Source organism: Sarcophilus harrisii, chromosome 4 (genome assembly GCF_902635505.1).
Source record: "Sarcophilus harrisii chromosome 4, mSarHar1.11, whole genome shotgun sequence".
Classification (NCBI taxonomy): domain Eukaryota; kingdom Metazoa; phylum Chordata; class Mammalia; order Dasyuromorphia; family Dasyuridae; genus Sarcophilus; species Sarcophilus harrisii.
This window is the reverse complement of record NC_045429.1, coordinates 240094266-240382623: the sequence shown is the minus strand read 5'-3', so window position 1 is coordinate 240382623 and position 288358 is coordinate 240094266. Positions and strand designations below refer to the sequence as shown.

Sequence of the window (288358 nt, the reverse complement as noted above, 5' to 3'; positions counted from 1 at the left end):
ACTAAGCAGGAAATTTAATCTACAGACATAGGACTCAAGAGACCCATAGAAAGATAAGCAGAGAGGAAATATATATTTAAAGGTTAAACTGTTTACATCTCTAGATGGGAAAACAATTATCTGTAACTCTTAAGAAGTGTATCTGTCATTGGGGCAGACAGAGAGGGGCATCAGATGGACTGAAAGTGTGGTTGTGAATGGACTCTGATGTGATGACATCAGTGAAAAAGCCATTAAGGAGTGGGAAAGGTCTGTACTGGAAAAAGGAAAGGAAAAGCATAATGGGACAATTAGTTCACACCAAGAGGCTTAAAAATCCTATTACAATCAAGAGGGAAAAGGGAGGGGGGCGTGAGCATTGTTTAAAACCTGAACTCATCCGTTTTGGCTTTAAGAGGGAATAACAAGCTTTTAGTTGGGTATAGAAATTTATTTCATCCTATAAAGAAGTAGAAGAAGAAAGAGGAACAAAAAGGGAGGAACAGGATAGAAGGGCAGAAACACAAGGGGAAAAAGATAAGAGAAGGGGGGAAGGATTGAAAGAAGATAAAGTAGTGGGAGGGGTGGGTAAAAATGACACATAACTAAGGACAGGGTAGAAAGAGGGAACAAAAGAATATATAGGGGAGAAAATAGAATGGAGGGAAATACAGAGCTAGTAATCATAACTGTTAATGGAAATGGAATGAGCTATCCCATAAAACAAAAGCAAATAGCAGAGTAGATTGAAAAATCGAATCCTACAGTATGTTGTTTACAAGAAACACATTTGACACAACAAGCCACATACAGAGTAAAGGTAAAATAACTGGAACAGAATTTATTATGTTTTAGCTGAAGTAAAAAAAATCAGGAATAGCAATTCTGATCTCAGATAAAACAAAAGTAAAAATAGATCTTATTAAAAGGAATAAATAAGGAGGGAAAGTACATTTTGATTTAATACTAAATGTGTATGCACCAAATGGTAGAGTAGGCAAATTCTTAGAGATTTTAAGCCAGTTATGAGAAGAAATAGACAGTAAAACTATTCTAGTGGGATGCCTTAACCTTCCCCTCAGAATCAGATGAATCTAAGCACAAAATAAATAAGAAAGAAATAGGATCCTAGAAAACCTAGATATGATAGACCTCTGGAGAAAGTTGAATAGGGACAGAAAGGAATACACGTTTTCTTGGAAGTACATGGCATCTACACAAAGATTGACCATATATTATGGCATAAAAACCTCACAATCAAATGCAAAAAGGCAAAAAATGTAGATGATTCCTTTTCAGACCATAATGAAAATTATATTCAAGAAAGATAGACTAAAAACCAATTGGAAACTAAAGAATGTAATTCTAAAGAATGAGTGGGTCAAACAACAAATTATAAAAACAATTCATAATTTCAACCAAGTAAATGACAATAACCAGACTACATACCAAAACTTATGAGTACAGCCAAAGAATTCTTAGGGGAAATTTTATATCTCCAAATAGCTACATAAATAAAATAGAGAAGGAGGAGATCGATGAATTAGGCATGAAACTAAAAAAATCTAGAAAAAGAACAAATTAAAAAAAAATTAAATACCAAATTAGAAATTTTGAATCTCAAAGAAGAGAGAAATAAAATAGGAACTAAGAAAACTATTGAACTAATAAAAAAAAATTAAGAGTTGGTTTTATGAAAAAACCTAACAAAATAGATAAACCTTTGATTAATTTGATCAAGAAAAGGAAAGGAAAAAAAAAAGCAAATTACCAGCATCAAAAATGAAAGAGTAGACTTTCCACCAATGAAAAGGAAATTTAAAAAATAATTAGGATCTATTTTGCCCAACTGTATGGCAGCAAATCTGACACTCTAACTGAAATGGATGAATATTTACAAAAATATAAATTCCCCAGGTTAACAGGTTAAGAGTCCATTTTAGAAAAAAAAAAAAATGAACAAGTTATTAATGAACTCCCTAAGAAAAATTCTCCAGGGCCAGATGGGTTGACAAGTGAATTCTACCAAACATTTTAAAAACAAATAATTCCAATACTATATAAACTATTTGCAAAAATAGTGAAATAAGGAGTACTGTCAAATTCCTTCTATGGCACAAATATGTCACTGAGACCTGAACTAGGAAGGGCCAAAACAGAGAAAGAAAGCTATAAACCAGTTTTACTAATGAATATTGATGCAAAAATTTTAAATAAAATATTAGCAAAGAGATTACAGCAACTTATTAGCAGGATAATACATTATGATCAAGTAAAATTTATACCAGGAATACAGGGCTGGTTCAATATCAGGAAAACTAGTATCATAATCAACACAGACAACAGAAATAATATGATAATCTCAATATATGCAGAAAAAGCTTTTGACAAAATACAGCATGCATTCCTATTAAAAAACACTAGAGAGCATAAGAATAAAGGGAGCTTTCCTTAAAATAACAAGCAGTATCTATTTACAACCTACACTAAGCATTATTTGTAATAGAAAGAAGCTTATTCTCAATAAAATTAGAGGTGAAGAAAAGATACTCATTATCACCACTATTATTCAACATTATAATAGAAATGTTGGCTTTAGCAATAAGAAAAAGAAATTAAAGGAATTTGAATAGGCAATGAGGAAATAAAACTATCACTCTGTAGATGATATGATGACCTACTTAGAGAATCCTAGAAAATCATCCAAAAAGCTACTGGAAACAATTTGCGCTTTATCAAAGTTTCAGGATATAAAATAAACCCACACAAATCATCAGAATTTTTATATATTACTGACAAAGCCCATCAGCAAGAGATAGAAAGAGTAATTTCATTTAAAATTACTGTAGATAAAATAAAATACCTTGGAGAGGAGGGTCTACCTGCCAAGACAAACAAACTATATGAACACAATTACAAAATACTTCTCACATAAATAAAATCGGATCTGAACAATTGGAAAAATAAATTGCTCATGGGTAGGATGAGCTAATATAATTACAAGTCTGCCTAAATTGGTCCACTTGTTTAGTGCCATACCAAGCAAACTGTCAAAACATTATTTTATAGAACTAAAAAAAACAATAACAAAATTTATCTGGAAGAACAAAAGATCAAGAATATCAAGGAAATTAATGAAAAAATACAAAGTATGATGGCTTAGCTGTACAAAACCTAAAATTATATCATAAAGCAGCAGTAATCAAAACCATTTGGTACTGGCTAAGAAATAGAGTGATAGGTCAGTGGTATAAATTAGATACACATAACACAATAATTAAGGCCCCTAATAATCTAGTATTTGAGAAATCTCCAAACTCCTCTTTCTGGAATGAGCTCATTATTGACAAAAATTGCTGGGAAAACTGGAAAATAATGTGTCATAAAATCAGCATAGAACTATATTTCACACACCAAAATAAGGTCAAAATGGATGCATGATTTGAGCATAAAGGAAGGTAGCATAAACAAATTAGGAGAACAAGATATAATTTATCTATCAGATCTTTGAAGAAGGGAGGCATTTATGACCAAAGAAGAACTAGAAAACATACTAAAAGATAAAATGGACAACTTTGATTACATTAAATTTAAAACTTTTTGTACAGAGTCAATAGAACAAGATTAAAAGAGAAGTAAAAAGTTGGGAAAAATCTTTATAGCCACTATTTCTGATAAAAGTCTCATTTCTAAAATATATAAAGAACTGTGTCAAAGTAATAAGAATACAGGTCATTCCCCAGTTGATAAATGGTCAGAGATATAAACAGACAATTTTCAGATGACAAAATTAAAGCCATTTATAGTTTAAAATGCTCTAAATTTCTATTGATTATAAAAACACAACTTAAAACAACTCTGAGGCATCACCTCATACCTCTCAGATTGGCTAAAATGACAGGAAAATATGATGATTAACGTTGAAGAGAATGTGTGAAAACTGTTACACTAATATTAGTGTTGGTGGAGTAGTGAAATGGTCCAACCATTCTGGAGAGCAATTTGGAACTATGCCCAAAAGGCTATAAAACTGTATGTACCCTTTGACCCAGCAGTGCCATTACTGGGTCTATATTCCAAGGAAATCAAAAAGGAAGGAAAAGGACCCATATGTGCAAAAATGTTTGTAATTGCTCTTTTTGTGGTAGCAAAGAATTGGAAAAGGAGTGGATGCCCATCAATTGGGGAATGGCTGAACAAGTTGTGGTGCATGGAGGTAATGTAACATTATTGTTTCATAAAAAATGATAAACATGTTCATTATAGGACAGCCTGGAAAGACTTACATGAACTGATGGTGAGTGAATCAAGCAACCCCCAACAAACTTTGTTTTTTGTTTTGTTTTGTTTTTTTTTTTTTTTAATTTAATAGCCTTTTATTTACAGGATATATGCATGGGTAACTTTACAGCATTAACAATTGCCAAACCTCTTGTTCCATTTTTACCTCTTACCCCCCACCCTCCCTAGATGGCAGGATGACCAGTAGATGTTAAATATATTAAAATATAACTTAGATACACAATAAGTATACATGACCAAAACATTATTTTGCTGTCAAAAGAATCAGGCTCTGAATTATTGTACAATTAGCTTGTGAAGGAATCAAAATGCATGTTTGCATAAATATAGGGATTGGAATTTAATGTAATGGTTTTAGTCATCTCCCAGGTTATTTTCTGGGCATGCTAGTTCAGTTCATTACTACTCCATTAGAAAGATTTGGTTGATCTGTTGCTGAGGATGGCCTGATCCATCAGAACTGGTCATCATCTAGTATTTTTTAGATATAATGATCTCCTGGTCTGCTCATTTCACTCGGCATCGGTTCCTGTAAGTTCTCAGGCCTTTCAAAATCATCCTGTTGGTCATTTCTTACAGAACAGTAATATTCCATAATTTTCATATACCACAATTTATTCAGCCATTCTCCAACGATGGACATCCATTCAGTTTCCAGTTTCTAGCCACTACAAAAGGGCTGCCACAAACATTCGTGCACACTGGTCCCTTTCCCTTCTTTATAATCTCTTTGGGATATAATCCCAGTAGTAACACTGCTGGATCAAAGGGGTATGCACGGTTTGATAACTTTTTGAGCATAGTTCAAACTACTCTCCAAAATGGTTAGATTCGTTCCAACTCCACCAACAATGCATCAATGTCCCAGTTTTCCCGCATCCCCTCCAACAATCATCATTATTTTTTCCTGTCATCTTAGAATCTGACCAGGTGTGTAGTGGTATCTTAGAGTTGTCTTAATTTGCATTTCTCTGATTAATAATGACTTGGAGCATCTTTTCATATGACTAGAAATAGTTTCAATTTCTTCATCTGAGAATTGTCCTGTTCATATCCGACCATTTTCAATTGGAGAATGGCGATTTTTATAAATTAGAGTTAATTCTCTATATATTTTTTGGAAATGAGGGCCTTTATCAGAACCTTTGACTGTAAAATATTTTTCCCAGTTTATTGCTTCCCTTCTAATCTTGTCTGCATTGTTTGTTTGTACAAAAACTTTTCAGTTTGGTATAATCTAAATTTTCTATTTTGTGATCAGTAATGATCTCTAGTTCTCTTTGGTCATAAAGACCTTCCCCTTCCACAAGGTCTGAGGAGGTAAACTATCCTATGTTCCTCTAATTTATTAATAATTTCATTCTTTATGCCTAGGTCATGAACCCATTTTGACCTTATCTTGGTGTATGGCGTTAAGTATGGATCAATACCTAGTTTCTGCCATATTAGTTTTCATTTTCCTACAATTTTTATCAAACAGTAAGTTCTTATCCAAAAGCTGGGAACTTTGGGTTTCTCAAAGACTAGGTTGCTATATTTGACTGTTTGTCCCATGAACCTAATCATTCCACTGATCAACTAATCTATTCTTTAGCCAATACCAAATAGTTTTGGTAAGTACTGCTCTATAATATAATTTTAGATCTGGTACAGCTAAGCCACCATCATTTGATTTTTTTTTCATTAATTCCCTTGAAATTCTTGACCTTTTGTTTTCCATATGAACTTTGTTGTTATTTTTCTAGGTCATTAAAATAGTTTTTGGGATCTGATTGGTTAGGCTAAATAAATAGATTAGTTTAGGTAATATTGTCATCTTTATTATATTTGCTCGCCCTATCCAAAGGCATTTAATATTTTTCAATTGGTTAGATCAGACTTAATTTGTGTGAAAAGTGGTCTGTAATTTTGCTCATAAAGTTTCTGATTTTCCCTTGGCAGATGATTCCTAAATATTTTATATTATCAGTAGTTACTTTAAATGGAATTTCTCTTTGTAACTCTGACTGTTGGATTTGTTAGTGATATATAAGAATGCTGATGACTTATGTGGGTTTTATTTTGTAACCAACACTTTCAAAGTTGTGGATTATTTCTAATAACTTTTTAGCAAAATCTCTGGGGTTCTCTAAGTATACCATCATGTCATCGACAAAGAGTGATAATTGGCTTCCTCATTGCCCTATTCTTATTCCTTTAATCTTTTTCTCAGCTCTTATTGCTATAGCTAGTGTTTCCAATACAATATTAAATAAACGGTGATATGAGGCAACCTTGTTTCCTCAGATCTTATTGAATGGTTGCAGTTTGTCTCCATCATATGATGCTTACTGATGGTTTTAAATAGATGCTGCTGATTATTTTAAGGAAAAGTCCATTTTATTCCTATACTCTTAAGTGTTTTTAATAGGAATGGATGTTGGATTTTATCAAATCTTTTTCTGCATCTATTGGATGATCATATGGTTTTGTTAATTTGGTTATTAACATGGCCAATTATATTGATAGTTTTCCTAATATTGAACCAACCCTGCATTCCTGGTATAAATCCTACTTGATCATAGTGTATTATCTTGGAGATGATTTTTCTTAGTCTTTTCCTAATATCTTATTTAAGATTTGCTAATATTCATTAGGGAGATTGGTCTATAATTTTTCTTTCTCTGTTTTCACCTACCTGGTTTTAGGTATCAGTACCATGTCTGTTCATAGAAGATTTGGTAGGACTCCTTCATTCCCTATTTTATCAAATAATTTATATAAGCATTAGGCCAATTGTTCTTTAAATGTTTGGTAAAATTCACATGTAAATCCATCTGGTCCTGGGGATTTTTCTTAGGGAGTTGTTTAATTGCCTGTTCTTTTCTTTTCTGAAATGGGACTATTCAACAATTTATTTCCTCCTCTGTTAGTCTGGAGTCTATATTTTTGGAGGTAGTCATCCATTTCACTTAGGTTATCAAATTTATTGGCATAAAGTTGAGCAAAATAACTCTTATATTTCTCAATTTCCTCTTCATTGGTGGAAAGTTCTCCCTTTTCATTTTAAGACTACTAATTTCATTTTCCTCCCTCCTTTTTCTAATCAGATTTACCAAAGGCTTATCTATTTTATTGGCTTTCATAGAACCAACTCTTAGTTTTATTAATTAGTTCAATAGTTTTTTCTTCAATATTTTAATTTCTCCTTTTAATTTTAAATTTCCAATTTAGTATTTGATTGGGGTTTTAATTTGGTCTTTTTAGTTTTTTAGTTGCAAGCCCAATTCATTAATCTTTTCTTTCTCTGTTTTATTCAAGTAAGCCTCCTAAGGATATAAAATTCCCTCTTATTACCGCTTTGGTGCATCCCACAAATTTTGGTATGATGTCTCATTTGTCATTATCTTAGTGAAATTATTAATTGTATCTATAATTTGCTGCTTAAATCATTCTTTAAGATGAGTTGTTTAGTTTCCAATTACTTTTTGGTCCTTTTCCCCTAATTTTTTTGTTGATAGTTTTATTGCATCATGATCTGAAAAGAAAGCATTTACTATTTCTGCTTCTTGCGTTTAATTTTAAGGTCTTTATGTCCTAATATTGGTCAATTTTTGAATAGGTTCATTAACTGCTGAGAAGAAAGTATATTCCTTCTATCTCCATTCAATTTTCTCAAAGATCCAACTCTAATTTTTCTAATATTCTATTTGCTTCTTTAATTTCTTTCTTATTGTTTGTGGTTTGATTTGTCTAATTCTGAGTGCGGTTGAGATCTCTACTTTACCATTTTGTTGTCTATTTCTTCTTGCAACTCTCTTAATTCTTTGGAAGCTGAGTGCCATACCACTTGGTGCATATATGTTTAATATTGATATTGCTTCGTTGTTTATGCTCCCATTAGCAGGATTAGTTTCCTTCCTTATCTCTTTTAATTAGATCAATTTTTACTTTTGCTTGATCGAATAGGTATTCCCCCTACTTTTGACTTCACCAACATAATAATTTGCTCCACCCTTTACCTTTCTATTGCATCCCCCTCTTTAAATGTGTTTCTTGTAAACAACTTTGTAGGTTCTGACTTTTGATCCAGTCTGCTATCTTTCCTCCTAAATAAGGGTTTCATCCCATTCCATTACGGTTGAATTCTAAATCTGTATTTCCTGCCATCCCTAATAACCCCAGATTTTTTTACTTATTCTTGCTCCCCAACCCTCTTTTCCCCCTTTAAACTTTGTACCCCTCTTGTATCCACAATCTTACCCTCTTTATAATCCCTCCCTCCCCCGTTTGAGTCTTTCCCCTTCCTTCCCTTATTACTCTTTTTCTTTTCCTTTTCCTCTCCCGTTTTTAATGAGGGAGAGAATTTTCTCTAAAACAAATGTCAATTATTTTCTTTGAGAACTCTGATGAGGTAAGATTCACACAATGTTCCTCCCCTCTCTAAATTCCCTCCAGATTGATAGTTTCCTTGGCCTTTTGTGGGATGTGGTTTCCCTCTTTTTATCCCTCCTTCCCACCTTATTCTGCCATCATCCCTTTTCCATTACTTCCCTTTTTATGTTATTCAGTACAATCAAATTTTCATTTTCTTTTGTATACCACAACGAATCAATTCTCAAGAGTTATTTTTCTTTTCTGCATCTCTTGAGTTCTATTCTTGAGATCAAATTTTTGTTTAATTCTGGTTTTCTTCAGAAACAAATGAATTCATTTGTTTCATTAAATGTCCATCTTCTTCCCTGGAAGAAAATGCTCCCTACCTGGGTAGTTTATTCTTGGCTGCATCCAAGTTCTTTGCCTTTCGAATATCATATTCCAGGCCTTCTTTCCTTTTAATGTAGGCAGCCAGATCTTGGGTGATCCTTATTGTGGCAACCTCGTATTTAAATGGTTTTTGGCTGCTTGTAAAATTTTTTCCTTAATCTGATGTTCTGAAATTTTCCACAATATTCCTTGGGTTTTATTTTGGGTTCTTGGAAGGTGTTCTAATTCTTTCAATGCCTATTTTCCTTCCGATTCCTATTAATCTGGAGTTTCTTTGATGATTTCTTGAAAATGTATCTAGGCTCTTTTTTCATCATAGTTTTGGAAGAGTCCAATAATCCTCAAGTTATCTCTCCTAGATCTATTTTCAAGTCTGTGTTTCAAGTAGATAATTCATGGTTTTCCAGTTTGTCATTTTTTTTTTTTGATGATTCTTGCTGTCTATGGAATCTTAGTTTCAATTTTCAGTTCTAATTTTTAAAAATTATTTTCTTCATTAGCTTTTTTACTTCTTTCTGTTATGTCCAATTGGTTTTGAAGTATTGTTTTGGTCGTGGAATTTTCATTTCACTAATTTTTTTTAGTGAATTATTTTCTTTTCATTCACAGATCCTACTTTCTTCGTGTTCTTTGTCTTTTCCAATTCTAAATCTACTTCTAGTGTTCTTTATTTTTCAATTAATATTTCAGGAATTGTTTCTTGTAATGCTTCTCTTTCCTTTCCCATTTATCTTCTAACTCTCTTTTTGGAGACTTTTAATGGTCTCTTCTATGAACATTATGAAAGGAGGACAGTCATGCATTTTGCTGTTTGAGGTCTCTTCAGGTTTGTGACCTGCTCTTTTCTGCATAGAAGGTGATCTTCTTTCATCTTTTATTCATGTTTTAAGCCTTTAGGGTGGATTCCTAGGCAAGGGGTTCAGCTCCTCTTAAGGCAGGAAGATTTAAACCGTTTTCCGCTCCAAGGTAAGGAGTGCTCTGGTGGAGTTTCCCTTCCCCAAGGAAGTGGATTCAGCATCCGAGCCATCAAACTTTTGAGGCTGGTGGATTACGATTGCCCTCGGCTGAGAACTAAGGGGTGAAGTGTCACTGCCCCAGGCGACCTCTTGTGGGACTGTGGTATTAGCAGCTGACCAGACCGCCCCAAACTCTGCTCAGTGTCTGCCTATGCAAATCGGCCTGGAAAGCTTTTAACCCCAGGGGCTCCCACTGCAGATTTGGGATACCCGGCTCGTCCTCCTGCTGTGCAGGATCAACACCCCAAGGGAAAAGCCCACTGCGGGTTGGGCCTCTTCAATGCTGAGATCTATGCCTTCACCCTGGGTTTGAGACTCTCTGGAACCTAATTTCTCTCCCGTCTGGATCTCCCCTGCCCGGCAACCTTTTGGAGAGACTGCAGATTTTCTTCCAGGTGAGTTGTTCTACTTCTTACTCAATTGGTTAGAGTCAAGACTATTTGAGGCTCGATATAATATTGATAAAAGGGTAAGAAAGAGCTTAGAAGTCAATCTGTCTTCTCCCATCTTAGCTCCGCCCCAACAAACTTTGAATAAAAAAAATGCCACCTGCATCCAGAAAAATCTTGGGACGAATGAAATCAAGACATCATTTCTTTTTGGGTTTTTTTAATTCTCTTCTATGGTTTTTCCTTTTTGCTCTGATTTTTCTCTCCCAACAGTATTCATAAAGCAATGTGCATTAAAAATAAATAAACTTACTATAATAAAAAAAGAAAGGAAAAAATAATCCTTCAGGCTATGCACTCATAAGCAAAGGGAAGACTGAAGAAACAACTATTCTTGACTCTTAAAGTCATAAGGTTTCCTCTCTCTTTTGTTGTTCAGTGACAGCAGATTCTTCATTACCTTATTTGGGGTTTTCTTAGCAAAGATATTGGAATGGTGTGCCTTTTCTTTCTCCAGCTCATTTTGCAGTTGAAGAACTGAGGCAAACAGGGTTAAGTAACCAACATTACAAAGGAGCAAATGTCAGAGGCCAGATCTGAACTCAGGAAGATGAGTCTTTCTGCCTTCAAGCTCAGCACTTTATCCACTGTGTCACCTAGCTGCCTTGTCTTCTCTACAAAAAATGAAAACAGGTGTTCATGGATATCTCTGCTCTTGAGTCTCTGCAGTACCGGCAAAATTTTGGCAAAAGGGCTTCTGAGTCATTTGGATTTGATTAGGTCCAATTATAAACTTCTAGACTAAGTGTGTCAGGTTTCACCTACTATGAAGCCCTTATTTTTAGTTTTTTTTGTTTTGTTTTGTTTTTAATCCTGGGTAAACAATTTAGAACTGTTTTAAAATCTGAGAGATTTGTCAGTCTTAAGCAGTTATTCAATGAATTTGATCAATGCAATCAGATGGATAAGTAGGGCCAAAACATCCTCTTTTAAAATTCATATTAAATTTTATTGACTTGCCTATCCAGAACATTAATATCAACATTCCATTTTGTCTATCTGATTATAAATGAGTAGAGAAAATGGTTTTTTAACTTTATGGTGGTGATGATGATGAAAAAGATGATAATACTGATGCTAAGATTTTTTTAATGGATCTTGCACAATACTTTTTGTTTCTCTTGTCAGATGATCTGAAGTACATATGACTTAGCCTCTACCATTCTATTACTACAAATTTCACTGCAAAAGTATATCGTTATGGGAGGGTAAGGCTGGCCAGTGAGGAATTTACATACAATCCTTATCACATGAGCTATATGCTCTGTTTACTACTATCTCATGGGAAGTTTGATAGGATTATTTCCAAATGTGAATATTGGAAGATTCCTATCCCTAATTCAGAGCACATATACATATTTAATGACAGTTTCCCATGGCTTTTTTATGGTAATAAATGGTCTTTTAATTAGCTGATGAGCTGAAACTGTGTGTGTATAAAAAATTTGAGGAGTCAAATTCCAGCTCTCCTCCTTGGGGCCTTCTTTTAAAAAAATTTTATTTAAAATTTTGAGTTCCAAAATCTATTCCTCCTTCCCTTTCTTTCTCCTACCTCAGACATTAAACAATCAGATATGTTATACATATGCAATTATGTAAAACATTTTCATATTAGTCATTTTGTCTAAGAAGACCCAATAGTCTGTATTCATTCAATATCAATTCTTTATCTGGAAGAAAATAGTAGTATACTTCATTGTTGTGTGCTTTCTAGAGCCCCACATTGAGCGCCAAATGTTGTGTGCATTCTAGAGCCCCAAGTTGGGGTGCCAAAATGTACTATGCTTTCTAGAGCTTCCACACTGGGGTGCCAACATATACCATCTGGACTAGTTGTCTGAAGGACCTTGGTACCAGCCTGAGTCCTAGGTCTTAGTGGAGAAGTGATGAGGCAAGACTAATATGAATGGTCAAAACATGGAGTCTATTTATTCCAAATTCTCTTAGCCTTATATACCCTAATATCCTTATATAACCAAAGCAACACTGCACATGTGCTAACTATGTACTGTGCCTGTAGGACCATATAAACAACTTGCTATTGTATGTAAATGTCTCTTTGCCACTTGGTAACACTCTGCTTTAATTACAACACAGGTTGTCACAGACCCCTGACTTCTCAGGAAGACTAAGAGCCCTTAGGGAAGACAGGGAGCCAAACCAGACATTGTCAGCAGTTTCCCTCTGGGCTGAAGGGTTTTATACCTCATCCAGAGTTTCCCCACTATCTGTGGCACTCCACACTTCATCATTAGTCTTTTGGGATTATCTTGGGTGATCATATCGCTGAGAATAGCTATGTCATTCACAGTTCTTCATCAAACAATATTACTGTTACAATGTATAATGTTCGTGTGTTTGTTTTAACTTCACTGTGCATCAGTTTACATGTCTTTCCTCATTTTTGTCATATCTTATAGCACAATAATATTCTAATGTAATCATATTTTATCCATTCCCCAATTGATGAGTATCCCTTTGATTTCCAATTTTTAGCCATCACAGAAAGAGGTGCTATAAATATTTTTTGCTTATTTATACAATAAATCCTTTTTTGGATGTCTCTGGAATATAGACCTAGCAGTGTTATTGCTGGATCAAAGTATATGGACAATTTTATAGTTTACACATAGTTCCAAATTATTCTCCAAAGCAGTTGGATCAATTCACAACTCTGCCTTGGTTCTTTCAAGGCAGTATTTAGACATATTGTGAGCTGCTTGTTGAGGAAACCTTGAAGGGAGGATTTTTTGTCTCTACTGTATTTATTTTTTTCTGATTTTAGGTGAATGGGAAGAAATGAAACTTTGGAACTTCCAAAGTTCAGAAGAATGATGAGAAGCTTGGCAATTGTAGTCTGTAGCAAAGTCAGATGGTAGTTACAGCAGCTGTGCCTGGGAAGAGCCAATCCTAAGAAATGACTCATTTGACCTAACCAGAAATGAATAGGATCAGCAGCTGTGACACTGTGTGTCCTGCTGTGTCACACCCAGAAGAGAACTTGGTAATAATCATCATTTAGAGTCTATTCTCATCAAGAACCAAGGTGGTAGATGAAAATGGGCTCCCTCCAGTGGTATCATAGTAAATGAGTAACAATTAGCTCATGCAAATGATATACTTTTGAATTTAATCTGCATTATTAATATTTTCTCCATTCCATTATTAAGCTTAGAGCCTCTAGACAATCAACAAAATAATAAATCAAGTCCTGCTTTTTGGTGTTTTCTAATTTTCAAGGTATAAAATGCTCACATGGAAAATTTACTTCACTATCATAGGCAGCAAAGTGGCACAGTGGATAAAGTGCAGGTCCTGAAGTCAAGAAGTATCATCTTCCTGAATTCAAATCCAGCCTCAGACACTTACTAGTTGTGTCACTCTGGGCAAGTAATTTATCCCTGTTTGCCTCCATTTCTTATCTGTAAAATGAACTGGAGAAGGAAATGGCAAAAAGCCTTCCAATATTTTTTCTAAGAAAACCCCAAATGGGGTCACGAAGAGTTGGACACGATGTAACAACATCCCTCTACCATTTGGCCCCAGCATACCTCTGGCTCTATCCCATCCCCATCCCCAGTTTCAAAGATTTTTCTAAGGACTGAGCCCTCATTGGCTGGTTCCTCTATTACATAAGAAACATTTATTGCTAATATTTCAAATAGGCCTCATTCTAAGATACTTTATTACCCTCACAGATCTTGTCTTTTAAATACTTTGGTAAAATATGAAAGAAAGGCAAAAGGGGAAAATAGACTTGGAATTCTCAGACCTACTAAAAGTATAAATCATGAGTAGATTTTTTTCTAATCCCAGCTAGTGATCAGTGTATATACTAAAAGATGAGGATTTATAGCCCTTGTAATTTTATCTTAGTGTAGTATACCTTAGTGTAACTGCAGTTTCTATTCTTAGCTATATAAATGCTTTATCATTTTTTCACTATTACCAGATCATTTGCCACAGGATCCCTGAGCACAGTAAATTCCACTGGAGCCTGAGGGTTAAAAGTAATAAGGACAAAAAGTATTTTGTTGTTGATATTATAGTTGAAAGACTTATTAGTTTTGTTGTATGATCATTTAAAATGTCTTTTTATTATATTTTAAAAGGAGATCTGTGACTTCACTGGCATAAGGAATTTCTGGTGACAAAACTCCCTTTACCAATAGAAATCATCAAATATTCTGCTATTTTAAGTTTAGAAATGTGCCCAGGGGGTACTGAGGGATTAAGAGACTTGTTCAGAATCACACAGTTAGTGTGTGTTAGAAATGGGACTAGGTTCCAGTTTTTCCTGAATCCTAACTATCTACTGAAGGACACAACTACTCTCTCTTTTTAAAATGTGGGTTTAAAATTTTCTTCTTAGTTTATTACAATCTCCCTATTGATCATACATTCAGAACTGAAAAAGAAACCTAGAGGCCATTTAATCCCCCCCTCATTTTATAGAGGAGAAAAATAGTCCCAGAAAAGTTAAATGATACATCCACAATGACAATAAGTGAGAAGAATAGAATTAAAACTCAGATCCTTTGACTCCAGATCCAGACTTCTGTTTATTATGTCTTCTTAGTTTATCCCAATCTCCCTATTGATCATACATTCAGAACTGAAAAAGAACCCTAGAGGCCATTTAATCCTCCCCCTCATTTTATAGATGAGAAAAACAGTCCCAGAAAAGTTAAATGATACATCCACAATGACAATAAGTGAGAAGAATAGGATTAAAACTCAGATCCTTTGACTCTAGATCCAGACTTTTGTTTATTATATGATATAGTAAGAAACTTTGATTTGTTCAAATCAGTAGGCCTAAGCAAAACATTATCATGTACTGAAAGGAAAAAAGAAAACAAGTATTTATTAAATGCTATATGCCAGATATTGTTCAGAGCTCTATAAAAATACTTCATTTAATCCTCATAACAACTCTGAGAGGAAGGTGTTATTGAGGAAACTGAGGAGGCTAAATAACTTGCCCAAGATCATAGAGCTTTTAATTATGTGGACCAAGATTTAAACTCAAGTCTTCCTGAATACAGGCCCAGTGCTCTATCCATTCCATATCTACTTGTCTATTGAAAAACTTGGCAGTTATGATTTTTGAGCAATTATTGGCGATATCACTGTAATTGAAGTTACCAGAGAATTTTTAAGGGTAAATTAATACAGATGTTGACATTCAAATAAGTGGTCTTGAGTTCTCCCAAGTAGCAAACTATTATCTCAAGGTATATGCCATGATATTGGATAAATATATAATATATTCTTAAGGGAAGGTATTACAACTGATCTACCTCCATTAGTAGGGTGTGTATTTGACTTTTTATTCCAGTAGTGGTAATGAATTTGTCCTGAATCATCTACATTTTGTATTTAGTCTTTTTTGTTACCAATGGCATAAATATTTGGATGGAATTAGTGTACTGCCTGTGGTCTGTTAAAAGAACAAATTCCACTGTGCCACAAAGGGAACAAACCCAAGGTTATAGCCTGTTTTTAACTAGTTGAGCTCAACAGATACAATAATGTAAATTAAATTAATCTATTCTCTTCCTCCTTACTTCTACTTTTTATATTTCCTAGTTCTTTAAATCTTAGTTCTTTCCTAATCTTCCTAATTTCTAATTTCTCATCCTTCCCACTCTTCCCTCCAACCTCCCTCCTTGCCAATTGTATATATTTTGTGTATATTCTTATATGGAGATGTAGGGTAGGAGGGCAGCTAGATGACCCAGTGGATCGAATGTCAGAACTGGAATAAGGAAGATTCATCTTCTTGAGTTCAGATGTGGCCTCAGAAATTTATTAGCTGTATGATCTTGGGCAAGTAAATTAACCCTGTTTGCTTCAATTTACTCATCTCTAAATGGAGCTGGAGAAGGAAATAGCAAATCAGTCCAGTATACATACCAAGAAACATATACAAAAAATGATTGAATAATGTGTGTGTGTGTGTGTGTGTGTGTGTGTGTGTGTGCGTGTGTGTGTTGATGGAGAAAAGTGATCAGGAAGATCTTGGTAAATTGAATCTCTTAATCCATTTGATGAAGTTACAGTTGATCAAGACTTTGGGTGACCCATTTGCATATAAAATGTCCTGAAAGCTCAGCTCAGAAAAAAATAGTAAACTTGCTCTTAGATACAGATTGCCTCCTGACTTTTTTCTGCCCACTCATTTATAAAGGCAAATGAGAAAGACCAACAGTGTATAAAGTATGGAAACAGACTTCCTAGAATAAGTGAGTTCTTAGAAATACTTCTAGTTCAAAGAGATGACACACTGTAGGACTCTAGTTACTCAAAGTTCACCCCCAAATCAAAAAGCAGATTACTCAGGCATGGCTACCTTCATTGGAGATCAAGGTACACATTCTGGAAATCTCTAAATCTATAGCTCACAAGACTCAACATGTCAGCCAGACACAAACTTAACTCAAACCAAAGGCATTTACTAGAATAACATAGTTAGATTTACTATGAAACATTACACTTATAAACTTAGGTTGCACTTTCCCACAAATATACACACCATCAATGAGAAAAATGAGAAAGCTTTAAGTTCATTTGGCCCATTTTCTTCAAGAAAAACTGTTTTATCATCAACATTCTTAGTTGTTACTTCCTTACATTTCACTTGTAATTTGACTTTTTACCATATTGGCTAACTGTAATTTCTAAGGTTATTGATGTTCTCTTCATTTCTAAATTTAAGGGCATTTTTCAGATGTTTTTTGACCTCTCTTCAGTGTTTGACATTACATTGTTAATCATTCCTCCTTCACAACTTTTCCCAAGAAAACTTTCTCGTAGTTTTCCTATTTATTTCACCATCTTTCTGGATTATCACCTATAGTCTAAAGGTAAATGTATCTTAAGGTGCTGTCATGGGCCCTCTTCTCTACTAAATGCATTCTCTTTTCTTGGTGTTTCTCTATACAGATGACTTTCAAATCTATATATACATGCAGACCTCATCACCTGAGCTCTAGCGCAACTCTGTTAAGTGTTTCCAACTCTCTCCTCATAGATAATTCAAACACAACATATCCAAAACAGCATTTCTCATCAGAGAAAACAAAAGCTCCCATTCTCAATAACATATCCTTCAGATTACAAAAATTATACCCTTTGCTTTGTAACTCTTCAATTCAATAAGTTGCAGTGATTCTCTTGGCTCTAGGATAAAATATAAATTTCAAAATGAAGCAACACCACGACTTACTTTTTAAGAATAGGAAGAAAGACAGACTTCACGAACACCTAAATTCTTGGTTATTTGACTAACATGGGACATTTTTGATGCAGAATAATCAAGATAAAAGAAAATCAGAATAGGGAAATGCTTATTTAAGAATTTTATTTGTGCTTTTTTGAATTACTATTAAAGTTGCATATGCCTTTCTAGGTATTGTTTAGTTGTTAATTTATGTCCAACTTTTTGTGGACCATATCATAGACCATAGCATGCCAACCCTTTCTATCCTCTATTATTTTCTAAAGTCTGTCCAAGCTCATGCTTGTTGCTTCCATGGCAGTATTTATCTATCTCATTCTCTGCTGTACCCTTCAATCTTTCTTAACTTCAGAGTCTTTTCTAATGTCACTTTTTTCATTTTGTGGCCAAAGTATTTAAGTTGGAACTTCCAATAAATTAATTTCTTCAAGTATTATTTGTAGATATAGAGATATACATATATTATTTTTTAATTGTTTGAAATTTCATATTGTTGTGTATTCCCAGAACAGAGATATGCTCATCTGCATCTCAACACTGATGCTCAATACCTAAGTAACATTAATCAAATCAGTTAACTTCCCTGAGTCTTATCACTGAAGGATATGACCTCTGAGGTCCCTTCCACCTCTCAGTCTGTGTCTTATTGTTTGAGAGATTCATGATCTCAAGAGAAAAAAGTAAGCCACACTCTTTTCTATTTTGGGGATTAATAGTATACAAGTGACTTCTAGAAGATTCAATACAAAAAGATATGTCATGTGCTTTCACATTATTACTTCTTGGTTCCCATTCCTGTGGTGTTTCAATGTGAAATTGAATATTTAATGATAAACCTGCCCAGAACTGTAGGCTGATTTTGAGTTTCCCAATACTTTCAGTGGCCCATCATAGTTTTATCTCAAGAGGACAAAAATATCTTGAGCCATTCACAAATTCTCCAGTCAAGAGTAATTACATCAGTGGTAGGTTGCTCACACTAGCTAGCTAGGGATCATTACCTTTTCAGTGTGAATATTTATACCTCAGAAAGTGACGGAGAACATGTTAATAATGCAGATTAAACTTAAAATTTTGTTTTAAGTACATTCCACCACCTTCACTCCAAAAATCAGTTAAACATTTACCAGGACACTTCTGAAGCAGACTTCTCCAAAGCCCCAGCACCTTTGATTTCACCAATCATGAATAGGCAGGATAAAAATAAACTTAAGGGTTAATAGAATTCTTTTGGTATTGGGACTATGTTCATGGATTCACCAGGGATTATAATTGCTTCTGTTTATTGCATCCTCCCATTTTCCTTCTTTCCCTCCCCTTCCTCTGAGGGAAAGGTCCTCATTTAATCAGAATATATCAAGGAAAGAAATGTGAAAAATCAGTTTTACTATTTTCAAACTATCACAGAAAAATAGTTGTCCATGGGCATTCCTTAAAACTCTTTGAATATCTATAGAATATTTGAGAGTCTACCTGCCAAGGCAAAATCAGAAACTATACAAACACAAATATGAAACACTTTCTACACAAATACATTTGGTACTGACTAATAGAGTAGCCAATCAGTGGAATAGATTAGGTTCACAAGATACAATAGTCAATGATTGTAATAATATAGTGTTTGATAAACCCCAAGACCCCAGCTTCTAAGATAAGAACTCACTATTTGACAAAATTTCTGGGAAAATTAGAAATTAGTATGGTAAAAGCTAGGCATTGACCCACACCTAACACCTTATACCAAGATATGGTCAAAATGGATTCATGATTTAGACATAAAAATGCAAATTAGAAGGACAAAGGATAGTCTACCTCTCAGTTCTGTGCAGAAGGAAGGGATTTGTGGCTAAAGAAGAACTAGAATACCTTATGGAATGCAAAATGGATAATTTTGGTATTATATTAAGTTAAAAAGTTTTTTATACAAACAAAACCAATGCAGACAATATTGGAAGGGAAGCAATAACCTGGGGAAATTTTTTACATTCAAAGGTTCTGATAAAGGCCTAATTCTAAAATATATAGAAAATTGACTCAAATTTATAAGAATACAAGCCATTTTCCAATTAATAAATGGTTAAAGTATATGAACAGACAATTTTCAGATGAAATTTAAACCATTTCTAGTCATATAAAAAATTCTCTAAATTACTATTGATCAGAGAAATGCAAATTAAGACAACTCTGAGATACGACTATATATTTCTCAGATTGGCTAAGATGACAAGAAAAGATAATGACAAATGCTGGAGGAAATGTGGGAAAACCGGGACACTTGTTGGTGGAGTTGTGAACTGATTTAACTGTTCTGGAGAACAATTTGAAACTATCCTCAAAGGGTTATCAAACTCTGCATGCCCTTTGATCCAGTAGTGTCTTTATTGGGTCTGTATCTCAAAAAGATCATAAAGGAGGGAAAGGTATCCACATGTACAAAAATGTTTGTTGCAGCCTTATTTGTGGTGTCAAGAAACTGAAAATTGAATGGATGCCCATCAGGTGGAGAATGGCTAAATAAGTTATGGTATATGAATGTTATGGAATATTATTGTTCTGTAAGAAATGACCAGCAGGATGAATACAGAGAGGCATGGAGAGACTTACAGAAACTGCTGTTAAGTGAAATGAGCAGAACCAGGAGATCATGGTACACAGGCAACAGCAAGATTATATGATGATCAGTTCTGATGGATGTGGCTTTTTTCAAGAGTGACGTGATTCAGGCCAGTTTCAATGGTCTTATGATGGAGAAAGCCATCTGCACCCAGAGAGAAGATTGTGGGAACTTAGTATGGATCACAACATAGTATTTTCACTCTTTTTGTTGTTTCCTTGCATTTTGTTTTCTTTCTCAGTTTTTTTCCTTTTTGATCTGGTTTTTCTTGTGCAGCATGATAATTGTGGAAATATGTATAGAAGAATTGCACATGTTTAACATATATTGGATTACTTGCTAACTAGGAGAGGGAGGGAAAAATTTGAAATACAAGGTTTTGCAAGGATGAATACTGAAAATTATCTATGCATATGTTTTGAAAATAAAAAGCTTTAATAAAAAAAACTCTCTGAATATCCCTTGGTCATATTTTTCATGATTTCACATGTGTTAGTCAGGAAGCTCTTCCAAATGTGAAACCTAAATTTCCTCTGCTACCATTTAAGCTAATTCATTCCTTTCCCATTAGATAGATTTTTGAAGGGTTAGCAGCTGTGCACCAAGGTGAAGAGGGCTCACAGCTGCCCAAGTGGTGAATTCTATCCCCTTACACTCTCCTCCCCCTTCTTCTACCCATTAAATGTGCTTATGTAATAGAGTAGGTGTGGATAGAAACCAATCCCTGGATGATGGGGATCAATCCTAGGACAGATTTTTGGTGTGTAGGCATTAGAATTAAATCTTTAGTTTGTGTGACTCTGTTGAAATAGAATAATTAAATCAATAATTTGAAAGAGGAGAAATGTTAATTATTGTAAATAGTGTGTATTGTAAATAGACTTTTCAGGGTCTAAGGATAGATATGGAGAAAGTATATGTTGGTGCTCTGTAGAAGCTGACCATGGTTTTTTGCACTTTGAGGCTATATGTGTGTTTTGTGCTAGTGCTACTTGGAGAGGAAGGAAATAAGCCTAAAAAATGTATAATGTATAATGTATTATTGATAATATATTATTTACAAGGCACTATGCTAGGTACTTTACAAACATTTCATTTGACCTTCACTAAGGTGCCATTATTATGCCAATTTTGTAATTGAGGAAACTGAGGCAAGCAGGTTAAGTGACTTGCTCAGGATCACATAGCTAATAAGTATCTGAAGCTGGATTTGAACTCATTCTCTCCACTAATGACTTGCTTCCCCTAATGCTTCCAGGAGATATTGATGATAGCATTTGCAAGTAGAATTGGTGATAGGGGAAACTGATGAAAGTCCTAACAGAAATAACTACCTTTATTGATGCAGTTCTTGATCTCCAATGTTTTATGCTCTGGAGGACAAAGAGTCCAAAATGAGGTCAGGGTCAACTCAGAACCTAAACAAAAGTTTTAAAAAATGGACTATATATGACATCTAGAATCCAATGGGTACAGAAAGAAGCTGCTGCAATTAACTTAGAGCAATGGGACCCTTTTAAGTAGGGCATTTGAATCCAATGTAGAGTCCAATAGATTAATAATATATCATTTTAAAGGACAACTAGGTAGTAATAGGTAGAATGCAAAGGCTTGGACTCAAAAAGACTCCTTTTCCTGAATTCAAATCTAGCCTCAGACACTTAGCTGTGTGATCCTGGGCAAGTCACTTAACACTTTTTGCCTCAGTTTTTTCATCTGTAAAATGAGTTAAAATAGAAAATGGCAAACCACTGTGGTATCTTTGCCAAGAAAACCCCAAATAGAGTCATGAAAAGTTGAATATAATTGAGCAATAACAAAACTATCATCTTAACTATTCTGCCCCAAGATAAACCTACTTTTTTTTTAAGGAAATGTGTCTCATGTAATAATTTAAATTAAAATTTGTATAATACACAATATCTTTGTCTTTTCAAAATGCTTTTTATTTCTTTTCTTAATTTATCTTCAAGACAAATCTGTGAGAGTTCATAGGATAAATCCCTATCTGTTAGTTGAGTAAACTGAGACATAGAGAAGTGATTTACCTAAGAAAATGAACCTCTTTTTTGTGACCATGCTGAGGCTAAAACTTTGGTCTACTAAACCTCTTCCCATACTTTTTCTATTAGTCCCCAAGTTTATTTAGCTCTTCCTTATAAACAATATCTTACAGAAATATTTTTACTTTATGCCTCAAAACTTTTCTTTTTTAACATTCTGTCACTGTTATTTATCATGAGCTCCCTCTTATTCCTTCACTGTTTTGTGTGTATTTTAATAATGTAAACCATCTGCCATAGGCTGTTGTAGAAACTGATATCTTCTTCCTTCCCAAAATCTTCAGAACTATTCCACCCTTTCATTGTGTCTATAATTACCCTGCCCTCGTTTATACCTGATTTTCACAAAAGCTACCTGCTCTGGGATAAATCCCTCCTCTAAAAAAAACCTCTGACCAGGGCATGTCAGTGCCCCAAGCAACTTGTTCTGATCAGTAAGGGGGGGGGGGAAGAAATGTTTCCTCACCAGGAGTTCTGTATGCCAATGAAACCACTGATCTAATCCAAAAAAAGAAAAAAAAAAAAGTCTAAATTATTCACATCCAATTTCAAAATCCTCTTTGTGCTATCCTGCCAGAAATTCCATGAGGTAACATCCCTAAAATCTGCTTTTCAGTCTTGTCTAAGCTCCAACTTCTTCCCCTTTTTCTATAGTATGTTTGCCTTATTCCAGGATCCAAACAAAAGAGAACACTAGGAAAGTGGGAAAGAATGTGTATTTTTTTAATTTACAAAAACTATCCATTAGTTACTTTAATTACTTCTCAGGAGATGAGGATGTTATTATTTATGTATGTAGAAACCTAAACACAAGCATATATGGAGATTCCTTGAGTAACCTCTGAGAAGGGATACACAGGGCATAAAGAAAATTATCTTTTGAGTTATTCACAAAGATCAGATCTAGTTCATGTAAGTTCAGAGTTTGGAGGATCATAGATCATGGGATACATTACAGATTAAATACATACAAGATAAAATGAGAAAAGAGAGAACAATAACAATCGGTAGAATCAGGGAAGGTTTTGGTTAAAAGATTACACTTTAAAGGGGTGTATGGAGTATTTTAGGAAGACTAGCATCTCTTGTGTGAGGATGTGCTGAACCCTTTTTAGATCTGCTCATCCAACTTTGGAATCCACCTTTCACCCAATTCTCACCTATGACTCCAAGAACTTGCAGTTTACACAACAGCCATAATTTAGTAAAACTTTTTTAGCAGATAGGATAAACCAGATTAAAGGTGAGAGAGTCTCAAACTTATTGGTTACTTAGGGAGTGTTCACCCCAAGCAACCCTGGCAGAATGAAGCTATTTTCAGACTTTTGTCTTGTAATTGGACTTTGTAAAGTACCACTTCAAATTTAAAGTCATTCGCATTGTCCTGATGTAAGTAGGCAGCATCATATTGTCAGTGCCAAATAAAAAGTGCCATAAAAGACATCATAAAGGTGATGTATAATTGGAAAAGGAAATGGACTAGTCATGAAACAAATGAAAGGATTAACAGATGACTGAGAGATACACTATTATCCAAGAAATACTAACTTATCCAGAGGAAAATCCTAGTACATTGGATTAATTTCCTATCAAGGAAATTTCTGGGTGAGAAGGCATTCTTGAGTTGCAACCTATACCAGCAGAGGGAGTTACCACACTGATAAGGTGTTGAAACCATTGACATATCAAAGTTTTTTTTTTTTTTTTTTTTTTTAATTCACTTCTTTTCATAGCCTGTAATTAAGGCAGATGAAAAGAAATGGGAGAAAATATTTTGGATCATAATAATCGATGCAACTGTAAATGTTTGTCTTGTCATGTGAGTACATTGTATAGATATGATTAGTTGGATATTTTTCACATTCAGTCTTTGTGGTTCCATTTTCTCTTTTCACCATTCTCTAATTTTATTTTTGAGCCTTTTTCTTTATTCCTTTCAGTCCTCCCCTCCTCTATTTTAAAATTAGTTTTGTCTTAATTTCATCACTTCTATTTCTTCCCTCTTTAGTCTCACTTGATTCCCTCACTTTTTCTCCATTTCTATCTATGAGCAGCAGATGTGTGTAGGCACAGTCATGTTACAGCAAGAATCTGGGCTCTAAAATAACTGCTCATCATGCCAGGGTGTGCTTGCTCCAGGAGAGCAGGTGAGTGACTATTTGTAAAGCTTATGATGAGTCAGCCACATTTATATGTTTAGGCCTTTTTTTTTTTGTTTGTTTAAAGATAAATTTTACTGTATGAACAGGGATTCAGCTTGCAGGGAACTTAAACAGCAGGACCAGAAAACTTTAGAAAAAATATGTGCCAAAGTTCTGACCCTTTCCCTTTTGGGGTGGACAGCATGAATCTGCATATGTTCAGATTTTTGTGATGTGGAATATTGAACATTTGTTAGAGCCTTGGAAGGAAGGTGATGAGAGCAGTGAAGGTGGTGGGGGAAGTAGATTCTTCCAAGCAGTGGAAGATGAAGGGGGTTTTAAAAATTGATGACTTGGCTGTATGTATGTATGTTTATATGTGTACCATATGAGTCATACGATTCATAAGAATAGTGGTATATGACTTTTGAACCAATAGTCATTGGTGTAGTGGAAAAAACTGCTGGCCTTGGAATTAGAGAAGATGGGTTCAAATCCCATCCTCTATTGCTTACTCTTGTGTAACTTGAAGAAGTCATTTAATCTCTCTGAACTTAATTTTCCTCATCTGTAAAAATGAAGGGGAAGGACTGGATAACTTCCAGGATTTCTTTCAGCTCTAAATCAATGATCCTATGAACATCTGATCCTGGGGGAAATGCTGGCAATAGCCTCACATAACAAAGGGAAATGAGTGATAGAAATCAACCTACATAGTATTTCTGGTATGTGTTCTCTAAGTTGGGAACTGCCCCTATATAGATTAATGATTTAGACTTGAAATGTTACAAACTCAAAAAGGTTCTTAAAAAAGAGTAATGGAAATAGAAAATTATAAAATAGATATTCTCAGGAAAGATTAAAAAAATCAGAATTATTTTATCTAGAGACAAGGTTAAGTGATGTCATTTATTAAGAGAACATTTTCTGAACACCTAAAATACAAAAGATTCTATATTAGGTAATTTGAAACTTTATTGGAGTTGTGATCTTATCTACAATGCAACCATCCACACATTATCTTGTGTACCTATGTGTTCATATCCTCCCATAAATCCTCAACAACTTCACCTAATATGATGGAGGCCTTCCTCTAAAAAAAAAAAATTCAAATCCAGTTTCAGATACTTAATAGCTTGGTCAAGTCACTTAATCTCTGTTTATCTCAATTTTGCCAACTATAAAATGGGGCTAATTACCATAACTGCTTTGCAGAATTGTGTGAAAATCAAATGAAACAATATTTGTAAAACACTTAGCACAGTGCCTGGCACATTATAAGTGCTATATAAATGCATATTCCTATGATAAAACATAAAAAGTAAAATTAAAAAAATGAGAAATATGAAATAAATTACAATATAAATATTTTTTTCCATTTTAGTCATTAATATTAGAAAACACTTTTTGGTCTCAGTAAACTATTTTAAGAATAATATTTTTAGTGAAGGCAATATGTTTGCATGTTTATTTTAAGAAATCATGTTTTAATACTCTGTGATACAATGATTTGACATTCTGCTTCTGAGTTCGGTTTATTCTGACACTTAGTTTTAATGACTGTAATAGCTGAAAAACACCCAAATAAACTATAATCTTGCTAAATTATATTAGTTTTTAAATTCCATCAATGCATTATGCATTTTTGTTGTTATTTGGCAAGTAAATTTCCATTTTCTCAATGTCAATTTTTCTTGCAAATGAATTCATAGGTGTTGCATTATTACATTTTTAATAGATAGTTTTTAAAGCCCACTGAAACTTCATCCAAAAAATTTTCTAACATGTTAGAAAATTCTACTTTAAAGTTTCTAAGCATATAGATATTTGTTATAGGTAGAACACACATTATTTATGAGAAAAAGCATAGTTTTTAAATGCCTACTAAATTTGATGACTTCAAATGATCAAATAATATCTCCAAGTATAATATATACATTAAAATGATATTCATTGCTGTTTATAGTGGATGTAAATCCAAATTTTAAATAATCTTAATAATTTTTTGCTAACCCTGTCAGACAATTAGCTCATATTTTTTTTCAGTTGGTAATATGACTAATGAAAAACTTGATTTTTTCTAGCAAGGGCCTATGAACCTTTTTTTAAAAAAATTGATCACTTTATTTCAATAACATTGGTTTCCTTTGACTTTTATGTATTTTATTTCACACCTTTAAAAACAATTCTGAGAAAGGACATCAGCTTTACCACACTGGAAAAGAATGTGGATTTATAGAAAGAATAACTTAGAAAAACTGAGTATAATGCTACAGAAGGAAAAATCAAATTTTAACAATAAATAGAGTTCATTATCATTCCTGATAAAAAGACCAGATCTGCAAAGAAATTTTGAAGTTTAAACACAGGCATTAAAACAAGCAAAAAAAATCATAATTGACTAAACATTAATAAACTCCTTACATTTTAATATAGGGAGATGAAACATATGTCCTTTCTGAATCCTATCCTCATCAGGGGGTCAATAGAAAGAATTTAGTTACACAAGGTCTAGAATTCATTCTTTTTTGTCTTAATTGTCTGAAAACAAAATGGAATGGGAGGGGAAGATGAATACATGGGCAAGAGAGGGAGATGAAGAAAAGAAAGGTTACAAAAAACTGTCTCATAACCAAGATGCACAAGTAGACATCTATACAAACAAGAAAAAAGGGTTGAGAAGAACAGTTGACATTTGAACCCTGCTTTTATTTGAACTGGGTAAAGGAAAGACATTCAGTTGGGTACAGAAATATATTTCATTCAAATAAATCAGTATTTTTTAAAAAATGAAATATATTTCATTCAACAGGGAAATAGAAAGGAAAAGGGGAATTAGAAGTAGGATAAATAATAATGGCATTAGTCGTATGCAAAACAAACTCTAAGGAAGAACAAAAATGGAAATGATAAAGATTAGAAATCAGAGAGGGTGCTCATAAATTCAGGAATGGATGAATAATTTATGGTACATCAATGTGTCAGAATACTATTGTGTTGTCAGAAATGATGAAGGAAATGGTTCTGAAGAAACCTGAGGAGACTTGCATGAACTAATGCAAAGCGAAGTGAACAGAACCAGGAGAAAATTTTATATGGTGACAGCAACGTAGGAAAGACAAACCACTTTGAAAGAATTTGGATCTGTTTCAACATAATGACCAATTTAATTCCAAAAGACTAATGATGAAGCATGCTACCAAATTCTGTATAGATAAAAGATTCATTAAAGAATGAGACAATTTTTTGGAGGGGGGCATGGCCAGTGTGGAAATTTGTATTAATTGGTGAAGTGTTTATAATAGCTTTGTTTTGCTTCGGTTTTTAAGTGTGAAGGGGTATCAGGGTAAGGATAATAAGACAAATTTTTGATGCTTGAAAAATATTTTTAAAAAGAAAGTGGATGAACAAGTGATGGTTCCACTGTTAGCACTTCTTTGTTGTAGAATTTTGAGGCAGTGTGGTATATGAGATGACATTTGACACCTGAAGTTAAGACATGCGTGTAAATCTGAATTCATACTTACAAGTTATATGAAAAGTCATTTAACTGCTTTAGGTTCCATTTCTTCATATGTAAAAGGAGAAGTTGGATTCATTGACATTTGGTCTTTTCTGTCTTGAAATCTATAAGCCCAAGAAACACACTGTCCTCAGGATATATTGATATACATGGTAGCAGACCATATAACATACTAAGTGAGAAATATCCATTGTCAATCCATATGTTAAATATTAGTAAAGTTTAATTTCTTTCTTTTAAATTAAAAGAATGTACAAATAGAAGTTTTGGTATTCAGTTCCTATATTTTAGTGGATTGTCTTATGTATCCGTAGGGTGGTAGATTTCTTGACAACAAGATGATGTGTGGATATCAATGGAGCATGCAGGCTGATCAATTGAGATAGCATATAAAAAGTGCTTTGCAAATTTTGAAGTATTATGTAAATGATGAGTATTATTATTACTACAAAATTCCCTTTCCAAACATATTTCTACTTGAATGCATTTTTTCTATTCATCTGTATAATTATTTCCTGATAACATGTCACAGTTTATTCATGCCTCTGTGATCCTCCATTGTCAGTTTACCGAATGACTTTCAGCTCAAAGTTTTTAGAAATTGTAGTGTTTCATGATTCTCAGTCATAAAGCATCACTGAACAATACTGTTTGCTAAAAAAAAATCTTTTGAAGAGGAGCTTATTCATTAAAAGGGGGGAAGGTCATTATAAACACTGCATGATTTTCCAAAGGTGCTCCAATATACTCTTTTGTTTCTTCTCAATTCTGGGCACAGGTCATTGTCCACCCACAGTGTCTAAGTAAGATTTTTATGGTGATGGACAAATCTATGGCTTGTCATCCAATTGCATATCATGGTTTAGACTAGGACTTCTTAAACTTTTTCCACTCATGACCGTTTTTCACCTGAGCAATTTTTATACAACTCCATATTTGTATATAACTCTATATATGTATATAAAATTGACATACAAATCAAACATTTAATCATAATCAGTCATAATTTCATGTCCCCCACATTTAGTTACACAACTTCATATAGAGTAATGAACCAGTATTTAAGAAGCTTTGGTCTACACAATAGTATTCTTTATTTACTTGTGTTTTTTTTTTCTATGAAATGCATACTTTTCTGAATAATTATGAATTTTATTGAGAGGTTGAGACAGCAAGATGGTGAAGTGGATAGAGCACTGGTCCTGAACCTGAATTCAAATTCAGTTTCAGATACTTCCTACTTATTAATTGTGTGACCATGGGCAAGTCATTTAACCCCAACTGCCTTGCAAAAACAAACAAAATAAAAAGAGACTTCTGCAATGTTCTACACTAGGTATTATGGAATATATAATAGTATAATGTTTAAGACTTGATATCTTACTTTAAGATATTTATAATATACTAAGTATAATTAACAGTCTTTAATCTTTAAAAAGTAATTCAGAAAATACTAATGATGACTGAACTATTTTTTTATCTCTAATGTGGGGAGTCAGGCAGGGAGAAAATAAATTCTAAGAGTTTTAGTAAATTGGACAGCAATATTTGCCTAAAGACATTTAGATACAACATGCAATAGTGAATGGAGAACTAGACTTGGAGTATGGAACACTAGACTTGGAGTATGGAAAATCTTGATCCTGCTTCACAAATAAGCTTTGTGCTCTAAGCAAATTACTTAATTTCTCTAAGCTTCATTTTCCTCCTGTGTGAAAATGAAGGATTATACGCAATGACAACACCTTTCAGCTACAAATCTATAATACTCTGACCTATTTGCTAGTAAGCTAACAAAAATAGGAAAAAGAAAATAAACTAGAGACAATTTTGCAATGTTATTTAAGATTCCCTTAGATGCCAAGAAAGATGAGAAAATGTTATTTTATGTCTCACACTAGTTCACTTGGCACCCTTTTTTCCCTTTTCTGTTACTCTGCCACTTACGGCATTATACAAGTCTGAGTACCACTTCTTATTTTTATCTATTTCATGGAGTGACATATATGGCTAAAGAATTTATCATCTAAATCAGGAGTTCTTAACAGGTATGGGAACTAGATACACACATATACATATATATGTATGTACATATATTTATATTGCATGTAAATATAGACAGATAACTGTTTCAATTTAAGTGATTTTCTTTGCAATTATATTAATTTTATTTTAAAAATACAGATCTGAGAAAGGATCCATAGGCTTCACCAGATGGCTAAAGGGATCCAAAGCACCCAAAAAGTTAAGAAATACCAACCTTAGCATTTAGCCCATCAGTAGTGAACTTCTCTGTGGTCAGTTTTGTTAAGGATCATGCTCAGGTGAAGGGGCAGGTAGTTTTTCCTAGAGCCTCCACAGTTGTGAATCATAAACATGAAGGAGTTGCAAAGCAGCCTTCACAGATGTTCCTTGTGGATTGGGAATGAAATAAATTGGAGGCAAGAGGAAAGAGGTCAGACAACACAACTGCCTTTCAGTCTCCTTGTATCATCATCATCCACTCACATGAAGAGATCCATTCTAAGTCTGAGTTAGACTTCCAGCAGCCACTGGCAGGTGGCTCCCCTATCACAACATATGGCGCCCGAACGTGGGACAAAAGAAAAATAAGAAATAAAGAAGCAGGAGTGCCCCCAGAGAAGGAAAAGAAGAAGAGATGGGGTAATTAAATGTGCCAACACATCAAAGGCCTGAGCCAGGAGACTCATGAGAAACTTATGAAAAATGCCTGTTCTGACTATAGTCCTCTTCTCCATTTGAAAGTTTGCCTCCATGACTTCTTATAAGCTTCCACACCTGCTATATTACTGTGCATTCTCTAGCATTTGGACTCAGATACCTTAGCATGTGGACTTAGATAACAGCCAATGAATAAATTTACTGATCACGCTGTGAGGGGAAAAAAATCACACTCCCATAAAAAACAAACAAACAAAAATGGGGAATTGTTCAGGACCATGCCTAGGTGAAGGGGCAGGTAATTTTTCCGAGAGCCTCCACAACTGTGAATCATAAACTTGAAGAAGTTGCAAAGGCAGTCTTATTCGTGTTAAATATGTTATAGTATATCCTAGATACAATATATGTGTGCAGAACCTAACAGTTCTCTTGTTGCTCAGGAAGAATTGGATTCAGAAGGTAAAAATAACCCGGGAAGAAAAACAAAAATGCAAACAGTTCACACTCATTTCCCAGTGTTCGTTCTCTGGGTATACCTGATTCTGTTCATCATTGATCAATTGGAATTGAATTAGATCTTCTCTTTGTCGAGGAAATTCACTTCCATCAGACTACATCCTCATACAGTATTGTTGTTAAGGTATATAATGATCTCCTGGTTCTGCTCATTTCACTTAGCATCAGTTCATGTAAGTCTTTCCAAGCCTCTCTGTATTCATCCTGCTGCTCATTTCTTACAGAACAATAATATTCCATAACATTCATATACCACAATTTACCCAACCATTCTCCAATTGATGGGCATCCATTCATTTTCCAGTTTCTAGCCACCACAAAAAGGGCTACCACAAACATTTTGGCACATACAGGTCCCTTTCCCTTCTTTAGTATCTCTTTGGGATATAAGCCCAGTAGTAGCACTGCTGGATCAAAGGGTATGCACAAATTGATAACTTTTTGGGCATAATTCCAGATTGCTCTCGAGAATGGTTGGATTTGTTCACAATTCCACCAACAATGCATCGGTCTCCCAGTTTTCCGGCAATCCCCTCCACCATTCATTATTATTTTTTCCTATCATCTTAGCCAATCTGACAGGTGTGTAGTAGTATCTCAGAGTTGTCCCAATTTGCATTTCTCTGATCAACAGTGATTTGGAACACTTTCATGTGAGTGGAAATAGTTTTAATTTCATCATCTGAAAATTGTCTGTTCATATCCTTTGACCATTTATCAATTGGAGAATGGCTTGATTTCTTATAAATTAGAGTCAATTCTCTATATATTTTGGAAATGAGGCCCTTTATCAGAACCTTTAACTGTAAAAATGTTTTCCCAATTTGTTGCTTCCCTTCTAATTTTGTTTGCATTAGTTTTGTTTGTACAAAGGCTTTTTAATTTAATATAATCAAAATTTTCTATTTTGTGATCAATAATAATCTCTAGTTTGTCTTTGGTCACAAATTCCTTCCTCCTCCACAAATCTGAGAGATAAACTATCCTATGTTCCTCTAATTTATTTATAATCTCGTTCTTTATGCCTAAATCATGGACCCATTTTTATCTTAGCTTGGTGTACAGTGTTAAGTGTGGGTCCATGCCTAATTTCTGCCATACTAATTTCCAGTTTTCCCAGCAATTTTTGTCAAATAATGAATTCTTATCCCAAAAGTTGGGATCTTTGGGTTTGTCAAAGACTAGATTGCTATAGTTATTGACTATTTTGTCCTGCAGGCTCACTTTTAAATAAAACATTGTATATATAGTATCAAACTCTTATTGATTAGTTTTGATAAACTGTCTTTTCCTCACTTTCTTCCCTTTCTCTTTTTATTGACATGAGATTGCTTGCCAGTCAGAGTGACAAATATATATTCAAATATTTAGTTGGCATAAAACCACAAAAATCAATACAAATTTTAAAATTATTATAGAATATGATTGAAAAAATACAAACAGTGTTGCCTCATAGAACAATGAAAAGGAAGAAAGAAGAAAATAAGCATGTAGAAAGGTTGGCATGTAATCCAGGTCATTCTGAGAGGATTTATAGATGAAACTGGAAGGACAACAAGAATTCTCATAAAGATATTATAGAGAAGAGAAATGGTATAGGTCAGGCAGCATTTCTATAGCAGTTTATTTTCATTTCTAGTGACAGTTGATGAAACCATTACATTTGGACTCATTCACCTCATTTCCCAATGTGTTATATGAGGAAGTAGAAATGACTCTCAAGAAAATGAGGTCAAGAAGAGTGGCTGATCATTGATCAATGATGAAAGTGCCACTTTTAAAGACATTTAGGAATTAGTTTTTTGGATATCTCAGAAGAAAGAACTGTAAACTAGAAAGATCACCAGAGAATATTGCTATAACAAAATGAAAAAAAGTTTTAGATTTGGGTTCAGTAGGACTTCTGAAAATGAAGATGAAATATTGGCTTAGTAGCTTAATTCCTTTGTGATAAGGGGAAAATCATTTAAATTATATCTGTTTCTTTATAACCCATGTATCCTAGAACCAAAGACCATAAATTGGATTTCATCATGAGGATTCCTTTCAGAAATATATCTGTGGCTCTTTTTTGCATTTCCCATAGTTTACAATGAGAATATTAGAATCTGGCTTGAGTTTAGAACTTTACCCACCTACTATAGGAACATCAACTCCTATGGTAGAGTAATTTCCAAACTTTATATATATATATATGTCCAAACTTAATATAGCCTTTTAACATTAGAGAGGTCACATTCCACCTACATTTTTGGAAAGCAATTTATGCAAAACTTTATTTGTTCATATTTTGCTCAAATAAGATCAAGAATTTATTACAATTTTATAACATTACAAAATAAATCTTGTATAACACAACACAGCAAATATAATAAATAGATATTGATGTACTGAAAAGATCCTTTACAATAACTTGTATAACAAAATAGTAAAAGTTAGCATTTATATAGAATGTTAAGATTTGCAAAACACTTTACGTGTGTTAGCTCATTTAATCCCAACAATTCTGTAAGGTAGGTACCTTATTGTGACAGCTAGGTGGTGCAATAGAATTCAAACACTTACTAACTGTATCACCCTGGGCAAGTCACTTACAGTTTGCCTCAATTTCCTCATCTATAAAATGACCTGGAAGAGGAAAAGGCAAACATTCCATTATCTTTGCCAAGAAAACCCCAAATGGGGTAATGAAGATTCAGACACTGATGAACAACAACAATAATAAGGTTCCTTATCATCCCCATTTTAAAGACAGAAAAACTGAGTCTGACAGGGTGGGTGACTTGCCCAGAGTCACACAATTAATAGTCATTGCTTTTTCCGAACTTATTAAGATCTATTAGAGATCTGATAGCCTTTTCTGTCTTCAATCTTCATAATCTCTTTGCTACATTGACTAACACTATTGACCATAATTTTCTCACTTCATCCTTCCTGGGTGTTTCTATGACTACTCCTCTCCTCCCCTGGTTCTTCTTCTATCCACTTGATCATTCTTTGTGCTCCTTGGCTGATACATGATCCATATTATGACTCCTAATTTTGTGTGTGCATGCATGTGGATGAGTGGGTAGGGTGTGTCTCTCTGTGTGTATGTGGGAAGCAGGGTGGTGCAGTGGATTTAGTACTCATTTTCCCAAGTTCAAATTTGGCTTTTATTAGCCAATTATTAGCAGTGTGACTCGCCATTTAACCCTATTGGTCTCAGTTTCTTCATCTGTATAATGAACTGGAGAAGGAAATGGCAAATCGCTCCAGTATCTTTGCCAAGGAAAACCCAAATAGACTTCTGAAGAGTTGGAAATGTTTGAAAAAACACTGAACAAACTATTTGTGTATCCTAAAACTCTGCCCTGGACCCTCTATTCTATATTCTTTTATTTGGTAACTTTATCAGCTTACAAGAGTTTAATTATTGTATGGATATAATGGGTAGAGACATCTCAAACATACTATTTCAAAAACAGAACTATACTTTCTTTCCAAATCCATTCTTCTATAGAATTTCCTTATTCCTATTGCATTTCCCCCATTTGTGAGCCTGGTGTTATCCTTGAATAGCTACTCTCCTTTATCCTAAATAATAGGCCAGTTGCCACATCTTGCCATTTCTTTCTTATTTTTAGAATAAATTTGTTTGTTTTTAACATTGATCTTTTTAAAATTTCAAGTTCTGAATTTTCTCTTCCTCTTGCCCTTACTTCACCTATTATCTTGCTATTTCTACCTTTACAATCTCACTCCCCCTCAACAATTTTTCTTTACTCCTTCAACCAGCTTTAGTTGGGCCCTTATCATCTTTCTGCTACAATGACTTCCTAATTGGCCTTGTTTTAAGTCTCCCTAAATTGGCTCAAATTTGTATTCATTTGTATATAGCTGTATTAAATAGTTATTTTACTACATTCACTGGCAGTCAGAGGATTTTACTGCTGATTCCTGCATTTGTTGACTCTCATTTGAACTTTGTTTTTAGTGAATAAAGGAGATATATTTATTTAAGAGTTTCATTGAGTCCATCTCCACACAGAGGTGTGATTTTCCTTCAGCTCAGATCAATCGATGCCAATCCCCTACTCAATAAAATTTACTGATTCCCTAGTGCTTCTAAAAAAAAGTATAAATAATTCTTTTATTTGGTATTTAAAGTTTTTCACAATCTGGTACAGACCTAGATTTCCAACCTCATTACTTGCTCCTTTCCTTCCCACACTATGAAAATCTACCCTCCTCTCTGTTCTTCATACCTAAACACTCCATCTCCCATTTCCATGCCTTTGTACTTGTTGTCCCTCATGTCTGGAGCACCCTTCTTCCTTACTCTTGTCTCATAGACTTAGGCACATTTTCAAAACATTTCAAGTATTATCTTTTATAAGAAGCTTTTGCTGACCTTCCCATATGCTAGCACTACTCTCTCTCAAACCTTCTTGTATTTCATTATTTGAATTTATTTTGTATTTACTCTATAAATCCTTACAATTCATGTTATATTTTCTGATATAATCTTTGCTCCTTTAGTGTAAGAATTATTGAATGTTTTTGTCTTTATACCATCAACAAGCATGAGACTTGGCAGTTGCTAAGTAAATATTTTTGAGTGAACAATTGATTGTTCAGATGGTATCAGACTAAATATATAATTTTATTCATCTTAAATGAGTTTTCTACATATTCATATTTATAAATATTTAAGTGTTTAAAATGAGAATTACTTCTGTAGACCAATTAAGAGGCTTCTATTTAATTTGTGGGTATAAGTTTATTTAAATGAGATAAACATATAAAATACTATTTTATAAATGTATTTATGCAGCTATTTTATCTTGCTAGATCAGAATATGAATTTTTCACAGATGTGTTAAGTTTTCAGTCTCTTAAATATACAAATGTCAGGAGAAAATCCTAGTTATGAAATTATTTTGTTTCATCTTTGTTGTTATCATTAAGAAAAATGACAATTATTTTTTAAAATTCAAATTCTCATCAAGATACAGAAAAGCCAGAATGTTTTGCACTATTGTATAGATACTCAATGCCCTATCCTCACATTGTTGCATAATTTTGCACAGATATTTCTTTTTAATGGATTTTTAAAAGAAATTTGATTATTCTTGTAACAAATGGAAAAACTGTATGTAGCTCAGCATTCATATTTCTCAATATAAGTGATTGTATGTAAAGCATAGAGTGTGCCCAAATTGAATAAGAGGCCACTAGACCTGCATTTCATCTTGGTATCAATTCAACTCTTTAACCAAAGACTCCAATACAATTTCTACATTAGATATTTTTCATTTTTAAAATCTGTCAATTATATTACAAATTCCTCATGATATGGCATTGCCAACAACAGGCTTACAAAGTAACAAATCTTCCCTTAAGTCACTTTTAACAACATATCCTACATATGTAATGATGCATTTTTATATTTAACTACATCTATTGCCTCATCTGCTTGTGCCACAAAATGGGAAATTTAGCTTTTCAATTAATTGATTACAAGGGTCTTTCTTCCTTGATGTAGGCAATATTTACTGTCATATTGTTTTCCAGTGCAACCATTTGTCTACCATTTATCAAAATTTGTTCTTAACATGTGCATAGCTTTGGGTAGCACCAATGTACCTATTATCAAATGAGGCTTTTTTTGTTACATTTAGCAGTTCTTTACTCAATCCTAGAAGAAATAAATGAAAGAAATCTTCTCATATTACTGAGTTTAAAAGCAATGTTTTTTAGTATTAAAAGCATCTAATTTTCTCTGGAAAAATCCTCATGTCTTGCTAATGTATTCTGCACATATGCTTTCAAGATATTTCTATTCACTATATTAGGTTTCACACTATATGGAGCTAAAATATCAGCACAAGGCAAACATAATGGTCTTTCCTTCACAAAATGGAACTTGTGAATCTGAATGATAAATATTATAGATCTTATTTCCTGGAATTGGGCTTTTTACTTTGTATTATTTTATTTCTACTATTTTTAGAATAGTAAAATTTCACTATCTTTTCATCACTTTGCTTTATTTGCTTTAGCTGCTTCAGGGGATTTCCTATTCCAGCCAGTTATGTGTGTGTGTGTGTGTGTGTGTGTGTGTGTGTGTGTGTATGCATATATGTATATATGAAGGGACATTATTTTCTTTAAAGATTAGAGACAATAAAAAAGTTAACATTAAACGTAAATATGATTGGCGATAAGTTTGAACCACTCAATTAAACTGTTCTTCAGTTGCTTCATTTTTTTAAAAGTTTTTTCTGTTTTTATTTGGGGGGAAGAAATATTTTATATTTATTATCCTTAACAAGATGAATTATATGGAGAAATATAGAAGATATTGTGCTATTCCATACAAAAACTGTTCAACTTCACTTTTCAATATTTTGTATTCAAATGAAGGAACTAATGCAACATCATAACTCACATTTGTCAGAAGCTTATTTTGACTGAGAATAATAATGGCAGTTCATGCCCACATGAAGATTCCACAAATACTGACTCAAATTTGTATTAAATTGCATATAGTTGTTTAAATAATTATTGTACTACATTCATTGACAATAGGAAGGAATTTACTGATGATTTCTACATTTGTTAACTCTCATTTGAACTTTGTTTTTTTGAACAAAGGGCATATATTTATTTAGGAGTTTTCCTTAAATATATGCAATAATTTTGGCCATTGCTTTGTGTCCTGAACCACTCTAAGACTCAGGAGTGGGGTTGTTTTTGCTCTACAATTTGTTAAACTCTGGGTAGATAGATGATAAATTAATGGAAATATAAATTAGCTTAAGGGATAGAGACATAAATAATCGATAAAAAGATAAGTCAACCATTTAATAAATACTTGCTATTTTTCAGGCATTGAGTTAAGTATTTAGAATACAAAATACAAGTGAAAAAAAAAAGACATTTCCTACCCTCAAGAAGTTTACAACTTAGTAAAGGAAAACAACACATAAAAAGAAATTGATGTGGTAGGGAGAAGGTACTTACACAAGGGAAAAGATGAAGAGATGGTCTGGGGCAAGAAATGAACTTAGTACACATTCTGGAATGGGTACTTCCTCAAATGGAGCTTTGGAGAAAAACTCACTGATTAGCAACTAGCTAATAAAATCAAATATATGACATCCCCCCAAAATGCAATAATAATAGCTAAAATTTGTATAGCATTAAAAATTTGAAAAGTTTCATATATATATATATATATATATATATGTTTGTGTATGTATGTATTATATATAATAAATATGTGTGCTTTGTGATTAAAGGTATATTGATATCCTCATTCATAGATGAGGTAACTAAGACTGAGAGAAGTTAAATGACAAATGTTCCTATGTGTCTGAAGTGGGATGGGAATTAGGTGGCATAGGGGAATAGAGTGCTGGATTTGGAATTAGGAAGAGGTGAGTTTAAATCCTGTCTTAATTACCTGTCAAATCACGTCACTTCTCTTGGGAGCAATTTTTCCTTTTGTAAAATGGAGTAAGAATAGCATCTACTTCACAGGATTACTGGGATGACCACATAAAGCACTTTTCAAAATTAAAAAAAATGCCATCAAAATCTTGTTATTGTTATTAATCCTGATTCTACATCCAGCACACAACCACTGATACCTATTTGCAAAACACAATGGACTTGCATCAGAACCTATTAAGATAATTCTCTTTACTTTCCTGATATCTCCTTTCCTTCAGGAATTCATAGTACACTCACCTACTCACAATCTTTCTCTCTCTAATTTTCCCCACAAAGAGAAAAAGTAAGATCAATACTCAATCCTTTTCTTTCAAACCTGCACAATTCACCTTAAATACCAAAGAAGGGCAAGGTCCAGGTTTGACTCGCCACTTTGTTCCTTGATTCTCTTCAGCTTCAGCACCTGTTTGGTCTGGGGAACATCTGCTCTAAGAACTCCTTGATATAGGAACTCTTGCGTTGTTTGCTATTGCCGGTCCACTACTGCCCATTATGGGGTTTTTGTTTATTTGGTTTGAGTTTTTTGGCAATTGGGATTAAGTGACTTGGTTAGGGTCACACAACTAGTGAGTATCTAAGGCTATATTTGAACTTAGGCTTTCCTGACTTCAAGGCAGGTCCTCTATCTTACTGTCCGTTTTGAGATGAAGAGTCTCCCTGGCTAAATATAGTGTATATGAATAAGTCCGTGTATCTGTATATTTGCAAATTTCCTACCCCAAAGTAGTAAGTTAAAACAAGAATCCAAACTATTCTTCTTACAATATATAATGCAATATCACAGTAGTTGATCTTACTTGAACCAATTTGAGCCTTTTCACTGCTGAAAGAAATTGTGTATCTTTTTTTTAATAACTCCAATATTTAGTCCAATGCCTGGCACATAGAAGGTGCTCCATAAATGTTTATTGTCTTTGAGAGTTTGTAACAAAGTCAAGGGAGAAGATTCTGTACTTGGGACTTAATGAAACATTCACTCCTTACCTCATGATGGATTGTTGCATCCAGTTTGAACCATATACAATGCCCACCAGCAAATGTATAATCATTAAGAACTAAGCTTTTTGTCAGTGTATAAACCTGTTACAGGTAGGGTGATGGAAGCTGGAGGTGAGAAATGAGTATGGAGAATTTCTTGACTATGGGAATTTTGAGATATTAGAATAGGCTAACAAAAGAAATTTTTTCCTTCTGTTTCTTTTTCCTTTCCTGAAAATACATGATTTGCTTAGGTGCTGAAGATAATTGAAAATAATATCAAGTATCAGATGATGTAATTTCTTCTGAACAATATCATAAAAATTGTGGCAGCTTTATTTCTATTGTCACAAAAGTTTGGATTAAAAATAGACAAAGAAATTTACTTTATATCTTAAGTTTCTTACTAGTCAAAAAAATACATTTAACCAGATTTTTAAAAATTCATCTTTTGATCCTTTAAAACACCACCATTTTTGTTCCTTTTATTTTTCTGGAATTAACAAAAATAAATAATAAACCATTTCATTCCACATAAATTTGTTTTTGTTATAGCAAAAAAGAACGCTCCAAATTTGAAAGTGAAATTTTATTGAAAGAAGATAAGATGCTTATTTACAACAAGGTATCAAGTAGGAATTTATACATCATAAAAAAAACAATGTATCTGCAGAATCTAGACTTTAATCATGTGGCATGAGATACATACATGTGTTTGCACATAAATTCCTATTTTAATTATTCACTAAATGAAAAGAACTTATTATATGTCAACTGTCAGGCAAGCACTTAGAGGGACAATGGGAATAGAAAGATATAAATGAAACAGTCCTTACTCATGAATAGATTACATTCTGTGGGAGAAGGAAGGAAGACAACAAATACATATATAATTATATATAGATGTTATCTGGAGTCAACTGAGTCAATCAATTAAATCACTCCACCCTACTTGAAATTAAAAGGCAAAAAGTTGCCTTTCAGAACCCTTTCAGTTCTAAAACTATGATTCATATATGCCCAACAAATTGGGCATTCCACAATTGATAAGCAAAAGGATGATGCTTTATTTAATTCATATACTCATAGGAGACAGACTATATTTAGATACAGAATAGATCTTAGAGATCATCTTCTACAATGATCTCATTTTACCAACAAGGAAACTTGAGTCCATTTGCTCAAAGTGAGACAGATAACAGAACTAAAGCTTCAACCTCTATCTTCTTATTCCAAATCAAATTCTCTTTTCCTGTATCACTCTATCCCTTTTGTAGAATGTTTGGAAAAACCTCTGAGAGATATTTCTTTTTTTACATTTTTTTGTATATATGATCATCCACATAAACACACTGCAGCTACACACTGGTCATTTCATGTGAGTTAGCAGAATTCATGGGATCACTAGAGTGCTCTCCTTTGGTCTAGCATCCCACACTGTCATTCCATAAGCCTAGGCTTTTGTAGCTCTTGCTGATAACTATGACACTAGGATTGTAGGACTAGTAATATGTACACCAGTGGCAAAGACAGGAGAATGAAGCATCTTACATGTAATATAGTGACAGACATTTTTTCCAAACCAGCAAATGCTTATTGGTGCAGCTAGATTGGTGCAGTGGATAGAGCACTTGTCCTGGAGCCTGGAGGACCTCAGTTCAAATCTAGCCTCAGACTATTAACACTCCCTATTCGTGTGACTCTGGGCAAATCATTTAATCCCAATTACTTCACAAAAAAAAGAAAAAAAAGTAAATCCTGCCAATCATCAAATAGAAAAAAGTTATATCTTCAGAATTCCTGTTATCTTCCCACCAATCTGAACCTTCAGACAAGCATATGCTATATATAGACACACACATATTTTTATATATAATTTGATCTTTTCTATATACATCTGTCTCTGATTGCTCTTTCACTTTACTGCTATATATGCAAGGAAAGAACTGAAGTTTTCAAGGACATTTATTCAAATATCAGAGTAAAAGACCAAAAATAATCAATAAAGGCAAAGTAACTATCTGCTAAACAAATTTCACATAATTTTGACAAAAGCTAATCTATTATATTTCATATGAATTAACTTCAATGGATCATTCATTTTGTGAGCCACAACAACATCTTCTTCATAGCCTATATTTAGATTCATAAATGTGCCTTTTACAGGTCATTGTCCCTTACATGGGCTTTTTTTCCCCTATCCGTCACTTTCAGTTGTAACTAAATTTAGAAACATGCTTTATACATTATACTTATTCTAAATATTGAACAGTAATAACTGTTACATCTGTTAGTCATTTTCTTTTAATTGGCACTAGACTGGAGAAGACCATCAAACAGAAGCCAAGGTCCAGCAGGTAGAAAAAAAATGTAATATTTCTCCTTTGACCCAGAGTTAACATTGAAAATATGTCACCATATGATTTTACAATTGAGTTGTATGAGACATTAGTATTCCAAACCTTCCCAAATCTGTGTTGACAATATAAAAGAGAGATAATTTATTCTGCTTAGCCCCAAATGACAGAACTAATAGCAGTTGACGAAATGTGCAAAAATGTCAAATTTAGGATTAATTGAAGGAGAAATTTTTCAATAATGAAAGCTATTCCAAAGTAGACTAGACCAAGTCATGTTGGAAAGGATTTCCTTTCAATGAATATCTTCAAGCAGAAGCTAGATTAGTACTTGTTGGGTATGCTCAAAGAACATTCTTGTTCTGGAATGGTTTAAAATTGGCATCCTTTCCAACTCTGAGATTCTTTTAATCTGTGACATAATATAGAAAGTTGGAAGAAAATGGGATTTACACTGGGTCTCAAATGATAAATAGTATATTATCATACATTCCCCAATGCCCAGCGTCTATAATGGTGCCTCACACAAATAAACCTTTAATAAGAGTTTGTACATTAATATGATACATGGAGAGGAATGGGCAGGATAGATGGGTGGGAGATTTTTGAATGAACAAAGGCTTGAAGGTGAGAATAACTTAGGGGACAGATAATAAACACGAAAAATTAAGAGAAAAGATTTTTCACTATTTTATCTTCTCTAGGAGACCTTTGTCTCTACACCATCATCACCATGACCATTGCAAGGCACTTCCCTCTGAGCTTGATTTCCTTTACATTGTATTTATCTTGTATGCTCATAATTATTTACAAAATTATTTATAAGAATTATTACAATTAATTATATCCATCATAATATATGATATATTTATGTATAAAATCTCTATATAAGCACAGGTAAGGTTAAACAATTTTATAAATAAAATACAATATGTCATCTTGTAATGCCAGAGAAACTGAGGCAAGACAGAGATTGGTTTTTAATCTTTTAATTTGGAGAATTTTAGGCCAGCCAACCAAATGGAACTCATGTTCAAAAATCTTTTGGCCTTGAGGAACTGAAGCAGGGAACTTTTAAAGGGTTTGCAACTAGAATCCAGAAGCAAAGAAATAAAATGTCTAACATTTTATAGTCATTGTCTTTACTTCAGAGAAAGAGAGAGATGAGTTAACCTAGTATTTACAGGCTTAGATCACGGCTCAGTTCCTATCAGAGAAGGGAGTAAGATCACTCTTGGATAGAAAGGGATTTCTAACAAGACATAAGCAGGAAGCAAGCATAATTCTACCCCAGGGTAATTTTGGACCAAGATGGAGTCAGAGTGGCAGGCACTTGGATCATTGTTTTTCTTTTCTATCCTTCCTTGTGTCACAATGGTATGTAAAACTCAATTTCCAGCATTAATGGCGGGGGGGGGGGGGGGGGAAGCCCCAACAATCTTCCTCATTAGAATTTAAGCTTTTTGAGAGCAAAATCTATGTTGGCTATTTGTATCCATAACATGAATTGCATGACCTGGAACATAATGAGCACTTAATAGGGAAGGAAGCAGGTATATAACTATATATACCAGGTATTATGCCAAGGGCTTAAAAAATATTATCCCATTTGATCCTCACAGCAACCTTTGAAGGTAGTGGCTATTTCCATTTTACAGTTGAGAAAACTGAGACAAACAGATTGAGTGATTTGCTTAGGTTCACACTGCTAGTAAGTCAAGTCTTCCTGACTTCAGGCTCAGCACACTATCTACTGCATCACCTAGCTGCTACATAAATATTTGTTGACTGGTAAGATAAGAAAGGTAAATTGTAAACTGTGTGTGTGTGTGTGTGTGTGTGTGTGTGTGTGTGTGTGTGTGTGAAGGGAAGGGAGAATGTTTTGCTTATTTTGTACCACAGTAAGAAATTTAGGCTTTATCCTATGGAATCAATGCCATGATTTTATAAATATTTGTCTTTAATTCAACAAATATTGATTTAATTGATTAATTTTAATTTATCCATCCTATTTATTAATATCTATTTAATGTTATTCATTTATTAATATAAATTTAATTTATATGATTAGTTCAACAGATAGATTTTTAAAATAACTGTTTTAGGTGCTGCTGTGAGAAATAAATAATCTCCAATCTTAAGTAATTTAATATAATAGACAAGATGGTGGTAGTCATAATGAATTAGGGAAAGAAGCTTTTTTATAAAGCAACATTTCAAATCACAATGTCCTAGACTTGATGAATAATTAAATATGGAGTCTTAAAGGAAATGAAGATGTCAAATGCTACAGATTTCAAGCCTGGAATGTTATGCCTCAGTTTCTCTAAATTGTTATACCTCAGTTTGCATGAATTGTTCTGCCTCAGTTTCCCTGGTGGCAAACCACCCCCCTCCCCTTTCTTGCTCCATTGGGACTGAGAGAATAGGGGCCTCTAACCACTCTCACATTCCAAAGAGTCATAAAACTCCAGGCAGTTTATCTCAAATGCTTGGTTATCTCCTGACTCAGAGTCCTGTCTCCTGCTCGGCCATCTTCTTGACTCCCAGACTGTCAGAATTAAAAAGTTATGGTCCTTTCCTGGAATTTCCACTCGCTCAGTGCTCTCACCTTGCCTTTGTTATCCTGCTAGCTGGAGCCCTATAAAATTCTCTGGAATTACTTGCTGGTTGCTGGATGCTTTGAGACAAGAGTCCCATCCAAGCCAGCTGGCTATGGCTACCCCAAATTCTCTGCTATTAAAATATTAAAAACCTTAATCTCTGTCTTGCTTCAGTTTCTCTGGAATTACAGGAAAAAGAACAATATTATATAAAAAAATTTTTCCTTTCTAATATGTATATGGAGAATAGAGAGAGAAGTAAATTTACTTTAGCTGTGGAAAAGTGTGGTAAAATGTTACCTCCTTATTTTACCATCCATTTCTAATTTACAAGAAAATATTTGCTACAGAACTTTGTACTTGTATTGGTAGCACTCCTGAAAGAGCTATCAATGAGAAAGGAAATTTTATATAGATTAACCCCAGGGAATCACTCAAGCCCCATGCCCCCCAAACCTGTGGGTTTTGTTGTTGTTTTTTGTTTGTTTTTTTGCTGAGGCAATTGGGGTTAAGTGACTTGCCCAGGGTCACACAGCCAGGAAATGTTAAGTGACTGAGACCAGATTTGAACTCATGTCTTCCTGATTTCAGGACTGGTACTCTATTCACTACACAAATTAGCTGCCCCCCATACCAACTAGCTACCCTTAAACCTTGTGTTTTAAAAACCAGCTAGGTGACACAGTGGAAAGAACACTGAGCCTGAAAGACCTGAGTTCAAATCTTGCCACAGACATTTACAAGCTAAATGATCCTGGCAAATTACTTAATTTCTGTTTCAGTTTGCTCAAATGTTAATTAGGGTTAATAATAGTATCTATCTCATAGAGCTGTTTTGATGACTAAAGGAGATAATACATAAAAAGAAGGTAGTTAATAAATGCTTTTATCCTTCTTGCCCCTTTAAAAAGTAACAAGTGATTACTCAGAGAAGGTTAACTAAGAAAAATTACCTTCTGAAAAGTTCTTTCATCAGTTTAGTATCTACACACATCATCATTTCCAGAATTTGAATATTTCTCATGGTTTAGACAAGCCTCATTTCATTCACTTTTAATACCAATTCAATTGATATAAATGAGAAAAACAAAAGTATATTATTTAATATATTTATTTATTCGGAGTTAGAAGGGATTTTAGAGGACATCTAGTCCGACCACTTCAAGGTCACCCAAGATGGTGTTAGAGCTGGGATTGGAACCTAGGTCCTCTGACATCTAAATCCAACATTGTTTCCACAGTACCTTCTTTTTTCTCTGATCCACATCAGGCTCTTTCCACTGGATCAATTGGACTTTTGTGTGAGTGTTTTCTTCTGCTATTTCTAAAGAAAATCTGAGTCTTGATATCATTATGACTCCTTGTATACTCCTTGTATCATAGATACCTTCAAGACTTTTCAACTCTTTTAGAAAAATGGGATAGGAAGAAGGGAGGTGATCATTATACACTGAAATTATCCTGAACTGAGGATGAGAAGCAACAGTCTTAGTTAGCACTTAAGAAATTATTGTGTAAACACCTTTCTAAGTGGAACAATGCTGGCTAGGAATAGCTAGGGAGGCCAGATAAAATGATTCAAAGTGTTCTGTCTTTCTACAAACTCTCCCTTTAATAATAATAGTAATAATAATAATAATTAACATCATACAGTCCTCATAATGTGCTAGGCATTATGCTAAATGTTTGACGCTCAGTTGATGCTCACAACAATCATAGGAGGTATTTACTATCATCACCCTCATTTTACTGATGGGGAAACTGAGGCAAAGTGGGGGACAAGTGACTTGTCCAGTGTTACACAGCTAGTAAGTTTCTGAGACTAGATTTGAAGGCAAGACTTCAGGCCAAGCACTCTAATCATTGTATTATCTATTTGTCTCCAGTTCTAGGAGTACTCTTTATTTGTTTGTTCACTTCACAAAGGCCTACATTTCTAAATGAGTCTCCAAATGTTGGAGGACCAAATGTTGTAATGTTGTAAATGACCAAGGTATTATCCACAGCCAGCTGCAACATATAAATTCTCCTTTTTAATATCAAGGCAATTTGGGCATGTGTTCTCTGTGGTATTATATAGCATTTGATCTCTCCTGTTTGTGCTTTCCAAATATTTATTATGGTCCATAATCTTTCTTTATGTGGATGCTCTAAACCTAACAATGAAAATTTGTTATCTTCTGAAAAAGAGCCTAGGCATTAATTTCAAAAGTTCATTATTTTCACCCAGAAAATGGTTACCTGATAAGAAACTGAGCCTTGAAATTCCTTACTAACAGTATCTGTGAATACTAAGTTGTACATCAAAGTGCCAACATAAAACCATGAAACCATTGGCCAACAGCATCAAGGAATATAAAATTACTTTAAATAGGCAATAAACAGATGTTATAACAGGAGGTTTGATTCTCTCTGGTGCCCAAGTCACTCCCTAGTAGAAAGTAAGATGTTTATGAAGGTTACATTAACTCTTTCAAGTTACTAGGAAACTATCCAATACTGTAGAGGGCACAAAACAAAGATTTGCCATAGGGGAATGACAAGGACTGGGAAAAATTGATAATTTACAATGTAATTTATATCTCCTTTCTACCAAATTCAAAAAATGCTGATCAGTATGAAGTGAATTGCAGTGGTAGTGTTTAAAATGTGACCCTCAGGTCTGAAAATTTTGCATAATTTCCCAAAATTATATCCCCAAAGTTATTATGATTATTCGCCTAGTTCCTCCTTTGCATATTTCTTTCTGGTCACATGTTGGGAATGAAGAAAAATTCTTTCAAGTGGTTCTTTCACTCCATTTTTCCTCTCACTTCCTAATGTATGAAGTAACAATTGCTACCAACAGTAGGGGCTTTTCAGTGTGGAAAGCTCTTTGTCTTTTTTGGGACTAATAAATAAAGTCAAGTTGCAACTGGCTACTTCCTAACATTTGGGAAGGAAGAAAAGACTAGCCAACATTTGCTGTGCTAGTGGGACAGTGGCCAGCTGTCTCTCCTAACTAAAACTGGAGGCCTGTCAATACCTTTAAGGTACATTTTCTGTTCTGCAGAAGTTCATTGAGTCTATAAATTTGAGCTTTAGTTACTGCCTCTTTCTTTCCTAATTTTTTTTTCCATTGATGCTTAACTACAAAACCAAGTACTTGAAAGTTATCACTTAAGTTCACCAAACATTTATTTATTAAGTGTCTACTATGTTCAAAGCAGTGTGTTAAGCACTGGAGAACAAAAAAAAAGAAGGAAATAACTCCCTGACTTCCAGGGCCTTACTGATAAGGTGATTAAGGTAGGTGGACTATAATAATTTTGCCCTTAGGATTACATTTCTTTTCTTTTTTTGCCTTCCTACTTACACATTTGCAGGGGAAAGAAAAAAAAATTTTTGGAGTTGAGAAACTAGAAGACCCAGGATCCACAGAACTCTTGGTAGTTTGTTGGGAGGACAGCTTCTAGAACAGAGGCCGATTAGATATTGTTTTCTAATTCTAGCACAGAGTGAGGAATCCAGCAGAGAGACCCAAGTCTTGACAACCAGAAATAACTGCTGAAAATGTGGTCTTGACCCTGAGGGTACTATGTACCTAGGAGCTCTGCTGCTCAGTGTCTTGACTGACAAGACTTGGCACATGGAGCTCACAGATGAAAGACACGGAATATAATTTGAAAAACAAAATGACAAATGTTTTTTCTTAGAACTTGTCAGGAAACTAGTATGAGGGGCTGCTACTTTTTTGAAAAGAGCTATGCTTTAAAATTAAGACGAAAACAAGAACATCCTGCTCTTGAGAAAGAAGTAGTACAATAACCAAGGAATATGAGCTGATTCCACAAACTAGAAGTAGAAAGAAATTCCATATGTCTCTTGAAGTCATGTCAGTAAAGATAAATACTGGAGACAAGGGCATTGGTACACACACAAAACAGACCAGAAGAAAGTAAGCATTTCAGGAACTATGTAATGGCAACATTAGAAGATACCAATATTTCTAAAGCTTCAAAGGTATGAGTTGTACTTTGAGTCATGGACACTCACCAAGGATGTTTGGGGTATTAGTTGTCTGAAAAAAATACACAAAATACTTTTAAGTCTAATCTATTTTATTAATATTTTCCATTACTTTCTTATTTCTAGAAAATTAACAAAACAATTTAAGCCTTGATTTATAGTGTTTCTATTTTTCAAAGTATAAATGCTAATGCTAAACATTTAACAATTGGCTTAATTAGTTTGAGCTGGCACAAACATACCCCCTGAATCTCACCATATGTGATTCCTATGTATAGGCCACATATGTTCCCTATATATGCATCTCTTCATGTGTATTCCCTAAACATGTCTACTTTTCTCACTTTTGGAATTTGTATATATGGGATAGTGTATGCCAAATTTATGGGTGAAATGTTTTATTGATACTTTTCTTATCAACTGCTTTTGCTTTCAATTAATATTCTCTGGCTGACAAATAAAAGTAAACATATCAGTGGGGGCTCTTGAATTATGGCTCTGAGAATTTGCACATTCACAGACTATCTTGAACCTAAAATAGTCTTGTCTAAGGGACCCACTCTGTAAGGAATAGGTGCTAACCACAAAGATTTAAAAAAAAAAAAAAAATATATATATATATATATATACACACACACATATATATACATATATATATATATATTTATATATACACACATATATGTATATATGCATATACATGTGCATATATGCACTATACACATATACAGTGTTCTATTGTATATACACATGTATATGCATGTGTATAAAAATGACATATAAAGTCATTTAGTGGATGTGTGGAAAACATTAACTAGGGCAATCAGCTAATCAAACAACAGTATCTATTAAGCACCAGACACTGTGTTTGATGCTGGGTAGCAGTGGTAGGAGCAGGGGAAAAAAGCAAGACAGTCCCTATCCTCAATCAGCTTATATTCTATTGGGATCTGGAAATGCCTGGTATAAAACATTTTGAAGGTAAGTTTTGAAGGGAGTTAGGGATTTCAAAATCAAAGGTAATGAGGGACAGAATTCAGACAGGCAATAGAACCTCATTCATGGATAACAAAAAAAAATTACAAAATGTGGAACATAGAGTGTATGAGTGAAATTTAGAAAGAAAAATTGGAGGCACACTGAAGGGCTTTAGGAGTTAGTATTTTGGCCTAGAGGCAAAAGAGAGCCACTGATGCTCCTAGAGCTGTCCTGTGCTTTATAAATGTCAATTTACTAGTAATGTACTGGGTGGATGGGAGATGGTAGAGATAAAGAGACTAATCAGATCATTTCAATAGTTCAAGTGAGGCGTGATAAATGTTTGAAGTATTTAACAAGATAATTTTTAACTTATTAACAAGTTAATTAATTATTAAACTTCTTATGCTAGTTATGTTATGTACATTATACTAAATACAAAAAGAGCTTTAAAAACTATCTTCCCCTTTTCATTTGATTGATTACATCCCTAAGATTGCCATAGTTTATTAAACCCCCACTGGAATAGTCAAAGATAGATATGTATATCTGTATATAATTATATATTACATTTACATTTATATCTACAATTTACACACACATATATGATTTTATTATATATAAAATTTACATAAGTATAGGTATATGTGTATGCATATTCCTCCCCATAACTGAGAAAGGAAAATGGAATAACAATGTGGCTTAGAATATAGAGGATCTCCTTAGGTAACTGAATGTCCATCCTACAAGATACCTGCTATTGGATAGATTGGTTGAATAATGGAGAGATATACAGAAAGTTATATTATGTTCTAGGCTTCCAGATATGCCCTGTGTTAACAGGACAGCTCATCCAATTGCCACATTTTTGATAAAACAAAAAAATATCTCATCACAATCTCAGCTATAAGTAGAAGACAACCGCTAGCTAATAACTGCTGTTACTGCTACTAATGCTAGCTCACATTCATAAGGATTTTCAAGGTTTCCAAAGTTCTTTGTATTTATTATCTTGGATGCTTAGAACTATACTGGGAAGTATGTCTATTATTATATGCCTTTTACCAACAGGGAAACTGAGATATAGAAAAGTTAAGTGATGTGCTCCAAGTCACATAACTAGTATGTGACTGGGTAGAATTTAGACCTGTCTCCCTTTTTCCAAGTCCAGTTTTCTATGTATGTTAAACATAATCTTAATACACAAACCATGCAGGGGAATGGGAAACAGTTCTACACACAGCCCCCTTGCTGTCTTTCCATGAGTCAGCATAGCTAAAGAGACACACAGAGATGCCCACAACTGAGAAAGCTCCCAATGACTGCAAATAATGCAGCCATAGCCTTTCTCAAGCCTCAGAGGCTTATTTGGTCTCTCTCTCTCTCTCCAGGAACCTAATCTGTCACAAAGCTCCCTGGTAGCTACCAGTCTATCAGAATCTCTGGTCTGCTATTCATCCTGCCTAAGACTCCCTAGTATATGGTGTCCATATGTGTATATAATGATTCAATGTAGCTCAGGTTTGAATGTCTTGACACTCTGTCTACAATACTACTACCCCAATTCACTGCTCTCAGCTCTCATGATGTTAACAGATAAAAATAATTACTGATAAAAATTGTCTCATTTAGTTGGTAGGTATGTCTCTAAGTGCAGATGGGCTGACTTAGCTCTGTCAGGTGTAATCAAACAAAAAATTCCTTTAATTCCATTTGCAAAGGAAATAAAGTGGAACTACATGGCCTGAATATAGAATCTGGGAATAACTTCTTACATGACCTTTGGTTCTAAGCGTATCATTGAATGGGATAAACTGAGTGAAGACCTCTCATGGGAATGGGGACTTGAACTATGCCTTAATTGTGACTTGAGACTTTGTAATAACAAGTTGAGATATAGCTATAAAGCTGCAGGTGTTCTATTATTTTAAATGAACATTTCCCCTCATGTTCCCCACACATACCTCTTAATTAGCATTTAAGTACTTCTTTTAAAGGCGAAAATGGCTTTGGGAATTCAGGTAACAGAATTATCTCATCCAAGCATATCTGCTTGTATAGCAGTTCTCTAGGGAAATTTAAATTAAGAGTGCTATTTGGTAGTATTCTTTTATTTCTGGGATATAATTCTGTATTTAGAATGTAAACCTGGACTTCTTCAGACAATGGGAGAAAAGGTGGGGGTGGGGGCTTCTGCTTTTACGACCTATTTAATCTTGTGTTTCAGTTTGTGTTTTGCACTTCCCTACTGACACCTTGTCTGTTGGGAGTTGCCCTTTATGGTAATATTTTTTTTTGTTTGTTTTTTGCCTTGAGGGTCTTTGATTTTAATTTGGTTAAGAGTCACTGTCCCACACATCATTTACACACAAAGTGCTATTTTACTAAAAAGACTGTTGAGTTATATATGATGAAGAGATATAGGATTATGTTATATTCAATGCTCTCAAATATACTTTATGGTTAAGGTCAGAGTTGTTGACTCTCAAAATAGATATTTTTTTTTATCATTTATGAGACCTTTTCCAGAAACTCTCTCAAAGTTCTTTTTGTCAACATATAGAAAGGTAAATGATGATTTAACATGTAGTTTTTACCTTTGGGTTGGTTTTTGTTCTGATAAATGTACATTAAAAATAACAGAGTAGGGGCAGCTAGATGATGCAGTGGATAGAGATCCAGCCCTGAAATCAGGAGGACCTGAGTTCAAATCTAGCTTTAGACATTTAACAGCTGTGTAACCCTGGGCAAGGCACTTAACCCCAATTGCCTCAGGGAAAAAAAAAACAGAGCAAAAGATTATAAAAAGGAAATGTTCCTATTTCATAATGTCAGCCATCAAGATTACATTGAATTTTTTTGAGATGCAGGTGACACTGTATGTGCTTCCTCTGGCAAGGATGGCTATACAAACTTTGAATGCAGGTTGTACACAATTTGTATGTATTTGTTACTCAAGAACCAAGCTAGGCAAGTCCAGTGAGAATCATCTCATCCTTGAAAAATTTGTCATCAAGAAATCTTTTTGGGGGGTTGAGAGTAGAAATTCCATCTCCACCCAGGATAGGATGGGAATTTGTGAGAGTCTGTAATCTGCAGCATTGGGGTGAGGTGGTAATCCTTGCCAATGAATAGAAGGTGTGTGGTATGGAAGAAAGAATAGTGTCTCTGGAACTGGATAATCTAGACTTAAAATCTTGGCTTTGCTCTTTAATTATCTGTCTGACAATAGGCAAGTCACTGGAGTTCCCTGGCCTCAGTTATAAAATAAGCAAGTTAAATTAGAATACCTCTGAACTGCTTTATAGTTTTAAATCTATGATCCTCTTCATAGTTTTCCTTTAGTTGTCTATTATCTCCATTTCTCTTTAAATTTTCTCTTGCCTCTATCTTTGCAACCTAGACCCCCTTCCTACCTTTCCACTCTTCTTACACTTTAATTCCCAACACATACTCTTTGATCCAATGACACTGGTCTCCTGTGTGTACCTTGAACAAGACATTACATCTCCTGGCTCCAAGCATTTCTCTTGCTGTGTGTGCACTATTCTCACACTCAGACTACTGACTGTCATAGTTTTTTACAAGTCCTAAACAAAATTTTGCTTTGTACAGGAATTCTTCTTTTTTAAAAAATTAATTTTATAGACATTTATTTCATTCTCCCATTACCAATTTCTATTTTATTGTTTTAGTTTTTCTGGTTTTACATGTACATTAATTTTTAATACACATTTCTTTATGAATCATGTTGGAAGAGAAAAATCAGAACAAAAAGAAAAACCACAAGAGAAAAAAAAGAAGGAAAAAAAAGTGAACATGGCATGTGTTGATTTATATTCATTCTCCATAGTTTTTTCTCTGAATGTAGATGGCATTTTCTATCCAAAATTTATTGAGATTACCTTGGATCACTGATCCTCTGAAAAGAACCAAGTCTTTCATAGTTGATCATCACACTCAATCTTGTTGTCATTGTGTTGTTTCTGTTCATGTAAATCTTTCCAGGCCTTTCTAAAACCAGCTTGTCTATAATTTTTTATAGAACAATGATATTCCATTATTTTTGTATTCTATAATTTATTGAGCCATTTCCCAGTTGATGATCTTTACTGTCACAAATATTTTTGCACATGTGGCTCCTTTTCTCTCCTTTATGATTTCCTTGGTTTACAGACCAGTAGTAACTTGTCTGGATCAAAAGGTATGCACAGTTTTGTAGCTCATCGGGCATATAGAAAGCCTTCTCTAAGCTTGCTTTAAAAAATACATGGATGGAATTTTTTTTTAATTTTCAATTAAATATTTTTTTCAAAGGCAAAAAATTAAACTATTGATGCATTAATTTCCTGTACAAATAGTAAAAGTTTATGTAAGCTGTACCATTTTTATAATAATTTTTATTTTGCTATAATCAAGTATATAGAAACATAAAATGAAAAATGTTAGAACAAAAGTTGTATGACAAGGTTTAGGGAGAATATTCAATCTTTAAAGGAAGTAAATTAGATCCTGAATGACAAAATAATTGTTTCCTCTGTTTTCTTCAATATATCCTTGTGACAGGCAACAAAGTCAGAGAAGTTAGAATAGGTGAATTTAAATGTATTAGCACAGTAGTAGTCTAAATGGATTTTCAACACAGAAAATGGATTTTAAAGGGTTTTGTATACTCCTTATCTGGATCAACTGCTGTGGTTCAAAGAAGACTGCTATGAACTACAGGTGCTGAACCACTTAGAGTTTTTCTGATCTTTTGAAGCCTCCAAAGTTTATGACCTGGGTCTAAATACAAAAGAGACTGAAAGAATGGTGCCATGTTTTCGTGGCCACATGGAAGTTAGGGTGGGGAGACAGGCTGCTAACAGAAACAGAAATAGACATTTCTATCACTTCTGTCCCTAAATTGAGGTTTATGACATTTCTTCCTCATTGCTTAAACAATACCAGGAAAGAAATTTTGTCTGTTCTTGCCTTAAGCATGCAAATTCAGGTCCAGCTAAGACCCCATTGGATAGTCAACTGTTAGATTAAAATAAAAGGAATCCAAATACTTTTCACAATTTATCAAGTGTTCCTCTTCTTTGGATCTGCTAAATTTCTTATCAGTTTATGTTGTCCTCTATGGTCATTCCCATCTTTTTGCTTTTAACTATCCTATTCTATGGAATCAGATTCTCAGAGTTAAAAGAGATCTTGGGTAGAAAATTTTCATGCTATTAAAAAGAAAAAAAGATCCCATTATACCTATACTTTGGAGTGTATTTAGCATAAAAAAATTTTAATTTGTCCAAAGGCCTTTTTCACACTGATCAATGTGATATGGGATTTATTTATTTAATATTTAATTGTTTTCTTTGTGTTGAACCATTTTTCCTAATTTTGATATAAGTTCAATTTGGTCACAATGAGTGACTGGCTGGATTGCTATGGTCTGATAGGATATTATTTAGGATTTCTGAATTGATATTTATCAATGATATTGTTATAGTTCTCTTTCTTTGATGTATCCTTTCCTGATTTAAGTATTACTTTTATATTTGTCCCTAAAAGAATTTTATAGAGTACTTTCTCAATTTCTGAGAATAAATATAATATTGATATTAATTGTTCTTCAACAGTTTGATAGAATTCTCTTGTAAATCCATTAGCATTAGGTGCTTTTTCAACTGATTTCCTCATGAACAAGAATCATGAGTTTTTCAGTCATGTTTCCATCTTGAATTTGTATTTAGATCAAATGTAATAGTTTTCATTTTCCCTCTTTAAACTTCATATTCTTATATAATATTATCATTGTGGCCTAAGTAACAATGACAAAAAGAAAGATCTACTCACTCTCATTAAATGAAGAGGGAGGAAGGGTATTATCTTCTTCATTGACCATTAAACTCTTTTCTCTTCCAAACATCTTCATTCCTCTTGTGAGCATCACTAGTGAGCCAAGTTCCCAATTTCTGAGTCATCTTCAATTTTACCCTCTACCTTACCTCTATATCCAATAAACTGACAAGTGTTGTTGATTCTGCTTTCACAATATACCTGTCATCTGTCCTTATCGGCCTCTCTTGAAATTCCTAACTTACCTTAAAACTCAGTATATGAATTACATTTTATGGAAAGCTTTCCCAATCACCCTAGTTATAGCAGTCTCTCCCTATCTCGAACAAGCATATACAATTAGTTGTGATTTACTTGAGATAAGCAGTCATTTTGATATAATTTCATTTTGTAATGGCAGTGATTATATCGTGTATGATTCTAGAATGACTCAGAAAATTGTATCTTCATAAGATGAAATCAAATAGTCAGTATTCAAACTTTAGTAAGTTCTCTGCTTGTTGAATGCTAGATTTCATGTTATCTTTATATGTTCCATTGATCTCTTTTTATGTATTTTTAATCCAGTAGCTTTTAAGAATGGATGTTATTCTAGGGAAACCTGGAAAAATTATAGCTCATAAAGAGCACACCTGCATGATTGTTAAAGACATGACAGTTGCTGCTGGTATAGGGAAATTAAGTATTTCAAGGACATTACAGACCATGAAACAAGATCAACTGCATACTAACTCAAAGGCATGAGCAGTCAAAATTGAAAAACAATACCAAGAAGTGAAAAAAGCTATTGTTGTGGAATTGCCTAATTAATTCTCAGGAAAAGAACAAAGAATTTCAGAAGAATTTGGAAGGTCCAGAAATAGTTACTGATTCTTCCCAGTGTAGCATAGATTGCCTAAAGCTGGAAGGATATTGAGATCAGTTAAAAAAACAATTTCATAACCATTGCTAAGAAGAAAAAAATACTTATTTCCATGACAATATAAAGGCTGGAGTACTAGAGATTGGGAAAAAGTATATTTCATTGATAAAACTCAGTTTTAATTCAGTCATGTAAAATCATTTTTAGATAAATTTTAAGTGAGGCTGTATGATTCGGAAATCTCCATCCATCTGTAATAGATTCCCAAATTGTTATGGGATGTTTTAACTACCAGTGGATTTGTAAGTCTTATCCTGACTACAGGAATGACAAACTCTGATAAATATATTTATGTGATGAAATACAGAATTGTTTCTGAGTTACAGAAAATCCCAAGTTGGAGATGGGATACCAAAACACATCCTTGTACCATACCACATGTCATAAAAGTTTAAGAAATTTATCCTAGATATAGAAATAAACATGCTTCAGTGACTTGAAATAAACCTGGTTTATACCATATTGAAAACCTCTAAACTATACTTAAAAAAACCAACTATTTGTCAAAGATATACTTAATATCCAGTGTGCTATGTCATATTGGTTTTTGATAATTAAATGTGTCAAAATCTTGTGCATTTAATATGATAGCACGTAAAACAAGTGAGAGCACAAAAAAGATAATATATTTCATTAAAAAAGCTTTTTTTAAGATATAAAAAGTTGTTAAACATTGACTGTAAACAGTCAATTTGCACTGTAACTATTTGTTTGTTTAACTACTGGGTCCCCTGAGTAGAAAGTCAGCTCCTTGAGGGCATGAACTGTTTTTCAGTTTGTCTGTTTTCCCAGTACCTAACACAAAGTAGGTGTTTCATAAATGTTATTTGATTAGAGGTAATTCATTTCAGAATCCTAGAAACAACATAAGCAAATTATTTTGTGAGAACAGAAAAACATAGAGTGAATGGCATTCATATGAAATAACATTGGAAAGGTATAATGAAGTCATACAATAGAGTATATTGGATACCACAGGAAACGTTATCTATTTAATACTGCAAATAATGGTATGTATCATTGAATATTTTTGGTCAGAAGGCTGACATGGGCAGACGTGCTCAAAGGAAAAAAAAAAAACATTAGCAGCAAGTGATGAGAGACATCCTGGAGAAAGGCTAGTTAGGAGGTTATTTTCATTATTATTAATATTCCAAATGAGAGATAATGAAAACCTGGTGATTCCAGGAGTAGAGAGAAAGGAAAGTATGAAACAGTGTACACAGAATAAATGAGAATTGGAAAATAATTAAATGTATAAAGAAAAGGGGGAAATTAAAAATATGTTTAAATATTCCAATTTGATTTCAAACCTAAATTTCCTCATCTATAAAATGAAAGGGTTCTTTTTATTCTTATCAATCTCTATAGTTTAATAGTTCTATATACTAGGATTTTTAACATAAGATTTTAACATATTTATATTCAGTGGCATTTTTTAAGCACCTACTTATAAAAGCACTGTTCCAAGGCATTTTGGTTACCAAGACAAAAATACAAGCAATCCCTGGTTTCATGAAGCTTATCCTCTATGAGTAAGCAGCAAGGTGGGAAAAAAACCAGATGGGTCATGAAGAATTAGATATGAATGAAAAATGATAAAAAAAAAGGTGGCTTATGGAGTCTGAAAGACTTGATTTTAAATCCAGTCAGACATTTATTTGCCCTTGGGCACGTGACTTACATCTGCCAGTCTCAGTTTCTTTAATTTTAAAATGAGGATAATACACACTTGTAAGGAACAAAAGAGTTCATATTTTTAAAGTACTTAGCATAAATACCTGACCAATAGTAGGTGCTTAGTAAATGCTTGTTATCTTCTCTCTCTTTTTACTTTCTATTGGGAAAAAAAAACATGTACCCAGAAAAACAAATACAAAAATGTATGCAAAGTTAAAAACAAAGTCATTTCAGGGAGAAGAGAGCTTTACCCAGTAGGTGATATCAGGAAAGCAGGAAAGATCATATATTGGAGGTTAAAATTAATCTGGGTGCTGGAGAGAATTGATTATTAATCAATAAACATCTGTTAAGTGTCTACTTCTGTTCTAGATACTGTGCTGGGGATGTAAATATGAAAAATGACATTTCCTACCTTCAAAGAGTTTATGTTACAGTCGATGAAGATAACAGACAAAAAAAAAAGTTGAAAAGTTTGAGGGTCAGGGAGTACCTAATATGGGAACTAGATGAAAAAGTCAATCAGATAAGTCTCAAATTAATATGGGCAGATGAAAAATGGATGTTTGAACTGAACTCTCACCTCCAATGGAGGCTTGGAGTTCATTAACTTACCAATCAGAGAAGTAGAAGTTAGTAATGAGGGAAGTACCAAGAGATAACTAGGGAGTCTAAGAAAAAGAAATCAGTATGGAGTTGATTCTGGCCATGGGAGATAGTCTCTGTAAAAGAACAGAAGCAGGAGATGAATGTATTTAATAGGAAGAGCAAATAGACCAATTTAGTAAAATAGCATTAAGCCTGTGAAATCAGCCTGGAGGTATAGGTTAGAGTCTAAATGTGAAAATAAAGAACCAAGGAATCTATGCTAAAGACAATAGTTACTAGAATTTTTTGAGCAGGAAAGTATGATGGTTATTTCTATGCTTTAGGAATATCAGTCAATATGTCACCTGTATGAAAGATGGATTAGAAAAAAGAAAGGCTAGAAAGGAAAAGACCAATTAGGAATCTACAGTACAATAATTTAGACAAAAGTCCTGAGAATCTCAAATAGGGTAATGACTATGGAAGGAAGGAAACAAGCATTTATTAAATGCCTATTATGGTTGTTTCCTTTCTTCTCTCTTCCTCTTCCATTGAGAGAAAAGACAAATATAAATATATATAAATATAAATATAAATAAATGCAAAATACATACAAAGTTAAAATAAGGTCAGGAGGAGGGAGAACACTAAACTCTAGAATCTATTTGGAAAGATCATATATTGGAGGTTACAATTAATCTGAGCCCCATGAAGAGAATCAATTTACAAATATTATTTCATTTATCTCCACAAAAACCATGACGAATAGATACCATTATTTTCGCCATTTTACAATCCAGGAAGCAGGCAGAAGTTAAATGACTTGCCTAGGGCCACAGAGCTAGAAAATGGGGTCAGAGCTGAATGGGGATCAGATCTTCCTCTTTCTAATCCTTGCACTACCCACTGCCCCACCCAGCTGCCACTAATCTTTAGGAGTGAAGGACAGTTTACTTTAATACTTAGCTGGGAGATTCTTTTTTTTTTTTTTTTTTTTAAATTTAATAGCCTTTTATTTACAGGATATATACATGGGTAACTTTACAGCATTAACAATTGCCAAACCTCTTGTTCCAATTTTTCACCTCTTACCCCCCCCACCCCCTCCCCTAGATGGCAGGATGACCAGTAGATGTTAAATATATTAACATATAACTTAGATACACAATAAGTATACATGACCAAAACGTTATTTTGCTGTACAAAAAGAATCAGACTCTGAAATATTGTACAATTAGCTTGTGAAGGAAATCAAAAATGCAGGTGTGCATAAATATAGGGATTGGGAATTCAATGTAATGGTTTTTAGTCATCTCCCAGAGTTCTTTTTCTGGGTATAGCTAGTTCAGTTCATTACTGCTCCATTAGAAATGATTTGGTTGATCTCGTTGCTGAGGATGGCCAGGTCCATCAGAACTGGTCATCATATAATTGTTGTTGAAGTATATAATGATCTCCTGGTCCTGCTCATTTCACTCAGCATCAGTTCGTGTAAGTCTCTCCAGGCCTTTCTGAAATCATCCTGTTGGTCATTTCTTACAGAACAGTAATATTCCATAATATTCATATACCACAATTTATTCAGCCATTCTCCAACTGATGGACATCCATTCAGTTTCCAGTTTTTAGCCACTACAAAAAGGGCTGCCACAAACATTCGTGCACATACAGGTCCCTTTCCCTTCTTTATAATCTCTTTGGGATATAATCCCTAGCTGGGAGATTCTTAAAGGACATAAATGAAATGTGAAATTTAAAAATGTACTTCTCAAATTTTCTTCACAAAGAATGGAATGTTAGCATTGACACCACTTCCTTATTCATACCTAACCCCAATATCTGACTTTGGTTGAGCGACACTGATTCTTTGAAGACATTCTTATAAACTGTTGAAAATTATGCCAGTGATAGCCTCCTCTCTGATTTTCAAGCCAGGTGCATTTCACAAGCTATATTATTTTTTAGGAATGGAAGAAAACAAAAATGACAAGGAGAGCTGCATATCTTCCAATGAGAATCCCTACTACAGAAGCAACAGTGGAAATAACACCTTGAGTCAAGTAAACTATTGAATATAATTGAGACTATAAATGTTGTAGGTCACTTCTTTTAACCCTTAAATTTAACAGAGTTACATTTAGTGAACATAACTAGAAGGGGATGTTGATGATGACAAGTCGGTATTCTGTAATTACAGTTAACAATAAAGTCTGTTCTATTACCATTTGATGCATTGAAGTAATTTGCTGGGTTTTGTGTAGAAGTCATGTGTTCCAGTGCCCTGAAATTTCACTGAAGAATGAATACCCTTATGTTTTGGTAACTGAGAAGTTAGCTTGGGGCACTGCTGAATTTCTTTCTCCTTGGCAAATGGAAACTATGGAATAATAATAATAAAAAAAAAAGAAAGTAAAAAGAAAATACAAAAGGATCTGATAAATTCAATATTAAAAAATTAGAAAATGAAGAAGCATAACAAAAAGGATTAGAAAAGAATGAGGCTCCTTAAGGGGGAAAAACTCCCAAACATACAAACCTATTGTTAATGTACTGAATAATGTTCATTTTAAATGGGTTATACTGTACATCTGGTGTATTCAAAGAATAGAACCAACTTTGAAAAAAACATCAAATATAGTTCACTCCTCTGGTGGCACAAAAACAGTTAACCTTGTCCTACACAGAACATAAATGTTGAAAGGTTTTCATTTCTAAAATAGCTTTTTTAGTACAGAAGGGATTCCCACATGCACACAGCTAAACTGGGCATTAGAAAGGCAGCAAGCTGTTTGCCAAGATTCAGAGTTCTGTCAGAAGCCCCTATTATTTTCAGATGTTAGGTCAGGGACTGTAGTTTCAGGGGACAGTTAAAGGAAAGACTGATCCTTTTAAATTTTACTTAGGATACATAAAGTGCTGCTGGTTAGGAAGAAGAGACTTTCTATTTTAGGTCACTTTCAAATTCAATGAGAAGAATTTTTGAAAAGACCAAAACTTGGCAGAGAGAGAGAGAGAGAGAGAGAGAGAGAGAGAGAGAGAGAGAGAGAGAGAGAGAGAGAGAGAGAGAGAGAGAGAGAAAGAAAGAGAGAGAGAGAGTATGTGGGTGTGTGTCTGTCTGTGTCTGTGTATATGGAAAAGCTTGATCAGGCATCATTTTGAAACAAGCATTATTAAGAAACTGAATCAAATGGGAATACTTTCTTAATAAAAAATGGAAACTACATCATGTAATTGAGGTTTAGGGAAGATGCCAGATAAGGGATAGTAGAATTTTGAAAGCAAAGAATATAGTTCTCCATTTTGATTGTGGATTGAAAGGAATATTTTAAATTGGTAAAATTATTAATATAAACATGCTTGGATGTTTCAAGTGACTGTTAAAATACTTTGGAAAATGTGAAGTTTTAAAAATGTTTATTTTTATGAAAACAAATTAGAAGTAAAAGTTTAATTTCTTGAGTTTTTTTCATTTTATTTTTAAGTGATACCAATTAAATATGTATCCATTGTAGGAAGCTTTAAAGAAATTACAGCCAGAATGCCCACTTCAAAATAATAGTTTTTGGTGAATATAGAAATACAACTTAACAGGAAACAAATGCTAAAATACGGATTCTAAAGTAGGTTTTTTGTTGGTGTTATTGTTGTCAATGTAATAAACACCAAAGTCAATGAATTTATGAATCACATCTTTCAAAATGGTCATTTGAGCAGGGTGACTCACTTGGTACTGTGGTTGGTTGAATCTTCTTTGCGGCAATCAAAAATTAATGGTAAAAATCATGTAAGAAGAGAATATTTTATGAGATATAAAAGCATGGTATATAAGGAGATTTGTATCACTGTAGATAAGAATCTAGATAATAAATGAATCTGAAATTATTTTTAATACTTATATGAACCTGAAAGGCATATTAAAAAAAATCTATCAGTCCATTCTTTTACCAGCACTTCTAATATTTATTACTTTTATCAGTGAATGGCATGTCAAGAGACATCAAATATCTGTGCTGCCAAGTTATAGTTTAAATTTTTTGATAAAAATATCTTACTTTGGCTACACATTTCATTTAGACCCAGTCCATGATAATAGAAATAGCTTATTTTTTTCGTTCTTGGTTACAATTTTGATCTTCTAAGACTTTTGATTATTATAATCAATAAGTGAGATTTCTAATTTGTATAAAATCACATTTCTAATCAATGACAACTATGACAAAAAAAATTAAACAAGATATTCATTCTCCAATGTCCAGATTGCCTTTCTATCTCCTACAAACTTTTCTTTCTCTAGTGTTTTTGTTTAAATACAAAGAGATCTGGAGAAACTGAACATATTTAGATGTTGAGTAGCTCCAAAGTTCAAAACTAAGAATAAGTGGCAACATGAACACCTGGGTAAAAGTATTTCACTTTAAAAATAGTTCATGTGGCCTTGAAATAGTGAACTTTACCCAATATACTCTATACATTAGCATTATTTTTAAAGCATTACTTAAGCTCCCCCCCCCCTTTTTCAAATATAAAAGAAAACCAGAAATGTGGGGATGATGTTCTTATTGATCATTTGTAAAGAGCCCATGCTCCACCTGTGGGTTCTTGCTAAATACAATACTTTCTATTTACTGATTCAAAACCAAAATTCTGATACTTTTTCAAACCTGAAAAATCAAATTGTCCAATTTATAATCCATGAAACAGCTTTGCAAAACATGCCACATCACATCCTTTTTCTGGAATAAATTTTCAGACCTAGAAGATCTTATTGTGATTAGAAAAGACCTGTCCAAATCTTGTTGGTGTCCCCTCTTGCAGTGTTTTCAGTTCTTGCTGAGTGGGAGGGTCACACTGTGTTAGACTAATAAGGACAGAGATGCATCCCCTTTCCCACTCATAGGGAGACTCACTCAACTCTTCAGCAGTTACAGCAGCCTTGTACGGACCTCTACTGTGCTTCTGAGGGACTTAAACAAAAACTGAAGGTAAGCTGTTCAAATTTGTAACTGGTTCTGCTTTCCCTGGCACACACACATACATTCTGTGCATGTAATCTGTCCATGTCAATGGTCATTCATGTTTATCTGTTTCTCAGTGTTTTAACTGTGCTCAGTAAGTCACTGACATACTACATCATGGACAAGTATATAGAACATACTCAAATGAGACTACATAGACACAGATATGCCTTTCATATAGATTCCACACAAATTTAAGCATACAACACTGCCATGTCTGTTTGGTGTGCTACATATGGGGCAGTATATCTGTAATGCAGGTTTGTCCATTTTACAGCTTGGCTATAGGTGTGTCTGAATATAGGCATGTATGCAGTTAAGTATGTGCTGCTGTATATAGGTACTAATAATGCATTAAATCTCATAAAGAATCTCCTAGTGATTCCTATGCGTAGTGACAATGTCCTTGCCAGAAGAGTATAAATCCAGAATAGGTAATGCTGTTAGATTGAATTGTAGTTATTCTGGTGGCCTAGTTCCGGTAATTTAATTTAAGATGTGTTAATATGTTAGAAATTGAGAAAATAGGTATAAATTGATGAAATGGAAGGTTCCTGGTCTTCAGTTCCTGCTTAGGTTGGCACTACCTACCGGGACATTCTGGGATCTGCTCCTATGTCATGGCCTAGGTGACACTACGGGAAGTAGGAGAGAGGAGGAGGGGAGCAGATCTAGCTGCAGCGGCCCGGGCACTGGTTCTTTCTGCAGGAGTGCCCTCGATCCCCCGCTTCTTAATTACCATGCAGCACGCTGCTGCTACTCTCCAGGCTAGCGGCTGTCTCCCGAATCCTCCAGTAGCATCCGTGGCTGCCGCTCCAAAGTCCAGGTCACCAGCTCTAGAACGTTGCTGGCCGCAGTCGCCGCTGCACTAAAGCCTTCCACGGTCTCAGTCTGGGCCGGCGCTGCTGCACAAACACCCGCCGCTGTTCGTGTGGTCTCAGGAGCCGCGGGAGGCTTGTCGCCGCCCTCTGCGCGCAGTCTCCAGGCTCGGGCGCAGCCCAGCTAGGGCGCTGCAGGGTCCCACAGAAGTTTCTTGGCCTGGAGCCAAGCGCACTAGCCCCAAGTGGGGCGGCGAGGAAGCCGGTTAGCAGCCAGGAGAGCGCGCCAGCGCCTGAACCAGAGACCTAGCGAGACCCGGGAGGGCGGAAGCAGGGGAGGAGGTGCATAGTGAGGAGCTGGGAATAAGCCAGGTTAGGTCCGAAAAGAAGAAACAGATGATGATAAAAACGAGTAACTAGTGTGAGCGGGAAGCATGTAGCTAGCTAACACTGCCCAGTGAAGCTGGAACTAGTTTAGGAAACAAACTGGGGGAGAGAGGAAGTGGGCGGAATAGGATACCAGAAACCTGTATACTGTGGGCGCCTAATACATGTTAGTCATATTGAATAGTATTGGAGAGACTGAGTGGGACTCGGTATCAGATTGTGAAACAACAATTTGAAAGTAAACTCCAGAAATATCAGAAAGTAAGAGTTTGAGGTTTGGGGTTGGGCAAACAACTGAAATTGTTCCCATCCCTTTCTTTCCCAACTCTCACCATACCTCTTTGCCCATAATAATGCTGACATTACCTACCTCATAGAGTTACTGTGGGGAAAAGTGCTTTGAAAATCTGAAAGCCCTGTGTAAATATGAATAATAATTTATTATCCTCAGCTTAGGAAGGGGAAGAGGAATTGGGAAGGAAAAGGAGATGAAAATAAGAAGGGTTCCCAGAAGCATTATGCACCAGCCCAGAAGTGGTGGTATGGGTAAGAGGCGCTCGGTTAATGTCACAAAAAGAAACAGGGAGCTAGAGCTGTGTGGAAATTTAGAGAGGCCGTGAGTTCAAATGCTAGCAACTCAGAATTTTTGGGCTTCAGTTTCCCATTTTGTAACATGAGAGGACTGGACTAAATGACCTCTGACATCATTCTGCGTTCTAAATCTGTGATTTTATGACTGACTACTGCTGTAATTTTTAATTAAAATAAGATTTGTTCTCTTTCTTGGTGAGTTCAGTTCAAGTGCCAGCTTCTAAAGTTAGGATTTTTAACTTGGTGTCCCTGGAAACTTGGCAGGGAAGGAGGGGGAGTCTATGAATTTGGATGGGGAAAATTACATTTTTATTTCAATACAACTGATTTCCTTTGTAATCCTATGTTTTATGCATTTAAACATATTATCATCAGAGAAGTTTCATAGATTTAACCAGATTGTCAAATGGGTCAATGACATTAAAAAAAAAACCAAAATTTTAAGAACTCAATACCCAATGGAAACCTATATTGATCTCTCCCCACCTCAACTTTTTAGTAATCTTTCCAGCCCATTTCACTTTATTTAATTTTATGTAAGCATATTGTCTCCCCCAGTGAAATGGAAGCTCCTTGAGAGCAGTGGCTATTTAGTTTAGTTTTTTTTTTTTCTTATTCTTATTATTTGTATCATCACTACCATAGTTCTTGATACATAGTAGCCACTTAATAAGTGTTTATTGGACTGAAGTGAATTGTTGGTTCTTTACACAATAGCATTTTGTTAAATGGAGCCTGTGGAGGCAAGGCAATTATTGTAATAAGAGTAAATAGTACATGTCAAATTTGACTGTACTATTGTAATCTTGGGAAAGACATAATTCCTTGAGTCTCAATTTCTCATCAGTAAAAATACAACAACAATAAAATGTCAAACTAGATGGATTCTGGGGTTACCTTCTTGTTCTGGGGCAATGGTCCTATGTGTTTAGGGGTCCACTTTTAGAGTAGTTTATCTAGAGATAGGATTTTCTCAGTTTGTAGACTATAGGGAATTTACCTGTGAAGATATTTCTATTAGGACTGTAAATATGATATGAATGTGGTCCTTAAAAGTATCTCAATAAAAACATCTCTGACAAGGGGAAAGTTTGTTAATGTAAATAGCCTTCCAAGTAGGAGAAGAGAAAGGTGATCTGGAAGTAGGAAATTAATTCCCTAGGAGAGAAGGAAGATGAACACTAAAGTGGAGATTTCCCTACACAAAGTAGGTCTAGTACTACTGCTAAAAGCTTTGAGGAATTTAAATATGTGATTTCGACTCCTCCTCCCCCACCAAGAGGCAGCGAGATCACAGAGATTAGTTAGTTCATCTTGAATCTCAACATGAAAATGCCATTCAGATAGCAAAAAGAAAGATGAGGAGAGATTAAATTTTTTTATCCTTATTGTGACTTTCTGTATCTGAATCACTGTCTCCTACAGGTATCATGATAAGTTAACCATCTAACACAAGTAGATACTTATTCTTAAAATTTCCTAGGAAGAGAATTTAACATGTACCATATTATTTTTTCTTTATTAAAGCTTTTTATTTTTCAAAACATATGCTTGAAGAATTCTTCAACATTAGCCCTTGCAAAACCTTGTGTTCCAATTCCATCCCCCTTCTCCCATCCTCTTCCCTAGATGGCAAGTAGTCCAATATATGTTAAATATGGATTACCATATTATTTCATTTTAAAATCATCTTTTTGATGATCAAACTTTTCCTCATTCATACATAAATTTCTTTTACTATGATTTTTAAAAATCACCTTCTTGCTGTTCCTTGAAGTATAGCAATCCATCTTCCATCTCTATGCCTTTTCCGTAGACACAGTTCTTTACTTTGTCTTTTTAGAATCCTCCACTTCCTTTAAGAATCAATGCACTGCCTTCTATTTAAAACCTTTCCTTATTCCTCCAATATTATTAAATAAAACAAATGATGAAAATGAATGAATGGAGTGGAAAGGCTTCAATAGGGGAAGTGACACTTGACAAAATATTACAGTCAGAGAATAGGATGGTTTGCCCAAATAGAGCAGGGAGGGCATTCCAGGCAAAGGGAATGGCATGTGTCAAGGCTTAGAGTCAGGGGTGAGCAAGTCATGTGCCTGGCTGAAACAGAAAATCCAAGTTGGAGTGTAACAGGAGATGAGAGTAGTTAGATAGTGAGATGGATGGGGGAGGGGAGAGAGACAGAGGAAGAGACAAAGGTAGAGAATCTTCAAACAAAATCAATTTGGATAATATGGGAAGTATAACTGTAGATTTTGGAGCAGAGTAATAGGGTTATAGGATTCTTCTTGCTATTCATATGATGGATTGGAGTGATAGACAAATAAGTGGTAAACATTGTTTAAGTTATTAAAGCACAGATGGGACAAGGTATTGGTACTTATGAAGTAAGGTCTGAAAAACAGTAATGAGGTGTGTTTCTATGAACTAGAGGCCTTGAATCTTCACTATAAAACACATGCTTTTATTTATTACAAAGTTATATTTGTGTAGGACTTTACAAAGTGCTGTTATTATTAACTCATTGAAATAAAATAAAAGCACAAATCTATTTCCAGAAAGCTTTTAAAGAATTAAGTTAATGATGGAAATTTTAGTCACTTGCAGTAGTGTCAGAGGTAGGGAATGGTTCATAAAATCATAGATCCTGAACTGGAAAAGACCTTAGCGATCATGGAGTCCAAGCCCCACGTTTAAGAAGGAAGAAAAAAGGAGGGCCTTAGAGGTAAAGTGACTTGCTTAGTCACACAATAAGTAAGATGATAACAATGATGATAATATGAAGAATTTATATTGTATCTATGCTAAGTAAGCCCTCTAGAATTATTATCTCATTTGATCTTCAGACAACAACTTTGGGAGTAGGTAGGTGCTGCTATTAATCCCATTTTACAGTTGAGAAAACTGAGGCAAACAATGAAGTGACTTGACTTAGCCAAGATCACATAACTTAGAAGTATAATAGGATGGAAAGAATGTTAGTCTTGACACTAACTTTTGTCAAATGACAAAAGTTCAAATTCTGCTGAATAGGCAAATGCCTGGGGCTCTGATCTGTCATCTGCAAAATGAAGGAGTTAAACCAGATGATCTTTAAGTCTTTGATTCTGCTTCAAAATTTCCCAGGATGTGCTAGTCAATGTAGTTTTTTGAAATGCCACTATATAAAAAGAAAACATCATGTGTCTGACTCTTGTTTGAGAAAGCATGGTGTAATGGATAGAGACCTAGACCTGGAAATAGGAAGACTATTTGAATCCTGTCTCCTGTATTTCCTAGCCATGTGATCATGAGCAAGTTACTTAATTTCTTTTTAGTTGCTGTATCTGTAAAATGAAAGAGTTGGTTTTGCTCTCTTGGGGCTCTTTTAGTATGAAATCTATGATCTTATGAGTCAGATTTAAACTCAGGTTTTCCTACTGTCCAGTTAAGTGCTCTATTCATTATATCATACTGACGGTCAAAAATGATAAAGCTGATTGGTCAGTCAAGCCTTCTGGTAACTGTTTTTTTTCATGGAGTGAATCATTTCATTCATATTCCCTAAAATTAAATTACAGAATTCATGCAGTGTCTTGAAGTAGAAAAATGAATACACAAAGTTATAATTATTGGGGATTTTTCTTTTCTTTCATTTTGATTATTTTAGGAAAGAAAAAGCTTACTTTATTTGTTAATTCTTTCTACAATCCTTCTCAATTTATTCCCATCTCACCCCTATATCAAATCACAAAATTCCTAGAGAACTCATTCCCTTAATTTAAAGCACTGTAGGTACCATTTTACATATAGCCTGATTTTACTTATGAGGAAGATGCACCTTTGAAAGTTTAAGTAACTTGATAAAGATAATATTGCTGGGTAAGTGGTATACCTCTAGAATGAATTTAAGACCAGTGATCTTTTTTTTTCCATACTGTATATATTAGTGAGCTAACTCATTTAAAGGGATTATTTTATGTGCCCAACTCTTTACCATATTTTCTGATCTAACAGTAAACAGGGTCCTAAAGAAATGAAAACCCAAAGAGAGACTTGTTGATGGAAGGAATAAGTGGTAAAAGATTGACACCTTGCAGATGTCTTCTTTTGTCTTTGAATTATTCCTGTATTTCTAATTGCTAGAAAGTCGGCATTTTGTCTTATAGCCCTGAGCCCCCAAATAGGAAGAAAAGAGAAATCAAATAGAGAGGTATAGGTGTTGCCATTTTCACAGTTCTGTCAAAGACTGCTCTAGTAGTTGATAAAAGAGGGGAAAAAAAGGTAACTATACTTCTACAAAAGTTGTTGATTATATCAGTGTTTGGATACTAAAGGAAATGGTAACTGGTGGTTTTTTCTAATGATTTTTTAAAGCCTCCAGTTCTTCCATAATACTCTTCTTTTATATTTGGCAATTGAGACTTTTCCTCTAGTTTTCTCAATTCAATTTAATTGTCTAATTCAGGCATTGGCAATCTGCCCTCAGGCCTGCCACCTGTCTGTTTTTGTACAGCTCTAGACCTAAGATTTTTTTTTTTACATTTGTAAATAAAGTTTTATTGTATTTTAAAATGTAAAAACCATTTTTTACTCATTGACCATGCCAAAAAAAAAAAAAAAAAAACAGATGGTAGATGTTATTCACCTGCCCCTGGTCAAAGTTACTCTGCAATTCAGAATCTCAGAGAATTGACTACACCTTTAAGGTAGTGCTCAAGGTCATGACTAATTCAAGGTCATCCAACCAGTTAGAGTGAGAAGCTGCCTTGGGACCAAAGAATTCCTAGTTCTGAGACTGTTCTCTAATACCTTGAGTCTCATTGTTCATATATCTGATACTAATCTGTAAACTTTCTCAGAATGTTTAATGTATACTAAAACACAGTATTAAAAAAGATACACATTTTTTTCTTTTTTATTGTAGTTTTTTTGTGAAGAGAGAAATACAGGGAGTTTGGTAAAAATAGCATTAATCTGAAAACTTTCTCTTTTGCAGGTTTGTGGCTATTCGTTCACCTGAAGTCCAGGGAGCATGAAGGACATGAGCTGTTGGATACCTGGGCTTTGGATGGCTCTGCTTCTACTTCCTACCACCACTCCCATGACAGTCACTGCTAAGTCAGGTAGTCAGGCAACTTTTTTTTTTTTTTTGGCAAGTAACCAAAATTGGTCATATCCTTGTTCTGTGAATCGCTCAGTCACAAAAAATAGATATGATAAAGGTTGAAGAGTACATCCTGCCCAATCACCTCCAGAGGTGGAATTGCAAATAGTATATTTAGTAATTTCTTTGCCCTGCTAACCTTTAACATCATGTATCTTTGAAGGATTTGGGGAGGTTTTCCATATTAGGTGGAATTTAATTTTCATTTAATTTAATTTTCATTCTGTTGTTCTTATATTATGTAGTTAACAGGATAAAATAATCTTCCCTTTTTTTAGAGAGATTTTTGAAGTTTTTAAAATATAAGTGAGTTTTTGCATAATTTTTTTACTCCATAAAAATTTTAACTCAGTAAAATTAAAGAAACACTTATTAAGTATATATGAGAGGTGCCACAGTAAATAATGAACTGGCCTTTGAAGATCTGAGTTCTTATCTTGCTTTTGACACAATTTAGCTTTGTAGAAAAGGTGTTGATTTGGGCAGAAATCACAGGTTCACTCAGTCAACAAACATTTGTTAAGGGCCAGGAATTGAACTGGGCATGGATATTCCCATTCAAATGGCAATCTACATATAAAATATTTTCTAGGGAAATTGGAGGTAATCTCAGAATTAAGGTATTAACATTGAGGGGGACTTGGAAAGACCTCCCATAGAAGGTTAGAAAGGAAAGCAGTAGCATGTGCCAAGAAAAGTTCTAATTTTTAAATTTAATCTATAAATGGGGTCAACCAGACTGAACTGGTCTCTAACCTATTAATGTTTTGAATCAAATTAGAGCAGGTTAGGGACAGAGATAAAGAATAAAATGGAAGTTTAATTTTAAAGTGTGGGAAACGGCTTGTGACCAAGGAGGGGATCTAGATACATGTGTTGGGACCTCAACCCTAGTGCGGGCATCCAAGTCACTGAGGAGAGATATCAGTATTTATATCAATGTCTAAGCAGTGTGCTGTACCCCTAACTATAAGGGGCAACAGCACCATTGAGACAAGGTTTATTCATAGCAGCTCATGATCAGAACATGAGTATTTTTCTGGAGCTAGTCTGAGTTCAGAGATCACCTGGTGGTAGTCAAAGCAATACAATAATTATGTGATTTTGCCAAGGGGTGAAATCATCTAGAGAGTAAAGATTATTGTTATGTCAAACTAATGGCACAACTTGCTTACTGGGTCTTGGTTGTGGAAAACAGGATATCTCCTAATAGCTTGACATTTCCCACTTTGGCCTCTCCCAAAGAGAGGGAGTCTGAAAGAACAGCTCCTTTATGTCCAATAAAGGAAAGGCAGGTATAAGCCAAGGTGTCACAGGAGGTCAGTTGGGCCAGAATGAGATCTTGCTGAGGGGGTTAGTTCTTTGAGGGGATCTCTCAGGGAAATAGTTATAGATAATGGTACTATACATTGTTTGCTTGCAAGCAGAAAAGAGAGGGGAGCAAAGATACAGGGGAAGAAAATGCCAACATTCATTTGAATAAGGGCATTGATTGTTGGGCACATAACAAAAGTGAAGAGGGGAAAAAAACTATTAGGACAGTATGCCCAGCCTTTGTCCAGAATTTTGGAACAATTGTCTTATTTATATCTCAGTTACTTCTGGTAGATACTAGTATCTAGATACTACTAGTAAAGTAGATACTAGATCTACTTTAAGATTCCTGGAGGGTTCTGCCATCCATTCAAGATAAAGAGCTTTTTTCTGATGATCCAAGAATCCACATTCGTGAATTTGGCAATTGTGGGAATAACTGTGAGAGCTGGTGGAGATGCTTAGAGAACTCCTTGCATCAATCTTTGAATGTGAGTTTCTGGTCAACATAACATAGGTTCTTAGATGAGAGTCTCAGAACATTATAGAGTTGATCCAGTTTCCTAGTCATAGAGGGATAGTTTCAAACAATGCAATAAAGTTTTTTTTTTCAAAATTTTCATAATTGTATACTTACATTAAGACAGGTATAAATTAAACTACTTAGAGTTCTCACAATGGAGTAGTTCTGGGAAGGGAAATTTACATGTCACCAAGATAATCAAGAAAAAATGAAGTTAATTAAAATAAAGTCTCCTTGTATTCTATTAAACCATTCTCAATTTCCATTTAACCAACATATTTTGAGTCCCAGATATTTTGTGTAGCATATAGTCCCTAAATATCTTTCCTTGGACAATATGCTTATTTTCAGGACACTCTGGTTCCAAATTAAGAAGTTCTTAGATAATTCTGCTCATAATATCATCTAAATTTGGTTCACCGATTTTGAAACTTTAGAGATTTTCAGGTCATATATTTGCTATTTTATCTTTACCTAAATTCTGTCTATGATATAAGATGCTTTAACAAAATTTCTGAGGGTCCAATTGCAAAACAAACTCTTTACCTTTTAAAATTATCAGACAGATAATAAGGGGAAATTTCACTTTATCATTATCCATACAATTTATGTGTAAAATCCAGTGCTCAAAACTATTATCAAAACATGTTCAAACCCTGAATTTCCACAATAGATAAATTTCAGAAACCAAATATATACATCTGTATATAGTTCATAGAGAAAACAGTCTAATCCTATTGTTTTTATCAAAATTTACTATTGCATTTAATTAGAAAATTTCATGTTACATTTTTATATTATTATTTAATCATTTTCCATTTAGAAGAAAATTGTCCCTATACTATAATTTTATCACAATTATAGATCAAAATTGCATCCTATTACGATAACAGAGATGTTCTAGTATCAATCTATTATTTATAGATTTAGTATAGTACTTATAAAACTTCTTGATTACAGAAATTTAATATAAAAGGTAAAAGAGGGATATAATTATAACAATGTTATCTATGATAGCAGAGGGAAAAATCTTTCTTAAGCTTTGTTTGATTCCAGGCATCTCTCATATCTGACAATCATGTTGTTACAGGGTGGAAGCTCAGAATTAACCAGGTGGAAATTTTCCTTTTTGAGAAAGAGAATAATACAATGGGGAGATGAAATCAGGAAGATCCTATCTAGGTCATTCCAAGGACATCCCCAACACTTTTCCCAGGCACAGACATCTAGTTACTAAAGTGTAGCACATGACATTTTCCATTACTGGCTTCATAATAATTCAGACAACTATCTCTGTAATCAAAGCTCAGATAATAGTAAACTACAGTTCTAGGAAATGTTATCTTAAATAGTAAAATTTCACTAACCACAACTTAGGGCTTGATTATTTTTCCTGATGTTTCTCTAACAGTTAACATGTCATTTATCCTTTACTTATAAATTAAAACTACCCATATTTATATTTATAGCAAATCCCTGATAGTTAGCACATCATTGATATATTGAAGCTACTTTCATAATACTCAAAAATTTTCAAATGAAAATTTGCTATTATAGTGAACATTATATGCTTTATAACAAAATATACCTCATTAAATAACATTTTTCTAATATTTATTTTTCTAATATCCTTTTAAAAGTCTAATTAAAAAGTCGTTTTGTCTAACAGTATTTCTGTTATAATGGTGACTCAAATGTCACCATATAAGAGAATTTAGAAATTCAAAAATAACACAAACAATATCACATATTTAAAATATGAAGCAAACTTTCAGGTGACATCAACCGTATTCCAAATTATCCCACATAAAAGTCATTGATCTTATTACCTTTGGCATTTTAAGCCCAATTTAGAGTTATCAGGCATGGAACAATTACATTCAACTAAAGAAATAATAATATAATAGATTGCTCATATGCTCATATACTATGCCAGTCCCTGTTGTAAGCACTTTAAAATCGTTACATTAGTTTTATCTTTATAACAACCTTGAAGGGGGTACCATTATTTTTTTCTCTATGCAGGTCAAGAAACTGAGGACAAAGAGAGATAAGAAAACTTGCCTAGGATTACACAGATAATAAATTTCTGCAACTGGGATATAATTCAGATTTCCCTACATTTTTTCAGCATTCTCTTTTCAATATCTATATTTGGGAATCTGCTCTGGGATGAAAGGAGTTAACATCAAGAGGATTTCTGACCTGAAGTAGTAATAGGGTTCTCTTTGGTTTAAACAATTTTCTCTTTTAATAATCAGAAATGTCAAGGAAGAGTTAACAAGAGGTTGTTTTAAGTTTAAGAAATAGTTTACCTATTTTTTCCCTTCACACTTGGATTACTTTCAAACTAGCTACCTTCTTTCATTGTCCTGGAACATGAAGCTATTAACCTGGTTATTTACTTTAAAAACTTTTATTAAATTTAATCCTTATTTTTCCTTAAAGCAAATTCTACAGAGTGGTAGTCCAAAACTTCTTAAGATATTTCAGAAGGGAGCAAGTTCTTAGCATTACCATAAGTAATTCTATTCTGTAGGAGTTCTATTCTGCAATCATAAAATGAGTCTTCAAATTCCTTAATCTTTCAAGATGTTTCTAGTAGTTCCATAAACTTTGATTATTTAACTTTATTTCTGCAATTCTAACAAATCTAAAGCCGAAATGATAGAAAAAAATGTCTTGCAATTTTTTTCTTTTTCTCTTTTCTAATAACCTAATCTCCCATGGAAAATCTAAAGTGAGAGTTAGTCCTATTTACTGAGACAATTGCTTCAACAATGAAAGTTCATTCATCTTTCCCAATATCTCAACTCTCTGGCTAAATCCCTATAAGTTTTTCTCGTTGGCTTCATTTTAAATCTTTCAAAGGAACATAATTTACAAACACACAAACATTACAGAGAAATTTTACATTTTACAAACACAGAATCACAGACAAAACATTAAGACAGATACAAACAAACAATTTAAACAAAGCGCACATTTACAATTCATATAAAGACACATGGTTACCAAGTAATGCAGTTTGAACTTTACAGTAGTTTACAATTTAAAAAGCAGAAGCACAAAGAAGAAAAAGAGACATGCAGTTAGGTGGGTAAATATTATTGAATAAGTTGCACAAGAGAAGCAGTGTGAAGGGAATGGCAGAGTAGTTAGATGCCACTAGCAGAATGGCATGAGAAAACAGAATGACTCTATAAATGTTGCTGGCAAAAAGAAGGAAACAATTGGAGGTGGTTTCATTTCTAGTACAACCTTGTCAGAAGAATTAACAGAGAATTCAGGAATTAATTATCTATCCTGGGTAAAGAGATTTGTGCAGGAGTTAATAGACTCCTATGAAGTGGGACATAAAAAAATATTAGCCAAATTTGAGGGGTTAGAAAAGGATGTGGAAACCAAATTATTAAAAAAGGAAAAATTGTGAGAAACAGATGGACATTTGGTTTTTACAGTTCTGAAAATTAAATTGGAGAAATGAAACTTAAATTAGAAAACTGAAGCCCATAAGGGCATCAAGAAATATTCAAGGATGGAGTTTATCTTCCCTTAAAAGAATGTAAGTTCCTTAAAAGCAGGAACTAGCTATGTAATGAGGAATGAAGATTCATGTCTTCTATAACATCCAATTAATGGGTTAATTGGGGAAAGGACTTATGCTTCAGCACAGAAAATTAAACGCTGTCTGGAATTTCAAAGGTGTATCTACTCACCTAGGCACCTATTCTTTCAAGAATGTAAAGAGAGACAGAAAGATGGAGAGAGAGACAGGAAGAGGGAGAGACAGATACAATTACAATTTCATAGACTTGCAATTAAAAAAAAAAAAAAAAAAAAAAACCAAGCCCGGCAGAGGAATACAGAAAGATGAATTAACAAAGATTTGTAATTTAAGAAAAGAATGATTTGAGAGGAACCAGTTTAGTGGAGGAACCTTGGAGTTTTCTTCATAAAAAATGGCAAGCTTGATCAAGGTGGCTGCTCAAAGGATTGGAACAAGGATGAGGACAGAACATTCACCAGATTGAGGGGTGATGACAGATGGGTCAGACTTTGGAGAAATAAATCTTTAGTGGTATCCAGTCCATTCCCACTGGTACCAGAGAGTAAAAAATGTTCCAATTCTGTGTCCAATCCTACTATTGACATAAATTAATATCAACTGGACTGAACTGGCCTCTAACCTGTTGATATCTGGAGCCAAACAAAGTAGGTTAGGGACAGAAAATCAAGAATAAAATGGAAGTTTAATTCTAAAGTGAGGGAAATAGTTTGCAAAGGGGAAAATCTAGACACATGTTTTGTGGCCCCATCCCTTGTAGGGAGATCTGAGGCAGTGCACTATATCCCTGACAATAAGAGATAATTGCAGCAATGAAATAAATATTCATAGCATGACTTCATGAGCAGAAAATGGATAGCTGTCTGGTGCTTGTCCGAGCTCAGAGAACACCTGGTGATTGTCAAAGCAATATAATAATTATGTGATTTTGCTAGAGAATGAAATCATCCAGAGTAAGTGCAAAGGATTGTTGTTATGTCAAGCTTAGGGCACAACTTGCTTGTTAAGCCTTAGTTCTGGAAAGCAGGGTGTCTCTTAATGTCTTGGCAGTACAATAAATCCTCAGTAATTAGGACTAATTGAGTTATTTGATCTTAATTAGTGTGAAAATAAAACTTCTTAGAATGTTTGAAAAGAAGTGCCAATTTAAATACTTTTAAGAATTTATGGTAACTCAAACTAGGCTTAGAAAGACTTAGCAGCTATCATGTTGGAGGCCCATAGATCTTGAAATACTATATTTTGAAAAGCAAAAAAGCCAGGGTTATAAATAACAGATATTTAACAAACTGAAAGACTTTCAGATATTTGTGACAAAAACAGCAAAACTTAAAAGAAATATTGACACATAATATCTAGGAGAAAATAAACACAAGGGACTCAATAAGGTCAAATAGTTTACTTATATGAGAAAATGTTATTAATTTTTATGATTATCATTTTTATTTGAGCAGTTTGAAAGAAAGTCTTGGCTGAGTATGATGGGGTGATTCTAAAAATATATACGTCAGTATAAGGAGCAATAAAAAGAAGCAATCATCTCATACAAATCAGACAAAAAAAGAAAATAGATAAAGCTAATCGAAGGGAGGACAGGTAATGCTGAAACCTTACTTTCATTGAGAATGGGTTAAAGAGGGAACAACATATACATCTAGAATGGAATAAAAGACTCATAAATTCAAAAAGAAATAAGTGGGCAATGGGACAGCTAAATGGCACAGTGGATAAAGCACTGGCGTTGAAGTCTGGTCTCAGACACTTAACACTTTTCAGCTGTGTGACTCTTGGCAAGTCACTTAACTCCAATTGCCATGCCAAAAAAGAAAGAAAGAAAGAAGGAAAAACAATAAGAGGGTAAGAGGGATTAAGAATTGGGTGAGTGGGGATAAGGGAGGAATTCTTAGAGGGGTGGATAAGTTAAGGAATAGAAGGGCAAGGAAACACAAGTAAAACAGAGGATTGAGAAGAGATAGGAATAAGGTGAGAAAGACAGACAAGAAAAATAGGAATGAGGAAAGTATACAACAAGTAATTATAACTTAGAATGGGATGAATTTAACCATAAGGTGAAAACTAATCCAACAATATGCTGCTTTCAGGAAACACTATAAAAAGAGACATATGCACAAACATAAAAAAAGATCAAAAGTAGAATTTATTATATAAAAAGCCAGAGTAGTAATCATGATTTCAGACAAAACTAATGCTAAAATAGTTTTAATCAAAACAGAAAAATATAGGGAAACTAAATTATATGTCAGCCATATTATTCAATATTGTTTTAGACCAAAGCTTCTTAAACTAGAGGGTTGTGACACTATGTGAAATCTAATAACTGAATGCGGGAGTTGAGGGAAAGTCAGCAACAGTAAAGGTAGCAAATATTCTACCAACATTTAATTCTTTATGTAAAAATAAACAAGCACATGCATCTTATTAGTATGCAAATTTGCTTTTGGCTTTAATAAATGGCAAAATTATAAGAATACCAAAGAATTGTTTTAAAATAAATTTCTTTATGATTTATAATCAGCAAATGTTTGATTTGTATATCTATTTTATATAACTATATACCTGGGGTCATGTAAAAATTTCTTAGGCAAAAAGGGGTTGTGAGTGGGAAAAAGTTTATGTAGTCCTGTTTTAGACCATGTAAAGTAATTAGTCAGTATAAAATACCTGAGAGTATACCTGCCAAAATAGACACAGGATCTTTGTGAATATAATCATAAAGCATTTTTATACAAATAAAGTTAGGTCTCAATAATTGAAGTAATATTTACTGTTCATGAATAGATAAAGTCAATATAATTATAAAAATGACAATTTTACCTATCTAATCTATTATGTAATGCCAATGCATCACATTGAATTAATTTATTGAATTAGAGAAAAATAATAACACAGTTATTTGGAAAAACAAAAGGTCAAGAATTTCAAAGAAACCGGGGGGGAAAGATATAAAGGAAACAGTTTCAGTAATATTAGACTTTAAACAATAGTATAAGGTGAGAACATTGTTGAACTGTAAAATGTGTAATTTTGATTATTTTAATTAAAATTTTCTTGTATAAATAAAACCTACGCAGCCAAGAATAGGAAAAATGCAGAGAAATGGGTGGGGATGGGAATTTTCCTGAACATTTTATCTCTCAGAATGTGATAAGATGAAATATTACTATAGTCTAGGAAATTATGAATGGGTTGGTTTAGCAAAATGTTGAAAGACTCGGACTTATGAAAGAAATTGCTATCCACTTTCAGAGAAATAGATGACAAATAGAAATAAAGCATAGTATGGTCTTACATATATGGTACTGTGTATATGTATATACATGTGTATGTTTATGGATATCAATGTATATGTATGTGTATATATGTATACGTGTGTATGTATATGTATATGTGTATGTATACATACATGTGTATATGCATGTGTGTATATGTATATACATGTGTATGTTTATGGATATCAATGTATATGTATGTGTATATATATGTATATGTGTGAAAAGGTATGTATACAAATATATATAAATATATGTATATCTATGCCTAATTGTAGCCTTCTTTGGGGGGGATGAAGGAGAGAGGAGGAAAATTAAAGTAAAAAGTGTACAACAGAGAAAAAAAGAAAATCTACAGGGAAGCAAAGAAAAGCTAGGCAGCTTTGAAAACAATATATAGTATTTATCAGATAGGTTTTCTTGAATTTTATATTGAATCTGCCTCATATCGAATCCTCTCATCTTCTGGTATCTATGTGGTATTTTTTCTTTTCTTATTTTGTACTTAAGTTTAAAATAAATTTAAAACAATACAATGCATTGGATTGTATATACTGTTAGATTAAATGTTCTATTAGATTTTGTTGATGTTTTACTAAATTGTTTCTAATCCTTCTCCCTCCAAATCCTGTTATTTTATTTTATTTTATTTTTTGCTACAAAGGATAGTTTATTGAGGGGAGAGGGGTATATTAAAAAATGAAGTTAATATTTTAAAAAAGATACCTATATCTATCAAAATAGATGTAGATACATATGTCTATATAGATATAGGAATATTAATGAAGGATCTGCACTAGATGACTTGTAAAGTTTCTTTCAGCTCTATAACCCTTAAAACACTTTACTGCTCTTTCTTGAAAAGGCTTTTTTTTCTCAGTGGAAAAAATTCAAGCCTGAATTTCAAAGAGAAACATTTATATTGTGTGATACAATAAGGAGAATTAATAAAAGAAGTATAAGGGAAATTGCTTTTATAGTTGATTATAATTATGGAGTGAGAGAAGAGGCACTTGGAAAGGTTCATATCCTGAACATGCCTAGGAAATAATTCAAGTACAGTTCACTTTGCGTTAATTGGCAAAATGTCAGCATAGTGTTCCTGTTGTGATTGTCAGAGAGCCTGACAGACTGCTCAGGACCAGATTTGGACCCATTTTCTATGTGTTAATATCTTCTTAATTCACCAGGTTCTGTTTTTAGTTTTGTCTTGTGCAGACCTGGTGGTGCACTCACTAACCATTTACCGGAGGGAAGTAACTACTTCTAAAAATAAAATACAACAAATCTAAGGGATAGGATCGGGTTTCAGCTCTGGAGCTTGTGAAGTTGTCAACAGTGTTGTGTTAAACCTAAATATATGTAGGATAGGTTGTATCTTTTAATTGCTTTTCTTTATTTGCATGTTTGATTTAATGGTTTATTTTCAGATGATTTTCTTAGTATGAGGCTTCAGATTAATAGGAAGAAATTGTTTTGTCAAATTTTAAAATCTTCTGTATGTTATGAATTCTCTTCACCTAAATTTTTTGATTGTCCTAATGTTACTAATACTGAAAGAATCCATGGTGTTGCTTTGCATAGGTTAGATAAGGAATATTTGTAAATGGGAAGACCACAGATGGACTTTCATTTACTCTATGCTCCCTCAAATGAAAAGTAAAGACATATTTTCAATTTTAACTTATCTTACCAAAGGAAAATGGGGATAAAGCATTTATTAAGGAATTACTATGGATCAGGCACTGACAATCTTAAAGCATTTTGCAAATAATTTCTCATTTCATGCTCACAATGACCTGGGAGATGTGTTATTTTTTGTTGTTGTTCAGGCATTTCAGTTATGTGCAACTTTTTGTGACCTCATTTGGGGCTTTATTAACAAAGATACTGTAGTAATTTGTCATTTCCGTCTCTAACTCATTTTATAGATTAGAAAACTGAGGCAAACAGGGTTAAGTGACTTGCCCAGGATCACACAATTAGTAAGTGTTCTGAGACTAGCTTTGCAGAAAGATGTCTTCCTGACTTCAGGACTGATGCTGACACCACTTAGCTGCCCTAAGTATTATTATTATTATTCCCATTTTATAGTTGAGGAAACTGAGCCAGATAGAAGTTGCCTGGAGTTTCAAAACTAGTTTAAGTGTCTGAGGCTGAATCTGAACTCACATCTTCTTGATCTACACACAGAGTTCTTTTACTCTGCACCACTTATCTGTCAAGAGGTTAGGGGAGAGAGAACTGAATGAAAAAACTAAGTCCAGAGATAATCCCCAAATCCAATTTAGTAAGTAAATTTCCCCAAATCTCAATACCAAATGCCTTAACAAGGAGCCAGTCTGAGTTTTATTTGCTTTCCCAGATTGTCCTGAGGTAGGAATGCAAATATGTAGCAAAAAAAAAAAAAAAAAAAAAAGCCAAAAAAAGCAGAAATAATGTAAACTCAATCCCTTCCCTTTCAAATTGATCCCCTTCTCCACTGCCAAAGTGATATTCCCAAAGCACTATTTTCTTCACACATTCTCCCAAGTGAAAAAAGCTCCAGTTACTTCCTATTATCTATCAGATAAAATGGAAATGCCTTCTCATTCCAGCCTATCTTTCCAGATTTCAAATTACAAATTGATTATCTTCCTCATGTCCTTCATAATCCAGTTAAACTGGATTATCTTCTACCAATTATCCCACCTTCTAGCCGCTCCTGTCTTTGCCCATGCTATTTCTTACATGCAATACCTTCTCTCTTTATTTCCAACTCTTCAGATCCCAAGCTCTCTTCAACAAATGATACCTTCTATAAGAAGCCTTTCCTAATCCCCTAGCTTCTTCTATTTCTTCTCTCTCAAAATTACCTTGTATTTTTCTGTGTGAGTTTTCTATTTACTTGTATGTATATAAGTTATTTTATACTTAATAAGCCTCTTCTGGGCAAAGAGGGACTATTGTTTCACATTTGTCTATGTATCTTTAGTTCATAGCATAGCTCTTGACACATAACAGATATTCAAAAATATTTGTTGATTAATTGATAACTGGTTAAGCCACTATATATTTGAGATGAAGCATAAGGTAACAGAATGTTGAATTTCCAGTAAGTGGTCATTGATTCAAATTTCCACTCTACTTTTCAGTTCAGTTCAGTTGTGACTAACTCTTTGTGACTTCTTTTAGGGTCTTCTTGGCAAAGATACTGGAGTGTTAGTTGTTTCCTTCTCTAGCTCATTTTATAGATGAGAAAACTGGGGCAAACAGGGTTAGTTGACTTGCCCAAAGTCACATAATTAATAATTGTGATAAATTGAAGTCAGAAAGATGAATCTTTCTTACTCTAGATATATAGAGCTCTCCCCACTTCACCACCCAATTGCTTAGCTCCTTACCTGTGTGACTTTGGCCAACTCATTAATCCCACTGGATCTCCATTGTCCTACTTGAACTAGATGACCTTTAAAATCCTTTATAGCTTTACAACTGAGACTCTATAAATGCCACTGAGGTACCCATTTTTCTTTTGTTTAGTTTTTGTTATTCATAATTAACCTTGTCTGTGTATATTTAATTTGAACTGTTAAAAAATTTTGCAATATTATAACCCAAAAAGGAATGTACAATTTTTTTTGTTAATCTCAATGAACTTTTTGTAAATATAAATATATTTCTATTAACTTTTAAGATTAACTTTAGTGAAACATAGTTTCTATAATTTGATTTGCAATTTGAAAAATACCATTTTCACTTTCTTCTAACCCACAATCTTATATATGTATTCTTTCACATGAATAACCAATGTATCCTAAGACCTGGGGTTTTTAGCAATCATTGTAAAAACCCAGAGGCTGTTATGCCCCTCTGTTAGGAATTCTGTTTTGACGTTTTTGTTATTGTTAATATAAAATATCTGAAAGCTCTTATATCGATCCACTTATGAAAAAGAATGGGAAATAATAAGCAATAGTTGCATGCCTGAAGCAAATTGCTGTTCTTTTCTACTCTAATCTTCAGGTTAAATGTTATAGTAGTAGCACTGCTATTAAGTAAGCAGGTAGAAAATGGAAATTTACCATTAGGGCAAAGTAGAAAAGAAGTGATTGCTGCTGGAGATGTAAGTGTTATGTATCCACTTTATATATTTAAATCTATTGCCATAGTACAATTGATAAAAATAGTTAAATGCAAATAGACAGACAAAGATGTAGCTATAGTTATGTAGTGCTTGAATTGTTAAGAAGCATTGAAAAAGTTGCCTATATCTTCACCTTCCCCCAAAAAAATTTTTCTGGAAAAGTCAGAATGAGAAGAAAAGATAAAAAAACTGGGATAACCTTAATTTAATGAAATATTTTCCATTAGGATATATTCAGCCTAAATGGATTTATACTATTTATATTATATATATACAGCTTATACTTAAAGACAGTAATTGAGCACTTTAATCTATGCTCTGAAAAGATCTGAATTCAACTCAGATCTCTGACACTAGCTGTTTGATCATAAGTAAGTCACTTAACCTTTATTTATCTCTCAATTTAAGATTCAAATGAGATATTCATAAAATGTACTCAGCCAAGTACCTGTCATATAGTAATAGGCACTCTATAGCTTCTTGCTCTCTTCCTTTCCTTTTTCCTTCCTTACCTATTATTATTATTATTATTATTGGTGGAACTTTCCTTAAATGGGCCAATTGTTAGTGGACTCTGCACCTTATATTTGCTTCTCTGTGTACATGATGTCTCTCTATTATATGACATGCTAAAATGTAAATGACTTGAAGGCAGGAACTCTATTCTTTCTTTCTTGCCTTTTAATTGCCAGTGCCTGGTGCCTTGCCCAAAGTAGGAATGTTGTGAATGTTTATGAATTAATAAGATCAGAATTGTTTATGAAGAAACTTTTCCAGAAGATATGGAAATAATAAAAGTAAAAATCCTAAAATAGGACATATTGTTTTTTGGCTATTGTGAATTTTCAAAAAGTATGATTAGCCTATAAGGTTTGTAAGAATTAAAAGACTCTGAAAGTAATAAAAGAATTATTACAAGGCCATATTAGAAGAAAACCTGTTTCAATGAGAACTTCTTAGCAACATTGGAGAATATTTAAGCTTAAATGATATTAAACAATTTTTTTAAGCCATGGCTGGTGATATTTCTTTCTACTTTTGAAAAAGAAGAATCAGATAAACTTTCTTCTTTCAAGCAGAAATAATTTTATCCTGCCTTTGAAAAGTAAGAAACTCAAATTGTTTTCAGAATCATTGTGGTGTAGTGGAAAGTACCTCAGACTGAGAGCTAGATTTGCAATGTTATTATAATACTATATAATAGAATAATATATGAATTCTTCTTTACTAAATAACCTTTTTGTTAAAGAGCTCTCTGACTTGGAACCATGCCTAATCTTCTTCTGCCTCGTTTTTGTCATTTTAAAAATGAATGTCTTAGTTTAGAAAGAAGAAAACAAGTATTTATTAAGTGCCTAATAATGTGCCAGATGCTTTACAAATATTATTTCACTTGATCCTCATAACCGCTGTAGCAGGTGGAATTTATTTCCTTCCTTATTTTAGTTTATTATTATTTTAATTTATTTAGTTTATTCCCAAATGATATTTGAGGAGATTGAAGCAGATAGAGGGAAGGGAGCTGTCCAGATTCACAAAAGTTTATAAATATCGGGCTAGATTTGAATTCAGATGTTCCTTACCTGGGTCAGTTCTCTATCCACTGTGCTGTATTGCTATTAATGATTTTTAGGGTTTTTGTCACCTCTAACATCTACCAGTAAAATGAATTTTATGTAGAAATAATAAAAATATATGCATGTAATTTATGTGGCCATGAAGCTGGGTCCTAGGGAAATTAAGTGTTCTCTCTGTGATCACAAATGTAGGCAGCATCAGAAAATAGATTGAAACCCAGACCCTTTTTTTAAATTCAATTTTATTTTCATTTTCAAATAAAATATTTCCCTCTTACTTCCCCTCCTCTCCCTTGAGAAAGCAAGGGAAAAAAACCCTATTATCAATATATATAGTCAAACAAGAAAAATCTTAAGTTAACTATATCCAAAAAGAAAAAAAAAAAGAAGGAAAATGAAAATTTGTTCAATTCAAATCCATCACATCTCTACCTGGAGTTAGAGAGCATGTTTTATCATTAAATCCTTTAGAAATGTGATTGGTTCTCATGTGAATAAGAATTCCTAATTCTTTCAGAGTTGATTGTCTTACATTAATGCTATTATAGTATAAATTGTTCTCTGGTTTCTGCTTATTTCACTTTCTGGCAGTTCATAAAGTCTTCCCAGGTTTTTCTGAAAACATTCCCTCCTGTTCTGATTCCTAAAGAAACAAAGTTTTGTTTTTGTTTTGTTTTGTTTTTTTTATTTTGTTTTAACATTCTGCCTTGTATCTCTTGGATATACCAGCTTTCTCTTCTGGAATCTTTTCATCTTTTCATTATCTCCCCTCTTGAGGCTTTGGTGATATACTTAGGTCCTTTCATTCAACAGAAAAGTGAATTTGGGAAGCAATTAGTTCCCCTTTAGGAATCAGTTTATGAATATTTGCATTTTCAAAGAAATGAATAAAATAAGATTTCAAGCATAAATTGAAATTGAATTGCAAGGGAGATATTTTTGAGAATTATGGCTTTCCTGAAACTCTTTAAATCCTATCACTTAGGTGACTGCCTCTATTGCCTAAATGAGAAGCTGTGCTCTATTGACATGTTCTCACGGAAGAGCTTAAAAAACTTGGACCTCTGCCCCAGCCCCACTTCTACTCTCATGTGTTCTTTACTATGCTTTCAAAATATGTGTGTATACAAACTCATAAAATTTTTTTTATTAAAGCTTTTTTTATTTACAAAAAATATGCATGGGTAATTTTTCAACATTGACCCTTGCAAAACCTTCTGTTCCAAATTTTCCCCTCCTTCCCTCTACCTCTTCCCCTACATGACAGGTAGTCCAATACATGTTAAATATGTTACAATATCTGTTAAATCCAATATATGTACATATATTTATATAGTTATCTTACTGCACAAGAAAAATCTGATCAAGAAGGAAACTGAGAAAGAAAATAAAATACAAGCAAACAACAACAGAAAGTATGAAAATGCTATGTTGTGGTCCACAGACCTCTCTCTGGATATAGATGGCTCTCTTCATCACTGAACAATTGGAACTAGTTTGAATCATAAACATACAAAATATGAAGACATGATATATACATCAATGCATATGCACAAACACATATATACCCTTGTGTATAAACATATATGTATACATATATACAATGTTTTTTGAGGAGAGAGAGGGAGAGATGATCCAGATCCATGATTTTGTTTGTGTAGAGAACTTCCACTTTCAAAACTTCTTGCAATGCTGCCATTCATTTGTCTGCATTTTATATTCTTAGGGAGTTTACCAAGGTCTTAAAATATTAAAGTATCATGCACAATAAAATAATTATGATATGTTATTATTATCAATCAAAATAATTAGCTTTTAAATCTAAAGTATGTTTTTTTTTTTTAACCTCTGTCTTTGTATCCCTAATCCCTAAAATGCTTCTAGGCAACTAATAATATAATAGACACTCTAAAAATACTTGGTGATGATATTGTAACTGGGGTTATTGAATTTTTTTTCTGAGTGGGTAAAACTTATAAAATTTATTAAAACTGGAGTTTTCCTAGAGAGAACATTAGTTCATGGATACCACCAAATAAATACTGAACATCATTCATGTTAGAGTGACACATTTTTAGAGCTTTCAGATCATATTGTATGTACTTAACAAACTTTTCAAAGAATTTAGATAAAATATATTTGGTTTCTGGTTTGGCATTAGACCAGACCTTCTCCTTGTTACTGAAGAGTCAGAGTGGAAAGTCCCTAGTTTTGCTTCTATCTTCAAACTGATTTTGACAGGCTTGTGTAGGGACTTCCCCCACATATGCTATGAAGAATTAAAAACTGATCTAGCTAAATGCTGACAGAGTTGTTACTCTTATTGAGTAGAGCTTATTTTTTTTTAAAGATTATGGTTTATATTAATCACCATTTTCAAAAATATATAATAAATGTTAGTTACTCCAAATCTACTTACATAGGAAAAATATATTCCCTTTATGTAAAGATATATGAAAATTTCATATCTTGATGGAATGTTTTAGTTAATTTTAACATTTATTTAATGATTACTGAATTGAATAGTGTTTAATTAATTAATTAATAATTAATTAATAATATTGCTTTTAAAATCTCACTTCCATGTGTAGGGGGAAGAAACAAACATTTTAGAATTTTCTAGGTAAACTAAAATTGCTAAATATAACTTTTACTTTGGATCCTATTTAAGTTTTTATCATTTATTTCAGAATCCAATACTTCACTCTGCCCCCAACAAAACAACCCTAACCCAACCCTTTGCTTGTAAAGAATTAGTTCAATTTAAATATTTGTTAAAAACTTGCTATGTACCTAGTATGTATTGTACAGGGCTCTAAATAAAAATCTATTGGACTTCACCAGCAGCTAGGTAATGCAGTGAATAGAATACAAGATCTAGATTAAGGAAGACCTGAATTCAAATTTGGTTTTTGATATTTATTAGCTGTGTGACGTTGGGCAAGTCACTTAACCCTGTTTGTCTCAATTCCTTATCTGTAAGATGAGCTTGAGGAAGAAATGTAAATCACTCTAACATCTTTGCCAAGAAAACTCCAAATGGGATTATGAAGATTTGGAATTTCTAATATTTAGGCAATGTGACACATACTTAAACCTCTAGTGTATAAAATAATGCATGATAAGTACATAAAAGATGTGCATAGTTCTATCTGAAGTTTGAGGGGAAAGGAGGTATTCCTGGCTGAGGGGAATCCTTTAGGAAGAGTAATTGTTTCCTCAGTTGTAAATGGAAAACAATTTTGTCTTCCTGACAAGATAAAAACTTTGAAACGCCATAAAAATATGGATTGTTAATAATTCTTCTAAGGGGGTAATATGGCAAACACCCATACTCAATAAACCTTTGAGTTGCTCCTAGAAAAACTAACATAACTATGTGTATATATATATATATATATATATATATATATATAATATACATAATTTAGTATAATATAAACTATTATGATTATATATTATATCATATATACATATATATGTATATAATTTGATGATAGCAGTTGTATAGTGAAAAAAACACTATATCTGGAATTAGTATACCTGGATTCAAAGCTTTGATATGCCAGGTTGTTCCTCTCTAACCTTCAGCAAATTATTGTATCCAGGATTATATTAGTAAATGTTTAACAACCAGCTCTCTGAGGGAAAAGAAGTATGTATAACACACTTTTAAATTTAATCTGCCTTATAATTTTTTTGCAATCATTTGTTAAGTCTAGACAATTAACGAAACAAAAAAATCAAACTCTGATTTGTATCATTTGATTATTTCTGATGTGTAAAAGTTGGAATGGGCTTGAATATGCCCCTGACTATATATCTCGAGTCTCAATTTTGTCATTTGTAAGATAAGGTAACTGAACCAAATCAAAGGTTCTTAAGTTTTGGTGTCATAAAACTCTCTAGAAGTCTGATGAATCTTGCTCATATTTTGTCAGAATAATTTATTTATTTATTTTGGGGAGGCAATTGAGGTTAAGTGACTTGCCCAGGGTCACACAGCTAGGAAGTGTTAAGTATCTGAGGTCGAATTTGAACTCAGATCCTCCTAACTTCAGGGCTGGTGCTCTATCCACTGCACCATCTAGCTGCCTGCAGAACAATTTTTAAATTCATTAAATTCATAGAATACAAAGGAAACCAATTATTTTGAAATGTCAAAATTTTTAAAACAAAAGAATTCATAGTCCCTAGGAGAAGAATTCTTGGACAATAGGATCTTGATATTCCCTTCCAGTCTGATGTCCTACAAGTCTACGTTGATTGTAGCAATTACACCTTTAAATAGAATATAAACCCCATGAGATTGAAGTCTATCTACCTTATGCAACTTGAGTGTCTCAAATTTCAATACATTTTAAATGCTCCATTCATATTTGTTGGTTGATGTGTATGTGTGTGTGTGTGTGTGTGTGTGCGTGCATGTGTGCCTGCGTGCATGTGTGTGTGTGTGTGTGTGTGTGAGAGAGAGAGAGAGAGAAAGAGAGAGAGAAAGTAAGAGTTTATGTGCATATAAATGTGTATATGTTCTAAATTTACTATATAGCATTGGTGTCTTTGTATACTCTTTCAGCAAAAGGCTTTGATCTTTCGGTCTTCATTTCCTTAATTTATAGTTAATTGTTTTCTCTTTTATTCTAAAACTTAATATAATTTGGCTCTCTAATTTGTGATAGTTTGCAAGATGCTATATTTAAATTATTCTCTTTTTATATAAATAGTAAAGAGCTATCATCAAGATTATTTTTCCTAGTGAATATAAGATTAGATGCCTTATTTTGATAGCAAATTGCAAGGTACAACTTTTCTCTTTTAAAATATCATGTTAAAACAATTTGAGTAGGGAAATTTAATCAAGTTTAAAGGATATATATTTTTATTTAATTTCCTTTGGGTATAAGGGAAAGGTGACAAATAATTTATGCACACGTTTTTACTATGATTGTAGATTAAAATTAGAAAAATGACTGGAAAACTTCATTGTAAAATGATTAATTTTTTATTTGCAGTGCTATAATGAAAATCATAAGTATTCTCACTGTATTCTCTTATAGGAAATTTGTGTCCTGACCTGATAGCAAATGGAGAACCATTTACACCTGTTTCAGGTGAGCATTATAGCTCCACACAAAATCATAAAAAGAATAGAAGTTGACACATAAGTGTCTTATCCAGCTTTTTTCCTAAATACATAATGTATTAATTTAGGTGAGTTTTTGCCATTAGTCAGGTGCACTTTGGTTTCTATTCTTTGTAAACCTCTCAGTAGTTGGCAAAGTACTCTGCACAGAGTGAACATTTAGGACACATTTGTTGACTTGTATGAAATGGTATTTGCTAAGGCAGAGATATTCATGTTTAGAGCAATGATGAAAATCATTGAATTTTAAGAAAATATTTTCACTTTTATAGAAAAGAGAGAAAGAGTAAAAAAAATCTAGAAAAGGATAATAGACAAGGTTGAAACTCTGATATTCAGAAATAGTTTTTGAATGAATAAATGAAAAAAATTATTAAAATTCTGTGTTATACTACAAAGATTGCTGCCTTGGATGATAGCCTCAGTGGCTTCAAATGAATATTTTTTTATTTTTTAACTTAGAAAAAGGAAATCAGTTTTTTCATTATTTCTTTGTTACATTGTATTATTGCAACCTAATTAAACTTGTTATTAATTCTTGTTCCCTCCCTGATGTACACATCCAGTGTAACCCTGGGAAAGTCAGTTAACAATGATAATAACAATAATAGCAATATTTAACATTTATACCGTGCTTACTATAAAGCAATCATGAGGCTAAGCATTGGAGATACAAAGAAAGGCAAAAGATAGAGCCCATTCTCAAGAAGCTCACAATCTAATGGGGAGACAACATTCAATCAAGTACATATAAACAAGCTATATACAAGATAAAGTGGAAATAATCATCAGAGAAAAGGCATAAGCATTGAAAAAATTTAGAAGAGGCTTCCTATAAAAGATGGGATTTACCAGGGAATCCAGAAAGTGCATATGAAAAAAGTGAGAATTACAGACATGGGAGACAACCAGTGATATGTGGAGTATTGGGAATAAAGAGACAACCAGTTTGGTTAGCTTATAAAATGAAAAAAAAAAGACTATAAAAAATTAAAAAAAGAAAGAGAGGTTAGAGTCCAGGTTGTAAAGGACTTTAAAAGCCAAAGAGGAATTTATATTGTATTCTAGAGGGAATAAGGAACTACTGGAGTTGATTGAGTAGTGTAGGGATGTGACTGGATCTATGTTTATAGAGAATCACTTTGGCAGAATCATTTTGCAACATCATAAGAAGTAATTTCATCCTTTAGTCCTCTATACTGAGAAAATTTAATCTGGAAAATCTGCTGACCAGAATTGGTAGCATTTGAAAAATCTCATCAATCAGTCTATGGAAGAACAACAATTCTTCCAAAAGTCAATGTCTCCCCAATTTTTCTTAAGTTTAACTATTTGCTGAACTAAATCTTTATACATTTTTTTAACAGGTTTTGATTTGGGAGATAGCTTTTCTTTGAGGCAAATGTCCTGTGGAGATGAAAAAACTTGTTTTAAACTGGGAAGTGCTCTTCTTATTAAAGATACTCGGTAAGTAAAACTATCATATTTCTAATAGTTCCACATAAACTTCTTTCCCAAATGATTAAACCTAACTATTAACTTAGAAGATGAGTCCAGATATTGTACGATTTTTAAAAGTTCTTTAACTCAATACTCCATCATGATGCCTTAAAAATTTTAATGGCAAAGCATTATATCTCACAGATTTTATGAAGGTGGAAAGGTTCTGAGTATAGATGCAAAGTATAAGCTTTATGTCTGTTGTCTGAGTCCCAATCTAATACATTTCAAAGCAACTCATCTACAGAAGATTCAACTCCAGCTAGGAGGAGCGAGACAGCAAAACAGATTGATCTCCAGACCTGGAATTAGGAAGAAGCATCTTCCTGAATTCAAATCTAGTCTTAGACACTAGCTGTGTGATCAGGGCAAGTCACCTAAGTTTGCCTCAATTTTCTTATCTGCAAAATGAAACGGAGAAGGAAATGACAAACCAAGAAAACCCTAAATAGAATCATGAAAAGTTGAATGTAAACATCTGAACAGCAACAACAAAAGTAGCAACACAACGAAATTTCAATTGTCTCTGAGGTTTGGAAGTAAGAGATTGTGTGTGTTATACTGAGATGTTATAGATCAGTTAGCCTACTCTATACTTTTTGTATACAATCAGTCTTCCTTTAGAATTGAAAATACATTAATATTACACATATATTTATATATGTATAAATGTGTCTCTCTTTTTGTGTGTCTCTGTCTGTCTCTCTCTGTCTTTCCCTCTTTCTGTCTCTCCCTTTTCCTCTCTCTTCTCCACCCCCTACTCCCTGACTATACCTGGCACAAAGATTGGTTAAGTAGATCTTTATTTCAGGAACTCTATGAAATTGTCCCATTTATATGATACTTGCAGAGACACTACCATTATGTGAAAGCATAGAAGGTAGGGATTGGACTTGTCATTTTTTAAATAGAGAATAAGGAAACTTCCTGTGAAGAGAATGCATCATCTCCACAACTTTAAGGAGTATGAGACTTGCAGAATGCTGAGAAGTTTAAGCAACTTGTCCAGGATCACACTAAATCTTCCATGTACTATGCCATGATACCTTTTATATAGGAGGAATTATGAGAAAGGAAATGAAAATCAGTTTGGAAAAAATATTTCAGCTGTTTTGGTAGTGCCAGTTTTTTTTTTTTTAATTTCTGCAAGGCTGTAGTACTTTACTTTTTCCAAAGGGATTTTAAATATCTAGAAACAATGCTGTATTCAGAGTCCAAAGTTAATGTATGCTGTATTTTCATACATTTGCTATATTTGCATCATGTTATTTAAACTATCACATTGCCTCTTCCCATGGAGCCATGTATGTTCAAGGGTAAATGATTTTGCTTTCTTGTATTGGAGCAATTTCATTTATACTATTTTTCTTTTTCCATAGTTTATAAGAGTTCAGTCTTTATTCCTTTACTGATTTGAATCATAAAGAATGGAAATTATTATGCAATAAAAACTCATATTCTTAGTGTTCATGGTATATATTGAAAAGAGTAAATAAGAAAGCTCTCCTGATTGCTTCTAGTTCTCTCCCCCTTCTTGATATTTCCTCTCTTTTAATTTAAAGATACATTTTCCATAGTTTTTTTTGAGAATTTTTCAGTCTAATGGCTACAAAGGAACCTAAGAATTGAATACTTCAGGATTTTATTTCTTTTATTGTCAGTTTGTTTTGTGATTGATTTACTCTTGTTCTCACTAAAATTTTTTGCAAGAATATCTTTAATTTTTAAAATGGTGAATTGAACCTTTTTGGTAATGTTCATTGTTGTATTTTGCTAATAATCCTTCCAGTTACTCCTGCCAAAAGATTTAATGTTTGAAATATTGAAAAAAAGATAATTTACTCTACAAGATAATAATGGTTAGCCTTCAATATTTTGAAGTAGCTATGGTGTAGTAGATAGAGAGCCAGTCTTAGAGTAGGAAGGCCTAGTGACCAAGTCTTACCTTTGACACAAATTGGTTGTGTATCTGGGCAAATCAATTGATTTCTCAGGACACTAGGTCAAAGCTTCTTAAACTGTGGATTATCCCATATGAGATTGTATAACTGTATGTGGAGTTTGTGAAATTAGGATTTATTATCAATTTATGTTTGGTTTTTATAACTATTTTATAAACCTATATACTCAGGGTTATATAAAAATTTCTTGAGCAAAAAGGGGTCACAAGTGGAAAAAATTTAAGAAACCCTGCTCTGGGCAACTCTCCTAAATTGTACAGAAGGTGCTAGCCGGCATTGATGGAAGGATTCTCCTCATCTGGAAGTTATATATGGCAATGAAATCACCAGTCTAGTTCCCTGTTCCTCAAAAGAATATTAATAATAAGAGCTGGCATTTATTCAGTATCTTAATGTTTGCAAAGCACTTTAATTAATAATTAGTAATACAAGAGTGAATAGATCGTTGACATAATGCTTTACAGCTTTTAGAACTAAGAATCTGGATCTTGGCAGGTGGCATATAAACACAAAATACTATTAGTTGACAGTGGGATCACAACATAAGAGTAAAGCAGAGTAAAAATAACATTGAAGCTCTCTTTGATCTCATATAAAACAATGAGGAGTGTCTATGTGTGTTATTTCATTGTCATGCTGAGTAACCTAATATGTGAGTTTGTTGACAAGCCTGCTGAGAATTTCAACATTGGGATTTCTCAGTGTGAACAATCACTGGACTCTCCTACTCTATAAATGCTCCAGATAATCAGCATAGGAAGGTATTTAACAATTCATGTCAAAATGTGTCCTTCCCCTGCCCAGTTTCACCTATATTTTTTCCCTTGGAAGATATATCCCTCCCAACATTGCTTTTCAAATGACTGATTTAATAATATTTTAAGTGACTTTATTTTTTTTAATGAGATTGGAGTAAAAAAAATAAAATTCTCATTAAATATTAAGAAACAAATGAAGGAGAAAAGAGAAAGTCATTGTGATGTGTTTGAGGTTCAGCACCAAATGTTGAGATCGAGGAGAGCAATTGGCACTAAATGTTGGGGATTTGACATAAAATGTTGGGGTTTAGTCATGTGAAGTCATGTGAAGAATTCACAATGGTCATTCTTTTTGGCAAAAGGCTGGTTTATTTTTGAGGAAAAGTTACAGACAAAATGAAGAGACACAATAGACACCAGGAATAGTAAATATGGAGAGAATTGGAAGAGTATATAGTTAGACACTGAGGGAGAAGAGAAAGGCACCTTCAGGAAAAACATGATGGGGCTAAGCCAAAAGCAAAGATAATGTGGACTAGAGAAGATTTATAGAGGTTTAACATAACTTGGTTTTCTGATTAGGTAAAGTTACTCATGACCTCCCTAAAGGCTGGTCCTGTAAGGTTGAGCTGATCTCCATCAGTGCCCTTCCCTGCTTGCCTCAAGGAGTAATCTTTCAGGCTTTCTCTGCCAACCATACTTAGTGACCCAAGAGCTCATCAATTAGATATAAGGGATTTTCCAAACAATAGCCAGACAGGGTCAGCTGAGGCAGATGTGGCTTCAGCCAAATTTGTATTTTAGCAGAATTTTGTTTAGATGACTTCAGGGTGTGTACTTGACTGGGGAGTCTGTCAGAAGTCATAGAGAATCTACAATTAAAACACTCTCTTAGCAATTTCCCATTATCAAACTATTTTATTTGTAAACAGATTTTATTTGTAGTTTAATGGTTATTAGTACTTTAGATTATTAGCATAATCATTTATTAATAATAATGGTTATTATTAATATATTATTGGTGACAATAATATGTTATTGATAGTTTGAAGAAAGGTAGCCAATTCTCCAAGACTCTAGTTCCATGCCAAAACTGAGGTACATAACCCCAGGCCCTTCATTTTCACATCCCCATTGCATGTGGTAGATTAAAATCCTATGATGAAATGAACAGAGAAAGGATTAAAGTGGGGATCTTAAAAACATTTTTTGAATCATCATTTTTGTGGAAATATTTCATATCATTTAGTCACTGGAGAGAGAATATATCTTCATGCAGGCCCAATGACTATTTGCCCTTGAATCTCAATAAACATAACTATATGGCACAATTTTATATTTATTTTACAAGCCTTTCACTTTAAATCTCTACTTGATCCATTGGCATATGTAAATAACTTTTCTGGCTGTGAGTAGCAGAACTCTGGTACCTCTACTACAGGAAACTGGAGGGTGTCTGATTAAGCTGACTAGCAAGTGTCAAGTACTTTGGCACCTCTCCACTTACATTTCACTCCTTCAGCCAAAGTGTAGGTAATAGTAAACTGCACTGCTAGGGTACTTCTCTTGCCATTTTGATTTTTCAATGAGACCAGAGTAAAGTTACAGCTATTTATATGTTTGTAAAGAAGCTACTATGCAGAGTCAGCTTGGGAAAATGCTGGGGCTAATTTATATTGAAATGGAATTGTTTCCTGTGATTGTGCCAGATGAACGAGTGAAAAAACATTTATCAAGCAATTACTAAGTGCCAAGCTGGAATATGAATATACAAGATCCAGTCTTTACCCTCAAGGAACTTATGTTCTAATAGAGAGCCAACATACCTAGGGAAGTAGTGACTAGGGAGGAGAGGTTTTGGTTCTCTAAGTTACAGGGATGGTTGGTTGGGTGGGAGGTTGATTGAGTATTGTCCTTCATACTTGAAGAGGAACAAAATGACATTACTATAGTAGATTTAATGTATGACTTGTCCAACTGTGGCTGATCAGACCAATAAAAGCTCAGAATGCTCTGCCACAGATCGGACACAAATAGTCCCCATGAACCTTTGAGGACAGTTTCCCTAACTTTGTATATCTCATGTTTCTTCTGAATTAATCCACTTCTGATTTGCTCATAGTGCACAGTATCAGGGCATGCCATGTTGATGGTCCTGTGCCAGGGTCTCCCGTGTAATACAATCACTTCTAAAATTCTTAAGAGAGACCTAGAGAGTGTCCTTGTATCACTTTTTTTCTGACCACCTTGTGAGTGCTTTCCCTGTTTGAGTTCTCCATAAAATAATCTTTTTGGCAAGCATACATTTGGCATTTGAACAACATGGCCAGCCCAACAGAATTGTGCTCTCTGCAGAAGTCTTGGAATACTTGACAATTTAGTTTGAAAAAGGACCTCGGTGTCTGGTATCTTATCTTACCAGATGATCTTCAGAACCTTCCTAAGACAATTCAAATGGAAGCAATTCATTTCCCTGCCATGGGACTGGTATATTATCCAGATTTCACAGGCATACAACAATTAGATCAGCACAACAACTTTGTAGAAGTCACAGAGCAGTTGATTGATATGTTCATAACAGATATAATACTGGTGTTAATGTGGTTATTGTTCCTACAACAAGATGTAGAAGGCAGAGAGCATTCTACGTGGTATGGCAACAAGATAACAAGAGTGAAACATAGTTGGAGATATGGAACCTGATAGATATAATATAATAAATACATACTTGCATACTCTAAGATAAATGAATTTGCTGGTCATTGTTATGAGTTATGACTGACCTCCACTGAAGTTTCCTCCATACTATACTCTTACCTATCCATATAGGTTCAGCTTTACAACTCAAGATGAAATACATGCAAAAGGAGAATTATACTTTTATTGGATGCTTCTAAATTTGGTGAAAGGAAATTCATAATAAGGAAGTATAGAAAATAGTGTTCTGATAATTCATAGATAACTATGAATAATTAGGATAATGAAGGATTGATATTGTCTTAGCTAAAAAGATTGTGAGCTCTCTTATCAGCAAATGGTAAGATAAAGGTGGGGGGACATTTACTGAAGGATAAAAGCTTTTTTCTTTGTTAAGTTTCCTGCACTCCCTGGCTATAGCTATTTGTGATGGGAGCTGAGCCCTTTCTCATGAGAAAGAATAAAGACTTTCCGATCTCTGACTCAGACTCAGAATTTTTGATTCTGGTGTCTTTGTATCCTACATATTGTGATTAGAGAAGTCAGATATTCATCACATGCTTTTAGAACTTGTCACTAATAAAGAGAACTCAAAAGTCATTTATACAGGAAGAAGTAAACATAAAAAAGGAAAACATATTTTGGTAGAGTGGCAAGTCAGATTTAGTCAGAAGGTTTCAGGTTCAAATCCCAGCTCTGATACCTACTAGCTGTGTAACCATGCAAATGACTATTTTCTCTCTGGACATCAGCTTTCTCATCAGTAAAATAAATAGATTAGATTCTATGACGTCTTCCAACCATTCCAGTTCTTAAATTATTATCCCATGATCTAAGTGTAGGATGGATTGGGAAAAAATATATCAAGATTCTCAGAAGCCCCCAAGTTATCAACAGACAGAGAAATGAGAGAACCCTAGAAGTAGCTCAGGCCCTTGGGTTATAAGTGAGACCCAGCTGGATGACTATTCATGGGGATACATGACACTATTATCTAAGCATTACCCCAGATAACAAACATTGGGCCCAGATGCCATGTTACCCAGTTTATAAAGTTCTTGTTTTAAAGAGAAAAATCTTAGCTTGTTACTTTTGCAAATAACCTTAATTATGGAGGAAGGCAGGGATCATACCTTAATTATGTCTATGTAAGTTCTTTCTTGGTGATTATCTGGGCAAATTGGTGATGGTTGGGACAAAAATACTCATTAAAGTTTCCATCAGTGGGGGATAATCACATCATTATCCTGACTTATTTGGTAAACATGGTATTTACCAATGTTTCAGTGGTTGCATTTAATGAAAGTTGTTACAAATAAAAATCTGTTGGTAATTAGATATTTTAGAAAAGGTAAGACACTTATGATAAGTAGTTTATATACACAATTTAAATATAAATCGAGTTATAATTCTAATGGTAGAACTCATATGCCAAGACTGGTTGGTAAGCCAGTCCTAACTTTAAAAAGGAAATACTTTCCTTGTTGTCTTAAAAGTGACTTCTATGAGTTGGTGACTTTAGAAAGTGAAGCATTTTCTAAGGACCTGAGTATAACAATGAATGATGATATTGTTTGCTGATAAAATTAGATTTTCAGATGGTTCCAGCCTTGAAATTTGGGGTTCTAAGTCAATAAATTTTTTTTAATAAAAAGCCTTATTCCCTGTTTTAAAATTACAAAATAATTAACTCTCCAAAAAAGGAATCCTTTCTATAGATTTTGCCTGGAACAGGGACCACTCATATGATTTTACATCTATGAAACTGAAATAGAAAACAGTTTTTTTGTCTTTCTCTCTTCTCCTGCTTCTATGTAGTAATAATTGACATTGATATAGAACTTTAAATCTTGCAAAGTGCTGCAAAATGTTGCTTCAGATGAGCCTTACTATAAGCCTATGAAGCAAGTATTATAGGCTATTATCTTCATGCTACAGGTAAGGAAACAGGCTCAGAGATGTTAGGTGACATGCTTATGGTCACATAGCTGGTAAGTAGCAGATGGTATTTAAACCCAGGTTTTCCTGACTCTAATATCAGAAAAGTCCATCATTCTATTCATTATGTCATGATATATTCTATTTTCCCCATATCCCATTTTTTATTTTTCATGCTTTTACTATTACAATAAAATAATAGAAATAGAATTTTAAAACTAGAAGGAAATTTAGAAATCTTTTGATTTCATCCTCATGTTTCATAGAAGATAGGCTCCTATAGCTAGTTAGGGGAAGAGCTACTAGTGTAATCTATCTTGGCTTAAAATTCCATATTCTTTCTAGTCTACAATACCATCTTCCCACACTTCACATGAGCAATTAACTCTCAATAAACAAAATAACAGACCCTAAACAAATGGGTAATTGATAAAGTAAGTGTTGTGTTTAAGTACAGGATTTTAAAATACCCCTAACGGACCTTGTTAAAACACTGAATATATTTCTTGTTGAATTGAGCTCTTGGGTCCTCTTCAACGCTAAACCTGAAAGGGGCTTGCAGGATAATAGAACTGTCCATATTAAGATATAAAGAAGAGCCTATGTTTGCTTTAGGCACTTATTTATTTGTGGCTTAGGAATTGTTTTCCAACAATCAATTTTTAAAGTAAAGAACTTACAGATTTTGAATACAAACGATAGTCTGGTACAGGAGATTTTCTAGTCTATAAAATAGAGACAATAGAATTTAATTGGAAAGCCCTGGATTGGGCCAGGGACTAGAACTATTATTAATTAGCTATGTGTTTTGTGGCAATAAATGTGATTGTTCTAGATCTTAAGTTTTAAATGTCTATTGATCTCTTTATAGCCCTTTTCAGTTTTAGAATTCTATGATTCTGTAACAAAGTAGATATCATATTATAACTGATAATCTTTTGCATTTTTTGGAAGTAGTGCTCATTTAATTATCTAAGAAAGAAATTTCAAAAGAGCATGTGTTAATTGATGGCTTTTTCATGAGAATGATTGAAACAGATTAAAAAGATAGCTTGAAAATTATCAGCCACTGATTTGGAGGTTCTTATCCTTGTTTTGTTTATTGTATACACTTGCCAATGTAATGAAGTTTATGGACCCATGCTCATACATAAAATACATAAACTTTCAATAGATAAGATAAAATGCCTGAGATTTCAAAGGAAACTAATTATATTGAAATGTAGTTATCAAAATATTAACAAAAAGTACTAATATAATCATTTGACAAGGGAGAGAAAAGAAATAAATGTGTCAGAAATGTAATAGTTATTTTTTAAAATGGAGTTATGAGACTAAGTAAAAAAAATAGTTTGTACAGTTCCAAAATAAGATGTGTAACATAATCATACTAGAATCGGAGAACATTAGAACTGGAAAACCGATCTAGAGATTTTTTTATCGAATTGCCTTCTTTTGCATAACAGGAAATTCAGATTCAGAAATTTTAATTAATTTTCCTAAAGTCACCCAGCTAGTTAGTGGCAGAATAAGGACTAGGAGCCAGGCATTTTGATTTTCTTTTTAGTTCTCTTCAATACACCTATGAATTATGATTATTAAATAACAAATTTAATTTGGAGGTTATTTTGTACATTAATAAGCCTTAAAGCACTTAAGTCCCAATAAAAAATCATCATCTATCTTGTTTATAGTCTCTAGTATTTCCAAAAGAAGAGGTCAGGCCAGAAGATACTGACTTTTATTAGGTAGTCCAGTATTAGGAACTTGTCCTTAACTTTAAATCTTATTCCCTTTGATTGTTTGCTTCATTATTTTAAATGGAGAATAGCTATGGAGGTTTTTAAAACTAACAGCGACATAGGGAGGTGATAGTATCACTATACTCTGTCCTGGGAAAACTGCCTCTAAGAGTATGGTATTTCATTGGCAGCACATGTTAGAAAGAACATTGATAAACTGACGAATGTCTACAGTAGAGTGACAAGGATCGTCAGGAGTCTCCATATTATGCTATATGAGATGCAGCTGAAAAAAACTGGGAATTCTAGCCTCAAGAAGTAAAGACTTCTTTAGAGAGTATATAGTAGCTCTCAAAATATTTGAATGCCTATTTTCTGGAAGAAGATTTGGATTTGTTTTTCTTAGATCCAAAAGGTAGGAAAAGGAGGAGCAGGAAGTTACAAAGAAGTAGATTTGGACTTCATACAAGGAAAATCTTCCTACCAATGCAAACTCTTCCAGAGTACCTGGGGTTACTTGGAATGGTTATAATGTCTTCTTCATTAGAGATATCCAAGGAAATACCAAGAAAGATTCTCAATCAAGCAAGCAATAGATGGCTATTGATGTCCCTTCTAATTTTAATATTCTGTATGATTTAAGGTTAAAAAGGATATTAGAGGTTATCAAATTCTACCCTTTTATTTTCCACATGGGAAAATTGAGCCCTAGAATGACCTGCCTACAATCATTATAGGTAGAAAAAAAAAAAAAGAGTGGATATTCAAACCTGAGTTTTGTGATTCCAAATCTAGCATGTTCCTTGACATATATTTGAGTATGGAAACCTTCCTGCTACTCTTAGAAAATTTCCATGAGGCCTATTTTCTTTATTCACTTTTCATTTTTACTGCTCTCCCTTGTATTCTCTCCAAGAGCTCAAAAATCTGACATTAAAACTTAAAACATAAGAATGTACAATACTTAAGTTAGGGACTACTCATTGCTTTATAATTCCTATATGCTATGCTCTATAACTATTTATATGTCCTTTTTTTTTTCATTTTAGGTATGCTGTCATTTTGTAGAAAGGAAGTTCCCCATATATGGCCATGTGACTTAGTTAGTAAGCTCTCCAGCTGTTTCATGAAGCAGGCTGACTGTTACACATAAATCTTACTGTCATCACATTACTGTTCATAATTATTAGTTTGGCAAGGAGAGTCAGTGAAGTCTTGGATACCTTTAAGCCTTATTCTCTTTCATAAAAAAGTAAAATTTAAAGTAAAAATAAATAGATTTTTGTTAAACAATGAAATTTATAAAAAAAACTGCAGATGTAAACTTGAAATTCATTTGTAAAATTATTGGTATACAAGACGTGTGCTGCTTAGGGTGGCATTATATATAGAATACTTAGTTTCTCCTATGAAATCTCAGCTATCACAACAAATAAATAATAATCTAACAAAATATATCTTCTGAAAATATCAAGGGAACTTAATTTATAAACAAAAAAAAAAACTATTTAATGGCAATTATGCCCTAGGACAGGGCTATAAAATGAAACATCAGCTGAGGGTCATAAAATACTTTTATTGAAAAGTCTTAGTGCTGCCAATATATATGTACATATATGTATATATAACATACATATATATTATGTATGTATGCACATATATTTTATATAGAACATTCTCTCATATTAGAAAGTCAAAACAATGATGGTAACTGATTATATGTATATAGATGAAAAAACATTCCTAAAGACTTAATAAAAAAATCCCCAAAACATTTTCCCCATGAATACTTGTTCAACTAGGATGGCAACCATGGTAGCAGCCTTTTTGGTGTTTTGTTTTGTTCTTTGAACAGACAATAGAACTTTTAACATTTCATTTCCATCAGTAAATGCTGGTAGAAGAAATCTTTTGAAATGAAACTATTTTTGCATTTCTTATAAATGGAATGACTACAAACTAATCAATTTATATAAGAATCTATAGACTTTAGAACAAGAAAGAATGCTACTTTCTCTTCATACTATTACAGAGCTCATATTCTTTAAATAAAATATTGATTTACCAGAATTTTGTTCAAATAAGGTAAACAGAATGTGAGTGGTATGAATTATTCCTGAAGCCATAACTATGTACAACCAATTTTTATCATCCATCGTTAGAGGGATTTAGCAATTTAAGGGCTTTAGAAATTAAGAGGAAAAGTTGCATTGTGGTAACTAATGACCCTCTTCCTCTCTGATACTGTGTCTTCATTTCTTTTAACTTCATACTGTTAGTATAGTTTCTCATTTATTCTTTTGAACCACTAAGTATAGATAAAGAAGCAAGGAAATAAAATCATTTGTTAAGAGAATCATTTAAGATATTAAATAGGCAAAACCACATATTTGATGGAGGGTAAAATTCAACTTACTTTTTTATTTTTATTTTCACTAACAACTAGTATTCCCTTACTTTTGTGTGGAAATGTGAAACATTTCAGAATTGGGGGATGCACAGAGAACTAAGAATTATAACTGTGAAAAAGCAGGATCAATTTATGTGATAAAGTCAGATATAATCTCATAAGAAAAAAGCAGTTCTAACTCTTTGGAGATGTTTTCCCATAAATTAATCATTAGTCAGTCAGTCAGTCATCAAATTTTTAATATAGTATCTCATGAGGGTGAGGCCCTCATTAGGCATTTTAAGGATGGAGAAGATATAAAGTTATCTCAGAAATAGTCTATCATACAGGAAGCTCTAATATAGTAGGGGAGATAATATGAACAAAATTGTAGAAAATGGTATGAGATATATGTATCATATGGGTGGTGTGGTTAACATATGTTCCAAGTGTTCAGAGGAGGAAAACTTCTGACTAATAAGATCAAGAGATTCTTCATGAAGCTGATTAAAAAAAAAAAAAAAAAAAAAAAAAAAAAAAAAACTTCTTACATAAGGGTATAGTGGACAAGTCAGAGAACTCCCAAAGAGGCAAAGGACCTTGTGATAAATGAGGAAATATTCTGAGCTGAGTTCCTTCCTTATATAGAAGTTTTGGAGTCATGGCTCCAATTTCCAGAGAGACAAACCTGATGAGATCTTATGGGATGATGAGGTAATCTCAATGAGTTTGCTAGGGCATTGTGGAAAAGTCAGAAAACTTTCAAAGTAGCACAGCTATGTGAGAAATGAGGATACATATACTTATCGTTTTATATGCCATTTTATTATAATAGCTGGTATTTATACAGTATTTTAAGGTTAGCAAAATGCTTTATATATGTTACCTTATATCATGAGATTCTCTGTATCTCTGTATACATTCACACAAATACACATTTATCTATATTATAGTTTGGTTTTTTTCATCTACTTTCTTCTATCAGTGTGTAAATGAACCTTTTGTACTACTGTGAATTCCCCCAAGGCTATACTCAATTAGTAAAATGACATTGGTAAACGAGCATTTTGTTTTTATTGTTTGTCCTTGTTCTGGAAGAGGACCATGATATCAAGGAGGTGTTGCTATGATATGCAAGTGAACCGGATTTAAGTGAGGGAGGGCTAGGCAAGGTTACCTGTCTCACTTTCCCCTCCAAAGCCATCTGAGTCCAATGGCAAAATATAGATCAAGACGACTGGGGATGGCCCTCAATGAAATGAGAGACCATGGCTTCTTTAAGCTAAGATCTTCAGCAGATCTCAGTTTGAATGAGACTGCCATTCAGTGATTAAGGCTAGGTAGCAATTAAGACAAAGAATTTTCTCTTTCAACTAATCCCGCCCCCCCAAAAAAATTTTAAGCAAATAAATAAGTGAATGAATGTATCTGAGAAGTGAAGATCCTCAGGGTTTCTGGCCAATCATTCCAATATTGACAGAGAATTCTTCTATTTGAGCTTTTATTTGAAATTCTCTGTGATACAGAAAAACATTTTAGTTTAGTATAAGTGTTTTTTTATGTCTCACTTGATGTTAATATTCAATGTACCATTTAATTAAGTCATATCTGGGTTATAGTTGTGTCACAAAAATCACATTTAATTTGAACATATTGATGGAGGTATCTTGTATAAGGTTACAGATGCAGGGAAAATACCTTGTTTAAGATTGCATTTTAACCTATTGAATCAAATGCTATTTTTTAAAAAAATCAATAAACAATACCCGAGATTTTATATTCTTTACATTTCTCAGTAAGTTGTATGACTGAAGATATGGTCTGTTCTAGACAATTATCTGTGAAAGGCTATTTGTTCCTTTCTCACATTTTAACAACACAAATTAGAATTGATATTATTAATTAAAAGTCCCCTGGAACATGGAGACTATTTTTTTCACCATTACCTGTCACAGTATCTTGTGGAATAGACTCTTAATAAATGCTTGTTCAGTTGAATTAATGTGGATATAGCACCTTTTCAGAGAAATTTTTGGTCAGGTGGAATTAGGAGTAACATAATAAAAGCTTGGAAAAAAGTAGAATGCTAGATTGTGAAGGTCTTCTAATTCCAAACAAAGAAGTTTTTAATTATCCTATAACTGAAAGGGAGCAACCAAATCCTTCTGAGCAGGGAGATAACATGGTCAGGTCTGTGATTTAATATCATTTTGATAGTTTTATAAATAATGTTTTGGAGAGGAATGAATTGAGAGCCTATTGCAATAGGCTGAACTAGCCATATAAGAATAAAGATGAGAGAGATTTAGACATAGAATGGTAAGAAAGAGTGAAGAGTCAAGGATGACTTAAAGACTGTGTACCTGTGAGATAAGAAGGATGACAATGTTTTGTTTTTTTTTTTTTTTTTTTTTTACAGAAATAGGGAAGTTAGTAATAGGAGTGAAAAAGTGAAGGAAGAAGAGGCAGGAAAGAAATGCAAATTCCCTATGCAACATTGTCTCCTCCTCTCCTCTCCACCTCCATTCCCCCCTCACCAATGGTCATCCTGTCTTTGCTTAATCATCTTCAGTATTGGAGAAATTTAATTTTTGTTTCAACTTGTTTTATGACATCACTGAATACTATTTACAGTAGAGATGGTAAATGCTTGATGAATGAATAAAAATTTGATTAAGTTGAAACAATAAACAGATTATTTTTGAGAATTATTATGATTAAAAAAAGAAGAGCATTGGGGATAGTAATTTCAAGTAATATAGCATATTAGAAAGAAGGTCTGTGTGTGTGTGTATTTGTAGATTTGTAAGGATTTTTGGTATGTGTTGATTTTGGAGTGTCTCAGAATGACTTAAGACCTTCAATAAAACACATGAATTTTGATTATACTTTCCTGAAATAATCTGAATTGGTCAGAGTTATTCAAGGAGGTATTTTATGTTGTGCCTAAGCAAAAAAAAAATTAAGTCACACAGAATATTATACCAAGATTATACTAATATTGTACCAAAATATTGTAACTTATTTGGGGGAAGGGAAGACTTCATAAGAGAAGTTAGCCAAAAATGATGCCGAAAACAATTGATTTTTATTTGTGATATTTGAATTTACAAGGAAAGTTTGCTTAATTGAAATATGTATACAAAATGGGATAAAGAAGGAGGAGAGGGAATGGAAGATATTGAAATCACTATCTCTAGAGGAGGAAAGTTCCAAGATTATTGAACAGAGTAAATCAGTGACAATCAAGTCTGCATGACATGTTCTTTAGACCCATTGTACAGAAGAGGAAGAATGATAACCCAGTAAAGAGTGACCCTTAAGAACTCTCATCACTCTATTTTGTTGTGGTTATTTGTTGGTTCCATTCTACATGGAAAGGTAAGGAGGGTTGCAGAAGAGAAAAAATATTTTATAAGAAGTGGAAAGATCTTTAGCAGATGCATTTGATTGATTAATTATCTCATATGTCACAAACTGAGAACTGCCAATCAGGTAGGAAGCTGAAAGTTTCCAGTAAGGAAGATTCCAAATATGGAACATTCTAGGACTAGGTAGTAAGAACCAAAGAAGAGAAGTTGCATCCTAGAACAAAAATGTCCTCTGACCAAAAAGTTCCCTTCAAATGAGAGGATTTCAGACTACTACAAGAATTCATATAGATACTTTTAGATTGATGGACTCCATGTTACAACTATATCTTTTGGAAAGAGAAATTTATATACCTGTGAGGAAATGGTTTAGATATTAATTCTACAATATATTTTGAAGTTTATTATAATACTTTAGCTATAATTCTATGAGGAATCTATAAGGAGATTGATAGTTCTTTACTTTTAAAGAGATCCAATTGCTTCTTAAAATATAACAATCATACCTACTATAGATTTTGTGGGAAAAGCTATTGAAGCTAATGATGCTTTGGAAAAAAGTGTCCATGTGTCAACTGATAAAAATATTTCATATACCATAACTTATTCAGTCATTCCCCAATTTATGGACATATACTCAATTTCTAATTCTTTATAAAAAAGAGCTGCTGCATTTTTTACACATGTGGATCCTTTTCCTTTTTTTATGATTTCCTTGGGAAACAAATCCAGTAATGGGACTACTTGATCACATGTTATGCACAGTATGAGTAGCTTTTTAAGGAATATACTACTCCTTTCCTGGTATGAGGAAGGGACTAGAAAAAGGACCCTAAAATTGTTTGCTTACCTTGCTGTTGAAATGAAAAAAAATGTACAAAAACTTCTAAAAGGATGATTGCACTCACCCTCAGTACATAGAATGTGTGTATACTTATAGACAACGCAAAATCTGGTAGACCTGAAAGATGATCAATTCTTGTTGTGAGAGAATCAGCATGTATTGTGTCCAAATAACAGACCCAAGTGAAACAAGACTGGCAAATGAAGGTCAGGTTACTGAAGTCAGATTTGAATACACATTTTTCTGGAGTGCCTGCAGTAAAGGGAAGCATTGTCAAGATGATATAGGTTTTTCAAATCAAAACTAATCTAGTCAACAATCCTGTATGCCTACCAAAAGGAATGAATAACAGGATCAATACTATTTCTACTTGTAGGAAAATGCCATATTATCATCAGTGTCTATGCTCCCACCATGATGAACCCTGATGAAGTCAAAGAAAAATTTATAATTTTATGAAGACCTGGAGATCCTTTTCACCAATATGCCAAAAAGAGGACAAGCTTGTAATTCTAGGTGTCTTTAATACTAGAGTAGGCTTAGACTAATAGATATGGCAGAGAGTCCTTGAGAGGAATGGAGTTGGAAACAGCAATAGCAGTGGTCATTTACTACTGAAGATTTGTGCATCTCATGACTTTCTAATCATCAAAACTTTCTTCTATTTAAAAAAAACACAAAACAACTTTGTAGATGCACCTTTGCAGCAAACACTGGCAATTAATAGACTGTGATTATAAGAAGAAACAGACAGAATGTGATATTGATGAATGCAATATGTGGGACAGAATGCTGGACTGACCATATACTTATCCTCTCTCCAACTTAAATATTCACATTCAACAAAAGCAGCAGTTCCAAGGCAAAATGACTACCTATAGAATTAGAGTGCTTCTCTGAAGACGAACAGTTTGTTGGTAACTTGGAGGGAAAGTTGAGCTAACACATATTTGACAACAGTGGAGAGGAAAAGGAGTGGTTAGCGTTTAGAGATTTGGTGTATAGCACTACTTTTGCTTAGTTTTATGCTGATAATAAACTGAATTTCTTCTTCCTTCTTACTCTGCCAAGAATACTGAGCCCTTCTTAGAGATGGATGAATTGTCCTGCTGATAAACCTTGTGAAATTGTCATGTTTCATTTAGCAGCTTCTGAATTTCCCCATTATTTCATCAAACCAATTTTGACCCAGATTAGCAAATACAGGATTTCCCTCCTTTATGAAACCCTATTTTTTTGGGCCAAAGACCTATGATGTTCCTCAGCTGTTCAGTGTTGAGGAGCCACATTGAATCACAATAAGGACATGATCCTAGAGAAAGGCTGTTCCCAACAGATCATCATCAATCAATGCTAAAATCACTGACAATTTACCTCAGGTTGAAATCAGTCCCTCCCTAGCTGAAGTTCCAAAAGAAGAAGTTTTGAATGCCATTAGACTCCTTTTGTGTGGCAAAGCACCTAGTGTTCATTCTATACCAGCTGGTATTTAAAAGATACAGTTTCCATTGCTTATACAAAAGCCATCTTAAATTTTCTGGGTTACATGGCAAGAGTAGGTTATCTTCCAGAAGTTCAAGGATACCTCCATTGTCCATCTCTATAAAATTAAAGGAAATAGATTGTCCTATGACAATCCCAGGAGGTAAGATTCTTGCTGGTAAGATTCTTGCCAGTGTCCTCCTCTATAGAATGATCCTTCACTTGGAAGATGGACATCTACCTGAAAGCCAATATGACTTCAAAAAGGGCTGAAGAATAGTCAACGTGGTGTTTGCTATCTGATAACTCCAGGAGAAATAGCAGGAATAGAAAAGAGGTCTGTACACAATGTTTGTAGATCTGATCAAGACCTTTGATACTGTCAGTCATAACGGCTTATAGAAAATTATGTCAAAATTTAGTTGCCCAGAAAAGATCATCAATATTGTACATCAATTTTACAATGTCAGAACACAGGTTTTGGATAATGGATAATACTCTCATATTTTCCCCATCACAGTGAAGTGAAACAAGGTTGTGTGCTTACTCCCATGCTTTTTAGCATGATGTTTTCAGCCATGTTACCAATGAGGATGAATATGGCATTAAATTCAGCTACTGCAGTGATGGTAATTTCTTTCACTTGAAAAAACTACAAGCCAAAACTAAAGTAGAAGTAGTGTTTATGCATGGTTTTTTGTTTGCAGATGGTTGTGCAGCCTCTGAAGCTGAGAAACAACAAATTCTGCTAATGCTAATTTTGACCTAACATTTAACACCAAGAAAAGAGTAGGTTCTTTATCATCCAGCACCACACTATCTATATGCAGAGTCATTGATTATAGCAAATGAACAAGTTTTGAATACTGTGGATAAGTTCATTTACCTTGGCAGCATATCTTCCAGAGAAGTACACACTGAAAATGAGGTTGACACTTATATTGCCAAAGCTAGTTCCGTGTTTGAGAGGTTCCAAAGGAAAGCATGGAATAGGAGAGGTATTAGACTGACTGCCAAACTGAAGGTCTACAAAGCTGTTGTGCTGAACTCATTGTTGTCTGCCTGAGAAACCTGGACAGCATACCAGCACTGTGCCAGGAAACTGAATCACTTCCATTTGAATTGTTTTAGGGAGATTTCTGAAGTTCACTTGGCAGGATAAGATATGGGAGCCTGAGGTCCTTTTCTCGAAGTAAACTGCCAAGCATTCAAACTCTACTACAGAGAGCACGATGCCTTTGGACTGACCATGTTGTTCAAATGCCAAACGTATGCTTGCCAAAAAGACTATTTTATGGAGAACTCATACAGGGCAAGTGCTCACAAGGTTGGTCAGAAGTGATACAATTACTTTCTTAAGGTCTCTCTTAAGAACTTTGGAATCAATTGTAACATGAAGATACTGTCAGTGGACTACCCAGCATGGCGTGCCCTCATCAGGGAAGGTGCTGTGCTCTATGAGCAAAGCAGAATTGAAGTAACCTAATAGAAATATAGAACGTGCAAACTTAGAGAAGCCACCACAACTGTTCATTGGGATTATTTGTATCAGATCCGTGGCAGACATTCTGAGCTTCTATAGTTGTGATCAGCCACAGTTGGATACACTGTAACTTGACGATAATATAGTGATGTTTTTTGGTCTTCCTTGACAATGAATAGTAGCAATCAACAAATACTGGAGAAGTCACTGCATTCCTAAAATATTTTTTTTTTGGCTGATCTCCAGGGAAAATAAAAGAAGGCAGGAAGGAAATAATAATAATTTTAAAATTAGAACAATAGGAAGAAATAGTAAGATTTAGACGTTTTCATCACATTATTTAGAAAAACCTATTTAGCAATATGGATTGGAAATTCTGAGTACTATGGATACTGTGGATACTTCCAATCTGAAATCCCTAATTTGGAATATCTAGAAACAAGTTTTATTCTGAAGTCATCTGGAACCTTGATCTTTAGGATCTGAATAGGTACAAAAAAAATAATCAATTGTGAAGTAGAAAAGAATGAGCCAAATATCAGAAAAGTTTTAGAACTAAAATAATTCTTTATTGGTCTTTTCAACCATAAGAAAATACAGTAGTGAGATAATCTTCTTATGCTATCTTGGCCTTGCCCTTTCATATTATGATTTACTAATAAGGGGAATAATGTTAGTCTATGGACAGGATTTTGTCCAAATCTAACTTTTTTTTATTTTATTTTATTTAATAGCCTTTTATTTACAGGTTATATGTATGGGTAACTTTACAGCAATTGCCAAACCTCTTGTTCCAGTTTTTCCCCTCTTTCCCCCACTCCCTCCCCCAGATGGCAGGATGACCAGTAGATGTTAAATATATTAAAATATAAATTAGATACACAATATAACTTGGGTTTTTTAATGCCTGTTTCAAATGACTCTCAAAAGATTACAGATTTGCTACTGTATCTTTAAGAGTCAAAAGGAATGTCACAGAAAAAGGAGTTCATGCTAGCGGATTGAAGTCAATTGAAAATGTCTTCTTCAAAATACTTCTGTCAGGGAGAAAATGAGCATGTTTTGTTATCTATGAGAATTCATTATTTTCGATTGTTTGGCTCTTAAAGATACAGTACACTATCTGTAGCCTTTAAGAGAGAGTCGTTTTAAAACATGAGGCCTCATTTTAAAGTAAAAAGATTTTTATAAATACCATATGGCTATTGTTAACATGTACATGCTGAATAGTTTGTAATGGGAAGAGAGATTATTAAGGCTGGTTGTTCAAGCTTTGTTTTCCCATTAACAACCAGTCTCACTTTGAATCCCCTCTGCAAACACAAAAGGGCTAAGATTTCAGTCTTGCTAGATATGGTGCTAAATACATCATCACCAACCCTAGGGAAGGCTTTTCAGACTAACCCTCTGAGCTCTGATAACCAAATTGTTTATACCGTGACAGGTGATGGCATATGTCAGCTGGAAAAGAAATGTCTTGCTATAAACTCCAAGCATCTCTCACTTCACTCTCAGGAAATGTAACTTATATCATATTTCTCTTCCTGGAAGATATTCAGCAGGTCAGAGGCTTCATTGATACTTGTAAATACGGAAGTTCATCATAAACCCAGCCTCAGTCTTGGTCAGAATGGAAGAATTAATTTGGAAGCTGGTTCTTGAGATTTAAAAATAGAATTTTTCCATCAAACTTTTTTCTTCTTAAAGCAAAAGGTAAATAAAGGATTATCTTACAAAATATGATCTAGAAACTTCTCACTTCAACTTGACTAAAATAGCACTGAAATGGAAAATGATTTTGCTATGTTTTGACATAATAAAAGAATTACATTTCAAGTAATTATAATTTTAGCAATGGAACCTTAAAAAGAAAGCCTATTTCTTCACAAACACTATATTTTAGATAAGAGAAGTTCATAAGCTTAGCTTGAGGTGTCACTCATATTTTGTCTTCTTAGATATTCTTCTTTCAAGAGATGATACATAAGAGCTTAAAAAATCAAGGGTTTGTAAATATTTGTTTTCTCTAATGGCTTAAAAATACTCATTGAGCAATACCATTTGCAAGATCAGGACTCATCCTTAATGTGGTATATCTCAAGAGACCAATTTTATATTAGCTCAATTTTCCTTGATAATTCTTTAATTTTTTTCTTTAGGGGAGTTGAGACTCAGAAGTTTTTTCCTTTGATTTAATGTTTATTCTGAAGCTTTCATAGAACATTAACTGCTTTGCTCTTCATTCATTCCATTCATTTCTCTAGATGAAAAAGAGACAGAGACAGAGAGACAGAGAAAAAGAGAAAGAGATGCAGAGAGACAGAGACAGAGACTGATGGAGACAGAGAAAGAGGAGAGACAGAGAGAGACAGACAAAGAAAGAGATGCAGAGAGAGAGAAGAAACACACACAGAAACAGAGACACAAAAAGAAAGAGTCACAGAGAAATTCTTTCAATATTTCTTGCTAAATTCTAAGGCACCTTCAAAATCTGAGATGAACCATCCCATATTATACTAGAATCTCTGAAATCCCTTCTCATTTTGAGTTTTTGTGATTCTTTGTAGTAGTTGTTTTAATGTGGAGAAAAGAAGTATGATTTTTCTCCCCTATAGTAAAAAGAAAATGTTTAAAAACTCCATCATAACCTTAAGATCTTTAGCAAAAAGTCTTAATGAATACATGACAATCTTCTCCCCACCCTATTAAACCATGAATCTTTTGGCTTTATATTATCATATACTTCATTAAAATGCTTGTTATTTCTTAGAGTTTCTTCTTTTTCCCTTGCTTTCCCACCTTAGTGATGCTCACCATCTGGAAGGGAGTGTGGAACACAAAGGTCATTCCTTAAAACAGACTTTATTGGCTTCTCATTAATTGGGCAGTAGGGAATGCCCGTTATTTGTGCAGTTGGCACTCACCTGGTCCTAAGAGACCAAACACTTCACCTTCATTATGTTAAGCCTTTTGTGCTCAGACTACCAGACTCTGACTTTATTCTGCAGGGAGACTTGTGAGTATAGACTTACATTGATCTTTATGCCATGAAAATAATTAACTCAGAAAAGGCTTTAAAGATGCTTTGTATCTAAGATAAATTAAAAATTTTAATATGGTTGCAAAGTATTTTTTTTAAATTTAAGCAAGTGGGTATCTATTTAGTCAGGTTGTTTGTGTTTATTTTGATTTCCTAAGGGTACTGAAAAAAAATAGCAGATAGTTTAGTTGGCTTCAGTCGTGAAATTTGATTTGATTACTATCTGTGACATATACTAGCTGTGTGAACCTGGATAAATCACAACTTTTCAGTGATCAGGGTAAATTTCTAAACTAGAAGATGTAAAACATTTTGCTGATCTGAATCAGTTTCCTTACTTGATTCTATGTGTATGAAATCATAGGAATAGACCAAAAATTAAAAGATATTGAGGACTTGTGACTGTTGCCATATTGTACAGCATAGTTCTTGAGAAACAGTTGTATTGAACACAAGAATAATCCCACCTCTGACATTTACTTGCTAGGAGACCATTGACTTCTGAAAGTCTCTGTTTTTTCACCCATTAATGCCATGACTCCCAGTAGCATCCCAGAAAGAAAATTGTTATTAAAAATAGTTGGGCCTGTGTTTGAAGTAGAAACTTCTTAAAAGTCCACTCTTTTTTCTGTTTTGGTCCTAGTCTTTGTTCACATCCATCACTGAAATCAGAAATCCATCAACTGTCAAAGAATTTTTATAATTAAAAGATAAATATAAAAAATATAAATCTTTTTTATTTACATTAAAATGATTTACATTTTAAAACCCTCAAGATGCTGTGTTCTGTACTGTATTCTCATAATTTTCACAGTATTTTCTGAATTAATTTTCAATTCTTATAAATTGTAATTATTTTCAATTTCTATTAAATCCCTAAAGAGCAGAAGCTGGTAAGTGATTAGTAGTTTCTTTGGAGGTACAAAACTTTTTTATACAAATATAAAATAAAATTATTTCTATTTTAAGGTATACAGGCAGCATGGAATAGAAAATTAAATCTGGCTTTGAAGTCAGGAGGACTTCACATATGTTGGCTTTATGACTGGGCAAGTCACTTAGCTTGTTAGCACTCCAAGCAGCATTCCCAATTATAAAATATGTATTTCTACTTGCATTTGTGAAAGAAGTTTCCTCACTAAGACTTCCATAGACTAATGAAATAAAAAATCCAGTCCTTATTCCTGTCTATATTATCAGTTTTATAGATCATTCATTCAGCATATTTATTTCTACAGTATGGTGTGCTAAGCACTTTTTGGCCTGATTATATCAGTAAACATTAAAGGAAGGAATTGTAATAATCTGCTTTTTGGTAAGACATTGGCAATTGTCTGGGCTGAGAAAAGATCATAATAATCACTATACTGAGTGCTCAAAATAGACTTTGTCATAATTATTGGAAACGGGATTTAGAAATGGATGGAGCCTTAGGAATTATCTATCCCATCTTCCTTCATTTCATAGGTGAGAAGACTGAGAGCCAGAGAGATTATGTCTTGCCCAATGTCACACAAGTAACCTCATGCTCCCTCTACTTTGCATCATATTATTTTTGTATGTGTCTTTCCCCATTATTAAGCTATAGAAAGAAATTAACAAATTAAATCTAATGCTCTCTATATACTTTTATACAGAAAATGTTTCTTCTATTAAATCTTACCCATCTTAGCCTATATCATAGAATAATCAAAAACTTTTTGTGGTACTCTTCTACTTGATTCTTTAGCATTTTACTTATGGTTTGTTTCCTAACAGTGCTCACATGCTGCTTCTGAGGGCCCAGGGTCCTTACATTGCAAAGTCTAACTTAGGCTTCTTCTAGTCACTCAGCCTAGGTTTTTACCCTCTTCCCTTTCTCAAAACTTATAGGTTTATCTGTTCTTAATCCCTTAAGGCCCGAATTTCTTCTTTTCAAGATAATTACTAGTTATGTGATAAACTTATCCCTAATGTTTTACTCTTTGGGGGAAGTATTTGCAATTTAATAAGGGCCTTTTATAAACATAATGCTTTTGAAAAAATAGATGTCTCTAATGCTGAGATTTTCAGAATCTGTGGTCAGCAAGTGAGAGACCTTAGGAGTTGAGGGGCAAGGGAGAATTGTAGTAAACTTCACAGAATAGCCTTATTACTAAAGAAATGTTTAAATTTTGATTAAGTTTGATTTCTTCTCTTCTAGTTTCTTCATGAAATTTAAGTGATCCAAACCTGTTAGTCTTTTTTTCTCCCTTTGATTCTGATGAGTTTATATAAATTTTGATTTTATTTCTTTAAATATCTCTTACAAATGAAGCAGGGTGACTAGACTGATCTTATGTTTGTAATGTGCTTTTTCCTGAAATCTACAGCTGGTATTGGATTTAGAAAACAAAAGCAAAAACAAACCCAGTAATACTCTTTTCCTTCTTAAGATTAGCTTCACTGACTACATATTTTCTCTCTTCTATGTTATAACCTGCCTTTTTCCAATGATTTCTCTCCCAATACAATGTAAAGCTTCATGTTCCATATATTTTTGAAATCACAGGTGGTATTGTGCTATCTATTAAAAATACATTTCTTATAGATCACTGTTATATCTAGGGGATTTTGGACAAAAGTCGATCCATGATAATGGTATGATTTCAGTATAGTTTATTGTTTGAACTATCCAGGATATTTTGAGGTTTGCATTTGCAATAAATGAATTTGTCATCTTTCAGTCTTTAAAAAAATAGGCGCTTCTAATATATAATTCTAGTCACTAGGTCATGTATTGCTATGTTTTTGGTAGATGCTAGATCTTTGCAGCCTAGTGATGTACTGCATAATTTCTACCATTTTCTTGCATAATCTACATTAACCACTAACTGGGTACTGCTAAAGTCTAACCCTCCTATAATTTCTGGTAGCAGTGACTTCATCCTGAATTGCCATTATAACCTTCCATTTTCACAAACAAATCTAGATGACTCATATATTTGTTCAATGCTTCTTTGTTGACATATTGTTGGCTCATTTCATGTGGATATTTCCCATGGAGGGACCTTTAATGAGGGACCTTTGATTCCATGGAGCAATCAATAATTATTTATTAAATACTTGGATATTTACTGTTTCAGAAACTCCTTTCAGAGATAAGCCACTTTCAATGGCAATAGACAAATCCAATAACATGTCCTTATTTTTAATCTTTGTTTCTTCTCAGAAAAGTGATATCTATTTGATTCAAAAGTGTTTCTCCAAGTTTCATCTTTTTTATCATGTGTTCTAAGAATAACTATCAATCTTCCACCTGTTTGGTGAGGAAGTGTTCATCTTTGTATAAGCTGTTTTAAGGTATCATCTTCTTAGGGTATCATCTTCATCATCATCTTATTATTCTTCATATAAAATGATCCTGGAACAAGACAGTCAACAAATATCTATTAAGCACCAACTAAGTGGCAGGTATTGTATAATCACTAGAGATATAAATACAATGAATGAAACATGCCTTGCATGCAAGTCAAGTCATCCAGCATTGGTTAAGTGCCTACTGTATGCCAGGAACTAAGCTAAATGTTGGGAATACAAAGAAGACAAAAATCAGTTCCTGTTCTCAAGGAGTTGAGAGTTTAATGGCAGAAATAATATTCAAGAAACTATGTACAAATAATATAGAGAATAAATTAAAATAATTGTAGGGGATAAGGAGGACTAGGAAAGGATCCTTACAAAAAGTGGAACTTAAGCTGAAATTTGAAGCAACACAGGGAAACTAAGAGACAGAGATGATGAGGAATGGAAGTGCCAAGAGTAAGGACTGGCCATTGAGTTGGGTGATGGCATCTTGCATGTGAAGAACAATGGATACCATAGTACTTCGGAAGGAGTAAGACATAAATAGATTAGAAAGGCAAGTAGGGACCTGGTTGTGAAGGACTTTTAAAAACCACAGAGGCATTTGAGTCCTAGATGCATTTTGGAACCACTGAAGTTTATTGAATAAGGAGGAGAGGAGGAGAATGAGATCAGAATTCTGTTTTGGAATATCTAAGCAGAGATTTGACTGGAGTGGACTAATATTTGAGGCAGGAAAAAAAATCCGTAGACTATTGCAACAGTCCAGAAGAGAGGTGGTAAAGTCCTGCAGATAAGGAGAGTGGCAATGTCAAAAGAAAGAAATGATCTAATACAAAAAATGTTGTGAAGGTGGAAATGACAGAATTTGTCAGCAATATACAGGGAAAGTGTGAAAGAGTGAATCAAGGATAACAACTCTTATTCTTGTATATTTAGTGTAATATGGAATCTTGCACAGCTAGATGAAATGACTGGATTTTGTATTTTAATAATAATATTAACCAGTGTATAGCACTTTAAGGTTAAGCTAGATAAATATAAGTGCTAAGTCTGGAATCAGAAAGACCATCATCTTGATTCAAATCCAGCCTCAGTTATTTATTAGCTGATATAACCCCAGAAAAGTCACTTAACCTAGTTTGGCTTTAGTTTCTTTATCTCTAAAATGACCTGGAGAAAGAAATGGCAAATCACTCCAATAACTTTGCCAAGAACACGCTAAATGGGGATCACAAAGAGTTGGGCATGACTGAAAAAGATTGAACAACAACAAATTTAAACTTGGGAAGTATTTTACATAAGTTATGTCATTTGGTCCTCACAATAAACCTGTGAGATGTGTTTTATTATTATCCCCATTTTACAGCTTAGAAAACTGAGGCTGAGTGAGATCAAGTGACTTGCCCAGGAACATACAACTATTAAGATCCTGAGACCACATTTGAACTTGTCTTCCTGATTCAAAGTCTCATGTTCTATTCATTGTATCATATAGGTTTTACTAGGATGTAAGTTGATCTTCTATAGATTCAGTGAAAACATTCTCATTATAATTTCAACAGTAGACAGGACAAGAAGGATGGCACGTACCTCATTCTATTCCCACATGTTTTAGAATTCCTTTGCTAAAGATTGCTATCTTTTCAAATTATTTTTGTTCTATTTAGTTTGAAGTTTGTATTTAATATCAACATCTAGTAAAATCATTCTTTAAAGATCTTATAAATTATTATTTTCACTTATGAATCAGATGAGACTCCCCCATCCTGTTTTCATGATTGCACCAGAAAATCTGGCTATGTTTTATATGAATGATTCAGCAAGTGATAGCAGAAATATTTATTTTCAATTGGAAGTATCACTGAATAAGCAATGGCTAGAATATCTTAGAGGAAACCACACCCCTTTCAAAGATATTCAAGCTGGAATAGTTCAGACATAGTGTTGTCATCATATATCTCTGGTATTTGACCAAAGTGTGAGTCAGTTGGCTGCCTTTATATCGGAAACTGTTGCATGACACAGAGAAATAATATTAAAACATTTATTGTGAGTATATTTAACATTTACATGTTAGTCTTTACAAGGTTGTGAATTCTGTTATGCCCCAAAGATTAGAAGCCTGTTTTATTTAGTTTATTATTTTACATATAATTTTTTGAAATCATTATAAACTTAAGAGAAACATATTTTGATACACAAAAACAAAGAATCCCACAGGATTATATATGAAAATATGAGTTTCTATATGTACATTTTGCTTTTAACTATGTTAAATTTAACAAAGTAGTCATTAAATTGTCATTTGTCACCTGTATATTTTTATTTTTTTTTCTTTTAAATAATGCTTTATTGATAGTCCTTTCTTTTTGTGTATTTTTCTCACTACTCACTAATTCATATCTCCTTTCATTCTCCTGCCCAAAGCCCTCCCTTGCCACAATTAGTCTAAAAAAATGCATCAACACATTGGCCAAATCTCAAAATGTATATCTTATTCTGTACCTATAATATATCACCTCTTTGGCAAGAGATTGGACTGATACTTCATTATCAGTTTTTTGAAGTCACAATTTGTAACTGGGTTTTTTGTACTTCCAAAGTTATTTTTCTTTTATATTATTGTCATCATTACATAAAGTGTTCTTGTGGTTCTGCTCATTCTTTCTACTTCTGTTCTAAAATCTTTCTAAGTTTCTCTGAAGCCTTAATTTTCATCATTACTCTCAGCATTACCATATTCTATTTTATTAACTTGTTAATCCATTCCCCCTGCAGATGGACACTTATTTGATTTCCAGTTTCTTTTCTAAAACAAATATGTAGCTATAAACATCTTTGTGCAAATGGATCCTTTCCATAATATCAAGGTTTCATGGATAAAACTTTCAAAGAATCTAGCAAAAACATTTTTGAAGATAGATTATATAATCACAAGAAGGAATTTAGTAGTAGGTTTCTTTGTTCATTGATTACCCTAGGCTAACTATTAGATATGGAGAAAAAAGCAGCAAACCATTCCAGTATCTTGGCCAAGAAAACAACTGGGGTTACAAAAAGTCAAGCATGGTTGAAAAGATAACTGAACGACAAAAGCATTAGTTAGCACAATTAAATTTTTTAATCTTGTATTTTTTCTTTTGCATAATATTACTTTAAACTGTTTGTCTTCAGCAATAGAAATATATATTCTTGAAGTACCAAGGCCTTTTAGTTTCTGTTGGTTGTTAGATTTTAAATTATTGAGCAATTCAAATTTCTTGAAGTTTTGTGTCATATCATTTTTAGGAGATATCTTTCCCTAGATTAAACATATTATTATATAGTCATAATAATAAACATTTATCTTATCAGCAGTATCCATTTCCTGTAGAAATTATGTATTAGAAGTATTCATATGGGGGAAGCTAGGTGATACAGTGGATAGAGCATCAGCCCTGAAGTCAGGAGGAACTGGGTTGTGTGACTGGGTAAAACCCCAAATTGCTTCAGAAAAAAAAAAAAAAACACATTCATATATGCCTATAGGGGAGTCAATGATGCAAATTATTATCAATCATTTGACCATCTTAGTTCGTCTCTGATAGAAATTTCACAGAAAAATAAATTGCTACATATTCACCTTGATTAGAAGTGGATAAGTTATGGGTTTGTGTGCTTTCCAGGTTGCTAAGAACTATAGACAAGTAATTGTCTTACACATTACTCTCAGATTTTCTCTATTTCATTTACTTTTACCCATGAAAATAGATAATTTTGAAGAAAAAATTAGTTTCCTTAACAGCATGGATTAAAGGAATAGGAAATAGCCGTGAGGAAACTTGGGCTTGGAATCAGGAAGACCCGAGTTTAAATCTAACATTTATTGAGCAAATAATTTAACTTCTCTCTGCCTCAGTTTCTTCCACTACAAAATGGAAATAATAATAGCACCTACCTCACAGGGTAATTGCAAAGATCAAATGACCTAATTTTTATAAGGCACTTAGTGCAATGCCTGACATTTATTAGGAACTATATAAAAGCTTGTCTTTCTCCTTTCCCCTTCCTAAGCTAGGAAGATCTGAGTTTAAGTCCCCTATCTGGTTCATGAAGGCAATGTGATTCTTAGTAATTTTCACAGTTTTCTTAACTGGAAAAACAGGTGAGATTTCTGCTGCTTTTCTTGATGCAATTGAATTCATGGTATATTTAAAGTGCTTTTTCTAGTATAATACTGAGAGAAGGAAGCATATGGAGTGTTTGTTTTGCCCACTGTGGTAGCAGCAAAGTTTATTTTATATAGACTGAGCTAGTCCTTTAAGAGAGACAGTTTGGTTTCCTTGCTGCCTGAAAAATAAAATTCCCAAGGACCTTTGAGAATTTATCATGAGAGGACTTAGTGGAATTCTCATTGCCTTGCAGGATATCATTCTGAAATAGCATTGCTGATTGTCCTAGAATATGAGAGGTAGGTATGGAGGTCAATCAATAGTCAGTAAACATTAATTAAGTGCCTACTGTGTGCCAGTGAGCTTGGAGCAATGAAATTGGAGTTAGGAAAACGCAAGTTTAAATCTAGCCTTAGATACTTAGCAAGCTACGTGACTCTGTTTGCCTTAATTTACTGGAGAAGAAAACAACAAATCATTCTAGTATCTTTGCCAGGAAAATCACAGGAACAGGTTAGTCTATAGGGTCACAAAGATTTGTACGTGAATGAATAACTGAACAACAACAATAACAATAAAACTATATTCCAGACTTCCTGAAAAATGCTGGGGATACTGTAAGAGGCACAAGACAGTCCCTTCCCCTCAAGCAATTCATAAATTTATGAGAATATTAAAGTGGTAGACTAGTAAACTTTTGTTTAAGTATCTTTTTTAAGTTCTAGAATTATATTCATTTTAATTATTCTCATTAAAGTTATTTTTGTTGTTTTCCATGGTCTGCTACTGCCTCATTACATTCTAATCTTGAACTTGAATCATAGGAATAGCCTGAGCTGGGCCTGGCACAGAATATAATATTCATGAATTCATTCATCAAACATTTATTAAGCAGAAGCCTTTATGTTTCTCTATGCAAGGTGCTGGAGGAAAGATAAAATTTAGATAACACATGACCTCTGCCCTCATAAAAATTACTGCTTATTATACAGACATAGATACCTATATTATCTCATGTTAGTGTTTGTTATCATGTAGAAAGAATGTTTATTTCCTTTTCTAAAGGTGTAAAAGTAAGTCAAAAAATTGAAGCTACCTCCAGTTTTATTTTGGGATATTTTAAACTAGAGTGATATTTTAAACTAAATTGATTGTGATATTTTAAACTAGAGGTTTAAATCACTTTAAAATAAAAGAAATTTAACATGATAAATGCACAGTTCTGAGGAACAGAAAATATAATCCTTGATACTTCTATAATTACTAGTCCCTTTTAAAATTTAGGCTAACTTCATTAATTGCTAGAACTTCCCTAGTAGATGCTACTACATACTTTTCCCCTCCTTTATTTCAGTTTCAGCAGTAAAATATCTTCAGATTCAAAAGCAAAAACAATGTGAATAAAGATATTCTGCAGCATCCATTTTGCCATTACATAAGAGTTCTTTGCCATTAATTGCCATTACAATAACAGGTAGCATTTATAGGCCCTTAATGGTTTCTAAAACACTTTATATAAATTATCTCACTTAATAGTGAGTTATAGAAGTAATAAAATAGTCATGTCCAAGAAGTTCTTTCTCCTCCAATATAATGACTGCGTGTCATTTTATTGGCTTTTTTAAAAAAAAAAAAAAAGTGTTCTTATGTGTTTTTAATTGATTGACAGTAATAGCTTGGCTTTTGTTTTTTCCTTCATAGAAAGATATTTCCCAAAGGACTTCCAGAAGAATACTCCATAGCAGCCATATTCCGGGTGCGGCGAAGCACCAAAAGGGAACGATGGTTTCTGTGGCAATTGTTAGATCATCGTAATGTACCACAGGTAAGAAGACATAAGAGTTTGTACTACTGTTTTCTCTTGGAGGAAAAGTTAAGGAAATACTAGGTCATGCTGTAACACAGATATACAATTTTATTCCCCAAAATCTTGCCATAATCTTAAGAAAAATAAAACTGAATGAAATGGCTAGCACAAAGGTTGAGAGTTAGGATTCTTCTTAAGTTCTTTTGTTATTATTATGAATTTGACAAAAATCAACAAACATGAATATTCTCTTAATTCAAGGTAGAAAAGGGAAATTGTGTACGATACTATGAAACTCCACTACCTATCTGATGAAATTGATAGGACTTAGTTTCTGGCTGAATGTAACTGAGTTAAGAGGAAGAAAAAAAATCAAAGATAAATTTAAGGTTGTGAAAATGGAAGAGTCAGAAATAGTTAAATCAGAAAGAAATGTGTTTGGGGGAAAAGATAAGTTTTGTTTTGGCACATTGAGTTTGAGGTGCCACTAGGAAATCCAGGTAGAGATATTTTATAGACAATTGAGTATCTGTGTCTGAACCTTAAAAGAAAAGTCAAAAATAAAAATATACATTTGGAAATCATGCATGTAGATAAAGTCACAATTGTGAATGAGGTCACTAAGGCATTGAGTACTATTTAGGAAGAAAAGGAAAGAGGAACAAAGGACAGATTCTTGGGAAAATGTCCAAAATAAGGCATTGGAAAGAGCATGTTGAAGCCAGTGAAAGAGATAGAAAAAGAAATTTGAGAGAGTATGTTTTTCTCTGAAAACAAGTGAAGAGAAATTGTTTGAAGGGATTATCAATAGCTCAAAAGGGTACAGATAGGCCAAGGAAGATGAGGACATGTATTTGGTGATGGGGAGCCTCTTATTTTAGAAAGAATAGCTTTAACATCATTGGCAGTGTCAGGAGTTCCACTGTAAGGGGTTGAAAAGGAAGTATGGTGCTGAGTAAGGAGGGGTAAGAAAGTAGAGACATCAGATGAAGACAATTTTTTCAAGAACTTTTGCTATAAGTGAAAAGAGAAATATAGGATGGTAGCTAGATGGACTCTCAAGGTTGAGAGAGGGCTTGCTTATTTTCTGTTAAGGAGACCTGAGTTAACTTCTAGGTAGAAAAAAAATGAGTTGTCAGGAGATGATTGAATATAGGACAAGTGGCTCTGTCAGGTGTTAGCAAAATCTCCCAGGGCAGGTTGCTTAGCATTTCTTAGGTTCAGTTTCTTCACCTATAAAATGAGGATGTCAGACCAGATCACCTTGAACGTCATTTCATCTTCTGAATCTATGATCCAATGGTCCTATTTTCCTTGTGAAAGTACAAGAATGCTGACAAGGTTTTTAAGAATGAGATGAGGAGGCTTTCATCAGAAAACCTCAATTTTTCCTGTCAAGGAGGACGGATGAAGGAGGTTATGTATCTACTTGTCAGTGCTACTGCTGAGGCTGAGCTTAGTGGTTAGTTCAAAGGCAAAAGAGGTTTGAAACAGTAGTTGTAGAAAATGAGATAAGGAAATCTTTGAAAGTTGGTAATATTTGAACTGAAGCTAGAGTTACCTAGACCTTATTGGTTAATGGGATTTTATTAAACTTGACCATCTTACTTCCTCATCTTTTTTGATATTCAGTCAACAAGCATTTATTAAGTATCTATTATATGCAAGAGACTGTTGTGATTTTTCTTTGGCTTAGTAAGAAAATGATTCATAAATCTGGCCTTTTATTGAGAGCTTAAATTATTGCTTGTAGTCATCTTGATGTGACAGTCTCAAATTTTTTAAAAATTCTTTTTATCATGCAATTAATCATTAATAAAAATTTAAATATGTAGTGGATAAAATGATTCCACAAGAAACAGCGAATTTTTACAGTTAGTTTTTTAAAGTACATATCATCCACTCCACAGGCTTATTAAATTCAACAAGATACTCACATTTATTTTACCTTCATTTTTTTTTGTTTTCTTTGATATTATTTTCCATTTATTTTGCTTTTTTAAGCATCTTCAAAATATTTTTAAGGAATAAGATATGTAAATATTTTATAATTTTGCAGGTCTCTATAATAATTGATGGCACTAAAAGGGCAGTGGAAGTGATGGCCTTTCATCAGGGAGAAATGTTACACTATGTTTTCAAAAGTCGAGAAATTTACCCTCTATTTGACCGTCAATGGCATAAGCTTGGTCTCAGCATACAGTCCAGGATCCTTTCCCTTTATGTGGATTGTAATTTGATTGAGAGAAGACAAACAGAAGAAAAGGACTCTGTTGACTTTCATGGAAGAACTGTCATTACTGCCCGTGCTTCAGATGGCAAACCTGTAGACGTAAGTAACAATGCTGTGGCCAAGACAGTGAATGCGTGATGCTTCTATGTAAAGCAAAGTATCCTTTTTGAATGTTTGTTTTTTCATATTTCTTTCCAAAGGCAATTGTGCCAATATTAATTTTTAAAAGACCACCTTATGTAAACTCATTAATAATCAAATTATATGCACTTACATACAGATGTGTATGTATATGCATAGAAATGTATATATGGATATAGTTATCCCCTCCACATATTGGGAGTTAGGGGTATGTGTTCCTGTGATCTGAAAAATCTGTGTACAATTTTTTGGCTCTCCTTTTGTACCAGTTTGAATTTTTTTCTTTTTATTTTGTACAGTATTTGCAGTCTCTTACTATAAAATTTAGGTTAAGTATTTGATCATAGGATCCATGTCATCTGCTGGTTTTGTAAAACTCCCCCAAAATTCCTGTTTAGTTTCTTATACCAACCCATCATATATAGGAATTGTTATGCACAGTTTCCTTTAATTATTCTGCCTTAGTTTCCCTGAATTATTCTGATCTGCCTCAGTTTCCCTGAATTGTTCTGCCTCAGTTTCCTTGAATTGTTATACTTCAGTTCCTTGAATTGTTCTTCCTCAGGCCCCCTGGTTGCAACCCCCCTTCCTGACCATTAGAACTGATATATATTAGGGCTGGGAGACCTGACCACTAGCATTCCATAGAGACAAACTGCAGATGTTTAATCTCAGATGGGGGAGGGGGATATCTCCTATCTCAGACTGAGTGGCTCCTAGCCCTTCCAACTTATCAGAATTTATGATCCTTACCCCCAACCTGTCAAAACTAAATTTATGGTCCATTTCCGAAAGTTCCCATTCACCAGTGCTCTCTGCCTTTTGCATTTGTTTCCCTTATCACTGAAGAATTATAAGACTCCCTGGAATTCTTCACTCCCTATTGGATGCTTTGAGACTTGAGTCCATTCCAGCCCTGGGGGCAACATGAATCCTGTTTTGTCTCTAGCACAATCCCTCCCTCTCAAATAAAATATTAAAAACTCTTTAATCTCTATCTTGCCTCAGTTTCTCTGGCATTACAAAACCATGATGGGGAAAGTTGTGATGTAGAAGGGATAAAGGATAGAAAGTTGGTCTCAGAATAAGGAAGATTGGGTTTTAGTCCCTAACTCTGGCTTCTATTGGTTTGTGACCCTGGGCAAGTGATTTAACTTCCCAGGTCCCTAGACAACTCTTTAAGACTATAGATTGCAGAGCAGTTGCCATTCTCCATTGGTAGAAGAAATTTCCTCATTTGTGAATTTATTATACCAGTGAAAATCATAGGTTCAGACTCATTCATACCTAGACACTGTTTCTCCTCTGTATTTTTATCTTCTTCCTCCCTCTCTCTCTTTCTTCCTTTCTTCCTTCCTTCCTTCCTTCCCTCCTTCCTTCCTTCTTTCTTTCCTTCCTTCCCTCCCTCCCTTCTTCCTTCTTTTCTTTCTTTATTTTTCTTTCTTTCTTTCTTTTCTTTCTTTCTATCTTTCTTTCTTTCTTTCTTTCTTTCTTTCTTTCTTTCTTTCTTTCTTTCTTTCTTTTTCTTTCCTTCTTTCCTCTTCCCTTCCTTTCTCTTCTCTTCCCTTCCTTCCCCTAATCTTCTCTTCTCTCCTTTCTTCTCTATCTCCTCTCCTCTCTTTTCCTCTCCTTTCCTCTCCTCTCTTCTCTCCCTTCTCTTCTCCCTCTTTCCTTACTTCTCTCTTTCTCTCTCTCTCTCTCTGTGTCTCTCTCTGTCTCTGTCTCTCTGTCTGTCTCTGTCTCTCTGTGTCTCTCTCTCAGCAGACCCATGATTTTATCAATGTTCAAACTTTCTCCCAACATTGCCGATTAAAATCAGCAATTCATCTATAGATCTATGTCTTAGAACATAGCTAGAAACCCCAAGAGGCTGAGGGACTTATTCAGATTTTCAACATAGGCAGATTTTTGTAAGTCTAAGAGCAGGACTTCTATTCATTATTCTATACTGTACTTCATAATATTCGTATAAATAGGCATAATATTTTGACACAGGCAAATTATCTCTGGACAATAGATATAAAAAAACTCGGGTCCAGTCCTAATTTTGTAGAAAATTAAATGTTGGTGAAATGTAAAAATCTGATACATAATATAATTATGTAAAAAAAACTTGGTTTTTTGAAATGCAAAGGGCTGTGGAAAGATGAGCTTTAAATGATTCCAGATTACCTTTCTTATTTAAGAACAATAGACTCTGTACATTCAGCTTTATAATAGCAGTTGCTTTCCATTATGCACTGCATTAATAAGTAGCTATTGATTTAATAGCATTCTTTTGGTCTTCTTCTGGCAACATTACTATAAGTGGTATAATTTGGAGAGGTAATGTGTGTGGTACAGTATATAGTGTGCTTCTGGAACTACAGACAGAGAAACTAAGTTTGAATCCTGCCACTGAGTACCTATGTGACTTGAAAGAAATGATTTCTAAGGTCTTTTCTAGTTCTAAATCAATGACTTTGGGAAGAGTCGTCTAGGCTTATAAAAATCTTACCAATCTGGAGATATTTTTTCACTTATCTCTAAGACTAAGGTGATTGATCTCTTGATAATATGGATATAAAGGAATATAAAACCAAGTTGAATATTGCAGAATTTTTTTAAAGTAAACATGTACAAGCTAGATTTAATGAATGCAAATGTTCATTGACAGCATTATAAAAAATGCTTCCCCTTACCCCCCAAAAAATCACAATTTGGATCTTTCAAAGTCACCTGTGAGAATATTTTATTGAGGAAACTCACAGGTTTTTGGTAGTTAGGTGGTGTCATGGATAGAACACTCGACTTAGAGTCAAGAAGACCTGATTTTAAATCCTACCTCACTAGCTGTGTGACCTGGGCAAGTCAGTTAACTCTATGTTCTTCAGTTTCTTCATATGTAAGATGAGCTAGAAAACCACTCCAGTATCTTTGCCAAGAAAATCCCCAAAAAGGTCACAAAAAGTCAGACATGACAGAAATTGTTCAACAGCAACAAGAATTTACAGCTCTTAAAACAATTATGTTAGATTTTTTAAAATGTATAGCTCTGACCATTAAAAATACTTTCTGCAACCAATGGCACTTTTGGGGTAGAGAGTTTTAAAATAAAATTAGAAAAAGATTAGGGATTGGAGCTGTAATTTCATTAGCAAATACACAAATAAAACAACTCTCTCAGATTAACATCATCTGCAACTAATATAATAATTTTAGAGAGTTATTTGCAGTACAGAGATTAAGTGACTGGTCCAAGGTCACACAGTCAGTAGTTGTGAATTCAGGTCTTACTAGATTCAAGGTCAACTTTCTATCCACTATGACACTCTCAAAATAATGGTCTCATGACAGATTTCAAAATAAATAAAATTTAAAATAAAATAAGTCTTAAAAATCTTTGCCCAGAAAAATGTTTTCCTTCTCAAGGGCAAGAGGTGAAAGATGCGCAATGAAATATGGTAATTATAAGATAATTTAGTAGCTAGCGGTAGGAATTTTGTAAATATTACTACAAGTTTGTGTACCCTTTTGGGGATGCAGATTGTGGATTAAATCAACCTTGTAAAATGATTTTAAATGAAAGAACTTTGTACTACAAAAATTCTAAGATTTATAAATCTAAAACAGTTCATATCAATATATAAGCTTTCAGATGACTTATTTCATTTAATTACTGAGTTTCCAGATTTCAGTAAGAACATTGGTAAAAGTCATTTTATGGCATTTTCCAAAATAGGCTTTGAATTTTTGGTATTCTCTCACTTCCATTTTTGATAGACCAGTATTCATTTCTGTCATTTTATCTACTAGATATTATTTTTCTTTTGTGATATGAAAGATTAATAGAGTTGTCAAATCATAACATTATTATAGGATTTATTCTATGAGGCTAAATATACCTAAAGACTTGGAAAATGGCTAAATTCTAGAACTAATCCAAAAGAGCAGCCAAGAAGGCAGGTTTAATTTCAAGCTTTCACTTTTGATATGTTCACATGCTCTATGAGTGTTTAACCTCTCATACATATAGTGTCTATAAATAAAAACAACAGCAAGAAATCAATAATGATTCTTGATCATTTTATATTTTTCAATAGATTGAACTTCATCGGCTTCAAGTTTATTGTAGCCCAAACTTTGTAGCCCAAGAGATGTGCTGTGAAATATCAGATGCTAAGGTAGGTTATTTTTGTATGAAAAAAAAGTGACAACTGAGTCATATAATCCATCTTTTACCTTTTTCATCTATATATTTTCAGTCATTTCAGTCATGTCTGACTCTTCATGACCCCATTTGTGGTCTTCTTGGCACAGATATATATATATATATATATATATATTTCATGATGTCTTCTGAGTTATACATTTCTAAAAATCTACATACCTGAGTACCCCAGTTTCAGTTCAAAATCAACATAACTCAAATTGAAATTCAATATAAATGGTGCTAGAATTCTTTTTTGTTTTTAATACATTTTTTGACACTGAAATTTGAATTTTCTAGAACTTTATCAAAAGCTAGTTATATTACTCATTCCCTTTGTAACATTGAACAAGTCATCTTATCTTTCTAGGTTTCAATTTACTCTTCAATTAAACAATGCTATTAGACTTTAAATCAAGCAAAGTGTGTAAGGTATTGAGCTAGCTTCTGGGTATTCATGGAAAAAAATGAAAGTTACTACCTTTGAGGAATGTATATCCTCCTGAGAACTACAGAAGCACAGATAAATAGAATACAAGGTAGGAAATAAAAGGGTGGTGCCATAAAAAGGCAAAGGGGAAGAAAGAGCTTGATATAGGAGTGTTAGAGGAGGAAGCTAAGACAATGAACTGAGGAAAGGGAATCATGGAAAAAGCTTTCATCAGTAGGTTATTACCAAGCTGAGTGGTGAAAGAAGGCATGTCATCTGAAAACATTCCAGGCATGAAAAACTGTATTAATAGATGGATTTATAAATCTGTGTCTAAAAAGGCTCAAATCTCACGTCTAGCCCTTTAACTTTTCTGAGCCTTAGTTTCCTTATCTATAAAGTAACAATAATATCTGTAGAAAAGTGATTGAAGATCAAAGGAGCCTTAGTTTCCTTATCTATAAAGTAGAAATAATATCTGTAGAAAAGTGATTGAAGATCAAAGGAGATAGTATGGTAACTTATTACCAAAACTGAAATGCCTGACTTTTTCTAGGTGGTGTTTCCATCACATTAAACTTCTTTGTCTCAAGTGATAATCATGGGTGCAGTGGCTGTCTACTCAGTATTTTTATTTGGTTTTTGCCTCAGACTCACTATGTCCAAATCCAAAATCCTTTCCAATTTCTTCATTGTTAGTGGCATTATTATTTGTTTCAGTTGATTGAACACAGAAAGGTATTACCAGGATTTTTTCTTAGAGTTCTTTTCACCAAAGCCTTTGCCACTGTCGAATAGTGCAATATCAAACATTATTATTATTTATTCAGTGGAATAAAGAAGCAGCATTGCCATCTGCTTTGCTGCTGCACCCTAAACACCATGGAGCCTTTCATTTTGACACCACTGATATTTTCTGTATACCATTGTCCCTATTAAAGCTCCTTCAAAGAAGAAACTGTCTTAACTTTTGGATTTGTATGACTGGAGTTTAGCACAGGGTTTTGCACATAGTATGAGCTTAATAAATATTTAAGTTTGAGGAGAAGGTAAAAGGAGAGAGAGCATCAGTTTGAAAAGTTAGAGGAAGAAGAATCAAGACAGTAAAATGAGAGGTCACAATTTTGCTTTTAACTCTATTCCAACAAAACAAATAAACAATTTATATAATGAACAAGAAAATGTGCCAAATTCTATATTGATGAGAAAGTCAGAAAAAAAGCCACAGTAAATAATTTTTCTAGCATGTTGGGGATTATCTTGAGGTATAGCAGAAGCTGTACTGAATATAGCAGGCAGAAATTCAGATTTGTGAATGCCCAGGGGCTGTAATAAGAGTGAACATTTTGACAGAGAAAAATCCCCTGGGGGGATTCCTCTACTAGTACTAAGAGCAGGAATGGGTACCACCTGGCAGCTCTGTTGTCTTTTATCCAGTTCTGGGAAAAGTTCACAGTTCAGGGCAGAGAGGAATAGTCAAGTTTCATAGGAGCAGAATCCTAATCTATATAAGGAGCTAGGAGCAAGTTCCAGAACATAGCTGTGAATCTCTGAGTCCAAGATCAAAAGGGAAACTCAGTTCTAACCTGTAGACTATACATATGACATAAGCTAGGGTAGGAGACCAAAACCAAGGAGGATCCAACAATTCAGTCACTTGTGAAACTGCAGAACATCCCAGCAATCTAAGTGTAACTGAATCCAGTAGAAGTCTGCAGAAACTCAGTACCAACAGATCCACATAAGTTAAGGAATTTGCAGACCAGGAAGGCAGAGAACTCTGCCTGGATTGAACTACGCTAGAAGTACCAAAGCTTATAAGTCTCCAGAATATGCTACAAAACCAGAAGAATAATATAAAAACCAATCTCAGGCCAACATAGCACCATCTCCACTCCCTACCTCAATCCCAAAGCAGAGCCCTGGACCAACATGATCAGGCAAGTATGGAAAAATGAACAAGCAAAAACCCTCAAGACAAACATAAAGAAGAAAGTTGAAATCGAGCCCCTTTCTCTTCAGTGACCAAATCAAACATCTGAAAATCACCTATGCCATGGAGCCTTTGAAACCTAAGGTATATAATAGATGACCAATCACAAGAGATCATTTAAAATTCTATTTCCATTTTTTTTCTTATAAGACCTCATCCTATGCTGTAAAGAATTGCTGAATGAGTAAAATAAAACCATGGCACTCTAAAAAGATCTGAGAGTTTTAATAGATCACAAGTACATTATGAGTAAAAATTGTGCCCTAAAAGCCTGGCAAAGATACATCCTAGGTATGCCCATCAGTTGGAGAATGGCTGAATAAATTGTGGTATATGAATATTATGGAATATTATTGTTCTGTAAGAAATGACCAACAGATAATTTCAGAAAGGCCTGGAGAGACATGAACTGATGCTGAGTGAAATGAGCAGGACCAGGAGATCATTATATACTTCAACAACAATACTATATGATGACCAGTTCTGATGGACCTGGCCATCCTCAGCAATGAGATCAACTAAATCATTTCCAATGGAGCAGTAATGAACTGAATCAGCTACGCCCAGAGAAAGAACTCTGGGTGATGACTAAAAACCATTACATTGAATTCCCAATCCCTATATTTATGCCCACCTGCATTTTTTATTTCCTTCACAAGCTAATTGTACAATATTTCAGAGTCTGATTCTTTTTGTACAGCAAAATAATGGTTTGGTAATGTATACTTATTTTGTATCTAATTTATATTTTAATATATTTAACATCTACTGGTCATCCTGCCATCTGGGGGAGGGGGTGGGGTAAGAGGTGAAAAATTGGAACAAGAGGTTTGGCAATTGTTAATGCTGTAAAGTTACCCATGCATATAACCTGTAAATAAAAGGCTATTAAATAAAAAGAAAGAAAGAAAGAAAAAAGATACATCCTAGGCTATAGTGTTCAGTTCTGTGAAAATATTAAAAAGAATATTAATATGGTAAAGAAAATATGTAAGAATATAAGTTCCCTGAATGTAAAAATTATTTTATTCTTTGTTCTTGTATCCCAGCACTTGGGCACTGCAATTCAATGTACCTAACACATAACAGGTGTTTGATAAATGTTTACTGATTTATTGATTGATCCAGAGTTGGACAAACTTATTGGTTGAAGAGGTTCTTAAGTTCACACCACATGAGAACCATAGGAAGGAAATCGGGATACTCAGGTCTTAGAAAACAGATAATTATCTTCAAGTATTAAAGGGATTTAACACAGAAAAGACTTGTTTTTGCTTAGAGTAGTAGGTGGAGGGTGTGGGGAGAGATTTAGGTTTGATATAATGAAAAACTTAATGATCAGAATTTTCCAAAAGTGGAATAGGCTTCCTGAGGAGTTAATGGATTTCTTCTTACTGGGGACTTTAAGAAAATTCTGGAAAAAGATAAGGATGTCCTAAGGTTTTTTGAACCTGTGTAACTGGAAGGAGGGCAGCTAGTTGACACAGTGAATAGAGTTCCAGGCCGAATTCAGGAAGACTCATTGTCTTGAGTTCAAATATGACCTCAGACATTTACTAGCTATGTGACCCTAGACAAATCAGTGATCCCTATATGCTTCAGTTTTCTCCTCTGTGAAATGAGCTGGAGAAGAAAATGGCAAACCACTTCAGTATCTTTGTCAAAAAAAAAACCCTAAATACTGGCAATGAAGACTGAATCATGACTGCAACAATTGAACAACAAAAATTAAAATGATAGTACCCCAAACAGAAGAAAGTTTAGTAGAGGAATGAATTTAGGGGGAAACTTATGACTATACTTTTAGACATGCTGAATTTTAGGTACTGGGCAGAACATATTTGGAGTTGTTCAGTAGGCAATTGTTGATCTGGGCTTGGAGTTGTAGTATTGGATATGTACATTTGGGTGTCATCTGTGGAAGTGATTATTGGATTCATAAAAGTTAATGGAGTCACCAGTTCCCATTTTCTCAGTTACCCATAATTATCTTGACTCAATTCTCTACCTTCTCTATCACATCCAGTCACTAGGTTCTATTGATCTCTTCTTTTGCAAAATTTCTCGAATTCTCTTCCATCATTACTCCTCTTTACCCTCCCTTATCACAGAACAATCACTATCTTTATATTAATGCGGTTTATTCTGTTCTTATTTTAAAGTGCAGATTGAGTTTCTTAACTTCATTGAAGCTTTGCAGACCTTCTCAATCTATAGGGATGTTCCTTCCCTGGGTTCATCTAACACCTGTTATCTGGGCTATTCTTTTTGTTATTTTCATCTGCTGTTTTGAAATGTCTTTTTTTTTTTTTTTACTGAATTGTAAACTCCTGAATTTTTGAATTATGCTTTACCCTTCTCCTTCCCCACCTCAGTGTCTGGCATTCACTTGCATTCTATAAATGTTCTTGATTGTTTGCCTAAATTTTGCTCAACTGAAAAATGTGTTCAATAAACGTATTTGAAAAGGATTAATACTAAAACAGAATAGAAGAAACAAATGAAAAGTGAAGGATAAAAAAATGCATTTCTCCCCTCCAAAAAAATCCATGTAAAATTAATGTAGTAACATTAGTAACATTAATTCAAAATAAACTTTTGCTCCTGTATTCATCTTGGTCAATTGAACAAAACATATCACCTATTCAATGTATTTTTCTATTCCTAGTAAGTTATTTTTTCATATATATATATATATTCATATATGCATACAGATATGTATATATTTAGATACACACAATACATGCGTCTACATTTATTATCTACATTTATATCTAAATAGATATGCTATGTAGCATGCTCTGGGAGAGGGCATCCTAAATTTGATTTATAAATCCCAGTCCAAGTGAGATGAAAGGCAGCCAAATATCCTTCTATAAATAGATAGGAAGATAACTTTGTGTGCCAACTTATAGGTTTGAAACACCTAGACTTCTTGGAGCCATATTTTCAGTAGAGAAAGTGTTAATTCTTCAGAAGATTTTTTAAAAGTCAGTACTATATGGGTTTTGGTGGCAGAGTTCTTAAAGACTGATCTATTCTGGTTGAAAAATAGTTTTTAAAAAGGCTTTTAAATAAGTTTAAGTATGAAGTTCTTGAACAGTACTAACAGAAAGAGGGAGAGTAATAGAGCTATGTTTAAAAGAGATGTAATTGAGGTTAATGTTTTAGTGGATTGGGATAGAACTGAAAATGCCCACATCAATCTAATGTGTGCTGAGACCTGGGAGAAAAATTCATATTTTACTAGACATTGTTTAGATCCCTGATAGGTTTTTGAAATAATTTATGAGAGCAGTTAGCAATATAGGTATTATATATGCCCTAAAAGCATAGAAATATTCCCCTGCCCACAATCTTCTTTTGGGGTATACAGAGATTACTTAAGGAATATTTTTATAAATTGTTCACAAATAACCACACATTGAATAGAAGATTCATATCGGGGTCCTCACTAGTACCCAGTATAGTGCATTAGAAAGTACTTAATAAAAATTTGGTGAAAAAATGAATGTTTTATTTGTAAATAAAATAAGTTAATGAATGATTTTTGAATAAATCATCAGCTCGCACTATTACTGACTGCTTCTGTTAAACTTCTAAAAGCAATTATATTCTACTTAAATGCTTTTAACTCTGAAAATTAAAAGTATCATTGAAAGTCTAGCTTTATATGCTTATTTAAAAATTTATAAATTTTAATTTTAAATTACAACAGTGTTCAGTACCGTGATTTTATATTAATTTCAGTTTAACCTGCACACATTTTGCTATTTAAATTAGATTTCCAAGCTCAGAGGCATAGGAGTTATGTTGTTGATGCACATTTGCTGATTCAATGAGAATTATGGGAAATTAAAATCAGATTTTTTTGGGGGGAAATAATAAAGAAAAAGAAAATTTTAAAAATTTAAATAAGAAAAGCACTTAAAAATCTACATAAGGGAAATGAAGAGCAAATATAAAGAGCAAAAAGAAATTAGTCTTTTGAAAATAAGAGAAAAACAATACTAAGTTTAACAGCTAATTAAATAACCTCATCAAATTATACTAAGAATTTTTACTAATATGAAGTTTAGCCTTTTATCTTGATTCTAACTTATACCTTTTGACAATCATATTTTGGTCAGAGCCTTTTATTGGCAACTTTTCCTTGTAGTAGCAACAACAAAGGCAAATATTGAGAAAGTAGTAAATTAATAATTATTGTGGGTAAAAACCAAAATAGTCCTACCCTCCTGGGTTCTGAATACATTAAAAATACTGCATTGGGTTAGGTACTTACAAGTGTCTAAACTATAAATTCCATGAGAGAATTTACTTGTCAAGCCTGGCCCTAATTATGTTCTTTGGATGTACTAGACACTTATTGATATTTGTTGAACTGAATTATGATATATATTACAATTTCTTATATAACCATCAACTGTTTTAAAATGTTTCTTCCTTCTTATCCTCCTCCCAAATAAATGAATTACATTACATTTGTTTTTGCCAAAGCTGTCAGTTGGTTCCAGCTGTTACCCAATTAAAGAGTATACCCAGGAGCCTAAAACAGAGAAAAAACAAGTTTGCTCAAGATTAAAGCCACCCAAAAAAGGCCTGTTTCATCTTGCTAAAGTGAATAAAGATACTTTTATAAATCTTTGACTTGGCTTGAATTTTTGATTCTTTGCACAGCCTCCTTCACCCCATTACTTGAGGAAGTCCATCTCTTTTCCTTTTTCTCTCCTCCCCATGCTTCTTTTCTTCTTGGACTTTCAATTCAAAGTCATCTCTTGCTTTCCAGTTTAGATTCCTTTAGGATCATATATACTAATTTTTTAATCTTTTTTGAAACTAATTTTTGTTCATTTTACTATTGAGGAAACTAAGTCCCAGAGAAGTTCAGTTAAAGGTCACATAGGCAGTAAGTAATAGAGCCTGGATTCAAATTCAGATTCTTTGGCTCTCGGTTCCAAGTTTTTTTTCCCTGTTACCATATTCCTTTTCTGTGCTTCATTTGAGGTTTCTTTTTGTGACAATTCCAAACTACTCTGTGCTTTCCTTTCTCACCTCCAAACTAAAACAATTCACACCTAATTAATCTTATTATACCCCATCTCTAAGTAGCATTTTCCAGGCAAACTCATTATCTGTTTGTTATTTCCATATTAAGCTTAGACCTCAGTTTCTCAATATAATGGTGTGGAAATAGTGCTAGATCAGGAGTTGGGAAGATCTGAGTTCAAATTTGGCCTCAGACACTTGCCAACTGTGTGATTCTGGCAAGTCACTTAATAGCTGTCTGGCTCAGTTTCTTCAATTGTAAAATGAGGATAATAATGGCATCTCCCTTCCAGAGTTGTTGCAAGAATAAAATAGATGATATTTGTAAAAGCATTTATTATTGTGTCTGAAACAGTAGATGCTTAATAAATGATTGTTTCCTTTACTTTCTTATAGGTTCTGTTGTCATTTGCTTCTTTGCTTTACCCTTTAAATTCTTGTAGGTGCTAGCTTCTGAATATATCTAGCTCAGATAATAGCCAAAACTAAATGGAGAAAAACACACATTTCCTTATTCCTGGTCAAACTGGAAAGTACTGAAGTTGGTATATGTAATTGTGATCCCAGCATAATGCTTTTAGTGTGTAAACATTCAATGAATCACTCACCTCTCTTTATTGTACTTTCTTTTCTTCTTCTTTTTTTGCTTAAATGTTTTAGACATATTTAGAGTGAAGAAAGATGACTAAAGATTTAGTTTTAGATTTTATTTCAACCCTACAATTTAGCTACATGCCTAGTAGGCTTGTCAGTCATCCAGAGCAAAAGGAGAAACTAAAAGTGGGTCATAAATCACTGATGAGAAACAGTGACCTAAAGAATATAATTGTATTATAGATTATACTGTACCTGGTTTGTGAAATAGAGTAAAGCTCATTGTTTTGTTAATTATATTGCACAGTTCAAATGTACTTTAATTTTTTAACTTAGCACCTTCTAAATTTTTCCAATCCAGCTATCATTGGTAAAGCTATATATTGCAGTGTGTACCTCTAGTCAGAATAACCTGGATTCAAATTCAAAGTGTCTTAGATACTTCAAGTTGTATGACTGTGGATGAAATCCTCTGTGCCTGAATTTTCTCATCTGTAAATAAGGGGATTGGACTCAATTTCCTCTTGTACTCTTTCCATTCTAAAAATGAATCTTTGATCATTTATTAAGTATTTGATGCGATAAGAGAGCTGCAGTGGATGTTGGGGGAAATGTAGAATCATGACACAGTAGCATTTATCTTAGGGAGAATCCACTGGAGACAGAGCAGTTGTTAGAAAGAAAAGAAGTAGGGATATCTGAAGTTTAAGAAGAGATTATCCAATAGGAGAAAGTAGTGTCAAATGTTTCAGAAAGCTCAGCAAGGATAAAAATTGAAGGTTGATGAATGCAGAGTTGAATCATTCATAGTTGATCATACAAGGTTGCTGATACAGTGTACAATGTTTTCCTGGTTCTTCTCATTTCATTTTATGTTCATACAAATCTTTCTAGATTTTTATGAAATCTGTCTGTTCATCATTTCTTATTGAACAATAGTATTCCATTGCATTCATAGACCATATCTTGTTCAGTCATTCCCCAATTGTTGGGGATCCCCTAAATTTCCAATATTTTGCCAACACAAAAAGGGCTGTTATAAATATTTTTGCACATGCAGGTAGTAAGGATATTTCTAAGTATGTTATGTTTGCAAAATAGTTTATTATCATTTGATCAAAAGATAGTTGCCAAATATAGACACAAATTTCATGACATCATAACTAATGGAAATAATGCTAGGTATTGTTTTCCATCAGCAGTTTTTCAGTTTAAGTATTTTCGTGATTTCCATTATGAAAACAGAGAGTTCACTAATTATATTCTTGGGCAAATTCAATTAAAATCTTGGGCAGCTCATTTTTCCCTGTAAGTTCAGGTTTGTTTAGAAATCGTTCTGAAGAAGTTTTTGGAAAAGAGGGAAGTTTGTGTGTGTGTGTGTGTGTGTGTGTGTGTGTGTGTGTGTGTTCTATCTGAATTGCTCTATAGAGATTCCCTGAATTATCACCAAGTCACTGGGTAATTAAAAAAAAGAAAAAAAATTCCCACTGTTTTTAGCATCTGTTGAAGTCACTGAACTATATTAAAAACACATTTTGACAAAGTAAATTTGATCTTAGTTCAATTAAAAAAACAAAACAGCTATGGCTATTTTCTTTTGTCCATGCCTTCAGGTCTCTTTTGCTCAAGGAGCCAGCATCAGAAAGCTCAGATGGTGCTTTTTGTGTGCTGATTTCCTTTATAAAATGATGTATTTAGATACTAGTTTTATCTAGCTTTGGAATTTAATATTGTTATTTCAGTATAACAATATAATGATAAATATTTTGTAGAATTGTAGCAGTCAGATATGTGTATACAGTATTTAAAGAATTCTTTACTAAAGCCATTATTTTAGTGGCTTTTCAGAGTAGTATAATTTTATCACAGGGGATCTATTTCTATTGTACAGTGCTCCAGTAATAATCTTTGTGCAAGAGGAAATGTTATGTTTCTCTATCATCGGTGGCAACTTTCTATTAGTAAAGGATCAGTGGAACTGCCTTTCAACAATTCGGGCAGCCATATATATAATGAAAAGTGATGAGGGAAAGAGGGAAGAAAGGGAACATTGTTGCCTAAATTGCTAGGAATTGATTCTATTCATGATGCCCTCAATTTGTATTTTAGTGCCCACAGCAGGACAGCTTTGGAACTGCGGCTTCATTGATGGCAACTGCTCATGCCAGTAAAATTTCTGCACATCTGCTAGCAAAGCCGGAACTTGCTGAACGATGCCAGTGCATTCCTAACAAGGTAGGAGAGCTTCAGCCCAGGGCATGTGGAAAAGACATAGGATAGGGTGAATCAGTCCCCTCAAATGTGGCCGCAGGTACCCAGGACAAGCCTGAACACATTGAAGATTGGAACTAATGTCCCAAGCTACTCAATTTGCTTATTGGACTTTCCCTTGACTATTTCTGAGACCATTGCTCAAAGTTAGAGGAGCCCTGTGTATCTGGGAAGCCACTACATTTGGTTTCAAGTGAGGAAGAGTAGAATTTTAAAATTGGAAAGCTATTCTTCATTTTATAGATGAGGAATCAAAGGAACAGGGAAGATAAACACATTTCCGAAGGTCACATACTTACTTACTCTTCATCATTGATGGGGAGTAGGTCTCCTAGCTACCAGCTCTACTATATTATTCTTTCTCTTAATGGACAGAGAGACCCAGTTGCCTTTTCTCCATTCCAAACTTAATTTAAGTCCCTCCTTTTTCTTCTTGTTTCATTTTTATCCTCTTTCAAGGTTATTAGCCTTTCTAACATCTTCTCTTTGGTCCAGGTCCAAAAAGAGAATGTTTAACACATTTTATTTTCCTTCTCTTTCTGTTTTCTTTTCATGGGTTGGCTATGAGGGTAATTTCTTGACTATCACTTAAATCCCCAGAGAAATCCTGTTAGTGTGCTTCCTGGACTTATTCAGTTGCTCTTAAAACATTAATCTCATGCTACTTTTTTTTCCCTGAGGCAATTGGGGTTAAGTGACTTGTCCAGGGCCACACACAACTAGGAAGTGTTAAGTGTCTCAGGGCAAATTTGAACTCAGGTCCTCCTGACTTCAGGGCTGGTGCTCTATCTACTGCTCCATCTAGCTGTCCCAATCTCATACTCTTTTCCTAACTTTTTTTTTTATCTCTTTTGAATTTTAAGTCCACTACACAGATGACTTTAACTTTGTTAAAGATGCCTTCTCTTTGTGTTCTTTATATTTGGATGGAAGGACTTGTAGTTGTAATGTATGAAGCATTATATTGTGGATCCTGTCTTTTAACCTTTTTTGTGTCATAGACACTTTAAGCAATCTGGTGAAGCCTTTGGATCTATTTTCATATAATTTTTTTAAAATATGTAATATTATACATTTGATTACAAAAATAATTATATTGAAATATAATTATTGAATTATTAAAAATACAAGTTCATGGACCTCAAATTAAGAATCTCTGCTATGGATCTTTAACTTGCTAAGTCAGAGACAAGATAGGGTACATTTATTTTTTATTCAGTAGGTGTTAGTGATTGGGAATTATGTTTTTTGCTGGCAAAATATAATGGAAGAAATTTCCTCCATCAATGTGCTTTTTTCATAATTGGCTATATCTCCAAGTTAAAGAATGATATTCACTATATTGCAGCAAAGATTTTCATTATTGTATGCAGTTTCAACCAGCAAATATAGGCAACCCTTGGTTGTCTATTCTAAATGGGAAAGACAGCACAGATTAATGAAATGCTCATAGAAACCAAGAACTTTAGTGCTGGCATTAGTTTCATCTTCCTCCCCTTCACAGTTTACAAGACCAATTTGAAATTCACCTCCTCTCTTTCCCCCGGATTTCTTTTGGTAAAAAGAAGCTGAGAAATGGCTAAGATCCTGAAAGGAGGAGCAGGGAAATAGATCCTCCATATATTAGGTAACCAGCCCTTGAGCTATTAAGAGTTGACTGTAGGAAAGTAGACAAATGCCTTAGACAGAATTTAATGATGACCAGAAGCTATGCTGCTTTTCTGCACCATTGTCAGCCGAATATTTATGAGCAAGAGAATTTCATATCAATATGTTAACTTTTGGGGAAGTAACTTGGAAATTTATTTTTATGCAGGGAGAATCAGGATTGCCTGGAGCTGCTGGTTTGCCTGGTCCTAAGGGGGACAAAGGGGAGCAGGTAAGATAACCAATCTAATGTCTATTAGAGAAAATGTTTAGTATGAATAAAAAATTGTACATATGTTTCTGTGCAATTCTGTTCTGGCCTTTTTTAGCTTGGTACATATCAAAGATGTGGGGCAAAACATGCATTTAATGAACAACATAAAAATACCAACAGCTGAAATCTGCAAGAACCCAGGAGGCTTGAAGCAATAGATTTTAATTGCCATGTTGAACTCATAGAGAAGCTGGCAAATATCAGGGATTTCAGCTTTAAAGAACTCCAAGCAAAATTGTGAATTAGGCAAAATTTATTTTTTATTGTTTCTCTCCTATGTTTCTTTTTCTTTTCTTCTGCCTTCTCCTCCTCCCTTTCTCTTCTTTCTTTTCTTCCTTCTCTTCCTCTTCCCTTCCTCTCCTTCCTACTATTGTTCTTCTTCCTACTTCTCCTCTTCTTTCTCCTCTTGTTGTTCCTCTTTGTTTATTTGTCACTGCTGATCTCTGTATCTGTTTGCCTAATCTTGTTACACTCTTCCTCAATGTCCCACTGCATTAAGTCTGGTTCTGTTTTACCAGGGTCCAGTCCCATAATGAACTTTGCTATGGTATCATGGTCTAGACCAGGAATTCTTCTGAAGCACAACACTCTGAAAAAGCCTATGGGTTTCTTTTCAGAATAATATTTTGAAATACATAAATTAAAATACATAGGATTACAAAAGAAGCCAGTTATATTTAAATACATTTATAGTTATAATATTTAAAAAAAAATTAATCCATAGATCCCTGAAATATGCTCATGGTTAGAAAAACCTGCTCTAGACCTTCTCTCTGTTCCCCTATTCATCATTCCAGTAAAAACCTACTCATCTGAAATTTAATTCTTTCAATGCTCTGCTCTCTGAGGACTAATAAAGATAAACTAATTTGTGCTATGGCAGTGACTAAGCAACATGTAGTATATTATACTTCTCAAGTAATAAAGTTGCATTTTAGCATGATCTTTCAGTGCCCTAATCTTAAGGAATAAATAATATTGGAAATTCAAGCAATATAACAAGTCATTGAATGAGTGAGACATTCACTGACATCCCTCAAATTGCATCATGAGGGTACCTGTGTGGCAAAATATAATACTAATGTTGATATAATTTAAGTGGCAATAATTATAAACTTTACATTTGAATAGTGACTTGTAGTTCAAAAAGCAATTTCACATGCTTTATCTCATTATAGTGGCTTCTTAAAACAATTCAGTGAAGTAGTCCATTTTACAAATGAGAAAACAGAGACCAAGAGATATTAAATACCTTCCTATAGCCATAAAAAACAGTGAAATTGGAATTTGAAATAAAACTTTAGCTCTTCCCACATCAAACTTTTTTAAATTGAAAAATAATTAATATCTGGGATCATGATTTTTAAGAGGACTTAAATTTGCTGCTAAGTATTAATTAAGAAAAGCATGTATTCACATACATACACCTCTTTGCAACACCTTTTTCAAAGATTTTCCCAAGTTTACCTTTTGTCCAAATATTGTTCTGTGCCAGAATTATGCAAGGCATTAGAGAGACAAATATAATAAGTGAAATAGTCCTTACCCTCAAGAATTTTGCAAAAAATCCCCTCCTTATCATTTTATGTGGTTTCCCCCAATGTCATGAAATGTGTCGCAGAATGGAACACATTGAGGAATACCAATTAAGAAGAACACTGATACATATAATACTCAACAACAGACATTTAAAAAATAGTTTACCTTTGGGTTTGTCTTGCATCAATGATCCTCATTTGCTTTCATAACTGATATTTTACAAATGATATTTCATTTGTATTAATATTCACATTTTCATTTTGCTAAGTATACAACAACAGAAGTATCCTTAAAGTGAGGAAAGTATGAAAACAGAATAGGACAATAAATTGGTTTTGGGTTATCCATCAACTGAAATATTGATAAGCTTTTTAGTAATATGCATATTAACATTTTTCTGATTTTGGGTTTTGTTTTCATATCACCTTAATTTCCAATTATGTTCTCTCCTCATGTCCTACCCAAGCAAATATCTCTTATAATAGATGTTTTTTTAAAAGAAAAGGAAAAAACCTTTCCAAAAAATTAATCAGAACTTATGTCTGACACTAGATGTGATGTTCTACACACATAATCTACCATTTCTGCAAGAAAAAGAAGGAAGTGAATTTTTTCATCTGTTTTCCAGGACCAAGCATGTTCATTATAGTAGTTGCTCAGCAGAAATTCAGGTTTTAAAAATATATAATCATGAAATGGAAAAAAGGGGAGGCACATTAACATTTTATGAAGCTAATTAGACATTGTGGCAAGTGAAAATGACTTCAGAATGAATGCTTGTGGTATGAGCTAACATTTTTGACCTCAAGGCAATGTAGAGCTGAGTTGAAAGATTTCCCTCACTAAGAGTTTCTAATAGCAATAAAATCACAGACCTGATTCCAAAAATAATACTCCAAGAAATACTTTTCAATGATTTCCATTCTACAAATGGTTTGATGCTAGTAAAGGCAGTCAAAATTAAAGTAGCCTGACTTAGGATCCATGTATAGTAATGGAAGATGCAGTAGACTTGGAGTCTAAAGGACAGTGTTCTAGGCATGGCATTTGACTTGACACTTAATATTCTGTCTTGCATGTAAAATAGGAATAATATTTTTACTACTTATCTCACAGTGTACTATACATCTATAAGAATAAACAAAATTAACTCATCAATATAACTAATATTTGCATAAGCTTATAAAGTACATGCCTCACAACTATACTGTGAGGTAAGTAGTAAAAATATTAAAGTTGTCTCTCTTAATGGCAGATGAGCTCCTGCAGAGCAGGGACTATTTCCTAGTCTTTATATCTCCAGGACTTAACACAGCTTAGTGAATAGAAGAAACTTAATAAATCCTTTTGATTGATTGTTATTAAAAGTAAATAATCTATCACTGATTTGATATTTTACTCAATGAAAATTTTGAGTCTTACTAAGTAGTACAGCTATTTATAGGCCTTTTCATAGAAAAGATCATTGTTGCAGCTGAATATTTTATATATGAACCATGTCTTGGAGATAGTCTTTTCTAGAGAATGAATATCAGCATACAAAATATTTCCTTTCCTTAGTGAGGAGGCAGTGTGACATAGAGAATGGAGTACTGCATTTGGAATCAGTAAGATGTGCTCAGTCCTCACTCACTAGCTATATGTGATAATGAAGAAGTCAGTTAACCTTTCCAATGAACCAATTCCAGTTAACCTTTCATCTGTAAATAAGTATAATACCTATAACGCTTATTTTATTGGGTTGTTGTGAGGCTCACCTTAGAGATGTGTTTAATGTTTACAAACTTTAAAATGACAATAAGCACAGATTATTATTATTATTATTAAATGAATTTAAAGAATACTTATAATAGTTATGGTTAATTAGTGATCACCCAGGATAAGTGGGCAGCATTTTTTCACTTATGCTTCTATAAGATTTGGATCACTACTTTTAGGTGGCAAGTAATGTTTTGGGGACCTGTTAATTTGGAGTAATGTGGAATTTGATAATAAAGGTTCAGGTCTCTTTCACAATGATATAAATTTCCCTTTCTTTTTTCCCCCACATGCCTACATAATGCCTGAAGACCTTCTGTCCTGACAATTCTTGTGTAAGTTGCCATCTACATAAACAGCTGATGGTTTCTATTTAAGCATTATTTTGATTTAATTGTATAAGCATTTATAATTATTAAAAAAACATTAAACAGACTAGTAAGGGAAACATTTTTTGCCCTCTCTTAGCTTATTTTTTGAGAAACTGAGACATTTTAGCTCATTCTAAGCATTATTTGACCTAGGAAGTCTTCCAAGAGGTACAAGGTAAACATTTTTCAATCCTAGTTCCAGAAGCAAATGAGTTTTATGCTCAAATCTTGTCTGTGACAATATTTTATGCTGCTACATGCTATGGTGTTGTTTTAAAAAAACAACCATCACATTATTTTTCTCATTTAAAATTTTATTCTATTATATCTTCATCATTTTAAATTTCATGTTGTGAACGTAAATATTACAATGTATCTGTTATGTCAAGGATGTGGGAAACCCATCCATTGATATATATCAAAACCCTTCCCTGTTCTCTCCTCTGATGTGATTCTGATGGATGTCCTCCCATAAATCCTTCCAAGCATATCTATCCAGTATTTCAGAAGTCTTTCTTTACAAAACAAAAAATCTTTCCATATCTCATGAATACTACCGCCATACTGTCTATCATGCCTCACTTTTCCCAACTCATTTTCTAATCACGTGGATTTGATGATGTCTTCTATACCACTTTTCATTCACTGATATTTTAAGTGTATCTTTCTATTTCTATTGTCCTTTATGAATGAATAAGTCAAAAATGTTTAAACTACAGTCACTGTCTTTTGTTGTTGCAGATTTGTTGTTTGTTTGTTCTTAGTCTTCCCATCCATTCTATATCACTCCATTAATGTGATCTGCATAATTATTCATTAATCATAATAACCTCTCATGGAAAAAGTTTGAATACTTGAATTTGAACATAGAATTATAATTGATGTTTTACTTCAGTGGTCTCTTGCCATGACCATTCTAGGAATGCCTCTTCTGTCAGACCAGAACTTACCATGATATGATTTGAAATAATAATTATATTTTTTTCTTCCATCTGACTAGGTTATTATAATTATTCTTAATCTATTCATTTCATTTGCTTAGCAATTTTAGTTTGCAATCAAATTACTTAGCAACAAAATTACTTTCTCAGTTCTATAAGATCTGTAATGTTATCCTGTCCCATTTCATAGTTAGAAGGTTCATTGGTTTTTGTAAAATAGTTCATTTTCATGGTTTTAGAACTTGAAGTTTTGATAGATCGGGTTCTATTGTTGTGGTAATTTTCTAGAAATGTGTTTTTTAGATCTTTCCCATTCATTTCTCTAATTTATAGTTACATAGTTCTTCTAAGACCCCTTTTATGATTGAAGCTGGAGTTGGGAAGATGATGATTTAATTGTTATATAGCCCATCTTTTCTAAAAAGCTAGAAGACAACAAAACATCACTATAAAATTATTGACATTGGGAATCTCTTATATATTTGAAGACTGGACAAGAGTCACTTTGAATCAAGTTCAAATAAGTTTAAACTAAGAAATAATTGATCTGTGAAGTACCATATTATCTTTCGCAAAAATATTTACAAAGCTTTAAAATTTCTCAATTTTAGGGTACAATTGGTAGCAAAGGAGAATATGGAGACCCTGGAATTCCTGGAGAAAAGGTAAGTTATTTTGGTATATAAATAGAAGCAAAATCATAATTAAGCATGATACAGTGATAAAACAAAAACAAAAACAAAAAATAACAATAATCAAGTAGCATTCAGGAGAACTGAGTTCAAGTCCTAGTCTTGTTGAGTAGGGCAAAATGTTGACATTGGGCAAATCACTTAATGTCTTGGATATTGTTTTACCTTTTATAAAATGACAGAGTATAGATGATCCTTAAGTATTTTAAAAATCCAGAATATAAATTGAAAGTCTTGTGGCAATTTTGTATAGAGTATATAAAATCTATAGAAAGGCTTCAAGCCTTAGCACATAATTAATGCTGCTTGATAAATGTTCTATCTGTCATTTATCTATCACCAATCTATTTATTGTTATGAAGTTCCTACAAAGTCTTGCTATTCCATATTCTTATGTTTGGGTTAAAAGCAAATTGATCTGTTCAGAATTTTGTCTTATTGTGACGTGTATATGAAACTAACCTTTAAACTCTAGTAGGCTAATGCGTTTTTAAAATTAGAAAATTATTATTCAACTTTGAGTAGAACAATATAAATTTATATAGAATGTTAGATATAGTGTTATATTGTAAACCAAACTGAATTTCTCTGGCCTTGTATGATTTGTTCAATTTGAAAAGAAATGAAACACTCTAATAACAAAACATAAGAAACAGAAAAAATAGTAAAAAATTGTTCTCACTTGAGGAAGTTATGGATATTTGGCTGAAACTGAAAGTTAAAATTTCTGAAATTGAGATAATGACTTTGTGCTAAGATGTGGAAAGGAAGGAAACAAGAATTTATTTATTTAATGCCTACTGTTTTCCAGGCACTGTTCTAAGCATTTTGAAAATATTGATTTTCTCAATAGGTAGGGGTATTACAATCTCCCTTTTTCAGTCAAGAAAACTAAGACAAAAATAAAATGATTTGTTGAGAATCACATAGCTAGCAAGTGTCTGAGATATCATTGAAAATAGGTTTTCTTCACCATAGGCCTAGTGCTTGATCCAACGAACCTCTAGTTGCCTCTAAATATGGAGATACACATTTTTTTTTAATTAAATAATCCCTGCCTCTCAAGGAGTTAACATTCATTTGGAGAAGATGTACACATGCACATAGCAGACATGTACATATATAAATACCTACAGAATAAACATGAGTTTAGTTTAATACAAGGTTGTTAGACAGGAAAGAAATCTGTAGTTAGGGGTGGGAGAATCAGAAAAGGCTTCCTGTTAAAGGTGATTTTTAAAGATATATCTTAAGAGAAGTGAGGGAGAGAGTCTATGAAACTTAGTTGAGGAGATAGTGCATCCCAGGCATGTAAAATAGCCACAGGAAAAGCAGAGAACACAGATGGAATGTGTTTTCAAGGAACAGAAAAAAAGAAGTGTGTCTAGACCATAATGTGGAGAAAGAGGAATAATCTTTAATGAGGTTGGAAATATAGGTTGGGTCCAAGTTGTTGAAGATTTTCAAAGATAAAAAAAGAGGATTTATAATTGATCTTGGAGACAATAAGGACAGAATAAAGTTTATTGGTTAGGAGAATGACAAGGTCAAATCCACACTTTAAAATAACAAGACAATTGAGGGGGAAATATATTGAAGAGAGGACAATTTTGAGGCAGAGAGACTAATTAGGAGGCCATGTAATAATTCAACTAAATCTAGACAGAAAATCTAGACAAAAGTGGTGACTATAAAAACAGATGAATATCAGATTGAAGAGATTTTGCATGAATAGATATGGCATATTTGATATATGGTTTATGAAAGAGTAAGGAGTTAAGAATAATAAAAAATTAAGAACTGAGAAGACTAGGCACATGTGATACCCTCAACAAAAATAAGAAAGTTCTCCAAACCAAAATGTTCTGGGGAAAAGAAAATGAATAATGTTTTGACATGGTCATTTTGAGGTATCTATAAGGCATCCATTTTGAAACACACAGGAAAGAGACTGTGTAAATGTATAAATCTGTGAATCATTTACCTAGAGATGATAATTAAAGCCAAGGTAGCTGATTAGGTTAGGAAGAATAGAGAGAGAAAATTCAGAACAGAACTCTGGGGCACACCCACAATAGAAGATATAATACATATGATGAGATCAGAAATGAAGCAAAAGAGATCAGAAAGAAGATTCAGAAAGGGTAGAAAGAGAACCAAGGAGAATTGGTCATGAAAACTCAGAAAAGGCAGATGCATGAGAGGAGAGGATACAGAAACACTGTCTAGGAAGTACTTCCTATAACTTAAAGTTCTCTATAAATGTTTGTAATGATGTGGAAAAAATTTGCTAATATAATAATATAAATTTAGAGATATAATATTATAGGATCTTAATCTGAATAAATAAAGTTTGTAGAGGAATTTCTTTTTAATACTGACATGAGTACACAGAATCCCAACTGAAAACCAAAGTGATTTAAGTTAATTAATTCAGCATGAATTACCATATTCTGATAATGCATATAAATTTTTGTCCATTCCCATGTTAAAATAGGATTATGGATTCATTTACATATTTGTATTGAGGATTTACCTAAATTTTCTATACTGGTGATTCTCTAGAAATTAATATCTAGTAACTTCTCTTTTATTGTTCTTTGAAACCTACCTAGGATAGAATTCTAGACAGGACAGGATAGCCCATAATTATATCAGAGCTTCCTACATGTAACTGTAGTTTCTTGTCTAAATGGAAAATTTCTTGAATGGGCAAGAAGCAACATATAGGTCTTCTAGAGGAAAAGGCTCTTTGGAATTAGGCTTTCTCTCAGTCAATTCTGTCTGTAGTTTGTTTTTTTTTTTTTTCTGCATGGGAAACTGCTGTGTCTAAATGGTGGTCGACAAAGCTTCCCCAGTTGCATTGTTTCTGCATCTTCTCCTCTCATGCCTCTGTCTTCACTGAGTTTTCCTTTCTACCCAGGAGAGAGAGATTTCCCATGCTCTGTATATGCTATAAGAAATGACAAAATGCTTAATTTTAAAGGAAAGTAGGAAGACTTCTACAAAATGATGCATAGTGAAGTAAGCAGAGCTAGAAGAGCAATACCTACAATAATAAGAACATTGTAGAGAAAAATAACTTTGAAAAACTTTAAAAATAAGAGCAGCTCAGTGCTAAGCTATGACTACCAAAGAATAAAAATGAAACATTCTACCTACTTCCTGGGAGGTAATAAATTTAAAATTTAGGAAAGCACACTCATATACACATGAAATTTTAGAACAGGGCTAATATAGGAATTTTATTATTGTTGTTGTACTAGAGTATATGTATTAAGGAATTTATGTATTGTTATGTATTAAGGGATTTTAAAAATGTTTGTTGCTTTCTAAAATAGTAATTTTCTCAATGGGGAATAGCAGAAAGGACATATTAATAAACATACTTATTGCCTGAAAATTATTTAAAAAACAGTAAAGATCACATTAAATAGGACAGAACCTGGTATAGTATGAAATGACCCTTCCCTTATTATTCCTTATCAAATCTCAGTGTTCACTGGTTTTGGTGTCTAGGGTCTCAAAGTGGTATTGAAAAGAGTAGGAGAGCAAAAGGGAAAAGGGAAAGAGAACAGATAAGGGAGGAAAGACCAATAATAGAGTCTATTGCTGCAGTAATGTATCAGATAGAATGCAGGTTCCTTGAAGGAAGGGAATAATTCAATTTTGTCATTTATTCCTAGGAGTACAGTATTTTTACTAGGGACTTAATAAATGCTTAACCAATGATTTTTTAGTTTGTTAATGATGATCTCTAGTTCTAACATTCATTGATTTTTCTGTTCTTCATTAGCTATATTGGAATTAAGTAATTGAAAAGGATCAGTCAGTCAATAAGTATTAATTATATGCCAACTTTGGAAAAAAAGATAAAAGGTATATTATGCTCTCAAGTTGCTCACAATCTAATGATGAGCTAATATTTGGTTTGTCCTATCTTGTATAATGTAGTTATCTTACTTCAGTCTCTAACTCCATTCTTCAAAGTGAGAAACAATAGTTAATAGAAAAGAAGATATTAATGCTAGCATACCTGAACTCAGGACAGAAAAAAATAAACCTGTAGGCAAGTGTTTCTCAAAGAGTATGCCAGGACACATAAGTATGTCCTGAATCTTGGATGCTCCATAGTGTATGAAATTTATACTTGTAAACTCATGTGATAGTCTCCTGAGTCTCTCAGACTGCACAGTGAGTGAAAAATTTTGAAAACCACAGTTATATATAAAGCCCCAAGGACTGAAACAACCTTTTTTCTGACTCAGAGGCTATCTATAGGCAACAGATTAAATCAGAGAGAAATAAAACTTCTGGATTGGTGATTGTGGGAATGGCCATTATTATCCTGCTGTTTCAGATTCCCTTGAAAGGAAGGGAATCAAAACTATGTCACACATAAAGATGTTTAGCCTGGAGAAGAACAGAGTAGTGAGAAGGGTGAAGATCAAACCAAATAAGGATCAGTAGAAAAAATGGAAAACACTGAGCCTGTGGAAGAGAAGGTTATTATTAGATATCTTTGCATATTTGACAGCCTGTGAACTAATGCTATTTTCTAGGTTCCTAGGATTTTTCTTCAAATGAAAAAGAATTGATCAAGTTATTTTCTCTTTTTCCTTTCTATATTTAGTGATAAAACGCCTCTTTAAATGAAAGATTTTGTAGGATATCAGCATCTATGCTAAGAAAGGAAAAACGTGCTGACAGTCATATATTCAAATGATATCATGAAGGATGTTCTTTGTAACTCACTGAGACCCCAGGAGAATTAAGGATAGGAGATGCTTCAGGTTTTGGAGTTTGTTTCTGAATATGGGCCTCCAGAATCTGTCATCTCCATTGTGACACGTGTGTTGGGTGTGTGGTAAGGCTGTTTTTGCAGAGGAGTGTAGCAACAATATATATCTTCCCAATTTTCCCTTTTTATCCAGAAAGGACTTATTTTTCATTCATATATTGTGTGTGTGTGTTTGTGTGTGCGATGTTTCATCTGCCTTCTTGAAGGCAGAAATTTAAGGGAAAATCAGAGCATTATCTGCTACCTCTGGTCCTATATCTATAGGATGCTTTGGGAACATTGAACACTGTAACTTGTTTAATAGGCAAAAGTTGGAGAAAAAGAAAAGAGTAGAAAGTATTATCCTATGGCTAATTTTGTACATCTCTTCTCATAGAGAGAGGCTTCTGTCACAACATCTTTGGCTTGACTTTGAATTATTAACCTAGAAATCTTCAGTGCCCTAGCACTTACACTTTCACTTTTGTGATCATCAGCTCAGGAGAGCTTTTATGTCAAAGCAAAAAATAAAATTGCTATTAAATTTGTACCTGGACTGAATTTCTAACTTAATTCTTGAACTAATTTCCAAACTCTAAAGCATGCTTGTTATTGATGCAATAATTAGGTTAATGTTCATCATGTCCTTTTGTTTAATACTTCATATATTTAGATATCTTGCATTTATGAAATGAGTCATTAGGCAATAATGGGGGAGGTGAAAAGATGTGTAAGGTTCTGGAGCTAGAAATTGCAAAAATATTTAGGTCTTGATATAACAAAAAACACTCTTCCATCCCTCCAAAAGCATTTAAGCTATCCAAAATTGAAACTCACTACTTTGGCTGACAATGAATTTTCTATCACTGTGGTTCTTTATGTAAAGACCATTTGTCAGGAATGGTGTAGAGGAGATTTATTCATATACATTCACTATTGTTTCTCTTCCTCCTATCCCTACTAATTTTATAGTTTTTTATATAGTTTTTTTATTTTTTTATATAGTTCTTGGAGGTTGGGAAAGTACTTTGCAAATACTATCTCATTTGATCCTCACAACAATCCTATGAAGTAGGTGCTATCTTCCCCAATTTGTAGATGAGGAACCTGAAGTTGAAAGAAGGTTAAAAAATTTGCTCAAGAGTTCATAACTAGTATGGTTTTGATGCAATATTCAAACTCAGGTCTATTTCACTCTTTCTAGTGCTCTGTCCACTAAAATACCCTGACTACATACACTCTAAACTCTTTTCCTATTCTTAGATCCCCTGGGGGAAGCATAAGTAAGACATGGATAAACTGGAGTGAATCCAGAGAAGGATGGTCAGGATGAGGAAAGACCTCAAATTATACTGTCATATGAATATTAGTCAAGACAACAAGCATGTATTAAGTATTTACTATGTACCAGGCTCTGTGGTTGTGAATACAAATAGAACTAAAAAGAAAGACAGCCCCTCTCTGCAAGGGGCTTATATTCTAGTGGGAGAAGAGAATACATAAAAAAGAAGCTGAAAAATAAGGGGAGGGAGGAGTCTAAAGAGGAATGAAGAAGCAAATATAGCTGGATTAAGTTTTTCCTTAAAATGGAAGTTATGGGAGGAATTGGCCAATCAGAAGAAGGAATGCAAGGATGCATCTCAAGGGTGGAAGATTTCTGGACCATAGTGGTGAAAACATTTGTTAGGGTGAGGTGCTTACTTGCTGAGAGTTTCAGTTTGTAGACCCTTTAATCCTATGTGTCCAGAAGAGTCTTAAACGCATTTGAGAAGTTCAAGGAACTGGGGGTGCTTAGCCTGAAGAAGAGAAAACTTAATGGGGATATGAAGACTGAATTCATTTCTTTGAAGGAGTGTTTTGTGGAGATGTTATTAGGTTTCTTCTTAGTCTTGGAGGGCAGAACAGGAATTGACAAGAAAAGCAGATTTGGACAAGTGGAAAGGAAAAACTTGCTAACTTTTGGAGACATCCAAAATTGTCAGGTATTGCATTCTCTTTCACTAGAGGTCTTCATAGTAAGATTACATGATTATTAAATGATAAGAATGGGAAGCCTCCCAGTTCCAAACTATTACATAATGGTTTGTGTGATACTAAGCAGGGATTGAACAAAGGGAGAGATGAGAGTTCTAGAATGTCATGGGGTAAAGATCTGGGCATAAATTCTGAGATGAGTGGGATCTGAGAAGGTTACATAAGGAATAGAGAGATGAGATAAGAAGGGGGAAATTTTTGAAGCAAAGTAGTAATTGTATATGGGACAGGTAGCAATCAGTCCCCTTCCTTTCTTTTCCCATTTCTTCTTTATTTTCACAGGATCATAGATATAGAGCTGAAAGGAAATTTAAAGGGCATCTAAAGCAATCTTCTCATTTTACAGATAAAGACAATGAAAGCAAAGCAGAGTAAATGATTTACCCAAATCACTTCATATCTTCCTGCTGAGCACACGGGGATTTTCCTACAAGTGCCAGCCCTTTAAGCATATTTCTGGATCCTATGTCAGTTACCTAGATATTCCCTTTATTTCTTTTCAAGGAACCCAGAGGTTGGTCTAGTTGACTGCTTTTTTCATCGCCACCAAGCCACTACTACCAAACAAAATTCCTTTCTTGCCCTGACTTGCAAAAAAGAGACCCTATTCTATTGCTTCTTTCGAGATTTTTCAGGTTGTTTGTTGTTGATGTTGCTGTTTGCTTTGGTTTTGTTTGGTTTTATTTGTACCATTAGCAACAAAGAGGAAACAGCCAGGGAAATGAAAATGAAAGCAAGAGGAAAGTTAAGAGTTTTAAAAAGTGTGTAATAAACATTTTTTTCAAGTATTGATTAGAATGAAAATACATTTAGGTTCTGATTTTTTATTATAGTCTTCAATCTTGTTCTTTTCCTGCAAATTCTCTTAATTTTCTAGGATTTATTCTTGTTCTACATCAGGAATTCTGGAACCCAAATGCTTGTATTTGTAAGTATTTATAAAACCCTGCTAAAAAATCTCATGATATGTTAGAAATATGAGTGAAGGACTCAGAAAGAATTATCAGATATTTGACAGTAACTGACCTTATAATAGATTTATCATTGCTGAGAAAATAATATGCATTGGTCAACATCTATTGGTTCAAATATCATCCCAAAGTAGATATCCCAGGTCTATAAATTCAGCTCCAATTTCTCTCCTCAGGTCCAGTCTCATAGAACCTTATATGCAATATAAAATAGGTTATTACAAAGCCATTATCTTGAGGGATTTTAATAAATTAGTAGGAAAAAAAGAAGAGTAAGTTGTTTTATAGCTTTTGAAGACACTAGAAAAGCTAGTTCAGAAAATACTGCCTTGAAGTGAATCAAACTTCCAGATTTAAATTTTCTGGGCTAATTTCAAAAATTTATATGAATCAAATGAGGCATTCCTAATGGTGCATTTTCTTTTGAAAGTGTTCCATACAGAAATGTTACATGTCTCTTTACCACTTCTTTCTAATTATTGTATGAAAGCAGAGGTAACTCAATTTTTTTATTTTGTAACTCACTTTTGAAAGATGTCAAACACTACTAAAATATAAGTGACATATATGTGCATACAAAAAACAATTATAATATTAGCAAACAAGAGTCCTCTCACCTGTTATAGCCAATGCAGATCAGAAGTATCTCTGACTTAATAATTATTATGGACTTTCTTGAGATATATAGAGGTGAAAATGACTTGATATGGCTCCTATGGTATTAGAGAGGGAGGTTTTGAATCCAGATCTCTTCAAATTTAGCGTCAGCACTTAATCTACTACTCAAAGACCTTGTATGAGTAACTTAGATCTTGGATAATCATTTTGCTACTCCCCCCACAATACTTCCTTGAAATAAAATGAAATTATTACAATATTATTGTTAAAAACTGAGGCACAGAACATGTACCATGCCTTTGATCACAAATAGCAGTGTAACTTAAAATTCAATTGTCTTGTGTTCCCTCTTTACTAGATTTAACATAGTGAAACACTCAGGAATAATAGAAATGTCATCTGTTTATTCACCTCTATTTAACTCTGGAGCCTAAATTAGAAATAACAAAAGAATAAAGACATTCAGAATGAAAATAAAAGTACAATTAACATCAATAATGTTTTATCTTTCATTAAATCAATGACCTAAAGTTAGTTGTAAAATATTTTAACCAAATGAAGACTTATCCAGCTTTTGTTGTTTTAAAAGTATTGATACATTTGGGAAATGTCTCTGACTGAACTGCAGTGTTTCTGCAACATAGAGAAGCAATGTGGTATAGGATTAGAATATTAGACTTGGTACCTGGAATACCTGGATTTAAATTCTGCCTCTAATACTAAGCATTTGGTTATGGGTAAATCAGAGGCTATTTCCTCATCTGTACTTGAAGGTGATGATAATATTTCTCTTACAAAGTTGTTGTAAGGTTATAATAAAATAACATTTGTTAAGTGCCACATAAATGTCACTTGTCATTTTTATTACACTCAAAAATATTGCACATTTATTTTCCCTAAGAAATGTTCTCTGGTTAGGAAAATCATGGATGACTTAAAATGCAGTTCTATCAATGCTTTAATAGAATGTAGCACTGACAAGTCTCTTTGGATTAATGCTACTTGTGTAAGCCTTTAAGATTATGTATTCTTCATCTTCTTAAATCCTGAGGCTGGTGTCAAGTTATATAGAAAGTAACCATCAGAGATTAACTTTAATTCTAATCCTAAATACTATATAATCCTTTTCTTCTCCTCACAGAATTAGACGACTCTAATGGTCATATTAGAAGAGAAAAAATGGTAAATCGTCCAAAAGTACATGTATAATACTTATAAAACAAAAATCCTGTGTTTTCAAAATAGAATTCTTTGAAGATTTATAAATTATGAAATAATAATATTGTCCTGTATCAATGGAATTTAATGTAAAACCAGTACAAAAGTATGAAAGAGCAATTAGAAATTGTATAGTAGCTATGGCCTGTATTTCTAATTAGTGTGATACTGTGATAATTTAAGGAATTAGCAAGTAAATCCTATTGTACTTAAAACATACTTGTATTCTGAATTTCTGCCAGGCAGTAGTTACTTAGTACATTATCTAATGTTATTGTGCCAAGGAAAGTACTAGTTTAGAAATGGAATTTTTTTTTCCTGAGCCTCAGAGGAAAAAATGGTAGAATAATGAAATGTACTATTTTAATTAAATGAATTTACAGAAAGTGTGTCATAGACTTTGAGGAAGAAATAAGATTTCCAACTAGAAAGTAAGGCTCCTTTGTAATTATTTTAACTGAATACAAATTAAGACAATTAAAATATCTATAGTTTCAGATTCACAGAAAAAAAAAATCTTCTTTAAAGAGAGTTCAGCAAGGAGAAGCTTGAAAGTGTTCCATACAGAAATGTTACTTGTCTCTTTACCACTTCTTTCTAATTATTGTATGAAAGTAGAGGTTGCTACTAGCTGCTTGCTAGATCTATGTAAATTTTTGCCATGGTTTCATATAATAAAAACTATTCAAGCTAGCAGCTTCTATTAGTTAATTTGTAACTTCTGATTAAGCTAAACTGGACAGAGGCTGCTGTCAGTCAAATAAGAAAATTGTATGGCTCGTTTTCCAGGAGAAAAATAACAAAATGGCCAAGTTACAGAAATGTGTACACACACACACACACAAAAAAAAAAAAAACACACACAAACTATATATAAGTAAAGTGAGGCAAGTATCAGGATACTATAAATATTCTCTCGATTTTTCAAGTTAAAATATTCATACAAACTATTCAAAGATACTTGCTTCACTTTTCTACATTAGCCTGAGTCAATGACAAAGTCATTGCTATTTTATGAGAAGTTTTAAACATGAAATTGTTTGTCTGGTATAGTAGTCAATAACCTAGTAATGAATACAAAGAGTAAATATGAAAAAAAATTTTAATGAATACTTGATAAATTTGTGCTAAAACAAATGTCCTATATACTATTCCAATCAGAATATGTTTTGTTAGTCTTGCAAAATAGACTAGGCTTAGTCTACAATATAATTTTTTTGATATTAATAATAGTTAAGAAGAATACTTAATATGTTCCAGGTACTGTGCTAAATAATTTATAATTATTATCTCATTTGATCCTCATCATTCCAGTACCTGGGATGGAGGTATTATTATCTCCATTTCATATATAGGGAAACTGAGGCAGAAAGAGATTAAATGATTTCCTGCAGGTCACACAGGTTACTCACAAGTAAGTAACCAAGTTCTTCATGACTCTAGACTTGGTACTCAACTATACACATAGTCACTCATCTCATTCTTAAATTGTTAGGTGTTCCTATTTCAATTTATATAATGTTTTATATTTATTGAGCTATTGAATTATAAATCATGATTACTATCAATCATATATAAAATGTGCCCCCATATCATCTCAACATTTTAAATATAAAATGAAAAATTCCTTTAAAAATGTAATATTTGCTGCATTATGATAATGACTGTTTTTAAAGCAATAAGGACTTGATGTCTCATAATTCTGAATTTAAAAAAAAAATATCTGTGATTTCAGTGGTAGAGGGAACAGCTAATGAGGAATCTTCTTTTACTAGTGAAAATGACTCCTAGTCTGTAATTTATGATCTTAGAGAATAACCTAGGGGAATTAAGTGTTTATAGTCAATATGTTACTTGGACCTAGAAATAGGATTTGAACCCAGATTGTCTTTATTCTGAGGTCAACTCTCTAATCCTTACACCACACTACCTTTCCTCTTTGATAAGGGAATATATTTTAAAAATCACCAACATTCTAAAGCATCAAATATGAAAGCTTGTAAACTAGGCTTAATATTCTGTTAAAATTGATATTTTCAATATTTTCAAAATTTGTCAGAATGGTGGTATATATCAAATGACTCAAGAACATGACTTTATACAAACAAAGAACAGGAAGAATATTATACTTTATTCAAAATTCTGAATTATTGAGAAATTATTGCTTTGAAATCTTACTTTGGGAAACTGATGTGATTTGCTTCAGACTATTAAACTAGGAATTAAAAAGAGCCATTAAATAATTTTTCTCAGACTCATTGAAAGTTAAGAAACTGATGATTGCAAGCCTCGCAGATTGAATATAAATTAACATGGGTTATATCAATTCATTTACTATAATTGAAAGTTCAACATGTCTAAGACATAAGGCCTGGGTTCAAATCCTTCCTTTAGCCTTATTATCTGTATGATCTTGGACAACTTCCTTGGGTCTCAGTTTCCTCGTCTGTAAAATGAGAGTTTTGGATGAAATAGCCTCAGAGAGTCCCTCCACATTTACTTCTATCATCAGGCATTCAGGTTCCCATTGAAAAAGTAATTAGAATGAGATCTAACTATATTTCTTTTGCATATGTTCATAATTACTCATGTGTATGTTTTGTTTAAAAGATAATAAAATAATAAAAAGTAAGCACATCAGTCCCCAGTATAATGCCTTGCTTGTAGGAGATAGTTAACAAATGCTTATTAAATCAATGGCAATTTATATATTTCATGTCAGCTAAAAACCTATGGGATCATTTTAAGTTGGGCATTTCAGTAATCCAAAATGCAAATTAGCATAACCCAGGTCAAAATAACTGGGTCTTTGGGAAAGTTAGGTCCATCCTTTAAAGACAATTCATCTTAGTATGTTAACAGTAAATACTTCATTAATATTTGATTCAGAATTAAATATACTTTGTTGATTCATAAAATACCCACACTGTATTATCTAGAAAATAAAGTCAGAAATTAACTTGTCTATCCCTTTTTCTCAAAATGGAATTGAACCTAAACCTAAAAATCTGAGCTTCAAATTCCTCCATCAGAAACTCATTTATCATTTATATTTTTAGGAATGTTTTCCCTGTATATGAGTCATTTAGTATATCAGTCTGAAGTCAAACTGGCATCATCACTTTACAAATAAAGACACTGAGCTTCTACAGGGCAAGGACCAGGTGCAGGAGGGCACTTAAGGAATAACATTTGGTGAGAGGTGCCAAATTACAAGTCTTAAAATAAAGAGACCAACTGTCTTCAATATCTAGGTGCATTATACAATGGACCTTGCTTTCATATGGTCAAAACTAGCAAACTTTTGGTCATTCATAAAGTCTGGTGACCAAATCCAAAAGACCTATTAGTTTTCTATAATAGTTTTTATATTTCTTTGAGAAGTGCTCAAGCAGTGACCTTAGAGTTCCTATTTTTCCAAAGAAGAAATTTTATAAGGGACTCCAAGCTTTAGGAAATAAAGGCAGATGCTATTAAACTTTATGAAGGCAGCATGATGGACTGGTAGCTGCAGTAAATTATAATACACCACTTGATAGCTTTGGTTCAGGTGTAACATAATGCCCTAGAAGACTCAGAAGCATATAAGTAGCCAATGAAGGATCTGGGGAATTCTTTTAAAATTTTATTTGCCCTTCCAGCTATATTATCAATAAGAACTGTCCCACTGAATTTTTTCATTGAAATAAAGACTATAACATTTTTTGGGGAAATGGATGAGAGACAGAAGTGACTAAAAATAACTAGTTTAATGTTTTATTAGTTTTGCATTCCATATTTCCAACTCTAGCAGTCATCTTTGAATACTGCTCCAATCATAGGATATTATCTCTCCAATAATCTATTGAGCTTTTAAAATCAAGATTGAGCTTCAACTTTTCAGAAATTTTCTCTCAGACAGAGTGCACATTTTGTCTCGGCTTCTGTTCTTCATAAAGTCAACAATGGAAAATAAATGTAATATCTCCCTGAAAGAGATTTAAAATGTCCAGCACTCAAAGCCATAAAAGGGTGGAAAATGACCAGGTAGAAAACTATTTTATCTGTCTTGTGTTTGTCACATGTCTGCATGTTTGCCCCATGAATTATCAGCTAATAACGTCTGGTTTAATATGGCTCTTGCCTTATCTAACTGTCTCATCCGTATTTTTGCACTGATGCTTCATAAAGCTGAAATAAACAGAAACTTGATAAGGGCAGAAGGTAATAAGAGGACCGGAAAAAGGAAAATTCCTGCTAACTCTGCAACTTATTCCATTTCTCTAATGACTTCTTATTTCCTTCTAATTCCTCTCACTTGCACCCAAGGAGAGGTGTTGGCAGACCATACAACAGATGGATAAGAAATGGCCCACATGTGTTGGGTCTAACACATAGATATTGAATTTTTGCTAGTCACATTTTGAGAATTTGATTTGCTTGTGCTCCAGATTTGAGTTCTTTACTCACTTCAATAGCATCCAGTTTCTAAATATTAGATATTATTATAAAAGAAAAAAATCACATCTCTTTGCTCCTCCATTGAATTAATGGATAATTATTTGATTGAGGATAGAAATCAAAAGAGACTTAAAACCCAATGACATGTTATGTTTAGGATGGACTATTTCTACAATGCTTTGTTAAACTACCTTTAGCAATTAAAGAATAGGGAGAAAACTTGTGAAACCAGAGGTTTCATCAGATAAAAGTAATTCACCCTAGTTATGCCTGATGAAGAGGATTCATCTTTATATTAGTAATAGAAAAAGAACAGGTCTGTTCTGTAACCCTATTGAAAATAAGCTCATTTTTGTTGTAGAATTATATGTTTCTATGATATCCTGATGAGTGTCTGTGCTTAATTAGGAAATGTACTTTTAAGGAAGTGGGAGCTGAATTAGATTAGTCAAGTCAACAAACATTTTTTAATCACTTCTGCTAAACACTCAGCCAAATACAGGAGAATATAAAGAAACTTTGCTTTCTAGGGACTTATATTAAATGATTTGCCCAGGGTCACACAGCTAGTAAATGTTGCATGTCTAAGGTTGGATTTAAACTCAGGTCTTTTGGCTGGTGCTCTAGCCACTGCACCATTTAGTTGCCCCAAGGAACTTACATTCTAATGAGGAAGACTACATGCAATCAATTGTGTAGTTGCAAACTATAAACATAGTAAATGCACATATTTTCAGAGGGACTAAACCAATAGTCACTTGTTGGATTAGTGAAATGTGTTGGAGCCTCTGCAGGAACTATAGAGACTTTGTGGAGTCGGGCTTCCAGTCCGAGTGAACCTTGGCTGATTAGGAATGCCATGCCTAGCTATGCTCCTGAGATAGGATCCTGAGCAAGAAAAAATCCAGCAGTCAGTGAGTACAAAAGCAATGGGGCAGAGACACTGCTGCTGGCTCTGGGCACTTGCAGGAAGATAGAGTTCTTGATTTGGGGTTCCTGGTCAGAGTGGAGAGCTAAAGGGAAGTTTGAGCCACCATCCCTCCATCCCACAATTCGATTGCTTACACTAATACCGCTTATTAAAGTAAAAATAGCTTCTACCCCAAAAAGTGAAGTGAAATTACTCCCTGCCCAGAGAGAATTTATAGAAAAACTCAAAAAAGAATTTGATAATCAAATGAGATACTGAGGAAAAACCAAAAAAAAATTAAAATTAAAATCACCCAAGAAACACAAGAAGATTATGGGAAAAAAGTTAACCAACTAGAAGAGAAGGTGCAGAGTCTCAAAGATGAAATTAATTCTTTGAAAATTAGAATTGAGCAAGGGGAAGCTGATAAAGTTATGAGAGACCAAGAAATAACAAAACAGATTATAAAGACTAAGAAAATAGAATAGAATGTGAAAAATCTTATTGTGATACCAGAGAAACTGAGGCAAGTCGAGATTGGTTTTTAATTTTTAATGTGTAAAGTTTAAACTACTAACCAAATGGAACTCTTGTCAAAAGCATTTGGTACAGATGAACAAAGACAGAGAGGATATATAGGGTTTTAATTAACTAAGTTTGCAAACAGAATACATAACCTGAGTATATAATTTTATAAGGGAAACAAAGACAAATAAGAGAGGGAAGGATACTGGGAGAATCGACAAGCCATAATTTCAGAAAAGGATCATAACAATTCTGACAGGATAGGAGTCAAGATCAGAAGGTCGAGGACAGGAAACAGCGAAGTGTGGGACAATACTCAAAAGGAGGGGGAATTATCCTAGCAAGGATCCAGATAATGTATCTGAAGTTTATGACACAATGGTATGTAAAGGGAGTTAGAGCTTCAAGGTTTTTCCTGGACTCTTTTTTTTTAAACTCAGTTTTCCAGTCCTAATGGCAAGGAAATGGTGGGGGTGTTATGGCTTATTATCCAAGATTCAACATTATAAGAAAAATAACAAATATGGAGAACAGATCAAAAAGATAAAATATAAGAATAATTGGACTGCCAGAAAGTTGTAGCCAAAAAGAGAACCTTGACACAATAATGCAGGAAACAATCCAAGAAAATTATCTTGGAGTGATATGGGTGGGATGAGGGGAAAGTAGAAATAGAAAAAGTCCACCACCTCAAAGAGATCCTTTATACAAAACATATAGAAATATTATTGCCAAATTTTGAAACCCCCAAATCAAAGAGAAAATTTTGCAAGAAAGAAGAAAAAACCAGTTCAAATATACCAGAGCTATAATTAGAATTTTACAAGATTTATCAGCTGACACCATAAAAGATGGCAGGTGCTGGAATCATATCTACCAACAATCCAAAGAACTAGGCCTATGGCCAAAAATATCATATCTATCAAAATTATTTATAATTTTGAATAAGAAAAAAATGGGCAGTCAATGAACTTGCAGATTTTCAGGACTTTCTATCAACTAAACCTGAATTTAACAGAAAATTTAACATATAAAAGCCAATATCAAAAATCAGTGTTAAGTAATTCAACAAGGGCAAACTGTTTAAACATGGATAAATTGTTTATTTTTTTACATGGAAACTGTATATCATATGTTTAAGATTTACATCAACAATAGGGTAGCTTAATAGCACTCATGTTATACAAATGAGGTACAGAGAAAGAATAGACACAGAGGCATTAGAGTGGGGAGGAGGGCTTGTAGTTCAGAAAATCTGTTCACATTGGGAATGGGATAAACAAGCAACACTACATATATATATATATATATATATATATATATATATATATATATATATATTATTAAGGGTATAGCACCCTTCAAAATCTATTAGAAAATAATGGGGAAGGGAAAGGAGGGTAGGGAAGCAAAGAGTGAGGTAAGAAGACAAAGGAAGAATCCATAGGTAGGGGAGATCAAGTAATAGCAAGGCAACTTATGGAGTAGAATTTAAATAAATAATCAGTAGAGATAGGAAAGACATGTGTATGTGTGTGGCGCGTGTGGTTTTGTGTATGTTTATATGTGTGTGCATGTATGTAATCTACATATGTATACATATCTTTTCTTAACTGTAGCTTGCTTAGGGTGGTAGTAGGAAGCACAAAAGGGAGGAAAATAATAACATGAATAAGCTGTGCAGCAGAGAACTAAAGAACAATTTACATGGAAGTAAAGAAAAAAGGGACATTCATGAATATAATTTCTACTATTACTAATTTATATATGTTTTCTTGATCTGATAATGTGTTGTTATATATTTTGAATCCTCCCTGATGTTCTGCTAGGTACATGGCAATGTTCTCTGTTGTTTTGCTTTATTTTGTTTTGCATGTCTTTTCTTTTTTTCAAATAAAATAAATTAAAAGAAAAAGAAAAAAGGATAGTTGTTAAATCTTAAATTTAGTTTTAGAAAACATACTTCACAAGTACAAGATAGGGGATCCATGGTTAGATAGCAATTCATCTGAAAAAGATCTGTCTACAACATTAATATATGAGTCAATTGATTTGGCAAACGAATAATAATGTTGAGAGGAATAATTTGCAGGAATAAAATGAAAGTCCTTTTCCACTCTGCAATGGTGGTATGTTGGATTCCAAGAAAGCATGTTAATAAGATGATGATTATTTACAGAATAGCAGCCAGGTTGAGGAAGCACCCTGACCACATCATATAAAGATCAATTGAAGAAATTTGAAATGGTAAGCTTAGAGAAGACTCCACAGAGCTATGGTAACTATCTTCTGGTATTTTAAAGTTTGTCTTGAGAAGGAGGAACTATTTTGTTTCTTTTTGTTTTTTAATATTACCAGAAGGTAGAAAAAGAGGAATAAAAGAAGTTGCAAAGAGAAAAATAGGCTTGATATCAGGAAAAACTTACTGTCAATTAGAACTGTCCTGAAATGTTATGGGTTGTTTCAGGAGGTTAGTAGATTTTCTCATGGAGGTTTCCAATCTCAAGATGGGTTGTTGGGAATGTTGTATTAGTGATTCTTTTTTAAGTATGGATTGAATTAGATAGCTGTTGGAAATCCCTTCCAAATTTAAATTTTTGTGATTCTATAAATGTTTTTCAGTCTAGTATTTACCACTGTAAACTTTGTTTTTTTGAATGAAACATATAATAGAAGGAAATGTGCATATTATTTAAAGTTACTTCTTATTTTTTATGAAGGGGTTATACTATTCCTTATTTTCAAGCAAGCATATATTTTCATATCTCTCAAGTATTATTGAAAACCCCAATAGCTTTTGTTTATGTGGATTATATCTATCAGTTTATCACATCATAAATGAAAATGAATAGTTTTTTAAAATTATTAATTCATTAAACTAACATTAAAAACAGTGTATGTTAACATAGATACATAATTTATGAAAAGCAACTATATTTTTTTATAAAAAATAATGAGAATAGTGGCATTGTTTTACACATAGTTTTTGCAAATCTCCTTAAAATCTGACCTAATAGAAAACACATGGATTCTCACATCTGGTTTTACTTTCAATCTGTTGAGATATGTTTCTTTTTTCCCCTCAATAGTATTATATTTTTCCCCAAATACATGTAAAGGTAGTTTTCAGCATTCATTTTTGTAAGATTTTGTGTTCCAAATTTTTCTCCCTCTTCTCTCCTCTCTTTCTCCTTAGAAGCTTCTCCCTCCCCAAGAAAGCAAGCAGATATGGGTTTTTTGTTGCTATTGAAATATATGAAGAAAATCTGACCTCATGAAGACATACAGTAGGAAAAGGAAAGAGTATTTTAGTAGTCTTTCATAATTGTGAATATTCTTCTTTGTTACTACACTACACTACAACTCAACAAGTGGTTAAAGGTTAGATGCAATGTAGAATTTGAAATCATATCAATGAACTTTTTGTATTCTTGTTACATTAAAATATATTGTTCCTTGAATGAATTTAGCTTATGGATGATTTTGTATATCATGCATTAATCATTCAGAAAATATTGGCTCAGCAAGTTATGCATCATCTCCAAATGTTGATAAATTTCATTATACAATATAAAGCATTACATTCACTAATATCCCCTCTAACTTCATCAGAGAAATCTTTAAATATTGAAACATTATCAAGCTTCCATATAAAAAAGTTTTAAAATTTTCTAAAGCTCTATTAGCAAATATTGTCAACTTATTTCTTTTATCTGACAGGCTCACTTTGTTTTTTGAGAAAATGTCTGCCAAATATCAAAGTCCAGATAGCTATAGTTTGTCTGTCATATTTGGCTATTTCAAGTAAAAATGGTACTTTTATGGGGGGGAAAGGGGACTCTAATCACACTAGTGCTTCTTCTCAAGACAAACATCATCACTTTGGCATGTAATAAAAGGGCTTTGTGCATACTTTCCATTTCTTCACACAGAACACTGACAAGATGCATACTCAAAGGTCAAAATTTATTAAGTTAATAATTATATTGCTTCATCAAAGACATTCTTAAGCAAAACACTATGTGGCAATGAAGAAAATAATAATTACCAGTTCAGTTTGATTCCTCTGCTTTAATTTTCATTTAGGTACCAGTAGTTTTACTTGCCATTGTTTTTATATCATGAATGTACATATCAGAACTGTTCTTGTAAGATAAACCAGTAGTTTCATAGAATTTATTCAATACATGAACAAAGGCCAAGCAACAGGATATTAAACTTAAAGAATTGAAACGGAGTAATGGACATGCCTGAGAATGAACAATTAAAAACTCGATATATTGTAAGGGCTCTATGATGTGGACCCTTTGAGGGTTGGAATAGAGGTAAAACTGAGTACTAGAAAGGTTAAACAACAAAATATAGACAATAAAAGAATAAAAACTGGGTAGTCCTGAGGTGGCTCAGGCCACTGAGAATGAGATCTAAAAGAGGGTGAGAAGATCTATCAAAAGAGGTCCTGAAAAAGTGCCAAAAAGGGGTTGAGCATAAAGTGGGTTGAGAGAGAAATGAATGATGATAGCTAGCTAGGTAGAATTGAACATGGTGTGACAGTGATCTGGGTGGGCATGGATATGGTTAAGAGACCTTCATGGTGCATGTGAGAATGAACACAATGCATGTTTTGATTTTGCATTTAATTTGTATATATTTCACTTTAGAATGTAAACTCTCTGAAAGCAGAGACATTTCATTTTTTGACACTGTATCCTGAGCAGCTATTGCAACAACTCTTGTATAGGACATAAATTCTTTTTGATGACTCCCAATTCATTTTACAGGTGAGGAAACTGAGGCTTTTTTTTTTTTTTTTGCTGGTTAAGTGACTTGCCCAGGACCACACAGCAAGGAAGTGGTAAATGTCTGAGATCAGATTTGAACTCAGTTCCTCCTGATTTCAGGGATGGTGCTCCATCCACTGCACCACGGAGCTGCCCCTTGAGGCAAACAAATTTAAGTGATTTATTCAAAGTAGTAAGTATCTGAAGACAGGTTCTAACTGGTCTTAAGACTTCACATCAAATCCTCCTCCACTGTGTCACTTAGCCAGTGCCCAACTTTGACTAGCCTCAGAGTTCATTTTTAAATGATCAATATCTTTTTTTTTCCCATAATCTTTCTTTCAAATATATCACTTTTCTTTCCCAACTCAAAGAACCATTACTTTTGAGGAAGTAAGACAGAAAGGAAAAGGGAAAAATACAGTTTGGCAAAGCTAATTCACATGTCAACTGAGTATATCAGTAAAATTTGTTCCATAGCTATAGTTCCTCCCCTTTGCAAGAAAGGGAGGGAAATGCATTTTCTCGTCTTTTCTTCTAGGCTAATCTTGGTGGTTGTATTGACCATCACAGCACTCAGTCTTTATTATTGATCTTTCCATTTTCCTTGTTGTTATATATATTGTTTTCCTAATACTGCAGATTGAATCAATTTACATGTCTTTTCAGACTACAATACAGTGGTATTTCAGAGTTCATTCTTCTAATTGGAAGGCAGGTTGGTAAGGGACAATAAATGTGTCATTAAAATCTGACGTCAGGCATTTAGGAGTTACGTGATCAAGGGCAAGTCACCATCTACTTGCCTCAGTTTCCTCAATATTATTATCATAATATTATCTACTTTTCAAGGTTGTTATGAGGATCAAATGAAATAATGATTATAAAAAGTTTAGCATAGTACCTGGCATAGTAAATACTATATAAATATTACTACTACTACTATTACCACCACTACTATCTACTATTACTGCTGCTGCTGCTACTACTACTACTGCTACTACTGCTACTTCTACTACTACTACTAGGGAATTTTTTTGAGGCATTATTTCTACCAAAATAATGTATACCCTGTGGGAGCAGAACTTTCAATTATGTCTTTGTCAGTGACTAGAGCATAATAGATGCTTAATAAATGCTTCATGATTGCTTGATTGATGGAAGTATGAATATTATCCATATTTGGGCTATAACTATTACCTAAGAATCAGAACCCACTGGTCTGGAATCATTCACAGTGAATAAGCTCTCTTGGGGAATTTTTAATGTATTTTTGGTGGGGTTAGAGAGTGAAGACTCCTCACACTCAGTTTTTAACTCATTGAGCAGTTACTTTCTTTTTGAAGGAATTAGGTGAATGTTGGTAGATCAGAACACCCTTGGAAAAGAATAGAGAATTATTTGTTCCATCCAGATTATGACTAATTAAAGAAATTTGCCTAGAGGGAGCCCTATGTTTGGCAGAAGATAGATTAATGGGAGTAGGGGAAAAGCCCTGACATTTTTAGTCAATAATAAGAGTTTGGACTACATACGCTAGTCCTTCACCCTTATCAATCTCACTTACCAAAACAATAATAACATAGGTTACATTTTGATATTATTTTGCTTGAAAGATTTATTGTTTTCTTTTGAATTGGTTTTGTGTATGTATTGCTATATTTATTTCTACTTTGTATTTTAAACAGTGGCAATAACCCATCTGTGGAAAAAAACAACAAAAATACCACAATTTAACAATGTCCTTAAAATTCCTATTAAATTCTAGGTATAGGAATATTTTTAAAGTTATATTCTGGTAAAAAATTGAGCTTGTACCTAAAAAGTATAAATCCCTTAGATAAAGGCAAGCTTGTATAAGAGAGCAGAAGCAGATGAACCAATGGTATGATAGCAATAAATTATGTATTTTGTTTCATAGTACAGTTAGCTAATCATGATGAGAAGTGATAAAAAGCAACTTTATGAAAATCATTGCAATGGCTGAAAACTGGAGAATCTGAGAAGTTGGGGGAGATTAGAAATGTCTGCATTATGCTTCGAATTAAACGTCTTTTCTTTTAGTAATTGAATGACAAGACTAGTGAATATGAATGAAGACACAGGCATTCTTTTTCTTCTCTTATAATTTCTCATTTTCTATACGAGTCAGAGAATGATCAACATTTATTTGTTTGGGAGGAGATGTACAAATCAATCACTGCAAACTTGTTAGTTATAAACTAGCATATCTCCTTCATTTGAGCGAAGTCAAGGATTTTTGACACCAAACTGACTTGACATTTCAAAGCTCCCTGAGAATGTTTTTGAGTTATTGTACAAAGTTAAAGAATAGTTGAAAAAATTGGCTTAGATAAAGCAGTATTTGATAATAGTTAAGGATCCATAACTAATCTTGTTTACTCTTTGTAGTTGCCACTTTATTTAGGTTTTTTTTTTAACAAAATAAATAGACACGCACACACATACACAAACTCTCATGTTTCTCCTTAGAAAATTGAATTCTTTATTTTGTTTTTATATATTAAAAAGTTTTTTTGTAAAAAAAATAATAAATAGAACATTTGATATTTTTTTCAAACTTAAATTTGCAATTATTTCTCTTAATCAACAATGTAATAGGAAGCCTATTCCTAGGGTATTTGAACACAGCAGCACTCACTTGATAGCTTATCCTAATAATAGATAAAATAACTAGGAGGAAATAAATGTTGAATGTTGATGTTGAATACCTTAACTTTTGCTGCAATTGTTATAAGCATGGTAAATAGGGAAATGCAGTGGAATCAAAGGTAGCCAATATGCAGATGTGGTGTTTAGCTAGGATTATCTAGGAATTAAGAATGTTTACTAATACTGGTAAAGTTATGACTGGTCCCAAAGAGTTGCTTTTGGGTAGAATTGTTTTATAAGGATAAGGATAATTTAAATAAACCTTTGGTTAATAGGAATGGGTACAGCTTTAGGTTTATATGTGTGCTTTCTTATTTCTCAGAAATCTTGTATATATTGGATGTGCTTGAAAAGGTGAATCTGTGATGAGATAGTAGTCTAGCCTACATGTCTGTGAAAGTGATTTTTCTGAGAATCTGCCCTTATTTTTTTTGAGAGCTCTAGACTTTGCACCTATAAATTGACTACTGTCTATAGAGAATTTTCATATACTGTGTGAAGTAAAATTTGTCTCATGAGAACAACTACTGGGGTCTTTACTATCCCCGTGGAACACAGATAAGTGCATTAGCCAATCTCTAGTTGGAAATTTTCAAAGGTTGATATTGTATAAAGGAAAGCAAAACTTTGAATTTGTAATAATCATAAAAATAGCATTAGAAAGACAAAGGCCCAGAAACCCATTCTAGAAAATAATCTTCTACTTGCCGCATGATTTTACATTTTTTTTTGCTTCAGTTTCTTTACAAATAGAATAAAAGGATAAACTAAGCGATCTACAGACTGCTTTCAAGAACCCACCTTCTATGATTATAGAGAATAAAATGTTTCCAGTAAACAAATTTATGGCAGTATCTCAGAGACTCTGTGTGTGATAGAATGTGATAGACTTTATGCAAGTCCCCCCAGTATGCATGATACTATTCTAAGTAAGTGCCAGACAACACAAAATGAATGTCATATCTACCAGAATATGTAGAAAGAATCCTGTGTGTACCCAAGCTAAGAGTAAGACAGTGGGCGTTGGTATTGAGAATACATGGTGTCCATGTAATGAGCAAATATGAAAAAAATGATATGGGTAAAATGCTATTTGTTTTAATTTTTTTTCTGAAAGTATTTTTGGCCCCAGATCAGTTTACATCATTAGGTTACATACATCTTGTCATTGTGTGCAACTTGTAATATGATATAAAACATTAAATTGACCAACCGATTAAAGTAATGCTTTCCTTTTTGAACAAGTGGACATACTTCTGCAATGAGTAAGAGAAGCTCCATTTCCATGGGAATGTTTCCTGGCACCAGATACTTGGCGTGTTCTTATAACCAGGAAGCCAGAAAATGCTAATTTCTGATAGACTTAAAAAGACCTGAAAACCAACATTGAATTCTGTTCTGTCAGATCTATTATAGCAAGGGCCTTTAATGATCCTATGCATGGATAAATAGTTTAAATTTTATTCTTCCTTTAAAACTTAATTATAATAAGATAACATATTTATCAGTGAGCAGCTAGTTCTATTCATTTTTTAGTTTATCTTGTAGTCTAGTGATTGAAGAAAGCAAGGAATTTTTGTTTTTTATATTTTTTTGTCTCTATGCTCAGTGTCCAACACTGTGCCTGGCACATAGTAGGTACTTTATAAGTATATTGATTTATTGATAAGTCTATATCGATATTTGTATATTAAAAGTACTGAAATATGTTGTTTATCTGTGTATATTTTACCTAGCCTCTAGTAGAATTGTAAGGTTCTTGAGGGCAAGAACTTTTGTTTTCTTTTTGTATTTTTGTACTCCCAGCACCTATTATGGTGTTGAATACATAGCACATGGAGCATGTTTAATGGATAGCTGTGGAATTGAATTGCAGTAAAGATCAAGAAGCCAAGGTAAATTATTGTTACCATAAGTTCAGTTGTTTCAGTCATGTCCAACACTTCATGATCTTTTCAGCATTTTCTCGGCAAAGATACTAGAATGGTTTGCCATTTCCTTCTCTAGCTCATTTTACAGATGAAGAAACTGAGACAAACAACACTGAATGACTTAATTAGGGTCATATAACTGTTAAGATCTTAGGCTAGATTCCTGACTAAGTCTGACATTCTATTCACTGTGCTATCTCGATGCCTTACTAGAAATCTATAGTTTCTTAAAATTTAACTGAAAATGTTCAGTTATTTTCAAACAGCAGCACAGAATAATGGATAGAGAGCTGGCCTTGATGTCAAAAAGTTCGGGTTTATTTAGGTTTTATCTCTGGCACATATGGTAACTTCAAGCAAATGAATCCCCACTCTTCTGAGATCTAAGATATTAAATGGCAGAGGAGGTGCTGCTCTGCATTGGTAAAGGATGTCCCTTCTCTGGGAGTTTACTATATCAATAAAACCATAGGCCCAGTTGCTTTTCCAAGATTATAAACTATGTCTTATCAGATTCCAGTGAATTCCAATAAGAGACTGATAGCTGTCTACTAAAAATTGTCTTTGCACAAGGCAGTATTAAAATAATTTTTAGTTTTTGTTCTATTTAAATTTTCACCAAATTGTCTACTTTTGATTATGTACATTTAATATGACATTGTCTGGAATTGTCTGACTTTAGGCAATCACAGAACCATCAGTAGTCATGAAACCCTTGTGGCCTTTAAAGCACAATGTCTCAGAGGATTGAGTATTAACTAAAGAAAAAAGAGAATATCAACAACAGAATCCTCCTCAGAAATTCTAAACCTCACTTTTAATACCTTGATGCCTTTGTTCACTAAAAATCTTACTCTTCTTTTTTGCCTTTTTTTCAGGGATTTAAAAATTGATGTCTTTTGGTTTTGTATCACATTCATTTCTGAAGGTATCTCTTCTCATGCCCTTATTCATAAAACCTGCCTTATAACAAAAACTTAAAAAGAAGGGGGGAAAGCATTTCAGTAAAACTATCTAGTATATTGACAGTATCTGACAATCTATCCATAGTTCTTCATCTCTGCAATGAAGGGAGGGAGATTTTTTTTTCTCAATCCATATTTGGAGCCAAGTTTGATCATTAAAATTACACAAAATTCAACTTTGTTTTATTGTTCTTTCATTAAATTATTATGGTTCTATATATTATTCTCTTGGTTCTGCTTATTTCCCTATACTTCAGTTCATAGAATTCTTATATTTCTCATATCTTATTTTTTATGTCTTAGGGCATGGTAATAGTATACTACATTAACATAGCACTGTCTGTTTAATTCCATCTACTCAGTTCTTTTGCATAATTAAAAAAAGTTTCAATCACCATTTTGGTTTACAGGGAAATTTTTCTTTGTCTTTGATCTTCTTGGGGTTATAAAAGGATATGCACATTCGGTTATCTTTATAGCATAATTTTAAATTATCTTCCAGAGTGGGTTAGACTATTTCATAACTCCAACAACAATGCATTTAGTGTGGTGCTCTTTCTGCTTTGAAATTTTACATCTTTTGATTCAAGCTATTTCCAATGATTTTGTGATGAAGAAAGCCATCTGCACCCAGAAAGAGGACTGTGGGAACAGATTGTGGATCACAAAATAGTATTTTCACCATTTTAATTGTTGTTTGCTTGCATTTTGTTTTCTTTTCAATTTTTTTTCCTTTTTGATCTGATTTTTCTTGTGCAGCATGATAAGAAGAATTGCACATGTTTAACATATATTGGATCACTTGATATCCAGGGGAAAGGGTAGGGGAAAAGAAGGGGGAAATTTGGAATACAAGGTTTTGAGTGAGTGTTGAAAATTATCCATGTTTTAAAAGTAAAAAGCTTTAATTAAAAAAAGAAAATTTCCATTGTTTTACCAGAAGGGAATAGCCAGAATCAAGATGGCAGAGAAAAGCAGCAACTTACCTGAGCTCTCCTCTATACATCTTTGAATAATGCCATAAAACAATTCCTGGAGTGGCAAACCTCACAAATGGGCAAAGTGAAATAATTTTCCAGCCAAAGACTCACTTGGATAAGAGTGGAGCACAGTCCATCATAGGCTATTCCAGCACAGACAAGGCTCCAGCAAATCAGGAGCAGTACTCAGAGTGCACAGTGGGTAAAGGGACCAAACTACTAGTCAGAATGAGATTACAGAGGTTTCTTTAATGGCACTATGACAGGTGATTTGCCCATACTCGGATCTGGATTGTAGTCTTGGTGGCAGAGCAGTCCCAAGGAAAAGAGGAGCATTAGTATACTAGATCTTATAGCCACAATAGAGTAGGACCTTCTGCACAGTTCTAGGGTAGAAAAGAGTGCATGTGGTCACTCACAGGCCAGAGCACAGTCTAGAAGAATAAAAAAAGAATCTCTCCTTAGATCATATCACCTTGGAAGAACTGAAAACTTACAGGTCCCTAGAAGTGTCTCTGAAAATAGCTATACTCAAACACTGAAGCTTGGGACAGTGCTCCCTTCACCTTGCAAGCAAAACCCCACTTTAACAAAGAGTTGAAAGTAAAAAAAAAAAAAAAAATAGACTGGAAAAATGAGGAAACAGCAGAAAGAAATTCTAACCATAGAAAGATCCTATGGATCAAAATACAGTCATCACAAGACAATATCAAGGCTCCCAGAAAAATATGAATTAGTCTCAGACCATGAAAGGGCTCAAAAAGGATTTTGAAATCAAGTAAGAGAGGTAGAGAAAAAATTCAGAAGAGAAATGAGAGGATGCAAGAAAATCATTTAAAAAATCAACGGCTTGACAAAAGAGACTTAAAAGAATACTAAAGAAAATAGCACCTCAGAAATACAGACTAGACCAAATGGTTTTTTAAAAAAAAACAATGAGGAGAAAAATGCCTTGAAAAATCAGTACTGATCAAATAGAAAGAGAGGTATGAAAAATGGACTGAAGAAACAAAAAAAAACTCCTTTAAAAATAGAATTGGTCAAATGGGAAAGGAGGAACTAAAAATCACTGAAGAAAATAATTCCTTAAAAATTAGAATTGAGCAAATGGAATCTAGATACTTTATGAGAAATCAAGAAACAATAAAACAAAATCAAGAAGATAGAAAACAATATGCAATACCTTATTGAAAAAATACTGACATAAAAAATAAAACCATGAAAGATAATTTAAAAATTATTTGACTCCCAAGGCAATCCCCAATAGACTTTGGATAGAAAATGCAAACTGCTTCCAGGAAAAGAACTAGGGAGACTGAATGTAAATCAGCACATGCTGTGTTCACTTTTTTCTGCTTTTTTTCTCTCCATGATTAATAAAAAAATTATGGGTATTAAAAATAAATTTTAAAAAATTTAAAGATAAAAATTATTGGACTACTTGAAAACCATCATCAAAATCAGAACCTAGACATTATTTTTCAAGAAATTATCAAGAAAAACTGTCCTGATATTCTTGTATTAGAGGGTAAAATAGAAAATGAAAAAAAAATCCCAATAACTTTATAAGATTTCAAAATGAAAACTCCCAGGAATATTACAGCCAAATTCCAGAGTTCCCAAGTGAAGGAAAAAATATTTCAAGCAGCCAAAAAGAAACAATTCAAGTGTCATATCAATTAACAAGATTTATCAGCTTCTACATTAAAGAATCAGAGGGTTTGGAAGATGATATTCTGGATAATAGTAGAGCTAGAATTATAACCAAGAATCACTTATCCAGCAAAACTGAGTATAATACTTCAAGAAAAAATAACAGATATTCAATGAAATAGAGAACTTTCAACCATTCTTATTGGAAAGGCCAGAATTGAATATAAATTTTGATTTTTCAAATACAAGACAAGAGAAGCATAAAGAAAAGGAAAGAGAAAAATACTTGCCTTTTCAATAAGGAAGGTAGGGAAAGGAAGGGGGGAAATAATTTGGAACTCAATTTTTTTAAATGAATGTTAAAAACTGTATTTACATGTAATTAGAGAAAAAATAAAATACTAAACAAAAAATAATGAAGTAAAGAAAATTTCCATTTTGTCATCTTTATCCATTTGCTGGGTATGATATGAAATCTCATAGTTGTTTTCATCTGTGGTTCTTCTATTATTGATTTGGAGCAACATTTCATATTAATGTTAATAGTTTGCAATGACTTTTCTTGAACAATTGCAATTGTTTTTTCATATCCTTTGTCCAATTATGCATTGAGAAATTGTTCTAGGTGATATATATATATATATATATATATATATATATATATATATACACACATATTTATTTGATGTCCTTTATATCTCTTCAAATTCCCTCCCCCTATTTCTAAATTTCTTTCTAATCTTTCCATAAGTTCCTGTCAAAGAGGGAGTTCTTCTCAAGTAATATATGAAATATATGTTTTCTAGTTTATCAATCACTGGGTTACTAATTTCAGTGATTGATGATAATTGCTTAAAGAGTTTATTCCACTGATTTACTTTTTTTAATTTTCTAACTACTAATTGATTTTTATAATTGCTGCTTTTACTATAATATGAAGGCTGGAACTTAGCTATCCTCCAATAATTCTTACTTTTTTACACCATCTCTTTTGGATGTCTAGATCTTTTGTTCTTCCAAATGAATTTTCTTATCATTTGTATTCTTCTATAAAATATCATGTTGGTAGTTTGATGTAGCATCAAAATTTTCAATTATTTCAGGCAGCATATTCATTTTTATTATGTTGATGTAAACTAATCAGGAGCAACAAGTCCAATGTTGGTCTTATGTGACATATAAAATTTACTTGTGTGGCTGTTTTTTCAGGATGAAGATGGTTTACTTGGTGCCCCTGGACCACCTGGTCAAAAGTTAAAAATAAATTTTGAATATTCTATTTATTTTTTTAGTTAAAAATTTTGGTTTATTAAACTTGATATTTTAATACTATCTTATTATCTTTTAGATTAGTCATATTTATTCAACAAATGCCTCTTCCTTCCCCTCCTAGGGGACAATGTCTCATAATGAAGAATTTTATTTATTTTTATTTTTTATTATAGCTTTTTATTTATAAGTTATATGCATAGGTAATTTTTCAGCATTGACCCTTGCAAAACCTTCTGTTCCAGCTTTTCCCCTCCTTCCCCCCACCCCTTCCCCTAGATGGCAGGTAGACCAATACATGTTAAATATATTAAAGTATATGTTAAACATAATATAGTTATTTTGCTGAACCAGAAAAATCGAACTTAGAACTAAGGTAAAAATAACCCAAGGAGGAAAACAAAAATGCAAGTGGACAAAAACAGAAGGAGTGAAAATGCTATGTTGTAGTTCACATTTATTTCCCATAGTTCTTTCGCTGGATGTAGCTGGTTCTCTTCTTTACTGAACAATTAGAACTGATTTGGTTCATCTCATTGTTGAAGAGAGCCATGTCCATCAGAATTGATCATCATATAGTATTGTTGTACTTCTTGTTCTGCTCATTTCACTCAGCATCAGTTCATGCATTCTATTTATTTTTAAACATCCTTAGCATTTATAGAACAAAACTATTTTGAACTATTGAATTATTATAGAACAAAATTATTTAACATAATGGAATCTCTTCAGAAAGTCCTGAAGAAACCCACAACTTTCCTGTTACAGATTTGTGTTAAAAGGATTCACTCTCAAAAAGACATACTCTAAACTCTTTTCCCAGCAGTGATTTTTAATAATATTTCTATTTTGTAAATGTTGTAATAGCATATAATCATTGTCCCACATGAATAATTTTTTATCAGCTTTAACTGCTCTATATCTTTAATGATCCTAGGAGTCCAAAAGCCAGAGACTTTAATTCAAGATGGAATCTAACATTTTCCTGATCATGTTCCTACATTTGATTGTCTGAAATCAGTTTCCATTTTGAAAATTTTTATCAGAACAAACTCAGTGCAGTGTTGCCAAATGAATAAACTACTTTGAAAATCTCAAAAAATGATTTAGAAAATGATCTCTTCGTGAACATTCTCCTGGAAATAAGAGATTTGTAATCTTGAATGAATGAGTGAAAAAATAATTTATTAGCCATTTACTATGGGCAAAGCATTATGTTAAGTCCTGAGAAAACAAACTGAAAAGTAATACAGTCCTGTTCTCAAAGAGCTCACATTCTAATGGAGATCAGACAAATGGTTTGCCATATTCAGCTTCAAGTCAGATGGAAAGGTTTTGTGGTCCTTAGAGTACAGGAGCAAAGCATACAGTAACAACTCTCATTTAATGTCATTTCTACTGATAAAAGGACCTATCAGTTTGTGATATGGAAAAATCTGACAATGCCAAGAACTTCAATGGTAAAACCTTTCCTGGATCTTTAGTATCTATGATTATAGCACCTGAAGAAACAGTTGCCAGTTGAGGGTTTCGGAGAGTTACTGAAGTGACTGAATAACTGAAGTTTTTAACCAGATTTAGCTATTTCCTAAGGGATGACGTAGATTTTGGGAGGAAGGAGCATGATTGTATCTGGTTTGAATTACCAAAAGCTCTTTGAAGGCTTTTGCCTGGTGGCCAAGAAAAAAACATAGGTGAATTATTTCTTGGTATATCAGCTGTCATACCATTGCACAAATCACACCATAGCAAGGGGAAACATTATTGATGGAGTGTAAAGTGTCTACAAGAGCTAAGGGAACAGTTTTGGGGATTCAGATAAGTTTCACAGATCTGTTTGGTAATATGCCAGAAGTGCTATAAGGTGTCATTTTGAAAAGGTCTTTACCTACTTTCTGTTGGAACTTTTTTTTCATTCAACACATCCATCATTAGACATTACTAAGTATGAAGAAACCAGAGATGGCAAGAGCAAAATTGGAGGACTCTGAATTTCTTCAAAGTCCTTCTTGACGAAATCATGCATTGATACAGCATGTGTGCTGAGAGTCAAATTCCAAGTCAGGGGATATGTAGATTTATCTGCTGGGAAATAACTTTGGGCTTTGCAGCAGCTGTTTCTGGTGGCTACATCACATTGAGTGGAGTGGCTGATGTGCTAGAGGCATTAAGTAGTTTGGATGTCAGCTTACATTAAGTGATGAAATTAAAGTCTATATTCCAGGAACAAAAAATAGACTTCTGTTTTCTGAAGCAAAATGTTCTACCTTCACCACTTTCTACACATGTGTCTTTTTAAGAGTAGATCTAAGAGATTGTTTTCTAATATATTTCTATCAATTTTATAATTTTCTTGATATTAAGTAAAAAACACCAGGTAACATATTCTCAAAGATGTAGGGCAAAAAAGTTGAAAGGAAAAGTTTTTCTTTCTCTTCCTCCATTTGCTGATTCATTCAGCAGATATTTATTGACTATCTTCCCTGTATTTTAACACTGCATTTCTTCCTATAAACTATTTCTATCTTTGATACACATTTAAATATGTTTAGGATTGCAGAATAGTTATTCTCCATCTCTGTTTGCTTTTCTGTAAAAAGGGCATAAAAATAGCACCCACTTCTTAGCATGATTACAAGTATCAGATGAGATAATAATTGTAAAATACTTCACACAGTGACATACATAGTAAATATTATAGAAATATAAGTTATTATTATTCAAGTAAAAATATTTATGAAATGCTGGTCATATCCTGGACATTGGGTTAGCTAAAAGCTATACAATACAGTTCTTAATGGGTTACTAATATTGAGGGCTGCTACATCAGATCATCAAGGTGCATATTCTTCATCAAAGAGTCAAACTGCCTGTCCTTCTCTAGGGATCACCTCTGTTAACATATTACAGATTTTATTACATTAAAGTCTCTTTGACTGAGGATGAGGAAAGTCAAGCTTTAAGGGGAAATTTTTCATTTTAGACTAGAGACTATGAAATCTAGTGGAATATCAAGGTGGCAATAACTAGCAAACATGGTATTGGTATGGAACATCTAGAGATTTCCCTTTTGCCACCAGTTGTTCTCATGAGAAAACCCAGTTGTTCTATGATTGAATGAAACCATCACCTTTGAATTTGTTTTATCTTTAAATTAATAAAACTAATTATTTTTTTAAAAGCTATATCACTTAAATTTATACATGCCATATATACACATGCACATCTCTATATCTATGTTTAAAGGAGGGAGGAAAAGAGAGAGGGATGGAGAAAGAGAGAGAAAAAGAGAACGAGAGAGAGAGAGAGAGAGAGAGAGAGAGAGAGAGAGAGAATGTATATTCCACCCTCCAATGAAGACATTTATCCTTCTGTTCTTTATAATGATGTGCAGGCAACCTTGAGTTTTGAAGACTATTACCAAGAAAGCATAAATTCTACCATGTCCTGCAAAACTGGAAAAATTTGTAATTAGGCCCAAGGATATATTTATTGTAAGTTTCATCTGAGGATAAGACTGGCCAAGTTAGAAGAAACTCATTATCCAAATTGGTCATCAAGTGATTAAGTTTTTGGCCCCAGTAATTCATAGAAGTTATCTATTAATCTTGGAAGGATTCCTGTCTATGTCAGGAAAAGGAGCTTCCACATCCATGAAACTGTTGATATCTGTTAAACTGGATAGAATTGCATTTTATGAAGTGTTAAGGCTGTATTGTTATATGTATTGCATTTCTTTACAACAGGGAGACCATGGCTTTGAAGGAAGAAAAGGAGAAATTGGTGAGAAGGTAAGGATTTTAAAAAATGTGTGAAGATATGTTTAGAAGAATTACACATATTTAACCTATATTGGATTACTTGCTGTCTAAAGAAGAGGGAAGATGGGGAAGAAGGAAGAAAAATTTGAAACACAAGATTTTGCAAGGGTGAATGCTGAAAACTATCTATGCATATATTTTGAAAAATAAAAGGCTATTATAAAAAAAGAAAAAAGGTCAAAATAAATTTCCTCACTTTCATAAAAAGTAATATTTATATACTTATACAATATAGTACATATTACATATATATAATATAGTATACAATATAATATACTTATACAAGATAGATTATTTTTAATCCTCAAAATAAACAATTTCATTTGTATTGTGTTTTCCACTTTTGTTATTCAATTGTTCAGTCTTGTCCAACTCTTTGTGACTCTGTGGACCATACTATAACAATACTGTCCATGGTGTTTGCCATTTCCTTCTTTGATGATTGGTCAGTAATAATAAAATTATGATTCCAATTAAGTTAGGTAATTTCAAGTCTTAAAAGATCATAGCAGATCTTTTGAATCTTCCTAGAGTGGTATTCTGTACTTATAAAAATATGCTAAATACTATGATGATTCCTTTCCCAAACTATGTTCCACTCAACTCACCTCTCATCTGCACTTGTATGCACATGATTATTTACATATTGTCTTCTTATTTAGATTATAAACTCCTCGACGTTAGGAGCCATGTTTGTGCCTTTTTTGGTATCCTCAGGGCCATTAATACAGTTCTTCATACACTTTTGTTATTTAATTGTTTAACTCTTTATAACTCTGTGGACCATAGTATGACAATACCGTCCATGGCATTTTTTTGGCAAAGATATTGGAGTAGTTTGATGTTTCCTTCTTTGACAGATTGATTCAAAGAGAAATTAAATGACTTGCCCAAGATCACACAGCTAATAATTTTATCTGAGAACAGATTTAAACTGAGATCTTTCTGACTCCATTATTAGAGTTCTATCCAGTGATTCACCTAGCTGCCACCATTAGGCACACAGTAAGTGCTTAATAAGTGCTTGTTATTGACAGTTATTATAATGATTAACAACACATAGGCTTGATAGGGTTGCTTACCTATTCAATGAACTCTAGTAGTTCAAGGATCAAGGAAAAAAACTCCTTATTTGGCATTTAAGACCCTTCATAACCTGATTCCTCCTCTGTATGTATTCTAAAATTCAACTGAAATTGCTTTCTTGATGATCCTTACATATAACATTCTACTTTACTCCATGGCTTTTCTTAGTTTTTCCTTAAACTCAGAGTATACTCTTTCCTCACCTGCTTCTCTTAAAATTCTTAGGTTTCTTTAAAGCTCAATTCAAATGGCAGCTCAGACATGAGTCCTCACCAGATTTTCCCAGATGTTAGTGTTTTTCTGCTCAGAGTACCTTGTATTTATTTTATATATGTATATACACATATATACATACTTTTTTTTCTTTCTGATAGAATGTAAACTCCTTGAGAGTAGGAACTATTTAATTTTTTTTATTTGTATCCCCAATATCTAGTAGAATGAATGAAACATGGTAGGTGCTTAAAAATGATTGATTTAGTATTATGGCAACATATTTCCTGGTAATGATTGTTTCTTATAGCAACACCCATATTGTCATTAGAAGCAGTTAATTACAGTGGTCATTTTGAATTAGCTGATAATTTATTGTGAAAAGTATATACTATCAGTGACTTGACTATTGCAATAGTAATTGTTAATTCATCTCTTTAAAATTGAAAAATATCTATGCCCATCAAATTATAAGTGTCTCTTCAGTTTTTGTGGTTAGACATTGTTTTTCATTGTTCTGTAAGACTATCAAAGGAGACAACATGGAAAAGTGATTTAAATTTTGTTTCCTTTGCCTTCCACCTTTTAGTCTGTCTTCCTACACCAATGACCAGTATATATCTTGAAGAAAGAACAGGAATTGGAATATATAATCCAAGAATAGACTCATCTGCTTTAAATAAGGAGTAAAACACATTTATATACTGGTTTAAAGTTTACCAGTTTCCTGACTATAATCTCATGTGATAGCCATTGTAAGTATTAACCCCATTTTACACTGGTGAAAGGTGAGGCTTGACCATAATAAGTAAGTATTAGAGACAGGATTATAACCCAGAACTTTGAAGTCTAAAATTTAGTGCACTTTCACTTTGTTGTGCTGACTGTGTATACTTAAATTTCTCCGTATCCATTAGCAATTTGCTTCCCCAGTGGCTCTTATATGTAACGCCTCAACATGTATTATAATTACAAGGTAAGCAACTTATGTTTTGTAAGCTCCATGGTAATTACTTTTAGATTTATTAAGTGCAGCAAACATCTGTAAGAAATTGTGATAGCTGCATAATTTATGAGCACTCCATTAAATGATGCCTGTTTTAAATGAGCTACTTTTTAGAAAATGGGTCACTTTGCTGAGGGAGCCTTATAATATTTCTGCGCTAGAACTCCCCTGATTCTAAGCACAAATTTAAGTTAAAAAGATTTGCTTTTTTATATTTCTGATTTATCAACGTGTTTTGCCTGCATTAAAAAGCATCAGAATAAATAAAAAGAATCGACAGAGTCTCAGTAATTTAAAGAGGCACCAAATCATTAAGCCCATGTCTAGGTAGCTGTTTTTGTGTTTTATGTGTACATTTTACTTCAGGAGGTAATAACCTACTCCTGGGCAAAGAAAACAAGGGATCTTTAGTTTGCAGACATCCCTCCATGTTCTTCATATTTATTATTATATAGAATAAATGACAGAGTATATGGTTTGTCTCATATCCCTATACTTAGCTTTAGTCGGAGATGAAAACTATTTATAAAAGTGATCAGAAGGAAATGAGGCATCAAAGATTAAAAATGATCTTGTCATAATTTAAAACAATAATAGTTTATAGCCAGATGCATTATTCCTGTTGTAATTCTTATACTGTAAAAAGGTGCTGCCTTGAGAAACTAAATCTTATCTTCTAATTATGTGAAATACCTCTTTTTTGTTTTGATTGGATATTATGTATTAATTGGAAAATTTTGATGTTTCTAATCAGTTTATTAAGATAAAATCAAATCAAATCAATAAGCATTTATTAAACACCCACAATATTCTAAACCCTGTACAAAAGCCAAGACAGATGATAAACTACTATAGGGAAATTGATACTTTTTCCTTTCCTTTGAAATTCAAAGAATGACAGGTATGCTAATTACATATTATTGGGTAACTATAAGAAAGAAAAAAATCAAAGTTCATAAAATATGTCTTTTTCCCATCATGGATTACACAAGTTTGATTTTTAAATCTTTATACAAAAAGTCCATTAACCTTGTTTATAATTTTAAATTGATCTAACTCTCTTTTGTCCTTCATTTCATTGCTCCTCTTTGAGTAATTTTTAGTAGTGTTTAAAACCAACTGTTATTCTAAATGTCCCAATATATGAATTGTAAAATAAAATTGTTCCAGGAAATTTTATGCATGAAGCTATCACATCCTTTAATTCGAAACCACAATCAACTAAACTATCAAAAACACCAGCTTTTCAAAAACATTAAAATATATTGCTATTAAAATCACTTTTCTTTAGTGATCTTGAATAGAAGCCAAACTGAGGAATCTCTTGCTTTCATAGAATCCAAATGAGTGGGGGAAGCAACATTACAGCCCTGTTTTTCTACCCAATTGGTTCCTATAGAAACATCATTGTCAGTCATTGTCCAAGAATGATCCCACGGAACTTGCCATTTGATGATGATGGTCTCATTGAAAATTACAGATATGAAACAGCATTTAGTAACACTTGTAGATACTCAACAAATAAAAGTAGCACAATTTTGTCAAATCAGTGCTTAGGTGAAGGTAAGTTGGAAAGAAAACATACCTACTGATATTTAATTTGCAATTCCTTGGCTTATTCTTGGACACTAGCTCTCCTTCTTGAGCACACAGCCAGATTAAAAATTACTCAGTTTCACTATGTACCAGTTCCCTTCTTTATAGACTATGACAAAACCTTGTCCCAGCCACAAGAAGCAGAGTACATGCTTATATACGGAGAGTAGATTAAAAAAAAAATCATCAGGGAATTGGACACTTTCATCATCTTATAACACTGCTTTGTGTTATTCTGAATTTGTTATTTTTTGTCAGTGTGGTATAATATCTAATTTTTTTAAGCTAACTTTAGATTTTGTCCACATTATAGGAACTATGTTGCTGTTTCTCCTATTTCTTGTAGGACAGTTGTGATTTTAGGAAGGTGCTGCCATGACATAAAAGTTAATTAGATTTGAAGGAGAGAGGCCTATGTAAGGTCACTTGCCTCACTTTCCCCTCCAGAGCCATCTGGTCAGTGGTCAGATATAGATCAGGAAAACTGGAGATGGCCCTGGATGCAGTAGACCTTGGCCCTTTTAAGCTAAGGTCTTCAACAGGTGTCAGTTTGACTGAGATCCATTAAGTGATACCAGAGACAACGTTTTATGTAAGTTCACTATCAGTAAAGAAAAAAAACACAAAAAAAAATTATTGTTAGATGATGCAGCCTCTCAGTTCAAGAATACTATTTTTATTCTTGTCTTTCCATTCTTAAAAAGGATCAATGACATCAAATTGCAAATGAATTGGATCTAGGTGAGGCAGACTTTCAGGAATATAATGCTAATGGATAAGGATTCTTTTTTTTTTTTTTTTGACAATGACCATTTGTAAGTTATTGTATGAATTGAATATACATTTGAGTCAAATGTATAGTTTGTATAACTTAGGAAAAAACATTAGTTCTGTGGGGTTGTATTATGTTAAGAAGAAGGTGTTAATATGAAAAGAAAAAGCAAATACACAATTTTAAGGCCTATCTTTAGAAATAATTGCTTCAAATCCTGCTAAAATCCCATTTTTAGTCGGGTTTCAGAGGATCATAGATTTTGAGAGCTGGAAGGAATCTAGAGACTATCAAATCTAGTCTCTTCATTTTATAGGTAATGAAAATGAGGGATAGAGATATATTTTTTTAATGACTTGCTCAGGGTCACACAGTTTTAAGTGTCTAAGTTTAAATGCCCAAATCTTTCTGATTCTATGTTTAGTGTCCTATTCCATACTGTGCTTCTTTTTCTTTCTTATATATGCTATAAAAAACCTGAAGGTTGAATAAATTATGTAGCTATTCTATTATACTGATGAGCTTTATGAATTAATTTTGTTTATCCAGAAGACAGAAATAACCAGCTACTACTGCCATTCTTGCCATCCTTTCCTTACATCCTATTACAAATACAGTGACTTTTTATTTTAAGAATGACATTTTAAATCACAGGACGTGTAGTAACAGCTCCATGTTGTAAAGCCTGATTACTCACCTTGTATGTCAGTTTGCCATTCCATGAAAAGATCAGGTCTCAGAATTAAATAAAGGCCATTTTAATGATTGAAAAGGGAGAAGAGAAGCAAATTGGAATTTAATCCAGTTCTGGTTGCTTTTAAGGAGACGATAATTCCATTTAGTAATTGATATCATCTTATCTTTAGTTATGCCTTTTTATTCTAGTCTGGGGAAATTCTGTTTAATTCAACCTAATCTTAGTTACCATTGTTTTTATGACCTTTCCTCTACTTAGAACTCTCCAAATTCAATTCAAATATCTCCATGTCTTTGATTCAATCCCTAAAACAATCTGGTAAAAGAAGAGTGTGAACTATAGTATATCTTTTTTGATCCCATTGAAATGAATCAACTAGAAATGTTAAAGTTGGAAATGACTTTATACCTCTAATAATCTGCATTTTATTTTTTATTCATTTAAAAATATTTTTAAATTAAAATTTAATTTTAATATTATATTAATAATATTATTACATATATTACATATATAATATAATAATAATAAAATATTAAATTAAAAATAATTTATAAAAAAAACTTTGATAATATAGTAAAAGAAATTATATTCATATGTCCATCTTTTCTTTGTTTCCTTGTAAGTTTTTCCTACTGTACACTTTTTTTTACTTTTTTTTCCCTTTCATTCCCTGCCACCATATATATATATATATATATTTCCTTCTGACCCTGGGGCCAAGAAGATCTGAGTTTAGACTTCACCTTTGACTCCTAGTGATGAGGAGTCCTGGCCAAGTCTGTGATTTAGGAAACTCTATAATTCTAACATACAGAGTGAGTCAACATCATTGGAGGAGGAAATTCCTCACTTGGTTCTCCTTTTATTCCCTATAACATGTAGCTAGGTGGGATAGTGAATAGAATGTTCCTCCCAAAGTCAGGAATACCTGAGTTCAAATGTGGTCTTGGACATTTATTAATTGGGAGATATTGGGCAAATCACTTCATATTTATTTGCTTCAATTTCCTCATCTGTAAAATGAGAATAATAAAGGCACCTACTTCTCAGGATTGTTATAAGGATGAAATGATACAATATTTGTAAAACATTAAGCATAGCACCTAGCACATAGTAAACACTTCATGAATAACAGCTATTATTTATGATTATGATTATGAGAAATGCATAGTTCTGGTATAAAAAAAAGAATAACAACAAATATGTATGTAAAAGTTTTAGTTACAAAAATTTCCTGTCAGCATTTTTCTTTTCTGAACTATTTTTCAAATATGCATTTTTGAAAAGATTTTGTTCTTATCATTGGTATCATTTTTCTTTTGTTATAGTTACTGTGCTTATTGTCATGACTCTGCTTCTTAACCTATGTTTTGATGTTTCTTTTGTGTTTATCATATATTTGACATTTCTTGTAGTAAAATAATGCTCCATTTTGTTTAGGTACCACAGTCTGCAAGTCAACCCTCAATTACTGAGGAAACAATTTGCTTCTAAGTTTTGCTATTGTGACTGCTATTAATATGAATATTATTTTCAGATGCATCTTTTTTTTCAAAAATATCCTTAGAATGAATTCTTAAAAGTGGAATCAGAGTCAATGATTTTGAATAGACTTGCAGCTCTTATTATATTTCATTCCAAAAACATTGCACAAATTCAGAGCTCTACCAGCAGTATGCCCATTTCTCATACCCAGCAATGCTGAATTTCTTAGTCTTAGAGTTGGAAAAGATCTAAAAAACTATTAATCCAACCTAAACTCAAATAAGAATCTCTTCTACAAGATACTAAAAGAATCCTCTTTGGTTTAAAGATGTCTAGGAAGGAAGAAATTCCTACTTCCCATGACTGCCCATTTCTCCTACTTCTGCTCTGGGGGAGGGGAGGGGGGAGGGCAAGCAGAAGTGTAGTGCGTCTTTCATATGTTAGCCAGCAGGGGTCCTCAAACTATGGCCTGTGGGCCAGATACGGCAGCTGAGGACATTTATCCCCCTCACCCAGGGCTATGAAGTTTCTTTATTTAAAGGTCCACAAAACAAAGTTTTTATTTTTACTATAATCCAGCCCTCCAATAGTCTGAGGGACAGTGAACTGGCCCCCTATTTAAAAAGTTTGAGGACCCCTATAATAAACCTGTTAAGTATTGGAAACAGATACTAAATTTCTATTTGGTATGTTGACATTGTGGGATTTGTGAAATTGCTCGTCTTTCTTGTTACTTTTTAAATTTATGGAATAAAATAAACATTTCCATAACATAATATAATAAAAAGAAATTTGCACATGAAAGTAAAAATCTACTATGTACAACTTATATTTTCCAATATACCATGAAATTATCATGTAAATTTCTTTCTTTTTTCTTTTTCTTTCCCTATTTCCCTCAGTTATAACCATTAGACATATACATATATGTAATGTACATATTTATGTATGTGTATATATATATCTACATACGCATATATACACATGCATACATATATATGTGAAAATATTCTATAAATACTACTATTATAAGTTCTTTCTATAGATACAGATAGCATCTTCAGATATTCTTACAGTTAATTTGGGCATTTATAATAGCCAAGATAACATTTACTCAGAGTCATTTTTAAAAATAATATTGCTGTTACAACATATAATGTTCTCTTGGTTCTGCTCATTTTACTCTTTGTTGTTTCATGCAGATCTTTTCATGTGCTTCTAAGATCACTGAGCTCATCATTTCTTTTTTCTTTTTTTGCTGAGGCAATTGGAGTTAAGTGATTTGCCCAGGGTCACACAGTTAGGAGGTGTTAAATGTCCGAGGCTAAATTTGAACTCAGGTCCTCCTGACTTCAGGGCTGGTGCTCTAACCCCTAGGCAACCTAATTGCCCCCACCATTTTTTGACACTTTTTTATTTAATATTTTCTCCAGTTACTTTCAAAACAATTTTTTTTCATTTTTAAAAGATTTTGAAGTTCTAATTCTCACCCTTATCCCCACCCACAATTAAGAAATCACATGTGAAGTTATATAAAACATTCTCATAAAAGTCAAGTTTTGAAAGAAAGCATAGATAAGCATAGACCTCTCACCCTAATGAAAACAAAAACCTTCAAGAAAAATTAAGTTAAAATAAAGAGAGAGACAGAGAGAAAAATAGAGAATGCTTTGATCTATATTTAGACTTGATCAGTTACTTCTCTGGATATGGATAGGATTTTTCATCATAAGTCCTTCACAGTATGTGTGGATGATTATACTACTGAGAATTAAAAAAGTAATTTACAGCTTGTCATCTCAGAACATTGCTATTATTTTGTATACAGTATATTTCACTTAATTCATGGAGGAGTTTCCAGGTTTTTTTTTCCTGAGAGCATCCTACTCATCATTTCCCAGGAAACAATAATATTTCATCAGAGAAACTTGCTTCAAGTTTTTTTACAATTACTATTGCTAATTATATTTCCCCCCATTTATTCTCACTTTCCTTTCACCCTGTCCCTCCTCAAGTGTTTTGTTACTGACCACTTTCTCCCCAAATATGCCCTCTTTTATTACCCACTCCTTCCCATATCCCATTCCTCTCCAATTTTCCTGCAGAGTAAGATAGATTTCTATACCACTTTTGAATATGTATGTCATTTCCTATTTGAGCCAATTCTGATAAGAGTAAGGTTCATCATTTATCCTCTCCTTCCCTTCTTCCCCTCCACTCGTAAAAGCTTTTCCTTGACTCTTTTTTATAACATAATTTGCACCATTCCACTTCTCCCAATTCCTTTCTCCCAGTACATTCCTCTTTCTCCCCTTATTTTCATCATTTATTTTATTTTATTTTTTTGCTGAGGCAATTGGGGTTAAGTGACTTGTCCTGGTTCACACAACTAGAAAGTCTTAAGTTTCTGAAGCCAGATTTGAATACATAATTTCGTCATTAAAAAAATATATTATTCCTTCATATTCAACTCATACCTGCACACTCTGTCTATATATACTTCTCCTAACCATCATAATAATGAAAATGTTCTAATGAGTTATAAGTATCATCCTCCCATGTAGGAATGTAAATAAACTAATCTTATAAATCCCTTATGATATCACTTTCCTGATTATCTCCTTATGCTTCTTCATTGTCCTTTATTTGAAAATCAAATTTTCCATTCAGTTCTGGTCTTTTCATCATGAATGCTTGAAAATCCTCTGTTTCATTAAATGACCACCTTTCCTCTGAAGGATTATACTGTTTTGCTAAGTAGGTGATTATTACTTGCAATCATAACTTCACTGCTCCCTGGAACATCATGTTTGAAGCCCTCCTGTCCTTTAATGTCTTAGTTGCTAGATCTTGTGTTATCCTGACTCTGGCTCCACTAGACTTGAATTGTTTCTTTCTAGATGCTTGCAATATTTCCTTCTTGACCTGGGAGTTCCAGAATTTGGCTTTAATATTCTTTAAAAATTAATAATATAATTTTTTTGTTTTTATTTTAAAATCTCATTTAGAAGGTGACCAATGGATTCTTTTAGTTTCTATTTTATCCTTAGGTTCTAGAATATTAGGACAGTTTTCACTGATAATTTCTTGAAAGAGGATATCCAGGCACTTTTTTTTGATTGTGACTTTCAGCTAGACAATAATTTTATAATTATCTCTCCTGGATCTGTTTTCCAGGTCAGTTGTTTTTACAGTGAAATCTTTCACATTTTTTTAATAATTTTTCACTTTTTTGGTTTTGCTTTATTGTATCTTGTATTCTCATAAAGTCAATTGCTCCCATTTACTCAATTCTACTTTTAAGGAATTATTTTCCTCAGAAAGCTTTTATACCTCCTTTCCCATTTGGCCAATTTTGCTTTTACAATGCATTTTTCTCATTAGCTTTTTGTATTTTCTTTTGTACCTCTCTCAATTCCTTCTCTAATTTTTCTTCTACCTTTCTTACTTGATTTTCAAAATCCCTGTTGAGCTCTTTCTTCATGTGAGTACAATTGTTATTTTTCTTGAAGGTTTTGGATGTGGGAGCTTCAACTTTGTTATCATCTTCTGAGTATGTGTTTTGATCCTCCTTGTCACCATAATAACTTTGAATGGTCAGAATTTTGTTTTGTTTTGTTTTCTGCTCATTTTCCTAACCTATTATTTTACTTTTAATTCTTTGTTAAAATAGGGCTCTTTTTCTAGGGCAAAGAATGTGCTGTCCCAAGTTTCAGGGGTTTTGTGTTTTTAGAAATCCTTCTAGGAATTTGACTACAAGAACTCTTTTCTATCTTAGAGCTCATCATTTCTTATAGCACAGTAGCATTCCCAGTCACAATCTTATACCACACCTTGTTTAGTCTGGACTGAACTGATGGATATCCCTGCAATTTCCAGTTCTTTGCCACCTCAGAGCTGCTATAAGCATTTTAGAATATGTAGATTATTTTCCTTTCCCCTAATCGTCTTTGGAATTAGAGCTAGTACAAAGAGTGCAGATGGTTTATTAACTCTTGGGGTATGGTTCCAGATTATTCTCCAAAATGGTTGGATCAATTTACAATTCCACCAATAATGAATTAGTGTCCCAAATTTTTGGTAATCTCTCCAACATTTATTGTCTTACCCTTCAATCATTTTAGCCAAATAGGAATAAAATGATATCTCAAAGTTATTTTCAATTAAATGTATCTAATCAATAATGATTTAGAGCATTTTATATGATTGTAAATTGTTTTTATTTTTTTCTTCTGAAAACTTTCTGTTCATACTCTTTGACCATTTATCATTTGGAAATGACTCATTTTCTTTTAGGTTTGATAAGATTCAATTTTAGATATGAGACTTTTTTCTGATAAACTGTCTTTAAATTTCTTCTCCAATTTTCTGCTTTCTTTATGATCTTGACTGCATTTGCTTTATTTGTACAGTCTTTTTAATTTAATGAAATCAGAATTATCTATTTTATACTTAATATTTGATTTCTATATTTTGCTTATTTATAAATTGTTTATCCTTCCATAAGTCTTATAAATATGTTTCATGTTCTTCTAATTTTCTTGTAAAATCTCTCTTTATATCTGAGTCTTGTAACCATTTTGACCATATCTTCATAAATGGTGTTAAGATACTGATTTTTGCTCAGTTTCTGCCATGCTGCTTTCCAGTTTTTCCAACAATTTTTAATGTAAAGCTGTTTTATAAAAACTGTTTTGATAATTGTATTTCAACACAACTCTTTCCTTTGTAATTCTGTTTATTTTGCTTTTTACATTTAAACACATTCTGATATAAAAATCTGAGGTAATTGTCAAGACAAAAAAAATTAAAGTATACCCACTCTAAGTCTTTTTCTTAGGCTAAAACTCCCAGTTCTTTCATCTGATCTTCATATAGTTTAAACTCAAGGCCCTTCACTATCTTTTTTGCCCTGCTTTGTACTTTCTCCAGGTTATTATCCTTCTAAAATATTGACATCCAGAAGTGAATATCATGCTCCAAATGTGATTTGATCAAGCATAGTTCAGTGGACTGATTACTTTCTCATTCATGGGTGTGATACATCTCTTAATACAGTTTAAGATCATTTTCTTAATTTCTGTATAACACTGTTTACTCATATTGAGTAAATTTAATCCATTAAAGCTTCTAATTCTTTTTCATTTGACATATTCTTCAGTTATTCCCTCTTCATCTTGTGCTTGTGTACTTGATTCTTTGAGAAAAAAATGGTCAATATGTGCATGACTTTAGATTTATAACTATGTAATTTCAGCATATTTCAGCAATTTTATTAGACCAAAGCTTCTAAATGATCCACATCTTTTTGAATACTGACTGTCATCCATTCTGTTAAGATATCCTTAACAGTTTTATATTATTTGCAAATTTCATAAGTATGTTTTCTGCAAATGTTGTAAAGCAAACATAGATTTTTTTTTTAGAAGGAGATTGCCAGGTTGTCAATGAACTAATAATAAATCTAGCCTTTCATTTATTTCAGAATCTGCCTAATTGTATTGTTTGGCCCATATCTTTCCACGTTGTTCACAAGATCAGCATGATAGACTTTGTAAAAATTCTAAATCTTGGTATGTTACAATCTAAGTATCTACAATATTGCCTTGCTCATATGACATTGTAACTGTCAGAAAAATAAATTAAGTTAGTTTTGCATGACTTGTTCTTGCTGAAGTAATGCAGAATCTTTATGATACTGATTGCTTTTCTAAATGTTTACTAATCATCCCTTTAATAGTACATTTGATATGGCTAGGAATTGAAAACATGAGCTTCATGTAGTTGCAGATTTTATCTCCGTTTTTGAAAAGTAGTACAACATTAAATTTTGTCACACTTCTTTTATTCTTCAGGATCTTTCAGATTCTGCCCAATGACTCAATAATCACACCTGACAGTTATTTCAGCAACTAAAATATATTTTAGTTTAGCCTAGTGAATTGAACTCATAAAGTGTTACTCGTTTCCTATTTATGTTGAATATATATTCCCTATAATCAATTTTTGCATTGTCTTTTCTATTCCTAAGATGAGTTACTTTAATAGAGAAAATAGAAACAAAATTAAAACGAATAGTTCTGTCTTCTCTCTCATCAGTTATCATCTTATCATCATCCTTTCCTCTTTGATCAAAAGTATATCACGGGGCAGCTAGGTGGTGCAGTGGATAGAACACCAACCCTGAATGCAGGAGGACCTGAGTTCAAATTTGGTCTTGGACACTTAATACTTTCTACCTGTGTGACCCTGGGCAAGTCACTTAATCCCAGTTGTCTCAGTGGGGGGAAAAGCAGTATATTCCATCTTTGATCCTCATCATTTCTCCATCTATAAATTAAAAAAAAACTTATTTAAAAATTATCTTTAAATTTACCTGACTGCCTCATTCTGAGGAAATGTGTTGGAAATGAAATGAGGCTAATGAAGAAAACTAAAAATGATTGAACGAAGTTGTAATTTTTATTTTTCTAAATTTAGGATTTTAAAGTATCTGTGCCAATTTAATGGGTAAAGAATATTATATTTTATGTATGCTTTCTCATTAATGTAAACTCCCAATTTCTATTCTTTGATAATTTGTTTCTGCATCCAAAAACTAATAATCCAATGAAGCTCGCCTTTACAAATTTGTACCATTTTCTTATATATTTTGGATGTTGGGTTTTTATCAAAAATTGATAGAAAGATATTTTCCCAATTTTAAAGGTGGGGCTAGATTTAGTAAATTAATCAAATGACCCCATCTCATTTAATACCTTAATGAGATAAGAACACATTTCAATAAATCAGAAACTTTAGACTAAGTCAAAATGTCCTTGATCATGTTGCATAGGAGGTGTACTTGGATTGACTGATGAAACTTGGTCATGCTTTAGGATGGGGTGGGAATCATCTAATTACTATCAGACTAATTTGGGCCTGAGAGAAATTCATATTTGAATAAACATCTAGTAGTGGAAGGGAGAGAAAGCTCCTCCTGAAAAGAAATGACTTGTTGAGAGTAGGAGGAGAGAAAAGGCACTTATCTTTGACCTCAGCTTCTATCTGTGACTTGATCAGAGGAGGAACCTGTAAGTTTTGAAAGGTCTGGGAGATTCCTGACTTTATCTCTTCTCACTGATTCCCTAATATTATGCCTTGGGACAATAGCAACTGATAGAAGTGTGTATCTATATTCAAGAACAAACTAGATGTGATGCAGGAAAGTATTATGCTGTATAAGAAACCCAGAAAAGAAGCTAAACCATGTTTAAGAGATTTTCTATATTCTATGAAGAGGAAAAAGAACTTACAATCACTAAGGCTATGATTTTCCCCATTGTTACATGTGTTCTCTTAGCTTAAGCTCTGTTTCCCTGAACTTATCTACAGTAGAAGATTGAATCATAGAGTTTGGGATGGGCATTCTCTTTACCCAAAATTCTTGCTGTACCATCTTAGTAAATAATCTATTCCAAAAGCTAATTAAGTATAGATGATTAATTGATAATCAACTATGTTTGCAAATATATTGGCAAGGGTTCATGAGTAATACCATTAGAAAGATATATCCTCTCTAACCCGTCAAGATTACTTCTTATTCTCTAAGGGGGCATATAGAATCCAACCTCTTAGAACCTGTCTCATTAATGAGCATGTATTTCTTCCTTCCTTCCTTCCTTCCTTCCTTTCTTCCTTTTTTCCTTCCTTCCTTCCTTCCTTCCTTCCTTCCTTCCTTCCTTCCTTCCTTCCTTCCTTCCTTCTTTCCTTTCTTTCTTTTTCTTTCTTTCTTCATTCGTTTGTTTGTTTATTTATTTTTTATTTGTTGCTGAGGCAGTTGGGATTAAGGGACTTGCCCAGGGTCACTCAGCTCAGACATGTTAAGTGTCTGAGACTATATTTGAACTCAAGTCCTCCTGACTTCAGGGCTGGTGCTCTATCCACTGCATCACCTAGCTGCCCCAACAGTCTTTACTTTTAAAAAAAAAATTGCATGTATTGTCTTTTGATGTGCAAAAGTTCTTTAATTTGCACAAATAATATATATTTTTAGGACAAATCAATAGCTTTTCTTGTATAATTAATAACACTTTTCCTTTTCTCTATAATTCTACCACATATAATTTTAGGTTTTTGTATTTTAAAAAATATTTAAAGTTTTGATCTTCTAGAAATTTATCATAGAATAAGGCATGAAAGGTAGATCTTTTCCCATCTTCTATCATACTATGTTACAGTTCCCAACAACTTTTAATAAATAATGATTCTTTTCCTTAGTATTTTGTGGTCTTGAGTTTATCTTTTCTTTATATGCCTTTGCTTCTAATTCTGGATTATCCATAATATTCATTGACCAGGTTTTTCATGTTTTTTTAAACCCATAATTAAATAGTTTTTATTTATATATTATTTATTGTATATAAATATATAACATATGAAATATTATATATTATTTATATATACCTTGAGATCTGGTAGTTTACTCCTCCTCTGGCATATCTCCCCACATACCTATTATTCCCCTCTAAATTTTTCCTTATAATATTGCTTTAACTTGAATTATTATTCCTTCATATTATGTTTAATAATTTTTTCTAATTTGATAAGGCAGCTTATTGATATGATTAAAATTTCATTAAATATGTAATTTATATTAAATATAGTATTCCTGCTTTTACTATATTGTCCATTTTTTACTCACACATGTCATCATTTTTCTAGTTTTTGATATTTGCTTTAGGTCTATTTAATTTTATATTTGTTTTGTAACAAGTCTTGTTTTATTACACTAAGTTAGTGGCCATATATATTTGCTATATTGGTTTTATTGGAAATTGTATTTCTCTTACTGCCTTAGGAGATCATAGATTTTTCTTCACTAAAAATCAGCAAAGGCCAAAATTATCCAGTCGTTTGTAGATGGCATACTTGTTTGTGTGTGGATATATTATATGACTTCTGAGAATCCTTCTAAATCAGACATTCTGTGATATTGATTCTTATTCTTGTTGTTCATGAGACATAAAGTCCTCATTTTACAGATAAGCAAACAAGGTATAGAGGAAAAATAATTTGTCTTAGGTCATACAATTTGTAAATAACGGTGAATATTTGAATTCAGTTTTTTACCAGATTATTTTTTTCTTTCTAGGTCACATGACCTAATATCAGTTGATATCAAGTTTAAATTTATTTTGATTAAAACATAATAAGTGTATAACCTAATGCTTAAAATATTATGCATTGCTAGGCATATTTTTTAAATAATAAATTTATGCAAAAATTATTTTTCTAGATATATTAATATTTCAATATTCATCCTAAATGCACTTTAAAAATTATAGCATAGTATACCTTTCCATATGCTGTAATTACAATTTCATTAATTTTTTTGTCAGTTAAATACCTTGTCTTCATCATTGATTTTTAAATGAGAATATCATTATAAAACCCCTGGATTAGCATGAGATGAGTTAATTATCAGACCTCACTTCAAACAAGTAATGACTAGTCATGGAAGAGACCTTAAAGACATATTTAACTACCTCAATTTGCAAATGGAGAAATCAGACCCAGAGAGTCTAAGTAATTAGCACAGGGTTACTCCACATCAGTTCAATGGAGAACTTAGGTTTTTTGACTCTTCACCAATACTCCATTGTTTCAAATACCATACACATGAATAAAGGAAACTTTTGGGCTGCCCTCTTATTAACATTATAATTAACATTAAAATAAATTCATTTGGTTTTTCATAGAACAAGCTAAATCAAACTCAAATATTCATAAACTGCAAAACTTCCCCTCTCCTCTCTCCTCTCACAATGATGGAAAGAGCCTCTTCCCTTCAGTGGTTGCATCTGGAGAGTTACTGAGGATGAGGGACTGTGGTAAAATATGTCCCCCTAGACAAAGCCTTAGCTGAGCTACTTCAGAGCTTTATCAATCATTCATTTCCATATCTATTCAAATGAATATTGAATAACAGTAGCACTGAATTCATTCCTCAATACTCTACTGCTGCTTATTTCCAGCATTAAAAATTTATCAACATCTGTGACATGTGGCATGTAATTCTGATGGCTAAATACTATGCTAATGAGAGTAATGTATCATTCACTAGATAGTGTTAGGTTGATTTATTTTTGTTTAAATTTCATACTTAACTCATAACAACTGAGATTTAAAAGTTAAGACTTTAATTTCAGTAGTAGTACAAGGAAAATATGATTTATTTTGGTAATATGTCACCAAATTATTGGCACCTTACATTATATGTCAGGAAATTATGGTCATTCAGCCAATCGTGAATGATTAATTATTACTTGAGACAGCAATTATGGTTTCTGATAAAGTGTGACTTTTTGCATTTTAAAATATATTGAGTTTAAAAGCAGTTAATTTCATATTCAATTTCTATCATGCCAATAATATGTAGAACTTGGGCTCTGAGTTTGAAGGCACAGGAACTCTGGATGTTTAAATTAATCTCTGTGGCAATTCTGCTCAATAGCAATTCATATCACATATCGTATGCTAGGTGCTGGAGATACAAAGATAGAAATAGTACCAATATTGCTTGCCAGAAAAAGCTTGTACAGAGTTAATTCTGATAAAATGGAGGTGAGAGACTTTAGTCTAACCAAAGGGTTATATGAGAAATTAAATGAGAGAAAGGCACTTTTATTTGGTGGGGGTTCAATTAGAATAATGATTTAAGTCCTTAAATGATTGTAGTATATGTGTTTTATATCTATATATCTATCTATATCTATATTTATATGATTTCTTTTGGTCTTCACAACAACCTTATGAGATGACTACTATTAGTATCCCCATTTTACAGATAAAAGAAAAAAGAAATTTAGGTTGAGGAAGTTTAAGTAACTTTTATAACAAAAACTCGAGAGTCATGCAATTCAGCTTGGAAGAGTGATGTAAAATTCCAACTCAAGTGATGAAATATGTACAGGAACTCTAGCATATGATTCTTTCTGAACCAATGAATCACATGAGCTCGTATGATCATCAATCAATCAACAAGCTTTTATTAAGTGCCTACTATGTTGTGCTCTGAGAACACAAAGAAAAAAAAAATAAACTGCTTCTGATTTGAAAGTACTTACAATTCTTTGGGTGGAAGAGAGAGGGGGGAAGGAAATATATACACATATAAGAATATACAAAGCAAAGTAGATACAAGACAAACTTGAATTGGAAATCACTAACAACTGATCTTTCCAGCATAAGTTGGTGCCTGAGACAAATGTTCAAGGAAGCCAGGGGATCCCAAGATGCAGAAGGGAAAAGGAAAAACATTTTAGGCTAGAGATACAATCAATGCAAAGACATAACGATGGGATCATAGAATTAGAACTCGACCTAATTTCAAATGCCTTTTTAGTCTAATTCCCATCACACTTTAAAAAAAAACAGATTTAAAAACAAAGGTCCAGAAATATTCTTCTTCCCTCCATCTTTTCTTGTCCCCCTTTCCCTTCTCTCATCCCTCTCCCTCCCCCTTTTCCAGCCCTCTCCTCATTTCCCCCTCTCTCCCTGTCTCTTCCTTTCTTTTCAAATGTCAAACAGCATCTTTAACTGCCAATATTTTATAATCTAAAACTTATTAAGAAATCAGCAATCTAACTTTCAGTTATAAAAAAAATTCACATATAGAATGTGCATTCTGTAGGCAAGAGTCATTCTGTCAAAATGGATTCTGTTACCATTCAACAGGTATTCTTCTGCTCAGTTTTTAAATGCTCACCCAAATAGTAACAGGCCTACTATTCCAGTTCCAGATTGAATCACATAGTATGCTATAGAATTATATGCATATAAAAGTTATCCTAAAATCTATCAAGAACTGATTGACCATAAAATATTAATTTCTTTATGTAATTTAACTACTTAGTTTTGCTTCTGATAAGCAGAAGAATGACAAGGGTGAGAAAAAATTGTCATCTTAGGGATAGGAACTGGACCTATGATTTCACTGATGTAGACAATTCCCTGCTTAAAAATTCCTTCTACTAATGCAGGTTTGGTGCCTTCTTTGCATCTCTTAGCAAGTTACCTAGAGCCCAACTTCTTAAATGATGGCTCATGATCCCATATGAGATCACATAAATAAAAGTGGGGTTATCAAAATTATGATTTTATTATCAGCAAATGTTTGATTGTGATCACAATCAAAAATTTTATGTGATCCCAATCAAAAATTTCTTGGGTGAAAAGAGGATGATGGTAGAAAAAGTTTAAGAAGCCCTGATCTAGAGCACTGAGTGATTAAGTTAATCATGTGGGGTGACATAGGCACAGTAGGTCAGAATCAGGACTTGATCCCAGGTGAATTTAGCTGATTAAAACTTCATTTTGCTTCAGAAATTAAAATGCTGGGTGGTTTTTAAAATCACATCTGTATTATTTGTAAATAATCTCAGGATAGACAGCTCTATGTGACTAGGGTCAATTTTTCAGTTAAGGAAACATGCTCCTATAGAAATTTCTAAAGGACAGGTTTCTGAACATAATTTTTAATTAGGATGTGGACAGCACAATGCACAATCAAAATATTAAACCAAGAATGGGTCTTTACATATTATAGTCTATTATTCAGATTTTTCAGATATATTCAAATTTTTGTGACCTTGTTTGGAGTTTTCTTGGCAAATGTACTGGAATGGTTGTCATTTCCTTCCTCATCTCATTTTACACATGTGGATATTGAGGCAAACAGGGTAATGTGATTTGCCTAGGCTCACATAGCCAGGAAGTATCTGAAACTGGATTTGAACTTAGATATTCTTGACTCTAGGGCCTGAGCTCTATCCACTATGCTACCTAGCTACCAGCTACCCATTATTATCTAGCTCTCTGAGGTTTTGAGGCCTTTGATATAGTTTTTATGGACATAGTTTCAGGCAAAGAAAGTTCCAAAATTAGAATAATTGTTTGATAGAAGCCAAATTTGAAATGTGTATTTTTAGGATTTCAATGGAAAATCTGTCATGGTGGCCACCTGCCACATTCTGAATGAATGCAAACATATTAAATGCCTTCATTATAAACAAACAATTCCCTTTCCCTCATACTGAAACAACTGTGGATATTTTACCTCACCTCCTGTGGTTTTTCTCTCATCACCTTCCAGTAATTTAATTAATGTCAGCATGTCCTATGTTTATTTTATTTGCCCCAGTAAGAAGCAACCCTGCTGCAACTCTTCAAAAGTACTTATGTTTGACAGCTGATTTGAAAAATAGAGCTCAAGTTGATTCATTTAAAAAACATTTATTAAATAACAACTATGTGTTAGGTAGTAGGAATATAGAAACAGCAGAGGGTATGATCTATTATGAAGAGGGTTGAGTACATAAATAAATATGACATGAGAGAATAAGTTGAATATAAAGGGGAGATTCAAACAAAGTTCTCTAAGAAATCATAATAAAGAGAGAGCTCTTCTTCCGAGGTAAAAGAGAGTCAAGTAGAAGGTAATATCTTCGGGTCTTGAGGGAGTGAAGAACTTTCTTTGCTTCCAATCTGTTACCATTCCAATCTCCCCTACTGCTACCTCAGCAATTTTCCTAAGATACTGTGTTCATTGCCCTCTTCTTCTCAAAAGCATTGAGACAAAGATGGGCTGGTTGATTCCATTGTAGGGATTGAGTAAGGACAGGTATGGAGATAAGAGGTGACCAAGAACTGAGAATATAGTTTGTTCTCAATTCAGATTGGCCAAAAAACAGGCTATGTGAAGGATGGTATGAAATAGAACTGATTATTTGATTCCAAACTGTGGCCTTGAAGACCAGGGTAGGTTTATATTTTGATTCAGTTGGCAGTATGAAAATATTGAAAATTGTTTTATAGAGGAATTGTGAAATGTTAAGGTTTCACAAGAAGTGGTATGAAAAATGAATTAGAGACATTATTCCATAAAGAGATTATTTTAATAGTCTAAACAAGTACAGATGAAAATTTGAACCAAGGTGATTACAATTGGAGTAGAAAGGAGGCAAGAGATATATTGTAAAAGTGGAAGTAACAAGATCGAGTGACTAATGTGATAAGTGGGATAAATAACAGGACAAAAATAAAGACACTGAAGTTTTGAGGTATATATATATAGACTTTGTCTAGACTAAAGGGATGAAACCAGTATAAAAGTAAGAATGGAAGATATATGAGGCACATAAAGTAAAATTAGAACAAATTTCCAAATTTTACATATCATGTCAGTAGTTCAGTTCAACAGATAGGGAGATAATAGATCCCTCTTTCTATTTTATATGAGAAGTTACAGAAAATGGAAAGAAGAGAAATGCAAATCCACATATCATTTAAAGACCTAATTTTGGTTATAGTAAATTTAGTCTTTTTGCAAAAACTTCTAAAAAGTAACAATAGCTAGTGTGAGATAGGCTTACTCATTGTTAGCACACTCTTAGTGGAGCAGATAAAAACTTGTAAAATAGCTAGGAAAAGTGAAAAGGAAAATAATAGATGATGACAAATAATTGACACAGATGGTTGACATAAATTTTTCAGAACCCAGATTATCAAGTGACTAGTAAAACAAGTTTTTGCTACCAATGCCCAAATCTTATTTTGCATGTAGGATTAAGAAATCTTTTAGGGGGAATGATATTAATCACTCAGAAACTTAAACTTACAGGGGGAGTTATGTTTTTATGTAATGCAGCTCCAGAATACTTAATCCCAGACTAAAATAAATCAGATTGGACTGTCCCAATTCTAATAAAAATTGGTAATATGACCTATAGAATCTTGAAGCTACCAATGTTCATTACTACCATTAGATATATCATCATTATAACACTGCTAAATCTCAGAAGGCCTGAAAGCTATTGTACCTATTTGGAAGGCAGATTTATTTCTTGGAAGGATGATATCCACCAAGAAAGAAAAAATTATTTTTTGTTCTTCTTGAATCTCCTACCTAGTTTCTACAAAATCTCTTGGAGAATTAGAACACAGAATTTCAAAGCTACAATGGACTTCAGAGGCCATCTAGTTATGAGAATCCATTTTATAAAATCCTTAATAAATGGTTAATAACTATTGCTTGAAAAATTCTAATGAGATTGACCCACTAATACACAGATCATCATAATAGCAATTATGAATGGTACTTTAAAATGATCTTAAAAGGAATGAAATAGGTCATTTGGATTTCTCAGATTAAGAAAATTTTATCATTTTTGTTAAAAGTGTAACTTATAACTTTCATAATTCATAATGTTTGGACGTGTCCTTGAACATCACCATCATTCCTAAATCACATATATTCAACAAGAAATGATTGATTATATACTAGCACTATACTTGCTACTTGATTAGAAATTCAAAGTTTACAAATCATGCTAGGATATAATGGATCCTAATGAGTTTGTAAACTCCCCAGGAAGGCAGAACAGACACATAAAAAGTTAAATAATTAATGATAATGCAATAGTAAAATAATAACTAACATTTGTATAGCACTTTGTATATGTAATCTCATGTGCCTCATATTTTACATCATATCTATATCCTGTAACATAGGTGCTAATTTTAATTCCATTTTGCAGATGTGGAGATGTAGGCAGAAAGAAGTGACTTTTTTAGGATTATAGCAAGAAAGAATTTCAATCAGAATTAAGTGTCAACTAAATGGTACTGCTATTGGCAAGAATCTTGAATTTGTAGTTCGAAAGTCTAGGTTCAAGTTTGACTTCCTGTGGTTTTTCAGTAATTTGAAATAGTTCTTTAAGCTAAATATTAATAATAATAGCCAATACTTATAAAGCACTTTATGCTCATAAATTACTTTACATTTATATGATCTTATTTTATTTTTGCAACCTCTTAAGGTAGAAAGGGAGAGGGAAAAGGCCTGGGCCTTATTTGTGTAGGAAATTTCCAAGTGAGAAAACTCCCTCTACTAGTAAAGATCAGCATCTTTCCTGCAACTTACTGTATCAGAATTGCCTAGAACACTAATAGGTTAAGTAACCTGTACAAAGTTATATAGTCAGGAAGTGTTAGAAGTGAAAGTTCAAACCAGTTTTTCCTAGCTTTGAGGTCAACTCTCTAATATTTTCTCCCTATGTTACATACAGATAAGGGAACTCAGAATTAGAGAAGGCAAGTGATTTGTCCAATATCCCATAGTTGATAGAGGATTTTAAGGATTTTAACCTCACGTCTCTCTGACTCCACACAGTGTTTCATTTCTATTTTATTATATTGCTTTGTTTTAAAAAGTATTTGTGGAAGGATTTTTTTTTTAGAATTTCCCTCTTTTTCCTGGCTTTATCTAGGTTCTTATATTTAATTTTAGACTTTTCATCCTTTCCAGTGATAATCTTTTAGTTCCAATATTTTCATTTTTTTTTCTTTTTAGTTACTCCTTTTCGTTTAATTTTGTCTACTTTCTGCATCTTCTGTAGCATTTTATTACTCCACTTTTTTTAGTGCTTGTTTTCCTTAGCCCTCTTGTTAATCCTTGATTCCTCCTTCAGCTAATTTTGTTTTCATCACACTCTAGGCTGCTGCTTCTGCAGATTCCTGGCTTGATTTTGTCAATTTCAGATTACCACAAAAAAAAGGATACAGCAGCTTATTTCTTTGCAAGAGAATCTAATCAACAGTTATAATATTTCTAGCATAACAAAAATCAGGAATGATAAATTATTATGGAATTTAGGGGCAGATCTGGTAAAGATTGGGAAGAAATATGACTAAATAGATTTTTATGGTAGTAAGTACAGTTTCTTACAAAAAAAAAATCATGCAGTAGTCACTACTTAATTTGTAGGTAATCAATATCTAACAATTCCCATTTACTTCATTGTCTCTCCACCTGCAGTTGACCATCTTTATCAAAGTTTTTGTGTATGAAAATTTCTAAGAGTATAGGAAGATAGTACTAGTAGTATTAGAAATCTAACTGGTGACTGGTGAAAGATTCTGATTTGAGAGACCAAATTAAATGAAGCCCTTTCTCCCATTCATGCAGAAAGTAATATTCTTTCTGGAAAATACCGAATGAATGTGTTCTGTGGGGCTGCAATAACTAAGTTCCATTTTAGAGAAAACCTGAGATGTTTGTTATTTCAGCTGTTGTCACAAGTGGATATTATAGAATGATTGGTTGTCTAAGAGGATTCCATGGAGCTGTGCTTATGTCTCCCTTTCTAGCTTTAGTCATTAAAGGAATCATTCTTAATTCTCCTATTTACTTCCTAATTCTCACAATATTTATCTTCTAAGACAAGCATCTTAAAAATAATGTTTTACAGCTATAATCTATGCTTCCAATAGTGGATAAAATAGGATTCAAACCAGGGGCAAAAGTAAGCTGGTCATTTCTCCTTTTATTACACTTACCTTATTTTCCAATTCTTTTTCTGAAGAATGAGCCACATTTTGCATAGTAGTATAGTTTTAAAAATAATTAATTAATATATTTAGATTAGGGGCTCTTAACTTGGAATATACAAACTTTTAAAAATCTTGATAAATGTGTTTAAATAAATGTGATAAATAAATGTGATAAATTGGTTTCCTTTATAAGTCTGTGTATTTTATCATATGCATTTGAAAACATTCTAGAAAAAAGATCCTTAGACTTAACTAGACTGCCAAAAGGAGTCATGTCATGAAAAAAGTTAAGAATCTATGGGCTTTAAATAGAATTACTCATAAACAATATTATGTCTACAAGAATTTTAACCTATGTTTCCTTTTTATTTCGTTTCTTTCTCAACTACATATGAAAACAATTTTAACATTTTCTTTAAATTTTCAATTCTAAATTCTCTCCCTCTGTCTCCTTTATCTTCCCCTTCCTTGAGAAGGCAAGAAATTTGTATATGTATAGATTATACATGTATAGTCATACAAGACATATTTCCAGATAGGTCTAGATTTTCTTAAAATTATTTTAAGTATTTGCACATGATTTGCACAGTAGAGTTTTATTGCAGTGAACACTATTCCAGTCACTAGCTATGTACCAGCTTCTTACTGATCTGTTCCTCTCATTTAATGTTTACTAGGATTCATAGGTGGAGCTCTTGAAGAAGCTGGATATGTAAGCACCAAAGCACGATGCTAGGACCCACAATTGGTGCTTAGCAAATGCTTGTTGATTGATTTGCAGAATTTAGTTCTAGAAAGTCTTCAAAAGTAACCACCCATGCAACATAGGAATCTCTTCTATAAAATCTTGGCAGGTGGTCATTTAGCCTTTCTAGTCATGTTCAACTCTGTAAAAAATGTTTTTCCTCATTTTGGATTAAAACCTATTTTGTGTAACTTGTATTCATTCTCCCTAGTCCTGCCTTTGAAAACAAAACTGAATAAATCTATTCCTGATTCTATATGCTATCCATTTAAATACTTAAAAACAACTATTATGTCTTCCTTAATTCTCTCTTTTCTACATTAAGCATCCCCAGTTTAGTTATTAGTCCTTTACTGGAATCATTTCATTGGAATTGTGATTCATTGGAATCACAAAATGGTTTTAAGAATTGAACCCAGTACTTCAGATATAGTCTGGCTAGTGAAAAGTAAAACTAATTACCATCTGTGATGTGGACATTAGATTTCTATTTTTTAAGACTATGATTCCATTTTCATCATCAGAAAGTTGACCATGAAGTCATGACTTTTATTTTATTCATAGCAACTCATTAATCAATCAAGAAGCATTTAAAAACCTACTAACCACTAGGCACTGTCCTAGGTGTCCTAGGATAGAGAGATTTCTTGTTTTGGAAACTGTCATTTCGTATTCTTTGGCTATCTATTAGAGAAGGACTGTTAGTCATAAAAATTTGAATCAGTTCCTTATATATCTAGGAAATGAGACTTTTATTAGAGAAACATGGAGCAGATTTTTCCCAGTTGTTTATTTCTATTCTAATTTTTCTATCTTAGATGTGTTTGTGCAAAATCTTTTTCATTTTATATCAAAATTGACCATTCTATCTTGTATGATTGAGAATATAAAGACTATGTTAGAAGTTGTAGTCTGCTTTGGTGTAAGGAATGTTAATGCTAATGAAATCATAGATCCTTTGAATTGCTGATGATTGAACTAGGTTTTTGTTTTTCTTCTTTTTTGGTAGGGGGGGGGGAGATAAAAACAGCAACAGTAACAACAATAATATAGCCATATGTACTTGATTTGTACCTTGCTACAACTTTCAATAAACTTAAAGATAATCCTTTTAGTTTTATTTAGCTACAAAAGGCAGTTATTTGTTTCACCTTTGCAGTAGTTTGTAACATTAAATATAAAGGAAAGTCAGTATGATGGTAACATCCCAAGGTTATTACAATTTGAACCCCACAGATAAAAGATCATAAGAATTAGGTATTAGCAGTAGTAGCAACAACAATGAAGCCTGGCATTTTGCAGGGAGACAGATTAAATCTATTATGATTCTGCCTAGAATGGTTAATTGACTCAGTATTAGAGAATCAGTTTTGGAGTCAGGAAGATATAAATTCAATTTTTGCCTTCAGATTGTGGCAGCTAGGTAGTACAGCAGATAAATGAAACATGAATAAAGTAACAGAGTTGAAAAACTCAAAAATGACTGAATAACAATTCACTAGCTAGTCAACATGACAATGGTTACAGTACTGGGCTTGAAGTTAAAAAAAAAAAAAAACTCATCTTGCTGGGTTCAAATCTAGCTTCACACATTTACTGTGACCTAGGGCAAATCACCTAATCCCATTTGCCTCAGTTTTCTCATATGTAAAATGAGCTTGAGAATGAAATGGCAAATCACTTCAGTGTCTTTGCCAAGAAAACCCCAAACAGGTTTCACAAAGTCAGGTATGATTGAAAAACAGCTGAACAAAACTTAATAGCAATGTGACCCTAAGGAATTCACTCAACTTCTCTCAGCCTCATTTTCTTCATCTGTAAAACAGATGTCATAGATTTCTTGTAAGAGATAAATGAGATATTTGTAAAGCACTTTGCAAATCATAAAGTGGTATAAAATACTAGTTTTCAGTGTTATAAATAAATCAATTAGTTTTGCTGTTAAGGAGAACTGTATGGCTTCCAAACTAAAAAGAGTATTGAATCGATTTTTTTTTAAATTACTTGATATACATGTGGATATCAAATTTATGGCTTCACTATAAATCACATTAAATGGCTCCCTCATCTGGTGGAAACTAGGGGAAAACTTTATGGGAAGAACAGAAAGCAGTTAATACCTATGTGATACCTATCCTAACATAAAATTTCAGAATTGGAAAATGGATCATATTGCATTTGGAGAATAACCTAACAAAAAACCTGTGCAATATTCAGGACACACGAAGTCCATTGCCCCAAGGCAGGTAAAGAAAATGAATACCTTCTTGCCAAAAAAATACGAAGAGGTTTGATAAACATTATTAGAGTATATGATAAACAAGTAAGGGGAGGGGAATCCTACAGAAACACTTTTGGAACAAGCTGACAGCACTTTAGCAAACAATAGTAAAAACTGAGTATAATAGATACATACCACTGATTTGTTAAGTGTTATTTAAACTCACATGGTACCAATGAAACAACTGAGATTCAAAAATGAAATCAAAAGGTTCTGCCTGGGCAAACTCATCATGCATTTTGTGCAGGAAGAAGCATTTAACGGATGGTTGAGTCATACATTTGTTTGTTGAAGTGGGAGGGGAAAAGTTGTGATGGAAATTCAGGCCAGGTCATTGAAAGCCAGAAATTACAGAAGAGTTAACCTTAAGGAATAGGACTTTAAGATGAATATGAAATATGCAAGAAAATAGTAGAACCTGTGTACCAAATCACTGTTAGAACCTGTGTACCAAATCACTGTTAATTATGAAAACTTAGCACCTGCCATATATCTAACTGGGCAAAGCATAGTGATACTAGAATTATACTTCATAGGCTTGCTATATTTCATTGACTGTCAGATGACAAATCCCCATAATACATATATAAATCTGAAAATATCTTTGAAAACGTAATGAATAAATTCTACTGGACCAGAGTATTCTCAGCATGAAATCTTAACCATCATTTTAAAATATATTCTCCCCTATTGCTTTCCTGGTGAGTCATTCTTTTAAACAAAGAATATGAAAGAAAGAACAAAAAGCATTTCAGGGGAAAATTAACCAACATACCAATCCAGTGTGATAGCATATATAATACTATATCACTGTTGTTGCCCATCGTTGCAAAGGGGAAAAAAGTGTGTTTTCTCACATCTCTAAGATCAAGCTTTTTGTTATCATGCTATTCATAATATTATAATATTCAGTTCTTTTTGTTCTTATTTTTTCCTTTATAGTCTTAGCAAACTTTTATTAAGTAATGATCATGTACAAGGCACTGTGCTAGTCACTGAAGATACAAAATAATAATAACAGCCCTCCCTTCTAAGACTTTACATTTTATTAAACCATCTGTTAAATAACCCATTCTGGAATTTTGCTGAGAATCAATGTAGGTGTCTAATCTGTACTATTTTAAAACTTTTCTTCCTTTCCCCTTTGAAAATTGGAACATTTGTTCATTTCTAATATAATTAGCACTTTTCACATTCTTATGATTTCTGTAAAAATATAGAAAAAACCCTGAGAATTTATGTATACGCATTAGGTTGTAATTTGTTTGGGTTTCAAAATTTTAATTATGTCAAAGGTACTAGATACTTTCTTTCATAGAAAAGAGAAAATAGACATATTGATCAACAATCAAGCCTCACATTTCTAATTTGTATGTTAGAAAGCCACCAGATTTGTTAGAAAGAAAAAACGAAACAGCTTGATGCCTTGTAAACATGGACAGATCAAAAAGCCATTGTATTTTAATACTATGAGAAAATGTTTCACTTTATTAAAAAAAAAATCTCATGATAGAAAAGGGCTTTAGAGACTTTAAAAGGAAACATATAGGCTCTTTTAAGAAAATAGTTGGTAATAATTTACCTTGAGTGACTAATCCTGAATTAGGGACAATTGGAGATAGTGACATTTATGCATATGACATTTAAAAGGTTGTACAGTATCTCCAGAAAAAAGACAGAAAGAAAAAAGAGGAAATAGTTGATTCAGAGCCTTAGAGTTCTGGCAGATGGGAGAAACACAGTAATTTAAGTGTTCAGTGTTCAAAGTGAATAGCAGAGAAGGGATAAGAAACAAAATCTTTGGTATAACTAGTAGCTAAGTATATGGTAAGAAAGATGGGGCAGAGAACAAGAGTTTTCTCTCCCATTCTTTAACTTCTTGAAGGTTTTAGAAAGTTAACATCTTTTCTCAATGAATTGTGTAAATTTCTCTTATTTTTAAATTTTTTTTGAAATATGGTCTACTGGGAGTATTTCACAGTTTATGTGGTTAAATAGCATATTAATAATTCTATTGAGTTCATAACCATTATGGTCTAGTGTGTAAATACATACCAAGGGACATTTTAAAATGCTCATTGTCATAAAATGCATATTTAGGGCTTTTCCATATACATAAATTGGACATAATAGATTATAAAAGCTCCAGTGGAGCCATTTGGGTCTTTTGAAAAACACATTTTAGGGCCTCATTAAAATGAACACTATTTATATGTTAAATTCTTTCTACCTAGTTTTTACTTTAGGAATGTAAGCTGGATATGAATTTTTTTAAACTAGGTTAAGACAATATGTTAGTGGTTCAGAATTCACTTTCTTATATTAATTTCAGATACATTATTTTATTTTTATGATATCAGAATATTTCTACAAATTCAAACAACAGAGAAGATGAAAGATTCATTACAGGTCAAATGTAAATTTTAATCACTTTCTACAAAATCTCTCCTACTGGGACCAGGTCAACATGCTAATTTTTACAATTAAAAGCAATATTTTTTTAAAAAAATAAAAACATTAATGGAAATTTATTAATTTTTAAATGCTGATAATTGCTAACTTTGACAGTGATTTTTTCCTGAAGTATCATATATAGATGTCTATGTGTGTACACGCACAGAAACACAGCAATATTAGTGTGATGGTATAAAGTTTATTCATTATTACTCATCAATGGTTGCTTTTCATTATAAGTTACAGTGAGGATCAAATGAAATAATGTATGTAAAATATTTTGCAAACCTTAAAATACTACATAAATATGAGATTTTTATTTTTATTTCCCACAACTTACTTTAATTGTTCCCTCTAATATACAGGCATACTTCATTTTATTGTGCTTTGCTTTATTACAAATCACAGATATTGTGTTTTTTTTAACAAATTGAAAGTTTGTGGCAACTGTGTGTCAAACAAGTTTATCAGAGCCATTTTTCTCACAACAGGTATTCACATCATGTTTCAGTGTAACATTTTGATAATTCTCACAATAGTTAAAAAATTTTCATTTTATTTATTTTACTACAATGATATTTGATGTTATTGTTGAATTGTTTTGAGACACTAGAAACCATGCCTGTAAAGATTACAAACAATGGAAAAATGTTATATGTGTTCTGACTGCTCCATCGACTGGTGGTCCCCATTTCTTTTTCATTCCTTGGGCCTCCCTATTCCTTGAGATACAACAATATTGAAATTAGGCTAATTAATAACCTACAATGGCCTCTAAGTGTTCAAGTGAAAGGAAGGATCAATTGATGTGACAGACTTTATTGTTATCTTATTTAAGAAATTGCCATAGCCACCCCAGCATTCAGCAACCACCATCATTATCAGTCAACAGTCATCAATATCGAGACCAAACCTTCCAACAGCAAAAATTGATTATGACTTGTTAAAGGCTCAGACAGTGGTTAGCATGTTGTAGCAATGAAGTATTTTTAATCAAATTATATACATTTTTCTTTAAACATAATGCTTTTGCATGCTTAATAAAAGAATATGGTATAAATATAAATATAACTTTTATTTGCATTGGGAAATCAAAAAATTCTTGTGACTCACTTTATTGCAGTGATCTGAAACTGAACCTGCAATATCTCAGGTGTACCTATATATAGGATTCCTTTTAATCAGCAATTAATGACAGTTTTATTAATTTTTAAAAAGTAAATTGAGGCAAGTGCTCTGACTCCTGCTGTGTATATTCCTTAGAAAATAACTAGTCTTGTAGACATATAGTACACCCATCTAGAACAACACATTAACACTTTTTGATGGTACTTCACACCTTTTCCCATATAAGGATGGCAGGTACTTTAACAAGATGTGAAGGGAAATATGTTACATACTTTTTTCTAATCTGCAAAATCAGTCAGTGCCAGTCTCCAGATTTACTTCTCTAAATATGATGAACACAAGCCTTGATAGGATCACAGGATCACAGAATATTAATCTGGAAAGGGTATTTGAATGAAGACTATTAGAATGTAGAATATAGAATGTCAGAGGTTGTCTCACAGATTATTCTCAGAGAGCAAATAAAAGAATGAATACAGTTGACTTCATTATATGCACAAAGGCAAGAAATAACACAATTTTATGGCATATTTGGTAATCTTACCTGACAGTATTCATGATGAGTATAAAGATCACCATGAATATAATTGCACTTTATACGCTGACATCTGTTTCGGAGTATGAAGAATACATACCATGAAGAGTATGAGAAGATACCCCAGCCTAAGTTAATACATACTTCAGTGCATCGAATAATAATAATGATAATAATAACTAGGTTTTATGCAGCATTTTAAAATTTGCAAATGTTTCACATATTTTATCTCAATGTAATCATAGACATGGATGGATGCCAAAAATAAATTGGAAAATATGACTTGGCATCAAGACAAGAAAGAGGTGAAAAGCTTGTAGGGTCTTCAAAAGTTCCATGCTCATACACTATTTTCTTCAAGGGTGCTTTAGGAAATATTGGACATGTATTCTGAACTCACTCAGGACAGTCTTTTTGTAATTTAAGTTCAATAATAGAACAAAACAACTATAAGTCATTTAACTTTGAACAAGAGAAAATTTACTTAGACAAAGCAGGCACTGAAGATTCCTTGAATTGATTTAGCTGAACTAAAATCCCTTGCATGCCTTACTCATCATGAGTCAAGGTTCTGAAACTCTCCTCCCTCCTGAAGCACCTCAAGTTTCCATAATTGCTTTGTAGTTAGATGATGGAGAAGTGATACTACTTCCCTAATCCAATTAAGTCTTATAGCATCTCAGTAGTTTTTAAGGAAAACCTAGCTTAACCTTGTCTGAATGTGGGAAAGGGGTTAAGATATTGGACTTACCACAGTCATATGGTATTGTTCAGTTATTTCAGTTATCTAAGTTTTTGTGACTCCTTTTGAATATCAGATAATGGAGTAGCTTGCCATTTCTTTCTTTAGCCCATTTTATAGATGATGAAACTGATAGACCATAAAGTTACATGCTCAAAGTCATTCAGCTAGTAAATGTCATTACTACAACATAGAAATCCCCAAACAATATGATACACAAAATTGACTCTAAATAGTCAAGAAATAACAGAATGATAGCATAATTACTTGTCAGTGTCCTGTTAGCTCATTAGATAGAGGAAAGATCAAAATTATGATCATATTAGGAAAAAGGGCTCAAAATGAGAAAGTAAAACATATAATAAAGGTAGCTACCAAAAGGTATATATCACTTAGATATTAACTATGAGAATGGAAATGAACAAATTTATGAACCAATGTTTTTTACTCAATTGGTGAGTAGAGAAGTTTCTTAGAGAAGTTAAAACCAATTTTTGTCATATTGCAAAGAAATTGTCATATTGATAATGTTGACAGACTGCACATGATCTACAACATATGTGTTTTCCTTGCCAAGAAAAGAGACATCATGATGAAGAACAATGGTTTACTTTATGTGTTCATTAATGAAACCTCACATTGATGGCAATGCCTCCTCCAAAATATGCAACTAATATCCATTTAAATGATAAGGAGATTGTAGAGACTCCATTGTGAATCATCTAAGACATGTTGTCACAATCACATTTGTAGATTAAACAATGAAGAAGATAATGTGAAATCAAATGCAACAAACAAGCCAATGTTTCTATGTTAATCTATTCTCATAAGTCTTGGTAGTCATGTTCCTTTTTGATAGAGCTTGGGTTTACTTAGGTCTGACTTTTTTAGGGTCAGAGGCAAAACAGTATCCCTTATACCATTCAACATCTTCCAAATAGAAAACTGGAGGTGTCCCTTTTCAAGGGAAAATTCAGTTTTATATCAAGGGAGTTCTGCCTAAATTCACCAAAAAGTAGTTTTCCTCTCTTTAGTCAATAGGACTAATGTACCATTTTTGTTTTGACTCGATTCAAATAAGGTACAGTGGATTTTATCCTTCCTTCAATGATTCTAAACAGAAGATATCTCAGTTATAATTTTGATATTGTCTAGGACTCTAGCAAACTCCTGACAATATATTTTGTGTAAACTACCTTTCTATACTACTCTCAATATAATTATTATACATTTTAAAAACAAGGACATTATTTTATTTTAGTGAAATCTGCAAGTTCATATGATAGGGATTCATGATTTTATTAGAGTGAGAACTCTCCCCACTAATGCAGTTGCAATATGTCCATAATTTATATATATTGTCTCTTGCTAAGAAGCACACAGCTATTTCATGCCAACATGGGATTTGAATACAGGTCCTTCTGACACTGTCTCTTTCCACTATACTATTTTTGCCTCTCTCCACACAAAGACATGTTTTTCAGAAATAATGGTTTGTTTTTTTTTAAATCCACTAACTTATAAAAATTAGGGGGGAAATCCCATATCTAACCCAAGATCTGCTATAGAAATTGTACGGAATTGAATAATTTGCAGGACGTTCTCATTTTTACTTTAGCTATTGCTCCATTTCCACTGTTCCAGAGCATTGCCTTCATACTATTTTCAAAAGTAATTCATGAAATCAGAAAATGGCTGAATATGGTTAAAAAGAGGTAGAAATAATCATGAATAAAAATAAAAAATAAAAAAAATAAAAAGCTATCTTTGGTCAGAATACCAACTTCAACATTGTGTTTAATGTTTATGAGACTGCAAGAAATTTAAGATTTTTTAATTCACTGATTTAGTTGACATCTCTTTATGAAAAATAGGATTAGATTAGAAATATATCACTCCCCAATTGCTTTTTATAATGACTCTATGTGTGTTATGTAACTAAGAATGAGGTACTAGATAGCTACATAAGTTAATATAAATGCTGATATAAAAAATAATTCTAGCTTATAGTGTGCTGGATAAAATGGAATCTTCAGAGATAATTAAAAATGGAAATATAATTTTAAATAAGGGTTAATTAGTACAAAAACAGGCTACCTTTTGGGTCTGGCAGTACCACAATAAATTTCATAAATGTTCTCATGAATATCTCTATTATTTTTATCTGTATTTTTGGCACTCAGTTAATTGTTGTCTTCATTTCATGGATTTTTGTTGCAACAATAACTGCCAAAAATATTTCCACTTCAATAATGAACATATTATCTACCTACCTTCCTATCTATTTATTGCTCACAGGTATTGCTCCTTATCCCTATGTAGCTATAGATATACACACATATGTGTCTGCATGCATTTTATATATTATGTTTACCAAGTTCAAAAGACAAAATTTCTGGGTAATTAATCATTTCATTAATAATGCTAGCATATTACCCAATAAAATGAGTCAATGACACTCTTAAATGCCAAAGACAAATTATGTCAGTGAGTTCACAGTATATGTGTCCTTGGAAGAGTGGATATTCTTGAGAGTGGCAATCAACTCTGGCTGGTTAACAATTAATGAGAAAAAATGAATATTACAATAAGAGGTAAGCCTATTTTAATGAGAAGATGAGGTATTTAACTTCCAAATTACCCATCCTCCACCAGTCTCAGGGAATTCTAGACAATATCCCTCACTCAAGATTAAGCAGAACACAATAGTCTCAGAATTTCACCTTAAATTAAATTCCTGATAGGGTTGTGTGAGATAGCAACAAGTAGATTGAGTAGAATCTTAATACTATGTACTATTATCAATCAATTTTTTCAGATTAACCTTCCAATGAAAACTTTAGGAACTCTGGCATTTCCCCCAAATCATTGGTTATTAAGAATCATTTTATATGTATGTATGTATATATATATATATATATATATATATATAAATGTGTGTATGTGTATACATACGTTTGTGTATGTTTGTGTGTGTGTGTGTTTGTATGTGTGTGTAGGGGGGTGTATATCTATTTATCTATATGTTCATAAAGATAAGGGACTGGATCTGTGATTTCACTAGAAATGGGAACTCTTCAGTGAGGAAATTCCTTCTACTGATAAAGATTGGTATCTCTTCTTCAACTTAACAGTATTAGTTGCCTAGATCATTGGCATTAAACTCAAAAAGAACCTGGGGCCACTAAATCATATTTAAGCATTCATCTATATTAACTTAGAAGACCATACAAGCTTATGTACATTTTTTTCCCTGAGGCAATTGGGGTTAAGTGACTTGCCCAGGATCACACAGAAAGGAAGTATTAAGTGTCTGAGGTCAGATTTTAACTCAGGTCCTACTGACTTCAGGGCTGGTGCTCTATCCATTTTACCAATTAGCTGCCCCTTATGTACAGTTCAGTAATCATCCAAGTCCAAATCCTTTATTATCTGCTTCCTGGGGCTGGGCAGCTTTATGGGACACTCTATCTCTTTGCCTACATTGAACTCTCAGATGTCCTACTTTCCTACATTGAAAGCATTGACGAGTCTCTCTAGAAGTCCCTTGCCAAAAGGGACCCTGTCTTCCCATATTTTGCATCATAGTCTGGGTATAGTAAGCATTTGTGTCCACTGTGACCCAACATCTTATGATCTCCTCTAAAGGAGCATCTTTGTGTAGTAGCCATATAATTCTTCTGCAAACCCCATTAGCATTTTCCTTAGCCAGTTATCTTATCATAATTCTTGTAGCTGCATTTTCTCCAATGATTCTTGTGACAGTTGTTTGCAAATGTCCCTCAAAATCAGCAAAAAGTTCATTGGGACCTTGCTGTATTTTTGTGAAGGCTTCCCCTCCATCTTTTCCTGGGGAGGAGCCCCAAGCTTTTATAGCAGCAGCAACAATTTGCTCATCTGCTGCTATAGGATAATTCATTTGTACTAAAGTGTCTGCATACTAACCTTTACCTTCTAGTTGGACGAAGTTGATTTGTATATTAACTCCAGTTTGCCTATTTCGTTGGGCTTGTATGCTGCATAGTTCACTATACTATGAAAGCCACAACAAGTTTTGTCCAGGTTCTAAACATGTCCTTGCTATGGATTTCCAATCACTAGGGGTTAAATTTCATAAGCCAAATTCTCTATGTAGCCCCATAAAGAGTGCAACCCTTTTTCAAATCCTTGATTTTTTTTCTAGATCTAAAGGAGTGTATCTTCTCCTTTGTTGACCTGAAGAATCAAACTCTTCAATAACAGGGTATGTGTAGTGTTCTTCTTTTATATATATATATAATGGTTCTCTCTAGGAGCAGATTTCTCGGGGAAGTTTTCTGGAGGCAGCCTTAGTTTCGATTCAGATCAATAATCATTTCAAATGCAGCCAGGTTTTAAAGTAGTTCTTTATTGTTTCTTCCAAAATAGCCCAGTTAGCTTTCTTTGGTTCTGAGACCTCTTGTTGCTAGCTTCAGTCTCTCTCTGAATCTTGATTCTGCCCAACTGCAGATTAGCTTCTCAATTTCCTGAACTGAACTCTCACTCTGTCAATCTTCCAAAGTGACTTCTGGTTCTAGCTCAACTCCAACTTGTGGCTTCTTCTGAACTGACTGACGCTCCCCTCTCAATCTTTTCAACTGAACCAACTCCCTGAAGCTCTAAGAGCTTCTTTATATATGATCTCCCAAAGGTTGACTCCTCCTCTGAAAGAGTGGGATTGTGGGTTTCTGACTTGTAAATCTCATACTGAATACTGACTTGTGAATCTCCCAAAAGTGTAAACTCCAATGAGTACTTAAATACATTAGTGAGCTAGAGAATTTGCTAAGTAGCATGCTAAATTAGGCAACTGACATCACTTTGTAAGGATTCTAACAGGTATGCATTTATCAAATCAGATAAATCCTGCCCTTCTTTTTTTTTGCTTTAACTAATGCCTTTTGTAATCTTGTCATAGACTGCTTCATAGGTGGTGCTGATTGTGTTACTGCCTCCCCCCCTCCTCCTTCTCCCTTCATCCATGAATGGTTATTTGAGGGGTAGGTCTGGGATTAGGGAATGCCCTAATGGCGCCTGCTGTGAAGCACCACACTCCTTAGTTTCATCCGAATTGTACTTATCTCCATTCTTATCTAATTCTTCATACTTTTCACCTAGTTTGTTTGGATCCTCTCTCTCCTGCTCTTTCTTCTTATTTCTTATTCTAATACTTATACAATTTCTTAAAGCCAGTTGTATTGTAATATGTATAGAGTGTTTCTTTAGAAATTGAGTCAGATCCATTATCATTGTAATATTCACATAGTTGCTCTCTTACTAATTTCTACTTGTCTGGATCTAATTCTTTTTCCTTAGATAACCAAGGGAATATGTACTGTACTGTTTCTAAAAATTCAATGATCTGCTCAAGTTATAGTCAAACCTTGATTTTTTTATAAGTTTAACCAAGCTTTCAACACATTTTCCTTGAATTGGAAAAAAAAGGCTGTTTTCTAAACATTTGTCCCATTTCATCTGAAGCATTAGTTTAGCCCTTTACAAAGTTTCCTTCTCGTACTCACCCTAATTTCTGGGTCACAGATGAAGGTTCCTGGACCCTGTCCAGATGCCAAAATGTAATGTTCTCTGGTTCAGTTTTCTTGGGATCTCTGGAAGCAGCCTTCCTTTCAGTTCAGTAATCACCACAAGAACAGCCAGGTGTTAAAAGTCCAGATTATTTTTATCACCTTCCTGGGGCTGGGAACTTTCTGGAGAGCCTTTCAGACCGGTCTTGGTCTCAGGTGGGGGGGGAGGGGGCAAGTGCAGAAGGCCAGGCCAACCATTAGGAGTCTGACAGAAGGTGAAATGAATTTCTGTCTCCTTGGCTCTGAGTGCTTCTACTGCTCTTGTCCTCTGTGGCGCTCAGTCTTTGCTTATATGCTCCATACTTGAGTATAAACCAATCATTATATCACTAGGAAACCATTATTTGTTGTAAGACTAAATCGATTACACTGAACCATGCTAAACTAGATAATCGTTGTCTCATCAGTTCCACTTAGTTAGTACCTTGTAAGCATCCTTGTTTCAAGTTCAAAGTTCTGACCCATAACATATATTTCTTTTTTTTATCTACTTTTTAAAATTATTTTTCATTTTTATTATAGTTTTTTATTTACAAGATATATGCATAGATAATTTTTCAGCATTGACAATTGCAAATCTTTTTGTTCCAACTTTTTCCCTCCTTCGCCCTACCCCTTCCCTAGATGGCAGGATAACCAATACATGTTAAATATGTTAAAGTATAAGTTAAATACTATATATATATATATATATATATATATATATATATATATATACACATGGCCAAACAGTTATTTTGCTGTACAAAAAGAGTCAGACTTTGAAATAGTGTACAATTAGCCTGTGAAGGAAATCAAAAATGCAGGTGGACAAAAATAGAGGAATTGGGAATTCTATGTAGTGGTTCATAGTCATCTTCCAGAGTTCTTTCCCTGGGTGTAGCTGGTTCAGTTCATTACTGCTCTATTGGAACTGATTTGGTTCATCTCATTGTTGAAGAGGGCCACGTCCATCAGAATTGATCATCATATAGTATTGTTGTTGAAGTATATAATGATCTTCTGGTCCTGCTCATTTCACTGAGCATTATGATGTTCATATAAGTCTCTTCAGGCCTTTCTGAAATCATCCTGTTGGTCATTTCTTACAGAACAATAATATTCCATAACATTCATATACCACAATTTATTGAGCCATTCTCCAATTGATGGGCATCCATTCATTTTCCAGTTTCTGGCCACTACAAAGAGGGCTGCCACAAACATTCTTGCACAGATAGATTCCTTTCCCTTCTTTAAAATCTCTTTGGGATATAATCCCAGTAGAAACACTGCTGGATCAAAGGGTATGCACAGTTTGATAGCTTTTTGAGCATAGTTCCAAACTGCTCTCCAGCAAGGCTGGATGTATTCACAGTTCCACCAACAATGTATCAGTGTCCCAGTTTTCCCACATCCCCTCCAACATTCTGCATTATTTTTCCCTGTCATTCTAGCCAATCTGATAGGTGTGTAGTGGTATCTTAATATGCATTTCTCTGATTAATAATGACTTGGAGCATCTTTTCATATGGCTAGAAATAGTTTCAATTTCTTCATCTGAGAATTGTCTGTTCATACCCTTTGACCATTTATCAGTTGGAGAATGGCTTGATTTCTTATAAATTAGAGTCAATCAGAGTCTATATATTATGGAAATGAGACCTTTATCAGAACCTTTGACTGTAAAAATGTTTTCCCAGTTTATTACTTCCCTTCTAACCATGCCTGCATTAGTTTTGTTTGTACAAAAACTTTTCAATTTGATGTAATCAAAATTTTCTATTTTGTGATCAGTAATGATCTCTAGTTCTTCTTTGGTCATAAATTCCTTCCTCTTCCACAGATCTGAGAGGTAAACTATGCTATCCTCTTCCAATTTATTTATGATCTCATTCTTTATGCCTAGGTCATGAACCCATTTTGACCTTATTTTGGTATATGGTATTAAGTATGGTTCAATGCCTAGTTTCTGCCATACTAATTTCCAATTTTCCCAGCAATTTTTGACAAACAGTGAGTTCTTATCCCAAAAGCTGGGGTCTTTGGGTTTGTCAAACACTAGAGTATTAAAGTTATTGGCTGTCATAACACATATTTCTTATTAATACATCAACACATTAAAATCAGATAAGAAGTACATTGGGTCTGATTTGGATCATACTTAGGAGTGTTGTCCTTTTATCCTAGCCCTCAGGCCACATGTTTGATACCCCTAACTTAGATCATTTAACAAGTCTTTTAAAAGACTTTAAAGGGGCAGGCTTATACAACCAGTATGTGTCAGAATCAGGATTTGAATTCATGTCCATTCTGAAGTCAACTTTCTGGCCACTATACCATGCTGCCCCTATAGCCATAGTTTCATAAAATATACTTTGCTTATATTTTTAAATAAAAGAATTCACCTTAGTCCTACTTTCATCTGCTTACAGGAAAGAGTAATGAAGAAGCCCGAGACTTGATTGTTAATTCATATTCATAATGTCTACACTTTGTAACTTAGAATCCTTAGTGTGACTTAAATCAGCTACTGCTGATTTAAGGCGTAATGAGCTATGCTGAAATCAAAGTCAGATAGGCATTCTCTTATATTAAGAACATAATATTACTCACCAATTCATAGTTGGATGCCCAAAGAATACATATAGCATTCCCAACTTCCATACTTTTATTTATGCCATTTCATTTACTTATGATCTCTTACTTCTCCATTTGAGTCCCAACCATTCTTTAAGTCTCTATAGTTTTGCTTTCATACAAGCTATCATTGATTTTAGGAATGTATCTCTGCATCTTTACCTTTCAAAATCCCATCTTCACCTTTCAAAATCCTTATTATATACCTTTTAAATGCTTGTTGCCTTGCCTTATTTTCTTTAATAACTTAAGCTTATGTGCCACCTACTTGGTGAAGCCTTTATAATCCCCTTAGTTACTAATGCTCTTTCTATTTTCAAATATTCCTGGAGTTCTCTGAAACCTAATTTGCCTTTCATTCCCTTCTTGAATTATTTTTATATATCTTAAGTATTTTCATATAAGTTAAATCCTTAGTGTACTGCACCCACCTCTAGCCCAAGCTCCTTAGTGGCTGTGGTTATATAGTATTTTTCTTCATATTTCCAAAACTTAACATAAGCTTTAAGTATTATAGACATTTGATAAGTATTTGTTTAATTGATTGTTTATTTCAACCTAAAGTCATCTCTCTATCTTTTCTTATCTTAGAGTACTCATCATTTGGAGCATTCATTTAGGAATTATTACATTGCTCTCTTGTATTGTAGAGCAGCATGGCAGAGTGGCCAAAGAGTTGACTTTGGAATGGATATGAGTTCTATACCCCCACACACATACACACATATTATACACAGATGAAATTATTTTTAATAACCAATGATTTTGGGGAGAGTTCTCCCCCCTTTTTCTAAAAAGTCTTCATTTCCAGGCTCAGCTTCTGAAAAACTGGACTGATAAAAGAAGATAGTATTAAGACTATCTTCCATCTAGGATATTCAGAGATGAAACCTGTGTTCAGATTCTGCCCTTGCCACATGCCAACTGTGTGAACATATACAAACATCTCAGCATATACAGCATCAATCTTAAGTTATAATAGATAAGATGATTGTATTCATCAACAGGTGCAGTATCTAACCCAGAAGGCTTCCCAAACCATTGGAATTACATAATCCAACATTGTTACTTTTAAATAATGTTTGTGTCCTATATCCCAGTTTAGTCATTTCAATTGTTCCTGACTTTTTGTGACTTTATTTGGAATTTTCTTGGCAGTAAAATTAGAATAGTCTGAGATTTTCTTATCCACCTCATTTCATAGAGTAAATGATTTGCCCCAAGTCACACATAGTAAGAGTCTGAGCCTGTATTCGAACTTATGAAGATGAGTCTTCTTGGCTTTTGACCCAGCACTCTATTTACCAAGCCACCCAGCTGCCTCCTATCTCCTTAAGAACATGGTAATTAAGTTCGAGTTGAGTTCAGATCTAACCTCAGACACTTCCTAGCTGTTTGACTCTGTTCAAGAGTTTTGTTCACTTAAATCAGGGATGAGGAACATCTGGCCTGTGGAGACCTGTGAAATCATTTGGCCTTGCCCTGCTAGGACAACTGCAGGTGATGATGAGCTGAAAGCTAAGTACAACAACTTCCTACTGCTTGAGTTTTTAAATTGGTAATTTGTATGGCCTGAAAATGATGTTATAAATATCCAAATGGTCCTTGGCAGAAAAATGATTCCCTACTCCTGGCCTAAATCCATCAAAGAAGGAAATGCAAAGGAAAAGCAAATACAATTCCAGTATCTTTGTCCAGAAAACTGTATGTAGCAAACAGTAATAATAAAAATAGCTTATATTTAATTTTGTAGGCAGCTATATTTTTGTGTATGCCTGGCTTGGAGTTAGAAAACCCGAGTTCAAATCCAGCCCAAGACATTTACTTGCTCTGTAAACCTGGACAAGCCATTTAACCCAGTTTTCCTTAGTTTCCTCAAGGAAATGTTTAACAATTCTGGTATCTTTGTCAAAAAAAAAAAACCCCAAATGGTGCGAGAAAAAAATCAGACAGGACTGAAAAAACTGAACAAAGCTTTTAAAAGCTAGGAATTGTTCTTTCTATGCCCATACCTGATTAGAATGCTTTCCTATGGCCTTATGGTATAGTTAAAGAACACAGGAGACTAGGAAAGGGTAAAAACTGAATTCTAATCCCACCTTATTCCCTTATTAGCTGTGTGATCCTTGGTGAGTCACATCATCATCATCATCATTATATCTACCATTGGTATAATACTTTAAAGTTTTCAAAACAGTTTAGAAATCTTATCTAATTTTCTACTCACAGCAACCCTGGCAGGTATTATACACATTTTCCAGCTGAAAAAAACTAAGGTAGATAAAGCTTATGAGACTTTCCTAGGGTCACACAACTGGTAAATATCTGAGGCTGAATCTGAAGTCAGGTCTTCCTAACATCTAGTCCAGTTCTCTATTCATTGAATACCTTACATTTAACTAATCTTAATTTCAGTTTCTTTATTTGTAAAATAGAGATAATGACAACATCTACCTCCCAGAGTTGTTGTGAGGAGAAAATGAGATAATATATATAAAGTATTTTGTAAATTTTAAAACACAATTTAATTGCTAGTTATTATTTTTACCACTACTGCTGATACCCAATTAATTTTTGTTGATGATTAAAGAACTGTATGGTGTATCATTTTAAACATTTGGAGAATTTAATGTGAACAGCTTGACTTGGTTTATGGAGGCTGGAAACTTAAGAAAGCATCTCCATTTTCATGTTGACATATTTTGCAAGGGAAAATTCTGATTGTTCTGACCACAGTCTTGAGAAGATTCTTTCAATTGGGTTGTCATTGGAGAAGTTAAGCCAGTGATAGGGTGAATGATCTTGGAAAAGTTGACAGATTTTCTTTATCCAATCAAGTGGTAGGGGAAAATCCCCTGCCCATCTAGACAGATCAAGTAAGGGATATGTTGGAGAGGGCCACTCAGAGATAGTGAGTCATTAAACCCCTATCATATTCATCCTGGAGAGGCTTTAGGGAACATGTTTTCAGAGCTGTCATTCCCATAGTATTCTCAGGTAGCAACTGGGTTTTATTGAGTCATATCTCTGTAAGAAGTATCAAGTTTCCAGTTGTCTCATTCATAAAATGAAGCAAAAAAAGTGAAAAAGACATGAAATATTATTGTTGACTCTAGTTTACTACATGGTATATTAATGGTAAAACTATTTGAGATTCCATTGTAAAATTTGAAACCAGTTCTAAATCTTTGACTTGAAAAACTGAAAACAAACAAAACAGAACCCCTTTTTTGAAGTGTAGCTTACTTCAATATTTGTGATATTAATTTTAAATATTTCATAGGTTATGGCAAATCCAAGTGTCATTGAAAAGCTGTACCTCAAGAAACACATATAGTATTTTTCATGACTCAAATTAGATTTAACTTCAGAGTAAAAGACTCAAGTTGGAGTGGAATAAAACAAGAAGATAGAGAAAGAGAAGGAAAGTCTCCATCTTCACAAATTCCATACCTTACATTGCTCTTTCCAAATCATCTTTTGATACCTAAATAGTAATGAGGACTTATAGGTAGGAATTGTAGAGGAAGAAACAAGCAAGAAGGCCACTTGCTAGAGGAAGAGAGAATCTATATTCAATAAGAAAGCAAAAATGCAAGGAAATCCAAGGAGCTGGACATTTATTTATCTGATGTAACCTTATTCTTCAGTCATGTTCTTTTTATTATGACTTTTTATCCTACTTATGGGTCTTAGTTGCTATTTAGTTATCTAGAGATGATTTGGGCTAATATAAAACCAAGTGTTGTTTTATCTCTACTGTGCCAAAGAATTATAATGGCTAATCAAATTGTAGATTACATCCTGGTACTATGAATTCTAAAACTGAATTTTGTAGCCATACTGATCTTGATTTATATGAATTAGTACTTGAAAAAAGTGGAATAGCAATTCTGACTTAGATACCTTTGGACTCCATGGGAACTTTTTAAGATAATATTTATTGTAATAGAATTCGCTTATAGGAGAGACATTGGAGAAGAGGTCTCAGAATCAGGAACGATTGACTATCACACACAGGTTGTGTGACCCTGGACAAGCCACTTAACATAGTGCCCAAAGAAACTATTTAATAATAATAGCTAATATTTATATAGTGCTCCCTAACTGCCAGCATATGCCTAAGCATTTTATCATTATTTTCTCATTTGATCCTCAAAATAACGCTGGCAGGTAAGTGCTGTTATTAACATCTCATTTCATAGATGAGGAAACTAAGCAAACAAAAGGGCCAAACAGGCAGGGCAGATTTGAATTCATATTTTTTATTTAAGGCATACTAACTAAGGCATCTCCTGTGCCACCTAGTTGCCACTAACTAGTTTATTTTTAGGAACTCTATAGCTTGATAAAATCACAGCCGCCCATCCTCCAAAAAAGAAAATTTGTTTTTTATGATTTATATTACTATGTATACTCACTCTCCAGTTGCAAATTATAATCCCTCCCTATCTTACTAGAAAGTCTTCATTACTGAAATAATTCATCACCTGTTGACCAAGTAGCATCTCTGCATTTATTTAACTGGTCCTCAGACGGCAGACATGCAGTTAATTGCCAAAGCTATTTTGGAGGACTTTCTAGCTTGTTAGGCCCTATCATAATTTGCATTTTGCGGACACAAACTCAAATGGCTAGAGTCCTTCCCCCACTCATATACATACTACAATGAGGTATCAATATAGGAAATTAGTGGAAATGTTCATCTATTACATTAACTTAATCACATTTGCAATCTGGAGCTGCTAATATACTTATTTGATTCCTTAGTGCCTTATTTAAGAAAGTTGATAGGAACTGATCTTGCAAAAATTATTTTATTACATTTTCTCTCATACTGCCCATAGAGACATAATTGAGTTAGATTCATGTCACAAGTGAAATTAGGTGAATAATCTTGGTTCCATTCCATTTAGTTAAAAGGATTATGAACATTTTAAGACATAAATAGACTTTTTTAGATGGATAATAAAGCCCCTGTGAGATCCCAGCCATTCAAAGCTTCGCCACTTCTTGTCTCTGAATGGATTTGCAATAGACTTTTGTTGCAGGTTCATTTTATGATTTTACAAAATAAATCAAGTCCAATCTTCTTAGCAAAGATACTATGTTAGAGAGGTATTGTGATAAAGTGGAAAGGACACTGGTCTTGAAGAAAGACCTGCATTCAAATCCTGATTTTTACTAGGTTTTACTAAGAGAAAAATCACCCTATCTGAGCCTCAATTTCCTCATTTGTAAAATGGGAACAACATTACTTGCACCAATGTGCAACTTGTGAGAAAAGGGCTCCACAGTAATGAACTGAACCAGCTACGCCCAGAGAAAGAACTCTGGGAGATGACTAAAAACCATTACATTGAATTCCCAATCCCTATATTTATGCCCACCTGCATTTTTTATTTCCTTCACAAGCTAATTGTACAATATTTCAGAGTCTGATTCTTTTTGTACAGCAAAATAACGTTTTGGTCATGTATACTTATTGTGTATCTAATTTATATTTTAATATATTTAACATCTACTGGTCATCCTGCCATCTGGGGGAGGGGGTGGGGGGGGGGTAAGAGCGGAAAAATTGGAACAAGAGGTTTGGCAATTGTTAATGCTGTAAAGTTACCCATGCATATAACCTGTAAATAAAAGGCTATTAAATAAAAAAAAAGAGAGAGAGAAAAGGGCTCCATTAACTTTAAAGTACTAGATCAATATTAGTTACAATTATTTCCATTGCATTTCTAACTATTCATAACATTTTAATCTATTCTTTCATTTTCAAATTTAAATATTCTCAAATTATTAAGCTAATATCACGCATCTAATTAGAACACAGGAGGAATAAATTCTAGGTTTTGACTCTGGCTCTTCATTTCTTTTCCGCTAACATACATTGTTGTTGTTAATACTTTTATCTGGCCCAGTTTTTTCACAGACACATTTAAAATATTTTAACTTTAATAAACATACAAAAAGAGTATTTTCAATACAAAGTAGAGCATAAAAAGCATAAAGAAAATATGATATTTTCTTTTTAAAAGGTATATTACAAATTCAAATCATTACTTGCAAAACTGTCTTGTCTATGAATTTTTTTGAATTACCTTATGTATTTGTCTTTGCACTCTTTAAAATGTTTCAATGTTATGACAAGCAGACAGATTTCTGGAAAATTTGAAAAATTTTACATGAGTTGATTCAGAATAAAGTGAACAGAACCAAGAGAACATTGTATATAGTTATAGTAATATTAAATAACAATCAGCTATGATTGATGCTCTTCTCAGCAATACAATGATCAAAGACAATTCTAAAAGATTTATGATAGAAATCCTATCCACATCTAGAGAAGATCCTGATGGAGCCTGAATGCAGATCAAAGCTTATTATTTTCACTCTTTGGTAAATTTTCCTTTTTTCTGTTTTTTTTACAATATGATCAATATGTAAATATATTTTACTTGATTACACATATATAAACTATATCCAATTGCTTATTGTCTTAGGAATGAGGGAAAGGAGGAAAGGGGAGGAAGAGAGGGAGGGATAAAATATGGAACTCAACATATTATTTAAAAAATGAATGTTGGAAAAATGTTTATTTCAATCATCAAATCAAATAAAATGTTTCCGTGTTCACTCAGATCCAGTGCAATATTTTGGGCATAGCTGACCATCTATAAATATTTGTTGGATTTATATTTGAATTCAGCTCATCAGCTTTTGAATAGTCATCCTATTCCTTTGTCTATTCAATTGTTTGTTGGAATAATTCTTGTTATTTATTCTTAATTGAAATCCTCATTATTACTACTATCAATCAAACAGCATCTATTTGGTATTAAATACTTAACAGTGTCAAATTTGGATGAATGATTCTAATTTATTAGTCAGAAAGAAATTCTTTGTATAAAAATTTTTGTCCTGTAAATTATAAACAACATACAATAAAAGACAACCCTAGATGCCAATCTTTATGTTTGAACTTGATTATGAATTAGGGTGTTTTTCATCTTCAACTTAACATTTAGGTGATAGGTGATTAACAGCACTTGTTATGCTTTTTCTTAACTTATTGTTCCTTTATCAGAGAAATATGTAACAGCAAGAGAATATGGGTTAGTAAGGGGTAAGAAATGACAGGTGTACAGACATATTATACCTGTCCATGTCAGGCAAAAGCAAGGAAGGCCTTCCACACATTGGCTGGATTCTCTATGACAAATTTATGAAAAGATATGGGGAAAAAACACATCCAGGGTAGGCAAGCATAGATGAGTTGGGATCTATATATAAAAAGAACATCCAGATTAATGAGCTCATAGATTCATTTGAGGGTTGAGCATTGATTATTTATGTTGAAGAAAACTAAATATAATACATGGCTTCAAAATAAAATGGGAAAAATCACAATATTTTATCTGTATTAAGTTTCTACTCCCTAATACTTGAAAGAAACTTACATTTGAAACAATTTTGATCCCAAACTCTAACCTAGTAGATTTTATTTTATCAGGTCAGATTTTAAGTTTTAAAGTATTCTCATCTAACCTATGTATGGAACATAAACTTGAAATGAGCTCAGCTGTTCATTACTGATAAACTGCTTTAGACAAAAATCTCTTTCTGCTTTTAGTCTCTGCTATAAACACTGCACTGGGGAGTTGTACTTGGTGATCGCCAGTATCTAGATCTCAAATACTTCTCTGTTTCTATACTGGCTGTAACAACTCTCTTACTCCTCCTTTTTATTCTCTGTATTTTCACCTAAAATTATACTGCCTTAGGGTTTGCACTTTTTTTGGCAAGGCAGTTGGATTAAGTGACTTACCTATGATCACACAGCTAGTAAGTGTTAAGGATTTGAGCCACATTTGAATTCAGTTCCCCCTGACTCCAGGGCCAGTGCTCTATCCACTGTGCAATCTAGCTGCCCCACTACTTTTGTAGTGTTCATAGTAGAGTAGTGTGCCATTTCATATTAGACACTTAATAAGTGTTTTTGATAATAAAATTTGAAAATAAATACAAAGAAGATGAATGATTATAGCCTTGTGTCCTTCTACTTAATTATAAATCTGCTAATCTCTGAAACTTTTTTCTGATTCTCTGTTCCAAGAATAATCCAGTATAAAATTATTCTTTAAGGAATGTTCTTCAGGGTATTTCCAAAAATAGTTGTATGTAATGAATCACAGAACATAGAATCTAATCTTTTTTTTGGTAAATATTTTCAAATATATTATTCTTAGTTTATACATTTCCTTTCCCCCCCTCCAGGGTGAACAGGGACAAAAGGGAGATCCAGGACAAGATGGCATTCATGGAAAAGATGTAAGTCTAACTCCAGATATTTTTATAAATATGATCTGTTTATATTGATATTTGATATGTTTCTAATACCTTTGAGCTTTGGTGACCTAAAGGTCATAAAATTATAGATTAAATATTAGAAAGATTCTAGAGTTTTTCTCATTTGGTCTTTTCCCTGTTTTATAGATGAAGCCCCCCAAAATTAGTTTGCCCATGGTCACACAAGTAAGGAGGCAGACACAAGTTATCCAAATCCTAGTTTAGTGCTCTTAACATTATGAATCAATTATCCAACAATAAATCTAAAGCATGAGGTCAATTATCCATATAATTTAACAAAAGCCCTACTTTGGGAGGAGGTATTTGAATTAGTTACATAATTGTTTCACATTTATTGGTATGATTTGACTTTGGATATTAGGTCTTAAAGTAAACATTACATAAGTGTAATGGCCATATCATATTCCTTTTTGAACTAATGACTTTGAAAATCTAGAGTTAAAATAAAATCAATAATGTGGGTTTTTTTTAACAATTAGAACGCACACAATAAAACAAAGCTTTGATTTACTGACAAGGTATTATTATACAATACAAAAATAAGTTTTCTTTGTAGCCCTTGCTTTTACTTAACATTCTTTAATTAATAAATAAATACCAATCATCCTGATGTATGTCTTGGCACTGGACCAATATGACTCCAGAGGAAAAAATGAGGCTGGTGAGTTTTCATAGACATTCTTCACTTAAATCAATTCACTTTTATGTCATGCCATCACCTCCCTGATATCATGGTCCTCTTCAAGAAGGACAAACAATAACGAGTAAATGATTATTTTGAGAATGTCACTTTCAAGAGTAGAAAAGTTTCTAATAATTGTGAATTCAGTGAAGTAAATTGAAAAAAAAAAAATGATTGCTACTTTGGAACGAGGGTTCCCAAGTTCTAAATCTTGCTTTGTTCTTTATTACTTGTATGACCTTAGGCAAAAAAACTTTAGCCAAAGAAATCCTTTCTATATACCAGATACTACAATCATTGGTACGAATACATAGAGAAAAGTACAATAGTTCCTGTTTATATAAGTTATCTCTAAGGAAAGAGACAGCATTTGTATTTCATATATGTATATATCTATATGAAATATATACATATTTGTATGTATGTATTTGTATAGATATATGTACAGAATATTTGTATAGATATAGAAATATGAATAGATATATACATACATACAATACCCCCAGGGTGAATTGATCTGGAATCCAGCTGTGAACTTTTAGAGCAAGAGGAGTGTAAAATTAGTATTTTGAGATTTTGGAGATGAGTTTCTGACATCCCATGAATCCTCCTTGCTGACTGCTTTGTTAAATTGGTTGCTGGTGAGTTTTACATGTGTTTTTATTCTCTATACATCCTTGAAAAATTTTAAATAATTATTTATTTTGTTCTGAATTTAAGAAATAAAGCAAGCATTTTTGCAACATAGCAGAATAGAAAAAAAAAAAGACAACCATATATGAAATTTCAAATTATTATGTACAATTCACTATTCCTTTTAAATATATAATAAAGTTGTCATATAAGTTTTTTCCTCCTTTTTTTTTCTTCCCTCCTTTCTACTACCCCAGGGATAGTTCCTTCTTGAGCATTATTTCTACCTGCGGATATTGGAATATGATTTTAACAATAGGACACATGTTTAAACCATCTGGTTCTGAGTGTTCCATTGTATCAGATGCTGAAGAGTGACTTTGATGATTCAGATATAGATAGATAGATAGATATTATGTATCTGAGAGTCATCTGCATTGAAATGATAATTGAAACATGAAAGAGAAGAGGGCACTGGACAGGGTTTTAGGTTAGTTATATCCACAGTTAGTGGGCATTAATGCTGAAAAGGGGACTGAGAAACAACAGATATTTCCCTGAGTCTTAATTTATTGATTCATAAAGAGATGTTTAAGGTCTCTTCTATCTTTGAATCTACTATCCTGTGATTGTAAGGTACTCTTGTATAATGTGAGTAAACTAAAAAAAAATGTCTATTCTGAAGAAAGAATAAGAAAAAGATATCTTACAAGTTCACAAAGGCAAAATGGTGCAAAGGAAATGACGTAGGATTTGGCATCAGAGGACCTGGGTGCAGATCTCAACTCTCTTAATGATAGCTTCTTTAATCTTTGGGAAATCACTCAAGCTCAGTGTCCCCATTTTCTAACACAACCACATAGAGTATGGTCATACAAGCATTTCAAGATGATCAAGAAAAGCTTTTTCTTGTTCTTGTTATTCCTTTCTCTATTTCTCTATCTCCTGTACTGATGCCCTCCCATGAAACCACTGGTCACTATATCTTTATTTTAATCTTAATATCCAGGGACATCTATAAAATGAGGGTGGGCTAGATGACCACTAAGATTCCTTCTAGTTCTAAGGCTAAGAGCTTGTACAATTTAGAGGAATAAATTTTTTAAGAGTATGATTTTTAAGAGTATGATTAAATTTTTTAAGAGTATGATTAAAGAAGAAATAAGAATTAGTAGGTAAGAAACTAGGAACACTCACATAAATTTAGCAATTAGGGTAATATTCCATTGCAATTTTGGAGAGATAGTATTATACCATGAAACATTAGAAATTTCAAGATATTCTTTAGAACAGAATTTTTTAATTTTGCACATATGTATGTTTGTGCATATGTGCACTTGTGAGTGATGGACCCCTTTGTCAGGCTTGTGAAATTTATGGACCTTATTGGAATAAAGTTCTTAAATGCATAAGATAAAATATGTGGAATTACAAAATTATGTTGAAATTTAGTTGTCAAAATATATATTTTTGAGATATAAGTTCACAAACCAGAGCTTAATAACTACTGGTTTAAAATACATCAATCAAAAAGTATTTGGGGTGGAAGAGAAAGATGCTGCTATGTTCTTTTTAGATAATGTCAGATGACAAAGTAACTACAAGGTGTTTATCTACTATAAAATTAGATATTTCCTCCATATTTGCTAGAGAACCAGCATGGAAAGCAAAAGCTGTCTGTTTGTGGGCAAGTAAAGGCCTGTGTGTCTTCCAGAAGTGTCAGGGAAACCTAATTCTTAATAAATTTGGTGCTGAGAATAATATATGAAATAATGAGTCAATGCAAAGCTTTATTGCAAACAGTGGAGAGCAGGGAGTAAGGGAGTGAGGAAAAAGGGCCCTCAAATACAACATAGGTATATATACTCATAGAGTATATATACATATATATATACCCATGAGGGCAATATCACTTTGGGGAACACAGAGAGATGGATCCAGCAGGAAGTTGGTCTTTCAAAGTGCTCTTCTGAGGGTGAAGTTCTTATTCTCTGATTTTATGCACTCCCTCCTTAAAGTTGACTGTGTTTCATATAAGGATTCAAGGCAAAATCATATTTTGGGAGTTTATTATCAGAGAGAAGAAACAAAAAATGAACTGATTGCAGACAAAATACCATTTGAGTTACACACCTGTACCTTTGAAAAATATTACTATTAGTATTTTTCCATGAAAATATTTTATAAGCTTATAGTATCACTTAAGGAGAAACTACCATGATGGTGTCAAGACCACCAGGCTTAATCTTATAACAAAGGAGTTTAAATGATTTTTTAATTCAACCCATATATGGCTATTTACCTTTCCAAATAATATTTTGATCAAAGGTTCATCCAACTTCTACTTAATGGGGAACCTTCTATTTCTTGAGGCAGTCTTCTTTGGAGAATGCAAATTATTTTGAAGTTTTTCCCAACATCAAACCTTAATTTGTCTCCATGAAGCTTCTAACCATTGTTGCCAGTCCCACTCTCTGTGACCAAATAGAACATATCTTCCACACCACATCCCTTTTAAACTTTGAAAACAACTGTCCTCCAAGTATTTTCTTCTCTTAAGCTTACATCCACAGTTGTTTCCAAAAAACTCTTAGGACATGGATGCAAGGCCTTTTGACATTTTGGTTATGCTCTTCTGGAAGCTCTCCATCTTGTCAATATCCTTAAAACTTGATACACGGAATTAAATATACTCCAGTTGTGATCTTACAAGGGCTATCCATTTTCTTCCTGAAACCTATACCTGTCCAATGTATCCCAAGTTCACACAAACTTTTTTGATAAACACATCATACTGTTGACTCACATTGAGCTTGAGTCCACTGAAATGCCCAATTCTTTCTCACAGAAATGATTATTTATAAGCCCTACCTTTCCTACACTGTATTTTTGAGGTTGTTTCCAACTATAGGATTTCACATTTACCCATATTGGATATTATGTTAATATGCTCAGTCCAGTGAACTTGGCTATAAAGATCTTTTAAATACTAATTGTGCCATGCAATTCATCAGTTATCTCTTCCAGCTTGATGTCATCTGCAAACATGATGAATATTGTACCATTCATAAAGTTGTTAAACAGCACTAAGGCAAGCAAAAGTGCCCGGGATACCATACTAGAGACCTATCACCAGATTGACATTGAATTATTTTAGAATGTATTTTATTATTAAGGCATTGAATTTTTAATCACTATTCTTTTAATTCCTGCCATTAAACAAGTTCAAAATCCATTTCATTGTAATATTATCTATCCTATATCTCTACATGTCTTCCAGAAAAATATTTTATCAAATAATCTGCTAAAATCTAGATAGGATCTATGCCCTTTTCTTGTTCTACTAGTTTAACAGTACTGTTAAGGGAAGATATAAGCTTAGTGTAGTATGACCTGTTTGTTTTGGGTTTTGGGGGGATTTTTTGCTTTTTTTGCTGAGACAATTAGGGTTAAGTGACTTGCCCAGGGTCACACAGCTAGGAAGTGTTAGTGTCTGAGGCTAGATTTGAACTCAAGTTTTCCTGACGTCAGGGCTAATACTCTATTCACTGAGCCACTTAGTTGCTCCTTATGAACTGTTTTTAAAGAAGTTATGTGGATTCTGTAACCACTGTTTCCTTTGATAGCTGTTTATTATCTTTTTAGTAGAATTTTATATGATTTTCCAGGAATCAAGATTAAATCAACTGGACTATTATTTGCAGACTTTTTTAAATGAGAAAAATATTTTCCCTTCTCTACATCTACAGTATATTTTCCATTCCTCATGATCTTAAAAATATCACTGAAAGTCACCATTCGCATCTGCCAGTTCTTTCAGTCCCCAGGAATTTAGTTCATCTGGGTTACCTGGCAAATGTATCAAGAGCAGAAAGCTACTCAGTTGTTATCTCAATAATTATCTTGAGTATTAACTTTTTTTGGTTATTTTTGTTCTTTTTCAGTGAAAATGTCATTCACTTTGACTGTAAAAGAAGAATTTGAGAATAAATCCTATCTTATCTATTGTTAGTTTTCATCATCCCATCCATTCCCAGTGGCAATCAATTCCATCACATCTTTAAACTTCCTCTTTGGCTTCAACACAGCTTAAAAAACCCTTTTTGCTGGGTTCATATTACACATTTAATATTTCTTACTTGTGTGATTTTAACTTGTCATAATCTCTCTGAGCATCAGTTTCTTCTTTTATAAAATGATGAAATTTGACTAAATCATCTATAAGGTTCCTTCCAGTTCTAAATCTATTATCTACTTTATGTTCCTTAGCTTTCCTTATCAGCATCAGCTCATTCTAAATTTTGGCAAACCAGACTTTTTTTAACAGTAATATGTCCTACTTATATTCATTATCACCTACTTTTTATTCCACATTTGTATGGATCTTTTTTTAAAATCTAAGTTAGTTGGTGATTTCCCTGTGCATTCATTCCCTGTGCAAAAGAAAAATCTTATTTCCCCCTCATTATTTAAATTCTTTCCCTTTCTGCCTTCCACTATGCGATTTTCCCATTACTCCTGGTCTAACTTGCCTTATATAATTTTAGATGATACTAGAAGAAGCTATCCTTCTTCTGAACACTTTAGAATTTGCTTTCTAAAAATCAGAGGTGCTTGCCAGATTGTGCACTTATTCCCTTTTTCTCCATTACAAACTCTAGAAGGGAATGGTCACTTCTTCCTAATGTTCTTATTATGGTACTCCAGCAACCATTTCTTTCCTGTTGGTGTAGATCCTTTTTGTTCCTCCATTCTTTGAATGATGAAATTATCAGGAAAGTAAGTAAGTCAAGAAGGTATTAACTGCCCTACTTTTGCAGAGAGAGTTCCAGCAAATGTGTGGATAATTGGAGTACCTAGTACCTTCTAGATCATAATTGTGTGCCAGTTTTGAAATCTCTTTTCCAAACCCCTTATCTCTTTCAGTTTCTGTTTATTCTATAGTATACTTTGAGGACAAAATCAATTGTTTCTTCCTCCATTTTCTCTCATTCAAATACTCTTTGTTGTGCTTTCCCTATCTCTGCATTCTATGTTTCCTTACCAACAATATACTTCCATCCTCCTTTCAAATCAGGTCTCAGATACTTACTAGACATATGAGTTTGGCCAAGTCATTTTATCTTATTTGGCCCACTTTATTCATCTCTAGAATGAGCTGGAGAAGGAAATGTCAAACCATTCCAGTATCTTTGCCAGGAAAATCCTAAATGTGGTTATGAAGAGTCAGACTTTACTGAAAAATGACTGAACAACATTTAGTCATGGATTTTACTTCTGGCCTCTTTTTTATTTTTTTTCTCCTTTCAACATCTCTGCATATCTCAAATTCTATTTTTGTTATTTAATTTTATCTATCTTCTATGATATTTAGGCAATTTTTCCCCTCTCCAAAATTGTTTTGCTTTTAAGTCCTTTTGAATATTTTTTCAAGACATAAAGAGAATGCATTTCTATTAGTCTTTGTTAGTTATATTGGTTCTGGTAGGGAATCTATTATATCTAGATTTAGAGCCATTGTCCACAAATCCAAAACTTCTGCTTAGATATCACCTTTTTATCCGCTGCTCACTTCCTATTTTGTTTTTCTCTCCTCTGATTCCCTTGTCCTCAGTGGATAGCAGTGAGGAAAACGTAATCTTTGCTATTGTAGCCTTCAGTTTCCTGACCAAGATTTAATCATTTTTGTCAATACTTTTTAGGTTCTTTCTGGCAGTGTTATTTGTACCACTTCTAGTGATGTAAATAATCCAGAAGTGGGTAGCACTTATTATTTTGATAAGTGCTAGGAAGTTCTGATATGCCTTGCATTCATGCTGTCAAAGGACAGCTAGAAGTTCTTTAATGTTATTATCAGGCTGACAAATAGCTGCCTTAGTACTGGTGAGCAGGGAATCATTAACTACCACTATTCTTAACTTCTTTCTCTAACCCTTGCTGCATGTTCTCTCACCTATTAGCTTTTATGGCTTTATTGTGGAATTACTTGGAGTAAAGCAGCTGCTTTCTCTTCGCGGAACAGCTTAGTTCCTGTATCAGTTATGACTATTTTTGTACATCTTTTATCTTTTATACTGGACTATAGATTCATTAAAGACAAAGAAGGTTATTTATATTTGAATCTACCTCAGCATCATCATAGACTCTTTCAAAAAGTCAGTAATCAGTATATCTTTTTTCTCTTTAAATAAATCAAATTTCTATAATTTAGGAAACAATAAGTGATAACAATTCCTAAAGGCAGAATCTCATTGTTCAGCCTTTTTGGCTGAATAAGGTATATTAGATATAGTTTCCACTTTTTTTGTTTTTTTCAAAATGCATTTTAATAGGCATTTGAATATGTCATTAAGTCAACTTTATTGTGGAGTAACATGAAATAAATTATTTCCATCAAAGAAATGTTGAGAAGTCAAAAAAATGAAATCACGCTAGATACAATAATGAATTCCATTTCATTATTAACAGACATCATTGCTTTTCAGAAAATTCAAGTAAGCTGCTATGGATTAAGTTAACTCTACAAATCATCACATTTAGTTTCATTTTTCATATCATTATTAGTCCCTTTAAAATTCATTCATTTGCCCAACTGATGTTTCTGAAATAATCATGTTAATCTGCTGATACCATTTTAATCTATACTACTGAATACAGAAAAATTAAAAATACATGAAATCAAAACTTTCCCCTGGTGGCAGCTGCTATTATATTGCTGTGGAATATTAGTCAAGAGAATTAACCATTTTGAACAAACAGCTTAGATTATTTTCCTATATTCTGATCTTTTAATAAAATATACCACTTTCCCAATCCCAAAAGATTAATATCATATTCTAACTACCATTTAGATTCTAAATAGAATATAACCATTCATTTCTCTATGAGATCACAGTTCTCCTTGACATAAAAAGTTAACTGTTGTGTTGTTTTTTAAGAATCCTCACATATGTAAATTTTATGAAAAAATGTGATTGTAGGTATCTGCTTTTATCAGGAATAAAACTTCTATTTGATTCTAAGTCTGTTCTATTTTCCTTTATACTTTATGATCAGCCCTGTGCTTCTTTCTCACCCTTTTAGCCCTTTCCATATCAACACTCATTAATTACTGATAATACTTATTTGGCATCATAAGAAAGACACAAATAGAAGAGCATTAACAATCTATTTGGGGGGGGGGGAACACTAGAAGGAATAGTGGGTATGGTGCTGGACTTGGATTTTGGAAGACTCATCTTTCTGAGTTAAAAATCTGGCTTCATATATTTAATATCCATGTAATCCTGGACAAGTCACTTATCCCTCTTTGCCTCAATTTGCTTGTCTTTAAAATGAGCTGGAAAATGATGCAAAACAATCAAGTATCCCTGCTAAGAAAACCCCAGATGGAGTCACAAAGAGTCAGACACAAATGAAAAATGACTGAACTACAACTGATCTGTTTCTTAGACCCAATTATAGTGCCCAAATCAATCAATATACTGATAATTATTAAGTATCTATTATGTATCAACACTGTTTTTCTCTATCATAGAAAAAATTGGTCTACAGTTGCTTACTCTAATAGACAAAAAAAGGAAGCACTGACAAATTTAGTTTTCTCTATAATTTTATTACACAGGAGCTAAAAACAAGTTATAATAAAAATACCCATTAAAATGAAGGCAGACTATGAAACAGAAATTTTACTAACACTCATTTAGTTGGATGAGAAAGTAAGTCCTGAATATGTTATAGAGGAAAGGTGTTATCTTAAATGTTTACCTGAAACAATAACATCCACAATAACAACATGTGACCCTTAAATTCATTAAGAATTGTTGCAAACTGGGTAGGTTATTTGAGTAACTCTTAAATTATTCAGAGCTAGCTACTGTAGTGGTCAAATTCTTTGAAATTGCACTGCACTCTATTGGACAGGAATCAAGGATTATATTTTACCAATTATCACTTTGTTTGAATACATGCATCTACTTCAGTAGCTTTGTTGTTTGCACTAATTGGTACCTAACTGTATTTGCTTCTTGTGTATAGGAGCTAATAGTAACTGAACATTTTTGGATCTCCCCAGAATAATTTAAACTACTTAAATACCCATTCCTTACTTTTCATATTTGAATTCCCAGTGCCTCACATTATGTCTGTCTGTGAAGGCAACACTTCATAAATGCTTTAGGGATGTTAGTCAGAAGCTATGACTGATTGACTAATGCAGGTATTTCAGTGAGAGATCAACCATTTTGGGCAAAGAGCCTGAATTATTTTTTCCATCTTGTGATCTTTAACAAAATATAGTACAAAATAGCTACTTTCCCACATTCAAAAGATTAATATCATAGTCTAACTACTATTTGAATTCTGAGAAGAACACCAACAATACACTCAAATGCTTGTTGAGTTATCCATTGAATCCCATTTTACTTGGGAATTATAGGACTAAGCATGAACAAAATTCGGCTCTCTTAATTCAAAGCATTTCTGCCCTTTTCTTGATAATGACAAATGAGAGACAGAGAAATAGAGATTTTCTGAGGGATTCTGTATTATTGATGAAACAAATAAACCCTTGTATCTGTAAGAAATGGAGATTTCTAAGGAGTGCTAGCTATGTCATTGAAGGAATCTGCACATCCTTGCATTTGTAAGAACATGGCCAGGAGCAATGAAAGGACTCTGTGCCCATGAAATAGTTACCAGCTGCCCATTGCCAAAACACATGTTTCATAAAGGGAAATGGAAAAACCCCTGCTTTCACTGATGTGATTCTGAAGAAGAATCATCAACAAAAGCCACTGAGATTTGGATTTCTTCTGAATAGCATTAAGCTTGGTACCAATAGCAACAGTGGCTATTGAAAGGAAATTACAACAACAGCAATTTCACATTTATTATCATGCTTTGAGGTTTGCAAAACTATTTCATAACTACTATATGAAGTAGGTGGTCTGGAAGAAAATGCTATGGTAAACCCACTTTTTAAAAATTCTCACAAAATGTTTACTGGCATTAGTTGAGAGGACTTTTTGGGAATGGTCTCTAATCCAGAATATTCCCTGTGAGGAATGTTTGGGAATGGAGAAAGGCCAGTTCTCAGTCCCTAACTTTTCCCCTAAATGCTAAAAAGCAGAAAATAAACTAAACTAAAAAATTCCTAAATTGATTATGGCTATTGTTCACATGACTCATGGTATAGCTGAAAGAACTATCCTAGGATCAAATGTCCTAGGTTCACATTCTATTTCTATCATTAACTTCTTGAGCAATCTTGGTTAATGCATATAATTTCTCTGGACTTCTCAGTTTCCTGATCTGTAAAATATATGGATTAAACTAGATGGCCTTTAAGCTAGCTCTAAACGTTATCATCCAGATGATACATGTCAATCATCATGAATTTTGCCTAAATTATATAAGCATTTGGGCAAATAGACAGAATCCCAAAGTATGATTTCAGATATTTTCTAATATATGTCTATGTATTTATATAATGCTTTGTACCTTTATAAATATGAAAAGATTTTTTTGTGTATCATTTGAATCTTTCTGAGAATGTGGGTAGCATGGGGTACTATATCTAGAGTCCCAAACCTACATTATTTTTAATCCACATTACAACAATATAGCACTTTTCCCCTTGGATTTTAATAAGCACAGATCCAGGAATGAATGAGGAATCAAAATGTTCTATTGATATGGAAAAAAGGAAATCTAATGATGGACTATGAGGATGAAGGGCGGCTGATTTTCTCAGCATTTCATTCTGTAACTCAGTCACTTTTGCTGTCTCCTTTAATTGGGGTATCTGCACATTTTTCTCTTATTCTTTGGCCCCAATAGTCTTCAATGAAGAAAATGCATACTTTTAAAAAAAAATTTAGTCATAATAACTAATTGCAGGAATGTCGTGGTTTTCTTTCTCAGATGTTCAGAATATTTTGTGACCATCTTTGAGCACAAGAATTGTATTAAAAAAGAATTTTCTAGGACTCTGGAGGTGAGGGAGAACACTGAACTTTGACAATAAAACATAAATTCTTCAAACATTGTGGTTTTCCTTATGGATTTTTTTTCACTCATCTTCTGTTTTTCCTTAAGAATGTCAAAATGTATAAGGAAGAACTGTAGCTAATGAGTCTTGTCTAGGAAAGTAGTCATAAGACACAAATTATCCATAGCCAATTTGAGCCTTAGTTTTATCTATGCTTTTTGAATCCTTAGAGTATTGTTAAGTCTGCACCTGCCTCAAGCAGGGTCATTTCAATTCTCTAATTTTCTTTTTTTCTCCTCCCAATTCATCACTGGTTTCTATATTGAGTGACTCCAGGTGCTGGCATTTGGCATTATTCATTCACCTGGAATTTGCAGGGCAGTAATAGCTAAAGCCCTCTGGCTAGCACAGTATGGTGCATAGATCTATATGCTACATTGTGTGATTTTCCAAGTATTTCTTTTATTCCATTATTGTCCCTTTCCAGCCTATAGTGTAATATTAAGGATGAAGAAAGATTCTTTTTCCTATTTATCACAGACTCAGTGTGTGTCTATCCACCTCTGTTTGTTTACCCCATGAATGCATTCAGCCATGGTACTGATCTCCTTCAGTGAAATCTATTGTTATATCTCTGAAAGCTGTCATTTCTGAGCCAGATCAACTGAATACCTATTAAAATGCCCCAAAGCCTGGAAAAATGCATGAAAATATTCATCTGATAGATTTTCAATGTTTTATGTTGCTACATTTGATATCTGCAAATCCAAGTAAGGAAGGCAAAGGTAGATAGAGCTTAAAGACATGGCAGCTTAAAAAAAAATCTAAATCAGGAAAGTGATTTTTTTTGCTTCCATTTTGAGGATTGTGAGAGAGTGAATCTTTCCCCCTCTTCCCTACCCCCTCCATATTCTGGTTTCTAGATAGAACTGCAAAAAAAGCTTTTGATTTAACTCTTGAATTTTTGGCAAGCTTAATAAAGGCCAAATCAAAGCTAAATCAGGGGTATTTACAGCATCCACAAATTTAATCTAAAGTGGATACTTAAAAGCTCATATAGTTCTAAATGATGTGCTTCCAGATGGTGAATTAATGTAATTTTAGCAGGAAGTGAAGTTGCACAAATATGCAGTATTTGGATCACTCACTGATTTAATGTTTCTGTCCCCACCATAGCCCAGATGTTTCCGATCATTTTAGTACCAGTTGTCTCTACCTCTCCCCTTGCTGTGAAATGAGAAATCAAGTTTGGGAATTTAGTCAATTTTGATTTATTTAGTTATTAATTGTGTTAATAACGGTATTTTGCTATATGTTGTTTACAAAGATCCTCTCCTTTTGTACAGGGTTTGAAAGGTGACTTGGGTCCTCCAGGTCCACGCGGTCAGAAAGGAGAAAAGGTATTGTATTTCCCCAAAGAAATGCTGAAAATAAATAAATGAAAATCTTTGACCTAACACACATATGCACATCCCTGTCCCCTCTTCTCTCCAGCAATCAATTTTCATTAGGAGTGTATTAACTTCAAATGAATCCTAAAATTTACCAATAGCTTTTAAAAATGCACAAACAAGAAATACTTTCTGGATCATTTTCATATTTCTCTGAAAACAATTAACAAGCCAGTTCTCACTCACTATCAACTTGTATTGGTTTACAACAGGGTCATCCCCTCAGCTTGCTTGACAGCAGTAGCTGTTATATCATCACACTAGGTGAAACCTCCCAAGGCAACTGTGGGAACAGTGCCAGTAGCAATGAGGTGTGTGTCTGAAGGTGAAGCAGGTGGTTGTCAGGAGGAGATAACTAACTTTGCTCCACAGATTGCTCGCTCCATTTATCCCCACTCTTCCTCATTAACTATCCTGTAATGGCATATTGGCAATGACTTTGAAAGAAGAATAAAGAAAAATTTAAAAGCAAGCATTAAACTGAGCAAGGTCATTGGTCTCAACTTTTTAGACAGTAGCCATTTAACAGTTTTCTGCTGATAAAAGGATACTTCTGTATCCTGTCTTCTATTCTCAACATTGTTTCTTTCTAGAGACCATGAGTTCTTCCTTGTTAAAAGATGAATAACTTTAAAATTTTGTTCCTAAAAGCTGATTTTATAGTATTTGATGTCTTTTAACTACATCTGGGAAGTTACTGTTTTACAAGGTCCAAAAGTGAATATTACATGCAACCAAGTTCTGTTATTCCGAATTTGGGGGATATTATATACCAATTTACCATTTCTCTTTTTGAATTACTTTGCCCAAATTATGCCAAGACTGAGCAATGGTATCTGTTACTCAAATGTCTATGATTTCAATGCTCTAATAATTAAAATCAAAGCACTGAAGATTAAGATGTGTGTTAATGTATTCTTGAGGTTAATAAAATTCATCCTTTGCTATTTCAATTTAAGCCACCCATCTTTCAGATACTCAAAGATATTCAAATATTTAAATGGATTGTCAAATGAGAAGTCCTTCCAGTGGGTTAGATTGCAACCCATCTAGTTTTCAGAAACTTCACACAAATTCCACATATTTCTTTAGTTCACTAGATATACCTGGTTATCTGAATTTACTCAAAGGTCAGTGAAACAAGTTCAATATTTGTAATTTCTATAGATTTATAAAGCTGCCTGCCCTGATATTCTTTAGAAGAAGCAGCAGGCCACATTCTTGCAGCTGGGGGGCATGAAGTGGGTGGAGCTGCTCATTATTTCTGCTGATCCTAATACTAACTTTGCATCAGGAAAATTATCTGCTGCTGTGACATTTCCCAGCTGCCCTATTGGCAAGCCACCAGACTTGAAAAATATTCATTCTAATTTTGGATTAGCAGACAAAAGATAAGAAAATTAGATTATTTTGGTTGCTTTGAAACCTGTCTTTCTGCTGTAAAAAGCATGTGGGTGTGAAAGGTGATTTTTATATTATAGGAGGGAGTAGGAACATAATACAATTTTCATGCTATACAGTACTTTGTTGAGATGAGATTCTGCATTTCATAACTGCAAAATTGATATTACATATGGTTATTGGTTCCAACTATTTAGGAGAATAAGAAATGTAAATAAAAAAGTTGGCAATTGTGATTTCCCCCTCTTTCCTTTGTTTTAGGGAGAAATAGGACCTCCAGGACCACCAACCTTAATCGTAAGTAATTGTAAAAATCAAAATATAAATTTTAAAAAGAAATCCCCAAATATTGTTCACCAAATTTTTTATCCATACTACAATACTAATATACTTGGAACTAAAATCATAATTTTAGAGGAAATAACTTTATCAGTAAAGTCAACAAGTGCCCAAAGGAGATAAAGAACTTTCCCAAAGTCACAAAGTTTGTTGGATGGTACCAGAGCAGGTGTTAAAACTCACAGATTATAATTCTCAATTCACTGCTTTTCCTCCTTCAGGAGTCCTTAAACTATGGCCCGGATGTTTATCCCCCTCACCCAGGGCTATGAAGTTTCTTTATTTAAAAGCCCACAAAACAAAGTTTTTGTTTTTACTATAGTCCGGCCCTCCAACAGTCTGTGGGACAGTGAACTGGCCCCCTATTTAAAAAGTTTGAGGACCCTTTACATGCTATATTATAGAGATTATTTTAATAAGATTTTATGATTTTACTATAATTTAAAAACATTTAATGTGATATATACAAATGGAAGTAACATAATATACCTTTACTGGCACAAAAATAAGTTTTACAGAAATAAAGGTTTCCAAAAGACAAAAACTACTTAAACTATCTGATTGTTGCTTAGAATTCTAAGATATTTTGTGGTCTGTTTTTTTTTTTTTTTTTTTTTTTTTTTTTTTTTTTTTTTTTTTTTTTTTTTTTTTTTTTTTTTTTTTTTTTTGGCAAAAAGTAGATTTTTAAAATTCTTTTTATTATTTTTTAACTTAAAGCTTTTTATTTTCAAAACATATGCATAAATGGTTTTCAACATTCACCCCTGCTAAATAAACCCTGTGTTCCAATGTTTTTCTCCTTCCCTTCCCCCCACTCTCTCCCCTAGATGGCAAGGAATCCAATATATGTTAAACACATGCAATTCTTCTATACGTGTTTTTAACATTTGTAAATCAATGTACAAAGCTGTAGCATTTTGCAAAGTAATTTATGAGAAAACAGATAATGAATCTATAATAGAATTATTTTAGAATTAAGTAGTCCATTATTTGTTTATTAACTGTGGAATCATAACTATAAAATATTTTGGGGGGTACTACTTATATTATAGACTTTCTGGGTCTTTAAAGTTAACAGTTTTAAATTATTGGTCTATGAATTACTTATTCTGCCTAATTATATTCTGCCTAGTTATAAAAGCAAATGGCAATTGTTTGAATCAAGTTTTTTTTTTTTTAAGATCAATTGTAGCTATAATTTTCTGATACTGACATTACTTATTTATTCATTCAGTTTATAAAAATGGTGCCCTCTAGGTGAAAGTATTCAACTTAAAACAGTCAATTAATATACATAGAAAGCACAGCAGCATTTAATAGTACATATTAAATATTTTAAATTATCAGTTTTAAAGTGCCAGCTCATCAGGGAAGATCAAGTTAAAAGAATGTCTTGTACTATTGTGAACTGGAACTCTGTCCCATCAGGAAAGGGCAAGAATTCCAAGGACTAATAAATGATCCTGTGACTTTGACAGAATTCATATTTCTGCTCTAAAGACCCATTGTGGGCTACATTCATTAATATATGAATTAATATAGTCTTTACAACCTCTCTGACATGAATGGCATGTATTTTTATTCATAGAGAGACTGTGTTGAAAATATGTAATGTACCTAGGGATACTAAACAAATGAAGCTTTGGGACTTTAAGCTTTGGTTTTAGAGCAGGCAATACAAACAATCCATTTAAGAAATCACTTTAGATGTGTATTATTTGAAGTTAACTTTTGAAAATGTTTTAGTATTCAAATTTAAAATTATTATAGGGCCACTTACTAGTTCAGTGCTATTTTCAAATGACTAAAACAGAATTTTCCCACTATAGATTTGATAAATTCTAAGACAAAGTTAAGCTAGAACCTGGCTAGAAATCAAAAGAATGGTCTGTTATTATAATTCTAACATGAACAGAACAAGAAATATACATGTTGAAAAGCTCTAGTTCCTGTTAAGTTTTCAACTGTAATCCTTAGGGACTGGAGTTTCAGTTATGGTCATGCTTATCTGTTAAGATCTTTACCCTGTTCCTCAAATCCTTTAACCTCTCCATGGCATTTGTGCACTATTTTGTTATAGTAAAAGGGTTTTGTTGTTCACATAGAGAAGAAATAAACATTCTCATTTGACAAGCACCTTATCCCATAGCCTAGAAATGTTACTGAAGCACCTACATTAAGGAAAAGATTTTTAGCAAATGCATATCACTCTGATGTCTACAACAGCTGGAATGAGCTTGTAAAACAAGAATTAGATGACTTGATCTGAATACCTTATTTTAAGACTTTCCTCAAGGATTTGATGAGTGCTATTGAAACTCAGGTAACAAAGTACATGTATAAAGTCAGCTTATAAAAAAAAATGAAAAAAAAACTCTAGTTAATTCCTGTAAGTGTCTCTTATGGGTACTTTCTGTGGCATAGTGATACAGGTCAAAATAGGCATCATTGAAAAAAAATCACATTTATCTTTAAAACTTTCCAACCTTATCCCTACAGAACTTTCTCCAACTATCCCATAGCATTCGTGAATCTTTATATAACAGGTAGATTTTAAGAGAGAATCTGGGAGATTGATCCACTGTATGAATTCCATGATAGTGTAGATAGCAGCAATGCTCTAATAAAAGCTAATGTTTTGTGCTTCTTTCATATTACTCTAATTGTAGCATTTATATTATTTTTCTCCTGACATTTAAAAAGCCATCACCAGACATAATAAATTTCAATTCCATGGCTTGCTTTCTATCGATTTTATTTTGTTTCTTCAATAAATTTATATTGATGTATTTTTTTTGACATCACCAACTTTCCCCCCATTATTCCCTAGAACTATTCAACAAGCAATCAATCAACTAGCGTCTCTTAACTACTACATACCAGGTGCTTTTATCTAATCCCCTTGCAGAGACTCATTTCATATTTTATGTACATATATATATATTTATGGCAAAAAAAAAACGAATGTGAAAGAAAATTAGCAAAGCTGATCCATATTTTGATAAAGCCTAAAAATATGTACAATGTCTACAAAGTGATTTTAAAATCTTAATTCTCCATAAATATAGTATGCTTTTACTTAATAACTCTTAAAATTGTTGTTCTATGTTTGTGTCAATAGGTTTCCAGTTCAATAAAGTTCTAGTATTTTATCATGGTTTTTTTTGGTCAGGATACTGAATTGAGGCTCCTGAAGAAAGGCAGGGATTGTTGCTGAAATGACATAGTTGGCTAAATTTCCCTCTGTCTCTCTCCCTTGTTCCCTCTTTGGCATCTATAGCTTAAGCCAGTGCATGTCCTGTCAGAGTGGTGACAGATGAAGGAAGGTAGTATAGCCATCTCTCTTATAAAGTATATAAAAAGTATTCCACTTGACACCTGATCTCTTGCTTTTAGTTCTCAGGAAAATGACTGTCCATCTATGTTCCTTTGGCTCTGTCCTTTTGGGGAATAATAAAGTACTCATCCAGATGGCACCAAATGTTTATATAGAAGCCAAGGGTTAAGTCAGTCATTTGCAGAAGTACCTTAGATTTGCTTACTAAACAGATATTTGAAATGCCAGTTCTGAAGCCATAGATAAATCCAGCTCAAGTTAGAATTAGGCATGAGATAGAGTGTAGCTTCCCCCCCCCAGAGGAAATTACATTACATGCTACAAGTCTAAACAGGCTTATAAGGCAATTCTCAGCTGGTCATTCATAAAACAAGTGACTACCTTAACATGCAGTGCTTGAAAGCATAAAAGAGTTGCTAATTATTTAGATACGTAAAACATTGACATGCTTTCTTTGTAAGGGTTTTGAGGCCTAATCTATAAATTTAAGAAAATAACAATCAAAAAAAGTGATGATTTAAGGACAAAACAACTAATTTACTGAATTTTAAACCAATAGCTCTTTATTGCTATGTAATTATTTTGTATCCCTTTGCCCAGGCATCTGTGTCACAAAGGATATTACAAATCATTATAAATTTAGTCAGTTATAAGCATTTTATAAGCTTAATATGGAATTTCAGTTCCCACCCAGAACTCTAAAAGAATTTCTTCATTGAATCATAGATTAATATCAACTCCCACTCTTTTACTCTTTAACATTACTTAAAACATGCTGACCACAATGTTTTAGAAAACTATTTTATTAAAAGAAATTAAACCATAGAACATTATATATTTGCATAGCATTGTTGAATTTAGGAATTGGGAGATCCCAGTGACCATCTAATCAAACCCATACCCAAAAGAAATCTTTACTATCACATAATTGACAAATGCTCATTTTACTCATCCAATGCTTCAATATGTCCAAGGAAGGGGAACCTACCACTTCTTGAGATAACCCATTCCCACTATTGGACAATTGCTAGTAAGTTATTTTAGACATTAAGTCCAAATTTTTTTATACTTTCCAATCATCTGTAGGATAAACCCCCAAGCTCCTTAATCAAAGATTCCTATGTTCTGAATCTAGTTTATCTTTCCAATTTTATTTCCTATTTCTTCCCTTCCCAAACCCTATTATCCAGCCAATCAGACTATTTTCCATCCTCCAGCGATATAAAGTCCTATAATTTTCTACTTTTGTGAATTTGCTTAGGATAATTCCTGGAACTGACCTCATTGCAAAGATTTCTTATGAGTCTTTCTAACTATAACTTATGGGTTCCAATGTGAAGGACTTTCTTATAGTATGGGTCCCAGGAAATTCACTGTCTGCTTCCACCAGCTTCCACTGTTCTTGGCAAGGTCTTTAGCCAGGTTTTCTAAACTATTTAGGGTATTTAGAATTCTCTTCATATGCTAGTCAAAGATTTTCTCCTAGTTTGGTCAATGATTACAGTTCTTTCCTGTAAAATTTATACCTCTGGAAATCAAGTGCCAGTCCAAAAATTTTCTCTTATTAAGATTTGTTCCATATGCTCAGAGTTCACTGACTTCATATACAAATGCTCATTTCAGAAAAGGGATTTAATATCATTTTTACAGAGTATTTTCTCTGCCTTTTAGACTTCCTCTCATATAAGAATTAGCTTATCCTTGCCTTGCCATTGTCTATATTTACTCAGGATGGGCTACAGTTTATTCCATTTTTATTGTTCTTCCAAACTTGACAGAGGATCATGTTCTCCCCCCAAAGTACAGTATCTCTAGAGATTTCCAGGCCACGTTGGTTCATAGAATCACAGAAGGAACCTTGGATATCATCTAATTTCAATTTCCTTATTTCATAAATGAGGAAGCCAAAACCCAAAGAGATAGCTTTCCAACATCCTACAGATAATAATTGTCAGTGTTGGGATTCAAATCTAGGTCTTCTAGTTACAAATCCAGTACCGTTTCCATTTCCTTCTGAAGGCCTTCACATGAGATATGCAGCATGTTATACAAATGAAACATGCATAAGGAACAAGACCATCAAGGTCATATAGTCTACAGCATTTTCATCACTTTAGCAAAATCTACTCAATAGATTTTTTTTAATTCTATTGATTTTTTTTTTCAGAAATTCGGTAAAAATGCCTTGCTGTGCATAAAGTTTAAATAATAATTGTTCAAAGACCAGCTGAACTGCTGACTAATGCTTCTGGGCTCAGAAAGGCATTTGTTGCATTTTCAAAAAGTATAACCTCTTCCCCTTCCCTCCTTTAAAAAAAAAAAAAAGAGTATAATCCAGAGGCAGGTAAATTGTCTACTGGATAGAGTGCTATTCCTGGAATTAGGAAAATCTAAGTCCAAATCCTGTCTCAGACATTTGCTTGCTAAATTTCCCTGGGCAAGAATCCTGTCTCAGACATTTGCTAGCTGACTTTCCTTGGGCAAGACATAATAACCTCCCTCACCCATAGTTCTCTCTTCTATAAAAGGGCAATAAAAATAGTTCCTACCTGACAGTGCTGTGGAGAGGATTAAGTGAGATAACATGTAAAGCATTCTTTAAATTGTAAAATGTTATATAAATGCTAGATATTATTTTCCCACAGGACTACATGCTTTTGTGTATTCAAACCTAAATGTTTGCATGTTTAACATACATATACAAGCACAGACTTCTAAGAGGCATGATCACTTTTAAAAAATTAAATTTAATCAATTTGAGGCTCTCTGTCTCTTTGACAAATATAAATGCCATTCTTGTCATTCACTTAATTTGGATAACTTCTATTAGTTCATAAATAAATGAATTTATTTAATTCATTGCTAACATTCTGAACCTTGTGATCCATCTCACCCTTTGGAATTAACAGAATTAATCGTTATATCAACTCTTATAATAGACAAATAGAATAAATGCATTCTTTCCTTTAAAACAAATTTGTACTTAACTGGCTATTTGCTTGTGAAGTAGGAAGACCTATATAAATAACTAATTGAGAAAAACAGATGCAGGGATTGTATTTTGGGGTTATTTTTATCAGCTCTATACAGTAATACAGGAGAGCTGATGCTTAAGACCTCTAGGAAGATTTATGTTTCAGCCTCAGAGAAGATTTATGTTTTGGAAAAACCCACACTCTGCTCAATTGACATGGAAATGATTTATATATCTTTCATTAGAAGAATGATTGGAGAATAGCTCCCCCTGCCCTTCTATTACTAGTTAGCTTTTAGTGTGCTCCTATATGAAAGGAAATTAAAACTTTTTTCCAGAAGCCTAAATTTTGCAGTTTTTTAGTCAGTGAAAGAAATGTTTTTTAAAAATTAAAAGCACAGTACATCCACCATTTGGAGCTTTTATGAAATAGCTGTTTTACTTTCTTATTGAAATGATTTGTTCTTTGTTGAAAATAAATTAGAATATCCCTCAAGTGCCATTAGAAAAAATATGAAAATTGACAGGTCTTTACAAAAATGAGCTATGTAGAGGAATATGTATTTGAATGCATTAGTAAAATTTGCATTAAAATGAGTTGAACTCCATTTCACTGTATTTTGAGTTAATTTTTTAAAAAAACTTTAAGTCTATGACCTTATCATGATATTTTTAGAGTGGCACTCAGAAAAAAAATAGTACTCAGGAAGGAATATGAAATCTGTTTAATTAACTTTAAATATAGAAACAAATCCTATAAAATATTTGAAATATATTTTATGTTGCAAAGAAACCCAAAGTAAATTATTGCCTTTGGGGAAAAGAGGTATATTGATGACAAATAACATTGAAATTACTAAATAAGGTTAGAACTTTTATTCATGTAAATTCAAATGAAACTTTTAAAAGGTAATTGCTGAGAAATATTTAAAGAAACATTCTGTTCTTTTTGCTAGCAATTTATTAATTGGAAAAATAAAGATAAATGTAATTCTAAGTAAATACATATTTCATTAATGTAAAGGAAATAATCACCCCTTATCCTTATTTTACAAAAAACAGTAAATATTTCTAGGTTAAACTATTTATCTATACTATAAAATAAAATCACAGAATTGAAATGAATTGGAAAAATAATGTGGTGCCAGTCACTGCTTATCAGCAAATATATAGTGTATTGTGGACAAATGATTCTCTTTTCTTATATTAAAAATAGTTAAACAATGAGATTGTGCCCCCTTTTAAATTGTAGTATTTCACACCAACTATGTTATCATAATTTTTATATTTAACCAAAAATTTTCCCTACTTTCAGATTTTTTCTATTGACATAAATAACAACTCATCAGCATCCACTCTGTGGAAATCTTTGATGTATTTTAACACAATAATCAATTCCTTTTTAAAGAAAGCTTGCTTTGCAGAAAAAACATTGGACTAAATGACCTTGGGTTTAGACTAACCTTTACTACTAATCAACAATCTGGTGTTAGACATGCTGTTAAAGCTCTCTGTTCCTTTTTTTTCTTCATTTGTAAAGTATAAGGGCTCTACAAGATCCCTTTAAATATCAAATGCTTTACTTTCCCCTTCTTTTTGGCTAAACATTTTCAATTTCTTTAACCTTTATAGGATCTATCACTTTAATCACATTTTTTTCTCTTCTTTGGACACATCCCAAGAAAGTCATTTAACTTCTGGCCATCTCAGTTTGCTCATCTATGAAATGGAGACAATAATAGCACCTGCATAACAGTTTTATTCTGAGGACTAAATTTGGTCAAATTGGAGCTATAATTATGGTAATTAGAAAGAAGCTGTTGAGTTGAAGTTTTTAGATAATCTATAAATATTAATTTTTATAAACAAGTAATATAAACCTTTTTTTGTCTAGTGATCAGTGAAATTTTTTATACCACCAAATAAATTGAAATATGTGAATATTTTGACTTTGTCACAATAAATAAAAGTGGAAGATTAAAGTTAAATGAAAGGATAGATCATTGGCTCTTCTCAGAAAAGCAAATAAAAGAGTTGGAAGCATTGGTTTCATTGTGTGACCAAAAGTATTAAGAATCATCATTTCTTAGAACACTTGGTCATTTTGCCTTTCAGTGTTCACGATTAGCTTAAGCAAAGGGATGCTCACAAAGATAATTGTAATTTATCCATCTATATCAATTGTGGAAGGTGTGGAGGGAAAAGTAGAGAAATTATAAGAACTTTCCAAGATTCCAAGGTTCTCTAAACTATGTTAACATATACCTTGAAAATTCACTATTTTGGTGTCAATATAGGTATAGGAGATAATGACAAAAATAATTTTTGAAAGTTATGATTTGGAGTCAAAAAATAAAAGATACCTGAGACTTGCCAAGGACTAAGAAGTCTCATGACTGTAAATCATAAATGCATACTTCAAAGATACTGAAAGTACATGATGTGAGCGCTAAAGATATGCACAAAAGAATGAAATCAATAATATCTTAACCAACAAAAAAAAAATACACACAATTTAGTTTCTTGTATGTCATCTATGTATAATTAGGCCATGAACTGTTCAGAGTAAGCACAAAAACTAACACCCAAATATCAGAAAGCATAAAGATTATTCTGTAATGGAAGATTTTTTAATCCAGCTTATTTAAATATTGGCTGTAGACTCTGAAATGTGCAAAAGTAACGATATTGATTCTCATTGTTATCATTGATTAAGAAGTTTAACCAGTACAAAATAGTTACAAAAGAGGGCCAAAGGGCCTATCTCAATAAGCTTGATTTCTCATCTAAATAGAGAAAAATAAAGGCTGTGGCAACTTCATTTTTAAGTACAAATTTATTTACAAAGTATTAAAAACCAATAATATGGTCATGATTAATAGCAACATTGCCTTATAAAATAGTGGAGGAGAAAAGAAGTTTGCAGAAAAATAGCATGGAATTTCACTAAACCAGATTATCCCAAGAGTATTTATAGATGAAATTGGAAGGATAACAAAAGAGCATAAAATAGAATGTTTACTATTACTTTTGTAATGATCTCTTCGCAGCATCATGCACAATGCAGTCTGCTATGCTTATATTCTAATATTTTATTACTCAAGCGCTATCAAAGGAAATAGAATTGTGAAAGCAATTGTGAAAATGAATTTGAAAAGTACAACCAAACAAATTCAATCAGTGAATCAATCAGTGAATGACAAAGTTTTCACATCAAAGATCAAAAAGAATCTGTTTCAATCATACATTTTATTACTGCAATCACATGTGTATAATACTTTGCAAATTATAGCAAGTTACAATATATGTATAACACTGCAGATAGGTGGAGAGAAGTCTGGATTTTGAGGCAGAGAACCTAGGATTGACTCTAATCTCTGCTTATTATTTGCCTAGCTATGGGCAAGTCTTTCTCAGCTTTCTCACCTGTAAAATCAGAGTTAGACTAACTATTCTAGGGAATTCTCTTGCTGGGGGTGCCTCAGTGTTTCAGATGGTGAAGGAATGATTTTCATAGCATTTCAAAGATCACTAGAAAGTGTTGCATATTGCTTCAATACAATCTAATCCATTTACTTAAATACAAAAAGAATGGGGGAACAGATTATATTATCCTCCCAAAATGCAGTAGAGCACAAATGAGCAACTTTGAAACATAATCTTATCCTTGTATTTTTATTAAAATCTTTGTAAATCTTGTATATTTAGAATATATACTATTGTCATCACGAATTGTATCTTGCAGAGTAAAAATTGAAAAGGGATTTCCTAAAGGCAGGTAATGGAAACAGCACTGATTCTCCAGTATGGAACCTGTGTTTCACTCTAGTCCCAAGCACTTATTAACTGTGTGACCGTGGGCAATAAATGTCACCTCTGTCTGCCCTAGTTTCCTCAACTGTAAATGAAAATAATTACAATATCTACTTCCAAGAGATATTGGGAAGATTAAATGGGAAAATCTTTGTAAATTTTGCAAATCTCAAAGAGCTTACATAAGATGATGATGATTATTGTGGTTGATGGCAAGCTCCTCTAAATGTTCCTGTTTGTAGCTGACATTATGCAAATTGAATTAAGCCCCATATTATTATAGAACCTCTCCTATTAGACATACAATTACTTATGTCATCTTATTTTAGTAATCCATATATGAAAACATAAGTAAATGAATAATTATATTGCCTACATGATGAAATGAATTTGAATGGAAAACCCACAGAGCTAGTTCATTAGTAGACATGTAAGATATTACACACAGGCAATATTGGAATGCCAAAATGCCTGGGGGGAGGGGGGGAGGACGCCAGCATGAGGACAGATCCTTTGTGTAGAATTTAGGGGAAATAGTCAAGAATCAAATTTGATAAGATGTTGTGTGTGGATAGAAATGTGGATGGATTGTCATCTCTATCTGTGAAAGGAACACAGACTGATGAGGTCTTGGATACACTGATCCATCATAATCAATCAGTGAATGACAAAATTTTCACATCATAGATCAAAAAGAATGTTTCAATCATACATTTTATTAGTACAATCGCATGTGCAAAGCAGCAATACTTTGGAGATTGTAGCAAGTTACAATATATGTATAATAGTGAAAAGAGGCAGAAAGAATGCTGAATTTTGAGGCAGAGAACCTAAAATTAAATCCAATCTCTGCTTCTTATTTGCCTGACTATGGACAAGTCTTTCTCATCTGTAAAATTAGAGAGTTAGACTAACTATTCTAAAAAAGTACTTTTCGACTCCAAATCTGTGGTCATATTCTAATGCTTTGTACCATCTTTGGTTTATTACAACCAAAAAAATCACTTTAGGATTCTGGATTTGAATTAATAGAGATCTTAATCATAGATTAATCTACCTTAAGTCTTATGATTGCCAATTTTACAATCTTATTTATGGAATTTATAGGATGAAGTATTTCCATAACATAATACATTATGATCCTATGGTCCAGAGAATAGATAAGAAATCCTTAAAGAAGAGAAGGGAAATATATAATTGTCAACTTCAAGACTTTTTTTTTGGAAAATGAAATAGAGTTCTAGATAATACACACACACACACACACACACACACACACACACACACACATTCTTGTTGACTAGACTTAGGTTGTGAATCCCTACAGGGAAACTTCCTCTATCAATGGATATCAACACCTGCTTTTAAGCTACAGTTCTCAAGAATTGTTTTAAATTGCCTTGCTAGAAGTCACATAGATGGAATGTATAAAGGGAGAATTTGATCTCAGGTTTTCCGGATTAATTGTCTTGAAACCTAGTAATACTGTAGGAATTGTTGCATTGGTGCCTTTATTTGAGTATATCCATACAGAGTTTTGAAAATACCTGCCTCTGAAGAATGTTTGCAGCCTGTTCTGGGGATGTGTTTGTGGTCATTGAACTGTGGCAAAGCCAATCCAATCATCTGGGCTGTTTTCATAATCATAACGAATCATCACAACTGAATCAATCATATACTTATTTATTCACATCAATCATTAAGACAGATGACAGAAATGGATTGGACAGGCAGATGTTGGTCTCCATATTTTTATCAGCAAAGCTCAGAGATGAATAAAAACACTCAGCCTCTGTCTCTGGTTAGACCCAAAACAAATTTATCTGCCTGGAGTTCATAAAATGGGAAACTAAAGAAGTAAAATCATTTAATTGCAATACCATAAACCCTTAGATTTCACTTCCTTTAGTATTTTTCTTGCTTTTATTTAGAGACAGTTTTTATAGTATCTTACATCTCAATGGACCAGTTGCTTTTCACAAAATAATTACCTTTCTATGAATCAATCTAAGATAAATTACACATATATGGGTAACATTTCACCCATTAAAAAGCAAGATTCCTCCAAAGAGGAATTTGGCAACACTTAGCAATATACAGAATAAAAAATGAGAATTTCATAAACTATTTAACATATGAGAATGCAGTGTGACATAGAGAATAGCCTGAAGGTAAAAAAACAAAAAAAAAAACAAAAAACCCTGGATTCAAGTCTTTCCTTTATACATTCAGTTTATGTTAGCAATGAAACTTTGGGTGACTAAGACAATTCTTAAAACTATAGTTTAATAAAAGCAGGTGTTGATCTCCATTGATAAAGTTTCTCTGTAGGGGTTCCCAACACAGATTCCAATAACACAAAAAGAATTGTGTATGTGTCTGTGTGTGTCTGTGTATGTGTATGTGTGTGTTTATTATCTAGATCTCTATTTCATTTTCAGAGTCTTGAAGTTGACAATGACAAAATAAGAATTTCTCTTGTCTTTCAGTATTTCTCTTCTATTCTCTGAACCATAGGATCATAATATACTATGTTATGGATATTTTCATTTCATTCCATAAGTTAAAAATAAAACGAATTTTTAAAAAAATAGAGCTAGAATAGTCCTTAGAGGCTACTGAGTCCAATACCTTCATTTCATAGATAAAGGAAGTGACTATCAGGGAGGTTAAGGGGCTTGTCCAGAACCACAGAGGTTATCTCATGCAAATCTCTTACTTTGCAGTAAACTGAGTACCTATCATGCAAATAGAAGTCCTGAGTTCAAATGTGGCCTCAGGCATTTACTAGCTGTGTGACCCTGGGCAAGTCATTTAACCCTATTTACCTTAATTTACATGAGAAGGAAATGGCAAACCACTTCAGTAGCTTTGCAAAAAAAAAAAAAACAAAAAACAAAAAAAAAACATGGATGCTATGGCCTGTGGGGTCACACAAAGCTGGACTTGACTAAACAATTATCACTCCAAAAATCAGTGTTCTTTCCATGCTCTTTCTACTATTTCTCCTGTACCATCATTGAACATATTATTTAATCACTGTCTAATTCAGTTTCCTGAGCTATAAAGCAGGAATAATATAGCAACCCCCTCCAGGGATTGTTATGAGGGTCAAAAAAGATATTTGTAAAGCATTTAGCACAGTATTTGCTTGGCACATAATTTGTTCTTAATAAATACTTTTATCTTTCTTTCCTTCATATTTAAAAATCATGTATATATTTGGGACTGAATATTCTCATTAAAATGCACAGGAGTTCTGCTACACATAACTTGCCACATTATTCTCCAGTGCTTTTTGTACTTAAATGGGCCAAAGCTTCATATGGGCAAATAAACTTCTCTTTTGTAATTTCATTTACTTTATTTGAAACAAAGATTATGTCTTAAAAGTGTTCTAAGAACTAATGCCTGCTTAATCTTATATTTCAGAAACTATGAAGCCCATTATTAAGCAATGATCATAATGCTTAAAATACATTTAACTTGCAAAACATTTTTGTTGAAAGTTTGTTTTAGGTATCAGATGTGCTGTAACATTCCTGACAAGAGAGTACAGGTCATGTCTTAAAGGAAAACTTCCTTTTTCCATTTCCGTAGACTAAGAAGTTAAGAATATGCTTCTCCTTCTTTTCCAAAGCTAAATATGTTCAGGGGTAATTAATCCTCACTACTAACACACTTAAACATCTGCCATTACTTGTTACACACTTCAAAACTCTGTCCTGTCCCAGTCAACTCACAGTCATGTCTTAGTTGAGTGTTTATATGTCCTTGTTCCATGCTGGGATTTATCTTTTCTTGAGTAGTGATTAGCTTTTCCTGAGAAAGATCTTGGTATACTGTCCTTCAATATCTAAACTGATTGAGCTAGCTTGGATTATTTGTTACAGAGACCTAATATTATCAAATATATATTTTCCTCTTCTCTCACAAGGCTATAAGATTCTTATGAATTCCATTTTCTGTCAGTTTTTTGCAATGTTTATATATAAGAGATACTTAATGTTTATTGAATCAATTATTAGAGAAGTTGATAAAAATGGATAAGCATTACCCTTTATCAACCCCAGATAGCTAATGAATGTCTATGAGTCATTTTAATGAATACTGTGAGAAATACAAAGATTAGTAAGACTTCAACTGAATTCCTTCCCTCATGCCTCACCTAGTTAAGAATCAAGATTATGATCTTACTAAAAATTAATGAATAATAATAAATAAATAGATAGAGGTAGTATTGATAAATCATTTTCATAGTCCTTTAAAGTACTTTTCCCCCCTAAACATTATGTTGGCAATTCAAGCATTATCTCCATTTTATGAGGAGACTATTAGGAAAGAAAGAAAGTGATTTTCCCAAGATGATAGGGCTATTGGGCTTTGGAAATGTCCAACCAAAATCTCCTATCTTCAGCTCTTTTGATTACAAAAAACTGCCCCTCAGAAACACATGAAAAACTAAGTCAAGAATCAAACATAACAATTCAAGTCACTAGAGGAAAAGGTTACAAAACTATAAATAATCTATTGCTATATGATTTCATTTTTAATATACTTTAGAACAAAGAAAAATTACTTCATATAAGTGAATTGAAAAAGCTTAGGCTTTTTTAATTTGTAAAATTTGAGCCTGAATTTTAAAATAAAAAAAAAAATACTACATATAGTATAGGAAAATTTCTACTGTTCTCCTGATGTTTATCTCCTATTTGCTCCTTCTATGCACTTTAAGCTGAAAACAAAAAGAGTTATAGTCTTATCTCATGAAGAGACCCCTCTGATCTTTCCAAATAGAGAACACTTATTTATGGAATTACATGAAAAGGGACTCCATTCTTGGAACATTGGAATACCTTGAACTAAACAAAGGTACAGAAGTGATAAAAAATCTCTCTCCTGATATTCTACTGGAGAACAGAGCATGCTCACATTTAAATAAATCAAGCATATGTACAAAATAAATCCAGTTTGGGGCATTAATACCTAGGTATATCAGAAAAGGCTGAAAGATTTGGTGACCTGAACTGAGTAAGTGATTCCAAAAGGCAAAGAAGTAATAAAGAAGTCAAAGATGAAATATTTTCTATGAGAAACAGAAAGTAAGCCAGTTTATATGTATTGTGGGAAGTGTAAGGAGAGCAATCAGTTAAGAAGAGAACCCGGAGCCATATTGTGAAGGGATTTAAATATCAAGTGGAGGATTTTCTCCTACCTGCAGTTAAGTCACTAAAGCTTCTTGAGGAAAGCGTTATTTGATCAAAAGAGAACTTTAGGAATATATCACTTTAGCAGCAGGCTAGGATTTTGATTAGAAAGGAAAGAAACTGGAAGCAGGGAGACCATTTAGAAAGCTACTATTAGCTAAGGGCTTGGAGTCAGAAAGATTTGAGTTCAAATCCTATCTCAGATAGTTATTTACTGTGTGATATTAGAAAAGTCTTTTAAACTCTATTTTCCTCAAGTCCTCATCTTTTAAAATGGGCACACAATGGAGAAAGAAATGACAAATACTACAATACCTTAGTCAAGAAAACCCCATGGTGGCCATTATCACATGGTGACATTCATGGCAACACCCTTATCAGATAGAATCATACACAAATTAACAACAAAAATAACTAAGGAAAGAAGAAATAAGAACTTGGACTAGCATGATTTTGGAGAGAGGATATGAGAGATTTCAAGGAGGAATAAGTGACAAGTTTTGTCAATTAATTTAACATAAGTGTTGGGGAGAGAAAATGAAATGGTGAGGTAAACTCCTAGGTTTCAAACCTAGGTGACATGCAGATTGGTGTTTCCCTCAATAGAAATAAAGAAGTTTGGAGGAGAAAGAATATTTTGGGATAAAAATAATGAGTTCTATTCCAAAAAGTTCTTCACATTAGAATGTGAACTCCTTAAGAATAGAAATGGTTTTTGCTTTTTTCTATGCTTAGCACATATTGGGGCACAGAGTTAGCACTTCATAAATGTTTGTGAACTAACCTCCCTTCTGGAGTAAAAGAAGAAATTTAAGACAATAAATTCAAATTGAGAGCATTGAAGCTTAATTGTAACTGTAGTTTTTGAACTTCAATTGCTAAATGGTGTCATTTGCTTCCTGTACTCAAAAAGGGAATAGTAGTTCAAATAATCCAAAACATACTTAGTTTTCTTGTTTTGGAAATTCAGAATGATTTTTCTGCCACAATTTGATCATCCCAATAAAAGCTCATCTAGATATGGAAATGATTTAATATTTCTCTAAACACATACCAATTGACAGTAAAAAGATGAAATCTGAAAATTTTTTTCCTTAGACAATTCATACAGAACTAGGTCCTCATAGAATAATCAAGACTTACCTATCTATCCCATAAATTTGACTTACTTCTCCCAGAAGGATCCTGGTCTAGGGAGCTGGAAAACTAGTAGGACATTTATATGTATTTTCACAAGTGTAGGAGTTTTTGAAGGGAGGTAGTGCTTGATTTTTTTTAATGTAATAGATTTGATTTTTAAATATTTACTTCTAGCCCAGAGCATTGACTGGATATAACTTATCATTAATTTCACTTCTATGGTGAGCATTCTATGCTTGTGTATTTTACATAAATGAGAAGTATCAGTACTTGGATGTTCCTCATCAGTTTGACTCTTCATGAAGTGATAATAGCTTTCTTCAGAATATGAAGAATGACTTTAACTTAGAATCAAGATTATGTCACTTTTGAGGAAAATAATGCAGCACTTTGTATCATTCTATATTTTCATACTTGTTAATCATAGATTCTGATGATGATAGATATTCTGATGAAAGATTCATGATTACATATTAGGAACTTGTCATCCCTCACAAACTGCAAATAGACCTACTTAATTAACTTTCTTCAGGAATTTACTGGACAGTGTAGTCCAGGTGCATTAGAGTTTTTTTGTTGTCAGTCTTCTTGTTGGTATAAACCAAATCCACCTCCTGGCTTTTGTTTTGTTTTTATCATACTATGGTCTATTTTGCTGACTAAATACAACTAAATTCTCCAAATATCCCTGTGAATTTAATTTTTAAAAATAGTTATTAACTACCTACTACAAGCAAAGTACTGATAAGCATTGTTAATACAAAGAAATAATTAGAATATTCCCTGCCTTCTAGGAATTTACATTTGCTAGAAGGGAATACAAATTATAACAATAAAGAGGAGGAGGAAGGAAAATGAGAAGATGAGAGAAGGGAAAAGAAAGAGTAAGTGAGAGAGAAAGATGGGGGAGAAAAAAAGAGAGGGTAGTGAGAGACAGAGACAGAAAGACAAAGACAGAGAGAGATCGAGAGAGAGACAGAGAGAAAGAGAGAGACACACAGGGACAGAGACAGAAAGAGAGAGAGAGGAGAAAGAAAGAATATAATTGGGTGCATCATAGAAGGTATTATGTAGAAACTTGTACTCAATCTGTGGTTTAAAAGTAAAGCTAGGAATTGTATGAGGAAGAGGTCATTAGGAGTCACACTGCAGATGTAAGGCAGACTGACTACATGAACAAAAATGTGTAGCTGAGAAATGAATTATCATGTACCAGCAACCTATAACAGGCCAGTTCAACTAAGATGGATACTATATAAAGAGTAAAAATATGAAATATTTGGGAAGATAGGTTGGAGCCAGAGTTTGAAGATAAAATTCCAAGGGGATGATTTTTTTTATTTGGTCCTAGGGAATCCACTGGAAATTTCTAAGAAGGGTTGATCTGGATTTTTAGAATATTAATCAACAGATATATAAAGGATGAATTGAAAAGAGAAAAGACTGAAAGAAAAAAAAACTAAATTTCTAAAAAATGAAGAAATAAGAAAAAATAGTAGAGGTAGGAAGAACAATTAGGTCACAGTAGAAATTGTCAAAGGAAGAAATGATGAAAGTCTAAACTAGAATAAAAGCAATGCAAAAAGAAAGGAGATTAATGTATGAAACATTTTAGAAGTAATTTTGAAAGTATTTGAAAACTGACTGGATGTGAGGGAGAGAAAATAGTAATAGATTGTAGACCTTGATTGCTGGAAGGATGGTAATACCTTTATTGGAGACGTTTTGATGGAATGATTTGGGAAGAAAATATTCCATTTTGTATTTGAAAAATCAAAGAGGCAATCAGTGGAGATGTTTAGCTAAATAAAATGGAACAAGAACTCAGGGAGAAAAATGAAAGCTGGTTATTGTAGATATGAGAATCATCTGCTAGACATAATAATTGAACCCATTCTATGAAATCATTCAAATTTTAAATTCTGTTTTATATATTTTGAATTATTATTCTAATCATTTATAAACTATATATTTTATATGAAGTATATATAAAATATAAAACAGAAGAAAAAGAATATATCATCATAAATTATTAGTCACTCTGCAAATGCTTTTTTTGGAGGGGTAGGTTGGGATTGAAGTTCTCCTTTGTAGAGATAATACCTTTTCACAGTATTATTGTGGTTTATAGACTAATAATTAACCTTTTTCAATCAATGAATTTTAAATGAATTGACCCCTTATTTTAGTTTTCCTCTTGTTCCTCAAAGGATTCCCTCTTTGATATCACTTAGAATAGATTAATACAATACATATAATTTGCCTCTGTATTGGAAATTAAAATAGTTTATAAGGAAAACACAAACCACTGCTAAAGAACTGATATAAACAACCCTTTATGATTTGCTTTAGTCATTGAAATTAATTAATGTAACAAGCAAGTTTAGTTGTTGGTATTGTATTCATTGTTATTAAGTATTAGAAAGGTCCTAACTCTGATAGATAATGATGATGTGACTGTGGATAAGAAAATTTGCTCCCTCTCTCCCATCTCCTTTATTCATATTGTCTTTAGTTACTTCGGTGATTATGTCTCTTTGCTCCTTAAGAGTTAAATCTCTGTGCTTTTCAATTGAGTGTGTCTATGTTTGTGTATGTGTGCAAAAGGGATGGGTGGGAGGAAGTGTCCCCTCTATCCAGATCTTGTTCTTGTCTGAATCCAATGTCCTTCCTTGTGCCTATCTTTCTCATCTGCAAACACTTCTTTTTAAAAATTTATTTTAATTGTACATTATTTTTTCAATTACAACTTAAGATGGTTTGCAATATTCATTTTTGGGAAAGAAAAATCAGAACAAAAAGGAAAAACCACAATAAAGAAAAAAACAAAACAAAACAAAAGGTGAAAATAGGATCCTTCAATCTGTATTCAGTCTCTACACTTCTTTCTCTGGATGCAGCTGGCATTTTCCATTCTAGTCTATTAGAATTGTCTTTGATCATTGTATTGCTGAGAAGAGCTAAATCTATCATTGTTGATCATCACACAAACTTGCTGTTACCACTGGGGTCACTTTTCTGATATAAATCTTTTTCAATTTTTTTTATTTTACATATTATTTTTATTCTGTTTCAAATTTGCTCACTCCCTCCATCCTCCTTTCTACTCATTGAAAAGACAAGAAATAATAAAATCATTATATATATATTATGTCATCTTGCAAAAATCCCTGAGAGATAATAATACCAATGTCCTGAGCCTGAGGTCCAAATGTAGTGTGAGTTGAATTATGAAAGACTGCTTCACTTGTGTATTTACTACTGACTGGAGATTAGCAGCTAGAATTCCATCTTTAAGAGCAACACATGGCTCCTGTTTGGGACATTACTAATGACTCAGGCTATAATTTCCCTCTCAGTTTCTTTTCTGAAAGAAAAAAAAAAAGGATTATTCTGCCTACTCACAGAATTGTGAAGATTTGTTAGATAATGTCATTGCTAAGCTTCACATTTATCAACAGTAGGAACTAATCTTGCAATGGCTATAAAAATTACAAAAATAATTATAACCTTTTTTTTAATAATTCCATTGTTGAAAATGTGTTTTATAAGTGTTACCTGAAATGAACAACAACAAAACTGTATCTTCAAATATTTTCATAACAACATTATGTATTTGCAAAGACCCAGAAACAACCTTAAATATTCAACAACAAAGAAAATATTTGAATAAATTGTGGAACATAAAACAGCAATGCAATTAAGGTTAACAATGAGAAGGAACATATATAAATATATAAGGATAGATAAAGATAGATATATGAAATCTGGAAATAATTTTGTGAAAAAAATGCTGTATATAAACAAGACTCAGAATTATAGAATTCATTAGAACCATGACCATGCAAGGGGGAAAATGAATAGGAAAGAATGGACAAGCAAAATAGCCTGATGAGGACTTAGAGGAAGTGACTAAAAACCCTTCATTTAAATTAATTAATGTAATTAAACAAGTTTAGTTGTTTTTATTATATTCATTGTTATTAAATGTTAGACCCTAACTTTGATAGACAATGATTATGTGATTATGGATAAGTCACTTAATTCCTTGTTCTATCCAATATGCCAAATTCAAATAGAAATGATCTCTGCAGACTTCATATTGGCTTAGAAAACCACAAATTAACATTATCTGTGGAACATATAGGGGTTTTCAAAGAGGAAGAGTACCTCTATTGTGAAAATTCATCAAGTCTTTTCAGGGATGCTCATTCAACTTTGGTGTTTATCTGGTACTCAATGTTCACTTGTACATCCAAGACACTGTCTCAAATTTGATGGTGAGTGAGGGTGATGTCTACTCCAAGCACACGAAGACTTCTTTCTGTGGACTGGTGGATGAAAATAATTTGTTTTAATGATTTTGAAAATAACTGAAGCAGGTGGGAAGCTTAGAATTTAGGTCAACACTGAAGACTCCAAGATCATCCACTGGATTCATTGCTATTTTCTTGACTTTTCTCTTGCCACTGGATTTTAATGACTGAAAAAGAGAATAAATCTGATGACTGTGCAACTCTGTGTATACTCATGGGCCAAGATATCACCCCATAATGTCATTGATCCTCTTTGAAAACAAAAACAAACAACTGTATTTTTTTTGTTAAATGTTTAATAATTACATTTTAATATAGCTCTGGTTTGCTGGAGCTATTGGATTGCCACCTTTAAGATCAAAGCAAATCTTTAAGATTGTAAGTTACAAGGCATGATTACTAACCTACACTAATAGGAGTTTCTCCACTAGTAGTTCTCATACCAATGAAATTACAGGTTTGTTCTTCATCCTTAAAAATTATCATGTCCTTTTGAATATTAAATAAATTGACAAAATAGCACAAATACATTTATGAAGCCAAAATAAACATTTTCTCTTACAACATATTCAACCCAAGTTCTATTTCACCCACTTCAGAATGGCAAACATAGAAGGATTATGCATCTTGTTGTAAGTGTCCATTGCCATTTATGTCATTTCTGTGTTATGTAGCCCTGATTAGAAGCAAGTCTTCATTGGGAGTGAACATTTGGTCCTGACATCTGGCTCTGGGACTTACTTATTTTGCTCTAGACTTTGTTACAAGTGTAAAATATTCCAGGCAAGGCAATTCATCATTATTTATGTATCACAGAGTCTAACCTCTAAGGAACTTGTCCCTTTAAAAATGTTAAATTGTCAAATAAGTATTCATTTCAACAATATTTCTAGAAGATGGGCAAACTCAAAAGGAAAAAAAAAAACTAACTTGTATTTCTTTTTTCCATTGCAGGGTTCCTTAGGGCTAGAAGGTCCCCAAGGTCCACCTGGGAAAGAGGGTCAAAGGGTAAGTAAACTTTGAACAACTGGCAGGCATTAACTAAGTCCAGTCATTTCATGTCCCTGAACACCATTAAAAATAAAACTCAAAGATGGCAGCTGGATATGAGGTGAATGTTAAGTAATAGTACTTAGAAATTTGAAGTTTGCCTTCATTAAACTGAGATTTCACAATTTTAAAAAATCCTTTGTGTTTTAGAGACTGTCAGCACAGATGCAGGGGACATTGGATAAAGGGAATTGGGGGTGTAATTTAATCTGGAATACTAAAGTAGCTAATGTAGTGCAATAGCTTTTTGAATTAGGTCAGTGAAGTTCATTGTGAACTACAGTCCCTTCCAGCATGTCTGTAATTTGTACATTGATTTTTCATTCTTTAACAAAAAGAAGTTTTCTTTCAATCTTTGTTCTTCTCCTTGCATTTATTGCATCTGAGTCATGATTACTTACTATCAGAATAATTATTTTCTTCATGTAATTCTTATTTGTGACCAGATAAATTTATCCTTGCAAGTTGGATTTTTTAAATTAAAAATACCTTTCTAGAATCACATAATTGGAATTAGAAGGAATCTTAGAGATAAAATTTAATCTTTTTCCAACTTATACAGGAATCTGTGTTCTGAAAGAATCTAAGAACCATTCTACTAAGTGGAATGGAGACTTTTGTTTAGGTATTATTTTGTATTACATAGGTATTAATGCAGTGCTCAAACTATATATCCATTAATCCTGGCTTTTACTGTATGATCATCTACTCTTTTCCTAATTATCCATATCTTCCATGGGATCCTATATGGTAAATTTTATACTTATTTTTTTTTATTTAATAGCCTTTTATTTACAGGTTATATGCATGGGTAACTTTACAGTATTAACAATTGCCAAACCTCTTGTTCCAATTTTTCACCTCTTACCCCCCCACCCCCTCCCCTAGATGGCAGGATGACCAGTAGATGTTAAATACATTAAAATATAAATTAGATACACAATAAGTATACATGACCAAAATGTTATTTTGCTGTACAAAAAGAATCAGACTTTGAGATATTGTACAATTAGCTTGTGAAGGAAATCAAAAATGCAGGTGGGCATAGATATAGGGATTGGGAATTCAATGTAATGGTTTTTAGTCATCTCCCAGAGTTCTTTCTCTGGGCATAGCTGGTTCAGTTCATTACTGCTCCATTGAAAATGATTTGGTTGATCTCGTTGCTGAGGATGGCCTGATCCATCAGAACTGGTCATCATCTAGTATTGTTGTTGAAGTATATAATGATCTCCTGGTTCTGCTCATTTCACTCAGCATCAGTTCGTGTAAGTCTCTCCAGGCCTTTCTGAAATCATCCTGTTGGTCATTTCTTACAGAACAGTAATATTCCATAGTATTCATATACCACAATTTATTCAGCCATTCTCCAACTGATGGACATCCATTCAGTTTCCAGTTTCTAGCCACTACAAAAGGGGCTGCCACAAACATTCGTGCACATACAGGTCCCTATCCCTTCTTTATAATCTCTTTGGGATATAAGCCCAATAGTAACACTGCTGGATCAAAGAATATGCACAGTTTGATAACTTTTTGAGCATAGTTCCAAACTACTCTCCAAAATGGTCGGATTCGTTCACAACTCCACCAACAATGCATCAATTTATACTTATTTTAAGAAGATATTTTAGCTACCAATAAATTTTGATTATATATAATTGATTATATATAATTGTGTCTATAGAACACAATATTTCCAATTCCTATTTTACAAAAAAAAAATTGTAAAGTAAATAAGCTTGTATTACTTAGAATATTTCAACCTTTAAATTTCTCATAGCTAAGCAAGTAAAATATTTGATGGGGATAGTTCATATATCCTAAGTCAATTAGTGAAATTTCATCCAATGAAAGTATGTGCATTATTGAATACCTACTTTGTACTTTGTTCTATACTGGGTGATGTGAGGGAAGAAAGATCACATTAATTAATCAGATTAATTTAGGAAAGAAGAGGGAACCATTAAAGTATTCTGAACAAGGAAAGGACACTACAAAAGTGATTCTTTAAAAAAATTAATAGGGTATCAGTATGCTAGATGAATAGAAAAGAGGAAACTTTGAAGTCATGGAAAACAATCAAGGCCTAATGTAATAATTTAAGTATGAGATAATAAGGGGCTTAAACTAATGGACTAGTGGGAATGGAGAGGAAGGGACAGAAAAAAGGACCTTATGGAGAAAAAAATCTATAGCAACTGATTGGATATGGCAGATTAGATGAAGTTATATGGTTTTGCCATATCTTCATCAAAGGTTTCCTAAGGCATTGTGCAAATAAGCTAATGTGAAGCATAAAGCCACATGCTGAATCTTTAGAACATTATCTTTTATATACTTCCTGTAACCTCTAGATGGTTTCAAAGAATCTTTTCTTCATTGAGATTTTTGCTATTTTTTATATTTGCTAGATAACATATATAATAAATATATAAATACTATATAAAATCATAAGGTAACTTTGATAAGCTTATATGACTGGCTCTTTGAACTTCAATGAGCCAAGGAAATGACAATATCTTTAAGAGGAATAATGTAAGCAGAGGAGGATTTGATTTTAGATATGTTGAATTTGAAGTGCTGGGAGGATATCCAGGTGGAAATGTCTAAAATAATTTAAAATAGTATTAAAACTCAAGAGAAATGTTGGGGTTGAATATAAAGATAGCTTATTCATCTACAAAAAAAATTCATACTTGAAATCATCTCAAAAGGAGAAAGTACAGAGATAGAAAGGGGTGGAAGAAGAGTGTAAAAACCATTCTACCAAGTGGAATGGAGACTTTTGTCTAGGTGTTATTTTGTATTTCATAGGTATTTCATGCAGTACTCAAACTATATATCCATTAATATGTTGTATTGTTTAATTGTTCAGTTGTGTCCAATTTGTCATGACCCATGAAACATAGTGCATCAATACCATCCTTGAGGTTTTCTTGGCAAAGAAAGCTATTGGAGTGCTTGCCATTTCCTTCTCCATTTTAGAACCACATGTACAAGGAATGAGATGAAACAAGGTAGAGAAAAAGTCATATGTAGCCTAAAGAGAATGAAGAAATAAGAGGACAGTAGTATCAAATGCTGTGGTTAGACTATGGCTATCTATTATGTGGAATTGTTCAAAAATTTCACTTCCCTGTCATTCAATTTTCTCATACATTAAATGAAGGACTTAGACAAGAAAAATTCTAAAGATAATTTTAGTTCTAAATTCTAAAATTTCATGAAGATGAAGATTGAAAAGAGGTTCTGATTATTTTATCAATAGGATTTTGGCAAACTCCAAAACAACTGTTTCAGTCATAGTGATATGCAAATTTTTTCAAGACCTTAAAGAATGGAGAGACAATTAGGAAAGGAAGATAGCTAGTATGAGCTACTAACTTTTTCAAGAAGTTTGGCCATGAAAAGAAGGAGAAAGATAGAAAAAAGTAAAGGAGACAAATGAGGCAGAGTTACGTTTAGAAGTACTTGTTTAAGGGATATAAATTTTTTTAAAGCTTTTTTAAAAATCTCCGGGAGATATTCTGTTTCCTGCTAGGACCTTCTAACATAAAAAATGGCCAGTCCTACAGAAGATCACGAGTTAAAACCTGAATGGGAACTTAGATCTTATTTAACCAATGTTCTTATTTTACAGATGATGCTAATAGCCTAAATTAAAGCATGTAATATGTGAGAGGCAATGTACTATACTACACAGAATGGATTCAACCCCTGACTCCAATACATATTCTCTGTCAGACCCTGGGAGAGATTACTTCATTTGTCAGTGCCCTAGGCAACTCACTAAATTTGTAAATTGCAGAAAAGGTACCAGAATAGATAGGAGTTTATTTATTGAAAGTTTCCTGGACCAATGAAATAACAGTCCCAGTACCAATTTAGTGCCTTTCATGTAATAGACACTAAAAATTTTTTGTTAAGGAACTTGAATTTGAATCTGGGTTCTTTGATCCCAAATGTAGTACTCATTCAACTACTTCATGGTAACTTCAGTGTTCTTTGTGATTAATTGGTAGAGTTTCTGTCAAATTAGTATTTCTATTTAGTTATCTATAGCCTATATCTGAATGTTGCCGTGTTTAGGACTGTAGTGCCATAATAAGAAAGGAAAGCTAAACTGATATTCACTGTCCTATTTAGAATGCAGTAAACACTAGATGGAGAATTCCAGATTATGGTGTATAATGAATTTTAGTAGGAAAAAAAATCTATCTTTCTATGAGAATAATGAAAATAGGCAATTAAGTGGATGTTTGTCTCCAAGACATTAATTTTTTATATCATATTATATTATATTCTTATTTTTTTCAAAAATAATTATAATTCTATGTAACATACTAGTACTATGAAGTGAAAATAGGAATCTCTTCTGTTGAACTGGGAACAAATGAGTGACTATAATAATTTCAATTTTGATTTCTAGTGTACTGCATTTGTATTTCATCATATTTTCCAGACATTTCCCTTTTCACCTCTCTACCTTCTTACAAACAGTTTTATGTTTTTGTTTGTGTCTTGGAAACAAATATACAGTAATGGAGTATGGACATAAGGCAACATGTCCCTATGAATTCATTTCTCATTATTCTATCTCAGGTGCTCTGTATTCCAGCAAAATTAGCTTATTTGTTATTCTTTATATATGACATTCCTTTATTCACTTTTAGGCCTGTCTACAAGTTATGCCCCATGCCTAGAATGTTTTTCCTCCTTACTTCTACCTCCTAGAATCTCTATCTCCTCTCAAGGTTCAACTTAATTATTATTTATTGCAAAAATTATTTCCTTTTCCCCCTAGATATTAATGTTTCTTTCCAGAATTAATCATTTAATTACCAAGCATTTTAAAGAGCCTACTATATGCTAGGTAATATGTGAGACATTGAGGAATATGAATACAAAAATGAGACACCCCAACTGACTCATAAACATTTTAATCTGGGTAGCTCAGCTTCAATGTGAGTCTGAAATATAAGTATATACATTTTATATTTACTAATCGGTATTCAAGCTGCTTCCCCCAGCCTTACCTCTCAAATGTAGGTCATTTGATGATAGGGACTATTGTTGAAGTGTTGTCTTTGTATTCCCAGCATTTAGTACTGTGCCTGATTCACCTGATAAATATTAATTGGAACTATATGCATCTTTTCATTGCCATGCAATTTTGAGGGGGGATATGATATTCAATAATTCATAAACATATAGTATTAGTGGAAAAATATTAATATTTTTAAATGGAATTCTATGGCAGGAAGTATTTTTAATCACTTAAAACACAGTTTTAAGAAGTTTTAGCAATTATGCTATGAAATTTTATCAATTTCTCTTATTCAATTCTGACCTAGTTTTCTTACCCCCTTAAGTAGATGACTGAGATACATGTATAGTGCTTATACAAATGCACACACACACACACACACACACACACCCCTACACACACACTTGAGGACATGGGAAACAGCTCCTGAACTGATCCTTTGTTTTTTTTTTTTTAATTATAGTAACTTTTTATTGACAGAATCCATGCCAGGGTAATTTTTTTACAATATTATCCCTTGCACTCACTTTTGTTCCGAGTTTTCCCTCCCACCCTCCACCCTCTCCCCTAGATGGCAAGCAGTCCTATATATGTTGAATATGTCCTGGTATATCCTAGATACAATGTATGTGTGCAGATCCAAGCAGTTTTCTTGTTGCACAGGGAGAATTGGATTCAGAAGGTAAAAATAGCCCAGGAAGAAAAACAAAAATGCAAACAGTTTACATTCATTTCCCAGTGTTTTTTCTTTGGGTGTAGCTGCTTCTGTCCATCATTGATCAATTGAAACTGAATTAGGTCTCTTTTTCAAAGAAATCCACTTCCATCAGATTACATCTTCATACAGTATCGTTGTTGATGTATATAATGATCTCTTGGTTCTGCTCATTTCACTTAGCATCAGTTCATGTAATGCTCTCCAAGCTTCTCTGTATTCATCCTGCTGGTCATTTCTTACAGAACAATAATATTCCATAACATTCATATACCACAATTTACCCAACCATTCTCCAATTGATGGGCATCCACTCAGTTTCCAGCTTCTAGCCACTACAAACAGGGCTGCCACAAACATTTTGGCACATATTGGTCCCTTTCCCTTCTTTAGTATCTCCTTGGGGTATAAGCCCAGTAGAAACACTGCTGGATCAAAGGGTATGCACAGTTTGATAACTTTTTGGGCATAACTCCAGATTGCTCTCCAGAATGGTTGGATTCGCTGAACTGATCCTTGAAAGAGGCTGAAGTGAGGAGGTTATATATTACATTAATAGGGGTCAGTCTGAGCAATGGCAAAGGCAAAGGAGATTAAAGATGGATAGCAGAGCTATGTACTCAGACTCAAAAGATACGTCAGAGAAGATTCTGAAGAAGCTTTATACTACAGATCTCCTAAATGTGTTTGAAACTCAGTAGATGGTTGAAAGGTTATCTCTGGTCCCATCTGTGATGAAATCTGTATGATTTTTGTCACATGGAAGACACTATTTTTAAGTGTCATTTTGTTCTACTGAGTCAATGCTTTTTGAATTCAATAAATGATAGTTGTAAGCAGCATCTTATATTCTCTTCATCTCATAAGATGTGTGACTGAAAATAATGGTTATATAAGATCACCCATGAAAGCTTGACAGTTTCCTTCTCCTGCCATATCACTGATAATCTTAAATATATATATGCATAACAAATGCTTGTAATGATTTTGGGCAAATTATATGGTATTTGTTGGTGTTCTCACTCACCTTTTTGGATAAAAGTACTATGCTTTTTAATGTTTAAAAAAGTATCCTCATTCATTTTTTCATTCAACAAACATTTATATATGTTTTCATAGAGCATTGTGCAAACCCCCAACGGAGATATAAATTTTAGAGCCCATCCTAGAGATTTTTAAATATCATTTTCTCAGTGATTTTAAATCACCTTCATCACAGATATGCTTTTTTTGACACTTGGGTGGAGTCAATCACTCTTCCTGACTTTATCTTTCCAGGACAATTTCTTCTTCTTCAAAATCCAGATAAGGCAGTTCCTTTGTTGTTGCTGATAATAAAATATCATGGCAATTGGAAATTCTGTTCCATTTTATATCTATCTGTTGCCTTACAGTTTCATCTACAAAAGATTTTTAAATTATATGGTTTTATCAGCACCTCAACCATTTGTGGGTGTATATGTATGTGTGTGAACGTGATGGCCCTTTGGCATTTTGTGAAACCTGTGGATGCTTTCTCAAAATAATGTTTTTAAGTACACAAAATAAAATACATGGCATTACAAATAAAACCAATTGTATTGGAATATACACATACATACATACATTACAAACATAACATGAAGTTCATAGACACTAGAACTCTTAGTTTTGATGAATTCTACAATAAATTTTATCTAGGCTTATTTTTCCCTTAACTGTTTTTAACTTTTTGTGAAGTGACACCACTTATAGTCTTCTATCTTAAGACTTTTTTCCTAAAGAAGTATGGCCCTTTTATGCTGTTAATCTCTTTTTGGGAGAGAAATCTAGTGTTTCACAAGTAAGGCAGTTTGCACTTTCTTTTTTTAATTTTGTTATTCATATTTACTTTTAATCAGTTGATGGCCTAACTAAACACAGCTGATTCCCCCCAAAAAAGCTGATATGTAAGACCAAATATGTTAAGATATACTCAATTTTAATTATTTATTCATTCAAATATTTATTTGTTGGAAATGTTTGGGCATTTACCATGTCAAGCATTTTTTAACTTTGGTCTTGAAGAATATGTTCAACATCAGTGTAACTGAGGCTTCCAAGTTATCTCTGTGTCTTTGGTCTTATTCATTTCTTCCATTTTTCCAAAATTTTCAATGTAATTTTCCCCATCCTTAGTACACAATTTCATTTTTTTTTATTTAATAGCCTTTTATTTACAGGTTATATGCATGGGTAACTTTACAGCATTAACAATTGCCAAACCTCTTGTTCCAATTTTTCACCTCTTACCCCCCACCCCCTCCCCTAGATGGCAGGATGACCAGTAGATGTTAAATGTATTAAAATATAACACAATTTCATTTTGAAGTTATCTTGAGATCTTTGTCAAATCCCTTATAGAATTTATTTATTTATTTATCCTTTACACCAAATAATAGTATGTAATTTATAATTATCTTCCAAGATGTATGTTTGCTCATGGTTTTTTTAAAATATTGCCAGATGAGATGACCAACCATCTCATGAAATTTTATCTTGTTGCCTTTGAGTCAACCTATCATTTATCTTTGACTTTGTTATTTCTTCTAACATCATTTGCATGGTTTTGATCCTTTATTATTATATTAAAAATTTTACAATAGGAATAAGTGCAGTTTAGTTTTTTAAATTATGTAAGATTATATCCTCCCTAGCACATTCAGCCCTCTTTTCTAACATTTCAGCTCCATCACTATATAATTAGGGCAGTGACACAAAAGATTGAGGGCTCTTTGTATTTTTATTTGTTTCATGATTCCACCACAACCAAAAACATAGCAAAATCATCTTCGAGTCATTAGAAACATACTCACAGTCTTTCCAGCCTACCAGAGCTTGACTTTGCTGGCATAACCTTTTAACATCTAAGTTTAACTCAAACCACACAATATTGAAGTGTTGGTATGGGACTTTTGTGTAAAATGTTCTTATTTAGGAAACAAATGTAATAAGAAAAATCAGTTTGCTTCCCATTATACCCCTGTTCAACATCAGTTCATCATTTGAGCTAACAGCAGAGAAGAAACCAAAGGAAACTTGATCTAAGAATTTGACTAAATTAACTTCTAATAACTAAAGGACAAATATCAATCTTTCTGAGATGCCATTATTTAAATTTAAAATTATGCTTTCCATTATTCTTCATTAGTAGTTATACTAACACTACCAAAGACATTTTCTTAGTTTTATGAAGAATCTTAATTTTATTAAGACAGCCAATCCATGTTTTCCTCCTCTCACTTTGGCTCTTCAGTTGATTGGAATGGGCTACTCTAGCAATTATGTTGTGATCTGGCAATTTTATGAGATCCTAATCATAATTTGTTTTGGATTGGCAATTTAAACTTTATAAAGTTTGTAAACATTCTACTTAATTTTTTCCTCCCTTTTATGGAACAAATATCTGAAAGGATTTAATTATATCTAGACACAATTTTGGTGTGTTTTTCTCGACTAAATTGGAATTTGGAAATATCATTTTGAAAAGGGCTCCTTTTATAACTTTGTTTTGTATACTTTGTCTTCTAGGTAAAATAAAATCAAAATAAAAAAGTAAATAAAGTCATGTTCTAATCAGTCACCCAACAGACATTTGTTTATTGCCCAGTAAGTGCCAGGCACTGTACAAAATACTGAAGATGCAAAGATAGACAAAAGAAAATCTCTGCTCTCAAATCAGATTCAATGTTGACTAAGAAACCACTGTACAAAAATAGATACTGATAAATGAGATATCAACAGATAGATCTAGTAAAGATCAAATCAACTCTCAAAGGAGATTAATTCTAGCTGGGACTTGAAGGAATCAGAAACCATATGTACAAGACAAGAAGCATCAAGCATAATGGATAAATTGGAGATAATCAATGAGTTGAAGATGTCTATGTATTAGGAGATCAAAACATATAATTCCATGCAAAAGGTAGGATTCTCTAATGGACTTGAAGGTCTTGTTTAATCCAAGAAACCAGTAAATAATAAGAATTTTAGACTTGATCATAAGATCAATGAGAAAACAGATAGAAACTTAATTGAATTTTAAGTGTATTTATTCATGTAATTTAATATGACTGAAATAAATCCATGAAATATGAAGCATTCAAAACTATTGACTAAGTTTGTTCTGAGTTTTCCATTTATCAAAGCAACTCAATAAATTAATAAACTGTCTCTTATGAAGCTTTGATACATAAAGAAGTCAAGAGGAACAGAAAAACAGATATAGAAATCTTTAAATATAGAAATGTAGTTACTATTGTCTCATTTATGTAGCACATAGTTAGATTTTAGTCAAAGACAAACCAAAAGATCTAAGAATTGATCAATTCAGATAAAACTTATTAAAACCTATAAGTTGTGCTAGTTGAAGTTAGGAATAATGCCAATTAAATAATCCCATGCCTCTCAAAAGATACCAATATGTTCTAGAAATCAGTTTTGTCTATTCTATATAACTTATCTCTCTTATAAGGGTTACTCAAAATGATGGAACAGAATAAAAATCTTCATACTACAATTCATGAAATGTAGCTTACTAAAGTTGTCTCATTTTGTTAAGGCTTGCATAAGTTGAAGGACTTTAGTCAAAACAGCACACAACCAAAAGAAAAGAAATTCATTTCAATTCAGAAAAGACTTATTAAAACTCTATAATGTGTCAGGTGCTAGGTTAAGAGGTTGAGGAAAAAAAGACTAAAATTAAAATAATCCCTGCCTTCAAAGACTCTATATTCTACTGTAAATCATTTTGTCCTACTTCTATTTATAACTTATTCTCCTCTTATAATTCTTCTCCAAAATGTGATGGAACCGAAAAGAAAATCTTGCCATATCTACAATTTCCATGAATTGTAGCCAAGTCCATTGCCAGCCTTTTCCTGCTTCAGCCCTGATTTTTGTCACCAGGCCTCACATACCAAAACCAAGTTCAAATTTTATATAGTCAGTATTATAAGACTTATTCTGTCGGGAAAGAATGAGAGGTTTAAACTAGATGATCTTTGAGGTCCTTACTGACAGTTAATCTATGATTCCAATTTTCTAGGAGACAGTTGATTCCAATCTTAAGTTTTCTCATTTCATACTTGAACCCAAAAATTTATCTGAAGACAATTACGTTGCAGATTTTTGCTGCTTAGTGAAGTGAAAACCATCCATATGCAACTGGTCCTTGGGTTTTGAAAGAATCCTGAAGGTTATTCTCTTATTGGTCTATTATTCTATTTGTCTACTATTATTCTATTGGTTTACTAATCTATTATTATTGGTATAGTTCTTTTTTATTTCAAGTCATCGAATTTAAAAGATATTGGGTTATAGTGAATAAAGAAGAAAGGATAAAAGGAAGGAAGCATTTATTAAGTTCCTATTATATGCAGATACTATGATGAGTATTTTATAAATATTATCTCATTTGATACAACAAATCTGGGAGATAGGTAGTATTCTACAGATGAGGAAACCGAGACATACAGAAGTTAAGTCACTGAGGTAGATAATAAAAGTGCCTTGCCAAGGGTCACATAGCTAATGTTTTGGGGCCAGATGAATTCAGGTTTTCCTGACTGTAGGTCAAGCACTCCATCCACTGCACTAGAAAACTTCAGAATAGGGATGTCCTTGGTTTGAGTTCCATCTTTTATGCACCTTCACTATGTTACATTGGGCAAATAACTTATTCTTTTGGTATCTCAGGAGACGCTTTAAATCTCCAGATTACAAAATAACTGATGACATTCTTTGATAGAGAGAATCTCTTCACTAGGAGTTCTTTATGTGAGTAAAATTTCAAGTCCAATCTTTGTTTGAAAGAAGTGATAGAATTAGAAAGTCAGAAATCTTAAAAATCATGAAGTCTAAACATTTCATTATACAGATAAGGAAACTGAGGTCAAGAAAAGTTAAATTTGTGTCACTTCCTAGGGTTCCTATCTCCCAGTTCAGAACTCTTCCCAGTTCCATATATTTAGAAATATCTATAGACAATTTTAAAGTATCTTATCAATATCAATCAATAATAATCAAGATAATATCTTATCAATAATCAGGGAAGGAGACTGTTAACAGCTTCGGCAAAGTTCAATTTATTTTTTTATTAAATTACATTCATTTATTTCTAAGAATCAAGTTCAATCATATATTTGACTATATAAAACTTGTCTCCTTGTTCCCTTCCCACATTGCAAAAGACCTTTGTGCTCTTTCTGTGTCCTTTCTATTCTGTACATGCAGCTGGGCACAAGCATTATCCAGTTAGTAGGGTAATAGTGGAGGAATTATCTCTGCTTTCTTTTCAGCAGTTACGATGTCATCCATGATCTTAGGAGAAACACTTAGCTTCCCTGGGATTCAAGTCTCATAATCTATAAAATTAAAATATCTTCTCTCTACTTAACTCATAGGCATGCTAAGAGATCAAGTCTAAAGTATACTGAGAGTGCCCTGGTGACAGGTGCTTTAGTAAGAGATGGTCTTATAAATACAATGTACTTAACAGCAGGAGGACTTTAATAGGGTAAAATGGCTGCAAGCATTTTCTACTATACGCATTCTAATCTACACTAATACCTCCCCTAACAGTATCATCCTCCAAGATGCTATATTACATACAAGCGCAGTTATTAAAATTCATCACTTAGGGGAAAAGTAAGTCATCCATTAGGGATTCTATCTTGTAAATTAATCTTATTTCCCTGATGTGTTGTGGTTGCCAACTCTAAATTTTAGTCCCCTGAGATTAATGACTTGTATCCCTTGCATCATTTTTGTAGAATAAAAAAATCAGCTATCATGGACTAAAAATGTTTATGCACTGATTATCTTTTACACTGCTTTTTTGAATATCCCCAAGTTAGCCATTCAGTCAGGTATACCAGACCTCAGTTTCATGACAAAACAAAGGGTCTGACATCTTCTCAAAAGAGCATGCAATTTTCTAAGCAAATTCATTATAAGAAATTTTGGATTCCAAATTAAATATAAATGCCATGTCTTGGTAAGTTTCCTGGGAAGTGATAAGAAGGGTAGGAGGATCAGAGAGGTTTCAAAGACAAACATGAAGCTATAATTTGATGTCATAGTTCCAAAGCAGTCAAGGATTCCTACTTTAAAGTATGTAAGCAGGAACAAAATATTCTAATCCTTTTGAGATAGAGAACTTAGTGTAACAGTAATGGGAACATTTTTTGAGCTTTATAATTAATACTTATAGTCCACCTTATGGTATTTGCCATAAAAATCTATATCCGTTTTCTGAATTTTTCAGCACAGTTAGAAGAAATTTAGATCAGCATTGATTTAATTTTTTTACTTTACCAAAGCAGCTAGATGGTGCAGTGGATAAGGTGTTAAACTACAGGCAGAAAGAGTCATCTTCCTGAATCCAAATCTGGTTTCAGACACTTACTAGCTATATAACCCTGAGGAAGTCACTTAACCCTATTTACCTTAATTTCTTCATTGTAACATGAGCTGGAGAAGGAAATGCCAAACCACTCAAGTACATTTGCCAAGAAAATCCTAAATGGACTCATGGAGTCAGCCATGCCTGAAAACAACTGAATTCTGTGTAATAAATTTAAGAAAATGATTGTGTTTACCAAATGTGATACGGCATAATATATTTATTCTCATTAGACATATTTGTCAAATGTTTGTTGATAAAAAGCACTGCAAAATCACTATAGTCTTGTTTAAATGAATCATATGTTTAATGTGGCTTGTGTCCAATATTTTAGCATTTAGCATGTTCTGTGAGTCAATGAACAAAAACTGACAAGGGATTATGTAGATACATATTTAATATTCCGACACCTGGTGAAATCTAATGAAGTATGGTTAAAAAAGGATTAAATCAAGAAATTTAAATGAGAAATATTAGACAAGAAGTTTCTATGACTCAATGAAAAGAACAATGGCTGTGCACTCAGATGACCTGAATTCAAATTTTGCCTCTGATGTTTACTCTCTATATGACTTTGGGAACTTAATTTACCTGGGCAATACTCTCTCATCAATGAAATAAAATATTGGATTAAATGGTATCTGAAGTCCTAAAAGGACTTAATCCTAGAAGAATGATCCTATCATCCATTTTAGCAACTGACTACTCTTTACTTTCTCTGTGAACATTAATTTCCTTATCTGTAAAATGAGGGAATTGTATTAGATGTCCTCTAAGGTTCCTCCCAGCTCCAAATATATGATCTTAATATTGTTTGATGCATTAGTACTAGACAATGTACTGAATAGGATATTAGATTGGAGTTTGGGAAAAAAAAAAAAGGCTTCCCCTAACACCTTGCGTTACTAGCTATACTTTGAGCAAACCACTTAACATTTTTGACCTGTTTTTTCATCATTATAATTGTTATGAGGCTTAATGTATAGAATAATAATATCAATAATAACAAGTTAGCAATTATATAGCACATTTTATACACGTATCTTCTCATTTTCCCTTATTTCAATCCTAAAAGCTGGCCTGGAATTGACTAGGTGGAAGACTCCTTCCTTTCTTCCTATAGTTGAGAAAACTGAGATGGAAAGAGGTTGTGATTCGTCCAGTATTACACAGCTACTAAAAATCTGAGGCAGGATTTTAAATAAAAGTCTTTCTGACTCCAGTTTTAGAGGCCACCCAGCTGCTTCTATGTGGAAAATACTTTGTAAACTACAAAGTACTATATAAATGCTTGCTTTTCTTATAATATGCAGTGACATGAATTCTTCTTCAGAGTACTTTATTTATTGTCCACTGATAGTCGTACACAAGATTCATTTATCATGTACAAAATGGCCTTGGTTTTTACTTTTGTCTGTTATTGGATTCTGTGAGCAGGCTCTATCATACAACTGATAAGTAATTTTGAAGAATAACAATAGTAAAAGATATAATTAAGGTTTTATAAATATATATATATATATATATATATATATATATATATATGAAAGCCATATTGCAAGATTAGGGATGACAGGTAAACAGGCAGGGTGCTCCAATGATATTCTAACAATGTCAGGAAAAAATAAGGAAGGCCACCAGCATTTGGGTGAACCTCCTCTGTGATGAATTTTTGGGAGACCATGAATAGGATGGGTTATGATTAGCAATAACAGAGAGAACTCCCAGGTTAATGATATAAAAAAAAAATTCTTTGAATAATTGAGTATGTTGGGTGGCAGAGGTTAAGTAGAGATTTCACAAGACTTTTTTTTTCCTTTATGGGAGCTGCCTCCTTAAATAGCAAGCATAAAAGTAGGGATAATTTCACAGAGTTGACCTAGGTACCACAGGTAGCTAGTAGAAACTTTAGAACATTTTCACATTCATTTTTGCTATATGTCTCTCCCCATGAATTTCCCAAAGGCATTTTTAACAGAGCAGTTCTCCTAACAGTGACCATTTGTGTCGATATAGAAAACCATTCAGCCAAAATAGAATTCTAAATTCAAGGGAAAATTAATTTTATTAGTATAACATAAATGATGTCTAGGTAAACTAGTACCAAAATCAAGTTGTTTTCATTTTCATTGTTTTCACATTTTATACTCCTGTTAGCATATTTTAAGATGCCATTTGTTTTTCTCAAATGGCATACAGTTCTTGAAGGATTCTAATTAAATACACTTATAAAACTAATAGGTGTCAAGGGACTGGTTTACTATGTAGTAAATAGCCCTATATCACTTTAAAAAGATCTTCTCTAGACTATATGTATTTCTAAAGTGACATATACTATATGTCTGGCTGACTATATAGGATTTTAAAATGAACCATTCTTTTCTTTTGGTAACTAATGGTCTAACAGTGGTATATTCCTTTCTGCATTCAAAAATGTTGCTATAGAGACAAAACCTTTTCAAAGTAAAATGGGAATAGCACAAGCATTACTAATTTTGAAGAAGTTATGCTACTAATTTTATAATGAAAAATAGTTCACTGTTCCATTTCTTTTTTATTTTTCAGAATTGTGTGACAAGTGTGTCTAATACATTTTTATGAGAGCTTCTGGTATACAAAATCAAACCAAGTAATGAAAAAAGAGTGAATTCCCCAAAGCATTTAGTGGGATGGAGTTTTCATTTTTAATCTTTTATTTTAAAGACTCATAACATTCCTAATTATCTTCTTCATACTCCACCTCCATATTCTCCTCTTTTATTTTGCTACTCAATTTCAAATCTAATTACCTGTAATAGGTTTTCTTGCTTAAAAACAAGCAATATATTTGCTTTCTTTTCCTGCCACACCATTTCCAATAATTAGGCACATTTTCCAGCACAAATACAATTGCAAAAATTAACAAGCCAATGAACCTTTCTCAGATCTTTTAATCAGTTCTTTTGCACTCTGAGATTTACTAAGTATGTCACAATGTCTCATAGAATTTTTTAAACAAGGTCTCTTAGGAGCATGTTGATATCAAGATGACTTGAAAATTATTTTACTCAGTCAGCCACAAACACCAATTTAGTTTTATAAAAGAAAAAGTGTTATTTTCAATCCTTTAGAAAATGGACTTTAGAAAGTAGAGATGTTCATTGCAATGAACACATACACCATTTCTAAAGCCAAAGAGTATATGAAATTTTCTATACATTATTGCTGTCAGGAATCCCTAGAATCTGTGTGATGCAGAACAATAGAATGATAGGGGGGAAGGGAGAAAGAACATCATAGTTAGGGAACAGAGTGCTCAGGGTACTTGGTAGGGTTCTTAATTATTCAGAATTGTGGTTATTAAAAGTTATAATAATAACATTATAACTAGATAGTGTAGTGTGCCCTTTACAGATAGATAGATAATCGATAGATGGATAGATAGATAGATAGATGAATAGATAGATAGATGATAGATAGATAGAGATAGATGATAGATAGATAGATTGATAGATAGATAGATAGATAGATAGGCTCCTATCCTGAATCTAATACTTATATGATCTTGGGTCAAACACTTGACATACATAGCTTATTGCTTTATGAGGGAGTTGAGCAAGATGGTTTCAAAAGTTCATGACTAAATCCTTTGATCCTAAATTTTCAAAGAACTATAATACAAGATACACTTGCAATTATAGTTTGCAACTACAACTATGCTAAATGTAATTCTGGAGTTTGTTTTTTTTTTTTTGCTACTGAAAGTTAGCATTATAAAAATTAAACATTAAAACATTTTTTACTCTGAAATATATAAAACTATTTTACTTTTAATCCCTTTCCTCATTTCTTAAACTTTTAATCTTTTTAAAATACAGCTACCACATGAGATCAATGTAATCTTTTGTTTCAACTTGCTCAGTTTCTAATATAACTACATTTAAAACATTTGCCATTAGAAAACTATCAAATATTTTGTATAATTTTAAGTCTCTTTTAATCTCTGATCTTGTGTTTTGAAATTTATCTCACTAAACTAGAATATTAAAGATTATCTGCAATATTTAACACTTGCCATATGCTAATAATTTAATTAGCTTTTGGTGCTTAAACTACTTTTTAAGAAAAAGAAAAGTGAAGTCATGAGATGTCATTGGTTACTTTTTGCTAAATACTAAAAAAAGTTTTAAAAAATTTTTTCTTCACTCCTTCAGCTCATTTCTCCCCTTTTTCTGTGGAGGATTGTAAATGTGATTCTCTGTCTTGGGGCTAAAATTAGATGACTTCAAAGAACTTTTTTCTTGGTTACCTAGTGACTAAATTGCATGTGTTGCTCTTTTGCATCACAAGGTAGGTAAAGGAGCAATATGCTTCTTGGGGCTTTGAAGCATGACAATTTGTTCCTTTTGTTTTGTGGAGAGTAGGACACTCTCCTTGAGTCTTCATCACCCAATCTTCTTCACTGCAACTTAGTATTTTTGATTTTACGTAGAATTATAAGAATGAACCAGAGCTAATTTATAACAACTTACATTTTGCAACATGAACTACTAAGTCAAAGAAATACTTCCTTACACTTTAAAGCTGGTGTAGGCTTTTGTAAATCAATCATGCAGTAAAAGGAAAGAACATGAAATAGCCTATATTTTAAACAGGTACCCCTAGGTCAAGACACTGAGAGATAGACTCCAGTCCCACATCAACAATTGCCTAATGGATATGTTAAATTAGATGTCTCAAAATCAAAACATCAAAAACGGAACTCATTATCTTTCTCCTCTAAATCCCCTAAATCTTGTGAATTTTTCTATAACCACCAAGAACACTACTATCTTTCCAATAAATCAGTCTCACAACATTTTTACCACCTCATCCTCCACTCAAATGCCAAATCTTTCTGTTTTCTATCTTTATGACATCTCTCAGATACCTTGCCTTCTCCCCCCTCACAGGATGAACAACTATAACTTTCATATCACCTTTTACCTAGACTCTTGTAATAGTTTCCTAATTGATTCCCCTGCTTTTGATCTGTCCCCACTCCAATTCATCTTCCACATAATTGGCAAACTGATTTTTCTAAAACACAAGTTTTACCATATACTTCCTCACACATACTATTCAGTAAATTTCTGTGATTCCTCGTTATCTCCAGAATTACAAATAAACTACTCTTTTTGACATTCCAAGCACCTGAATGTTAAATCCACAACTTGGTTTTTTCCTATCTTTCCTCTGTTTCTTAAACATTATTCTCCTTCAAGTAACTATAATCTAACCATCTTAGCCCACATGCTGTTCTTTTCATGCATTGCTCTATCTCTCTGAACTAGATGTTTCCCAAGGGTGACATCTGTTCCACTCAAGGGTGGAATGTCCTCCATCCTCACTTCCAACTGTAGAATCCTTGCATTTCTTCAAAAGCTCAGTTTAAATTCTAGCTACTACAGAAGACCTTTGTTAGTTTTCTTCCACTCCTATCAGTATTCTACATTTCTAAGGTATGTATCTCCAATGCTTATTATAATATTTAGCAATAAAGCCCTAAATAAACTCTTACTGATTGATTAGATGGACTTCATGGAAGACCATAGATTAAAAATGCAGAAAATGAGAAAACACAGATGAGTTGTGAATTGTACTATTAGAGGAAATAGCTTTTGTACCAAAGTAGAATAATCTTTATCTCATCAGATATACCCAGAAATAGTTATACTAGGACCACTCATTTGCTATTTTCTGCTCTCTAAACCATCCTCTATTTGAAAGCTATTTAGCAGGTTCAAATGGGATGGAGCAATCCATATGCCTAAAAGGGCTGAGGAGAATTCTTTCTCCATATTCCCATTACATTAGTTTACTGTCATAGGGGCCTTTTATTTCAGTGTGCTGGAATATTCAGCCAATTATTTAAATGTGGAATAAAAACAACCAAAAATTAATTTTAGTATAAATTGCATCTTTCTGGCTGGTGGCATTTTCCTTGACATAATTTATTTTCTAGTCCACTGAGCAAATGTCATATTTAACCAATTGTAAAACAAGTTTTACACAGCAGTGGTAATTATTCTATAGTAGGTTTGGCTCATGGGCACAGTACTAATAGCAGTGTTGAGAATTATCTGTTCCAGTTTCCAAATGTCACTTAACGTTGGTAACTCTTTATTCTCTGTGGTAGTCTGGCCTAGTCACTAAATACCAATTTAAAAGTTTGTTTCCCAGTCCCAGCCCTAACACTTGGATTATAACTCATTTGTTTTATTTGTTATTACCTCAGCAGTATTTGGAAAAGAATCTTCCAAATAAATGAGTGGATAAATAAGTGAACACACAGTAGGAGCTTAAGAAAAGTTTGTTAGTTGTAATCTATGCACTCAAAGAAATTTTTTTTAAATAGTACAAGATACCCTGAAAGACCATTTGATTTAAGATTTCATACTGGTCACTTTTGGTGACATTTGAGGACATTTGAAGATCCCCATTTTCCACTTGTGGAAGTGGGGTTAGTCTGCCAACTAGATCAGACAGGGCATCTGAAAGTGAATAAGAAATGATACCTATCTTCAAAGAATTTATAAGGTAATCATAGAAATCAGACAGCGACACAAATAACTATAAAACAAATTAGAATGTGATGAGATATTCAGAGGTTTAAAGGACTGAGAATTCTGAAGGCAAAATCATTTGACTTGAAGAGCTAAATCAGGCCTTGTTTTGTGGATGAAGTGGTACTTGTACCTAGCCTTGAAGGAAGTAAGAGATGGATTTAACCAGGTAGGGATGAGACCCAAAAAATACATTTAGGACATAAAAGAATAAGGAATAATGTGCACAGGTATGAGAATGGGACTGTTGTTTCTCTATTGCTTACCAGAGTGCCTTACACAATTAAAAATAAATCTAGATTATGAATTAATTAAGATAAAGAATTCTTAGTATGGAAACTCCCTCCACTGATAGAAAGCTGCAACCATGTAGCGTAAATAGTCTTAGATTGCCACTCGTAACATTTAGAGGTTAAATGACTCTGGACCACAACCCTTCCTGACTGGGACTGGCTTGCACCAGGTACTACAGTCCTGTCTTTCTTCCGTGCACATAATCAGTGTTAAAGAATTGAACTGAGAAGGCACGTAACTGCCCTAGGGGAAAAAAAAGCCTCAATTTAATGTCAGAGACCCCAGGTCGGCATTCAAGCTCTGGACCAGTTAGTTCAGTTCACTCTGGGCCTCAGGCCTCATCTATAAAAAACTACGATATTGGACTGGATAACCTCCAGATTCCTTCCAGCTCTAATACTATGAATGCTATGATACCAGGAATAAGCAGTAGGGAATTAATTGGCCAAAACAGAAAATTAATTACCTTCTCTTTTTCAGGCTCAGATTCACATGCTGTTCACTGTAATCATTGGTCTATGTAGTTTCCTTTTTAGACTTGGATGCCCAACCATAGATTTAATTCCTGTGTGGACTACATTCTCTGTCAAAGCCACAGGCTCAAGTTCAACTGATCAGTCGTTGAGTCAATAAATATTTATTAAATGTCTATTGTGTACCAGGCACTTGGGAATATAAAGGAAGGTAAAAATCCCTGAACTCAGAGTGTACAATCTAATGAGGGAGACAACATGTAAACAACTATATATAAGCAAATTATATACAAGGTAAAAATACAAATGACAAGGCTTTTCATAAATACTTGGTATAGGAGAAAATAGTTGTTTTACTGCAATCTATAACCATTGTAGGAAGAGAGCCCTTTCAGAAGATATGCTTTATTGATGACAGTTCAGATATCTTCATAAAGAAAAAACAGTATTTTGGTTTTGACATTTTATGTCAGATACAGTAATGTAAAGCACCATATTTAACCAAAGATGAAGTTTATAATCCACATACATGTGTAAATCATATTCCTAACCTATATGGGCAACATATATACATATATATATGTATATATTTATATGTTATATACATTTTTATTTGTATATATATACATATAAACATATACTTAATATATCTAAATATACAAGATCAAATGGTTTTAATGGCTAGAGAGCTGATCTCAAAGATAGATGATGATAAAGATATAGATAGATTTATAGCTATGTGATAGATAATAGATGATAGAAACATTATTAAACATTATTAAACATGTACTATGTGCTGCCTGGGAATATAATTATTGGTAAACAAGGCAATCCTGGCCTTCAAAGAACTTACATTTTAACAGGGAAAGATGATACATAAAGAGGAGCATAAAAGGGAAGCTAGCAAGGCATAGTGTGGCAATCATTTGTAATTGGTATGAAGGACTGGGTAAGGATAAGATCAGATGAAAGCTCAATAATCAGAGATAGACCAAGGGGCATTGTCCAAGGTTGTGATAAGAGAGAGATGAGGGTCATGGCCAGAGTAAAATAGGCTTTTTGGGAGAGGAATTGATTTGAAGGTCTGTCTCTTACACATACTGGCTGAGTGATGCTGCAGAAATTATACTCCTGGGCTAATCCTGGAAGTTGTAGAGACAGTGCTAATATGCACTGATAAAAAAAAAAAAAAAAGTTTCTCACTTGGAGCTCTCTATAGGGATGAAATCACAATGCTGTTTCCTTAAGCATTATATTTAATTAGCAAGAAGATAATGAATGTTGTGATTATATTACATCCTTACACATAAAACAATTCTCATCTATAACCTTGTATAGTGTAGACAAGATAATATTAACTTGTGGTTTAAAGGTTTAGGTCTTTGTAGAGAAGAATGTATGAAAAATGGAAAGGCCTTTTTCATAAATCATAAAATCACTTATCTTATAGCTGGAAGAACTGTAAGATCATATTCTCCATCCTGTATCTATAGGTAGATCAAGTATTATCTGTATTTTACAGATGAGGGAACTTTGGCCTAATGTTATAAAGCAACAGAGTAGTACAATTTTTCTGCTTTACACTGCAGTGATTCTTCCATCATATTTTGATAAGCAGTCTCTGAATCCCATTGTTTACACGTGCTCCTTGATACATACTCTACCCCTCACTGTCTATTGTGGATTTTTATATTGACAGTCTAAATTGAGAAGTTGCCCATCTAACTGAACACTATATTTTTAATACTTTTTTTTTTACCTCTGTGAGTTGTTCAGTCTTTTTGAATTATTAGATGTCATTGAGGAGGTTCTATAATATTTTAAGACTTGATGTAATGAATAAAATGCATCCTCAAAAAGATACATTTCGAGACCTCATCATCTATAGGGAATTCCTCTTCCTTTTGGACTTCCATTGTTGATGGGGATATTGTACATACTGGCAGCTTCGAAATGGCAAAACAGTCTCCCAGGAGGATAGCTGTTTAGGAAACATGGTCTTGTCTGAAGCCTGGGTAGACAGTGGATTATGCAAATTTTTACTCACTCATTCCCATTCTAGTCACTAATCAAGAAAGCTCAGTCATAGAACTGGTGAAAAAGAGATGTGTCTCAAAAGACCATGTCTGCCATTGAAAATCATTTCCTGTATCATATCATTTTTTTGGCAAGCAAAGCGCATTTTTAAATTTAACTTCATTATTAACACGTTGTTAAATCTAGACAATCATAAAAACAATAAATCAAACCCTGATTTAGAGACTAACCATTTCTAAGGTATAAATACTTGACTTTTTTTACATTTTTATTTAAACTTTTGAGTTCCAAATTCTATCCTTCCTCTCCTCCCTCCTAACTTAAGATGTTAA

The 288358-nt window shown here is 33.1% G+C and overlaps 1 protein-coding gene and 1 long non-coding RNA gene across 2 annotated transcripts; both read left to right on the top strand.

Annotated features, from left to right (window-relative positions):
* The first annotated feature begins 63506 nt into the window (after nucleotides 1-63506).
* Nucleotides 63507-211052, top strand: LOC116423604 (collagen alpha-1(XIX) chain-like). Its single transcript, XM_031968611.1, has 15 exons — nucleotides 63507-63711; nucleotides 70522-70648; nucleotides 90145-90198; nucleotides 91598-91697; nucleotides 122615-122738; nucleotides 124780-125052; nucleotides 129177-129257; nucleotides 139459-139584; nucleotides 141437-141499; nucleotides 145150-145173; nucleotides 146762-146815; nucleotides 180337-180381; nucleotides 182628-182686; nucleotides 184116-184279; nucleotides 210958-211052. Exons 2-15 carry the CDS (start codon nucleotides 70558-70560, stop codon nucleotides 211050-211052), a joined length of 1353 nt encoding a protein of 450 aa, XP_031824471.1. The 5' UTR covers nucleotides 63507-63711; nucleotides 70522-70557.
* Nucleotides 211053-229021: 17969 nt separating this feature from the next.
* On the top strand, nucleotides 229022-265604 carry LOC116423178. Its single transcript, XR_004233667.1, has 4 exons — nucleotides 229022-229077; nucleotides 241769-241822; nucleotides 243536-243571; nucleotides 265355-265604. It is a non-coding gene; the product is annotated as an uncharacterized LOC116423178 (long non-coding RNA).
* Nucleotides 265605-288358: the final 22754 nt, after the last annotated feature.

Excerpts from the sequence above, each read along its gene's own strand:
- LOC116423604 (XM_031968611.1), top strand. The coding sequence starts at position 70,558 with ATGAAGGACATGAGCTGTTGGATACCTGGGCTTTGGATGGCTCTGCTT. Across the intron at positions 91,698-122,614 it reads CTTCTTATTAAAGATACTCG|AAAGATATTTCCCAAAGGAC; the intron begins GTAAGTAAAACT and ends TTTCCTTCATAG. Across the intron at positions 146,816-180,336 it reads CTGGAATTCCTGGAGAAAAG|GGAGACCATGGCTTTGAAGG; the intron begins GTAAGTTATTTT and ends TCTTTACAACAG.